The 288358-nt window shown below is 32.7% G+C and overlaps 1 protein-coding gene and 1 non-coding gene across 2 annotated transcripts; both read left to right on the forward strand.

Moving 5' to 3' along the window:
• The first annotated feature begins 11724 nt into the window (after nucleotides 1-11724).
• Nucleotides 11725-153590, forward strand: LOC118195666 (fibroblast growth factor receptor-like 1). The gene is made up of 8 exons (XM_035366991.2): nucleotides 11725-11879; nucleotides 40827-40925; nucleotides 84559-84840; nucleotides 96145-96228; nucleotides 99629-99898; nucleotides 120799-120911; nucleotides 146341-146587; nucleotides 149607-153590. The coding sequence occupies exons 2-8, from the start codon at nucleotides 40856-40858 to the stop codon at nucleotides 149894-149896; spliced, it is 1356 nt and encodes a 451-aa protein (XP_035222882.1). The 5' UTR covers nucleotides 11725-11879; nucleotides 40827-40855; the 3' UTR covers nucleotides 149897-153590.
• TRNAT-UGU (transfer RNA threonine (anticodon UGU)) lies at nucleotides 20053-20124 on the forward strand. Its single transcript has one exon. It is a non-coding gene; the product is annotated as a tRNA-Thr (tRNA).
• Nucleotides 153591-288358: the final 134768 nt, after the last annotated feature.

Consider the following 288358-nt stretch of genomic DNA (forward strand, 5'->3'; position numbering starts at 1 on the left):
TTTACGTTTGTAAGAATGTAAATCATACATTTTTTGTTTTATGATTGAATATAGTGATACATATGCATCGTGTTACTATGGTTTTTAAAGATTGCAAATAACTACATATATAATATATTTCTAAAAAATTTTCTAACTATACGAATTCATTTTTATAATGACTTGTAAAATTGAAAGTTTCACATTTTTAGATTTTATGTATATGAAATATTCTATAAATTCATCATTCATTAATAGTATTATAAATAATAATGAACAAATTATTATTAATTTTTCAAATTTTAATTTTTTGATACTTTATCTCGCCTTGCTGTATATTTGTTTAATGATCATGAATTTACATTCGTTAGAATGAAAAAGATTGTGGTGTTGCGCGGCCCCAACCTACACTCAACAATAATAGTGACTGCTATGAATTGGAAAGTACACAAAACTCTTAAGAAGGGTTTAACTCCCTTTTTATTCTACTTTAGAAGTTACAGATGCGTGCACTTGACGCTCACAAACTACGCCGACCCGGCGGTAAAATAAAAATAAACTAAAAATGAATAATAACAAGTTACTACCTACGAGGCTCTCTAAACGTAACTAACCTAACCGCGTTCTAAGATACAGCTGAGATTTCAGCAAACTTTCTTAATAAGAAATTGAAAGATTCAACTATCTGCCGAGGCAAGCACACAGGCCGAAACGCGCGGTTCTTCAATTTCTACCTAGCCACCTTCACGCTCGTGAAGCAAGAAAGCACAGTTTCGAACTCGTTTCCCTTCTATTTAACTCAAAATTACTTCTGCTAAAGATTTAAATACTTTGCGCGTTCTATTTTATTTTAATTTTACTGAATTTACATACTCTGGCATTGGCAATTCTAGGGGAAAGTAAGGCTTGACAGGAAAGATAGTTTAAACTTAAAATAAATGTTAGTTAAAATAAATATAAACCCTACAAGATATACAAAACAATTAAGTTAAGATAACAATTGATTTTGAAAGAAAAATTACATTTATATTGCTCTTAAATCTCTCTTGGTATAAAGAGTCATTTTTTTAATTGACACTAGATTAAATAAATTCCACTATCTATTAGAAAATAGTTATAGTGAATCTTCTGTTGTCGACACCTCGAAGAGGTCGCTTCTGAAAGCTCAAAATCCTCTAAAACTGTGGATGGTTGCGTAGACATCTCACCTGTCCTTTTAATGAAACATGAACATTAAACTCAGTTTACATTTTTTCTTTCAAAGCAATGGAACCATAGTTCTATTGCTTTAGAAGTACTGAAATTGAAAAAAAGTACACTGTATAACAAAAACGTAACTCGATTCACATCCACATTTTTTTAACATGTCTGTAATTATTTTGCTCAGAAGAATTTGTCTAAAGGAAATACTTAATAAATATTAGAAATCACAAGCTAAGTAAGAGTCATCTCGTCTAATCAGCTTTAAATGACGAAATCAGGCGTTCGCTTTATTGTAAACTGGCTTTTTGAACAACGGATGAAACAGGAAAGAGAGAATCGGCGGAGAGAAGGCAGCGGACGAAACAGTACTTATTTCGAGTTGGGGATGAAAAGGGAAAGGACGAAACGGCACTAAGCAAAAGCAGACAACCCTCGAGTGTTAATGGTCAAATCTAGTGAATCAAACACAGCCCTTAGTCGCAAGGCATTTCTCGAAGAAGTTATAGAAAATTAGTACTTTACATAAAAACGTAAGGTACAATTATGCATTTATTTTATTTCGGGGAGAGAAAGAAAGAAAAGAAAAAAAAATCAAATTGGTTGTTTGATTTTTGTTTGCTTATTACTTCTTTATTATTAGATTTAACAGAGTTGCAGATATAGTACCTCAGTTTTAAGAACGGTAATGAGATACCTGAATCTTGACTGATAGTCAGAAAGTATTTAAATTTACCTTGCATACTGTAGAACACGTGACAAAATCGAATGTTTAACTCCAGATTAAGGGTAAAATATTTTATTTGAACTCAGTTTTAGAAATCTGATTTTAGTTGTGCAGTTATATGTTTCCTGGTGTTAAGCATTCTCTACTTTACCAAATTTTGTAACAGGCTGAAAATACACTTTGTAATGCTTCGATAATATATTTATCTTTTTATGATCACTTCTTATTATTAAATATTTATCCAGAAAAATTTCATTTAACTTTTTGAGATTTGAAAGACTTGTTGAAAATCATTTACAGCAAAGTCACAATCAGTGGCTTATTTATGAAATTATTTGCGTGGTTCACTTTTGAGACTCCCTTGACTTAAAACACGTGATACTTTTATTTTTTTATTAACATTTTGGGTGCATTAGAAACGATTGGGCCTTCGAGACTGCGTCGTATTCTGCCCATAAATCCGCCATTTGTCTCAATTATCCACCATAAACGAAACTGAATGACAGTCAGATAAACGATAACGTCTATAATCCGAAATTACTGAAGGCTGGCTGTTAAGTAGATATATCGAACAAAAATAACAGTTTATTATAAACGATAAGCAATGTTAAGACAAACGTAACTTAAAATCGATGCGCAGTTTTAACTTTTATGTTTACAGTAATAAAACTATTTCGCTAAAAAATAAACCCATTACAAGCCACAGTTCACTATATATTAAAATCGGCGTAGCAGTGAAAAATATACTGCATTGTTAGAGGAAGGAATAATACGTACTCTGTAAAATTCAACAAGTTGTACAGTGAAAAAGCTATTTAAATCGTAGTCAGAATTGATGTGTTTAAAGTTGTAACTATTTAGAAACGAAGAAGTGCGTTGAATGAATAAAATAGACGAATATGTTGCTAAACAACACAGAGTTTACTAATGACAATAATATATGATTATAATTATCTTGACTGCAGCTCATTTTGAAGCAAAACGGATGTACATCTTGAATGAAAATAGCATCACAGTAGCAATAATGATATTATACATTACTATTATTTTGAATATTATTATTAAGTTTTTAAGGTATGTCGAATAACCCAAAGTCAGATAACTGGACTGTTAATTTTACGAAATTGCTCAAAAAATTGTATGAAGGGATATTATGTTTGTATATCAGTTTAATTTATTTTATCATACAGTTTTCCTTTTGGTGGAGATATGAATTTACAGAAATAAGATAAGGATTGTCATATCAAAAATTATGTCTACTGTGTTTAGGCATACAAAGAACATGAAAATATATTTTCTGCAAGTAACCGTCTTCTTAAGGACTAAAAAACACGCTTTACTAGATATGAAGAACTAAAAAAATCTTGCTTTTCGTGATGTGATACCGCATAACATATTCTTCAGAAGCGTTGCTGTAAGATGAATAACACTTCATTTTTCGTTAGATTTAACAGCGATACCGTTATTCTGTATTGGTAAGAAACAAAGAGAAATTTCTTACCACTTTATAGAAACTTTACGCTCAAATTTATGCCACATATTGATTTTTTATAACTTTTGAAAATTATTATCTTTACCTTGAAAAATAGTCGCATGTAAGGGTTAATATATTATTACATTTAGACTCGAACTAGTTTTATGAACAAGCTCATGACATCGTAATTTTACATAAAAACTTTAACACTAATTAAGGAGTCATGACTTTATCTGTTTAAAAGTTAGTGCAGATTTGTCACCTCAAAATGTTTCAAATTATTTTCATGAGTTATTTGTTTGTAAATGTAATGATTTTCTGCTTTGAGTAAATAAAAGTTTGCTTTAAGTAGAAACAGATCTTTGCTAAAAGTAAAAGCAAACTGAAAATGTACGTTTAATTCACCTAAAGTTAGCTTTTTATATTGTTTAGCTTCTGAACACGCTACGAACGTGAGCACTTCTGTTTCCCTCCTGCTCAAGCTAAACACAAGGGCTTAGCAAGATTTATCTTCACTTGCAGTCAGTGCTTAGTCGTTGATTGATGGCAACCAGACTCACTTTATTTGCTGAAAATGTAGTATCACTCCTTTCTCCCTCCTTTCCTTCTTTTCTGTAGGAAGAAACGAATCTATTGAGGAATTGTGAAATAATGCTTAAGACACTGGGACAACAAACAATTAAAGCACTGCGAGAAAATTAGGCCCAGTAAAGCTTTGCAGTTGAATGCAGAGGCAATATTGTTTATGTGAAGTAAAACGGCAAAAAATGTTTCAGTTCATAATTTGACATTTTTATTATTAATGAGTTAAGTTATCATTCCATTATAAGTGCGCTATTATTTACGGCATCCTGCCATATATTTGATCTCAGCTTTTAAGAATGAATCTAACAATTATGTTTAGCATAATACAAAGAATAAACTTTTAATTATTTCAGAAAATTTTAAATTAATTTGCAAGCGTGATAAATCAGAAATTTGAAATAAAATGCTCGTGACCGCCTATCTTTGTTTTACCAGTGGGAGATGTTAAGATGAACTTGAAATGAAATCCAGTTTAGAAAGAGATTGGTAAATCTTCTTTAGTTATTATAAGTGTACTGGCCTTATTAGTGAGTGAGATACAGTATTTATTCATTCGATCATGAGTTTATATCTAAGATTAAGTTCTTTCTAAAATATACTTACGCATCTGTCTTTTTCCAAGCAAGATAGCACTCACATGCATATCGTTTCCTCTGAAAATATTTACTATCCTTTCGAAAATATTTCATAATTGATTGATATATGTTCAATGTTTAAGAGCTTCATAACTGATTTAGCGAAGAGTTAGTTCACTACATACTTTGAAAACAATCGCAGTTATCTACTTTCAACTACTTTAGTTCTTTTCCTGTTCTCTTTTTGTAATTTAACCACAGGTTCAAAAATTTTGCGGCTTGGTTTCGACAAATTTATTTTTAACTAAGCTATCTGATAATCAGTCTGAAAATTCGTATTCGTAATTGTAATTAGAATGTCTGATGGACAAATCAGCTCATTTAAATTGCATGCTTTTTCTTTATGGTTTTAAGAGCCCACCAGCGGCCGAGCGGTAAAGTCGCTGAACACTGGTAATTCGGCCCGAGGTTCGAATCCCGCGAACGGGCTGGCTGGGTGGGTGTTTTCGTAGTTTTCCCCATGTGTAACGTGTATACAAGCCAGTTTTCCTTAGAACGTCCTCCACGAAGGCATCCCTCCCCTTAGGCAGATAGCCCTCGAGGCTTTGCCGTAATTAAATAACCTAACCTTTATGGTTTTAAATTTGATAATTAATCGAACTTGGCTTGGAGATGATTTATTCTGGCTTATAACTTTATCTACAGTTACAGTTCATAATGCTATAAGCAAGAATTTTCTGTAGTCTCTAAAATAATTTAGCAATTGTTTAAAATTTAAACCTATCTTGAAAATTGTTGATGGGAAAATAACAATGCTCCCTTTTGAACGGAATTCATGATGAAAATGGGTAATAGCTCTGTCGTTAAAAAGGGATATGATGATTAGCTTTAAAGATACATGAAAGAGAATATCAAGCGGAGGAAAGTAATTATGTCATATTCTGGTTTCGGCACTGTAACCAGTGCCCACTATGGGCCACTTCTTTGGCAGTTGTTGACTAAAAGAAATTATCTTAAATATCCTTTACCGCTTACCACAGCGACAAATTACCTTCAATCAAACTATTGTCAGATAAGCTTTACAGAATTCGACTGCGAGGATCTGTTTAACAAACACGAAATTATATCGATGTTTTCTCTTTTCGTGTTTTGTTCCTGTAAAAATTCTCGTCTACTTCATTGAATCTAATGACGTGAAGGGGCAATTTTTTCGCTGTTGTTCGTTAATTTATTTTCAAGGTGAAAAGAAAGGCATTTTGAAAATTACACGAAATCTGAGTACACGTCAATTTTGACCGTCATTTATTATTATTTTTTTAAATCATCAGAAGTATTCGCATTTGAAATGAATTCAAGTGTTAATATAGATTTATCAGCTTCTTTTATATTCAACAGAATAAATACTTGTTTAAATAAAGCTAATATAAGTCAAAAGTAGATCAGTATAATTAAACAAACGTTACATAAGATTTTGTTCAGCCGAAAATGGAATATAACAGCAAGACATAACTGATATATGTTTAGAATGCAAGGTGTATTGATGCAAAGGTTGATGTATAACTGATATATGTTTGGAAAATCAGCTGAATATTTTATAAGGTTTTTTTCTAAATGTATACAAAAGAAGATTGTATGTTAAATGGTAACGGAAAATGTAGTCACTAGTAATATTACGGTAAGAGTACCTCAACATAGTGAAGAAGTAATAAAAAATGACAGATTTCTGTCCGCCTGCTCAGAAAAAGAAAGAACAAAGAAGGGGGTGGGAAAGGAAAACGAAAGGGAAACTTACGGAAAGCCTAAAACGCATAATAGATTAGAATGAATGTTAATGAAATAAAAGAAGTAGAGATCTAAAGAAGGAAGAAACTGTTTAATAACAATGTTTTTATACGATCATTTATAACATGAATGCAGATGAAAGCGTAAAGGACATGGAAATACGTATTTTGAAAATATTTGAAAGATATTGTACATTTCATAGAATGCATGCGGAAATGAGTAACTTCCTTTCTCTCGTACAATACTGCTTATTTTAGGCATGTAGCACCAATGCTAATCCACATTTAATCTGGAGAGAAAAGAAACAATCAATTGAGATGCATAAATATCAACAAGTGTGAACTGAATTATTAAACAAAGATGCTCAAAACATATACTGGCTCAGTTCTCGTGAGAAAAACTGTGACTGTTAGAAAAAAAAGCGTTAATTTTTCAATTTTTATTTCGCTAATTTCGGTCGTCCGAACGGTGGAATTTCACTTATCCGAAAGGTGGAATTTGGCTTATCCGAACGTGGAGAGCCTGAATTCCTTTAAACTTACTTGAACTGATACAGATGAGTATTGCTGAGAAAAATATGAAAGTAAAACTGAGAGAAAAATTGTCTGAAATTTTGCGATCCCTCATCTCTTATTATTAAATAATAGTTTTCTTAGACCCTCGAAATTTCTCCTAGCCTTTATTTTTATAATCGCATGTCTCAATACCTTGCCTCAGACTCTTATAATCTAGATTTGTTCCTATTTAATCTGCTTCAATCTATGCGCATGAACGAAAAATATTGCTTGTGAATTGCGAAATTTGATTTGTGAACGAAAAATATTGCGAAAAATATTGCTTGTGTATTACCCATAAATATAGCATCTAAACTCAAGGAATCGGGACTTTAATTAAAACAAATTAACAATTATTCATCAGTTAAAATAAGAGATGAAACTACACAATTGTTAGCTACGCATTATAATGTGGAAAAAACAACTGTTACGCGTATTTTTTATGGGTCTTAAGAGTTTTTTGCTGAAAAATATTATTATGCCAAAAAATAAAGCGCTTAATCCTCGAGATTTTATTTATGTTTAGTGAAATTAATAACATTGCTTTCGAAATTAAATCTTTTATACTTGAAACATTAATTTATTCTTAAATATGAAAATTAACTATCTGAGGTCCGACAGATCCCTTTTAGTTTGAATAATCAAGGCTCTTTTGTAATTTATTCCTTTTATTCTTTTATGTGCTGAGTCGGACTAGCATAATAAACAAGAGTTTCTCAAAAGTATTTGTGCGGTTACGTAATAAGGAAGATTAAATATTCTTCGTTGTTTCAATGTTTACCTGTGCCATACTTTTAGCCTTACTCAAAGCAGTACATTATTGAAGTACATTTTGACAGCTATATAGCTTGAAAAGGACATTTTTTTACCTTCAGAGATGATACAGAGCTCTCCGTCTCATCAAGTCAGACATAATCAATTTTAACGTTAAGAAGTCTTATCATATACCAATAAACGTTTCGAGAAACAAGTCATCAGTTACGTAACCCTGATAAAGACGTCGTCTTATGATTCAAAACGAGCCATATTTTTGCTAATGCATTTAAAAGCTTTTTTGATTTTATCTAAAATTCATGCATGTCTGCCCAAAGCCTTTTATTTCACAATCAGATTTCAATTAAGCTATCACCAATTAAAATTCATGTCTTATATTAATTGAGAATTTGTCATATATTATGATTTTTGTCATGACAATCAATTTGTAAGATCAGGCCAGATACCTGTATTTGCTAGACGTACATTTACATTTCTAAACAGAGGGATTGCTGTAAAGACATCCGACCCTCAATTAAATAGATCCTAAGAATATTGAGGTGTTAAGAAAAAAGTAATTTATCTGCATTTTCTCCCTTTTGCCATGTACCTGCAAAGCGAAATTTCAGAGTCCGAGTTCCTCTTGAAGCAAGCTTGCTTTTGGAATTTTTGCTCTTATGTTTTGAAAAACTTTAATATTTACAAATTAGTATTATATAATTTGTGACAGTAGTTTTTAACCAAGACTTTTAACCAAACATTTAAGATTAAAGGAATTTCAAATGATTGGCACAATGTACTCGTTACTTGTCCACGCAACAAAAATACATAAAAAGTTTTTAAAAATGACACAATTTTTTATATATAGTTATAACCTAAGAAATAATTCTTACGGAACAAAATTTTAACTCCAGTCAATTACAAGGTTATAATGCTGTTTTCCTATACTATTGTTTTTTTTGCAGTGCATCATTTCGTTAACCTTTGCAAAAAACATTCTTATAAATCTAAATAACTAAATTTTATTTGCTAAGTAACTTTCTTCCTCTATGCTAGTTACTGACATCACTTTTCTAAAGAAATCAGGTAAACATAGATGTGATTGTGTCGCTCCAGATAAAAGCTCCTTAGGTCTGAAACTAAAATGTTAATTAACTTCCGTAATTATTTCTTTTGTGAGTCCTGACATCCTTTCATGCTGAAACAGAGACGATGAAATTTAAATGGACATTTGAAAAATATTTCAGTCAAAACTGTGGGTTTAATATTTATTACAAGACCACTTCAAAAGTATCTATAATTAAGCTTGAATTTTTTTTCGTACATTCCTGAAATAACAGTAACAATAAAATAAATATAAATAAGTAAATTAAAAAAAATTCCGCCTGCATTTTTCAGAACTTGGGAACTCGGGAACTTTTGGGAAAGCGAAATTATTTTCATGTTTCAAAAATTCAGAACAAGTTTAAGAGACCTTGCAGAGTCATTAGAGTTTTTGATGCAGGAAGACGTGAAAAATGAGCGGTGCCATCGCCGGGACTCGAACCCTGGACCTCATGATTACGCGTAAAATATGCTTCCAATTACACCAGGAAGGCATGCGGAAAGGAAGGAGAAAATACCTTATAAACTCTGCCCTTCAAAGAGCGACTGGGGATTAGGGGACCCAGTCTCCAAATCCTGGTGGTAAAGAATCATCATCCACACCCTTTTTAATTCGGGCGCCACTGTAGATTTATTAGGATTTATTAGGACTGGGAATTAAGAGGTCAAATCGCCGAATCCTGGGGGGAACAAATTATCGTCCATCACCTTTTAGTTCGGGCGCCAGTGTCCGGTCATTAGGTTTTTTTGAAACAAGAAACGTGAATAATGTGCAGTGCCCTCTCCGGAACTCGAACCCTGAACTTCTCGAATTCTCTCTCTTCGAGTATATTTCTAATCACACCCCGAAGACATGCGGAAAGGAGGGAGGGAGAAAATGCTTTATAACATGATTAAGATTCAGTTTTTTTTCGAGGGAGGGAATGTATGCTAAAAAGAAATAATGAGGTTATTTATAATAATAATAATAATAAGTACTGGTATTCTTGTTTTGAGTTACATGATTATTTCTTTTAACATAATTTTTCATTACCACTATTACTATCACTTCTAAGAGGCGTTACTGTTTTCAGTTAATATAAAATCACGCCCTGAAAAATAAAGTCCGTAGACATGATTATGTCTCTGGGAAGCAACATCTATCATCCACACAACATGGCCAACCCAACATGAAAACCAATGTGTAGCCACGCAACATGGTAAGACCTTTATTTAGCTTGCACGCTCACTAAAAAGTTTAATTCATCATAAACAAATTTAATATAATACGTTGTTTATCTCATATGATGATGAACGAGTCTTGTATAATGAAACCGAATCTCAGACTGTTGCCGCTTCTCAAAGCATAATATCTTAAATTTTTCTTCCAGATTTCATCAGGCTATTACTGGTCAACAAATTGAATAATTTAAAACAATAATACGCTTCTTTAAAACTGAAATTTCTACTTTACTTTAAAAAATGTATCTAACTGATATCAATGAAAAAACATGAATTTATATATATATATATATATATATATATATATATATGAATTTATATATATATATATATGTTGTATGAACTTAAATAAAGAAATATTGATTATATTATCTCCTAAGATTAATTTTAGTAGAATTATCTAAAAATAGTGAATCCATAGTTTATATATAATTAAAGAAAAGAGAACAAACTATAAAAGACTTATGTAGTCAAAAACTTTGCGCACTCAGCTGCAAAATTTAGAATAAAGTTAAAAGAAAATTCCTAGTTCTTACGCCAAAAAGTTGCTTAGATACTGTGGTTCCGTTGACAATATTAACATAAGTAAAAAAAGTGCAATGAAATGTGTAAATATAAAAGATTAAATAAACAATATATATATATATATATATATATGTATTTTTTGCCATTACTAGTTTCCAACACTGAGTATTTTACTATGTTTTTTTTTTTTTTTTTTTTTTCCCTCCCCCTCGTGTAGCATATTTCTCACCCTTCAATGACATTGTTTTTTAAAAACGTGTTGAACTTTTTGGAGCCACAGCTCCTGGTAACATTTAGGCGAGCTTTCTACTATTTCTAATTTACTTATTTTGCAGCATATTGCGCAAAATGTTTTCTAGACCAAATTGGTCATACAGTATTGTACTAATTACCTTGCTTGTTTATATATATATATATTACTTTTCAAAATTTTTTATTCTAAAAATAATACTTATTTTTATTATTATTTTCTGACTTACTCATTGAAAGAGAATTATTGGTAGAACACACACTCACGTACTATATATATATATTTATGTATAATTAAATCATTAAAAGAAATTAGCTCCTTGAAAAAAGAAGAATATAACGTATTGTATATCCCTTTAAAAAAATTTTTTTTAACTTAATATGTTTAAATATGATGGTTTAGTTTTTTTTATCTGATTTGTATATCGCTTTCGCTCTGTATTATTTCAGCAGATTTATTACTTATAAAAACTGATAAATAACAGATAAGTAGAGTTAAGTCTGAAAGAAAGAGGTGCTTATTTTCGACGAAATTTAGTCCATGAGAACAAGTAAGTGGTGAATTCTATCAGTATATCTTAAAGTATACATCTTAAATAATTTATTAACTTTACCAAAACTTAACATACTTATTTTTCAAGATATTGTAAATCTGAAATGCTCATCCCCCAATTTAGAGCGTTTGTCTCATTTTCATTTATTTGTATCTGCGGAAAAAGTCATTCCACTTGCGTAAAGTTACCATTCGAAGAACTGCCAATTAAATTACTTTTAAAAATGAAAACTCTAATTCCATGCGAATGTGTTTTTGAGATACTTTTAAAGCATGCGTCTCCATGAGATTCTTCTTAGCATACCTTAATCAACAGCTGAACGCCTGTTAACACTAATTGGTACAGTTCATCTCAAGAGATAAATACCTCAGACGTCTCAGCGAAAGACTTGGCAAGTTTCTTCCCCCTCTCTGTTCTCTACTTTCTTCTGATTGGATGATGTTAGTTTACGCCGGCACCTGCCCGATCAGTGCTTCAGTCTTAGCTTAGGCTGTCGTTTCGATGGTAGGGTAGTTCGCAGGATGCGATGCGCACTGTATCCACGTGGAACGGATTAGCGGGTAACTTGACAGGGTCATCTAATGACCGTAGCGACAGGTAGGATATTTTGTTGTTTGCGCGGGCCCCGTGATAAATGCCATTAGCGGCAGAAATCACACAAACTCGTGTCCTTAAATAATATATATATATATATATATATATATATATATATATATATATATATTATTTTCTTTACCTTAAATCAAAATTAAATTATTTCAGCAACAGTCGTAGTATAACAAATCCGTATACAAAATAAGATATAACAAGACACAGAATTCCTAAATTCAATATTTTCCCCCCCAGTATATGGGCCTTCAAATTAATACGATTTTATATTAATATTAAGTGGACGCAAGAAAAGCCCGCTTTCTAAATCAAGGGAATAAGACTCGATTCATTCATAGACTAGTGTTAATTTTAAAGAATTCTACATATTTCGACAGAATATACGATACAGGGACAGAATATACGATACTTTTTCCCTGTGAAATTATTCAAATTATTTTTTCGCTAAAGTTAATTAATGCTAGTCTAAGATATAATTTTGCCCTGTCTTATACAAATTACTAGTATTAAAATTTCCCTATTCATTTCTTGAAAAATACTTTACAAGCAGACCGTTTGCTTATGTAAGCAATCTGAACTCATTACATTTCGCATACTTGATTTGTTTTTCTTAGTTAAATATTTAAAGGTTTTTATAAGAGTTTCTCTTTTATAAAAATGTAACTACGTAAATACTCGTATATAACGACGAACTTATTTTTTTCCTTGGTATATTCATATGGCTTACTTGCATTAATATTCAGATGATTCTATTATATTTGTTTATATACGTTGTAATAATATGATGCTTGTGTGATTTAGTTTAAACCCGCAGTTATGAAATATTTTATAATTAAACCAAAAGTAGACAGTTTCTGGGGTTTTGTAATATAGAGAAGCCTTGAATTAAAAATAAATTGTACTTCTTCGTTTAGCATATAGATTAAGTACCTAAGCATGTATTATGAAAAACTTAATGCAGCTTAAATTTTCTTTTCATGGTATAAGCATATATGAATTCATAACTGTAAAGTTAAAAGATACTGACGTATGATGCGGATATTGCAAAATGTCTTTCGAAATTAAAATAATTAAAAAGTTAATTTGAAAGTCATTAAGAAATATGTTGAAAAAAACTAGATTATTATAAAACAATTAATTAAAAATTCAATAATTATTGAACTAAAATGGAATTATTTAGAAATTTTTAAATTTGTATCCATTTCCTTTCTTTAGACACGTTCAGTCGTATTTAATATCTAACTAATATATTTAAATTTATATTTTAAAATTATATTCGCAGTTAAACAGGCAAAGTGTTCCTATTCGACAAAAGATCATGTAGACGTTTGAAAAGGGCAGCCTCGCATTTCGATCCGCGGCCTTACAAGCTTCTTAGGCTGAAATCTCGGTTAAAGTAAGGAGTTAATAATGGCACAAACACCAACAAAATTAAGTACCTTCAAGGAACATGAGTTTCGTTCATCGATCTTTTATTTGGGCGGAACATGTCCAGCCTCGGAATGATAAGGAATTATATGACGTCTCTATGTGAGAGAATATTCAGTTACATTATAAGCCTGTTTTATTAGTGGACAACGTTAGTTGTAATGGATAAGAATCGAGTTCTAATTAAAGCAAAGTCCTTAGGGAATTTATAAACTAAATTCTTTGAGTTAATTTCTTGCCGAATAACTTATATGATTTTAAATAGCTGTATTTGTTTAAAATTTAAAATAAACTTAGTTTCGAAACAATGATGCTTATATTCAATCGCAGTTTTTTTATCTCAAATTTTATAAATTCGTAGCATTTTATCATGACAACGGAAATACTTAACTTTATAAATCCAAATGAATCATAATATCAAGATTTTATCTTTTAAGACTTTAAATTTTTTTCGTTGAGGAGATTATGCTAATGAATAAACGTGACATAATTTACTCGCTGTTGACTCATAGATCAAAGTGACATACTGCCATAATGTGCTTAAGAGGGGAATATTAGACTAGCACAGATTTTTGTGTAAAACTATATGAATTTCTAGGATGCTGGCATAGAGGTGACTGTTCTTCAGGAGCAAAAAATTCGTCAATTTTTTTTTGTAATTTAGAAATAAAAATATTGCAAATAAATATTTAATTTCTTAGACTATTCCAAACTGTGTCAGTTTTTAATACGCTGGAACGTTTAAATTCGTAAACAATTTATCAGAAAATTTCAACTATTTGTTACAGGAAAAACTATAAGATGAAGATTTTGGATATTTGGGATCAAGGTTATTAGTTACTCACACGAAAAGTAAGACGGCAAGGAATTAACGTATTTCCACGTGTGTGCTTTTCCTTACAAACGTGAAGTGTAAGCTGTACGTTCGTAGTGTAAAAGCGATAGCACGTCTACATACCAACAGGATGGTTCATGATTCGAATACCGCAGAGGGCACACTTCATTTTCCACGTTTCTCGGCGGCAGGGAAAAAAACAAAAACAATATCACTACTGTGACGCCTAACTAAAATATAGTGGACTATATTTTGTCACCATCTAAATTTGGTTGACTGGATTTTATACCTTTCTTTGGTTACCGTTTAAGTGGGAAATCCCATTTCCCATGTGCGTTTTTATGAACACGCCTAGCTAGCAGTTGAAAGACCTGTTGTTCGAATCTCGACGAGGGTGTAGTTGATTTCTCGCTTTTCTCGGCTAGGGAAAAAATGCTATTATTCTATAAATATAATGAGATAGAAAAGTATACAGATAAACATAATAAGATAACTATAATAAGTATTGGGAACATAAAGTTATAATGAACTGAATATAATAAATACTGGGAACACAAAGTTATAATGAACTGAATATAATAAGTACTGGGAACACGAAGTTGTAATGAACTGTAACACAATGTTATACAGTTCATTATAACATTGTGTTCCCAGTACTTATTATAGTTATCTCATTATGTTCATGTGTATACTAATTATGTTTATCTGTTACTTTTGTTACACTAAAACAGATGTTCAATTTAATTTGTGAATTTCAAATTGTATAGAGACTATATTGTAATCTATTTATGTCCTAAAGGGTTATTTTTAATAAATACTGAATGCGGGGCGTACAGTGGGATTGCACGATGTACCATAATAGGTAAACTCTAGATCAGGAGTTCTCAACTGGTGGTATGCAAGAGAAAAATAGGTGGTACGCAAAGATGCAAAGTATTTTTTCTTTAACACTCGTAAATTTATAAGATGAGCTTTGTTCAAGAGTGGTGATAGTAGTAGTACTTTTTAGTGGTGGTACTAAATGTTTTCAATTTTTGTTTAGATGTTACGCGTTAGTGAAATGTTTGAGAACCGCTGCTCTAGATCATTCGGAAAGCTTCAGTTGCCTATTTCCTCAAAATTTCTTTGTAAGTTCTAATAAAGCTTGAATTTATTTAAAGAGATATTTAGTATGGGAAGGCATTACCAACTGACCTATGGCACATCGTGTCCCTCATACTTTTACCTGTACCTATTATTCTATAAAATTTGTAAACTTATTATTCTAAATATTTGTAAACCTTTTTTTAAAAAAAAAGTTTAGGCTAAATAACGAAAAACTTTAGTAGAAAATTATCGGCCCCATGATTTATTGAATCTTATGCAAAAGAGTGAGAGATGAGAAAGAAATAGAAGAAAATGATACATATGAAATAAGATATACATATAATTTTTTATGATATTTTAACGCATTTTCTTTCCAAGACTGGTAAAGTATCATTTGGGGGCTCCTTAATTTGTACCACGGACTTATGCAAACAATATGGTTCTTATTTCGAAAGCATTCAATTTGCATCCCGAAACAGCTCTTAGAAACATATTTTTATTTATTATTATTTTCAATTTATTTTTCTGTTTCTATTGTGTCAGCTATTTCTTATATAATTTATTCACAACTGCACCAAAACAGTTGACAAGAATCTTATGGCAACAAATCCACTTTGTCCGTAGGTTTGTCTAAGAAATATCTTACAGTTAATTAAAAAAATCTCTGAGATGAAAATAAATGCCGTTTTGCTTTTCGTATAAAGGTTTAAACAGTTTCCTGTGAAACTATATTTTATATTTCACGGGGATTTTCCAGACAAATTTCCTTGGGAATTTAATTTTTTTCTACAACAGAAATATAGCCGTCAAAATGTTTGTGGTTTATTTCCTTTCAGAAAGGCCTTTTTAAAATGTTCTTAAGTAAGCAAGAAGAAACAGTAAACATACATTCACAACCGACGCATGTGTTACTTGGTGTCACCTCACAGCAAGTACAATCCCCTAACGAAAGTGGGTGTGCTATGCAGCTTTACTGTTATGAACCAGACATCCGTGATTTTAGCGACAACTGCTGCTAAGGAAGCAAACATACCTTCCACACTCCTCGATAAATTCAATATGACACCTAGAAATACCTGTCAGAGCGTTCACAGTATTTATTCTTTTAAAGTATGCGTTGTGTTAAACTAAAATCAATTATTTCCCGAAAATATATATTTAATCGTGTTCATAAAAATTCATTTAAATACAATGATTGCTTAAAATAAGGTAAAAAATAATAACTTAATTACTGCAGAATGTTCCAGGGGTTTTTAATACCTGTTTGCTTGCAAAACGGGAATGGAAATCAAGCATTTCATTTCTGATGGTTGATTCTGGGTATCACTTCGAAATCAAAAAATAAACTTACGAGATAAACAGAAATTATACGAGATAAACAGAAATTACTTTCGTTAATATAGTTACAAAGAGCACATTTTCATTTTTCAGAAGTATTTAAAATAATTTTTAAGCACATGTGCAAGTGTGCAAGAAAATCGACTCATTTCTCAAAAATGTGTGGTTGACTTCTACATTATTTATTTGATTTGGATTTTTAGTGCTACGTTATAAACTCTTGCTTTTAAATTTCTTAAGTCCAATGACATTAATTTTTCACTGACAAGGAAAGGAAAATCGTAACATATGATATGATATGAGGGACGCAGCCAGACCCTCCTGACAGACTTTACGTCGCCCTATGACCTTTTTGCGGGCTGCGCCTAAAATCGTAACATATTTTTTTAAATTTCGTTTCAGTTGCGAGACTGAAACATCTAACATTTATTTAATTTCTACTGTGCAAAAAATATTTTGCTGAACAATTCGTTTCCTTATCAACTGATTCCTAATAATTTGATATAGTAACCATTCATTTTCATTTCCACTGGATGACGTCGAAGGCCCGTGATTAAGTAAGAATGGTAACTACTGCTGGAGAAGGTAAAAAATTAAACCCCTGGGCGACGATGCATGCTCTCATGTATCTGTTATTTTATTTTAATACCAAGCAAACGTTATGAGCGCATATTGTAACTTGTAAATTGTAACAATATTAGTGCATACATATATCCGTAGAAAACTGTTTAGCGCATGTTCTTCTGTAACGGAAAAATCTCATTCTTCGATACTGATATATATGGTACAGCTGAAGTTTTGTTATAAAATTTTTTTAATAAATACTGGTAATGACTCTTTGAAGTCGAGGCCAGCAGATAAGATTCCAGATCCAGGTAAAAATATCATTCCCTCACTTGACATAGGAGTCATGCCCTCTAAAACTTTCATCCTGTCCTCTGGACCCACTCAAGCATTTCTGTACTTGCATCGCTCCTTGAAGCACCAAGCATCAATTTTACGATAGTCGGTATACAGCTTGCATATTTAACAAGCTAGACGCGGCGACAGCGGCAACTGGAACTGGTAGAGAATCATTCTTGCACTTAACTTTTGAGAGTGATGGGAAAAGCAGCTGATCTAAGCAAATTTAATAGAGGGAAGATTGTAATGTCAAGGAGACTCGGAACGAGTATCTCCGAAACTGCACTTGGACTGGTGTTCACAGTCTGCCGTTGTTAGTATTTATGCAAAGTGGATAAATGACGGTGAACCCAGCAGTAGATGCCAAGATGTTGGACGCGTCATCAAAGAAAAAGGACTTCGAAGACTGCCTTGTATGGTACAGCAAAATCGGCTCCAGAGATTGGCTCATATGACAGCGCAATACAATACAAGTGCAAGTGTTTCCGAACACACACACAAAAAAGTTCAGCGGATACTGTTGGATATGGAACTGCGCACCAGCTTCCCACCTCGTGTGCCTCTGTTGACCAAGCGTCATTGTCAACTACGCCTATAATGGGTTCGGGAACACCGAGACTGGACCATGGGTAAGGGGAAGACAGTTGCCTGGTCGCATGAATCACGATTTCTAATTCATTACGTCGTTGGTCGTGTCTGGTGGTGGCGGTTTTATGCTTTGGGCGACGTTCTCATAAGCGGCTCTGCGACCCTTAAATTGTAGTAGAATAGACCACGAAAGCTGCGTACTATCCGAACATAACTGCGGATAAGTTGCACCTTTACCTGGCGTCTGTCTCCACTCCCTTAAATGGAATCTTCCAGCAGGACAACGCTCCATGTTAGAAGGCTCGAATTGTGTTGGAGTGGCTCGAGGAGCATAAATAAGGATGACTTCCAGTTAATGTCTTGGCCACCTACCTCGCCGGATAGAGACTAACTAACCCGATAGAGAACTATGTTACTTCCATGTTAGAACTTCCATGTTAGAAGGCTCGAGTTGTGTTGGAGTGGCTCGATGAGTATAAATAAGGATGAATTCCAGTTAATGTCTTGGCCACCTAACTCGCCGGACAGAGCCTAACTAACCCGATAGAGAACATTTGTGATTTCATGCAGCGGTAACTCTGAGCTCAAAGAACACCTTGTTATAACATCTCGACTTTGCGTGACCGCTGCTTAGAGATTTGGTACAACCGGTCTCCAGTCATCTACCAAGAACTTTTGACATCCATACCAAGGCGAATTGCAGCTATTTTGCAGGCCAAAGTTCGCGCAACGCATTATTTAGTGTTCAGAATGTACTGGCTCTTCACAAGCTAAGCTTTTACATTTCTCAAAAATTCTTTCGGAAATATTTTCTGGTATTTCTGTAAAAAAGATATATCCTGTATTAAGCGCATGTGTTTATAGACAGTTAAGTTTTTGACTGCAAGACTTTAATCTGTTTCTCATAATATTAAATTTCAAGCAGATAACATACATAAAAATATAAAATTAATTTGCTTCAAAACGCTGTTATTTCCATTCCAGCCTAATGACCATTTGACGTTATATCTTTTAATAACCGATATACTTTGGTAATTTGTAGATACAATGCTTTAATAGTGTTTGTTCTTAATGCCCATCATACATCCGTGTTACACTTACTTTAAAAATCAGTACCCTTTTGTAAAAGATGAGAGTAACACAATTAAGTTATGGTGACTAATAGGCAACAATATTAGTGCATACATGTATTCGTAGAAAACTATTTAGCGCATGTTCTTCTGTAACGGAAAAATCTCATTCTTCGATACTGATATATATATATATGATATAGCTGAAGCTTTGTTATAAAAATTTTTTAATAAATTTCTGCAACTGTTAATTTCTTAAAGCTCAGAATTCACGAGAGCTCTTAATTTACTTTGATAAGCGTATGTAGAACGAACAGTAATGCAAATTGAATATGACTATCATGTTGAAACCATATGGCTTTCCTAAAATTGTTCTGACATATTTCTATCGCTAGTTCGAATTCTGTTAAGTGCAATAAATAAGTGCTTCTGTTAAGTGCATTTTCATTTACTTTCCTTCGCCTTTAACATAAATCTGCAAATAGTTCCTTCCAAGATGTTAAATAAAACTTGTTACGTTGATTTTAAGAGATAATTCCTGACTGCTAAATATATTTTTGCCTGCTACTGAGTAGTAATTCTATGTATCTGATTTTCCGGTTAATGTTCACCTCCCCAAATGGCCGAGTTGGTAATTGTGGTGTCCTGGCACAGTTCATAGCGAATGAGTTGGTTTAGTAGAATTTTCAGACTCTTTCCATTGGTAACTTGAATACGCGACAGTTTTCTTAAATATTCTCCACGAAAGCTTCTCTTCTAAAGCAGATAGTAGAGCCTCCTTTATTGTTAATCGACTAATCAACGAACCAGACTTTCACAGTCAAACGAATTTTTATTACAAAAAAGTCTTCTTTGAGCTTGAGCAGAATGTCCAGTTCAGGTTATAAGGTATTTCTCCCACTTTTCCTAGCGTGCCTTCGTAGTGTAACGGTAGCACGCTGGGCCTGTATTCCAGAGGTCCGTGGTTCGATTCCCGGCGAAGGCGGTTACATATTTTCCATCTTTTCTGCTTCCAATTGACCTAATGACTCTACAAGTGGCGCCCGAACTAAAAGGGTTGTGGATGATGATTCTCCGCAGCCAGGATTTGGCGACTAGGTCCCCTAAAACCCTAGTCGCCCTTTAAAAAGGGGAGTATATAAGGTATTTCTCCCACTATCCTAACGTCCTTCGTGGTGTAGTGGTTCTGCACGCTGGGCCGGTATTCCAGAGGTCCGTGGTTCGATTCCCGGCGAAGGCGGTTTGCTAATTTTTCATCTCTCCGGCCTCAAAATAACCTAATGACTCTACAAGATAAGCTGTTAATTCATTATATCCCAACTAATATAATTTAAATATGGCAATGGAACGTCTGTTAGGCAATAATTTTTATGTTATCGTTCTCATGATATCTGCACAATAGAAGCACAAGATAAAAATTAATAAGATTTAATGGTGATTCGTGGTTTATCTTTACTTTTACACAGCTTCAATCTGTTAAATTACAGAAATATTATAAGCGTTTGAGACAAATTTTTATGCGCAACAATAATCAAATATGCCACGTGGCGCTTTGATGTTTAACCCCCCACATAAAGGCATGACCGCATTTATCCGGTCATGAGATTTTTTTATACTTGTTTTACATTAGCTTTTAATTTAAACAATTTTAGTCTCTTACTTTCTTTAATGAGTAAATATTATCTTAATTTATGAAAATTTTTAAAACTTCAGACTAAAATAATTAATTATACAAATATAGCTCACAAAAGCTGTTAAAACACAGTTTTCATGCACATATCCAAAACGCCAGTGCATCACTTGATTCTTAACTTGTCCTGGCTCTGGTGAGAAGTCTGGATTTGTTTTCCAGAACTAAATGTATCAGTGTCGATGTCGACTGAGGTCGCTTTATGCAAACAATTTTCCAAATTAACATCAGTGATTCTCGTTTTCACATGTGATGCTTCATATGACTAAGAATCTGTTCACAAGTTTAAGCGTTTTCAAATGGCGAAATCATTGACAGAGCATGTTTGTTAAATACTGGTTATTTCTCTTCCTCCAAATATATTTTGTAGAAATATTCCAAACCAAACCTAACGGAGTTTATCTTTTAAATGGGCATCACTACAGTTTTCACAATGTTCTATTTGTAATTGTCCTGACAATAAATTCATGTTTATGGGAAATGTTATTGCAGAAAAAGGTACAAATGCACCAAAAGGTACATCATGCTTTTAAAATCTTGAAATCGTTTTTGGAAATCAAGGTTCAAGTCGGGTATCGACGAAGCGTATTTATCTACAGCAGCTTGAGTGACGTTCGATTGTAATAGCAATGTAGGAATGTGAGTGAAGATTTTTTGTCCTTATCTGTTGTTCCCAAATCCGAAGTTTCTTGTGAAGCATGGAAATCACATCAAACTTGTTAGTATTTCCCTTGTAGACCAATATTAACATTCTTTAGGTGGCTAGTAATATCAACAAGAAACCTTCACCATACCTAAAAAGGAAAATAGGACTCGATATATAATTCTGTCATATAGCTTATATAATTATATATAGAATTATATATTATTATATAATTCTGTTATATAGGGTTATAGCAGCTTCTATTTTTATTATTATTATGTCATTCGCAAAATCTCACGAAATATGTGGCCCAACCACATGTCCGATAACGTTGCGAGGTTGCCGCAGATTGGCTAGCGCTCAGTTTTGTTTTGCCACTTACACGCAAAATCGGCGTACGATGATGGGATGCTCTTTATTGGTATATTATAGTTGTTTTACGTATAATGTGTATTATCCATTAAACCTTTTTTTAATATCACCAAACTCCGCGGGTTTGTCAACCATGCTCTAAAACATTCTAATTTGTTTTTAGATCTTGAAGTTGTGTATTCAAACAACTGTTCTATAATACATTCGACACATTTCATTCTCTAGATCGCTAAATTTTATGTTGCAACTGAGTTTGAATGAAGTCTGACATTGAGCTCGTATTTTATGCTGTTCTAAAAGTTGCTTTTATACAGACAACAAATTAAAGAAAGGGGTTTAAGATATTTTATTATGACAAAGCTCGCAAGGGCTATCTGTCTCATAACGGTTTGCCTTCGTGCAGAACCTTTTAAGGGCAACGAAAATCAACCATGCAGCAAGCTTTTTCGCCTAGGCAAAAAGGAAGACAAAAGAAAAATATTGAATTAGATTTCAAATAACGTTGATGTCTATAATTACAATATATGTTATTAATTTTCTTCCGAATCATGACTTTAATTCTTTTAAATTGAAAACATTTTTACGGAAAGTGTACAAAAGAGTAAAACTTAGAAAAATAATTTGATGGTAGATACAGCGTGCTTTCGTGGTGTAACTGGATAGCAATTCCTGCTAGCAGGTCCTGGGTTTGAATTCCGGCGAGGACATTGCATATTTTCACGTCTCTTGTATTGATAAACCGAACTGCTGTTATAATAAAACGTACATAAAATTTGCTGAGTAGTAAAACAAGGTTCCATTCAATCGGAAATAATGCTATTTAACTCCTTACAAAACTTCTTATGCAGTAGGAAACTGGAGAATGAATAGGATGAGCATTGTTATCTCCCATATGACTAAAGAGCCCGATAAAACTCTTCTCTCCGCATATAGTTCATTTCAGTAAGAGCAACAATATGTAAAAATCTCTAGTAGTTTTGAAATAACTCATAGTCATTAAAAATTTAGGCAAAATAATATCTAGAGATCAGTATTGAAACATCTTCGTCTTACTTAACATGCATTAATTAGACAAAATGATTGAATAAAGGCGAGTGAAATAAGCATATCGTATCTAGGTATTTTTTACCCGAGGCAAAAAAGTAAAAAATTCTGCCCAGCAGATTTTTTTTTCTTTTCTCCTGAAGAAGAGGATATCCTGCTATGTCTGATCGCCTTCGAAATCTCTACACTTTTATTCAAAATTTCTGCCAAAATGAAGTTGCTGTTTAGCGTAATTTGAAATTTTAGATTGCTATGCTCTCTTCCAGTCTGAAGTTTCTACTATGATAATTACCGAATATTACCAAAAAATTTTAACTTAATTTCTAATTTAATAAAAATGTTCTGAGATCTGATTCACTGATCCGAGAAATCAAACGAGGGTACATTAACAGAGAAATTGAAATAGTGCATTTATCCAAAGACGAATTTTATAATCAAAAATGAAGAAGCTAAACTTAATGTGGAAAATGGAGAGAGAGAGATTGATAATTAGGTAAATATTTTTTCAGACACCGGTGTTTCATCGTTCCATGCCATTCCAATGAACTTCTGAGTATTAGATTCCTTGAAATAAATTTAAGGCGAAGTTAATGGATTTTGGAAAGCTTGTTGTGGTGAAGAAAAGCGCTAACAGCTAGAATTCAATTAAAGGGAAGCAAATGAGAATTAGTGATTTCGGCAATATAGCGTTTTCCATGGCAATTTTAATGTATGAAGCTCATTATCGCAAACATAAATCAATGCACTAGATGTAACCCTAAATTTTAATGTAGCGTTTTCAGATATGGGAAACCATAGCAGTTTTGATAATAAATTGGCTTTAAAATTGGCTTTTAAATTGACGTCATTAAGTCTTCCCTTAATTCAGCTATATTATTTTTAATGCGAAATTCTCCTAACACTTATTTGGAATTAAGGAAACTACGCGATGAAAAATATACATTAAAGAAATCTGAAGTAAATTATTTAATTCTTATTTAAATAATTTTGCTGCTTATTATGTCGGTACTATGCTGGGCCAAACGCAAACGGAGAGGCGCCATCCTGTTTAATGGTTATGAAAGATAGTTGATGGAAATTACACAGTCGGCCATATAAAAACAAAAGCCTTATTAATAATATAATATATCTAAGTTATCATAAATAGTTCTAACAGCGTTTTATTGTACTTGATACAGCATGGTGAATAAAAGATGCATCAGTAATATAATACATATAAATCATCATAAATAATGTTTATAAAATTCTATTTTAAGTACTTTAAATATGATGTTTTAAAAGAGTGCTGTTTGATATTTTCAATTTTGAAAATAAACAACAGTAAAATTTATTTTTCAAAATTGATTTCTAATTTTTCATAGTTAATATTGCGCTCCTACTAGCTGTTCACCTGAAGTAAGTGTCTCTATGGCCTCGCCGTTGTCCAGGCTCTAGACGTAAGAAATAACTTAATAAATAATTATGATTTATATCAGACTTATGTTCATAAATTTTATTTATGCATTATGCTAGAGCAATTTTCAAAAGAGGCGGCTACTCAGGATCAGTGTGTTGGAGGATTTTGTATTGGTTTGAAAATAAACGGGGAAACAATTCAGCAATTAAACAGATACTTTATAAGTATGTTTTTACCTCAGGGTTTTCACAAAAAATCGATCGGAATTAAATGCCAAAGCAGGTATTAAAAATGTTACTCTGCAAAATGAAAAACAATTTTTTCTTAATCTCGATTTTTGAGAAAAGGTTTTGGTTATTCATTTGCAATTAAAAATTATGAATATCTATATATAATACTAAGAATATAGACGCAGAGAGATTTCAGTTCTATCTGTGTAGAGTATATGTCCATCATTGTAACTATATTATATACTAGCGGCTATGCTGCCAGCCTTCGTCTGGCTTTTAAATGTACCGTAAAATTGCCTGAAGGTAAACACCAAACGTTAAATTTAAAAACTGCGCAGAATTTTACTCTGCAAAAAACTTCCGAAAATTTTTTTTTTTTTAAATATGTTACATATAAAAAAATTAACCAACTTTCCGTTGAAGAAAAAAAATCATGCAAATCGTTTCGATATCTTACAAACAGTGAAATAAGCAAAAAATAACGTGAAAGAAACTCAAAAAAACAAAAAAAAAACAAAAAACAAAAAAAAAAAACCGCGCAGAACTTTGCTCTGCAGAACAACTTTATCAAAAAAAAAATCAATAAAAATGTATTATATATATAAAAAAAATGACAATGAAATATGCCAATCTCTTGAAAACAGTGACATAAGAAATACGATGAAAAATGTTTGTCAAACCCATATTTCTGAAAGAATGAAATTATTCAAAATGCAATTTCATCAAAAGTCTATCAATAACAATAAGAAAGGAAAATTGTTGCCAAAATCACATTTTTAAAGATGTGAGATGTGAGAAGTGTACTCAGAAGCTTCATTAAAATTTTTTTTTTTTAAATACAAAATATTATCATTTACCCAAAATTCTTTTTGTAAAAGTAGTCGCAAGGATGAAAGTTTAACTTGTCCAAAAATCAAAGAAAAATAAATGTACATTCATGTACATTTTTAAAAATAAACTGTTTTAGAAAAAATCCCGTTGAAAAGGTGTTAAGCTCACTTTGTTAAATAAATTCGTATTTAATCGATTTATTAAAACACGAAATTTATTTTAAGTTCGTAAAATAGCTAAGTGCCTACGTTTCATGACAATGTGAAAATGGAGTGTGTAGAGTAAAATATCGCTTTCCTATAGCCCATTATGTCTCAAAATGACGCAATTTCGTCACAAAACAAAAAAAAAAAAAAAAAAAAAAAAAAAAAAAAAAAAAATATTCGAATTCGAATTTCGAAAAAATCGCTTCGAGGTGCACTGGCTCTTGTCTAGATGCACCTACGTACTAAATTTCGTAGCCGTGGGTCTATTAGCTTACGCGCAAGCGCGAACGAAAGACACACATACAAGACAGACTCTTTTATTATATGTAGAGATAATCGTATACATTCTATTGAAAAAAATATCTAAATAGAATGCAGGTGATATAAAATTCACCTTATTTATTGTTATTCATTTTTAAAATTAAGATTAATTTTAGAAAACTGAATATTTTAGTAACTGATAGAACCATAGAAATTACTTTTCTATCAGTAAATTTAGGGAATAATTCAGCATTTTAGAGAAAGGTTATTAAACTTTTAAAATTTTAAAGGTTATAAATATATTTCTTTAATGAACACGAAAGCAATATGTGCTTTTATTGGTGGAAACATGTTTTCAAGAAATTTGCTATATACACTCTGTTGTTTTAGAAAGAAAGATAGATTTGAAAAAAAAAAAAAAAAAAAAAATCATTATATGAGTTTAACAACATTTCATTCTCAGTGTGCCATTTAAAAATGTATTCATTAAGTTCCTTTTTGTGAGCAGAAAGCCTAAATATTTAACTGTGCACTCACCGAATCCAGTAAGATAGCTTCCACATTTTAGATGTATGCACTAAGTACTACACCTTAAAGACACACAGAAAGAATACTTTTGATTCCTTATATTTCCTTGACATAAAGTGGGATTAGGAAAAAAGACTAGACTAAATTCAGTCGATTAAATTAAGATGGCGACTATATGTCGTCTACCACATTTTAGCTCGGGGGCTGTTGTAAAATTAGAATGTTTTGGAGAACAGGAACCCCAAAAATTAACCGTACCTTTTCTGGGAATTAAACCCGAGGTCTTCCAACTGACAAATGGATGTGTTGGGTATTACAACCTAAGGGAATATTTGAGAAACGCCTTTAATTCCTTAGAAATTTTTTAGAAATTCGAAATATGTATTTCAACGAATTTTGTGATTGCATAAATGTCATGGTGAGATTATTAATTCAGCTGAGTAAACATTCAGGGTTCAGGGTGAGTAAAACTGATAATTTTTTTTGGTTAAGACTTAAAAATTTGTTGACATAGTCAAACTTTTTTATCCATGAGATTATGATACATAAAACATTATACACAAGAGTCTGGATAAACACTTCATTTGCGTTAAGACATATTTTCAGTGTCTGGAAATAATAATCCTTTGTCTTTAAAGCGGACCCATCAATTTAAAGCCTAACAGCGGCCGAACGGTAAAGTCGCTGAACACTGGTAGTTCGGTTCGAGGTCCGAATCAGGCGAACGGGCTGGCTGCATGGGCGTTTTCGTGGTTTTTCCCACGTGTAACGTGTTAAAAGCCAGTTTTCTTAGACAGTTCTCCACGAAGGCAAACCTACCCTTAGGCAGATAGCCCTCAAGTGTTTTGCTATAATCGAATAAACCAAACTAAATAATCAAATAAACCAAACTAATAATCAGTTTAAATACCACATATTTCGCTGAAGATTTCATCTAAAAAATTATTTGTTTAACAAGCTGAAGTATTTCTTTCCATATTTATTAAAAAAATAAAAGGATATGAAATGGAAAGTAACAAATTGCCATTAAAAAGTACATAACCGTTTCAATAATATTAAAAGGTATCTTATAAAGAACTGACAGATTCTATGTTGATACAGAAATTTATCATTGTTGTTAAATAGGAATTCTATGCATGAGGTACATAACATATATGATGATAATTATACCATTAATTAGTTATAGTAGACGTATAAGTAAAACTGATTTCAAAATATTTTAAAGAAATATTCGCTATTTTTAAATGATTCTAGATAGGAAGTGAAGGGGAAAACTGTGCGAAGACAAAAGAATTTGTTTTTTTAAAGTAATGAACAATTCTTTTTAAAACCTACATTTTATTTTAAGAAAAAAAGCACAGTGTCTAATATTTGAGAATTATTGAATTTTCATTCGAAAAGCTACTTTAAATTTATAATTCAGGGAATACGAACCTAGGAAACGCATACCCTAAAAATATCTTGAAAATTAAACCAGGGAAGAGAGAAGTAGCTCTTAAAAGTATAAAATTAATTTTTGCTTTGCTAGACGGCCATTGGTAGCATTAACACATTTTCTTTAAAACTATTGTTTTCTTTTGGGTGGGGAGAAGTAAAGGAAGAGGGCTAATTATTAAAGGGTGTAGAGACATTAGGTATTTTTGGAAGCATGCAAGATGAAAAATGAGCGATCGCCTTCGCCGGGAATCGAACCGCGGGCCTCTGTACTACGCGCCCAGCGTGCTGACCACCACACCACGAAGGCATGCCAAGAAGGCGGGAGAAATACCTTATAGTATGTATTCCAAATGAAAATTTCGGAGATTCTCAGATATCTAGAAGCACGGACCTTCGGAATACCGGCCCAGCGTGCAGAACCACTACACCACGAAGGCACGCTAGGAAGGCGGGAGAAATACCTTATAAGGGGAGCCAATTAAATGTACAGCCAATGCTATATTTCATTATTAAATTAATCGTAAATTTTGTCAGAAGCTGTTGTGATCGCAGTTTCTTGCTTCAGCTGAATTTTTTTCTTCAAACAATCAATTCATTATTTCATCACGTTCATTTTTTCGCACTTATTAAGTACCTTTTTCGTTTCTCTTACTCATACTTTGTCTAAAAAATCATTTCCCCTTGAACTGGAAGAAGGAAGGAAATAGACGTAGCATAGGAAAGGAAATGCGAGGTTAATTTTTGTATGTTAATCTTGCATTTTTCTGCTTTCTGGTGATTGAATTACAGTTTTAAAGCAATATTTGCTAGACTGAAATTTAAGCTAAATTAAACGTTTTTTCAATTTTACTTAAGCTAAATAAAACGTTAAAAGTCACGTGTCTTGATGGGGAAACTTCAAGTAAGTGTTCATGAATAAATTTAGAATGAAGATAAATATCTTTTAAATTCACAGAATCAAAGTGACGAAAATACATTTGAAACATTTTAATATTCTCTGGTAGACAGCTAACTATTATGAATTTAAGGTTTGGTAGAGAAGGCACGCTATTAATAAATTCTTATTTATTCGCAATTGGCATCATCATGGATAAAGTGAAAATGATGCAAAAGGAAAAGAAGTTTAATAAAATAACTGATGTAACTACAGAAATGGTTCTGTGTTATTGATTGTAACATGAGTAACTTATAACTGCCCAACCATTAAATTCGCATTCCTTTCATTCAAAGATCGTGCAATAATACATAGACTGCTGAGATAAACAGTTTTTCAGTTCAAATATGGGCTCACTGCTCACTAAGAATAAGTAGAAATAAAAACATATAAAAACAGGGAAAAGTATGGCATTTTGCGCATCACTAGATTATGCTTTTGAAGATGGAAGAAGAACCAAGAAGATCCAAGGATCTTCCAAGTTTAATCAAAAGTTTTGCCTTTGCACTCACCTGAAAAGAAATTCCGGAATTTTAACATTTTTTTTTATGGTTTACTTAGGCCGGCTCACATGCCATCCCACTTTAAATAGGTAAAATTATTCAACTTACTAGGGATGAGACGAAATTAAAAATCAAGAACAATGGACTCAGCAGTGTTATATCAAATCCAGCGTTCTGTACCCGGTGCAGAAAAAAATATTTCAGTTGAATTTATAATATTACTTCTCAGAGTAATGAGTAATCTACTACAATCATGAAATTATACATCTCAAATTGAACAATGTTTTTTTCCTGTTTGTAAAACACATTTTAATCAAAGGCGTTTTAAAATGCGTAGACATAATAAGCTATTGCATCCAGTGCATTGTAAAAATGCATTTTTAAAAATTAAATGCTCATTTTTAAAGGTTTTTAATAAAATATTATTCATATTAATAATCATATTAATAAAATGCTGTTCATATTTTTTCATTCTCTCTCTTTTAATGGACTAGTTAGCCAAGCTATTGCTTTCAAAGTTAAAAACTTTTAAGTTATTTCATATAAGTCACATAATTTTTTAAATGTATTTAAGTATTAAATGAAAAATGTTTTAATTATATGTTGTTTAAATTTTATGATTAAAATAAAGGTATTTAGTTCAATGATACAATCGTTTTAATTCTATATTTTTATTAAGTTCATTAATGCATGTTCTTCAAATGTTCTGTCACTGTGCTTGAAAGGCTTTTAGTCTGTCGTATTTATTTGAAGAACATCCATGTTTAGGTTAAAGTTAGATGTGTTGAAAGTAATTTATATTCTTTTCAGATCATAATATTTCACATTCATATCAGTAGAATTAATTTTTCTTGACATAGCAAAAGAATGAAACTAAATATATTCAACCAAAATTTAAAAATTATTCCTCAAGCAAGTAAAAGAATCGTGATATCAAAAGAATAAGATATGCTGCCAAAGTCTCTTAATTTGAATTTAAATGGAAATCGACTTACGTGCGTCTGAAAAGAGAACTTCATTAACCTTTTTGTTGTTTCAAGTTTCCCTCTTATCTGACTGGATTTTTGCAAGACACCTTTATGAGCTAGGGTGACTAACTGCATATTTCATTACAAAGTCAATGCATGGAATATGCTTATCTTAGCAATGCACGTGCCATCCATTACCAAGTAACAGAGAAGATCCATTTCGTCTCAGTCGTTGATAGTTATGAGCCAGTGCGGAAAAGATGTTCTCTGATAGCTTGCTCTCTAGAAATATCAAGTGAACCTTATTTTGTGAAGAAATATACACTTATTTCGTGCCGCTCTTAGTGAACATGACATTAATTTAGAGCGTGTTGACCTTTCAATAGCCGTCATTTCGAATCATAAAAACAATTTGTTATTTTTATAAGTAGGTAATTAAAGCATCTGTTTGAGCAGCTTTAGAAAAAGGCTTGCAGCTAAATGGGGTACCAGATGATTTGATCTTCATCTTTGAAAATAAACACTTGTGTGATCTTTCACATTGCTTTTTATTCGAGAGAAAGGTTTTTCATTATGAATAGTAGTATTTATTATGCTAGTCAGCATATAAGTATTGTCACCATTCACCGTGATAATGAAAAATTGTGATTTCATTTGCACAAAAATTAATAACGCTTACAACCTTAAAGGACACAAGAATGCGTTTTGCAATTCAAAGTTTTATTAATCATCATTCCCCCATTTTTTACCTTTATATGGATGAAACATTGTTTAACTTTATGGAATAGAGCTGAGGGGATTTAATTATGGCTTAAGAATTTATTGCTTATACATTGCTCTAGTTTTCTAATTAGTCAAGAGGTGGAAAAATAGCCTTTTAACTTTATTTATTGCTTTATAAAGTATTTTCTCCCTCCTTTCCGCATGCCCTCGTGGTGTAACTGAAAGCACGCGCGACGCGTAATCGCGAGTTCAGAAGTTTCAATCGCGGCGAGGGCATTATACATTTTTCACGTTTCTGCATTGATATAACCTAATGATTTTATAGTGGTGCTCGAACTGAAAAGTTGGCGAAGATAATTCGTCACCACTAGGATTTGGCGACTGGGTCCCCTCATCCTCAGTCGCCCTTTAAAAGTGGGAGTACATAAGATATTTTCTCCCTCCTTTCTGCTTCATGGAGGTAAGAATAAGAATTATTTTCCACCTCCAATGATCTGCTTCGTGTTTATAACTGGAAGCACGCTGTTTCGGAAAGAGCATTGCACATTTTACACATTCCTGCGTCGGTATAGTCTATTTATTTCCTCTACAGCTTCAGATACAAATTCTAATTCCTTTTTGCTCATTTTCCGTTTAACTGCACACGATTTATTGTAAATAATTCAAGCAGAAAACGTAAAAAGTTGCTTATAAAGGGATCGAAAGAGTAAATATCATTTCAAACATATTCATTTAATGCTAATTTATAGTAACTGTTTATTTATTGCCTTATATTAGTTGATTCGAAGTAATCTTAAAACGCTATGAAGTTCATTTCTCCGTTTGTGTACTTATGTTGTGTTCTTATACTGTGCTTTTAATCACGCGAGAAATCTCTCAGAGCGGTATTTCGAAACTTGTAAATTTTGCTTTTTCCAGGTTCAGTACCTTTGCATTTTAGACAGTAGTGTTACATCTAAGTTTCCAAATGAAACATTACTGTCGAAATAAGAAAATAAAAAATGAGTTTCAGAAATATGATTTAACTGAAACCTTGTTGCAGGCAGAACCTAAATGATTATTGTGCCCGAGATATACAATTTATAGTATTAGAAGTATTTTTTATTAATTACAGTAGTGGTGTAATTATTCATAAAATTATTCCTTAAGTATATTGTATACGCCAATTAAAAAAATAATTAATGAAAAGCAAGCGTAACGCTTTAACCAGTTAACTGTGATTGACGAGTATACTCGTCATTGAAAAGCGGCAAATATTGTTTATTGACGAGTATACACGTCATGCGTATAAAGCAGTGTAAGCAACGCGCGTATAAAGCAACGTAATAGAAACAGAGAAAAGAAAAAAAATATTAACAAAGAGACGGGAGCTAGTGAGTGATTATAATGAAAAAATGGATGGAGTGGATATGAGCGATGGAATTATCACAGGGTACTCCACAGCAAGAAAATGACTCAAAAAGTGCTATAAAAAGGTATTTCTTCATTTCTTAGGCATTATGTGTCTGAATGCATTCATATTATTTAAAAAAATAATGGAACATTATCGCGTATCAACATTTTGCGCAAATTTATTGAAGACACTTTTGCGACGTATCCAATTGAAAGAAATAAATCAACACAAACTCGGCCATTTAGACCTAACATAAGCCAATTAGGCGGGAATCATGTTCCAGATTATATACCCGAAACATCGGGGGGGGGGGAACCTCTATGCGAAGGTGTTCGCATTGCTACAAAATTAAGATCAGGAAGGAATCGCGCTACTGGAGTTCGATTTGCAAAGTCCCATTGTGTATAGTACCTTGTTTCGCTGAATATCACTCCACAGCAGGAATTTAAACTCGTACTTTTATATGTATAATATTTAATTTAATTTATTGCATTTTTAGTCTAATATGTATGTTAATATATGCTTATGTTAGTAATAAAATTTTCAATTTTATAAAATAAACCCATCTTTTTCATCCAATATCTTACCAGTGCAACTTACTCTATGATTGACGAATATATTTGTCATGGCTCGATTCTGGCGATACAAAACGGTGAGCACTCTTAAACGAGAGCGCCACAGTTAACTGGTTAAAATCCTTCAGTTTCTTAAGCGATGTATTGTTTTATTTGAAAAGTAAAGTAAAGATCTTATGCCTCACCGAATAACTACTCTGAGAACTGGCATTTTGCCAAGTTACGTGGCTGATAATTGAAGAGTCTAATCACTCGTGAAATGAACCGATTGCCAGGTCGCGACTAGTGTTAATTTAAGTTTTTAGCCTCGCGACCATTGTTACCATCTTTTCAAAATGCTCACCCGAACATTTTAAAACAGGATATTATAAAAAAAAATTTTAAAAATCTCTTTTTTTTGTTTCATTTATAGTGTGAAGAAAATAATATTTCTTATTTGAAGGTTAACGTGTAACATCATACATTATTAATTAATATAATAATTACATATGTAATGAAACATACATATAATAATTACTAGCCATATGAATGTACATATAATAATTACCCACCACATAAAATAATTTTGTGGCATATGATGAAATGATATTATAATAAAACAATTCCGATATCGATATTAATTCCACGAATGACACTTAAACTGAAACTCTCACATTTGCAATATTTGTAAATTTTACTGTACAATACTTGCGGGTTGAAAATTCAAAATTACATTTTCTGCCATTCCTGAGTTTGGGTTGGGATGAAGTTATGATCATTATCTGCTAAAAATAAAATACTTTCAAATATTCTTGCAAATCATAATTTCACAGTTTCTACGAAAACCGGACAAATTAATAGTTAATCCGGATCAGTAATATAAAAACGGCTTATCCAGTGAAAACCAGCTTGGTGGCAATGCTTACGACGCACATGCATTTAGCTAATCTATTAAAATAATGAAGGGGCCCACCAGCGGCCGAGCGGTAAAATCGCTGAACACTGGTAGTTCGGTCCGAGGTTCGAATCCCGCGAACGGGCCGGCTGCATGGGTGTTTTCCTGGTTTTCTCCATGTGTAACGTGTATACGAGCCAGTTTTCCTTAGAAAGTCCTCCACGAAGGCATTCCTCCCCTTAGGCAGTTAGCCTTCGAGGCTTTGCCGTAAGTAAATAACCTAACCTAACCTAACCTTAAAATAATGAAGAAGATTCCTAAAAAGAGTAGTGCAGTAGTGAGGTAATAATAAATAAGCATGTATAACGATTAAGAACTGATTGATAATTGTAACTTAATTATAGCTAAAATATATAATTAAACAATTAAGAAAAAGAGTAAAGAGTTTTAAACATTTCGCGATTTACAAAAAATAGTCCCTCAACTCACCACTATTATAAAAATTTCTAATATTAAAAGCGGTTCGAAATCTGAGTTAATGTGACAGCACTGGGAACTGAGTCAGCGGTATCTACGGCCTTTTTGATTGAGAAAATAATTCAATTCTAGATGATAAATACTGACATCAAAAACTATATATTTTCTAATATGCAGTTTTTGATGTCAAGTGATGCAGCTTATGATGTTTATTTTTTTATTACTATTTTAATCATATATCGCTTTTGTTAACTTTTAGTAATACTTCTACATAGGAAAAGAATAAATAACTAAAAAATAAAAATACAATAACATTTAAAATTTTATTTAATATGCGAGAATTGAAATCCGCCACAGAATTCTGAAAGATTTTGCGATATTGTTTTCTATTTATTCTGTGTCCAGTATTCAAGTCCCGGCAGCAGCACGTTCCTGTCCGTGACTCAAATGAAACAGCTGCACTTTTTAAACTCGAGCTCTTTCACCTGTCAACCGGGCTATACGCAGGATCAAGAAACGTGATTTACAGCACATGATAAACTGACTCAGCCAGGCTATGGAATTATACACACACAGCTTATCGCGTAACTTGATGTCTCAACCATAAACGACGAGGACGGCCGTTCTGAACCGGCGTTGACATGGAATTTCGGTTATTTGTTTCTTCCACCATTTTATCTAATTTTGTAAGAGCAGTTTAACACCAGAAGTTTAGGTATGAAAGACAATTCAGTGTAGGGGCAACCAAGTGTAAGTGCCAAAATTAATGAGTGGTATTCTAAATTACTTAGATGAAAGAGAAAAAATTCTCTTCCTCTCAGTTTTTTTTTAATGAACATTTTTCTGCATTTGCAATCAAGTGTAGAAAAGTGTATAAGCTACTAAAAGCAAACGCTCAGACATCTTTCACATCTGATAATATTTGGAAATGAATTTTTAGGGAAAAGTATTAAGACCATTAAAATTTCAGATTTACATTTATTTCATATTCTTTAACTAATGAATCAGTTTTTGTTTTGTAGGAATTGTTAGGACCATGAATAAATCCCAGTTAAGCCCTGTCTACACAAAAAGACATATCTCCGAAGATGTATCTGCAAGTCTGTGGCGCCTGCGCCACTGTGGACACAGGGAAATTATGTCAGGCGCAACAGATACTTGTCTGCGGCGACTGCGCCGGAGTCATGATCATTGCTCATGACATAGATACATTATCACCGGAGACATATTTAACGACATCCAATGAAACCGGGTATGGAAATCACGTGTCCAAAAATAATGGCGGCTACTTTAAGTGTTTAGCTTACTGAAAAATATGGCGCGAATCGCTCGGAGATTTTATTATTATTTTAACAAATTTCACTCATTTATGATGCGATATTTCTTTCGGATCATTAATTTCCGATTAATTTCTTTCTAAATAGAATATTTTTTCACTTTGCTGCAAATGATTTGATATTGTAAACTATGGAGCGATGTATTTTATACCCTCATTTGTTAACTAAATCTGCTAGAATATTTTTCCCTAAGGTTCCGAGAAGTCTGACAAACAAAACAATCTTAATTTATCGTCTGTTTGTATTTTGATGTCTTTTTTATTGTTAATGCTTTTTCAACGTTTGGTTTCAACAAACTGGCTCAATCGCTTGACCCAGTATATGAAGTGTTTAAATTTTCCGTGAACCAGCAGAGTATCAGTTCAAATACAGCTAATTATTTTCTGATTTTTTTCCACCGAAAATAAATTTTTTGTTGTTTCAATAATTCTGTAATTAATAGATCTGTTAATATAAAATTAAAAAAATCCTTACATGTAAATATGTAATAATAGAGTAATTACAGTATTTTATTACTATAAATAAAGGGTTATTATTTAAATATTATAAATAAAATTTTATATCAGTTAATTATTTACTTAATAATTTTATATTAATTACGTAAATATAATTATTAGATTTTTCCGTTATTTATAAAATGATAAAATTTGTTTTTCCTCTTTCATATTCTTAAAAAGATGCTTTATTATGAATCTACTTATCAGCAATGTGTGTTATATTTTATGCTATATATGACGTAATCGATTTATTTTCTTTTTTAAGTAATCATTATTTATATACAGAAAGCAGTTAATTTTAAAATATAAAATATGCGTATACCTATATATCTACTAATACCAAGGAAAAGACGGAGCAGCTTCGATGCGTAATAACTATATAGGATAAATCTTAGATCCGTATTGAAGAGGAGGAATTCTGATTGCATAGTATGCTAATATCTTGACTTCGCAATATATAAAAAATTTGGCAGATTTAATTCCATTTTTATTCGCAACTGATATTTGTGGCCACAGTTCACTTGGCCCTCTAGTCGTGACTATTCAAGAACATTTACATTTTTATATTATTGCAATAGGTAGCGAAATTACGTCCAAGCAGCGCACAGAGGGAAGCTGAAGTGAAAAGTTATGCAAGATGGAAGCACACGAAGAGAAAGGTTTTGGTTTGAGTTAAAAGTTTTAGTTCCCAATTATTACGCCATCAGCGCTGCGTGGGCCATGCAAAATGGAACGATCTAGAACTGACGCAATCGAGAGAAGTTATTACGATTTTTAGAACCGAGAATGAAAGGGAATTGGGAGTTAGTTTAAATTAGTTTAATTCTGATTTACATATTTTTCCATCTTACATATATATGTAATGAAACTGTGGTTGGATGACACGACATGAATGATTTGATCATAAATGAGGTACAAACTTGCATTAAAATTTCCGATGAAACAGGACTTTTCCCATGATTCACTGTCAACATTGCTTAACAAACTCGTGTAGAATTTTTCATAATTAGAACTGGCCGAAGAATGTAATGACAGAACACTTTTGGAGGCTCTCAAATAAGAACACTGAGACGTAGATGCGTAGAAATACTAATTGCGTAGATACTTGATGCTTAGAGCGTCCATCCATTTTTGAAGAAAAAGCAGTCGAGCCGGCTTAAATTCCTTCTTTTTTTTTTATTTTATTTAAACTCTCATTTTGTGGCCACAATTTCACTTGGCACTCTACTCGTGCCTATTAAAGAACATTTACACTTTTGATATTATTGCCATAGAAGTGAACATAGCAGCACACACATGATTGCACAAAGACGTCTGGCCAAGAGGAAAGTACAAGCAAAAGGGACGCATCAGTTCATAGTAGAAAGAAGGGAGGGAGTCAAAAGTTTCAGTTTTTAGTTTCGGTTTACAATTTCGTGATTGGTTAAGAGGCATCTGAATTAAGGGTTACGAAACATCGCATGATTAATTTGAATGACGCAGTTTAGACTTACAGCGCTATTTTTAGGACAGAGCGATGAAGTTTCCAAATGAAATAAAAAATAAAAGAGGTTATAGTGAATTAAATTTAGAGGTTCGCTTTCATATTTTTATATTACATATATATATATTACATTTCACAATTAACTGCTTTTATTTCCCCCTTCATTAATTTATTTTTTTTAATTAAGGGGTATCAGAAATCCCTATACCGAGAATGTTAAATTGGCCATTTTCAATGTACCTTTTCTCAAAATCTGCTGTAGATACAAGCTTGAAATTTTTTCTGTAATTAAAGTATACCTATCTGATTATACTGAAATGAGCTTTTGAAACATTTTGAATTTTAGAGTAAATTACAGAATATTTTGTTAGGCATAGTAAAATTTAGCACTTTTCTCAAGCAAAAAAATTTTTTAAAAAATATATTTCTAAGTTTATTACAAAAAGCTCATTTCAGTAAATATTAGGGAACCTAATAAATAAGCCATAAAAAGTTCAATACCTGTGAGCAGAAGTTCCTGAGAAAAGGTACATCGAATATAAAAAAATCACGTTAGGAGAAAAACGCGTTTTTATGTAAAAATCCTTATTGATCAAAGCAGTAGATGACAAATTAAAACTAGATTTTTGTACAGTTCTAATTTTCATAGAGATTAAAGAATGGTATTTTTAGAAAGCTAAAAGTGTAGAGAATTTGAAAATGCAAAAATCCGAAATCAAAATTTATTGAAGATTTTGGGGTTCCAACACCCCTTAACAATTTTTATTTATTTCTCGTATTTTGCATTTTTTTCGTTTTTATTGGCACTTTTAATCACTGTTAATTTCTGTCTACTATTAAGTCTTCCGTTTATCTTTGTTATTATTATTACAACTGTATAAATATACAATATAAAAAATATGCTTTGAAAAATGAAGACATTGAAAACTTTGCTGGCTAATATGTTTCTTGTGAGATCCGATGGAGATACTACTCTGATTGGTTTAGTAGCTCAGAGAGAACTTAATACAAAATCTTTCTGCATAGACGAAATGCAATCAGGAGACATGTCTGCAAGGGAGACTTGTTCGGAGATATGTCTCATCGCGTAAGACGGGGCTTTAAAGTGTTTCGTGTATCACTCATGTGTTTCCCTTTAAGCAAGGAATTAGGCTTATTGAATTCAAAATTAATTTTTTGTATAAGTTAATTGATTATAGCAAAGCATGCGAAGGCTACTTTACCCTTAAGATATTATAAGAGGACTTCCATGAAGTGCAATTAATTTAATAGATATGTGGGCTCTTTTTTTGCTTTATTGTTGTTTTGGTTAAATCCTGCGGTTGTTTATAGTTGTCAAATGTATCTTCAAGCCGTTATCTTTAATAAAGTAGATTGCTTGCTCATGGTTGTAATAAAAACGAATGCTTTAGACTTTTGAGTGCGTCTTTAGCCTCTTTAACCTCCTTTCCTTAGGCCAGCAATTCCTGTTACTCAGTTGTATTTTCCGCTTACGGGTATTTCCACTAGGAGAAAATATGTAAGCAAGTTTTCGTAATCATTTGCTTGCGATGAGTATACATTAATGGTATTTTTGCTATTTTTCATGATTATTAATTCTTTGTTATTCTATGCTGTACTAAACAGAACATAAAAATCAAGGAGCGTGGGCAAATTTGAATGTTGAGATTGCGTTTACATCAGCTAGGGATTCATTCTTCTCATTTTCTTCATTTCTCACGATGCTGCATACAATTTTTATTGCATCAAATTTAGTATCATTATAACGAGACTTTGAGGTAAGCTTTCAGTGTTAAGAAATTTTAAACAATTCTAAACATTAACTTCAGTTCAGTTTCAGAAGCTATCGAAAATATAAATATATGTGCTTTATAAATTCATCTTTCTTTTTTAATTAGAGCTCCGAATATTAATTTGATAACAGCTCTTATTTTATTTTATCCTTGTGTTGCAAATATCAAATATGTACATTACAGTTTAAGACAAAAAATAATTTATATACAAAAAAAAATTCTTTCGATATATTACATCTCAAATGATTATCAGGAATTCATGTTTCAAAAGAATCTCAAATGCTATGGCAATGGAAGCATATACATGCTTATTTTCTATGCTAAAAATGATCTGGGTTGCCTAATTCCTGAAATTCCCATGCCATAGTGATCCGTCATGGGACGGGTATTGGCAAACAGCTGAACTATCATATTGTTTAGAATTTTAATTTGCCTTATTTTAAATAATGAACTTCTTGTTGTTGATCTATAAGACAAGCATATTGCAAACCTGTTAACAGGGACGTATGAAATATTTCATAGCTATATGAATCTTCATATACATTACAGAAAAATGCATATCTAATGGTAATGTGTGCTTGAATGTGCATTATTTTTTCTGTTTAGACAATTATGTAAATGAAATACCCCAGAAAATATATATATATACTGTTTTTATCGAGAAATGGGGTATAACGGGTCATGTTGCGAAATCATCCTAAAGCATTCTATTTTAAGGCTGTATATCATTCTGTTACATTTTTTATACATCAGATATATTTAAATGTAAAACTACTCATAATTAAATTTTCTCTGATTTTTTTCCCGTGCATTTCTTTCTCTTGTATTTTCTTTCTTGGGACAAAAAAAGAGCCACATAGCTTTTTCTCAGAAAGACTGTCACTGAAATTGACGTAATGTATATAAATTAAATTCCTACTATAATTTTAACAGAGCATAATTCATCGGAACGTAATCAAAACTGTGAAAATTTTGAATAATGTTTAAAATTTAATCTTGAGTTGTAGAAAATAAAATATTTAAATATGCCAAAGAGGAAGTATTAAAGTAATTTACATAAGAAAGTGAATAAAGTGAGTATAAAATTTTGGGTCTACTATTTAAAAATTCCTTGAATAAAAAAAATTTGATGAAATTTGTTTAAATGTTACTTTGGAACTGAATGAAATAATTCAAGTATAACAGGAGCGCCTGAGAAGTTTTGCAGTGCATAAATAATCCTTAATAATAAAAATGGAGTTGAATGTAACTTCTGCTGAATTGAGTATCTGACTTGGTGCAATAAACTAGGAAGCAAAAGGAATTTTTTCTAGGTCAACAGGTGTAAACTGAATGATAAATTCTGATAAAACTTTACTTTAGGTGTTGAATATTTTTCTAAATATTTTTACTTTATTAGTATCAAAAAGTAATTTTCTAATCTGTGTTGAATTTGTATAATATGCACATGCTGTTGTAATATATCGCCTAAAAATTATTTGTTATCTAACAGGAAATGCATGCATGATGAAGGAATGAAGCATGAAGACAGCCTTAAGTACTTTTTGCTTCCTGCTTGTTGCTAACTGCTTGAGTTATGTTTCGACTCAAAGTAAGTTATTTTCTGTATCATTATTCATTAAAAATTAATTACGCTGTTTGTTCATGCTTGTTAACGATGGGTTTCTGAGAATTTATCACGAAGGTTTTGATCATTTTTAAAATTTTCCCAGTGCAATCTTAGAAAATTTTATTTTTTCTAAGCAAGCTCAATAAAAAGAATACCATGAATATGAAATGATTGTAAAAAGAAATATTTATGCTTATAAATATTCGAAGTTTATGAGGTATTTATTTTGACTAATGTGAGTAATTACGTAAAATTCGTCATTTAAGAAATAATTTTCCCTATTAAAATATTGACAAAAATGTCCGATGGTATATTTACACCAAAAACAAATACACCTAACCAGTAAAATGTTAAATTTTTCATTTCCAGAGGAATGTTTGATTAAAATCGCGAAATAGTTCTATTGTTAACTTGTGAAGTCTTTTTTTTTTGCTTAATTAAAATAGCACAAAAACAGTTTAAGTACTTAATCAAATGTATAATTTACCAAAAAATTAGCTCATTTTATTTCTGTAAGTTTTTCATTCACATGTGACAAATTTTACGTTAGAAATATCTATAATCTATTTCAATTTCAGATATATAAATCGAGCTAGCTATCGTTAGTTAGTTATTCATTACAAATACATTAATCAGATGCATAAAAGCTATATTCTTATGCATATATTAGCGTTGTTATGAACATAGAAGCAAACGGCTAACGAAATCTAAATCGATTGTATTTGTTTTTATTTAACATGCCAGTAATACTTTATAAAGTAAAAGAAAGCAGCTGAGCTACGAGTAGTCGGAAAATATACACACTCTGAATTGTCAGATGGATATTTGATGAGCTTTTCCTTGAAAAAGATCCAAGTTATTCAAAATGAAACCCTTCGTGAAATTATTAATGCACCCTGGTTCATCCCAAATTCATATATTCACAGAGATCTTCAAATTGATACTATACAAAATTATATCAAAAAACTTGCAACAAAATTTTTCCTTTCTGTACTATTACATCCAAACAGCTGTATCAGCTCTTTGCGATGCCCACCTTTTATTAGAGCAAAACACAAATATCCTTCGGATATTCTAACCTAACATTTTGTTAATTATTTGAAGTATCTACTACCTTACTGATCCAACTTTTTTTCACATTGCTGGTCTATTTTTATTCATTTCATCTTTCTTCGCCGACTGATGGCGGCTAAGTGAAATATCCCATTCTACCATCTTGATTCTTCATATTTTCCTTTTGTTGTTCCAGACATTCTTTTGTCTGATGCAGAGCGCTTTTACTCTGCATCATTCTCTTTCCATACGACATAATGAATGGAAAGAGAATTATTTTATTCCGCACATTCTCTTTCCATTCGATACAAGTCAAGTCAAAAATCACGGGACTTATTTACGGTGTCTTGGGCAAATATCATTATCAATGTCTATGTCTTTAGAGGTTTGCGCTCAAAAAATAGGTTACAGGTGGATTCTTCCAATCAGAATAAATGATGTACTGAAGGAGAATTAGGGATAGATAGTGTTGTCCAAATATTGTGTCGCTGTTGCTGCTTTTCTGTGCATGTAAAGACGCTGCTGTAGGAATATAGCTGGAAGTACAACCGTAAGTAGTTGTTAAAAGGTAATGGGTAAAACTCGCGATTTAGACGCTTTCGCTCGAGGGCACATAGCAAGTGCTAGATGCATGAGTCATTCAGTTTCACAAATAATTAGAGAATTAGAGATTTTATCTTTCCAAACTATCAACAGTAAGGCGACAGTATACGGAGGGGGGGAAAGAGTAATTGGGCAAAGAGCAAGGAACAAACAACTTTGAATGATCGTAATGAAGACTTAGAAGATCGTATTGTACGTAGCCAGGGATACCAAATCATAGCTGAGGTGCCCACCTAAGTCACTAGAAGGACTGTGCAGCAGTCGTTTCAACAGAGCTGCAGAAGCATCCGATACTCTATGTACAACAGCATCTTTTAGAAATACTTAGAGACGAATTGAATTGACTAATAAATTTGTGTTGAAAAGCAACAAGGAAACTTACGCTACGTATAGCAGTTAATAGAATTCTTAACTTAAGTTGTTAACTAGTATAAGGTCATTATTTAATTATCGTTATTTAATTAATCTCTTTTATAAAGTTGTATTAGGTTTTATGTAAAAATTCAAAATAATCCTCATTTCTTCTCTCGCTTACATCGCGAATATGCATTTAAAACTTTAAAGTCTGAAAACGCATATCTGCGTTATTATCATCATGTATCTATTTGTAGGTGCTTTATTTTTATGACGAAGTTTTAGATTTCGGAGGGTTTTTTTTAACTGTTTTATTTTTTACCACAATGTTTTAGAACTGTAGTGTTTTCCCGCTTGCTTTCTTTTCCTACGAAGTTCTTAATGACGATGTTTTCCCCTTGTGTTGTTTTTCCCTCGACGTTTGCGTTCACTATGATTTGTCAGTAACCGCATACAATCGTATTGAATTCTAGACAGCTGTGAGTTTCATAGCAAACATGTTTATTATCTTGTTGTTTTTCTGCTGACGAAGTGACATAAATGAATTTTAGGTTTAATTTACAATAAAAAATACACTGAAAATTAAAGAAGCAAAGAACATAATTTTCATATTTTCGGTATCAGCTGATATCCTGACACCTTATGCATGTAACATTTTTGTATTACAAGAAATAAAAGTTTGGCAGATAACGAAGATCCGCTCATTCTTTTTGAAACACGAGGAATGGAACCTGTTTAGAATGTTGTCTAGAAATGTATCTGGAAAAACGTATTTTAAATGGAAAATCTTTTAAGCGAAAAGATATTAAGAATAAACAGAATAAGAATTATTTCTTTAACAACCACTTGCTTGTTTTGCTAGCTCGTTAATTAATTATAATAAATCACTGTAGAACTTTCTTTGACAAAGTTACATCCTCGAACAAGGGTTATAGGGAAAACCATGAAAACGCCCATGCAGCCAGCCCGTTCGCGGGATTCAAACCTCGAACCGAACTTTACCAGTATTCAGCGACTTTACTACTCGGCTGCTGGTGGGCCTAAGAGTTCTAAGAAAACGACTGAATCAGGCTACCGTTCCATAGGGTAAATCGAAACCACGACTCAACTACGTGTTCAGTTTTTGCTTCCGTGTCCTTTTTTAGCTATTCAGTTATGTATTGATTTTGGAAAACCACACATCGCTCTCAAATGAAAAGGCACAGCTATACGTACTAATGAAGCTTATTGTTGTCCTTGATAAAAATATTAAAAGTTGATGAATATGAATCACAGTTTCGTTGAGAGAAAACAAAACAAAATCACTTTTTTGCCCTGCATTATGTTTTGAATCTTAAAAGAAACAAGCATGAAAATGTGTTTAGGAACAGCCAAGATTCGAGATAAAAAGACTTAAAAATATTTTTAGATTCTTTCCTTATGCTAGAATTGCATTGCAAAATTGTCAAACATGTTACTAAAAATTTAATATTAGGTTAATCCGAAATAGAAATAAATGTAAAACTGTTTGATATTTTTTCTTTGTTTATTTTTAACGAGAGATAAGTACGTGTACTTTTTAAAAAAAGAGCTTATCAAGTTCCCTATTGTGAAAGTCTTAGTCTGTCTTTGCTTGTATGCTAACTGCAAATATTCCTTTTTTGAAAGTCTTTGCGATACATCTTTAGTAATGACAGGTATAAATCAGTCTTAAAACTTGATAGTCATAACAATCAAGAAGCACTCGATTTGTGAAGGAAAAAACTGCGGAGAAAAAAAACGCGACAATTAATCATTTTTATTAATATAGTTGTCATACGAAACTGAGTAGTTTCGAAGATACATCGCCGTAGGCTTGCCTATGGGCCGTAGGCAGCTCGAGTTCCCAAAAACCTACACTTCGTTGACCTTCAGATACCTTTTTTTTATAAAGGGCTGAAAGCTAGGTATACTCTAGAGTTAAAAGAAATAAATTACTTTTTTTGTAGGTTTTTTTTTTGTGAGTGTAACCTATGTTTGCGTGTAAGCTTCTTAACCCTTTGGGCAGAAAATAGGTCGGTGCCCTTCCACACTCTATCTGAACATGCGCGAAAGCATTGATATTTTTTTGCAGATATACATCATACACTAAGATAACTTTTTGACAGCGACAGATTTTGTTGCTTATTTCGAGTAATCTTTTTACGAAGTGAGTGATAGGATATTAAGTGGATGAGCTACGTTATATCGCATGAAAGAATCCGTGATTTGGTGTACCAGAAACTAAATGTCAGGTTGATTGGCTTAATTTAAAATCTGATCATGCACTGGAGTAATTTAGAATCCAATGCCGTTTCTTTTCTCTGAATGAAAAATAGCTTTTGGAACCGAAATTTCCTTTCGGAATGCTTTAAATGAGGATATCTTTAAGGGTTTAATATGAAATGAAAAGCATAATTATCACAAAATTTTAAGAGCTGGACTTAATTGGAAAGCAACTCCGTTCTTTAGAAATTTCAGATTTTTTTCAGTGGTCGGATTCCAGCTTCGCTTAAAACAGTCTAGGGCCCTAAGCACAGCACAGAGCTTATATAGAAGCAGCTTCCACTTCACACTCATCTTGCTTTCGCGTAAAAAAAGGGCTTTTGAGAAGTTATAACATCATTTTTGGATCCCTAAAACCTAATGCCCTAAGTATGAGTCTAGGCAGTAATCAAACCCTGACTCGATTTCATCTACAATGGATTTTGAAATGACTTTAACATTTAGAACAAATTTCGAGTTAGTAAATTTCTGTGAACGCTCATTCTCAACAAACTGATACTTTATTTTGCCTTTAAGTAACGGTTATATAATTGCTTTACAATTTAGCTAGTGTTTATTTAATTTGTTAATTCATATATTCATAAGATTTCTTTTGGGTCCCATGAGTGGTCAAATTAGTAAAACCATCGAACACCGTTGGTCTTCCTTGATTAAGTTTTTGCATGGAGATTTCCTCAAAGGTAATTAAAAAATGTTTATCATTTTAGTAAGTAGTTCCCTATGGCATTCTCCAAACTAACTCATTTCTAAATCCTTTCCTAAAGGTAGTAATTAAGATTTCTACATAAAATTCTTAGTGCAGTTTAGGTAAAAGAGGGGCATCTGTTTAGAAAATTCCTTTTTAATGCGAACGTCCTGTCGTATCAAAAGTATCTTAAGTGGGATCCCTGGCATCTGTGAGTTACTTCCTTCAATATTGATAGTTCCATTCTGCACTGGAATGTTCGACAGATGGGCTGGTTATATGGACATTTTCATGACTTTTCGTACGTGTAACATAAGTACTAACCAGCTTCCTTTAGACAATATTTTATGAGGTTCTTTTTACTCTGTAGAACCCTAGAATACTTTTCCAAATATAAAAAATTTCTTTTTGCTTAACTGTAAAAACGTCTTCTGTCAACTGATACACACCAGTATTAATTATAAATAAGAAAATAATCTAATAATTTGAATATTGCAGTTGATAAGTGTATTTTTCGAGCAAAGGAATTAATTTAAAAATTAATTACTATTCGATGAAAATAGAGATTAACTAAAAAGATGTTGAAAAGCTCCGATTGAATTTTTGCCATTATATTATAAATGAGAAGTATCAAATTAATCATTTGCATTTGTTAGAGGATGTTAAACTTTGTTATAATGAACAGTTCTTAGTAAATATTTTTGCTTTTTTTCTCTGGCGCAAATGTCAAGGGAACCGTTTTAATGCTGATTTTTTGATTGAGGAATAGCTGCTATTAATCTGAAAATTTTATTGGTCCACCAGTGACAAACTGGCTAGAGATATAATGTTATGATGATTTTCCCAGAGCCACATATCTTTAGTTCTAATTATTTAATGAGGCTACAAACTATTCCTTGGAGGAAAGAAAAAGGGGCTGACATTTATAGTATCATGGAGGCTACTCGTTTTGGTAAGTGTAGAAATGCTCTCTGTTTATGATCATTTCGAACGTTGCAAACGGATATTATCTCTTTAATTTGATTATACTATCAGAAAAATAACCATTAATTTAATCTGAAATGTGTCCATTTGTAGAGTCATTGGGATTTTTGAAGTAGGAAATACGAAAAATGAGCAATGCCCTAGCCGGCACTCGAATCTGGATCTCTCGAATACGCGCCGAGTGTGCTACCGTTACACCACAAAGGCATGCAGAAAGAAAGGAGAAAATACCTTATACATTTAAATACCGTATGTAGAATTATAAGGTATTTCTCCCGCCTTCTTCTTCGTGGTGTAGTGGTCTGCAAGCTTGGCGCGTATTCCAGAGGTTCGCGGTTCGATTCCCGGCAAAGGTGTTGCTAATTTTTCAAGTCTCCTGCTTCCAAAAAATCCTAATGTCTCTACAGAATAAGCATACATACATTAATTTTTACGATGAATACAATATAGTTTGTAATAATTTCAGAAAAATAAAATACTTATGTTATTTTCCGAGGATCGTGGGTAAGTACTCATAGAAGTTTTATAAGTTATATATTTATAAATCTGTATAACCAGTATAAAATACGGAACTGAATTTCAACCTAGCATTTATTTGTTAAACACCTTCGATAGATGTATTTCGTTACGTTCTATTGCTTCATGTTTGTTCTTTTGAAAAAATAGTCAGATAATGAGAAAATCCCTGCCTGGAACTACAAACCAACATTATTAATTAAATGAAATTCAATGAAATATTCAATGGAAAAGAGTAAAATATAGCTCGAAGATAACACGGGGTCCTTCTCTGCGACTAGAAACAAATTCTGTAAATTTATTTCAAAAATACAAAAACAGCGAGGCGTTGATAATAGACAACGATGAAAATCAAATATCGTACTAAAACTATTCGTTATAAATGTAATCTAGTGTTTTGGCTGGGCTATGGAGAAAAAAACTTCTTAAATAGCTGCACTGACTATTCGCGAAATTCGGCGACCTTGGATTTATAACATTCTGGCGAAATGTCATGGAATTCGAGAAAATTCCTTTATCTTTGCTTCTGTTGGCCGTAGAAACTTGCACATGGAGAATTCCAGAAATTTCAAATATCGATACGTCTGTCGCTAGGCGGATTACGAGAGGCGATATCTTTCTTCCCAGAACCATATATGTAAAAAATACACAAGTGTATAATTTTTGAAGATTTTTTAATGTAGCTAGTAAAACATAATAAACTAATTAATTATATTCACGAATCTACAGAAGTTATACACAAGTTTGCTGCAATACAAAACAATTTTTTGGTGATTCAAGTTCTTCCTGACTTCACTTGCTAAAATGAAATATTCATTTTGGAAGAAACGTTCATTGCATAGAAAATATATATTTTCGTGGAACAACTTTTACGCATTTAACAAGAATGCCCAAAAGCGTTATCTCGTAACTATACGTATTTCCATTTCAGTTCGTAAGCCAATACTCAGATTAGTAATGACAGCATAATGAAACATTCCAATGTATTTTATAGCTTAAACATGAATACATACTATCCACCTTTTTTTGATAAAGATTATTGACAGTATAAAATCTGAGCAACAAAATAAGGTATACTTCTCTTTGAGGAAAATGCATTTTTAATACATCCAGAGGATTTAAAGGGAGCCATATTTAAATTCTTATTAATTTGAACCGCAGTTATTAAATCCGAATCTCAGTTATCCGGATTCCACGTATCCTAGAATTCCAGGTAGCCTGATCGATTGGTTTCTAACTCTAGGTCATGTAAAATTAAGCTTGTTATTAATTTAGTCATGCTTTAAATATTTGAGATTTAAATAACCTTAAAAGATAATACAGTACTGTACATATTTTTTTTAGAAACTAAATTAAATTAGAAGAGTGCGTACATATGTGATTTGGTAACTGTTCAAACATAAATGCAAAATTTTGCCATTTCTTGCATGCAAATAAAAATAATCATTTCGTAATTTAAATTTAGTGTAATAAAAATTGAAGTAAGTGTATGTATTTATTTTAAAGAAAGAGCATTAATTTTAAATATTACGTAAATAAAAGTTAATTTCATTTTTTTGTTTCAGTTTATATCAGTGATTGCCATTTTTTGGCAGTTGAAGAGTAATTCTATTTTTTAATTTTCTCTAGAAAATGGTGTTCTATATTTTGCATTATAAAATAAGAACTTTTTATTTTTAACTGTATAATATGAGTTTAAATAAAATGCAATAAACGAAAAAGGAAAACACCCATCTTTGTACTATGTATTTGACTTATACGATAAGAAGCAACCCATTTAACTAGATTATATGAATATCAGGTTGGAAAAAGTGGTTTCAGACCGGATGTTTGGTATTTGTAGCATGTTCGCATCAAATGCTTACCGGTGAGCATTTCTGGTCTCGCTTTCAATACAGCGTGCTGAAAGTAACTATTTATATCTAAATTTTCTAAGAATATAAATTTTCACAAAACCGAATTTAACACATCATATTAGTATTAAAATATATTAATTGAGAAGAATTAATATTAATTCTGAAGAAAGTTACAGAATGAAAATTCTGTCTCAGATTCAAGAATTTAATATGCGGCGCGCCATTTTTAACTCGGTAAGGTATTAGCGTTTTCATAATGTAAAATCTGTTGGGAAATAAAAATTCTTTCAATTCAAAGACGTATCAAGCTTATCACTTTTATCAATAAAAAATAACTAAATTTGGGAAGATTTATTATTTTATCTCGTTCTGACTTTTCTAAACATTTCATTGAGATTTTAATTCAATAAGAAATGTTTAATTAAAACATTTTTAGTTTCATCCATTTTCACTGCAATTTCATTCTTTTGTAAAACTATTACTGAAAATTAACTTTTATTGCGTATTCAGAAATACTACAGCATTTACGTTATTCGATATTTAACTCAAAATAAGAAACTAAAAAGACACAACAAATACATAAATGCGACAAAAATACGTACATCTTGTACCTGTATCCTAGAAAATTACTTACACCAATTATCTGTATAAATTTTCAACTCGCCATTGCGTAACTTAGTGAATCAAACCGTATAATTTCTATGCATGTTAAATAATTTAATGCCCTAACTAAATGAGCATAGTTTCTTACGCAAATCTAGGCTAAATTTAAGTGTCCCGATTCCTATGATTAACTCTTAATTATGCGGAGTGTGTGCTCCTACGAATTAATGCTCTTCGAATTTAATTAGTCAGGCTTCAATTTAACGAGGTGTGGTTGCTAAGCGAAGATGTTCTTAGTGTCTGTTGATGAGAATTAATTCAGAGATGAATATTAATGCAAACCCTCTATTCATGTGGTTTCGGAGCATTCTGGGTTAAAATGTTATAACATTTTCGTAAAATTTGTCCTCCAGATTAAAACATATGCGATTGCTGTGCGATCTCTATTCGTGTGTACTATACTTCTCTAAAGACGTAAAATAAAGTAAATTCATTATCTAAAAGTAAATTCATTATCAGGATTGCCAAATAAAACTGAATTTATATGCATGGCAATGACTAAAATTAATGTCCAGCACCGGAGTAGTTAGTTTTCTGACAAGAAAGTTACCTCGTATTATAAGGTATTTCTTCCACTTCCCTAGCGTGCCTTCGTGGTGTAATGGTAGCACGCTGAGCCGGTATTCCAGAGGTCCGTGGTTCGATTCCCGGCGAAGGCGGTTGCGTATTTTTCACCTTTTCTGCTTCCAATTAACCTAATGACTCTACAAGTGCCGCTCGAAGTAAAAGGGTTGTAGATGATGATTCTCCGCACCCAGGATTTGGCGACTAGATCCCCTAAAACCCTAGTCGCCCTTTAAAAAGGGGAATATATAAGGTATTTCTTCCACTTCCCTAGCGTGCCTTCGTGGTGTAACGGTAGCACGCTGGGACGGTATTCCAGAGGTCCGTGGCTCGATTCCCGGCGAAGGCGGTTGCATATTTTTCATCTTTTCTGCTTCCAATTAACCTAATGACTCTAACTATATTTAAATCTTACAAAAAATTTTTTTACCTAAAGCAGTCATTTTTAAAAAGATTCAAAGCATTAAAATTGAATAAAAAATTTATAAAAAGACGGCTGATAAGAGAGCTGCTTAACTTTTGCAGCAGTATTAAGAAAACAGTTATAATTTTATCAGATAATGACAATAACTTTAGTTTGACTAAAGGAGTTTGAGGAAACGTCTTCTGCTGTTCGACAGAGTCACTTATTCTTAGGCTGTTACAAATGCCGTTAACCCTCTAAAACTAATATAACGCATCATTTAATTAGAGTAAATACGAGAGTAATTTAGGTAATGCTTTTAATACTGTCTTTGAAACAATTTTTCCATAAAATGCACATCTAGGTTGCGACAGGCAGGATTTGTTAGTAATTTAATGAGAAATTGTGCATATTATAGTCGTACTGTCATCGAATTTTATTTAATTGATCGCATAAATTTATACGTATAAAAATTCTGTTCGAAATGCTGCTATTAAATTTACGAGAACTTTTCAGCGTATAAAAGGAAACCACAACTGAGTATCAGAATAAAATTTTAATGCAATTTAAAAAGTACTTGATGCCTAAGAACCAGCAAAACATCTAGAATCTTTTACTTTAAATAGGTACTTCAGTGTTATTTTGTCCTTCACGGCTTGTCTTGTAACCATGGTAATGACAGGTGCAGCAGATAGGCCAAGTCCGTCAATTATTTTTTCCCGCTTCATTTCCGTTTAGCATTTTTTATTTAGTGAAATGCGCACAATCGAGGGCTAACTTGAACTACAATCTCAGATAAGGTGGAGCAAATATGCTGTGTGGCGATGACGATACTTATTACGATCACAAATGGAGCAGCGTCGAAAAGTTTCTGAAGTGCCTATTTTAAAGTAACAGACAACAGTAATTAATACAGTAATAATACTAGAAGTCATACATGAGTGAAAAGCAATGATCTCTAGAAATAATTCGCTAACAAAGTGACAATAACTGTTTGTTTCAAATGAATCACTTTGGGAAGACAATGCATGCTATGCAACACCTTTTTTTCAGTTTGTAGTTAAATTCACGAAGAAAAGATTGCCTTATGCATATGATGGTAAACAGAAATCTTCTTTCAAGAATAATTGTATGCCTTGCAGTTTAAGTTTCTTATGCACTACTTTGTGTCTAAGTCTGCATTTGCCATTTTATTCGAAGGAAAAACTATCGTCTTTAAGATAAGTTATATTGATAAAACAAGCCTGTGTGTGAGTTATTTTTGTTATTTATTGTGTTTTCCGAAATAGTTAATACACTTTTGGAAGTAGGAAAGAATTTTAAAATTCTTACATGATACTCTACTCAATGTTCTTTTTAAAAAAGAATTATTACACTTTATGATTGATTAATTTCTGAAAAAAAATTTTTTAGAGTAAGTAAATTTGTTAAAGTTTCATTTTTCCTTATTGGAGTCTTTTAATTCATTAATTTATGATACTGCTTCAATTAATACTTTTGTAAGATAAATTTAGAAAAATTTTAGAGCCTATGCAGCGTGAAATACGCTTCAGTAAGCAGATAAAAGAAGTCATTCCCGTTAATTCATTAAGATCACGAATGCGGAAATACTTTTTTAAAGTATTCAGAATTATCTAAAAATGAGATTACGTCAACACATTTTCTTAATTTAACGATATTTCGTAATACTTTAACATGAATGTTTTTCTTTTATTCAAGTGAAGACAATTTTTTACCTTTGAAAAGCTAATGAATAAGTTAAAAAATTAAATTTTATTTAATAGAGGTACGAGATGTTTGAAAAATTGGAATATTCATATAAAACTAAATATTTTTAGTTTTAACCAGTAGTGGTTTTTTTGCACAGAATATGCGTTTAAATTTCATCAGCGTTTGCATGATTAAGCAATTCTTTTTCTCCAAATACGCGCGGTATCTATCAGTCGAAAATTTGTCATGCGACTTGTGTTCGTTTGCGCCCATTGCGGTGCGTAACTGAAATGCGAGCTGAGCTCCTTGATGACCGTCAAAAGGTTAAATATAATTGTTTTCTGAACTATCTGAAAGCATTATGAGTAAATAGAAAGTGTTGGATCTGGAACACAAGGCTAAGAGGCTAACAGTACATTACATTATTCGCAGGGATCAAGTGGTGTGATTTGATGTTGTCATGTTGGACATGGAAGCGGAAATGTCAGTCACGCTTGAAAAGGATCAGAACTATCTTTCCTTTATCACTGCTGTGACGCCATGTCCCTGCGCATTTGGGTATTTTTTTATCATAGCAACAAGCCCATATTGACTAGTTGAACGAATCACCTGTGTCAGATGCATATGCTATAATCTTTTGTTTTAAAATAGAATAAATTTCAAGTCATTTTCCGTCCCACGACTTGCCTCGTAGCCATGCAAACGACAGCTGAAGCAGATGGTTCAAGTCGTCTAACTTTTATCCTCCACTCCATTTCCGTTTAGCGTGTTTCGCTTAAATGAAATAGCGCGTGAATGAAGGGTGGTTTGAACTACAGTCTATAATGAGGCGGAGAAAGTCAGTGCTGTTCGGCGATGTCATCATGATTATAAACTGGGGAGTGTGACAAAGGAAGAATCTGTCTGTCTATGTGTACGTGTCTTTCGTTCGTGCTGCGCCTAAGCTAATAGTAGATCCAAGGCTACGGAATTTGTTACATAGGGTGCATCTAGACAAGAGCCAGTGCACCTCGAAGCGATTTTTTTGAAAATTCGAATGAGTTTTTATTTTTTTAATTTTATGCTTTTTGATAAAATCGCATTGCTGCGTGCCATTGTTGCTGATATCAGCACTGTTGCCACTTGGGAAAATGAGGGCGATTATTCAGTGCAGTTTTTAAATTTAATGTTTCTCTTGAATACTGGATGTTTGTCGAGAGGTATTAGGATACGACGTTTGTCGAGAGGACGTTTATTTTCCATAAATTTAAAAGCTAGACGAAGGCTGGCTGAATAGCGGCTAGTTTTAAATAAAGGCTATTGCAAAAAAGTAGCTTTCTGTCCCACGATGCTTTCTAGGTTATCACAGATCTACTGAGCCCACAGATTTGGCAAAGGTTGTCTTGACTACTGATTTATTTATTATCAATCTTTAACTAGCTAAGATATCAACCAAAATTTTTACATTTCAACCGGTATTAACGCGTAGTGTAAATTTTCTGCAATTTCTGCTATTTCATTGTTATTTCTTAGATTTTTATTTATTAATTTATTCTACTTATTTTCTATTGTCATTTTTATCATTTGTATCTATATTGTAAATTTTAGCTATATTTTGTTATTTTTGCATTTATACCCTTTCATAACTTATTGCATTGAAACTGTGTAAAACATTTTCCTCATTTACATTTCAACTAATTTGATTCACACAAATTTGAATTTACTTCTTATCGTTCTCCTCCAATTTTAATATATTTTCTTTTAGACGTGTTGATTTTTTACTTGTTCTTTTTAATAACTTACTTCATTTTATTTAGTAATTCTTATTTGCTTCTTATCTATCTTTAGTCTCATATTTTGTTATTCAATTCCCTCTTCTTTACAGCCCCTTGTAATATTTTGTATAGCTATCTTTCATTAGTTTTCAGTTTAAATTATTTTCTGGATTTTTTTTTTATTTCTGTTGATTTTTGTATCATAACCGTGCAACCTTTTCAAATAATGCAACTGCCTGATTTTCTTTTCGGAGATGAAATTTTAAATTATCTGGTATTTTATTTACTTTCTCATTCTGATTTTTTCTTCTCCTAAATCCCAGTTTTGCGCCGATATTCTGTTATTTCATGCCCTGATAAAATAATTCGCTTATTTTTTTCTTAATTCTTGGATTTAATTTTCTATTTTCTTTCACAGTCAACTTCGTATTGCATTAACTAATACATCGAAACAAAAAAGGCTTTGCATAGTCAGAAATAATAAAATAATACGCTTTTCCACTTACACTGGTAGCAAATAGGATCTTGCAAATTAAAAAAAATCCTACAACAGTATTTTAATGCTTTCTGAATGAAATTGTCTTTTTGTTAGACTGTTTCCTTATAAATATATTTTCTTTGCGTTCATCGAGAAAGGAGCTTAAAAAACTCGACACGTATTAAAATCATACCAACTGTAGACAGCAGCAATATATATATGTTATTCTACTCACTATACGGCGTCTTGAACTTTCTTTGCAAAGAAAGAACTGTATCGAAACCAGGACATTTCGTAATCTCTACAGTTTAAAACCAAATTCAGTATGTCTCTAAGGATTATTTTAGCTAGTACACACGTAATTTTTAAATTTATTCTTCTATTTTTTTCTGCAGCCATCACCAGATTGCAAATTAAGTTAACTTAAATAGGAAGTAAATTTACAGGGAGATAGAGCCGTGGCGACTTGCGAGAAAGTTATATATTTGTAGAAGTCTCTATTCGCATGCCGATCTAATCTAGGTCTGGCAAGTGATTTCTTTTTAAAATTTGTTAAATACATAGGGGTAGATGCCGTAGCAGCAGAAGCTAGAGTCTCGCTCGGGTTTTTCTTCGGGGGGGGGGAAGGAGGGATGTTTAAACAAAACATCAAGATCAACATCTTCGAGACTTAACTCATGCATTTACTTGTGCTGCCAAGATTCAAGTTAAGTAATTCTATCTTAGATAGCCCTTCATGCCAAAAGCCGTTGAGGCAGGCAGACCGCCTTTCCTATGCGCTATGTTCTTATATTTGAGTTTTGGAAATTTAAGGCTTTTAATTAAATGTAAAGATGAGAATTCATCGGAAGCACAGGAAGTTTAAAAAGGAGTAGTTTAATGGTTTATTGGTTCAAGTTTCAAGTTTTCTTTACTTTGTGCATTGATCGACTTACATTATTAAAATTTTAAAAAATGATAAAATATATACGCAACTATCCAAAAAAATATGATAACCTATGAGTAACTGTAAGTGTAATTTCGCTTTATTAATTTTGGATCATATGCATAATGCACATATATATTAATACCTGTTATAATGAAGAATCGATCGCAGTTCAATGCTTGCTTTTACAATACCGCATTACTTCGAATTTAAACCACAAAATTTAGAAATGGAAAATGGATAAAATAATATAGCCGAACTGTGAAATGAAAATAATAAAAATAGCCGGACTTCAAGTAAAGTTCCACTTTTGCTTGTTTAGTTTTATCCAAAATCTAAGTAACTCCTTACATGAATGCAAAAGGTTTAAATACGGAAAACATAAATTTTTATAGGTTTGTGATATAAGAGCATAGTGGACTAGAAAATCATCACGTATATACACACAGATAGACAGACGTTCATTGTAAAAATAGTAAAAATGTGTTGTGTGGATCCTAATTAATACTTATTCACTGAAAACTCGTTATCGAATTTTTAGACAGGAAACAATACCTTCCTTTTAAAACCGTTGGAGGAGGTAATAAAAGTCCTTTTTATAATAGGTGTTAAAAATAAGAAAAGTTTTTACTTTCCTAAATTGGCACTAATGTACATACAATAAGCTACCTAATTTATTGAGAAGTAAGGTGTCAAAATATTCGCTTTGAATTTAAGAACCCTAAATTTACGTGTTAAAACTTTGTATAAAAACACTGCCTATATTTGAAGTAATACTAACTGGGTAACACGTCAAATGTAAAAATGGCGTTAGATTCCATTGCGTTTTCTCGGTGGCTGGATTGCTACAAAGTGTATTTAGTGCATTTAAACAGTGATAAGAGCGATTTATGCAAGCCGCCATTGAATCTTTGTGGGAAATGGCTGATATTAATTCGTGTCAATTCCCAAAATCCAGTTAAAATCTGAAATTTATTTTCGAATAATAGAATGTTTGGCATACACGTTCTGTAATTTAGTTGTCGTAAAAATAAATGAATAAAAGCGAAATTTTTTTACCTAAAATTATTTAAGTTTAAACGTTTTCGATTTAATAAAAGTTAAAATTTAATAGTTTCCTTACTCTTCAAATCAAATTGAAACTCTTTTCTTCTTATAGAAATTGTGAAAGAAACTTTCTCGACTTCGTAGAATCAAAGCGAAACCTTTTTACCTAAAAATATCAAAGTGTAACATTTTCTTCTTACGTATGGATATGAACTTGATTTTTCTTGCAAAGCGATTGAAAGCGAAAAATTTGACTATGAAACATCAAACTGAAACTCTCTCGTTTTTAGAAACATTGTATCTTCTTTAATCGTAGAAGAAATGTAAGTAAAACTTTTTCAGTTTAAAAAATAATAAATGAAACTTTTTCAGCTGGCGTCTCATTAGAGCAAATTTTCTTACAGATGTTGTAATGTTTTGAAACTGTGTAAAGAAACTAATTCTTGTAACTGCGTGCCGGTTTTCTTGGAAAGCAATGGAAACAATAGAAATTCTGTAGTGTAGTACTTGTGAAGTTACCATACAACGCCACTTATTATAAACACGGGAAATACTCTGATAGCCATTGGATTCAGTTAAGACAACATGCCAGATCATGCAGGAATATTTTACTAGTAATCACCGTTAATAAAGTTGCTTTTACTTAGTACAGTCCGATCATTTAGTTTAGAGTAATAGAAACATTTTACAGCGCTTATTACGGTGAACATTTATTACGGGAGAGAATTAAGCAGAAATCTATTCCTGTCTCTTTTCACTTTATTTCTGATTATAACCCCTAACTTCACATTTCTAGAACTTTTCCTCTTTTCTCCTTTTCCTGCATCTAGTAACTATTCATCATTAACAACGTAATCTTAAAAAAGTTAAACAACGACGCCATAATAACGAATAACTTAATCAGAATCTCGTACTTAATAACGAACTCCTACAATCTGCAACACTAACAACTTATTGAGGTTGAAATTCAAGAGACAAGACGCCAAAAAAGAAGCAAGTGGCTATCCTGAAACCATATTCATTGCTACATGACGTAGAGATATAGCTTTAAAATTTTGCTGCACTGTGAGAAATTTATATTTAACTTGCAATTAAGCTGTTTCGTGCATCATGTAATTTGAAAACGTTTATGAGAAAAACGTACAATGAGAAGCATTAAAAACAGATATTACATATTCTAGATCTAGACATTTAATGCTGCAAGAGGTCTGTTAAGGTTAGAAATTTATCGTGGGTCTCGCGGAAGCTCTACAGGGGATAGAGCCTATGCCTCGAGGCATGGGCATTACCCAGAGGACGCAACCCGAGTTAGCGAATGGCGTATTCAACCGTATTTCGTATATAAACTTTAGAGTGTAACTTGTGATTATTCAGACTGTTATAAGCGATGACGCGTCTATTGATTTTTTAAAATTTGCTTATTTAAAAAATTTTTTAAATTTAAACTTTTTTAAAATTTGCTTTCTAATTGCACCACGAATGCAGGCGGGAAGGAGGGAGAAAACTTTACAGTCTCCTCCACTTAAAAGGCGCCTGGGAAGGAGAGTACGCATTCGTCAAATCCCGGTGGTGACGAATTGTCGTTTTTTGTTATTTTTTGTGATTATTGTTATTTTTTAGGACAGGCACCACTGGAGTTTTTTTTTTTTTTTTTTTTTAGAGAAGGAGACGTTAAAAACTTGCTTTGCCTACTCAGGATCTTTCTGTTGCTAGCTGGAATGCTTTTCAAATGCGACGTGATTGCTCGTGATAAAGAGGGAGAAAATACTTTACAGATTGATAATACGTTACACTTAAGTTTCAAACATCCATGCTTAGTCTCCTGAACGCTATGTTTCAATAAGTCTTTATCAATTATCTCTGCTGCGCTGCAAGTGACTGTAGGCATTTATGTTGTCGTTCATACTCAGTTAGTGTACTTCAGAAAGCTTTCTATGAACACTATGTATTCTAGTTCAAATTAAAGAAAGTGCTAGAGAATTAATAATGTCACAGCAAAGTGTTTCTAGGTTAGTTTAGGTTATGCAGCAGTACGTTAGCGTAAACTAGCGTAAGTTAACCTCAGTACGTTAGTTTCAACAATAACTTTTAATGCTAGAAAATAATACTGTGAAATCTCAAAAAATAAAAAAATAAAAAATAAATTGACGTTATTAATTCTTCTTTTCGTTTAGTTGGATAGTTTGTAATGCTGAATTCTTTTGATACTTCTTGATGTGTTCCAAAGTTGACTATCAAAGTTTCTTTTCAAAATGAATTTCTAAATTCGTGTAGCTAACGTAGCGCCCCTTCTTGTTCACCTTAAGTAAGTGCCTCACTTGGTTAACGGTTGTTCGGGCTCTGCCAGCATGCGTGAGCTATCATTGCTTGTTTTTAACTAAATGATTGAGACAGATTACTTTTTTTCTTAAAACGTGATGGTATCGTAAAACATTCGATCATTACTTTATAATAAATTGTTACGTCATTACTTTATGTTTCTAGTAAATGAAAGTACGCTGCTTGTAAAGATGTAGTTTAAAGCCCTCTCTCTCTCTCTATATATATATATATGTATCATAAAAATATTCTAGGTCGTATATATATGGGGCCTAGAATATTTTTATGATGTCCGTAAGAACGTATATATGTTGTTGTCGCTTATGCTCACTTGTCTGACGTAGTCAGCCTAAGCCCTAGAATACACCTGCCGTTGGCAACAGCCTTGAGCACCTTTCAAGTGACAGTGCGATTTAGATCAGTTCCGCCCCCCAACTTTGATGGAGAGCACCCCAGGGGGGACGGGTCCGAGAGTCTCACCCCTTTCCCTTTCCACCAAACCACACGAGAGGACTTTCAGCTTGCCGCATATTTAGAGTGCTGCCATGCCGCACCGACACATTACAAATATACATGCCTACTCCAGGATTCGAACCCGGGCCTTGGGCACGACATTCAGCGACGCTAACCAGTATACCTGTTGGGCAGCTCACATATATATACTTGCATCTTAAAGAAACATAGTAATATTAAATATTAAGAAATTAAGGCAATATACTAAAAGTACGTAAATCCAGATATAAAATACTAGGGCAATTTTGACGTTAAAAATGAGGAAACTAAGTCTTTCTCATGGCAGTTTTGGGAAATTTGTGCTTTCTTAGCGAAAACCCAGGTTGATCAGAGGGTAAGCTAATGAATGTATTATTTAAACTAATCTAACTGTACTATGTGTCCAAATAGATAATGCCATCTAAGAATAAATTTCATTACCTTTCAGAATTCATCACATGTGGGAATGGAGCAGAAATTATGCGATAGAATCATGCGATAGAGAAAATTCGAACTACTTACAGTTGTCTGCTTTCTTTGATTTTTAATCTTAGACTAATTTTCATGTAAAGACGGGTCTAAAAAAATCTAACCTTATTACTGGGAATCCTAGATTTATAAATGTTTATGAAATACCGCGTATAATTACGTAGGCCTTGAATCATGTAGTAAATGTAGAGTCTGTTATTACTTTGTCCATTACCTTAATTAGTGCTATACATTACTCCTATATGTTGCTATTTCATTCAGCTATTCGTCATAATTTTATTCTTTATCTTTCTTTCTTATTTTTATAGCTGTTTTAGTTTATTGCTGCAAAGATCAATTTCAGTAACTTAGTTTTCTTGTTTCTTTAAATGAAGAAATTTATAATAAATATTAGTTTATGTTAATATTTTGTCTTTGCTTAGAATATTCTAGCATGTGCTCTCTAAGCTTTAATTATTAAGAAACTAAGCAAATTTAGCGAACCATCTATATTTTGAGTACTGTAAGGTAATGTAAGATTACGTGTTCCGGACGCCTACTTTAGGACCACTACACGGCTCACTCATTTATCCACTCCGTTTCAGGAGGGAATCGCAGACTCGAATAGCTTAGAGGTCGTATACGTGTACTACACCTCGCACTCTAACCCCTCAGCTCAGTTCAGTAGGACGACGGATAAAAATTTTCTCACATAACCACGAAAGGTTTCGAGTCTGTTGAACGAAAAAGACTAGTTGACAAAATTTGCTACCTACCAGGGAGAGCTTTAACATCACCTCCCTTATGTATCCCTATTTTCCTTGGTTTATGGTCCTTACTCCAAGCTCGTAGGTTAACCTAGGTTCTCGTATTTTGTATCCCCCAGAGCCAAGACTTTAAGAGTGTAGATCTCAGTCAGTGCAATAAACGACTCGGGGTATATTTTAGGTAATTATAATAATGATTTGAGTGCATGTTCCTACTAAATAAAGTCACTACATAGTCGGACCCCAAATCTGGACCTTCGTGTTAGGCGAGAGGTGGGACTGCAAGGCAAATTTATTTCCACCTTGAAGAGGAAAATAAACTCCTTTGCCGAATCCCCGAGACTGACACTTTGCGAGTCAACGGACGTTTTAATTCTTCTGGACCCCCTATTTATCTAATCAGTCGTGGTCACCACTCCTAGTTACTAGAGACCATGATGAGGGTTGCCTATACACCTGGAGATTTGATTACTATTGGTACTACACGGGATGCCTGAAGCCTGCATTGGGTCTGTTACAGGGCTTACACCAACTTGGCCAATTGAACTAATAAAGCTGTTCCGAAGGTATCTTCCAGCAGGTTACGTGTAACCGCCAGGTTCGGGTTTTTCTGCTCCCCGGTGCCGACACTGGCAGAGCACAGATTTCTACTAGTACAATAAACTATCCTGAGGGCAATATTTGGGTAAACTGTTCATTGTACTTGTTTTACATATCCAGAGGACCTCATTACAAAGCAGGCCCAACTGAATCGCTCCATGTCTAGCAGGACTCGTGAGCACGCGGAGCTCAACTTAACCACGCAGGGCGCGAAGCCAAAAGACAAAGAGCGACTGAACGTCACTCTTACTCGGAGGGCCGAAGACTCCTACCCTCAAAGACAACACAGGCTACACCTTCGTATACCCGGAATTGGATACGTGTTTTTTATATCCCCAGCATCGAGAATGCCAAACTACAGATCTCTACCAGCACAATAAACGACCCCGGGGAGTAATATTTTGGGTAAGTTTAAGTTGGAAACCGAGAATACATTGGAAATGTCAGCAATATTTACATGACATTTATTTGCGTTGAAACCGTTAAAACACCATAAAAATTGGTATTTCAAAATTGTAGTTCTTAGATTGCTGCTCTTGTGTGTTCAATTCTTTCCCTTTCGCAATAGAAGGAGAAAAAGCAAAATATTAATGTCTCTAGGTTAGACTTTTAGTGAGGAGGATTTCACCATCTGAAAGTAATGCAATAGACTGTTTTTTTTTTTTTCTTGAGAGTAGAAATTTGATATCAAGCTCTGTCATAAGCTACTTTGATGTATTATACGCCAAGTACCTTAATATGAAAGAAATTCAGTAATATTTGTATTTGATCGATATATCGACTGATATGTTATGAATCTAGATTAGAATGTGATACAGCTGCACAAAATTATTTCCTGTACCGGAACTTTGAGAAAGTGTAATGGTTTCAAAAATATGCAAGTAAGCATAATTATAACATAATGGTGATTTTTTTCCTACAACAATGCTCAAAGAAATGGTAATTTAATTATGATAATATTCGAGAACGTATCACAGAAAAGAACCGGCTTTGGTTTCATGTCCTGAAAGTTTTTTTATTCGGTAGTAGATCTTATTTCTTCATTTTGTATCATATTTCCAAGAGATAATGAAGACCAAGATATAAAATCCGATGCCCATATTCGTGAACTGGATCAGGAAATGGGTGAGCGGTTAATCAAGTTCCAAGACTTGCTTATCGAAGTTTGGATCGCACTTTTTTTTCCTTGCCTGATCTTCCTGTTCATGTGGTGGGAGGTCAGCCGATGCCAACTTGTCATGGATGATGAGAAGCACGCGCTTGTTTCATCTCGATGCACCGCAGCTGTTTTTATAAAAGTAGAGGGACGTAGTGTTGTGTAGGGTGAGAAGAGCAGCTTGTCGCACACAGTCGTGAAAAAAAAAGAAGTTCCGTCGTTGGTGGTCAGGACAATACCTTTTTTTTCGGATAAGAAGCCTTTCACAAATATTTGTATTACAAAAATATTCTTGTCCTTTTGTTTTGCTATTGAGATTAAGGAACATGTTTATCTTATACAGTAACTTACTTTTTATAACTTGGAAGGATTTTTACCAAATTGTTGAAAGATACCAGAAAGAAGAAAAGCCCAGGTGATACGAAGCAATTTAAATCTGATTTTGCTAAAATATTTTGCTAAAATATTGATTCAGTATTTTAAAACTCGATGAAATATTGATTGTGTTTGAATTGCTCCAAGAGAGTGATACAAAGAAATATCAACAACAAACGTTTCAAGCTAAAATTTACCGTTTAAAGATATTAAGATAATAAAGGTTAGCATAAAATATGATAACATTTATGAGAGAACATATACATTTACTTATCAAAGGAATAAAACAATCCAATCTCAAAATGGCGCAGATTTAATAACTCAGAATTCAAATCAGAAAGTGACAAATTTGTTCTATTAATATAATTTAATACTGAAATACAGTTAAGTAAATCTTAACTGAGACTTTGAAAGCATTGTTATTAACTTTACTGAATTTTTCAGAAGTACAACGTTAACGGTATCCTGCAATGATAAGAAATGATATCCTGTAGAAGGTTATTTGAGACAGATTACGAATTTTATGGCTTATCGGAAGCTATCGCTACTTACACTATTTACACTGAAGGCATTTAAAATAAATAAATAAATATTCATACGATAGATTGTTTTATTCTTGCATAGTTAATTTTCTTAAGGTGGAACTTCAAATCTTTTCTAACCGGACCGCAAAGCATACAGTCATTAATTCGGCAATTAATATTCCGCGTCTGATCAGTGGTAGTAGTAATTACCTTAACTTATCTAATCTTATATAACTTTCTACTTATTGTTGATCAGTTATATGGATTTGAAATCTATTCTTAAACATAAAATAATCCGTTCGTTTAGTAAAACTTCCAAAATACGAGTGCTGAATGCCATCCAAAGTTAGCTTTGTCATTCAACTCGTTCTGCTACTGTTTACAGTAACAAGGTCGCATTAAACTTAAGTCTTTGGAATTAGTATAAGCAAATTACAGCGACATTTCTTAACTGTGATACAACACATTAACACTTAGCAAAGTGTTTGCTGTGTACAAAAAAACTCTGCGAACGTAATAAATAAGGCAGAGAAAGCTTAGCATAATAGCTCAGATTCGGTTTTTTGATTTACACTTCTTAATAATTACTGACCTTTCATATGGAGTACTTTATCCTCACTCATGACCATCTGTATTATTTGAACACAGTTGTAATAATAAGCAGTAAAGCGCTTATTTATTTTCTTGGCTGGTCGAAAGGTTTCTTGCCAATATTAGTATCTAATTGTTTTACACTGCTGTATTCTAAATTCTTTTCATGTCTAGTGTTTAGAACTACTTTCAAAATAATCGTATTTTGTATCCTTGATTTAAGTGGCATAGTAGTCGCTGAATTTCTAAAACAGCGGAGCATCAGTCATTTCATTCTAGGTTTGATTTCCAATGGATATTGATGTTGCCTTAATGCATGCTACAGTATATTTCTCTTAGTGCTGTATTAAGATCGAGATTGTTTCCTTTGCAAATAGTTGGCGAAGGCAACATTTCGCTGCAGGCACACGTCATGTGCTGTGGCATATTTACACACATGTGCTTTAGATATATTAATTTCAAATTTCAAATTTTCGTTTGTTTTGTAAAAAGAGATAAAAAGTTGTTTTTATTCCTTACATATTTTAAGATGCTGCTAATATTCTTTAGACTCTTTTTCATTCATATTCTCATTTAAATCACGAAGAAGTTCAAAAGTATTCTTAACTTCTTAATTTATCATAAAAAATGCATATAAATTTAGTACACATTTTCAGAACTTTCATTTTGGAAAATCTGTGGTTATATATGCGCGTCTATCCATAAAAGTAAGGTTAAGACTTTACATTATAGAATAAACACAATCACCAATTTTAATATAAAGTTTCGATACTATGATATTATTGTTATAAAAATAGCTCTAATTGATCAAGCAATAACAGATGTTCTGTGGATACACGTTAGATCGGGGATTCCCAACCCTTTTCTCGCATAGTCCTCTTCTATACATAAGCAGATATATAGATATAGCAATAAAGCTAAGAATATAAAGAGATGTATTGAAAAAAAATGGTACAGTGGAGTTATGTCTTATTATTTTCCGTATTATTTCTTGTTTTCATTTACAAGTTACGGAGTTATAAACAAGCTTTCGGAAACGAAATCACAGATTCCAATCGACAAAGTTCGATTTTAATTAATGTGATGACTGCGTTAAATGTATTGAAGCAATTTTTTTAGCATTTCCCAAAACATTACTTAACTTAATTCTTAAATCACCTTGTTTAAACATATTTAAACTGTTTCTTGTTTCCGCAGTAAATTATGCTTCAACTAGTAAAGAAGAAGAAAACGTCAAGAATGTTGATTCAGTAACAACTTTTATTCTAGGATACTTTTCTCGAATGACCTTTTAAAGTAAAAAACTTAGCTTGTCCATTGTTTTGCATAAAACTTGATTTTGAAAACGATAGCATTATATTAATAAATAATAAACTAAGAACTTTACTAATATATACTATATATTTTTTGTAATCAATGGGATCTTGCTTATGTTGATCATCTGCGGCGCATATTCCGCTATCGACTTCCATTCGACCTCTTGCTCATTATTGATAACCTTTCAAAATTTCATCGGCCCCCAAGGAGTTAATACCGACCCTGTTAGGAACCCATGATTTAGGCAATATCATGAACTCTTGGAAAATGAGTACAGGATACTTATATTCAAAGTACATTGTTGTTTACTTACAATTGTTTGTGCAGCTATCTTTTTCATGGGCGTATGTTTAGTAGCGAATAAGGAAATTCCGAATATATTAAACAATTTTTGTATAATAATTATTGGTTTCAAGGTATACCGATTTTCGTTTGTTTTGTTTGTGTAGATTTGAAACAGGTTTGTTTTATTTGCTGGAATGGCAGTACGTACATACAGAAGATTATACAATCCTTCAAATAAAATTATACTCGCAGGGATTCAAAGAATAATGATTAATTAATTAATTTAGAAATATATCGATTATTTAATTAAGAAATTAAATAAGAAATATAATGCATACCATAGACATATATAATTAACTAATATAATCTAATTTAACCAGATGTATAAAGCATTTAGTCACTGTTAAAAAAATGATGATTAAGCCGTTGTTTCATAAAAAGTTATACTAATTTTAAGCTTTGAATCTTCCTTTTTGCCACCTACACCAGAAAGTATTTCATTGCATTTGTAGTGAAATCCTCTGAATTCTTTTTATTCAAATTTAAATTTCAGAGTTCACGGACTAGAATTGCATGTTCCATGGCTGAGCCGAACAAAATACGTTTTTGGAATATAGACGCAACATCTGTAAGAAAGTGCAAAAAGCTCAGCGGAAAGTTAAGCGATTTCTTCTATCTGCATTTGCAGTGGTTTTGAAGTGCATAAAGATATATTATTTATCGAAAGACTTTTAGAATATTATTTATTTGACTGAAGTGTTCCTGGTGGGAAACAATATTGTAGAGCAGCGGTTCCCAATCTTTTTTACTAACCATCTAAACAAAAATGAAAAAATTTTAGTACCCCCACTTCAATTTGAAATGATTATTTTTCAATTTCTCAATAGTAATAGTAAACAAAAATATGTATTTTACCATTTGCACAAGCTATTGTCTGTTTGCAGTAAATATGCACACATAAAAAATTAAGATTAAGTTATAATACTTTAATTTTAAAATTTAGTGTGAAATTTCGGCCTGTTTAAGAAAGATCAGTTTATTTATGTCTGGTCTTATTTCACTTAGTTTTAACCGTAAATTAGGATCCACTTTCAATTTTGTTATGTATTGATTTTTCAAATGTAACATGGATAAAAATCCTTGTTCACACAAATAGGTTGGGCAAAAGTCAATAAAAATTTAATAGCTTTGTTTGAAATGCCTTTAAATTATTTTTTTCGGTTCAGCTAAAAGTTAACATGTGTGTTATTTTTGATATCTTCAGTTAGAATTCGATCAGAGGAAATTTCTATCAATTGTCCTTTTTCTTCACGAGATAAAATTTCAGGTACATTTGAACAAAATGGGCTTCTAATCTAATTTTCTTTCTCATAATCTTCGCGAAAATACATGTTGAAATTACTTATCAAAGAAAAAACAATGACTTTTAAAGTAGGATACTAACTCTTCTTTTATTTTAAAATAATTTTCGGTTAGAAAAACTTTCTGAAAGTGGTAAAAAGCTTAACATATTATTTTCCAATTCTTTGATTATTAGCTTGAGTTTTCTTTATCATTACATTTATTTTCTCTCTGATGTTAAAAATTTTAACACTTTCTCCTTGTAATCCTAAATTTAATTCATTTTACTTTCCAAAAATATCAGCTAAATATGCTAAAGGCTCAAACCGTAAATCATAAAATAAACATTTTTTCAATTAAAGTTTTGAATCACAGAGGAAAATTTGAATTTTTTATCGAAGTTCAAAAAGACGATTTAAAACTTTGCCTCTAAGTAACCACCTTACTTCGGAATATAACAAAAGCGTTTCATGTTCACTGCTTATATAAAATATTGTCACTGCATACGGCAATGCACTTATTCTAAGGAATATCATTCTTGGTCATAAAATTGCCAATTACTCTGAAAATTTAATCAGCAGCAAACAATGCAGCGCATGGAATGGCCAGCTCGATCACCCGGCCTAAATCCTATCGAGCATGTTTGGGAAGCTTTAGGAAGATGTATAAGCTGCTCTGAATCCTCTTCTTCAGACCCTTGCCATGCTTGCAACTGGTTTGCAAGAGCAATGGCTCTCAATTATTACGGAAGTGATAGACCGAATAATAGACAGCATCGCACATCGCTGTATGTGTTGTATTGCTACTAGGGAAGATCATACTCCATATTGAAGGTAATTTTCCTATACTAAACTGACACATCGGATTTGTTCATTTATGCATATGCTAACTTCTATAACCCCATAATTGTCTGGTAATTTCTTTTCATGTTATTTTATACCTTACTATGAGTTGTATACTGTGGGTCAGTTTCGTAAAATTCTAAATGTAACGTTTTGCGTAATCGTGATTTTTGTTTAATTGATGATTACCATTGTATATAATGACGTGCATGTACTCTTTTGCATCAGATGAAGAAATATCTAGGCTCTGGTTATAAATATTAAGTGTTATCAAATTTTCAAAAAATTTGGTTTACTTTTACGCCTGGCTCTAAGGTATTTTTATCAAACCTGAAATGTAAAAATGTTCGCCCGCTATATCGTAAGAAAAGAAAGCGTCCGACCTTATGCACTAATACGTATATCTTCTCGCGCCATAGTTTAGAATTACTGTTCTTTTGTTTTTGATTTTATGCAATATTTTTTTTGTTTTATTTGAGAATATATTTAACCTAATAAATTTTAACTAAAATTAAATTATTCAGTTATCTTGTATTATTATGTCTTAAATTATTGGAATGAAATTAAAAAATTTTGAAGCTCCTCTTTCGATTATTCTTGTACTCAAAAACACACATCATCTAATAGAAGAATCCACATCAAAATAAAAATCTTCATACATTCTGGAAAACTGAAATCTCAAATCTCGAAATCTAACAATAAGTCTCTTCTATTTGGACTTAACATAAAAAAAAATCATATTCACGCCAAACAAAATTGAAAATGAATATCCCTTCGTGCTAGAAAATAAAAGATTTGATGTTTTCAGCCTGAAACCGCCGAATGCAAACGAGATTTTCAGCTACAATCATTATTGCGTTATTATTATCACTAATTATTTGTGCGGCATATGCTAGGATGAGAAGCTACAAATTGCATCGGTTGAATAATACTTGAAATCTAGCGTTCGTGACTGAATGAGATTGGCAGGTTTAGTGCATAGTAAATGACAACTGAGAAATGCAATTTCAGAGTTTCATAGGAAAGCAGCTTAGGCGTATCCACAGCTAAATCATGTAATAAATGTACTAAGTTGTTGCTCTCGGTTCAAAGCCCGTTACCAAATAAATCAGTTTAATGTTCAGTATATACCTTGCTCTATCATTATTGCAAAGCATTGCAAGAACTCATGAATTTCAATAGTTCTCATTATGATGAAATACAAAATCATTTTATAGCATTCTTTAAAACAAGAACTTTATTTTAATTCTATTACTTTAAATATTTATTTTGTGTGATGCAGTACAGAATTTTTTAAAGATTTTGCAATTAAATATCTCTTGAACAGTTGGTTGTAGACTCATGGCTCCAATTTTAAAAAAGGATTGAAATAAAGTAGGCTTTCAAATTATGGCAATTTTGTATTGTGACATCGTTTAGAAAAAATACATGGAACGGAAATCTTCATATGAGCCCTTAGCAAAGAGACGGGGGCTAAAAAGTTTCCGTAATATTAAAATTAGCCCTGAGAAACAATTGCCAAATTTACATGTGTTGAACTAATTTATAATTTCTGCTAAACGCATGCGAAATTAGTTTTTCTAAATTAATCATTTTCCGGCGTAAAATGAATATTTTAGAAACTTGCGTATCGATTTAATTTAAACTATAACGTTACCTTTTCTGTCACTGATATCTAGCAAACTGCGGAGAATTAAACTGTAATTACAAATCCTGTACTTTCTTCAGTTTAAAACACTTTTAATACAAAGTTTGTTTAAGCTTTCTTAGAACTCAGTTGTTACTTGTAATAGACGAGAGATAATTCGCTGTTTTAGTAGGGTTGAGTAACTTTAATTTACTTCAGAGAGTAACTCTACACAGTTTATATTAGTTATTAACTTGGAAATATTAATAATCGGTATTATGCATAAAAATTCAAATATTGTTGTAAATTTTTATAAATATTTGTGTTTGTTTTTTTGTAATTTATATTTTATGTGTTTTTAGAGTATTATTTATGTATTTAGTGTATATTAGGTAGTAATTGTGTTCAATTAAAGTTTAATAGTTTTGTTTAATGGAAAGTTGAATTATTTAGGTACCCCAATTAAAACCATAGACACATGCACAGTTTTTTGTCTATTTAGTTTGGCAATGTTTTGCCAGCTTGATGACATTGTGGAAGGTTTAGGAAAGCATTTTAGAAGTTTTGTTTAAATTTTTCTCGAAGCTTCCAGAGGTATTGATCAACTCTGTAAAAACGCCTACATTTGCAAAATTAATTTCAGATAACTGTATAGTTTAATTCAGATTCGTGCAAAGTGAATTAAATTTTACTGTATGAGTGATTTTAATAATGTGCGATATTCATCGCATTTTAAGGAGAAGTTGTGATATTTTTGTTTTTCTCCTTTAGCTATTCATAGCTACGTGTTTATGTGCAATATTATTTATTTCAATTAAAAGTGTCAATTTTTTTCTACTCGTCTGGTGTAGTTGTTAAAGAGATATCTACAAATTTGAAGTCCACAACAAGGTGTTCGCTGAGAAATTCTAAAAGCGTCTGTATTAATGTAATAGTTATAAGTTTGTGTGACAAAAATAAATTATAAATTTCGCTAATTTAATATTTATGTGGAATTTTTAATAGCAGTGCATTGAAACTGTTTTATTCCGTTATGAGTAACATTATTTACAGTTAGTATTCTGTTATTCAAATAAAAAATACGTTTTTTGTAGTATTTGCTCCTGTAATTATGCTAAGTTATTTATTACGTAGCTTAAATTCCGATGATACAGTAAGTTAAAATAAAACAAGAATTTCAAACCTTGCTGCTAATGCACGGTAATATAATTCATTTTACAATAAGTTGTGAGCCCTTAATGCAAGATTAGTTTTGAGGTACCTGAAATAAAGCACTACCTTCAGTTTCCCAATTATTATACATTTCTGAGAAACAGAATGACCCTTTATTTACTTTGAAAGCTAAAATCGAATCTCTGGGAAAATGCCTAGGAATAAAATTAAACAAGTGATTATAGCCCTTTGATAAGAGATCTAGAAATGACGTGCAGTTAATCTTATGTAGTTTGCGTATTTGCATTTCAGTATTTGTCAAATGTCTAATGTGAAAGCTAGCAAAAGCATATATTAGTACTTTAGAGGCTAAAATATAATAATTTTTCTTTTAGCCACTTGTTAAAGTGCACGCAAGAAACGAATAAGCCTAAAAGATATGAAGAATAGAATTATTCTTCGATTAGTTTTTAAGCAGCGTTGTATTCTTAAAAAGGGGGAGGATGTTTTCATTTAACACAGCAAAGCAGCAGCATCAATCACAATTTATTTTTTCAAACCATGTTTGATATATTCCGAAAAACACTGTCATTTCATTTCGGTAAAATTGGCAGTTCGTGTGCGTTTATATGACTGTAATAATATATCTTACAGGGAAAATCTGTTTATTTACCAACAACCCATCACCGGATATTCAGACAATAACATTTTGCTGAAATATCTTGGATGGATTTGTCTGAAATGTTTCTAGGAATGCAGTTAATAATAGTATGTGTGGGCAGAACAACGCGAAGGACTTCTCAACCAGTCAGACATGTTTTCTTTTAAAAGGCTGTATGGGATTAAAAGCACTCTGCTTTCAGTTTATTCGCAGAACTTGTCTTTTCTGCAGATGACAAAATTTCAGTTGTAAAAGCGGACATAATATTGAGATTAAAAGTTAAGCGTTGCAGTATCGCAAGAGATTCTTACATGATTTTATTGTGATTTAAATAGAAAGCTGATTATTTAAAAATATTTTTCATTTCTGGAAATTAGTTGCTCATTAAATTTTTATTTCAGTTTTTTTAAAAAAATTGCCATTAGTAATGCTTTTTAAAGGCATGTCAGTGGCCGAGCACCTTCCTACATTAAAAAATAACAAATATCTACAACGCATACTAATTTCAAGTGAGCTCACTAACTATCGAGTAGTAAAATTGCCGAATATTCATAGTTCGACCTGGGTCAGATGCCGATGAAAGGCCCGGGTGCACGAGACCCCGTATGTATAGTGAATACGAACCAGACTTCCTTTAGAAAGTTCTCCACTATACCATTTACCCCTTTAAGCAGATAACCCTAAAGAGCTTTACCGTAATGTGAATAATTTTAATTCAAACTATATATTACTGAATGCTTGGATTTAAAGCTTTAAAAGCAACATAATCATCATATTTTAGTACAGTAGAAATAATCAAAGAATTCCAAAGGAATACCGAATGTAATTCGGTTTTAAGTGTTATAGATTCTCTAACAAGTAGAAAAGTCATTTATTCAAATGTTTGCAAGTGTATTGCGTAAAAATACACTCTTTCACAAAAAAAAAAAAAAAAAAAAAAAATTGAAGCACCATGAAGCAAGTGGTTGTTTTTGGTGAAATTGAATATGTGTATAGCTCATACACAGATAATAAAATGATTAAAAAATCAAGCTCATAGTACCTGTTCACGGTTCACAATCACCCATTGAGTGTTCAAATTAGTAGTTGGTCGAACCGCCCTTGGCGGCAATGCATGCTTGAATTCGTCGAGGCAAGGAGTGGTATAGGTTCCTAATGTAATCCTGCAACACATTCTGCCAGGCATTCATCAGTTGTCGTTCCAAATTTGCGATATTTTGTGGTGCCCGAATCTGGAGGCCTACCATGCCTCAGACATGCTCAACTGGTGAAAGGCCTGGTGACCTTGCTGGCCAAGGAAGAGTATCAACCGCACGGAGACAGTCCAGAGCGGTATGCGGCCTGGAATTATCTCGCTGAGAAGTGGCTCCAGGATGACGTGTCATGAAGGGTAATGCAACCGGCTGCAGGATGGTATCAGGCCCACCGGCGGCCGAGCGGTAAAGTCGCTGAACACTGGTAGTTCGGTCCGAGGTTCGAATCCCGCGAACGGGCTGGCTGCATGGGTGTTTTCGTGGTTTTCCCCGTGTGTAACGTGTATACGAGCCAGTTTCCCTTAGAAAGTCCTCCACGAAAGGCATCCCTCCTCTTAGGCAGATAGCCCTAGTGTGCTTTGCCATAATTAAATACACCACACCACACCACACTACCAGGATGGTATCAACATATCGTTGAGCTGTTAAAGATGTACGGAGGATGACCTGATAAAGATGACCTGCTGTCGTAAGAAATAGCGCCCCATACCATCACACCAGGAGTTATGGCTGTATGCCTTTGTAAAACAAAGGCTGATTGCGACCGCTGGCCCCGTCCTCTCCAGACACGAACACCGTAATCATCTGCTTCAAGAGTGAAGCGGGATTCATCGCTGAACACTATACGATGCCAGTCTGATGGCAGCCTTGATCATCGGCTGCGACACCACTCTAGACGACTCCGCCGCTCTGTGGGGTCAAAGGCAAACGTCTTAAAGGCCTCTGTGAGCGTAACCCCGCCTCAGACAAGCGCCGTGAGATGCTGGACGGTACCCACGGGAGGTATAGACATAGCTGTAGTGCGTTGAATAGTCGACAATGATACCGTTGGGGTGGTTCGGGCCTGGCGAACAATCATCCTATCTTGCCTCGCATTTCTGATCCTTGGCCCAGAACCTTCATTTCAGCAGCAGCTTCCTTGTAGCAACCATTGCTGCCAACATCTTTCTTTGCGCAGCAGTGCCTGTATGCTGCAGGTGGCGGCCTATTGCTCGCTATGACAACCTAGTTTCACGCAACCCTACAATGCAATCACGTTCGAAGTCGTTTAGCTGTCTGTCAGGTTTCCGATATCGTCGTAATGGCATCTTTAGTTCTTTCTTTACGGAATTACAATGGCAGCAACAAAAAAAGATAAATTTTTCGCCTCTGTTACTGGTTTTATACTTTGCGAATCGCTCACTAGAAATGCGCGCTATGATCGCAATTCCTTTTCATTTGCCTTGAACGTTGATCATTTGCATATTCGATCAAGATGTTTTTGCATATCAAATTTCGTCACGATTGCAAAAGTCCTTTTGGGTGCTTCGATTTTTTTGCAAAAGAGTGTATTTCTACTGCTTTACGAGTGATGCTTTCGAATAACAATAACTTCAAAACGTTTTGTCCATGCATATTCAAGCTTAATTTTCGCAGAAGAAATTCTTCCTTCGCATATATTTATTTATATAACGAAAAATTATATTATTACCATTATTATCATGATTTTACTGTCCTACCAGCGGCTGAGTGATGGAATATGGGTAGTTCTATTTGTTCTCGAAATCCGGTGAACGTGCTTGTATCCATGTGAGTTTTGGTAATTTCCCCATATGTAATGGGAATATCGAACTACTTTACTTGAAAGGTCCTTCCTGGGAACGTCACTATTCATAAGCCGATAGTCGTCGAGTGCTTTGCCATAATCCAAATAAAGGGTTTTTCTGACAAAGAGTTGTAATGGGGAATTAGTTCAGTAATTGCGCAGAAATTCTTGCAATGCTTGATACAACCGAGCTATGAAATGTAAATTCCTAGGAAGTTTTAAATTTTAAGTATCTAATTTAAACGTTCAAGTAAAATGTAACTAGAATTTCATTTTATTTCTTATATTGTAATTACTTAGCATAACAGCTGTTTTGTTTCTTCTTTCATGTATGAAAATGGAGGAATAAAATCAAAACTATTAGATAGTCTGATATTTCTAACTGATTTTTATGTGACTTACACAGTGTATCCACTAGCAAGCAAATATTTGATGTCTTGTTTTCCAGCATTGTGCTCAGAAAGGCAAAAATAAAATCCATGCAACGATGATTATTTTAGGAAGGAAACAAAATTGTCAATGGAGTTCTTTTTATACCTGTATATGTATGTAAATTATGATAAAGTATCTACATTTTAAAAATTTTCTGCGATATTTGTATAATGATTTGCCAAAGCTTAGATGTCTTTGCATATAAATGTTCAAATTCCAGAATATTTGGATTCCATTAGTTTGTTAGTTGGAGATGAGTGCCAATAATACGTACAGTAACCTCGAAATTATGTAAAAACACTATCAAAGACTACAACAAAAATACGTCAAAAATGTAGTTTTCTGATGCCGACATAGCTGATCATATTCTACAGATATTTCAGTGTTTTAAGTTTTAGCGAAGTGCTTAAGAAATACTTCTAAAACTATTTACGACTAATCTTACATTAAAATTATGTGGTAATGAACAGAACAGATAATGAGTATAATAAGCAAATAATTCTCAGCTAAGCAGAGTACTTATAAATAAGAAAAGCCTTATCCTTATTCCTGAAACTTAGATGGTAGTGCATCTTTTCCTTTAAACAAGTGCCAAGTTAATAAACTTGGCACTTGTTTAAAGGAAAAGATGTTTATTTTATTACATTTTTGTCACGGAAAATGAAAAATCATTTAAAGGAAATGATGTTTATTTTATTACATTTTTATCGCGTTTTAGCTGAAAGTAAACTTTTATAATTATAAGATTATAAAAGATATCTAAATTTCTCTAATAAATCATATATGATTTTTAACTTTATGATCTTTCCTTTCTCTAGCTCCGCAATTTAAACGATTGGTTTTTATCCGTTGTTTCATTTAAAATTACTGAAATAATTCCTATTCAATTTAGAAAGGCATTTTAAAGGTTAACTTTAAGTTGGCAGCGTATTTAATCGTTGAAACTATAAAAGGAGTCTGCTTTGCTTTCTCGGTGGTCGAATCTCAAGTGGCATTTTCTAAATAAGTGATCATTCATGTCTTACTTTTTATAATTTTGACCTTGCAATCGTCTATAATCAAGCTTCAGTTTTCTGCAATGCTGTAAGACATAAGTTATTCGTTGATTTCAGCTGTAACCATTTATCTGCAATTAACCTCCAGCCAACTGCTATGTAGCATTGTGTCCCAAAACCCAAATTACTGGCGACCTTCCACATCATCTCTCTGTATTGAAAATGTCGTAGGTAAGTATAACGTTGTAATTACATTTTCATCAGAAACGATTACTATTTCAAAAACAATAAAGGTATTATCTGATTCACTGACATCACTAACGCTTTTTTACTGTTTTGACGTAATTTATTCCAAATAACTCAGCTCTAAGAAGCGAAGTAGAATTGACAGTGTCTCTGACATTGTTGGTATTGCTTGAAAAATAAGAGATTGGATGTTAATTTATACGTATAAATTCTGAACGGTTTTTCTTGAGACAGCCTAAGAGACACGCCTCTGTATTTGACTACAATAATTAAGGCGACAGAAAAAAATTATTCTTTGTGATTGACTACAGCTCTAACTAGGAGTACCACACGCAATCAAAATCCCATTTTGGGAAGTTCAAGACGCGATTAAGTGTTCTTGATTGCTAAAGGAGCTAGTTTTCTTTAATACGCATAACTGCTAAATAATATATTGTAATGGTAATTGAAAGGTGTACCAGGAAACTAATCTTTCTCAATCGAGCAAAACTTAATAGGCATAACTTAAAATGGAAATTATTCACAAAGCAGATACGTAACAAATTAGAAACGAACGGAAGATGAAAGTTAAAAGCAGAAAGAATATTTTTCATTGAAATTATGAAAATAAGAATTTAATGTCCAAATTACTTAGAGGGAAACTCTGCGAAACAAAATACTTGTAAAGACATTAGGTATTTTTTTTTGGAAGCTGAAGAAGTGAAAAATGAGCAACGCCCTCACCGGGAATCGAACCACGGACCTTTGGAATTCGCGCCCAGCGTGCAGACCACCACACCACGAAGGCATGCTAAGAAGGCGGGAAAAACACTTTATATACTTCCCCTTTAAAGTGCGAATGGAGTTTTTAGGGGACCCAATCGCCAGATCCGGGGTGGGGAGATTCATCATCCACCACCCTTTTAGTTCGGGCGCCACTGCAGAGACATTAGGTATTTTTTTTGGAAGCAGTAGAAGTGAAGAATGAGCAACGCCCTCACCCGGAATCGAACCACGGACCATGGTAGATTTTAATTGTCCGTGGTATTATTGTAGAGACATTAGGTTAATTGGAATCAGAAAAGATGAAAAATGTGCAACCGCCTTCGCGGGGAATCGAACCACGGACCTCTGAAATACCGGCTCAGTGTGCAGTACCACTACACCACGAAGGCTCGCTAGGGAAGTGGGAGAAATACCTTATATAATGAAGTATATATTTTGACCTAAGCCAAGAAAATGTTACAATTTTCTTTTCAAAATTAAAAATTAGATATGTTTTTGTATAAAACTAGCTGGAAAATGGAAAAAACATGTAAACTAATTCGCATGTGACAGACTCTTATACTTATCTAACTACTAATAAAAGATCATGATTAAAAAAAAAAAAAAACGAGGCGCGCTCATTTGAGATCGTCATATCTAGGTCAAAAGAAATAAGTTCTGTGACATGGGCACATTATTTACGTGCTTTAATAACATACTTTCTGTAATTATTACTTGTGCTTCTACTTTCATAAATTCTAGTTATGTTTGACGAAACTGTGCGTTATTTTATGAGGAATATTAATTTATAAGAATTTTTTATGAAATTAAAAATAATTAAAAAATAAATTTTAAAACTGTAGATTTATTATTATTATAATTTGTGTGGGTGCGTGTTGGCTTTTCAGTGCCAATTCAGTTTACCTGAGCTCATCTCTTTGATGTATACATTCTTCGTAAAGAATTCTCTTTAATAGCAGCAAATTAGAAGCAGTAATATTATGTATATTTTAAAACGAACAAATATTAGCAATCATAAACTTACTAAATTATAGAGAATTCATTTTCATTATTAGGAAGTTACACGAATACATCTGTTCACGTCGTATGCGTAATTAAATAATAAAACCTTTTTTTAATCGTACAAGCTTGTTATTTTCCCTATTAACTCTTCGACAGCAAGCCGTCAGTGCACATGGAAAAATTCGGTCAACTAGATGCCATCCTCCAGTTGTAATTTCCGCGTGCATCATTGGACCACACACAGAGGAGAAACCTGACGTAATCTTTACCTCTGCTTCTAGGGAAGGTTAAACAACAGGAATCAAATTCAATATTGATTGATTAGCAATTAAAATAAAACTGTAGAAACCTCTCAGTGTTCAAGAATAAAATGTTTGGCGTGAAGAAGACTGTATTTGTATAAATACATGCAACTATTAATGCTTAAAAAGTAATTCTTAATAAAATATAGCTGTACTGTATTTTAATTTACATTTATTGGTGTAAGGGTTTTTATCTAAATACTGTTGATTTAAGTTTGCATTTTATTAGTTGTGTCTTATTTGGTTTTCTTCACATTTATCAGGATTTAGTATAATTTAAAAAAAAGCACCTACCGTATTTGCCGGCGTATAAGACGCACTTTTTTTCTTTGGAAAATTCTAAAAAACGATGTGCGTCTTATACACCGATACTTATTGCGTATGATACATCGTTTGTGAATGGGTCAAAGTTTCATGGGATGCTGTGAAAACGGAGACAGTGGTTAAATCATTTAAGAAATGTGGCATCATTAGTGCACTGGATGGTACAGAGGACAGTTTGTTGTATGAGGACTCAGATGCTGATTTAGGAGAGGTTTTAAGAGACTATTCATTTAGCTCTGGAGATGAGTGTTTGGGTTTTGACGAAGTAGATTAAAAAGTGTTTAGGTAGATTGGGTATTTGCAGAAAGTATTACGTTGTATTTGTATTACTTTATGTTTAAAATACTGTAAATTCATTATAATGATCAGTAATAAAAGTTTTATCTTTCAAAAATGTGCATAAAAAAGGGAATGCGTCTTATACGCCGGTAAATACGGTAGTTTTTATATTTTTTATTTTCCTTTTGAGTAAAATATGCATCCCTTTAAGCATGTTAAGACATAGGCTTCTTTTAAAATAATTCAGTTTACGAAATCTAGTAAGACTGTTTTCAAGCTGATGGTATAGCTAATTTAATGTTAAATTTCGAATAGATAAAAAATTTTAAATTATTTTAAATAATAAAATTTTCCGGACATCATAACATATTGTATCAAAATTGAGGAGTAAACCATTTTTTTTCCTTTTTTACGTAAACATTCAAGTCCATTTTTTCCTCTTCTGTTTGTATACATTGCATAATTTGGAAACATACAAGGAGCTATCTGAAAGTTAGTACGATTATTTTTGCCGACAACTAGTTGCGTGAGTTACATCTTTAGTTCCGTAAAAGTTGTTCAGTATGTATCAGATCTGCCGAAGTGTTCATTAAGCATTTCAGTGTTCTACACCTCCGGTAGTTTCTTGTTTTAGAGGTATGCAACATTTCAAGTCATTAGTCTCTTAGAAAAGAAAAAAAATGAAGGGAAATTTAAACACTTTATGTATTAAAAACAACTATGTCAGGACTTCTATTACTTGTAACAGCCTTTGGAAATATCTGCAAATCCTGAATGGGAACAGAGAGCTTCCTGAAACTATGTTCGTATGTGTAGAAGATACGACAAGAATGAAAAGGGTTATATTACCTTTTATTTCTCACAGTTTACAGCCATTCCCGCACTTCGGGGTACAAAGACCAATACTTATGGTCTAAAACGTAGAAAATAAGAAGTAAAAATAACTTAACTAAATAAGAGTTAAATTTAGATACTTTACAAAGACTAGTAACGCGAAGATTGGCCCTTTAACTCTACGTATGTAGTGAACAGAAGACAGGAAACTACAATACGTCTTCAAGTGTCAAAGAGAAGTAAGTTCTGGCCTTAAAGGCAGATAAGAACTGACTGAAAAGCACGCGCGTGGTAAGGCAGCGAGAAGTCTCCCACTAACTCTCTCTTTTAAGACTCCACTAACTCTCTCTTTTAAGACTCCACTAACTCTCTCTTTTTGGTTAAAAGTCATATCTTAAATACTTAACAGTTTGCAAGTTCATTTGCATAAACAAAACTAATCACGCTTATACTGGCCGGAAATGCAAAATAAGAGAGGATAGCAAAGTTTTAAAATAAAATAAACGTTAGTAAAACTTAAAATCCTTACAACTATTATACATAAATTTATTATTAAACATTACATTCTCATTTTCAAGATTTAATTCTTTTTTTTTCATTTGCTGATGTTATGCATGTACTTTTGAAGAAAAAAAAATAATAGATGGATAAGTTTTTTTCTAAATTTGTGTATAATAGTTATAAAAAATTAATTTAGTACTCCTAAACTGTAGAGATTTTAGATTTCCAAAAAAAATCTGCTTTTAAGTCCTCCCAAAAAATTGATAAATGTATAAAATTTTTATTATATACAAAAGATGTTACATTTACTCTTGTTAAATATTAACGTCGTATTTTAAGTAGAAAAGAATGGCATTTTCTTATTATTTAGTTACGAACATGGTATGGAATTATTGGAGGTAGGTATTAAGGCAAAAAGAACCAGCGTAATGTTCCTAAATTTGCAGGACTAGTTTCAAGGTTTAAACTTAGAATCTTCTTCTTAGACCTGCAAATTTATTCGTCGTGTTATTTTAATTCCGATCCCATGGAAGCTTAGATCTGTAAGCCTATTCCTTCAAGTAATTCTTTTCAATTTTTCTTTTGGCGGAAGACTTGCTGAAAAGCACCATCATGAAGTAAACATTACGGGTCTGATACGGTAGTAAGACTATTTTTATTATTAGTGACTGTCACTCTCTTTTAATATGCTTGTACTCAAAACATACTCAAAACACGTAAAAAATAATAAGTGAAATCGCAGAATGATGTCAAACTAATTACAAAATTTCATTGTTATAACAAATACTTTTGAGTTAATTTTAAATATATTAAATTGCGTAATATAAATTTCGTGATGGAATTCAAATGTGAGAGACTTAAGATAATCTCTCTCTTACGAGTTCTAATCATGAAAACGGAATTTAAAAATATTATTCGTTATTATTTTTTTATTTTGAGGGTGACTCAGATGAGTGGAAGCTTCTTGATAGAGATATTTGCCTTATCTTTTTCACAGTTTGATTGCGATGAAAAATTCAAGTGGCTGAACTCGTGTCAGTATCAATGGTTGGCATATAACACTCGATTTAAGAGCAGATATCTGTTTATGGCAAACAAAATGTGGTATAGCAGAATATAAGTTAGTATTTCACATTTGTTATTACATTGATCTAGGAACTGCAATAAAATAAGACAGAATAACAAAAATCAATAAAAACACTTAACAATAAATTTCAAATGAATAAAAATGCAAAGAAATATTAAATTTACTGTAGTATATTTATTTTAAATTAAGTGTAATATTCAATTTCATATAAAATATTCTCAATGTTACTGATGGCGGTTTTGTCAGTGCTTTTTTCAAAGCTGCAAAGATTTTCTAAAATTTTATTGTAGAATATTGTTATAATTGTTTTCGGAAAATTACCTAACATCTAACAATATTTAAAAAGAGCCACTTATTTATATACTTAATTGTCCATAAAACCATACCCAACTCCATAGGGAGAAATCAAATTATCAGCGAGCGATAGATACAGCCATCATTTTATTTTTAAGGTAAAACTTTTGCAGGAGCAAAGCTACGTAAGTAATGAGATGCCTTAATGCAAGAATGATTCCCCAAACAGCAATCACACCAAACCAGTGGTCAAACGATGATTTTTCAAAAATTACCTGGCTAGTGTTTTTAATACTATAAACACTTTGTCGAAAGACAGAAAATAACGCGTTAGCCTAATTTATACTTTTAAAGCATTAAGCTAGTTAATGTTTTAAAAGTATAAATTGTATTTTATCACTCAAACCTTGAGCAGAGTTTTAGTTTGGATATCAAACAAGTAAATGAAAAATTCGTGCAGATATTTTTTGACATCCGTATTTTAGTATGGCCCGTAAACAAAAGACCAATATACTTAGAGAAAGTACTATTTTCTCCCTTTTTTCCGCGTGCCTTCCCGCTGTAATTGGAAGCGTACTCGACTTCTATTCAATAGGTGCAGGGTTGGAGTCCTGATGAGAATATTGGCCATTTTTGACGTCTCCTGCTTTTTTTTTTTTTAAAAAAAAAAAAAAAAAGACTCTACAAGTGGCGCTCTAATTAAAAGGTGGCGGACAATATTTCGTCCCCATATCTTTTCAATGGGTACCTTCACACTGCGGTATTTATGGGAATGAGATGGCTGATATGCTTGCGAAAAAGGAGGCTATGGTTCTCCAAAAGCCAAACACGAGTGCAAGCCTCCATTCTATTAAGCTTCTGACATCGCTAACATATCAAAAGACTTTTAGAGATTTTGCCACTCGGGCTTGTGAGGGCAAGCCTTGGAGTGTTCTCTCATCAAACCCTGCTTTTGTTCCTGACCACCCGCGAACAGTTGCGGTTGCATCTTTTGCACTATTGACGTGACATGACTGTCTACAGAATCATTTATTTCGCATTAGACTAGCTGATTCGCCGTTGTGTGTTTTATGTAACAGTGGACGGCCAATGACGGCGGAACATTTGGACGAGTGTGAAGCACTGACAAATTTTTCTTGTAGATTTCAGCGCTATTGGGAAGCAAGGAGTTTAATGGCCTAACGGCCAATGTAACTGGCATTTGACAAATAAATATTTCGTCACCACCAGGATTAGGCATTTGGGTCCTCTAATCCTCAGTAACCCTTTCAACGGGGGTAGTATATAAAGTATTTTCTCCCTTCTTTTCGCGTGCCTTCGTGATGTAATTGGAAGCATACTCGACGTGTATTCGAGAGAGCCAGGGTTCGAGTCGCGACTATCGCATTGCTCATTTTTCCCGTCTCCCAGCTTTTTTTTTTTTTTTTTTTTTAAAGATTCTACATGCTCACAAAATACTTCGGGAAAAGTACTTAACAAAATACACTGACTACCAATAAGTATTTGGACACCTATGCAAATGACGATATCTGCGGTCCTAAGGTACGTCACGGACTCCGCCGGTATATATCGTGTAGGAAACAGCATCGGTTTTAGTCGCATGCAAGATGCCTCGCAGTTCGGAGCTAAGGAAGGTATAACTATCGGGTATCACAAATGTGGCCGATCCTAGGGACATATCTAGCGATCTGAAGTACCCAAAATGGACAGTGGCCTATGTGATTAAGAAGTAGAAGGTGAGCGGTGATTGTCGGAATGTGACCCGAGTCGGCAGACCAACGAAACTGGGAGATAGAGACCGACGAGTGCTGTCCAGAGAAATTCGGAAGAACCGCACCCAACCGATGGCCCTCATCCGCGAGGAGTTTCAACAGGCATCCGGGAGTATTGTTTTAATGAACACCATCCGTAAGGAAGCACATCTGCTTGGTTTTCATGGTCGTGCTGCTGCCCATAAGCCTTTAATGACAAAGTCCAACCGCGCTGCTCGTTTAATGTGGTGCAAAGCACATCGAAATTGGACCGTAGATCAGTGGAAACGGGTTCTTTGGAGTGACGAATCAAGGTTCACCCTTTACCGTTCGGATGGCAAGGTCTGGGTCTGGCGTATACCTGGAGAACGTCCACTGCCAGAATGCATTGTGCCAACAGTTACATTGTTCGGCGGAGGTGGAATTATGGTCTGGGTGTGTTTCTCCTGGTATGGGCTGGGACCCTTCGTCCCCATTCATGGTAAGCTCAACTCCGATGCCTACTGCACTATTTTGGATGACAATGTGCTTCCTACGTTGTGGCAGTTTTACGGGTTGGACCCCTGTTACTTTCAGGACGACAATGCCAGTTGTCATGTTTCGACGTTAACCAAGGCTTGGTATGGTGCCAATGGAGTTCATCGAATGGACTGGCCTGCCCAGAGTCCAGACCTGAACCCTATCAAGAACCTCTGGGACGAATTGCATCGCGGAATTCAGGGGTGCACTACCCGTGCAAAATCAGCGAAGGAACTTCTATGTCTTCTCCAAGCCGAGTGGAAGAAAATACCACTAGCTGTCATACAAAGACTTGTGGAAAGTATGCCCCAGAGGGTCCATGCTGTAATTACCTCTCGTGGAGGCTCTACCAACTATTGATTTTGAATAAAGTTAGTTTTTCTTCTTACAGGTGTCCAAATACTTATTGGTAGTCAGTGTAGCACATTGTTTCCAGTTCCATAGACATCGTTTGCTTTTCGTAGTGAGTGAGATTCGAATATCGGACCCTTTCATTTTTCCGGTTTTCCTCTATATTTATTAGAGTATTTTGAAATAATGCAAATTTCGTACCATACCCAAATTAATATATCCCACACGCTTTCCAACAATATTTTAAAAGTAACTGGACAGTAATCATTTCTCAGGGATGAACAGCTGTATTATACTAGATATATAATTAATAGTTTGATATGGAATATGATGCTGGGAATCAAGGAAGTTACTATCGCGCTTTTGCTTCGAGGACGTAATACGAAAGATATAGCTGAAGCGCTGGCTATGGCCTTTTTCTCTGAATTACCCGTATTTACAATAATACCGCAAATGGCACTGAAAAGTAGTTGTGGATATAAAAGTACTTAAGACTGATAGACAGCTGCTAAAGAATTTCAGGTATCTAACGGAATAAAATTATGTAATTTGCTTAACGTTGTTCATTGTTCTTATTTGTTTTGTATGATTTTAGGAAGATGAATTTCTGCGACAATGAAAATATGAGTTTCGGAATTTTAAAAATAATTAAATTAAATGCTTGTTCAACTAAATATTTATTTTGGTATCTCCGTTCCAGGTCCACCCCAGCTAAATACTAACCATGCTGTTCAGCAGCACATAGTTAGGCCCGGCATGAGTACAACTTTAGAATGTCCTGTGCGCAACAGCAGAGATCTTATCTTTGAATGGTACAAAGATAAGGAATCAATAAATACATATCCAGGGCAGAAGATGCGCATATTGACGAATGGGGCTTTAAGGATTAAAGAAACCATATTTGACGATACTGGTGTATACAAATGCCGTGCTGTCAATGGATTTGGAAGTGTTGAATTCAATACTACACTCTTGGTAATAGGTATGTAGAAAATTCTGCTATTTTTGTATGTTACGTTTTGCACAAATAAATTTGAAAAATTATAAGCATTGAATTGCCCTTCATATCAACGCGATTTTTAACAGTTCGATTTTGAATATACATAGTTTTAGATTATTACTCATAACAATAGACAAGCAGCTTGATTCCCGTATATATTTCTGAAAAAGTTCCTTATGTAGTAGAGCTTAAAAAAATAACTCTTGAGATCGGTATATATTGTCGATACATATGTTTTTTGAGGATTATATAGCCAGCTGTTTTCAGGGTTGCGATGCAGCATCGCCATTCTGAATTGTTTACTTTCAAAAACGCATTTATTAGAAATATTTCTTGTAAACATTTCACTACCGACAAATTGTATTTAAAAAATGATAATGTTTGAAAACGGTGTAGTAAGTCATTATATATGTTTCACATTTCTTGAAAACTCTTTCTTTATCACTACTAAACTTCAGTTTTAAATCATTTACTAATATTAAAAATTAGACAACAAAAACCAGCTTTAGTAAGTATTAGATTTCGAATAAACCTCGATCAATTTCGAGAGCGATCAAAGACAGTTCCATAATTTTTAGGAGATCCATTTTTAGAAAACCATTTTTATTATTGATAGAAGGTTGAAAGAGAAATACAAGGTTATTATAGATATTTCTAACAGCGGAATGTCTTTTTGGATGGGAAGACGAAAATTTTTTAAAGACTTTATTGGTTTGTTTCTATTAGTAATCAATTCGCTTGGAATCTCCAGAACTTCAACTTTCAGTTTATTTTTTTTATCATTTATTATCATTTTATTATCTATCACTAAAATTCGTTGTTCGATTCTTAAAGACATCATCTCCGATTTCAATTCTTGAGTAATTTACAGCATATCTTGTCAGAGAAGTTTTTTTATAAATCAGCTAAAAGTGTTAAAATTTCACCTCAAGGAACACGAATTTTATGTTGGAACAGAAGAAGTAAACAGATATCTGATAATCTAACTATGATACCTAATCATAGTTAGAGACTTAATCCCGATTTTTATTTTAGATTTGCAAAAATTATCCATAAAACTTCTTTAGTTAGTGAATTGGATTTCCTTCAAGCTTTTCTCATTCACACACACACACACACAAAAAAAAAAAAAAAAATCTTTAGGTAATGATATTAATTCCAAGACTATCCTTCCTAACAGTTTTAGAATTCAAATATATTAGTTTATCAATTTCATTACTATTTTCCTCGGCAGATGGCGTTGCATTTGTGTTCGCCTTTCTTGCAATGTAAATACACTCACTTTGTCTTTCTTCCATTTTGCAGTCACCTCCCCCCTTCCTGAAGAAGAAACTTCTATCTAATGGCCCTCGAAATCGATTGAGTTCAAAATCTATGCCAAACTGAGGCTACTTTTTTGCCTAATTTAAATTTTACATTGGCGTGTATATCTCATTGATTCACTAACAAATGAAGGGAAGTGTTATCGAATTTCAGTGAAAAACAGTCAGCTGTCTCAGGATTATGGAACCGTTTTTGTCATGAATGTGTACGTACTGTATAAAATTTTCATTTTTCTATAAATAATCTGTCATAACAAAGTATTGTTTATCGAAAAGCAAATACGTTAGATTAATTCAACTGACACGATATTTCATTTTAATCAATATTGCTGATAAGGAAGTCTTCCAACCTTGAAATCTCAATTTTTCTTGAAAATTGTATATGAATGTACTCATCTACAAATACAAAACAAGCACCTGATAGTATTCTATAAACAAGCAGTTAAAAATTGAAAAAAATAACGAGATTTAGAGTACAGTGCTATTGAGCGACTTACAAAATTTCAAAAATACATGTTTGAAAATTTAAAAATGCGCTCAAATTAGGAATATATATATAGTCGTCAAAATAATATAAAATAATAAATGAAGAACTAAAAAGCGAAAATAACATATTTTGGGTGCTAAAGCTAAAGTAAACATATCTCTCAATATATACTGATTTAAAATAAACATTTTAATAGAATTGATGCAATTTTAATTTTTTAAAATTAGGTCAGAATGAAATACATTCTGGAAATCATTGTACTGTGAAATGATGTGCCATATTTTAGGCATTTTATCGTTTAACAAACACTAATACTTAACGTAATGATAAATAAGCTGATTACGGATTCATATCTGTTTTACACCAATTACAAATAGCGTACAGAATCGAATTAAACAATTTTCAGAAATGCGAGGGACGAGTGTTTAAACCGGCTGAATATGCTACTGGCTACTCCGTTATGGTGAATGAAGTGGCTAACACAGCCCCATAGGGACCGTGAATGTTTCCCTGACGAAGTCCCGGCCTTCTTTTATAGAAGAAATGTGTTATGAATTTTTTACCATCTCCAATTTTATTTTGAATATACAGCAAGCAACATTTTGATTTCTTTTAATCGCTTCTCATATTACGCCAGAATGTTACCGCTTTCTTCTTTGCAATTCCATGATACGTGATTGAGACTTTTTATTTTATTATTTCCAAATTCATTTTTGACGAAACAACTGTTAATTCACTTTCAAATGTGTCACCTGATTATTTCAGAGCCAATCCTTTCAAATGATGAATTTTTTTCTGTTACTTGTCAACCGTAATTTCCTTTGTGATCAACTTTTAAAATATCTGAAATCAAATTTTTCAGTTTAATATCCTCTTGGGTAAAATCTGTTAATTTCAAATGCCTGCTGTATAATCTCGAAACAAATCCAGACTACACTGTCTGTAATTATACCAACAAACAAAGACATGCATAGTTTCGAATGAAACGTCTAAACACATGTCTCTCTGTTACCGACAGGTTCAGCCAGAATGACAGAAAATAAGTCATTGCCACTAAAAGTTACTAATGCTTTAAAACTACGCATCAGTATATTATGCAGCTAGGAAAGCTGATTAATATATTATCCAAATCAGAATTTGAGATCCCAGAACTGAAAGGATAGTTCATTTTAAGTTACCCAATACCTTAATTTAATGAGACGCTTTGTCCAACCCCGTAATGAGAACTGTTACCTCTGAACCATCTACAGTAATGATGAGCTAGAATAATGCAGTCTATTCGTTAAGTGTGCACGTAGTTTGAGAGGGTGCTTTTACAATTAATCGTGCTAACGATTATAAATCCTTAACTCAAAACTTCTTAGTAGAGAATTGTTAATCTTCAGCTAGTTAAGTGCCAGCTGGGAAATAGTCCTTTGTGTTTTACTATAGATAAATAAACTTCATGGTTATGTATTCAGTTTAAATACTCATAGGTTGGTTGCGTTTATGATGCCCAAATCATCATTACATTTCTAATGATCAACAACGAAAATGTATGCTAAGATGTCGCTGATGCTTCAGAATGGAAACAACAGTATTACATCGTATTTATACGATCCGAACATGTTAGAAAAAAAGCTGCACTTGCGCGGAATATAGTATTTATGTACACTTTCATGCATTTATAATGCTGTTCGCGTAAGTGTCCACTGACTGAAAATAAAGCATTTGTATGACTGCCTGAAATTAAAGCAGACTTTTTAGAATGTACTTATGGGCAAATAATGTTTAAATTTAAAGCATATTTACAATAATAATGCCTTTTCCCCTTGCAGCTGGATATTTGAATTTTCCTAATGGTTTCTTAGTAATATCTGATTTAAATCGCGTTTTAGAAAGGGCGATATAAGAATAAAGGAATGAATGAAACGATCCAGAATGTGTCCGGTTTGAGGAACATTATTTCAATGAGTACAATACATTTCAGTTATTCTTGTGTAAAATATCACCCTCTTCCATAGGGAGAAGTTAATGTGATGTATCTTTAATTACTGTTTGTTAAAGCAATTTTATGTGATTCAAGCTTTTTGGTTTTGGAAGAAATGAAACAAAATGAAGTGATATTTGATCGAATGCTGTAACTTGCTATAACACAAGAAATAAGTAAACATTTTATTTATCTTTCCATTCAGAGCTTATCTTATTAAAAATAATCGTAAGTTAGAGTAAAACGAGAGTTTATCCCTGGTAAATAAAAGCCAAAGAAGCTTTTTCTTCCCTGGATGTATTGGAATTTGGCAATTTAAATATGACAAAGCGTACGAGGGCTCTTTGAATAAAGGGAGAGTTGCCTTTGTGGACCACCTTCTCATATTCACATTACACATGGGGAAAACCACAAAAAACAACCATGCCGCCACAGATCGAACCCTCAAACTACCAGTATTCAGCAGTCTTTGACCTCTTGGTCACTGGTGGGCCTGTTTTTTGTAGTATGCGATTCCTTGAAAACATTTTCTAGTTAAGATTTCACTGCATTTGATGAAAAATCAAGATTCTGTACCCGAGATATGTGTATATTAGAAAATTAAAAAAAAAAATATTGCAATAATGCTGCAAAAGCTTAGTTTTCAATTGGATATGAAAAAATTAAATGTATTTTAATTTATATCAGTTATATACGTTATTATGGTATATAATAAACATTTAAATTATTAAGAAGGGCGTTTACTACTTTAAAAATTTTCAGTTTGCTGAGGAATTATAATTTGGAAAATAAATAAATGATCTCATGTGATGCCGAGTCAGGTCGCGTGGAAGATGAACTCAATATTTTACATGTTTCACGAGGGCAATGCGTGTCAAATCACGTGGGCAATAAATGCACGGTAGTATCTCTAGTGTAATATCACAAAATGAAGCAGCCTAGTAATTTTTGCAAGATTCATCTAAAGCCGGTTCTAATGTCTACAACAAAATAAGTATTTAAATTGTTAATTATTAAGTACTTATTGTTACTAATAAGTATTTAATTTTATTGCTTTGAAATAGCTCATTTTGTTGTCTGGTTACACATTGACTGCATTTGAATGATAAATCCAATATTTTATGCCATTACAAATGGCAATACCCTAAGTATCGGATATTTGCGAGGCTGCATGGTAAATAAAGATGTTATGTCTTATGCAATAGAAAGCCTCGCTGATGTAATGACATAGAATGGGTAACGTAATAAAACCAACTTCTAAGGTAATTCTAATCACTCTTTTTAATCAAACACAGCGTAAGAATAAATGGCAAAGTGTTTTCAGGAACAACCCCTACTATCTACTGTCAAGATACATGACACATCTTGTCCGCACATGATTACCCACGGGGACTTAAGAGTAGCAAAAGATCGCTTCATAAGCAATGGAACGAGCTCTTCAACTTGACCTGTTTTTGGATTATGACAGCATGTGATTTGCTCTTGATTAATGCTGTGGTATAATATTCGCACTATGTTATGAAAGGAATGAATATAAAATGGAACTTCAGTAACTTCTTTTCCGTATGATAAACTCAATATACTTAGAGTTTTAATAAAATAATGTTTTTGTATTTTTTAATAAAATCATGTTTTTGAATTATGTAATTTTGATGCTAGGCGTAAACAGTTTCACCGCATTTTATTCATACAAATGATTTATTTTTATACTAACAAGGTATCAACGTTAACAAAAAATATTAGGTATTGTATTTTTAGCGCTAATTTTAACAGAAATGAAAAAGACTATTTGCTAGCTGTTTACATTTTAATTGTAATGTTTCTAAACAGTATTTTTTTGAGCAGTTTAAAAACAGTATATTATTAAATACATAATACATGCATTATGAAAAGGTGTGCGTTCCGTGTTACCTTCAGCTCATGGCTGTGAAGTTTAGTGATTCTGATCCATCGCTTAGCAATAAAGATGAGTCTGCACACAAGTACTGAATACTTGGTGATCCAGCTCATGGCTATGAAGTTTAGTCATTCTAATTCATCGCTTAGCATTAAAGATGAGTTTCCACGCAAATACTAAATACTTTTTAAAATTATGCCGATGAAGGAATGAAGAACTTAGGTAACTCTCATAATGGAGTGAAAAATGATGCAAATTCTTATATGATAGTCTTCTAATTTTTTATCATCTGTTAGTTATGCATATTTTATAAATGATTTTCATCAAAACAGATTATACTTGCGAATATGCTGCATGCGTTCATATTTTGTAAGTTATTTCAAAATGGTTTATTACGTCTTTATAGCGTTTCTTCTTTGTAATCATGGAAATGTAGGTAGTAAATGATGTATAAAAAGTTGTAGAAGGATCTATGTCACATTTTTAAAAAGTTTCAGTTTTGGTCAAGCGTAAAGCAGGGAGTGGGCAGAGAGAGATGTGAAGAGAAAATTTTAACGAAGCTATGTGTATCATTTAGAATATATGAATACATTGTAAATAATATTGTGTTTCATAAACAGAAGATAAGATAAAATGGAGTGCTTATTTGAATCAAGAAACAACTAATGCCGAATGCACTGTTTGTAATAAGAGTGCCGAAAATGATTCACAAAAGGATTATTCTGTCATTAAACATTTTGATTTATGTACTGAGAAATGAGTTATCGTTGATGAAACCGGCAGCCATATTTGATAATTAAATACAGAAGCCCTTTTATTATGATAAATGCTTTCGATGTAAGGTGATTGCGAGACATTTTAAAATTTTTCTCTCCCGTTTCGATAAAAAAAATTCCATCTAGTAACCGTATAAAAAATGTTAAGATAGTCAAGTTTCATTTCCTTTTTTACCGAATATTTGCAAAAGCACTCGCTTATTAAAAATACCTTTTAATTATGATCTTTTAATTAGTATAATTTCTGACAAACTGAGCAGAAATAAAATCTGATGCCCAGATGGGCATTACGTGCTGTTCCTGTTTACTCGCATATGTTAATCAATCGTTATTGATAATGAGTCTTACTTTTTGTTCATCCTGTTAATGAGAAATAATTAGAACCACTAGTAAACTAAAAATTCGTTTTTCTTACCTTCGTCATGTGTCATTTTCGGCGCTGAATTTGAGAACACATTTGAAGAGCATTTGTGAATTCTGAAGCCGGAATTATTTTCTCGTTCAAAATAAGATTGCCTTTAGATAGATTTGCTACCATCATAATTAACTAGCGACATGTTAAAATTCAAAACTCCTATCGGTTTCGAATGAAGCCAACCGAAGGTAGGAATGAACATTAGATTAATCTCGATAACACCCCCAAAACAAGTTATTCTTTTGTATTTTTAAAAATCTATAAGGTCGTGTCTAACATTTTGCATTAGTATGCAGGCAAGATGAAAAATAAGCAACGCCTTTGCTGGGAATCGAACCGCGGACCTCTGGAATACGCGCCCAGCGTGCAGACCACCACGACACGAAGGCATGTCAAGAAGGTGGGAGAAACTCGGAGTGCTCTCCATCAAAACTGGGAGCGGAACGGAGTAAAGTGGTATTCGCACTTGTATGGTGCTCAAGGCTCTTGCCGACGACGGCGCAATCTTGCACTTCTTGCCACGATGAATTTCGTGGGCTTGTTGATTTTGCTGTCAGACAAGTGAGATAAGTCACAACAACAATAGCAGGTTTGTTTCAGCAAGCTTTAATGCTCGAAAGTCCATTGGAATCGCATTCAGAGATTTAAACTAAGATGTCTAATAAAAATGTAATAAAAAATGCTGATACTTTATTGAAAACTAATAAAATCATTCATGACCTTGTAGAGACATTATGATTTTTTTTCGAAGCCAGAAAGATGAAAAATTAGCAACACCTTCGCTGGGAATCGAAGCGCGGACCTTTGGAATACACGCCCAGCGTGCAGACCACCACGCCACGAACGTATGCCAAGAAGGCGGGAGAAATATCTTATATGCTGCCCCTTTTAAAGGGCGACTGGGGATTAGAGGACCCAATCTCCAAATCCTGGTGGTGGAGAATCATCAACCAGCATCTTTTTTATTTTGGGTGCCACTGTAGAGACTTTAGAGAATTTTTCGAAACAAGGAAATCGAAGAAATGAGCAATGCTCTTGCCGGGACCCGAACCACGGACCTCTCGAATACGCCCCGAGTGTGCTGACCACTACACTACGAAGGCACGCTAAGAAGGTGGGAGAAATACCTTATAAGCATTAAGTGAAATAATTAAAGAAATGAAAAGTAAGTAAATTTATAATAATAAGAATGATACCAGAGGATAAAAGGGAGGTTTTATTTCTTTCTCTGTGTTCCTCCCCAAATGGTTGGACACATACTTCTGCCATATTTTTTAAAAATAGCCTAACCGATCAGTTATTTAACCATCTCGTCACCGAGGGCGTTGTTCAGGGTGCACCACTAGGTGGTCTAATAGGACACTTGCGAGAAAGCGTAGAAACGCGTAAACAACTAAACCTTTTACGGGAGTCAACCCTCATCCTGCCATTTAGTCTAGCAGTCAGCCTCCATTAACCGCTGTATAATCCAAGGCAGTGATAAAACAAAAGCAAAATATTTTCATTCAGTGGAAAACAAAAATGCACTTATAGCTCAGGTGGGAAGAAAAATATTTTCCTTCGTCTTGAGATATATGTCCTTTTTATTTTGGATTCTAATCCATTTAAACACACTTTACGCGTTTTAACCAATGTATGTAGCAATAAAAATTTATTTTAGGGTTCGATTTTAACAACGGGAATTTTCTTCCTCAGCTGCTGAAATTTCCCACGCATTTTGCTCTTCACGTAGAAATTCAGTCGTTCATTCTGTTTCTAGCACAAATATCAGTCTTACTAACTGTTAAATAAAATATGGCATTCATAATTTCTGTCAGCAGTCTTTTCTGTTAACATTGCCATTCAGGTGGACAGCAGAGTTTATCTGATTTGAAGCTCCATTGCGCTTTCGCTAGAATTAAGATTTCACTCAAAAAAATTGAGAGGCACCCGAACCGGACATAGACTGAATTCAAATCTTCATCCGAGTGAAATTTTTTATAGCTTAAAATAGATACTAATAACACACTGAACTTGCTAAATTCATAGCTTACAACTGTTCATGGCAAAAGAAAACCTTTCTTTAACATCATAAAATGTTAACTAGCCAGTTTTCTTGCATTATGTAGTTCGAGTTCGTATTTTTGCCTGTATGTTTATTGCACATGCCCATTAAATTTTTATCATTTTAAAGTTTTTATTCATTAATTTTTTTCCAATACATGATAAAGTATTGGTTAAGCTAATTCCTTTAAATTCTTCTGTGTTTTTAGCTGTGTTTCAAATTTCTAAAAAAAAGATGCTTCACTTAATAATTACAGGTTTAATACATTACCATGCATAATTCCGAAAGAAATTCAGAAATAAGATCTAAAAAACTTATACTGTCGAAGGTTTTAAAGCGCCGTGGTGTGCTTAGAATTAACATCGCAGAACTAAATTGTAGAAAATATTTTATGTAATAAAGTAATCTTCAATACTATTCATTTTGCCTGCAGTAAACATGTAATGCACATACATACATGTTTAGCACAGTCCATTGTAATTTTTTTTTAAATCTGTAATTAGTCTTTCATATATTCTTTATTGAGGGATTTTTATCTAGTTATAGCGGAAACTAATACCGTATGTACATTCGTAAGCGTATCTGGGAAGGAATGAATGAATCAGTACATAAAAATAATCTAAAATAACCTTTAGATGATTGCAGAATAACAGATTTGCTTCTAGTTGAAAATATCGTTTAAATTTCCATTGGAGAAATTCAGTTAATTCGCGGTCTTATCTTGTAATGCCTGTATTGTTTCTTCTTTAGTTTATAGTATTTTTAATTTCATTAATTAATTTGTATCTTTATAGTATGCAAAAGCAATAATAATCAATTTAGTCGATGGGATGTCTATTAAACACGTAAAATAATGCATATGTCACGAAAACATCTCGGCCATGATCATTCTAGAGCTTTCACATTTCCTCTCAGTTTGAATAACAAGGATGAAGCTTTATCATCTGAATGAAAACCTTTTAATTTGGCTTAGGAAACTAAAGTCATTTTTAGGCCATTATCACAAATTTGATAACGTATCTCAGCAAACAGGAAAATAATTTCATCTTCATTTTCTTTTTATTAGCTCCTAAACTTTGTGCCAAGTTCACAGCATTCCGGAACGAATAAAATCTTTTCGTTTGCAGGTACGAAAGCCATTAACAGTATAATGGATCGAGCATCATATGTTAATTTCTTTATCTCTGTCAGCCGTTTACGTTATATAGCTTAATGCCATCTGTATCTATTTTGTCTTTCCAATCCGTTATATCACTTGATGATATCTTCATCCGCTCGCTAAAAGCAGCTATTTGGACCATTTATAAATACATATTGCTATTGCAAATAACAGAGGGTTGTTATATATATTATGCAGCAGTTTTTTTTAACAAATCAAACGCCTTCACTGGTTTGCATTTGCATTCAAAATATACTCATCGAAATGATAATGCTCGTTACTCTTCGATAATTAATGGGATATCCACTCCTTAAGTACCTCATTATTCTGGCCTTGATTAGGGTACGTCTGATTGATCGATTTCGCCCGCGGTAAGTCCTCCAAGTTTCAACCACATGTTGTTTGTTCTCAGACCTTTTCCTTGACGTCATGTATAAACAGGGAAGTCTTAGATAATGTTTAATTGTATTCTGATGTTTTTATTCATTTATTTAAAAAAAAATACTGTTAAAGTATACATGCAGAGGTAGGTTCGAAAGTACAACTCTATGATGGCTCGGTAGTTCCGAGTTATTTTTTAAAATACAGTTTTTTAGTCTATGTACGTGTAGAAAAGGCAAAGGAAAAGAACTATTTTCAATCCAAAGTTGTGGGGTTTGAGAAATTAAAAATAACGTATATCAGCTTAAAATTAGGTTACACATGTAGATGTGAGATTTTTGCAGGTGTTGTCACATTTGAACAATCAGAAGAAATTAAAAACATCAATCTACAGTTTTTGCGGTATTTATGAGATATTTAGATGTGTATACCCTTGCGAAATTAATTTTTTTCATAAAAGGCCTAAAATAAAATAATCAAGCTTAAAGACTTTTGAAAAGCTTAGTGGTGAACGCAATGCGTTATAAACTGGTAAATTAAGTAATGCGTATGGCTTAAGTCTGGATACAACAATGTCAGTTAATGATGGTAAATTAAGTAATGCGTATGGCTTAAGTCGGGATACAACAATGTCAGTTAATGATCATTTTTAAAAATTGTACAGGACAACATTTCTGTTCAGTCACTTATAGCAAGTTGTAGCACTTATAGCAAGTTATAGGTATATAGGAACTAATTATGAAATGTGTATTAGCTTTAAATTTGCTTCTTATTTTTTATATTTAGACTGCAAGCTATTTGCGAATTATCTAACAGTTATTATAATATTTTCTTAGGAAGTGATGAAGATTATGAACGTTATGAAGATATATATGATTCCGATGATATGGATTCAGATGATTCAAAAATCAGCTTAACATGTAAGTGATGTTTTAAAACAGCATTTCATAATTCATACGTTAGCTTATGCAAGTTCCTCGATTTATGCTTCCTTATAGCTGTCAAGAAAAAAATTAAAGCTTAAAAAAACAGAATATATACATATCTTACTTTATAGGATATAAAATTCAGTATTGTGTTTCGTGAACGTATGATTTTTTATACTTTTGTTAAGTCATTATAGTATTTAGTTAGCTGACTCATTAGAAACTCATAGAGATATAATTATTATCTTTTCACTAAAAAGTTAATTTAGTTCATAATTATTTTGAAACTTTTAGGTAATTTAAAAATAAATTTTCATGCATACTATATTCTTGCTATTACTTAAATATTATTTTAAAACTGTTTTTAATTTTTACAGTCATTTGCATACTTAAATTGCTTATTTATTTATTTGGTTTTCTACTCTGTATTAAATACTGTAAAGTAATATGGTAACAGGAAATAAGAAATTCTATCGAACTGTTTAGTTTTTCCCTTATTACTCTAAGCATCTTAAGAAATTAAGAAACTTAATGATGTTAATGTGCCTAAACAAGTCCATAAAATGATCTGGAATTAATTACACCATCAGATCTAGATCACCGTTAGGTCTGAAGTCTCGCAAATCACCGCTAGGTTTGAATTCACTACAAGTCATGAGGAAGTTTTAATAATACTTTTATTTAAAGAGAAATCTAGAACATAAACGCACTTTTTTGCTTCTGACAATATCAGCGACAGTTCGTGGTGATGCAATTAAACAGAACCATCAAATTCAAGTTAAATGTGAAACAGTAATCAAAGACTATACCTTTTAAATATTACTCGACGCTGGCTCAGTAAGCATACGAGAGCGTCAAAATCAAAGTTTAGGGAGTGATATAACATTAAGTCGAGTAATAACCACTATCAGAGTTGGCAGGAACTAAATGTAGCGTGCACACGAGGCCAGGAACACACTAGCTCTCAAAACTCTCCAAACTTCTGTTTAAATACTGTCTATCTCATTTTCATTCTGGGGAGGAAATGGAAAGAAGAAGTTAAGTACAGATCCAAATAATAATAAGTGGTTAGTTTAAAATAATAACCTTACACATTTAGGAACCATTCATTTATAGGTGAAGTTCTGAGTTAACCAAACTTAACTGACAAATTTCTGTTGCATATACATATATTTGTTAATAAATATCACAGATTTAAACATTATGATTAATATACACTGTATCCACAAAAACTCTTACCAAGCCTTTTAATTTAGCAGGCATTTGTAATAGACATATACTGTCACCTACAAAAATGTTTTAAATGAGGCAAGTATTCACGTTTTGGCATTTTTAAATTGGAAACTCTAATATTCTAAAAATTACGAAATCTAACTTTTTATACGTTGCCCTGATCCTCATACTTACATTTTAGAAAACGTTCATAATCTTCATTAAAAAATATAAAATGTGTCACTACCTTGCGACAAGAATTAATTAAAACTGCAGATCATATCCACGCTCAGTACACAGATCGAAGAGCGAAATGTCCGCGTTTGTATGTAACTGAAAAAATACAACCCAAAATCCAAAATCCGGACGTTTATTATTCGGAATGATCTGAAATCCGGACCACCAGCAATTTTTTGAAATATTCTTTGCGCATGCGCATTTCATATTTTTTTCATAATAAAACATGTGGGAAGTCCTGATTCCTAATTTCGCTTTGACACTAAATAAATTGTTTCCATATTAAGGAAACAATTATTTATTAGGATAAAACTGTATGATCAATAATTTGGCTCAGTAGCCACCTTTTGCCTAACATACATCTCAAACCGAAACATTCTGCATCAAAACATTATTTATTTTACTTCTACTGAATAATATATAACTCTGGCGCCAATTTTAACACCAATATTTTGGTCTCATTTATAAAAGATCTCATTGTAAAAGTTGAGAAAATTGAAGTGAAAATGAACTGGGTGAAAGCCCAGATTGGTGTTATAGGCAATGAGAGGGCCGACATGCTGGCCAAAGAGGCTGCTATGGGTAATGCCGGGGATGCGTTCGATATTTAAGTATAAAAAAGAATTCCTATTGATTAAATAGAGGATTTCTATTATGATTGCTGGAAAGAGAAATGGAAGATTTCGGGAAAAAAGAAAGATTATTTGTTGAGCTTTGAAATTTCTAAAAATATGAGAATGATACGTAATTTTGATTACAATCAAATAATTACTGGACATAGACTCTTCCCGGAGCATCTGAAAAGATTTAATTTATAAAATAATAGTCTTTGTAGTGCTGAAGGCAATGCACAACATTTCGACGAAGACTGCGTATTATTGCGACGTGTTAGGAAAGAACATGGTAACATAAAGGAATTCTATTGCCGCAGGAAAGAGTTTAGATTTGCAAAGGATCTGATGAACTTTATAAATGGCAATAGAACAATGTTGGGAATTTTGCTTTGATGTTTTTAACTATATTTCTGTTTTAATCTGTGTTGGGTGCGCAGCGTTAACGACGAGGCCGATTATTATCGACCAGGAGGATTGCAGCACACTCTTACATTACATTATATTACATTCCCCTGACGCCAATCTGGCGAATCATTATTTATTATTTTTTTGCTTTCATCACCGCATGAGTATAAACACACAACATTTCGACAATTGATTCACACAGCGATGTCCAAACCCTTTTTTTAAATATTAGTAATTAAATATTAATAATTAATAATAATTAAATTTTTACGGAAACGGCTTACATACATCTGATAGTAAATACTTAAGCAAAAACTTAAATAGGCTTAACGCGGAAAGAAACTAGAATTATGTTTTTAAGTCTAAAAAACTGAGGAAGATGTTATTTCAATGGGTCGACTTATCCATGTTACAAAATGTTATTTATTACAATTTTCAAAAGGAATTTTAGTGAGGAACTGAATTAAGATGAGAAGCGTACCATAATTTTACAAGAGGTGTTTGTGAAGTCGATTGTAACAAATGCACACAGGCTAATGTTCATCGTAGAAACCTTTTTCAGGAAAACTGGCCAGTATTCATATTATACGTGAGGAAATCTATGAAAGCACACAGGCAGTCATCCTGTTCGCTGGGATTTAAATCCATGTTCAACATTAGTGTCTAGTGTTTTTATCCACTCGGCCGGCTATAGGTGGGAATTAAAAAGATGACTTTGTTAGAAAATATTGAATTTCATTTATACCACCTTAGTATTTCTGCATAAACGTTTGCAGGAGGTAAAAACTAGATTAAATACTTTCTGTTGCATTTTTAAAGGATTTAGGGCAAGAAACAAGAATATAATTACTTTGAGCATTTTGTATACATATGTGGACTTATCAACTATTATGATATTTGAAGCAATTTTGAAATATTCGTTTCAGCCAAACCTCGCCTCCTCTATGTAACCAATGAGGAGTCTCCTGTTTATAAAACTCCTGGATCCTCATTCAGGTTTCAGTGTGTTGCCACAGGTTATCCTAAACCCGTGATGACTTGGTACAAAGACGGGATTCAAGTTTCACGAGCCTTCCGTGTCGGGCGCTGGGCCTTAACGTTTAGAAACGCACTCTCTACCGATAGTGGAAATTACACTTGCGTCGCGACTAATCTCTTAGGGAAAGCCAGCCATTCTTTTGTTTTAGTTGTAGATGGTAAGTTATCATCCTTTGCATATTCTTGCTTCTGTCCTATACAAAAATGTATATAACTGCTATTCATAGTTTTTTTTAGTTGTTTTATATTATAATTAGCAGAAAATTAATAATATATTTGTCTGTATATAAATATGTATGTAAAAATAATAACGATGCCATTATTATTCAAGTAAACTGGTAAATTAGGACAGTTAAACAAGCTTAAAATCAGTTTTAATGAATTGTGATTACAAAATCTACAAAAGTATGCCCCATTTTTATCCGAATTTTGCTTTTATTTTAAAATGAATGTTGACTGAAAAATGTGTAGTTACGTTGTTTTGATATTTATTTGCTATTTATGAAGTCTAAAGTAGTTAATAGGATTAACACTTTTTGCGATGACAACACACTGTAGCCGAAATATTCGCTGGAGATAGCTTAAAAAAATCCCTTTTCGGAGAATTCAACAGTGAAAATTGAATCTCTTGGAAGATACTCAGCTGGATTCAGTAATGGTTTTATGAAACAAATCACTTCAAATAATGCTTCTGCGGAAAAAGTTGAATGCTTTCGAACATTATAGGGGCTTGCAGAAAAGTACCAAGTTTATCAGTCAGCAACGAGATGGCACATTAAGAGCTTAAAGTAACATCGAAACTCTCTTGATACGTTGATCCTTGTCTTGTCAGAGAAGAAATCGCTATACTGCTTATGTTTCTTGCTCTGTTTAAGGAAAAAAAAAGGATTATTTTATACCGTTAATGAGTTTTCAAAGGTTTTATGAACTTCTAAAATAATTTTAAAAAATTAAATCCGGTCTATATGAGAAACTGAAATAGTTATACGAAATTCTTAGAAGAACCATCCCGTTTAATTGAAGCGGGATCTTACGATTTTTACCTGTATGTATTATCAATTACACCACGGCAGCAAGCGCGGGGAAAACAGAGAGTTTCGTTTAACAAATCGTGTGTTATAATTTCTTATGAGACGCGATTAGCAATGAGGAAACAAGAAAATACTGAAATGTTTTAGTTTAGTTTAAATCTACTGCCATTAAATGGAACAGCAAAGTTCATTTGGATACCACAAATTCATGTATTTTCATATACATAAATTTTGCTGAATGGGAAGCTGCTTCAAAATTCAAGAAATAAAAACCCCGATTTTAAGAGTTTTCAAATTGTGTGATTTTTTGCAGTTCTAGAATACGTGAAATATCATTGTAGCAATGACTGAGAATTATAGACAGTAACAAGATATATTTTAACAAGAAGATAAGATCGTAACGAGATATATTTTATTAAAGATCCTTTGTCAAATTACTTGATAATTAATTAGGTAATTAGTTTTGCTTATTTTTCATATATTAACATCTTGCTATATATTATATATATATATACATATATTTGTAATGCAAGGCCTAATAATTGCTGTTAATTTAATTAGTTTTCTTTTCTCAAGCATTAAACAATACTGATTATTCTATAAGGAATTTTCGTCTTCCCCACTGCGTGCTCTCGGGGAGTAACTGGTAGTCTGTCCGGCTAGCAGTCTGAAGAGCCAGACTTGGAATTCCGACGAGGGCTAATTTTTCGTGTTTCTTGCTCCCAATAAATGCCTAATATTTAGACAATGGCTCCCGACTAAAAATGTGGCGGACGATAATTTGTTGCCATCTGAAACTGGCCAATTGGGTCTCATTCCTCTCTATTTACTTGCCCTTTAATTAGGAGAGTATATACTTAATTTTCACCTTACACTACTCCTCGCTCTTGTGGTGTAACAAGTAACACGCCTGGCTGGGTATTGGAGGACCCAGAGTTCCAATCCTGATTGATTCCTGCGGTTTCCTCGTCCTAAAAGTTCTAATGTTTCAACAATTATGTTTAAATTACATACGGAGTGATTATAATTAAAATTCCAATTTCAAAACACTTTGAAGTAAGAACCGCTAGTCAGACTAACCTGGAATTTTACGTCAATATACGCCTAGTAATGAAATTTTGTTTCGCTAAGAAAAGAAAAAAAAAAAAGGCACCGAAATGCATCGATAGATGGTCCTGTACTCATCAGTATGAGAATTCTGCTAAAAACTATAGCCGCTATGTCAAGCGCGAAATTAATTATCACGCACTTCGCATATTAAGTTCCCGTTAAGCTGCGTCTGAGCGTCCCCTCGTTATTCTGTCACTGATGGATCGCGCTCTGCTCAAGATGAATTTTTACCAAAACAGCGATGTGAGTTAACTGCTCTTAGAAAGTTCCGAACGCGACCGTTTCATTAGACGTGAATCCTGGGATTTGGGGGAACGCAGTCGCTTCGACGTCAGTTGAAGATGCAGCTAAAGTATTCCTGAAAGAGGCAAGTAGTAGTGTAGGAAGCTGTAATGCAGAGGGAATTACCCGATCAATCAGACATGACTTTCAGCACATCTAGCAAAATTTTAGGAAATATCTCGCAATGTTATCCATAAAAAATTACACATGTTCAGGAGTTGCTTCCTGCTGACCTGCCAAAAAATAAAGCTATAGTCGTACAATTTCTTGGTCGAAATGGAAGTTGACGATACATGGGTATGGAATATTTTGTGGACAGCCGAAGTTCATTTCGATTTCCAAAGTGATGTCAGTACGCAAAATTGCAGAAAAAAGGAGCTCGTTCCCGCTGAAATCGTTACGACTTCATTTTGCGAAGACGACTGAGTAGTGCGGATTTACGGCAATGTTTATTTCCGACATATTCTTTTTCAGGAAGACAGGTCCTATTACCTATCCCGTCACTAGCCAACGCATGAATCTTCTTTGCGTAGTCAGGTCATTTCGGCCCTTCAAGAACGTGATTGTGCGGACAGCGCAACTTTTGTGCTCGATGGCGCTCCTCCACACATTACAACATTAGTAAAGAAGCTGCTTCCATTTTTGAAATGATAAAAATATCAGCTATCATTTTCCAACAGTCTAGTCGCCGTTTTCACCGGATCATCTTGAGACAATCTGGTTTTGGGGGCGTCTCAAATGTTGTGTACAATGGTCAGACTGCGAACTTGGCTGATTTAAAGGAACGCATGACAACAATATCCATGAACTTCACCACTGATACACTCCGATCTGTAGTGGAAGATACTCTTTCTTTTCCACTTTTAGCTCATAGCAAAATGCAGTGGATGGCATACTGAATATTTTTTGCATCAGTTCACAGATGCTTGTTTCGCGATGACCTTTCATTATTTTTCTACGAATTCTTAAATTAATTGTTTTTTCCCTTATCTCACTACTGTTTTCTTTCGTTTAACAGCATTCCTCTGTTTGATGAGTACAGCGAATATATCGAAACATTCTGCAAAGGTCAAAATGATGCATAAGAATGTAAATAGTGAATTTACTTTTTATTTTGATATCGCTGAAATTCTGATGTTGTTTGAGGTCGACAAATGTTTGAGGTCAATAAATAACCACCAGAACATGAACGCAAATGAGGAAAAATTCAAATTTTTGATTCAAATTGATCAAATGATCAAAATTCAAATTGAATTCAAATTTTCTTCAACTTCTTCATTTCCTTTCAGTTTTATTACTGTTTATATACATACACATAAAGGAGCAACCAAGCAAAAATGTTTAAGATTAAGGCATAAAAATGTTTTAGATTAAGGCATAAAAATGTTTTGCATTAATTTATCAAATCAATTGTTATAAAACTGAAAGTGAAATGTACTCAGTCAAGCCCCAGCACTTATCTCATTCGGCAACTGAATGCAGTATTAAATTCTTTGTATAACGGGAAATAGATTTCATTTGCAAGAATCTTGTCAGCGATAGATATTTTTTTATATGATAAGTGTCATAATGGCTTACTTGTTTTATAAATATCCATTAGTAACATATAAATGGTGTCCATATATATATTTCTGTTCATTCATTGCTATGTATTGATTTTTTATCCTTTTCTATGATGTTCGTTTTTGCTTTATGCTTTCTCCCTTTTTCACTCAACATTGTTATCTTTTGCCGAAGTTCCTATTCCTTTTATCTACTAAATGTATTAAATCTATTCCTGGTCTTCGTGACTTGAGATACGTGCTTCTCTAAAAACCACTTGGACAAATTCCTTCAACAGTGCACGCAAAAATTTTAACTTGTCCTCCACTTTTAGTTTCTTACATCTATATCTACACTGTGTGTATAAATACTTCAGCTGATCTAAAACACAAAAACAGCTTCTTTAAATATAGAAAGGATGTTTTTTCTTTGCTTAATATAGATTTAAATGCGTTGTAAAATAAGGAAAAAATTACAAACTGTCTCTATATCATTATGTATTTTTCTAAAAACTGTAAATATACCCTGGTCTTATAAGGGACCTCCAAAAGTATAAGGTTAGGGTGGCACCCTGTTCTTAAATCCGACACTGTTATCAATATTTTTTTGTTTTTGTTATCACATTTACGTTTAACTGTTTCATTTTTGGAAAGAAAATTGTATTATACATTTTTTTAATTAGCGATCAAATCCTCTTCATAAGCAACTCAGAAACATGATATTACACTGTTGCCAGCCGACGATGTATATAGCCTTTTATTTATTTTCGATTTATGATTTAAGCGCATGATTTTAAGTGTGTGATTTATCAATGTGAAGAAAGGAATCATTTAAAGAAGTTACTATATCTGTACTTTTTAATAATATATTGCAACAAATTCTGTGTTATACTGTACTGTAAGTATGATAAATAAAATATGTTTCTAATGCCGTATAATGCATTGATTTTAAATTTCTGTCTTAATTAAATTTTTATTTACTTATGCTGTGCTCTTATCGTCTGTATTCAAAATAAAATCGAACGGTTATGATGAAATTTTGAAGTAACGTATAGTTTGCAATCCTCTTTATATATGTCTATGTTTAAAATTTTATTCAAATGGTAATATACTACTTTAGTAATTTAATACTTTTCTGTTTATGCCATTTTAAGTGCATAAAAGAGGTATAAAAAAATAGGAGCTTTTAAAATGGAAATTCATTTTATATGGGGTTTTAAATTTATTTAACCACGAAGATTTAGTTTATGAGTTGGCAACAGTAGGTTTTACTGTTATTAAAGAAGAAAAGCGAAATCTTTATATTGTCTTTTTTATTTCTTAATTAAAAAATATTTTTATTACTAAACTGTTCTTTGAAGTGTTAAACTGAAAACTATCTTAGTCTTAAGATTGCTGTTTTTCCCCCCTTGAAGAAAAGAAACATTCTCTTATATCTGTAACGAGTTTCGTCCGAAGAAAAAAAAAAGTGTTCCTTTTTGCTAAAGAAAACTCGCTGTTTTTCTTTTGTGTAACCATATTTGAATAGCTTAATAACAATATTATGTTTCGTGTATCCAAGACGAAGAATACTGTAGAATTCTGCTTTAACAGGTATATAAAAATCACTCTGTAGGTTGCAGAATTGCTCATTTCCTTGTTGATTTTCTAGCATCATTCGTTTTGACCTGCATGTGCTTTTTTCTGTGTATCTATGAGTTTACAAATGGATGTGTTTGTTTGCACCAGTTACGAACAATAATATTTCATTGAGGTGGGCTGAAATGAATATATTGGTATCAATATTGTTAGTGAAGGGCTTGTAATTATAAATTAAGTATCTCTAAAAATCACATTTAATAGTAATAAAGTTCTGAATCAAATAACGATTTCAAATGCTTAGATGTGTAAGTTGTATTAATAATTAATGAGCTCAGTTAATAGAAGCAAAACGAATTCTAATTAACATCTTTCTGCACTACAGATAAAACATTTCCCCTTTTTTTGAGAAAAAATCCATTTTCTTTTATCCTCGCTAAAAAAAATTAATTGCAGCAATGCCATGAAAAAAATTGAAAGAGCTTTAAAATTAAATTATTATTTTTTAAAAAATTAACAAGAAGTAAAGGACAAAACGAACCAGTTGCTTAGACAGACTTGCATTCTTTACCGATCGCAAACGTTCGAAAGAAGAAAAGTAAAAAATGTCTTTTAAAAATAAATGAAGGAATGCTCTTATAAAAGTTTAAAAACAATAATTAAAATGTATGAAAGAATTGGTGAAAGATATTGGCAGTGTACAATATTAAAGTTCAATAAAAACTACTTAATGTTTGAAATGATAAAAATTCCACTGCGAAAAGTGTGGTTGTATGGGCATTTTCGTGGTTTCTCTGAGAACAAAGGTGAACATGGATCAATTTCTCTTAAAAGGTCCTCCACGAAGACGTCTTTCTCTTTAAGCTGATAACCCTGGGCTGCTTTGCTGTAACAGCATTATAATATAAGAGAATATTTAACTCGGAGATTGAAAAGTAAATTTTCTCCTTCATTTTTGGATGAAATACGCAAGAGGTTTTCTTAATGCTAAAAGTTATTGTTTATAGTTGTAATTAAATACTTCATTAATTTTTGTCCGTGAAAAAGAAATTTCGTTCACATTTTTATTAGTTTTTTTTTTAAATCTCATTATCTTTTTTTAGTTTCTATTTTCCAGTGTGTCATTTCCAGTTTTTTTCAGTGTGTCATTATACTAATAAAATGAATTTATGCATGCAATTAATAGCAGACATGCAAACATACATAACAAACAAACTCTAATCATATGCGTTGTTTAAACTGCTTAATTATGAGGTTGTAAAATATTTTAATAAACTTTAAACTGGATACCACCTGCATAAAATTAATAAATGGAAAAAAGGCACGTCTGTCAAAATGCAGTAAGAGCACGTCTGTTAAAATGAATTTCAAATAAGCGTAACTGATAAGAACAAACCTTGATCACGACAGAAATGAGATTTCAGTAAAATCAATATCACTCCAAATATTTTTGGAAAGTTAATCAATATTTCTGCTTCCTCTCTAAATGCGAAAACATTCAAACGAAAAAAATTCTTCAAAACATTCGCGCAGTATTAAAAAAATATAGCCAAGGAAATCTTTCTTAACACTTAAAATGTACGAATTAATAATTCAAGATGTTAGTGTTTTGAAAAGGCAACAATTAGTAAGAAATAAAATTAACACATATGCTTTCCTATTATCATTATTTCTCTATATTATTGATTTATGCTGAAAGTTCTCAGCACTCGATTGAGCTTGATTAAGATAGCTGAGTGTAATGCAGACGATAGTACGCGGAAAAGAAGATAAATATAATTAAATACGAGTATAATAATGCCTATCATTTCTGTGGAAATAATAATAAAATCAATATATACATGTTTCATAGTTGTGTGTCTAGATATCCTATAGTATATTTTTTCGCCTGAGGCAAAGAGTTAAATGCGAGCCCCTGTTTGCGCTCAAGCTAATTATATTTATGCTCTTTTGTATTCAACAAAGGAAAATGTTTTAAATCACAGTGCATTATTCTTATGATATATTTTATCGTAGCTTGATATATTAAGAAAAAATACTTGATAATATACTTGATAGATTTTGATTGGTAAATGAAAACATTAAAAAATTAACATTAAAATAAACATTTTAGGTAGATAGCAAATAACATTGAAATAATACAATTTATATAATAAAAACTAAGTTTAAAATAATTCAATTATTTGAATAAAATCATTTAAAATTCACCTGATTTAATATTAACTTTTTTTTAACGCAAGAAATTTGTTAACACTTTTTTTTTCAAAATTTGCTTGATTATTTTATTCATATTCAAGAGATTGTTGCCATGTTAAAAATTCTTGACCAAGGAAAACTTTTCCGTATTACTTTGTGAATTTAAGTTTGCTAAAGGAATAATAAATAATAGGCAGCGTTAAAATTATTAATGGTTTATTTTAGGATTTCAGATAGAATTGAACTAAAATTGGTCTGCAAACTAATTTTAAAAGATCAAATTTTGCTTTAGTGTCCAGAATTATTCAAATAGTGTGATATTTAAACACGATACTTCTGATGAATAATATTCCTGAATCCTTTACATCATTTGTATGCTTAAATGCTAGTTTATAAGCTATTTTTACAAAACACTTAAATTAACTAACATTAAGCGTTTACTAATTAGAAATTGAAAACTGGAAGATAATACTTAAATTTCAAATCTCCGTTTTATTTGTAATATCGCTACTGTGAAAAATTATTTTTCCGAAAACTGTTTTTTTTTTCAATTGATTATTGACAATATGATTTATTAATACTTTTGTAAGCTTTTTTGCGTGCCTTTAAGTTTTGTTGAAATATTCATCTTTAAAGCTATGCTTTCTCTCATTTTTCCTAGAAAGATAATCTTTCTATTATGCTTCGTTATTTGTTTAATTCTAAACTCAAATTCTTTATTTGTTTAATTCTAATGCAAAGGTTATCTACCTAAGGACAACGATACTGGCTCGTTTTTGCGTTATATATATTGAAAACCGCGGAAATATCAAATGTTGCCTATCCATTCGCCAGGGTTTGAATCCAGGTTAATCTTTCTGCAAGTATTAAACTTGAACCTTTATGTGCATTTGCTGTTACATTTTTCGTTTTTTTTGCAGTTTTAAAGTCTATTGGATCGCTATGTCTGAGAACAACGTCAAAAGTCTCTAGAAGGTTTAAAATAACATTTTATTTAGCAGAATTTAGAACATAAGGGCATTCTCTTGTGCTGCAAATATAACCACAACTCGTGGTGATACAAATAAATCGAACAGCCTTACACAAAATAAACTGAACAATAGTCAAGGACTACCCAGTTAAATGCTACAGAAGCTGGCTCATTAATTCTACCACAGCATCATAATTAAAGTGTCGGCAGCGAGAAGCCTCAAAGCCTAATAATTGCAACTATTAGAGCTGACGGGAAACTGTTCATGTAGAGTGCACATAGTGCCAGAAACACTCTCTGTCTCAAAAGCCTTAGATTAAAGACTGAAATTATAAATAACTGGTTAATTAACATAAGATTCCCTACAATTTTATTTTAAAAGACTGTAAGTTTCAGCCCATTGCAATGACACTATATGTAAATTAGATGCATTTATATAAACACCAAGCAACAATAATGAACTGAAAGTTATATGAAGTATTGTAATCGTTTACTACTAACTACGTTTTTGATTTGGCTTGGTTACTTGATTAAAAAAAGTTCGTATGTGTTATTTGCTTAAGGGAAGGAATGCCTTCGTGGACGATTTTCTGTAAGGCAACCGACTTGTGTTTACGTCATACGAAAATGCTCAATGAGCCCGTCCATTCACCGGAATTTTTTATGAGTTCGAACGACCAGTGTTGGAACTCAGTTCAAATTTCTGTAAAGGGGGATAATCTTTCTTTGCGGAATTTATTATTTGCTCTCTAGAGTTCGAGTGTCTGTTTCAGTCGAACACTGATGGGCAAGCAAATAAGTCTTTCATTACCAGTATTTCCTATAACTATTACCGCGTATGAAAAGGTGTGGTGTGGTGTATTTAATTTTATTCAAATGGTAATATACTACTTTAGTAATTTAATACATTCCTGTGAATGTGAACATAGAAAATGAAACTAATGTGTAAATTCGTTTAAATTAGTCTAGCTACAGTTGTAACTATTCCAAGTTTAACCGAATGTGAAACAAACAGCACAGTTCAGAGGAAACTGAGTATATATACGTTTTTTTCTATGATACATTTTATAATGAGAAATAGAGTCAAAACTTTATAACAGTAATTAAGAAGACTTAGAATAAGGTATATTTCATTTTTATAAACTTTTATTAAGCCCGTTTATGGTGTTTGTTGGTATGGAAAAAGGTTCGTCATCCATTTGTAACTACTTCTTGACAAGGTATCGAGTTCAAAATTTGTACATACAGTGTTTGTGGATGACAATATAATATGATGCAGGGAGTTTTTTAAATCCGACTTGGGTTTTTAAAATTAAATTGTGAAATGATTTATCCCACGTATCTCCGTTTAACCCGAGAGAAGTCGCTCGGGGCACAAAGTCACCCCATGCGTCAAAAATCAACAATCCTAACCGGAAATATTTCATTTTAATGAATCATCCTTCTAGTATCCTCCTGTTTGACACGCCCCTTGAAATATGAATTGTTGTTTTTGCTTTTTTTCTTTTCTGCGAGAGAAGCAATCGTTTCTTGGAATCCATGAGGGAATGGGGTGACTCAGTCACCCCGTGCGACCGTTACTGCTTCGAAATTTTTCATTAGTAACAGTTTAGCTTCGTGTATTGCCGTTGCTGGTCTGTTGGATTATTTGATAGATAATGGTTTAAAAACGTAAATTTATCGAATATGAAAAAGAGATGGAACGTTTGAGAACTCTATTAGATGAAGTTGAGTCTTCTGAAGAAGAAATTGATCAAGAGAGTGAAAATGAATCTGATGAAGAAATATACATTTCTCACGACAATGAAAGTGAATTTGAGCAGAATGATGAAGACGATGGAAATCCTGATTTAGTAAAAAGTACTTTTATTAGCAAAAATAAGAGTTTGGCAGAAAGGAAAACCAAATCAGAAAATGAAAACATCTTCTCAAATAAGAATAGCTCATTTATCAGTATTAAAAGGAACTGCACGCAATATAACGGAGCCTCTAGAGATTTGGGAACCGTTTTTCAGTGCTAAAATGATACGATCCATTATAGAGTGTACAAATATTTATATTGAAAAAAATATCGGTAAATTACACCAGAGATCGGGATGTCAAAACGACAAATGATGTGGAAATTAGAGCACTTTTTGGGCTTTTATATCCGTGCGGCTTGCATAAATCGTCACATTCAAATACACAAGATTTGTGGGCTACTGATGGATCAGGCATTGAAATTTTACGGAACACAATGTTATATAAAAGATTTAATTTTCTTCTCAGGTGTCTACGCTTAGGCAATGTGACCAATCGTGGAGCTCGGAAAACATTGGACAAACTGGCGGCTGCGAGATAATTTTTTGCCGATTTCAATGAAAATTGCCAGAAGATATACATTATGGATGAATATGTTACTATCGAAGAAAAATTAGAGAAATTTCGAGGGCGGTGTTCCTTTCGTTAGTATATACCCAGCGAAGTATGAAATCAAACTATTTGCCTTATTAGATTCAAGAACTTTCTACAGCTATAACATGGAGATATACGCAGGACAACAGCCGGAAGGTCCCTTTAGAGTTGAAAATTTACCATTTGAAATTACAAAACGCCTATACACCCCTTTGTTTGGATCAGGCAGAAACGTAACAATAGATAAACGAGTTATCCTCTAGCAAAGGAACAAGGCTGAAATTCCCACCGAGTTCGTCCAAACAAAAACTAGGAACGTTTATTCTTCTATATTTGGGTTCCAAAAGAACGCTACACTAGTATCGTATGTGCCTAAAAACCAAAATGTGTAGTTTTGTTATCTACAATGTATTGCGATGACGCCATTGATGAAAGTGATCATACGAAGAAACCAGAAATAATTCACTTTTATAATGCAACAAAAGGTGGTGTAGACAAAGTTGATGAAATGCCATCATTATATTCGACAGCTCGAAAAACCAACAGATGGCCGATGGTCGTTTTTTACTGTGTTGAACGTCGCTGCAATAAATGCCCGAGTTGCCTTATTCTCAACAAAGACCCCTCCCTTACAATATCGAAATAGGAGAAAATTCCTAAAAGATTTGGCTATATCTCCTACACAGCCCGACATAGAGATAATAAAAAATATGCCAATGCTTCCTAAAGTGCTTCGTGAAAGCATCAATAATGCGAGTTCTAGTCGATTGGAAGAACACGCATCAAAGAAACCAAAACTCTACAAAGGCCGACGTGTTATGTGCCCAAGGTCCAAACTATTAAATGAAATCAACCAAACTACAATAACTACAAAATAAAACTACAATTTCTTGCAAAATGTGTGATAATTTTTCATGTAAAATTATTCTTCAACGCTATTCTATTAGTTAGGCCTTTTCCGTACTATATGCGTCCTAATCTCTCTCTCTTTCTTTTTCCTGTTTTTGCTACTATACTTTCCTTATTCTTAAGTACTACTACATTGTGCTTCTGTAGTGTCTTCTAGTTGATTTTTTGCATAATTACGGCCCAAACCAGAAAAGATGCGTAAGTTTTGAACTCAGTTGTATCTGTGTATGTGTGTGTATCAGAGTTGGGTTTTCTTAAGAAAGTTTTCTTAAGGAAAGAAGTATAGTTTCTTAATGAAATACTGCAATTATTGTTTATAATCAAATGTTTTCTATAAAATTTATAACACATTTTCCTAATGAAACTGATTGGGGTGACGCAGTCACCCCGCGCGATCTCCAACGTCAGTGTTGGGTGCGCGCCTTCTGCCGGCGCATTCTGAAGATTCGTTGCAAAAGAGCAAACAAAACTGAAGCTGTCAAAGTGAATGTAAGAAAACGATTTCGAATTTTGTCTTAAGGAGAAAATATCATATTTACACGGTGTTTTAACGTGTGTTTTTCATACCCGGTCTTTTCGTGAAGTATGTTTTAGAAAAAGAAATATCAAAATATATTTCGCTTTGAAAATACGAAGTATATATTGTATAAAGGTACTTCCCTAATCAATATAGTAGTTAGCTCTTTCGGCTGCTGTATCTTTGGACTCGGATATTTGTAAGTGTAATAGTGTCTATACTGCTTGGGTGTACTCAAAATACTGGTGAACGAAATCTCCTCTCTCAGGGTTTGGTGATAGGGTTGGAAGACACTGGTATTCGTTCCCCGGAACTCCATGTATCAAAACTGCGATAGAACATTCCCGTTCTTGAGGGGATAAAAACAGTACCTTCTCCTGTGGTGCACCTTGGATGGAACGTTTAGGGTGATGAGACAGCGGAGGTCATATCCCTTTTTAAGGCTCTTTTATTTGTTGTTCTACCTCTTGTACCAACGCTATTCTATTAGTTAGGCCTTTTCCGTACTATATGCGTCCTAATCTCTCTCTCTCTTTTTTCCTGTTTTTGCTACTATACTTTCCTTATTCTTAAGTACTACTACATTGTGCTTCTGTAGTGTCTTCTAGTTGATTTTTTTGCATAATTACGGCCAAAACCAGAAAAGATGCGTAAGTTTTGAACTCAGTTGTATCTGTGTATGTGTGTGTATCAGAGTTGGGTAAAATGTAATTGCAATTACAATTAAATTGGAGCATGTAATTGTAATTAGATTATACAATTGCTTTGTAATTTGAAATCTAATTACAATTACAATATAATTTCAATTACATTGTAATTATAATTACAAAGTAATCGTATAATGTAATCAATTGTGAAATCTAATTAGAATTACAAAGTAATTGCAATCACACTGTAATTGTAAAATCTAATTACTGTTACAAAGCAATTGCAGTTATATAATATTAATTACAATGACAATATAATTGTGATTGTAACTGCATTTACAATGTATTACAATCACAATTTCATTAGGTAACTGCAATGACATAAGTAGGAAAGTAATTGCTTCTAATAATTTATTTCTGTTACATAGTCTTGTGGAACTGTGATCGTAATTGATATTTACAATTAAATGGCAATATATCTGAAGTGGTTTACCATTTTGGATAGCGAACTGTTAAATAATACAAAGCGATGTATCATATAAGAAAATTATTCGCATGTTCCATCAGGAATCATCCTGCTTAATTGTTTTTGCATGTACTGCAGCCTGAAATAGCAACATGAATTATTAACTAATTTCTTTGTTAAATCTTACAGATATTTCCAGTAAATTTGTAACTGAAGTATAGTTCAAGCGGGATGTATTTGCAGGAAATAATTTTGGCTGTTTCGTGTAGAAATAAATAGACATGGCTTTGTTAAACAAATATGTGTATTAATGACGTTCACCAATAGATATGTAGATTTGATAAAGGGAAAGCAAACAACGACTGTACGTCTATGAAGTCAGATGCCTTTGTGGAGGATTTGTTAAGGGAACACGTCTTTTTTTATATCACACAGGAAATAAACACAAAAACTTCATTTAGTCTTTAGTTAGTATTCCTTTTTTCTAGCTTAGCTAGTAGAAACACGACTCTGATCCATTATCATCCTACTTAAGTGCTATGTGTACTAAAATTTTCCATAATAGTATTGAGTGTGAATTAGTTTATTATTAAATATAACACATGTTTTTAAGAAATTAATATTAAAAAGATTATTTACTTACAAGTGATTGCACCAGTACGATTTATTTACCAGAGTTTCGGGTAAAAATAAACAGGTATAATTTTTAAGTGTCTATAAATGCAGTCAACGCGACTTTATATGCTATTGCATTAGAATTCTAGGTAATGACATATACAGTATAATTATAACTGAAGATATAATCTTATTGTAGGTGTAATGGTAATGCAATTGTAATTGGAAAACGTGCAATTATAATTACATTGTAACTGACTTATCTGCAATTACAATTATGCTGTAATTGTGCAATTTACAACTCAATTGCACTGCAGTTCAATTAATTGTAATTGAAATAACATTCTAATTGAATCAACTGCAATTATGATTACATCGTAACTGTACGATTTATAATACAATTACATTGTACCTGAATTAATAGTAACTGTTATTACATTGCAAGTGCCTGACTTATAACTGCAATTACACTGTAATTGAAGGATTTCAGATTATTGCAATTACACTGAAATTACAATTATAATTGCAGTGTAATGACAAATATAAATCATTTACATTGTAAATGAATTATGCCCAACTCTGGTGTGTGTATGTGTCATGTGCGCATGCGCCTATTATATTATTCATAAATAAAAATAATTTTTTATTTTGAAACATCTACCTTACTTAGCATAAACTGTAAAAAAAATATCCACCAGGAACTTATAAAATTTAAACGTGCTCCTGTTATGTTCCATAAATTGAAGCTATTTTAGAAAGGGATCGAACACGGAAGAAGCAAAACCTGCTGATGTGAATTCGATTTGAATAAATAATCAAACATATGTATATGGTATATATAATCAAACAAAATGAAGTTTTTTTCCTTCAGCAGATGCGAAGGGGCTAAGCATCTTATGATAATAATGATGAAAAAGGTTTTTTTTTGGTATTGAAGTGTGGAATGGTAAAACTGCTGAACACTAATAGTTTGAACCGGCCTGGAATCCCGCTGAAAGGGTGGCCGCATAAGAGTTTTCGTTTTTATTGCTATGTGTAAGATGTATGCCAGCTAGTTTCCTTTCAAATGACCTCTACAGAGGCAGTCCTTAAGCTAATAGACCTCTTCATTTATATCATAACAGAAATCCGAGATTCCGAACTTTTCCGGACCTCTTCTATAAGAATGATTTTCTTAATCTTACATTTTTGTCTATAATATACAGCATAATCATAGCACAAATAATTGTGCATAGGTAGCTTAAAAATAGCAATTAGACGAAAAATATAAACAAAAGCTCTGAAAAAAATTGTTTATTAGATTTAATATTTTGTTAGCCCAAAGGGACGTTAGACCCAAAGGAATATTAGTCTCAAAATGGCATTTTGCTTGGTTTCACTTTCTGCGTTGGTTCACTTTTCAAACTGTTGCAATAAAATATTATCGCCAAGTATTATATTAAAAAACTAATCCTTTCTCGCATTGTGAAAAAACAAGGGTATCAAGAGGCATCAAATCTTGAATAGCGTAGTCCTCCAACCGAACATGGGCACTTGGAAGCCCGAATTTTGAATTTGTTTCATTATCTATTTCAAATTCTGTAAAACTTTAACGAATTTTCGATTAACAAATTTAACGATTTCAAAGCGAGCAGTGGCAACACTGCAACGAAAAAAAAAAAACACATTTTTATTTCGAGCGCGCGAGACTGTGTTTTGGAAATTTTAAAGATATGCTGTTTTTAAATATTTTGTGATATTGTTATTGAATTGAATTTTATGTGGTTTCATTTCGAAGAACACGATATTTAATGCTGTTGATATTACATGATATTACATCAGCTCAAGCCCACGAAATTCCTCGTGGCAGAAGCGCAAGATACGCTTGTCGTTGGCAACAGTCTTGAACACCTTACAGGTGACAGTGCGATTTAGCCCATTTCCGCCCCCCCCCAATTTTTAAGGAAAGCACCCCGGGGGGGAGGGTCCGACGGTCTCCCACCCCTCTCCCATTCCACCAAACCACACCAGCGAGGTTTTGGCTCACCGAATATTTAGAGCGCCGCCATGATGCACAGAAACTATACATTTACAAACACCCATGCTTTCTCCGGGATTCGAACCCAGGCGTTTCGGCACGGCAGTCAGCGACGCTAACCACTGTACCGGTTGGATATTTAATAAGTAAAGGTAACACATAAAACATTAAAAAAAAACGCCCTTTTAGGCGTAGTATGAAATCTGAACACTTTTGAGGTTTTCTTTTTACTGTTATTATTTTTAATTTTAAAGTATGAACAAATTTCAGAATCACATTGTAGAGACATTAGGTAATTTTTTGGAAGCAGGCAAAATGAAAAATTAGCGAACGCCTTCGCCGGGAATCGAACCACGAACCTCTCAAATACCGACCCAGCGTCCAGAACCACTACACCACGAAGGCACGCTAGGAAGGTTGGAGAAATACCTTACATACTCCCCCTTTTAAAGGGCGACTGGGGTATTTAGGGGATTCAATCGCCAAATCATGGGTGTGGAGAGTCATCATCCACAACCCTTTTAGTTCGGGCGCCACTGTAGAGACATTAGGTAATTTTTTGGAAGAAGATAAGATGAAAAATTAGCAAACTCCTTCGCCGGGAATCGAACCACGGACCTCTGGAATACCGGCCTAGCGTGCAGAACCACTATACCACGAAGGCACGCTAGGAAGGTGGGTGAACTACCTTACGACATATCCTAATTGCGCAAAAGTTTGATTTTAATTAACGGGAAGGCTGCTTGATCTATTGATGCAATATTTTTAATATTTGCCATAAAACTGCGTATCTTCAATAACCTATTTCATATATATTTTTTTTATTTGTGTGTTTTCCTTAGCAATCTTTTTGGTTTTGCTTTCCGTACTATTCAACTTTTTTTTTTTTTTTCCTTTTCTTTTTTGTCTTCCATCCGATTTTTCACTTGACTGAAGCTTGCTTTTGGTAGGAAAGATGAAGGAAAAATTTGTTTTGTAATAACTTTTACTTTGAACTATTTCTCTTGGATGACTTTTAAATTCGAAAACGTAACGTGTATATATGTTTTGAATAAGGCTTGTGCTTGAGCATCTTCATTCAATGCAAAGAACTCCTCTTGCATCATAATATCAATATGAAATACATCGTAGTTCATTGATTTTATCAGCTATGCTGGTACATTCATGTTTTCAATGTTTGTATATAAATAACAATATACCTTCTGAAGTAGTTTTGCGTTTTTCGTAATTTTTCGATTGTCTTTTCTTGTTTTCCTGTGTTTTACTTTTTATATTGCACTTTTTTAGTAAAAAACTTAAATATTTTGAAAAAGTATTATTGGTTTTTAAAATGTATGAAAATATGTTTACGCAGTTTTTCCCTTAGATTTATTTTATAGGATTTCTACCTTACTGTATAATACAGCGTTATATCAATGAAAAATTAATTAATAAATTTTTGTAATCAGTTGGATATTAAACTTAAATTTCACATAAATATTTTAAAATATTTCTTAGCCATCCATTTCATTTGGAGAGAATGTTAACAAAAACCAGGCGTAGAAGAAATAAAAGCAGGCGAAGTGTACTTAGATATACTTCCATCTTTACTGGCAGAATGAAAGGCTTATCTTATTCCGAAATCCTCCATCTGTTCCTTGGATTTACAACTGATGTGGTAGTACATTTGGAAGGTTCGAGAGAGAAAGATAGTAGAAGGATTTCTTTTAAAAGATACATTGTACTCAGTAAAATTTTAGGTCTCCAAGGATCTGAGAGAAGAGTAAATGTGATATGATTTCTTTATAAAAGCTTAGAGTTCACTGAGTTTTTAAACATCGGGATTAGAAAGAAAACATCTGTTTTATTTCATCTCTTAATGTAATAAATATATCAAAGTAAATAACAATGGGTAGCTTTCTGTGTTCATTTTATATAAGGTTACATAACGTACATGTGCGACCAAAAATAAATGACACTTCATCGCTAAATTTTGAAATAATTGTGAGCTTTTGTGTACGAAAATTATACATATTAGAACACTACAAAACCGTTAACCACTGTGTCACAAGTATTTTTTTAAATTCATTTTACGTAGTTTTCAGATGACAGCGAATCAGTTACGTGAAAAGAGGGAAAACACACGGTGTTAGTAATAAAATATTTGAGTTGAAAACGAGGTTTTTTATCTTGACTTATTTTGAAAATACTGCTTAATATCAATCGAAATTCAACATTAGCTCAAAAATGTTATATAAATGTAAATATGGTCAAATATTTTTGCTCCCTGCTGTTCCAATTACATTGATTTCTTTTAAATAATTAGAGTTAAGAAATTTATAAGTATATTTTGTTTCTGTTTGGAGATATATTATAGCAATATAGATGCTTTTTTGAAGTAAGTGTAATGTACATATTAGCAGTGGTATTTATCGTCACTAATTCGTTTAGTCTGCTTAAGAAGAAAAGTGCGCATTTTGAGAAGTTCATATTATAATCTTTCAAAACTTTAAGCGGACTTTTGAGTGTACACATTCAGATATTAAACAGCATCTACAATTTCGCCTTAATCTTTTTAATACTAATATTGTAATGCTCTTTTAAATGGAATGTTATAATGATTTTAAATATTAACAATACTTTGCGTTAGCTTCGCAGCGTTGTATGAGCATTAAAATACCTTTCGCTCATAACTTTACATTGATGCACACTGCTCCACATTGAAATTCCAACACTAAGAAGGAAAAGCCGTAAAGTTTAGCAGTTTTTTGGCAAAAGATATAATTGTAGTCAAGACACGCAAATGATCAAACTTACTCGATTAGCCCTAGCTAGCAACATGTGGAGATGGGTTGCTTACGTGGTATAATCTGATTCAATGCAATGTCGTCCTGTTATATGAGACACCAGAAACCAGATTTTATTTTGTGGTGTGAGAGTGTGATTCCTTGAGTTCGTCGACATGCTTCTTATCATCACCAATTACAAACGGAGTGGAGCAAAATCCTAAAACTCAGAGATATTGGTTTATCAGTCCAGCAGATAATTGAGTGCTTGCCAAATTGTCAGCACTGTTGTACCGTTATGCATCCTAGTGGTTGCGGAAACAGCGACGATGATGGCAAGCCGTGGTCAAAGGCTAATTTCTGCTCGGATAGATAGCCAGATTAGAAGAATGGCGCATAGTGATCATTACTCTACAACGTGTGAAAGATAACTTGGATACTAAACTGAAGAGGTTCAGCTTCTGTACAAATCATCAAAAGACTCTTGCGCGATCTTGGGCAGTAAGCTAGAAGAGCAGCGACATGTGTTTCATTGGAACTTTCATAGACTATCATGGTGTAAATGCAGGTGCCAATAGATGATTTCATTTTCAGAGAGGAGTCTCCCTTCTATCTCGGTAACAGCCATGATCTGGAGATTACGTGGGCAACGACACAAACCAGCCTTCACGAGAAAACGCCATACTAGATCTGCTTCCGGAATCACAGTGAAGGGTGACTATGTTATGGTAGGGTTCCTTCCTGGAACGTTAACAGGTCAGTGTTGTATTGATTTGTTGATGCGGCAAGTAGTAGACCAGTCCTACAAAGCTGCCTTAGGAGCCGATTTAATATACTTTCCCCTGGATTTGGTCATTTGCATTTGCATGTCTGTCTGTCCTGTAAATTTCAAATTTCTACGACATTTCCTTCTTGGTGTTGCAGTTTCAAAGCTGACCAGTTTACTTAGAAATATTGTTGGAGGATGGGGGGAACTCACATATCAAAAATGTTAATTATTTACTTATTTGTATAGCTTTTATTAATTTGAATATCTAAATCTTGTAAGGAGTGATGTGTAAAGAAGTGATGGTATAAAGAAGTGATCAAATAATTTATATAAGTTTATTTTTAAATGAATCAGTAAGTATTTAAAAATTTTGACAATGGACTCCTTATGACCCGGTTTGAACTTGTAAGCAATGTTTTTGCGCATAATTGTAACAACAATTGGCAGATCTAGCGAAAAGAGCTGTCGTTTGAAATAAATAAAACTAGAGAAATTTCTTGAATTTGAGGGATGGGATAACTTTTTTTATGGTAAGTATTTGTAATGTACTGAATCAAGCGTACAATATTTTCAGCGTATGTTTCTTAGCGTATAAGGGATTTATCAAAATCTCCTCCTCCACTTTTTTGATATGTAATATGAAAGGCAGTACTTACGTTTAGGCAGTACTAATGCAAATGTACGAACATTATGTCAATAAAAGAAGAAGGTAACGATTATTTATAACTTCTTTTAGATTTTGAGATGCTTCACCAAATTAACTAAAGTTTTTAGTGTATAAAAAAAAATCCAGGACATTCAAACATACCAATATTAATAGTAATGAAACCTCCTTCTTTTAATTCACAGAAACAAATGATTCAAATAAAAGTAACTGTTAGTATCCCGTAGGCTATTAAACATATGACACTTATAATACTTCTCTCTCTCTAAAGCGTTTTCTATCATTACGTAACGAAACACTGTTGAATTTCTCAGAAAATCTTGTGTCTAAAACAAATGGTATAACAATGCCTGTTGCTTAAATCGCAATTATCCATGTGTTATGGGAATGGAAATTATTTAGGGAAGTATAGTTAGTTCTGTGTAATTCCAGAATAGAAAAGTACTCGCAATATTGCCCTACGTAATTTTTTTTTTCGGGGAGAACGCTATATGAAACTTTTATGCTTAAAATAAATGTTTGTTTATTCTCAAAAAGATATTGTTTTGATGGCTATTGCATTTGAACATTTAATTTGTAACTTACAGAGACTAAGAATCATGGAATACCCTTACTCATAGGATCCAACACAACCGTAGAAGAAGGAGAAAAGGCAGTTATGGAATGCGGGGTAAAAAGCTCATCGTTTCCCCATATTGAGGTAAGTGTCTCCATCTATCGAGACTAAAACGAATTAGGCAGTCAACAATTAGCACTGCTTTTTGGACGAATCGATACAATGGAGATGAATTTTCGGCAGGTCACATGGGCATATTTATGGTCACAGTTAGACATTTAATGATCAAATTCAAGTGTTCAGTAATAACTTCTATAAGTTTTAATTTATATGTCTCTTTAATTAACAAATTATTTAAATATTTTTTATTTTAAAAATGATATACTGCCGAGCTTACAGTCTTTGTCTTCAAGCCACAAATTTTCATCTATTTAGAATAAGGGGTAGGGAAATGAAACTTAAGTTAAAAAATATTATCTGTTGTCTTTTTTTGTTAGTGGATTTTTATGAATAAGTCAAGTTGTAAGTAATTAAAACTTCACGGAAAAGGGGATGCAATTAATATTGAATTCTTTGCTCCTTTTTCTTTCCATTTTTTAATTTCTCGCAATAGCCATAAATTTCTAAATTCGAAAAATCAATTAATTTCTGCGGAATATCTGCTATCGACTCCATCGTAAAATAGCACATGCGGATGTTGTTCTTAAACCACGTGACCACATTTTTCCTCTTCTTCTCTTGCGGAATGCATCTCATTACAGATCATTCTAGTAAAAACGGAAGAGCGTGATTTAGAAATATGATCTTCTGTATCTTCCGTTCCGGTTATTTTCATAAAAGTGTTAAACTTTCTTATAATTTTCTTGTCTTTGGTTTTGTTAAGTTCATATAAAAAACCATACGTATAAGAGCTAAATCTCCAGGTAGGTATTAATGGTATAACCCCCCCCCTCCCAAAAAAAAAGCTCAATTTCTAAAACAGAAGTGCCCTGTGCTAGGAGCGGTAAATAAAAAATAAACCAATAAAATGGTACTAAATAAAAAATTGAAGAATAATTAAAATTAAATAAGGTGATTAACAAAGACAATTAATAAGGACAAAAGAAAGGTAAGTGTTTTGAATACTTCGTGGTCAAATAGAATTGCATCTCTATTTTCGTTTATCCATCTTGCAGCCCAAGCCTGACCAGACAGGTTTAGCTCATGCAGTATATAAAATTCGTTTTTACGAAGAGAGAAAGCTTTAGTACCTGTTTGAAGAATTAATACTTTATCAAAATACTTGATTTAACAGTCCTTTCTGCTCAGCTGCTAGCACTTTCCCATTTATCAAAACTCTTTTTAAGGAGAAAAGAGGTGTAAACTTAATGTTTAGTATCATCATTTGTTTTATTAACTGCTAAAAAAAATACTGCAATGATAGCAGAATTTTCTGCTATTATTTTGCGATTCATTAATCCAACAAAATATCAGATCTCGTCTTATTCGGGACTTATTGCAATTTATGATGATGGATTTACGATTTCATTCAAAAACTGAGAAGCTTTTGGCCTGAGAAGTGGCTTCAAATACTAAGAAGGCCGGGCGTTAACCGAATTTAAGGCATTTCCTATGCTTTATCTAATTCAGACCTATCTCTTATACTTAATCTAATTCAATCCTCTGTCTTTATATGCGTCCTTATATGCGTTTGAATTCCAGCATAATTTTTACAAATTGGCGTTGTTTTTATTTTGCATGTGGTACTGCCATACTAAATTTCGTAATTAAACATGAATGAATAATATTGTTTAGTCAGTACTAAATTGATTTAGTAGTTATTATTATTTCTGTTATTAGTTAAAAGATTTGTATTAGAGAACATGGGTTGGATTTTGTTGGTTTATAATGCAGTCAAAAGAGGTGATGAATGAAGCTCGGTTTTAGTTTTGAACCGGCTGCTAATTATTATATCTGTTGAAAGAGGGCCTTGAAACAGCAGATCAGAAGTTTGGGACGCTTATGCTAAAAAGTGCCTTTTACATAATGTTTGCATCAGCTTTAGATGCAAAATTTTTGAATTTCCAAACGGGATGCAAGAAGGAAAGAGAAGACTAAAAATACTTGCGACAAATGAAATGAAGGTTCACTTTAGCTGCAAAACATTACCAGTATTTTCTTCATTTTCTTTCATATATGCACACTGTAATACTATGTAAAAATTAAGTAACTATTAAATTGGAATCTCAATGCATAAAGAAACATCTTTTTACTTATTTCTGTTTTCTTATAAGCAAACTTTCACGTCATTCTCCAGAAGCTGACTCCTGGTAGAAGCACAAGTTTTTACAGTGCTTCTGAATTAAAGTAGAATCACTGAAGAGGCAAAAAGAACCTGTCATAACCATTCATCACTATTTAGAATGGGAAGGCCTAAGTGCTCCAGCCTATTTCACCGATTCTTTTTTAAATTTTTATTTTAATTTCTATAGAATTAGTTATTATGTTGTTTGAAATAGTAGTCAGATTATGTTAGGTTACTTGAATATGGCGAAAAGCACAAGGGTAGCCAAATTACAATTACTCACCACAGTAAAAGTTGTCAAGTCCTTTTTATTTAAGCAGAATTAAAAGAATTGCCAAAATAATTTCCTGTGTAAATCTGCAAAATAAAATCCTTTTGTGTTTTATTTTACTTTCCTTTTTTACAATCAGAAAAGAATTTTATGAGGATTTTTTTTCAGTTTGATGAAGTATCATTTCGAGGCTATTTTAGTCCACTTACGTATCTATATTTTATCCAATGAAAAGTATTTGTGCCATGTAATTTACTTCGAATATATTACTGAAAAATAACAAATTTTATTTCTGGACATAAGCCTTAATTAATGTTCGAAATTCTACTAATCCTGCACATTTTAGAGATTTTACCATAAGTGTAAAATTTAGGTAAATTTATATGCTTATAAGGTACCAGAAGTGGGCGCAGCCCGACCCAAAATGTTTATAAGGTATTTTCTCTCTCCTCTCTGATACTTTCGTGTTGTAACGCTTAGCACGCTCGCGCGTCGAGGTCCAGGTTCGATTCTTGGCGATGGCATTGCTCATTTTTTCACGACTCCGGCTTCTAAATAACCTAATGTCTTTACATGCTCTTGTTAACATTTCACATTCAACTTTGGTATGCGCATTGAAAATTTAGCTGAAGTAGCTATATAGTACTTATTTGTTTGCACAATAAAAATAATTTAAAATATACTGTCTTTTCAAATGTATGCTTTGCACAAATATCATTTTGAAATTTACTAAACATTAACAAAATTATGGAGATTTGCATGTTAACGAAACTAATTCAGACAGAGCATTTACAACTTGAAGGCTAGTTAAATTCATGCATATAAATGAATATGTCTTTTTAGCCACATGACAGAAAAAGCTTTACATAAATTGAAATTTTATTATTTTACGAATAGCAATGCAAAGCAAATTGTATGGTTCAATACTATTATATTTTTTAACCCCATATGCTGGCGTTAAAACTGACAGCAAAAAAAGGTCTGTAAAAATACCACTTTCAGCTTTTAAGAGTTTAAACATATTTTACTTGTTTTAAAAGTTTAAATATATTTACTATACAAACGCTGATATAATATTACCAAAAACTTAATGCTGTTCTAATAAAGAAAACGCTTATTATTATTTTAAAAATTTTATAAATAATGTTTTTCCTAGGATACGCATCGGAGAAATTAGTTTGCCCTTCTGTAACTGAAAGGGGAGAAGCGGAAGGAGTGAAAGATTTTCCTAGTTTGTTTTAAGGAAACAGACTCGTTATTCATAATATTGCAGCAATCTTCCTCGAAGCTGTTATCGAGTCGCGATGAAAATCTCCATACATTTTGAGCATGTTGCAATTCGTTGTCAGAGGAAAAGCTCGTTTCATGCATTTCTGAGAAAGGCAGTTTTCAGATTGCGTAAAGGTTATTGGTTATTTGAGTCTCTAACAAAACTATTACTCTAGTCTTCGAAATTGTTTTCATACGTTTTTTTCGTAAGCTGTAAAATGAGCGGCTTGGAATATTGTTTTGAAGTAAAAGGGTAAGATTTATGGAACCGAGAATTATATATATATATATATATATATTTATTTATTTAAAATATTCTTCTTCTCCTGGTGGCATTGAAAGATGAAATTTCGATTCTATGAAACTGGTTTGGCGAATATGTTACCTAGAATATAATAAATCTTCAAACATGAAGTTAAGAGGATAGTTTATACATGGGTATACATATAGGAAAAAGAATGTAAACTATTTTTTCAAACATAAGTGAAAACTTGTTCTTCTTAGCTGTGGATGAGTGCTCTATTTCTGTACTTTTGTGACGATTTCTAAATTCTTCATAATCGCGCTTTACTTTGCCTACAAAACTATGTTTTACTATCACGAAGCATAAGAAGTTAAATTTGACCTTTTAAGTTAATTATAGAAATTCATTTAATACTAGATGATTTTTCTGTTGAAAAAAAAATTCAGACTCAAATAATATATTATCAAAAGCCTATCAAACTGCAAAATATTTTCCAGCTAGACAGCAGTATTCTTCTGTAAGAATATTAATTGAGAATAACTGATCATAATTAATTTAAATTCGTTAGTCGATACGAAGCAAATAAAAAAAGGTTCGTTTCTTCTAAAAACGTGTTGCTGTAGAGGAAACGCAACTGTACGAATAATCTTGTTCTTTTAAGTATAAGAAAACACAAGACAGTAAATAAAATAATGTAAAATGTTTTACGAATTTTTTCCCGTGTTGTTGCTGTTTTTGAGCTCAAAAACAAAACTCTTATCTCAAAATCAAAATGCTGGCTTTGTTTTGCACTTCGTAATTTTAATGTTTGAGAGAGTAAACACAGGAAATCCACAACAAAGAATGTGTGCGAGACTTTCTAACGTGAAATTTAACATCTTAATAGAATTAGTTTAACTTTTGAGTGAAGTTAAATTTCAGCCGAGGAAACCAGCAAAAAAACAAAAAGGTAGTTACGCTAAGCCGTCATTCATTCATCAAATGGATGCTATTTTGTCTCCTAAAGAAGACTAGTATAACTAATGCTGGCTGCATATTACAGAAATCTGGAGAAAAAAATCCACCGTTTATGCTTATTAATGAATAGCCTTGAAAATTATTTATCAAATCGTGAAAATTTCATCATTAATCATCATCTTGAAAAATCATGTTTGAGGTCTCTGTATTGTAACATAATAAAGAAAAACTACGAATTCTTCATTATATTTTTAACGCACCGTCATTTAACGAAAGAGCGCATTATGGTAAAATATGTAAGCAAATTGTGTGCAGCTATAGAACAGTTACGGCAGAAACTTAAGTACGCTGTTGCAACAGCTAAAACGTATTTGTGTGTAGTTTTGACTAAAGTTTTCTAGTAAGCATAATTTGGAATAAAATAGTTTAAAGACGGAACCTAGACATTACAGAAGATAGATTATAAGATATTTTCTTCCTCTTTTTCGCTTGCTTTTCGGGGTGTAGCTGGAAGCACGCTGGATACGTATTTCGGGAGGTCTGGAGTTCGAACCCCAGCGAGGGTACTGAGATTTCTTCAATTTCCCGGCATCGAAAAATTCTAATGACACTACAAGGTATCGAATTAAACAATTTTCATAGTCTGATGGTCTCTTATTTCATTCATTACTTAAACTGGAACAACTTCCTGCTCAAGAGGTATGCATTTAATCACGAGATCTCTTTGAAACACACTATTTACTGAAATATATTTATGAGATTGGCCCCAGGTTTCGTAAAAGTGTGCACAAATGAGTTGTGTAGCTGATAACTGCAATGAAATTCAAAATATATTAGAGAAATAAACTCATATTGCTCAAATTTACTCACATTAGGGAAGATCTTTTGTCAGGGCTTCGTGTTTTGCAATTTAATGCAACATATATGTACAGTCGGTCTTCAACTCGCAATTTAGCTAGAATTTTCGATCTGCATATCTAGTTGGAAACCGAACATGCATTTAAATTTCTTTTTTAAATCAAAAGAATTCTAGACGTTTTTGAAATGAAATGTAATATTTGGCTGACTATGCACTATGAATTACGAAATATTCCCACGTAAAGATGTGATAACTATTTGAAAACGGTTTTCAACAATCATCAGTTCAGCAGGACAACCTTTTCTTGCGACGTCAGTGAAAGTGAAACGCAAACATTAACTGTCTTCCAATGAAAACAACAGTTTTAGGTTTTCTAATAAAGCATATATGCGAAACAAAAGTTGCAGTGAAGCAGCAAGCTTTGAACACAGCTGCGTAACAATAAAGTGCCTTTTCCAGTGGATTGTCACGGACAGAAATCGATATCGAGTAGCAATTTTTCATCTTTTGCGAACTTCTCCTGGAATTCTAGCCGCAGTTTAAACGTTTTAAAATTGCTTTCAGACAGCACTGGCTGTTTTTCTTCAAACATTCAGCCATTTTGCCACATCCAAAATCTGTCTTTATCCAAAATCCAAAAACTTCTAAACGGCCTACAGCTCACCACCTCAGAGTTTCTATAAATGATACTTCGACTCCATAATATGTATTGATTTGACTCAACAAATACTGAAATCAAACACTACATTGTGTAAATTCTCAAGCAAAAGTACTTTGTGCAAAGCGCTTTCTACGTCTGTGAATGCTGTCATGACACTGTTTACATTTCAGAAACAAGCAGATCGAATTGGATTATGTAATAACAATTGTATTTTCCTTTTGCTTACTCCATGAAATTCTAGAGACTATTTTATGTCGATTGAAAATATGCATTCAAATGTAATCAAAATTAGCAAATCTTTTCTCTTATTTCTCTCTAATTTTGAATGCAAAGGAATGCAATATTTTCATAATTATTAAAGAATAAAAAATATTTTACTAATTTAACTTTTTCCTTAACGTGAACCCTATTAAACGTTAGATTTTATATTTTAGAAGCTTTACGATTCACGCGGTCAGAGTGCTCACTTGCGGAAACACTTTTAATTAATTTCTCTAGTTTCTTTTGAATAACTTAATATCTGAAATTACACAGTTAGGATCAGTATTTAAAGAAGCAAAACTTATGGCCACATTCTCGAAAACATATATAAAAATATAAACTCAGATAGAATTATATTATTTCTGGTGAAAATTAATTTTTTTAAAGCATTTTTATAAATAGGAGTGAAAAGTGTGATTATATATATAATAATTTCCGCAGCTGCCAAGAATAAAATATTCTGGAAAACAATAATTAGCAGTTGAAAGGCAGCGTCTTTATTGTTATGATTTTTTAGCTAGAAGTATTCAGGTATCAAAATTCGATGCCTAATAGAGTGTTACTGCAGATGTGTTATATAATTTATAATCTTCAAAGGTGAAAAATATAAAATTGTGTAAACTGTATAAAGAAGGGCTATGTATGTTTTATCTTAAGAGAATAAAAAATTGAAGTTAAAAAACCGTGATCAATATTTGAACAAATTCGGAAAGCTAGATATAAAAACAGCCAAATCTTGAGTGTTAGCTTAAAAGAACATTCTCGGCGGAACAGCATAATATCGCATACATAAATATCAATGACATTTTTGCCTGTAGTATAAATATTAACGTAACCTAAATGCGGGACGTTAAAGGAACTCTTTTTGCAACTCAAATGTCATAAAGGAGAAGTTCAAACTTGTGAGGAATAAACTATCGCTGATGCTTCTTTTAAGGCATAGCTATATTCTAATTTCCATTTTTGTCTTGTAGAGTCATTAGGTTATTTTGATGCAGGAACGTGAAAATGTGCAGTGCCCTCGAAAGTATTCGAACTCCGGCCCTCCCAAATACGCGTTGAGCGTGTTTCCGATTACACCCCAGAGGCATTCGGAAAGGAAGGAGAAAATACCTTATAACGTTAAAAAATACGAAAATTAAATTTCTTTGTATATGCTTATTTATATGCAAATCAACGTGAGAAACATTTCCCTCCATCGAACTAAAGGAAACACCCCGGTGCTATCAAAAGCATTCTAGATGACTTCAGAAATGTTGGGATTTGTATACAGCACTGTTACAGATAGATAGCTACGCATTTTAAGTCTTTGGAATGCAAAAAGCATTTTACATTACATAGGTAGTAGTTTAAAATCATTGGTTTCAAATTGCAGTTTGTAGAATTGCTAAATTTCGAAATTTTATATGTGATGAAATTAAGTTTCATACAGCCCTAAATCGATGTTCCTTGCCAAACTTTCCTCCATCAGTATGAGTAATATAAAGTTAAATGATTATTATTATGATTATTATTAACTTTATATTACTCATACTGCACAATTATTTACGAAATAAGTAAATAATTGTGCCTAACTTTTGAAAATATGTAAGTGAATTACCAAAAAATATTAAATAATATAATGTGCTTTAAATATGCAGAATGTTGCAAAAGTCTAAGAAAGCGGAAACAAACGACAGGTTTTAATTTTAGTAGGAGGTTGTTAATGCGTTTTGTGCTGGATTTTTTTTAGCTAGATAGCTATATTTAGTTGCAGATTTTAAAAGAGTGTGTCTAATGCAGCTTTAAGTTATCACATGAATAATGTGACATTTGTATTTAATTTACCCAAGCATAATGAACATGTAACGAACTGGAATTTTTTGCACTATGATGACAATATGAAATGTTATCTTGTATTTATATTACTGCTAACTGCAGTCTTCCTAAAACACTGTACCTTAATTTGAGAAGTAGTTGGATATACATTTCTAAGTTTAATATGTAAGGAAGCGGGAAGGATATTACCCGTAGCGATCTTCTTCGAACACTCTTGTACAGCATTCCATATGAAAAGAGTGATTTTTTAGTTCCAGATTCGGTGTTACGTACAATTTTAGGAAGAACGGTTTTATTTACATCAAACATTTTTAGTGAAGGCTGCTCCTGGTTAATCAGAAATCGTATGATTTTAGAATTTGCGTTATACCACAAAATGGCGAATAATTTTTATTTTCTGCTGTTTAATTGAGCCGTGAAATAGCCTGTTTCTGAGAATATTTTAATATTTTACTGCTTATAAAAGTTGCGTGTCATCGATCTGTTAGTTCTTATTTTTAACAGGCCTGTTATTAGCAAATGTTAATGAGAAGCGGTAATCTATAAGAAAACTGCCACTTTGTAGATATTGGTAGATGTGTGAGGGCTAATATTAATTTTTTACAGCATTAATGTTATATAAATCAGAAAAATATCAGTGTTTTCAGGAATAGTATTGAATAAATGCATAACTAAACGAACCTATTAAAGCATGTTGCGTGTATTCAAAAGCACTAATCAAAGTTATTGAAAACATTTTTGTAGTTCAAAGATGAATTAATATGCAATTCAGATTCTTATGTCATACAGATTATGTGGCGCATTGTAGATGTTAATGAACAAAATCTTGAAGCTCTAAAAATATTTTTTATTCTTGTCTTTATTTGGAGATAAATGTGCAATTATACACATTAATGAATTGCTTAGTTTTGATCGTACAACTTTGTAAATATAGAATTAATTAGTTTTACGGCCTTGCAACCTATAAAAATAATGGATGTCATGTTTCTGTAAAATCCAATAGTAATAGTTTTTTGATGCATTTTCTTTCGTTTTCAAAAGTTTTTGTTTCTTTTTCGTACACAATAATTCAAACCATTTTATTTTATCACACTTGAGCCTTCGAGCTATATTTCCACATTCAGAGTCTTAGTCCACAGCGCATTGCATCAATGAAAGAGACAACCTATCTATAAATTTCTGCCAAACATGAACTTCAGCAAGACTCTTCGATCATTAAATGTGGCAATTTTTGAAAGCATCTTGATGAAACTCCACTAGATGGAGCAGTAAATCTCAATATGATCCGAGGTATTGAGCTGAGAGAATAGGCCTAAGGAATTGATTCTAGTTTCTAAACCGATTCAGAAATTAAGAGTTTTCAACCATGCACTTTTTTATTCCGGGAACTTTGGTAAATTTCTTCAGAAGTTTTATCAACAACTATATGTGATCCAGTAGTAATTGTAAATATAACCATTTATATAGTTTCCGCGTCAAAATAGTATGAATGCAACAGGACGAAGACACGAAACAAAACATATTGTTATACAGCAAATTTTATTCGAAAAATCGAGTGAGAAAAAGGGGCAAATGTAATGAAAGAAGGGAAAGAAAATTTCAACGCCAGTGAAGTCCTAGTGGGAGACAAACTGATAATCATTTACATTGCACAATGGTGTTTCCGAAGCAAATTCTTTCGGTGCAGCTATTTCCATAAACGTGAATTAGCTTCATTACATACGTTTCAACGATAAATTTTCATCTTAGAAAACAGTGTTCATTTTACTGTGGATATGAGGCGCACCGCTTCAGAAAACATAGCAATGCCATTAAATCATCTTTAAATATAATGTTTTATAATTGCGCTTCTTCCGCCCAGACTGTATAGTGGTTAGGAAAGCCTTCTACGATACGGAAGGGCCCAGGTTTGAATCCCGGCGAAGGCATGGCTGTAATTGTTCGCCCCTTCATAGGAGGTAACGATGACTCACCTCTTAGGTCCTCCAACATTAAAGTGGCCGCCAGTTCCGGCCTTAGTAGTGGCAAAGCCTGAGCCGGCTAAGTGCCCACCAATGGGAAAAAGGAAAGTACTTCTAAATGCATTTTAGAGTTGGAAGCTAACAATCATTATTTTCTTTTAAAAATTAATCCCTAATTTTTTGCAGCTAATTTGGGACTCCTTCTCATCGTCCATCTTTAGCCTGTGCCCTGTTGAGAACAAGTAATATTAACTAACTATATAAATTTAAAGTAACCAAGGAAATTTATATATACTAGCATATTTATTACTTAAGGAATTTTGTCCAATCATTATCTTACTTTTAAAAATATTCAACAAAACGTACTACATATTATCGAGGAAAAAACCGAATAGGAAATAAACGCATATTCCGAATAATTTTCGTAATCAGCTTTATGTAAAAGTACTCATATGTTGACGCGTCAGTTATGTGAAGACAAATTGGAAGGGGTCATTTTTTGGTTCACGTAAAAATTCACGCCATTATTTTACTGCGCTAAGTTATTGAATTTCATCATCCTAAAAATGAATTTCCTGCAATTTAATGTTCCCGAGTAATACATCAGTTAAGCAAAAAGAAAATGAAATATCATGAAAAAATCCAGGGAAAAATGAATGCTGGGAAAGAAACTTGATTGGAAACCACCTTATTAAAAACCATATCATATATATATATTATATATATTCGCTTTCAGCCTTCTCGAAATAGGGTGAAGGGAAAAATCTCGTTAGTGTTTGAAAAACCTGTTTCTGCGCTCCCGAACAAAATCAGGAATAAAATTCTAAACTATGTTTAGACATTTCAGCAGCAGAAAAATGGCACCAAACGTTTAGAAACTTACACGCAAAAGAGTCAAGTAGACTACACAGAGAAAGTCTTGATGTTAATTGTTTGAGATTACGGCAAAGGTATATATGCGTTAGGGTAGATGCTTTGTAACTGAAACTACTGTTTATTAACTTATATGTGAGCAAAGCCGCACGCATGATTTAGCTCGATTGTTGAAACTGAGCACGGGATGAGTTTCCAATGCCGAACGGTCTTATCCACTTGGTCAAGCTGATAAAATCAATGAACGTTTGTAAGAAAGATGCAAGGTAGAATGATGTTGGAAATAGTACTACAACGTAACACCACCAATAACTAAGATACACTGAGCACCAATAACAATGATACACTGAGAACAGATTACACGAAGAAAGGAATGATAACATTCCCCAGGTTATAGAATGCTAGAAAGTTTATGTATGCTTTTAATTTTTTACAAATTAATGCGTAAAATTATGATGTGAATGTGTTGTCGTAGCGATGATGAACTCGAAAAGTTACTGTGCATCAAAAATTATAACTCTACGGTGTACGAAACGTGCTTGAACTTCTGAAACATTTAGGTCATATTATTTTTACGTCTGTACCAGAAAGTTATAAACTTAAGAGATTTTAAGAAAGTAGAAAAAATTTAAAATATAAAATGGAAAATACTCTTTAAGGCAATATATTCTTTAAGCTAAGTTACGAATTTTAGCCATCATTACATTATACTTTTTTCCAAACGTTAAAATAAATTATTTATATATATACACATTATTTCTTAAGATCCAGGAACTGTAAAATACAGAAAATACAGAAAAAGTATGATCAATGTTTTGGTGTTTTTACGCATACGTAAGATATAGAGCATTTGTGAGAGCAGAAGAGAAGTTGTTTGTTCGGCGTTCGTGATGCAAAGACATTTCAGTCGTGAAAGTTTTAAGCCCTTTATCGATCTCAAAGAAATAGGGGACCTTATATATGGGAGAAATCGATACCTGTCGTTTTGAAAACTTTCAGACTGACTTTAAATCTAGAACTCGCTATTTCTATTAATAATTTATATTTGAACATTAAAAATATTCTAGAATTAATGCATTTTCTATGACGCGTTTTCCTTATATGCGATATGCTACGCTAAAATCTCAAAATTAAATTCTAGGGAATGTCGTAAGAATAATTTAATCACAACATGCAAAGTAAAAAATCAATAAAATCGTTGAATAAGCTTTTGTTTCCAGGCAACCTGAAGAATTTAAGTCTTTGACATTTGTAATTTTAATATTTGTTTTTATATGGGTTTCACTTAATGCTTCTTTTTGGCCCATTAGTTTCATTTTATAACACTAATCACTTTAAGGAGAAATTTAATTTAGTTTCAAGATAGCTTTTAATTCTTAATAAATAAAAAACGAGATATTTGAGATTCCTAATTTTTAATTTGGTTTCGTTACTACATTTTTCTTATTTATTTTCTTTCGCTTATCATACATACGCATGCTTGACTTTTTTAAGATTTAATGTGTCTTGTTTTAGTAGTCAAAATTTCGGTAGCAGCATTCTGTTTATAATTTTGTTCTTTTAATTTAATTAGTGTTTTCTCAAAGTATGGGAAATATTGTTTAGATACGAACTGGATTCCCGCAGAAATCTTATCTTCATGTATTTGAATAACTTTCCATTGTTCTACAATGCGATTTAGAACTTTGGCTTTTATACGTTTAATCACATCTTGTGATAAGAGTATTACGACTAGGACTAATGAGATACTATCTCTGGAAAGTCAAATCTTCGAACTGAAGAACAATGCACAACAGTATCAAACATATTAACTATTACTTCAAGCACTTTTAATCCTTCCTGATATTACCGTAGCAGTGGTACTGAGACTGCTTTCAGGCTGTTTTCTTTTCTGGTCGGGCCCACCAGCGGCCGAGTGGTAAAGACGCTGAACACTGGTAGTTCGGTCCGAGGCTCGAATCCCGCGAACGGGCTGGCTGCATGGACGTTTTCGTGGTTTTCCCCATGTGTAACGTGTATACGAGCCAGTTTCTCTTAGAAAGTCCTCCACGAAGGCATCCCTCCCTTTAGGCAGATAGCCCTCGTGTGCTTTGTCGTAATTAAATAATCGAACCTTTTCTGGTCGTAAACAATCGTTTTCTCCACATTTCCATATTTGGCTGTTATAATGCTGCATTAAAATTTTGTCTCTCATGTTTTATGGCCTCATGATCATTCTGGCAGGGATAGTTATTATCTAGATCAGCGGTTCTCAACCTTTTGACTAACGCGTACCATCTAAAGAAAAGTTGAAAACCTTTAGTTACCACCACTACAATCTTATCTTCATGTATTTGTGGTGATCTTCATGTATTTGTGGTGTACTACTACTACCACCACCACTCTTCAACAAAGATCAGATTGCATAAATTTACGAGTGTTAGAGAAAAAACTCAATCAGGATGTTGGGGTTTTAATTTTTGAATTTAATAGTTAAAAATACTTTGCGTATCACATTTTTCTTTTGCGTACCACCAGTGGTACGTGTGCCACCGGTTGATAACCCCTGATCTAGACCATTCTGGCTGATTACTGGGTAACGATCATTTTTTAGCAATTATTTTTTGGCTCGTGAGAAAGAGGAACATGTGTTTTATCACCGACCAAATCGATATGTTCGAGTTATGTTCGAAATCTAACCGAGACTGATTTTTGCCTAGTTTTAAATAATGAATGGTTCTTAGCGAGCAATGATGAGTTATAGCGTGGCCGATTGCGAACGCAAACGCCCATACTGCAGCTGTAACTTGCTGTTTATCACTGCTAAAAGTGTTCGGCGTAAGTTTGCCTATCGATATAAGATGAAACATGTAATTCGTATTTGAAATGAAATTTGAAATATAGATTGCGTTTTATATTTAATATAAATTCTTAGCTAACATTCACCCTTTCTCTCTACCAATATATTCACTGTATTTTCTCCAAAAGTATAGTCATATTCTTGACTCATCCTGTACAGCAACAGCAGCAGGTTGGTGTAGTTAATCAGAAAGGCGAGTATGCACGATCGATTCAAAATATTTAAAGCGTCTTTAGTATTGAATTTCCGAAGTTAGATTTCTTATTTTTAAAAACGAAGCGAGACTGACATAAATTAGCGAGCAATCTCTATTTAGTATGAAAACTTAGAGTTTCCACATAACCTGCACACAGACGATAAAGCCTAGGAAAAACAAGCAAATGTTATGCAAATATTTTGTTTAAAATGTTTCTATAGTAAGAAATACATTACTTTGAAAAGCCAGTTTTACTAGACATTTACATTTGTTTACATTTGAGACTTTGTACTGTTTTTGCAAATTTATTAACCATATTTTAGAATGAAATTTCAAACAAGTCTCAAATGCGCTCAGATCTTTCCCCTACATTCAGTCATAAAGTAAACAAAAGAGCATAAAATAAACTAAACTATATAAAATAAATAAAATAGTTACAAAAGAAAAGTGACATAATCTACTTAAAAATTGCAAAATCTTAGTGATACGACAGAAGTCAAAACAAAATAAAAAAAAGGACAGACATTAAATAAGCAAAAAAGCTTTTAAAACTAGCATATGAACAAATAAAATGACGAATTGTCATTTGTCTAATTACAAATCATAAAAACAGAGCAGGATCAATGGTCGAAACCACGTTGTTCTATTTTGAAAAAAAAAAAAAAAAAAAAAAAAAAAAAAAAAAAAAATATATATATATATATATATATATATATATATATATAATTTAGGTTTTATTGTCATAGACGCATAAAGGTTTAGCAGCGTCACAGTCGGTTGAATTCTTTCTTTAATGTTGATAAAACAATTTCTTGATTTCAAATCCAACAAAATCGGCGCAAAATGGGAGCCCATCCATTAACAAATTTTCACATTTTTACAATACCCTTGAAGCATGGAAGAAATGTGTGAGGTGTATTTAATTATGGCAAAGCACACTAGGGCTATCTGCCTAAGGGGAGGGATGCCTTCGTGGAGGACTTTCTAAGGGAAACTGGCTCGTATACACGTTACACATGGGGAAAACCACGAAAACGCCCATGCAACCAGCCCGTTCGCGGGATTCGAACCTCGGACCGAACTACCAGTGTTCAGCGACTTTACCGCTCGGCCGTGAAGCATGGAAGAAAAGCTGCGATTGCAAGCCAAGCAGCGAAATTTGTTAACGTGGGTAAGACTGACTTAGTTTTGGTTCGACTTCATTTTGATTTGCTGTTTAAATTTCAGTTCCCAGAATTTAATATTGTGATTGGCTGAATCATTAGGAACGTACCTGCATCATAAGCTCATCATATAAACTCATATTAGAAGAATTGATTTTAAAATGTCGCATTTTAGAAATATCTGTTATAAGTATGTTATTATTTTTAGCCGAGAAAGGAGAAATAACCAAATTAAAAGGAGAGTTAATAAGCTATTTATTGCAAGTTAAAGCTGGTATTTTATTTTAAATGATTTTTGCCTTATATATATGTATAATTAAACATGACTTGTTTAAGTTATTTCATAGCAACCAATTGAAACTAAAGATGACGACTACTGATAAAATGTCTTGTTCTAGTGTTTTCTGTTCTTGTAATTGAAATGCTATTTCGTCATTATATGTCTTCTTATTTAAACTGTAAATAAAGTAATTTGTTCGTGGTTCAACCATTTCCGAATCAAAATATGCTGTGCATTAAATTGTATTTGAATTATCATTTGCATTAATGGGATCAGTTTATTGATATCTGCCGAAGAAAATATTTAAATAATTTATTTTGAAATGTATAAATGAAGGAAATTACAGGATGTCTCTTAACTGTAAATAACTTAAAATAAGGTCTAATTTAAGGTCATTGAATATATTTTCTTAAAACGAACGCTTTTCATTCCTTTAAATTCATATGAAATATATACTCATTATAAACAATTCCCTTAGTTGAGGGAATGCCATTGAGCGACAATTCGGAAAGTGACAACTGCTATAAAAAGGATTATAATACAGAAAGAAATATTACAGCTCATTAGTGTATGCTCTTTGTCTGCTCCAACAAAGTCGCCGGAGAGTTTAAAGAAGTTACGGTTTTCGCCGGATTAAAACATAGCTGCAAGGTGCACACTGAGCTGAAATCTTTCAATTCTTTTTATATAAAAGTCTCAAAGTAAAAATACAGTTTCTCGAATTTAATAAATTCCTAGGAATAAAAAGAAATTTCTCACTTTCTATTTGCGACATTCATGTATTTTTCGTTTAATAGCAATTTACTCTGGCAGTATTTCCTTGACTTATAATAACGAGCAAAGAATAAAACATAAAGAATGTTCGGGAAAAATGGAGTTTAATAAATTGGAAACTTTATTCTCTGTTCTGTTTCATCCCTCTGAAAATTCTTTTTAGAACTAGTGAGCTAGTGCTTTTTAACTTTTCGAGGTTTCATTTCTTTATTACTAAGTAATTTTTGGAGAGTTTCATTGTTTTATTATGGAACGGTTTGAATGGCAGCCTTTTTTTTTACGTATAGATTTTAGATTGAATGCAAGTGATTTAAGAACTATTCGAAGAAAAGAGCAATTAAGCTCAAAGCGATAAGCAAATATCATGCCATGTAAATTCCAAAATGTGATTTGTATATTGTTACAAAATGTAACATGCAAAAATGTCGATACACAAGTATAACTGATATAAAGTGAACGACATCGTTAAAGAATATGTGATGAAAAATAGCAGCATCCGTTCTATGTTAAAACACAGCGGTGAGTATCGGTAATTACATAGGAATGTATCGTTAAAAGATATGGCTGATAATATATATGACTGATAAACTCTAAACGATGCTTAAAGATAAAATTTTATTCCTCTTGTATTTTATAAATGCTATGTTCATCCGTGTAAAGTAAGAAAACCTCTTTTAAGATTTTCATTACAATGAGTTCAAATCACAGCAGCGAACATTTTAAAGATTGTGCTTTGCAGATCAAATAACACAATAATCAGTTCAAGTATGAAAACATTACATTTATACTAGTGAATATCTCTTCATTTCAGATGTCTACTTGCAGTGCGATATCTATTCACTTTATGGCTCAACAACACAAAGATAATATATGGACTTTTTATTATGAGTATTTAGAGATTCTCTAAGCTGCTGCGACAAGAAATATTACGTATTATAATTGATAAATTAGCTAATTTCCTTTTCATTGTGTGTTTATTTTAATGTTTATATAGCATTGCATTACTTAAGACGCCAGGCTCATAATGAAACTGAAGCAGGTAAGCTAAAAGTGCTAAGCGACAAAATTACTTCAATACTAGTAGAAAAAAAATATATCACCTGATTACAATGAGACTGAAAAAATAAGAAATTACTGTAAGTAATAGTATTTTGTTTTAATGTGCAAAGCAAGATTTAGCCTATGATATTCATCATTATAAGGATTTAGCCCATTATTTAGCCTGTTGGTTACATTCGGTTAAAAATGAGTTTGAAAAACCGTTCTTCAGACTATGAAATGTTTACTTAAATTAATTAAGAACCAATATAATACATTATTGCTAGTCTAATTGTGCATAGCTTTTCAACAACATGTTGCTTATTTTATCAGGTCTTCAACAGCCATCTTTACGTCGAAAGCAAGCGAACGCGAGCGTAGCGCCATCTGTCTCGAAAAATAATAATGAAAGACGAAAAACTAGTGTATTAGGCTTCTGAAAACCGAAGGAATGATTTCAGAATACAGGGCCGTAGCTAGAGTTTCCAGCGCCCGGGGACAACTGAAGAATTTGCGCCCCTTTCTGTGTGCCAAAAATGGAAAACATTTCATTAAAAAATTTCGTAGCATCAATTTGTCGCCCCTGGGATGTTGCGCACGGTGACAGATGTCCCCCCTTGCCCCACCCTAGCTACGCCACTGCGCTTTCTACCAAGCTAAGGTTTCTTGTTCATCTAAAATTAACTGAATTTAACTCCTGTTTAATACAAAATGCTAAACCCTAAAAAGATGTAAATTTGTCCTAACGGACTGTGCATATCTTGTCCACATCAGAAGACTACGTAAAGACATTTCGTTAACCGAATGTAAATCTTAAGTGGTTAGTCAACTGGGTACGGTTTCAACGGTGCAATAAGGACAGTATTCCTCTGAACAAAGCAAATCCTCAGATTCGGGTCTGAGTCACAGCACATTACATCCTTCAGCTGATAATTATTGCTAACAACTGAGTTTACATATGTTTGGTTACTTTTTATTTTTCCAGCATTTTATGAGTAAATTACGTAAATTAAGAATATTACTAATTCTGCAACTCTGTAATTCGCGGAAGTATGATGTTTTGCTGTATTGAATAGTGAGTTCATTTAACACATTTTACAACGTAGGGGATATAAAAATTTCAAACTGCATACTTTTTTCAGCTTTGATAATACTATTTCTGAATTCTGAAGCTCAGTGTTTTCCATTAGTTAGTTACTGCAATATTAAACCACATGCTGTTATTTTATGTTATGTGTTATCTGTGCTGTTACTGTGTGTTATTAAACCATATGTGTTATATCTTATTTATTTTCATTGTGTTTAATTGCTGCCGTAAGTTTTGCAAAAGATGCTTAGATTTTTAGAAACTGAACTATTTAAATAAGGTGCAGAAACTGGAAGTAATTTATGAATGTCCATATCGTGGTGGTGGAACTATTAAGCAATAAGTAAAGAATAACAAAGTAAACTTGATTATTTTTTAAGGCTGATTGAATTATTTGCAAGAACCTTTAACCTTTAAATTAGTAATTTGTTAAAATTATATTTACGATTGGCAGTAGAAGTGAAAAACGAAGTAACTGAAAAACATTTAAACTCTTCATTTACGCCTAAATGAAGGTACAAATAAAATTCTGATCAAACATTCAAATAGGGAAAAATAACGATTATTAAAGTGCGAAGGAGATTTAGAATGCTTTAAGAAACTTTGATTGCCAGTGGATCTTAATGCTAGGCTTAAAAGATATAAAAGAAAGGTCTCGTATATAATTCAGTTATTACGTATTTACTATCTCTATTCGTGCTATTTAAGTACAAAGTCGAGAGCTGCCAGATACATATTCTGAAAGCAACTGCTAATAAGATAAGGGATATTAAATAATTTTAACCCTTTTATCACTTTCCGAAATTTGCGTTAATAGCAATTATAATTTCATTCTACCACAGAAATTCGTTCAGCAATCCTGCTTTACGAAACTTATTATACATTGCGTTATTAATCTATAAAGTAATGAAACATGTGATGTAGTGAATAATATGTGAAGCAAAAAATTCACAAACATTTGTTTTAGTATGTGATTTTCAGTTATAATGCAGTTTATATTCGGAAGCCGATAAAGTGTGAATGAATGAAAGAACCTAGATTTACATATTTGCAGATATCGAACACCACAAAAAAGTTTAGTTTAACGCCTGGAGATATCAGTCGCTATTCCTGTTTCAATCGAGATATTCTGGAAACGGTATCGGATAATCCCTGTTACCCCAGCTGCACGACAGCACTTCCACCAGCATTTACGCAACGCTATTTTATGCAGACGTGGCATTCACAAATGCCTAAGCTTTACGAACCGAGACCCATCGGTGCAGAAGCTGCCTATAAGTTCAAGTCTTTTACATAAAGATCGAGCATCATTTTTCCAGAAAATGAAAAAAAAAATACTGCATTTTGCATGCTTCTGGAAGTGTCGCAGTTCACAGAAAAAAATAAACACATTCCTCTAGATAGCAGCATGATTCTTTATGAAATGTAGTCTTGAATTTTAACATTTTTCCATGCTGCTATAACAAAGCGTTGTACATTTTGATGGCTCACTTCAGTAAACCGTGATCCGCTGCCACAAGGATTTGAAACTTGCTCTATAAAGATAAGAAAAATGTTCTAAGCTATTAAACTTTAGTTTCGTAATTTAGTGTTTAAATACTATTTGCATTAAATGCAACGAAACAATCAAAAAATTCTTTTATAATGCAACATATCGTAACTTCTTTATGCAACGTCTTTGTTCTTTTAATTACAAACAAGAAATTAAAATCATCTCATTTGACCGCGGTAAGCTATATCGGTGAGATCTAATCTCAAGAATGTAGGACATTTTGTTTGTTTGTAAAGTGTTAGTTGGTAAGTAGAAGTTTGCTATAAAGCCCTACGCTAGCGAAATTTTGATCGAAATTATGACTTGTGTAATGTATAAAATCAATTAACATTTTGATTCTTCTAACCGAGTCCTAGTATTTCAAATATTTATTTATATTTCACATTTAAGTTACCAAAGCAAACGAAAGCTATATGCCTTAAGGAAGGGGTAGTTTCGTGGAGCCCTTTTAAGGGAAACTGGCTCGTATTTACGTTACACTTGAGGAAAACGAAAACATCCATTCAACCAGGCCGTTCGCCGGAATTCGAACTCAAGTTGAAATTCCAGTAACACCGTTATTATACGCTTACAGACCGCTATATCTAATCATAATATTCTTAGAATAAAATTCTAGTCGATTCGCATACCTACGTGTGGGTTGATTTAAGCGCATACGAAAGTAACAATATGGTGTAGAGGAAAATATGGTCATGTGCTAAAATTACAATGCACACAAAGAATAATAAATAATTAGGTATACTGTTGTGTAAAATATGATCGGAAATAGATAGAAATATGCTTCGAAATAACTAAATCTCTTATAAGTCTCGGATTTTCTAAATTTAACCAAAGCTTTCTGAATAAATCCTGAGAAAATTGCATTGACTTTAGGCTTGTTTCATCCTCTCTTAGGAAATAAAAAAACTAAATAAAACAATGATAATAAAAAAAATAATGTTCCCTTCTTCAGTTCTTAAATACCTTCCATAATCCTCCACAGGGATTTTTAAAAAATAGATACAGTAATTAAAGGAGTTATTGCTTCGCAGTTCTTAAGCCGTACCATGTTATCTCTGAACTACTTGCGAGCTTAAATAGTAAGTACAGTTTTATTTCCCAAAATTTATTAAATGATTATGACAAATATTAATGAAACAAACTAATTCCCTTTCTGAAGGTATTCTGTGATTCAGATATCGGACTTGCATTTAATCTTTTTAAATTTCTACGTAATATGGATATTATTATTAATTTAATTTGAATTAAAAAAAAAGAACCAAACTTTAATAGTACAGCAAAATGATCCCTGGGGTTCACACGTAATTAAGCACGAAATGTCGCGTAAATGATAAAGATGTGTAATGAAATATAGGCTTATGAATTGTCTCCTAAACGAATTACTCTCAAGAACAAATCTGTCACCTTTTTTTTTTTTTTTGTTTTGTTATAGAGTTCCTCAATGATGATTTTTGAAATATTTTATGTTCTGAATACGAAGCTGTTTATATTTTCCTGTTTAGAATTGTTTTTGCTTAATAAACTTATTTTTTTAAATGTCGTTATTTTACGCATAAGAGTTTCCGTATAACGAAATTCTAGTCGATTTTCTCCAACATTTCTGCCTCCTATACAATTCGTTTTTAAAAGACTAGTAATCTGAGATTTCAATTTAAAATTTATATTAAATGTCCTATAATCTATAACAAGCTTCTACAAATCTCCCTGATGTTAGGTTGTAGAGTCATTAGGTTATTTTGAAGCAGGCGATGCGGAAAATGTACAGTGCCCTTTCCGGGACTCGAACCTGGACCTCTGAAATTCGCGCCGTGTGTGCTACCGTTACACTACGAAGGCATGGTGAGAGGAGGGAGAAAATCCCCCTTTAAAGGGCGACTGGGCTTAGGGGACACAAGCGCCAAATCGTGGTGGTGACGAATTACTGTTCATCATCTTTTAGTTCGGGTGCCACTTGTAGAGCCATTAAGTTTTTTTGAAGTAGGAGTACATGAAAAATGAGCAATACCGCCGGGATTCAAACCTGGACCTCTCGAATATGCGCCGAGTATGGTTCCAATTACATCACGAAAGCATGGGCAAAGGAGGAAGAAAAATACATTATAATGTAATTTTCTTATGCCATGAAATTATTTCTTTTTAAAATTTAAAACCAACTGTATCAGTTTTTGATTTGATATTTCGACAACATTACCTTTGTTCATTTACATACAGAGGATTTTAAGGGTTTATGGGTTCGTTATCTGTTAATATCATGAACAACGTGACGGGTTCATAGCCGTAGTCAAACTATTTATAATGAAGGTGCAGAATGATTTAAAAATTTAATGTAATTAATTAAATGTAAACGATATTTACTTCTCGAAGAGGAGCTGAATTTTAACTGGGGAAAATCTAAATGAATTTTTACTCGAGTTAAAACAAAAGTTTCGTTCCCATTGCATTCTGAAAGATTCTTTTATATATTAAAGAACTATACCATTTAAGGATAGATACCCTTATTATATTATGCATTCCTTTTTTGCGCATAGTGTTGTTTATTTTTAGTTAAGCTTTGTTTTGTAATATACTTTTGAAGAGCCATTTAGTTGTTTTGTAGGGATTAGGAATTAAAAAAAATAATTAACCATGTCCACGACAAAGCTGAACGCGAATCTTGAATTTTTAAGTGGATGTGCTCCCATTACCCTTCAAGAAAACATGAGAGGAATGTTTTTAATTACTTCCTTGGCACAAGCTTGCAGTACATGCTTTCAGCTTTCATTAAGAAACGTGAGATTCATTTCTCGGCACATATGTATGCAGGATAAGATTCCTGAACTAAAAACGTAACCAATTAACGCAATAACTTTAAGCATCTTAACAACCGTATTTAAAAATCAGTAGCAGAAAAGTGAGTAGAATAAGGATGCAAAACTATGAAAAATGAAATAGCGGAAAGAAATTTACGAATATCTGTAGCTCAATCTAAAGTCAGTTGAACTAGCGAAAGGACAAATGTATATCCATTTTCTTTGTCCGATTTCATTTGAAAACAATATATCTAATGAAAGATTCGAAACACTCGAAAGCATCACAAAAAGAGAAAGACATAATTTGTTTCACGAGCCTTAGATGTTTATGTGACGTTTCGAAACTTATGTGAAATAAAAATGTAGATGAGTATTTATTTTGTCTTTCAGTAATTCTGAAAAAGATATCTCTAGTGCTTTCTCCTTCAGAATATGCTTAAAATAATAGTATCCTTAACTGTGGTCCAGGGACACTGTTAATGATACATTGTTACTTATTTAGTTTCAAGCATGCTAGTGACCGGTATAGTGGATGCAATCTTAAATTGAAATAGTTTATTCGACATAGCTACTATAATTAGCGATAGTTATGCAGTTTATATGTACGGTAATTATCTATATGGGTTATTAACATTTAAACGGTGTGATTATTCCAAATAGGATGAGAATTTAAATTGCTTCTTATCATTCTGCAATTTCATTTAACAAAATATACATTTATAAGACTCTATTGAAGTTTAGAACAAAAATATAGCAAAGTTGGGGGGCAAAGAGTCATATTTCTGAGCAAATAATGTATAAAATATGTATATATAAAACATGTCAACATTATTTTCGGCAACAATACGCAGATTAAGGAAATGGTATTTGGAACTACAAATTTTCCTTTTTAAATTTTTACTTCATTTTGCAAATCAATAGTTTTTATTTAAAATAACAGATAAAAACTTTTAAAATGTTTTGTAACATTAAATACTTCTACTTCTCTACTTAAGGACAATATTTAACATGAAAACACGCTCGCAATGTGTCTGATTAAATTTTATTTAAATTATAAAGCTGTACAGAGACCAAAAAATTATATGTGAGCGAACTTTCGATTTAAGTAAATATGTTATTTAAACAAGACATTTGTGAGGGCTCAACATAAGAAGGAATTAATAAAGTATGTCTAGAGTTTTTCTGTAGCTCAGGTGGGTCAGAGCTTTCTTCTGCAGTTGAGGTATCTCCGATTTGAATCTGAACCGAAGCAAGTATTTCATGTAATCAGTATGAAGTATATTGAGAAGGTTGGTTTAGCTTAATATGGCTAAGGCTATTTATTTCCTTAAGGAGAGGGGTGCCTTCTTGGAAGACTTTCTAAGGGAAACTGGCTCGTATACACGTTACACATGCGGAAAACAGGAAAACGCCCATGCAGCCAGCCCATTCGCCAGGATTTGGATTTAGATGTATATTGAGAAGAATTTAAGAGTATTAGAATGAATATCGATTGCAGATTTTAAAAAAATCCCTTTTTTATCAGAAGACCCTATTCAACGCAATGAATTGCATCTTTGGTCATTGTTATATACATTAAAATACTTATTTAGTGGGAAAGTCGCAGGCAAAGCAATGAAGACGGTTCCGATATTATAAAACAAGGAGGAGGGAAAGCGGAAAACTAAAATCTGACTGATATATATTTTATATATGCTCAAAAGTGCGCAAGTGATTTGATGTTTGTTAAGGATACATGGGGACTATGCTTCAGAATCAAGACTGGTGTTGGAATAACTGTGCGTAACTGTGAATCATTTGATGGCTTTACTCCTTACTGTGGTTTATGATTTTTAACGGCTACCACCCAAAATCAGCATTATGTCGATAATGCTGATTTTGGGTGGTAGAAAAGAAGAAATTTCATATCTGTGATTACAAATCGACGTATGTGAATTGTTAACGCCTTGAAATTTTGCGTTCTGGAAGTTTGAGATTGTTAAATATATAAGTATTTTCAGTTGGTAATTTTTAAAATTCTCTGTCATCTGAGACGGTAGCTTAAGACATGTAAATAAGTTTTCTTATAAAAAAAACTTTTGTGTAGATGTTCTTAATGATAAAGTGAAGCGTTGGTAACAACTAAGAAATCGTCGGAGAAGTAGCAACGATTATTTTGTTTGTTTACCAGATGAGAAATGTTAATTCCGCAAAAATATTAAAAATTTGTTTGCTAAATCTTTTGATATTTCGGTCAGTATTTAGAAAAGTGGAGCATAAGTGCATCAGCGTTATTTTGAAATGTGAACACTGAAGTTTCTTTCACTAGCATTTTAACTAAAATACGATAATTTTAAAATATCATAAACACTGCAGTGTTATCTGAATTTCCTTAATTTTCATTTTTTGTACTTACAGTGGCTGAAACAAGTTGATCCTAATAGGCAAAGCGCAGACGATGCAAAAAGTCCTATTCAGATGGCAGGTGAATACTTTAACGTTTTAACAACACCTTACTCAATCGACTATTTTGTGAGAGACGGAATATATTATCATAAGCTAATAATTGAAAACGTGCAGATGGAAGATGCTGGAAAATATGTTTGCCTTGGTGCCAATAGCTATGGTTATGAATACAAATTTGCATATCTAGAAGTGCTTCCAAGTAAGTTCGTATAAATTCATCTTTATGTTTTAAGTGCTTAATTATTGTAGCTGATAGTTGTAATAGTAAAAAATAAGAAGTATAGTTTGAGTAATTTGAAATGTAGGGCTCCAAGAACTATTTCAAACCATATTAGTTTCCTATACATTGCGTATCAGATTCCTCCGACTCCGCAATGTATTTCGTCGCAAACGACCGCATCTCTGTACGGCGAAAAACAGGCAGTTACAGCATGACAATGCTCCAGCACATTCAGCGCACTTGATCCAGACTTCCTTGTCGAAACGTGGAATATCAGTGGTTCACCAACCTCCCTAATTTCCAGACATATCTCCTTGCGACTTCTATTTGTTTACGAAATTGAAGACGACATTGAAAGCATCTCGTTTTGAAAGCAGAGAAAAAATAATGCAGAACGCAATGACTGAGATGAAGACCAATTCAAATGAAATCCAAAAGTGTTCTCGGAAGTGGAAAATGTGAGGAAGCGCAAAGAGCCTGCTTTGGAGGGTATTAGGGTTCCAATCCCGTCATATAAGCAATACATTTTTCTTGGCAAAAATTCGGTTACCTTTTAGGCAGTTCTGTTATAAAGTTTGAGTTTCCATTAAATGCACAGCAATTAGCAGTTAGCAAGTTACTCTAAATCTGCTAAATGAACTCATCCTAAGAAAATCGTGTTTCAGCCCAGATTATTTTAAAAGCTGCTTGAATTTGTAGGTATATTTACTTTGCTACCTTCATAAATAGCTATTCAAACTGAAAAACGCCTAGATCAGGTATAGATCGAGCACATAAGAAATTCAAAATACCATTTTGGATACATTTTTGTTCAAATATTTATATCTTTAAAATGTAATACAATTTAATGAGAACGCTATGTACGCCCCCATTAACCAGAAAATTTACCAAAGCTGTTACAATTTCATTTGTTTGTCACCAGAAATCTGCGGGTGCACTGCATGTCTGGGTATTGTATGTGATCAGATAAAAGCATGAAAATGTAAACGCATTGGAAAACAATGGGCAATAATAAGATTGATAATAATAGTATTTTATTAGCCTTCATTAATCTAAGTGCTGGGCCCTTTGGGGGATTAGAAACAGCAAAAAGAACATTAGCTTTCTCTCTAGGAACAGAAAATGAGCCCATGAGACATTGCGGTTGGCAAGTCTACGCCTCTACTGATTTAAATGAGGGTATTTTATTTTCATCAGCGGAATTATTTAAGAAATCTTTTTATATTAAATGAACTTATATTAAATTATTCGCACATTTTGATTGAATTCAAATCATTTGCTATCTGTTTGAAATATATGCTATTCAATACCTGCTTTGTTATTATGTTATTGAAAAATGGCATGAGGATGATAGATTTTTATTGTATTCCACTATGTAAATACCGTCTTGATTTTTGAATGGACTGCATTTGTATTTTAATGCCTTCGATAATGATTATTTCTGAATTTAGAACCAATATTTAATAATTTCGTTTCGAATTTTACTTATCCACCGAGAAAGTTCTAAATTATACTGGCTTTAATTGCTTTGACCCTAGTAAAGGAGTAAATTTAATAATTGATATATATTTCTGTTATTATATTTCGGCTTTTTTCCTTTAAGCATCGCCTATGACTTTTCATTTTCATGAAATAAATGACATCGTAGTCATGCATGTCAATAAATAAATCATTCATTCGCATATTTTCAGTGCTATGCAACTCTGGCAACTAACATGAAAACGAAATTTTTTTAATTTCCTTACATTTTCCATTTCCAGTTTTGTTAGGATGTGTAAAGTTATTGGAACTTTATGGTCCGATAGTCACCTATGAATGTGTAATGAATTAACGTTGGTTTTCATTTTACTTGAAAAGAATTTCTCTTTAAATGCATATGAATTGAAACTCTCCAGTCTTCTTGAGCCCAAAAATCTAATTTTATGAGCGGAGGTAATAATAAACGGATTAGCCGAGAGTATTTTCGTGCGAAGGAATTTCGGCTCAAATACATGAAAAAAAATATTATGTAATAATATAGGTAGTGTTTTCTTTTTAACCCCTGCTCTTTTTCTGAGTGTGTACCAGTTCTCGCAGTTTTTATTTTGTTATTCAGAAGTGTGTTTTAGATTTTATTTTTTATTATATATATATATATATATATATTACTATTTTTTCCTATCCTGACTTTTCAGATCAAGTAGTTATTAAATTACATCTAGACGTCATAGAATTTAAGTATAGAAAGAAAATATTTCGATGTGGGTACCTTTTTTCTAGTCCTTCAAATTTTTAAAACTATTAACTACTTGTTACAGAATGTAACTTTCAATGATTTGACAATTCTTTTACATTTTTTCACCTCTTTTTGGACATAGAATTTCTCCACTTTCTCGAAAGCTATTTAAATGTACTATCTAAATTTTGACTTCTAGAAAACTAGACAGGCTTATTTTAATCATAATACCATTTGATTGTTTAATTCTTTATTTTGTGATGTATATTTATAGGGATTGAAGGTTAACTTGTTTTGCATATGGAGGAAACTAATTTGCCAGGAAACGCAATGGACTTACATGCAGACTTTTTCAGAGTTCGTATGTGAATTTCTGAAAAATTAAGCAGATTTTATGTAATGTTTCTTTCTTTTTTAAAACATTATGAAATGTTAGATATATAAAATGACTGATGTACAAGTGCCTGGCTATATGTATGGATGCCTATCCCTTATTTCAAGAAACAAATTTATGTGCAAATGTGCTATTTAAAAAAATATGGTAAATGTAATAAAAATTGCAGCGCATTTGAATTAACATCATCTGGGAGCAAAATCACTCTACATTTCACAGAGAATGCATAATTATTTAAACGAAAATAAAAGTGTATTATAAAAATGTAAAAGCATTTCGACATGTTTTAGGACGAAGTCGATTAGTATATTTAAATCTTATGAAAGTAATATTTATAGTCCGAGCTTAATATATGTTGTAGAATGTTAAATTCTTGATTTATTTCACAGGAAGCGGGGACTTTCAAGCATCTCTTCCATTCCCCATTGTAGTGACCGCTATAGTTGTTGCTGTTGCTGTCTTGGGCTGTATCTTTGCTCTCCTTGTGTATTGTCGTCCTCGACGTCGTTCTGGTTCACGAGGAAGTTCAGTTGCTGTTCCCATGGTAACCAAAGAAGACTTCATACCGATGCATCCCGGGCCATCTAACTCCTCAAGATGTTCTATCCAGGCAAATAGGAGTAGATCATCTCAGCAGCATGTGACCTATGTTGCTGGACTAACGAACGGAACAGTGTGAAAACCTTGGCTTACTTTGTTTGAGACACAGTTGTTATATGAGGGAAGAATTTGTTTTTGATGAAACTTCAGTGTGCAATTCAGAAACTTATGACGCAGTTTAAATGGATTATAGGAAGTTTAAATTTATTGATGATGTCCTTGATGAGGATATGCCACTGGTTTCTCATGTACTTATGTCCATGAATATTTTATGATCTTACTATAAGTGCATTCGCTACTAGACTTATTTTTTGAAAACATGAATGGTTGAGAAAGAAAGTTTTATTCACAAGGGGCATTTGTAATGTAAATTCTTTTAAATAGTTCTATATAAAATGTATATAACAAAGTAACATGTATATCGAATTTGTATCAACTGATATTTTAACAAAATATATACCTTCCTATATTTAGAAAAATTTCTTTTATTGTTTCAGATTTTTATTGATTTCATTAAGAGACAATGTTACTTCCTTAGATATAATGCTGCTGACGTATCCAAATAATTTCCTGTTAATTTAAGCTTTCGAGAATTAAAATGACTCTCTCCAGAAAGATATTGCATAGATTTAAATAAAAATAAATTTATTTTAAGATCTAACACTGAGCTTGTTACCGCTTTGTGAAGCGCAGAAAATTGGCCAAAGATTAGATTGAATTGAATATTGTGTGCATAATTTTTAACGATTGTATTTAGGCAGCGGTATTTCTTGTGTGCATAATTGTGAAAATGTATCATACAGTGGTTTGATGAGCTATAAATTTGTTAGAAAAAGCTGTGATTGTTTTTGTATGTTTTTTATGTAATGAAGCTCCTAATTTGTGCCTCCGGTCTTCCAAAAATACGTACACCACTCTTGCAGTTTTAGTTATAACTTTTGTATCTTTAGCAGGAATTAAATAAAATTTGAATATATCTGTTTGATATTAAAATAAATTACCTTATTGATCTGTGATATGAAAATTAAAATTTTGAATTAAATATAGTTTTTTAAATATAGTCTGTTATATAACTTAATAATTTCAGGTTTAGATCTAAAGTTTTCATAAATGAATTGTTATCGATACCTTTAATCAGTATTTTCAAATTTATTTAAAAATACTTTTTATTTGAGTTTTGAAATTATTGCCATCACATAAATTTTATACGATTTATTAATATTTTGTATTTGTATTATATTCCAGTCAGTAAGGTATCTGTTGCGCTTTATGTATGTATATATATATATATATTTGATAGTAATTCTTGACCAATTGTGCAGCTTTTTAACTGGTTTTAATAAACAAACAAAAAATTATTTGAAGGTTAAGTGCCTTAAATGCGTTTAATACTTTAGATTACAAAAATCAGATACGCTGTTATTTGGAAGAGAAGTATCAGGAATTTCATTTTAGAACTTATTTATGGATTGTCATTGAGACATATTAGCTATTAAATATTAATTAATTAATGAAGGCATTAAATTCAAGATGAAGGTTATTTACAAAATAATTTATGCTCAAATGGAGTAGAATTATTTTAAAAATACAATTGCACCATTCTTAGAAATCGAAAGGAAAGAACCCATAGTGTGTATAACTTCACGAGTTTATTTAAGAAAGAAAGTACTTAATGTATTTAATTTGTTACGAAGAACATTTTAAGATTTATATTCAATAATAATTGAAGTCGATTTATGAGTATGTTTGTGAACAATATTAGCAATACATTCATTAAATTGTTAAAAAAAGTGTACGTTATGATTTAACCCTTTCCGGCATGCTACCTTTTAAAATTGGAGTTTTGATAAAAAAAAAAAAAAAAAAAAAGGTAGGCAGTCTAATTAGGCCTAGAGAAGTACACAAGTAAAATTTTGTGAAGATAGCACTTATCTTTTAATTCTGTGGGTGTGCCCAAAGTGGGCACACTGATTGAATAGAGCTTCGAAAAGAGTGCTGAAACAAGCATTGCTGTCAATGAACTGACCGATGAGATGCTGAGAAACAAAGAATACAGACTCTCAGTTGTCCTAGATTATCGGTGACCCCGGTCTGGGCACACCTAGAGTTCGCCGTTTGATTTTAGGCAAGATTTTAAGGTAAAAATTTAAAACTAATGTAGAATAAGGAGATTAGCATACAGCCAAAAAACGTAACATAGAAAATTTATTTTCAAACAATTCCTTTTATACCCTAAAAAAATCTGGAAGATTTCTTTGAAAAATGAGGGTCTTAAAAAACTAAACATGGCTAAAATATATGGATTGGTTTGTGTTGAGCTGCCATCTAATATAAATAAAGAAGGTTCAGAGTAACCTATAGTAACCTATAAATCCTTTTTCATTCAATTTTTCTGTGCGTACAGAAGGGAAATTTTAGGTGTGTCCAGACCGGACACACTGTGCCGCAAAGGGTTAAAACGACAATTCGCTTGACACAATCCACGTAAAAGCTCTCATAACAAATTAATTATTTTAAGGAAAAGCAATTTTCAGTTTTATAGTTTGATGCTGAAGACTCAGCTAACATATCTGCTAAATACAAACCTTCTGAAACGAACTCTTTACTTATTTCTTTATATTGACAGTTGCTGCTTGAAATTTTGGTCGATATTTCTGATATGGTTTATTTTAGTTTGGTCGATATTTCTGATATGGTTTATTTTAGTTTGTCAGTTTACAAGAATTTTGTAGATGAGACATCTGTAGAGAATCTTCTCATTAAATGAAGAACCAAACCGGATATTTATCTATTGACTGGGTCGCCGCTTTACTTTCTAGGGGCTGATAATCGAGTTAGAGACTTAAGGAATAAAAAATGAGTATTAAAAATTCTCATTTCTTTTGCCACTTGTTTCTTCTATTTAAAATATTCTAAATGAAAATTACAAATGTTTAACTATTTACATTTTAAAATGCAGTTCATATCTACATTATAAACATGCAGTCCGTCTTTAATATTATTATTACTGCAAATAAAGGAAATACCTAACTATCATTTACGCAATTTCATTCTAGCAATTTCGGAATAAATAACAATAGTTATAATGCGGTAAATTTGAGTAATTTATTGCTGTCCCTTTAATGTTATTCAATGACTAAGTAATTAGAAGTTTAGCATAAATGTGATTTTAGAGTGCTAGTTTGGTTGTTTATATGACTGTCAAATACTCTTAGATTAATATTACAGTTGTAAAATGTCCTATTTTATGTAATGTTTTACACCCAGAATTTTTAGAAACATTTAAATTATTCCTCTTAATGGTAACATATTTTTATAACATGTGTATATATACAAATATATTGGTATATATCAGAATTCATAAAAATATCTGTTTAAGTGTATAAATGAAATATGTTAAATGCATATCAATGGAAATTGCTTTTATTATTAAAATACTTCATTATCGCTGGCCCAAGTATAATTATTGTTAACAGATTTGTGGCCTAAAACACGAGACATTATGTTATTGCTAATTTTACGTTTTCATCACGCACTATATTGAAATTTGTTATGAAGCTCTGCTTACAGCTTATTTTTATAAGCAGAAAACTTCAGTTATCTTAGCTGTATCTGCATTTAACCCAACCATAAGACCTACGGATATCTGTTAAATTTCATTATTTGACAACAGTATTAAAAATTAACTCTGTTGGTCACCTTGAAATATAAAAATATTTTTCCGGTCATCATGTACCTTGAATTGTGATCGATATTAAAAAAATGCTAACATATTCTGTTTCTTTGAAAATACTTGCATTTGTTGCTCTTTTTTTTATTTAACATTATTACACTGGCTGGATGCGGCACCTTGTGAAAAATAAATAAAGAACGCGTTAAAAAGTTTTTTGTAACAGTACAAAACTCTAAATACATCTGAATCCTTTAATATGAATCCTTTTCATAGAATAACTATTAGAATGCTGTGTTTTTTAAACTATGATTGCATATAGCTGTCGAAATTACCACATTGTGTCTCATTTCGCCATATTCATACATCTTGATAACAAGATCGACGTTTTGATTTTCATAGTAAATTTCAGATAAATGGATAAATGAGAAATTTGAATTTATAAATAAAGTGTTCATAACACTGAAAAAGTAACATTATGAAGAAAAATATCACAATTGTGCTTTCCCAAAGATCTAGTAAAATAATTGCCACTGAAAGTGATCGAGTTTAATTTGTCTGTTTAAAATGAAATAATACTGAACAAAAATTGCGCTTTTATATTTTAAACAGAATAGTGATATCAATTGAGAATTTAACAGCGGTTCTCACACCTTGCGTAGATTGTATTCGTTGGTCTGGTTAAGCAATTTAATATACATCTTCTGGAGAAGAATTTCGGTCCAAATTCGAATTCCAAGCATTTTGGAATTCGGTATTTCAGACCTTGGAGAGTTCTAAAATTTGCCTGGATAAGCTTAACAAACTTCCCTGACAAAATCGTTGAAAAATAAAATTTGTTCTAGAAATGTTTCAACGCTATTTAAATTATCCTATTTCTGTTGCTTTCAAGTTATCCTTCATTTAGAATAATTTAAATCAGTTAGTGAAGTAAAATAAAAAGTGTAACATTATCTTAAAATGTCCATAGAAATATTTTATGCATTTTCCTGCATAATTTCTTCGAAAATAAAAAATAAACCCAAATACAAGTTTGTCGAATCAAAAATTTTTTTAGTTATAATTTTGAAATGGAATCTGAGAATCCTCTAGCGAATCTCTTTCAGTGAAGGTTCAAGTTTAGTTTATTCTAGTATTTCTTTTTTACGTACACCATAGATAAAGAAACATACTTATACAGATGCATTGTTGTGAAAGGCACAATAAACTTGATTTACGGTGGTAGTTTGGGAATATATTTTGCAAGAAACGCTTTGTTCTTTTCTTTAGAATTTAAAAGAAAATTTGAGAACCACTAGTCGAAAAATGCAAAAGGGAAATGAATCATTAAATGCAGTATTATTTAAAATATTTACATAAACGTAAATACATATTCAAGATTCATATTTATGGATTTATCCGATATGTATAGAATTTCAAATGCTTTTAGCATCAAATATTCATATATATTTAAAACTTCTGATAAATCCTTACATAAAGGAACTGTTTTATTTTCTTCGGACGTTTTTCGGTGGTAAGACCCTGCAGTTTTACAGTGTAGAGCGCGATTATTTGAATCTGATGCGAAGCCAATTTTTGGTTTGCGTAAGTGGAACTACTTCGTGAGAGGAATGTCAAACAAATAGTGATCCATATTTTTTCTCAAATGCACCAGTTGCTGTGTCTCAAATCAGACCTTTCCAACTATAAAGGGCCCACCAGCGGCCGAGCGGTAAAGTCGCTGAACACTGGTAGTTCGGTCCGAGGTTCGAATCCCGCGAACGGGCTGGCTGCATGGGCGTTTTCGTGGTTTTCCCCATGTGTAACGTGTATACGAGCCAGTTTCCCTTAGAAAGTCCTCCACGAAGGCATCCCTCCCCTTAGGCAGATAGCCCTCGAGGCTTTGCCATAATCACACACACACCAACTATAAAGCCACATTCTTTGAGGAAGCAAATTATCCAGGGGCTGATAATCGAGTTAGAGACTTAAGGAATAAAAAATGAGTATTGAAAATTCTCATTTCTTTTGCCACTTGTTTCTTCTAGCTTACTCAAGTTACAATTTCAGAGTTAAACTAAGCTTGAGAACACTTAATTCTTTATGTGAGGAAGAATGGTTTGCTTGGCTTTCATATATGGGTTTTAAGACATTTGTGCCCAAAATAAGAATTTCGTCTTAACAAGGAAGATTAGATAACTTTAACTCCACATTAGCTTAAAATATACATCTGATATTGTAAGTTCAAATAGACGATATTAAATATATATAAATCAAATTAGCTGATAAGTTCCTGTATATAATCCGGAAAAGTAATACTAATGTTCTGATAGCCAAAAGGGAACTTCCTGCGAAAATTTGGCAGCATTTAAGTTTTCGGGAAGCCTCCAAAACAGTGTTCATCGCCATATACACGGATTTCGGTTTATTAGAATATGATAAAGTGCACTAGGTTTGTCTGCTGAAGGAGAGGGACACCTTAGTGGAATGAGGGAAAACTGGATCACAATTAACGTTAGTTATGGGGAAAATCGTGAAACAGTTGCAGCCAGCCCTTTCTCTGGGATATTAATTCGAGTCGAACTACAGTGTTCTGCGTTCTTTTCCGCTGTGCCGCCGCTGAAGAGCATATATAGTTAAATATACATGTTTTTAAATGTGAATTAACATAGATTTCTAAATTAATATTTAACACTGTGTGTTTTTCCATGCGTAAAATCGTTTGCAGTTCTTTGTGCATTTCTTTCTTGATGCTATTCATTGTATTCTAATTGGTCCAAATAACTTCTTTATCTGAGTCGCTTCTTCAGTGTTTTACCAAATTTTCACTCCACTTTATTTCAATGTCATCAAATGTTTTACACTTTACTTAGATTAGTGATTGTTTACCTTTTTAGGTGCTGCCTTAATCGCATAGTGGTTAGCACTGCCGACTGCGGTATTGTTGGGCCTAGGTTCGAATCTCATTGAAAGCTTGAATGCTTGTAATTGCATAGTGTCTGTGTGGCATGGGGGGTACTGGAAATACCGGCGAGCTGAAAATCCTGTCAAGAGGTTTGATAGTAGAAGCAAAGCAGTGGAGGCCTTCGAATTTGAACGCTGGGGATCAAACCTTAACTTCCCCTTTCTTCCGGGTATAAAATCAGCTGACCTCTATGGTGCAGCTTGGGCAGCGTTCTTGGTCGAGCAAATGACCAATGGGTATTGGCCATTCCCGACCGAATCCATTATGTTTCAAGTGTCCGGCCGTTTGAAACAACAACCTAAATAGATTTATAAGGTGTTATTTTCTTCCTCCTTTCCGCTTGTAAATACGCATATACATTCTTTGTCGCTAAAACTCAATAATAAATTATAATATAAAGAAATTTCGCTTACCTGTCAGACGCATTCTCGCCTTTTATCATTTTCTCTATATTTTATTGACGACACAATTAAATACATTTACAAACAAAGAGAAACACATATAAACTTTAGTTAGTGTTTCACGTTCGTGTTACATCTCTCGCAATCCTCAAAGTTCTGCACTAGTCCAAGGAATTCAAGAGCACACAGCGCCATCTGGTGCAATACTGTTTCTACACCGCTTGCCTTCTTGGTGTAACTGGAAGCATACTCGACGTGTATGCGACAGGACCAGGGTTAGTGTTCCTGCGAGTCATGTCTTTTGTTTCAAAAAAACCTAATGACTCTACAACTGGCTCCAGAACTAAAAGTTGGTGGACGATAATTCTTCACCACCAGAATTTGGCGAATGGATTCCCTCACCCTCTTTCTTCCTACTTTCCGCATATCTTCCTGGTGTAATTAGAAGCATACTCGAGGTCTATTCGATGGGCTCAGGATTCGAGTCACGCGAGGGCACTACACATTTTTCACTCTCCTGCTTCTGAAATACCTAATGACTCTACAGATTTACATAAACGCGAACTGAGTTGCACTTGACACGAAAACTGCAGTTGTATACAATTCTCAATTTGTTACTTTTATTCGATTCGGAACATGCGTCTGTTGTAAAATATTTTATTACTTTGATAATTTCTTCATTGTATCGCATGTGTAATATACATTTAATCCATAACCAATGTATTGATTATAACATGAAACGTATATTATTTAGGTAATGGGAACTTGTAGCAGGAAATATATTTTTTCAAATAAATGATTTTCAGAACTTCGCCGAAATCTAGCCGCTTTTTTTCAAATTTTAGATTTCTAAATTTTCTTTAGAGCTTTCTAGCTTTCCTAAGTTATTTGTGCTGCCAAAAATAGCATCTATCTTCCTGCATGAAGTGTTGTTAAACTGGGAAAAGCATTTGCTATTAACAAATAAATTACAAACCATATTTAAAGGATAAAATGTAAACGGACGAAATTCAGATTCATGCAACCAAATTACGATTTTGCATGAGGTAGCCCGAAAATGAGCTTTTCAAGTTCAGTCTAAATACCTCTACACATTTTAAAACTTACATTTAATATGACTGCATTCATTACTTTCAGAATTTTATTCCACCTGGAGGATGGTGCTTGGTGGATTCCAATGTTTAAACGAAGTTTATTGCGTTTATTATGTGTTTATATCTGTAAACAAGTCAAAATTATTATTTGATATTTCAAAATTTGTCCAAACTGCAATTTATTCTATACTAATTTGTTAATTAGTTAGGATTTTATAGGTGCTCTATCATCCATGTATGTATGAGTGTGAATATTGAGGATGCATGTATGTTTGAGAGCGAATATTTGAGCATGTAAATTTGAGGTGCTTTATCATCAATGTATGTATGAGTGTGAATATTGAGGATGCATGTATGTTTGAGAGTGAATGTTTGAGCATGTAAATTTGAGGAGTTTTATCATCCATGATATGTTTCAGTGGAAATCACACCTAATTTGTGAAGCATTCCAAGCAGTTTCGAACACTAATTTTTATGGCCATTTCTGGCAAAATTTGCAATAAATCATCACTTTTAGAACAATTTAATGATTATATTTTCTGAAAAACATTAAAGACCTGGAAGTTCGGAAAAATGGCATTTGCCATACCGAAAGGTAAAAAATAAATGCTGAAGGCTATGAGCTTTGTCCTGAAACTCATCTTCATTTAATCGTTCGCTTAAGTTAGTTCAAACATAGCTGATTAAAGGCATTCTCCGCTTGATTATAGTCAGAAGTTACTGGCGCTGAAATATTTGACCGAGAGTGGAAAGAAATTTCCAGGGTTGAAACTAGACACGAAGGTCAGTTGGTTAGACCTACGAAAGTATGAAGATGTTGACGGAGTGATCAGCAGAGCCCCACGAAAAGCGTTACAGCACTATTTATGGTATCTCTCTGAAGAATTAGTTGGGTTCGTTATTTTCTCTGACAATGTATCGAATCTTGGGGGGGGGAATAAAAAATACTATCAATAACATGGCTGCCGTTGAATCAAAGACAGGGATGATACAATGCAACCCAGCTCCTCTCAGGGATAAGCTCATCTTGATTAGGCTACTTTGTTGTTTCAGTAACAAGACAGCTCTTTCAAAAATGAAGGTTAACAATGAGATCAATCTTTTGAGCTACATAAGTGGAAGAAAAACGAAAATATAAAAAAATGTAAAAGTATAAGTTATGAATTTACGAATGATAAATGATGCAACTGCGCAAGGCTTTAATTTGTTTAAGAACTTTTTAAAGCAAAAAAATAAAAATGAAGAATTTGCAAAGGAAGAATGCTGTAGTTGCGCGAGGTGTTAAATTGAACTGACTTATAATGAAGATGAAAAAACGTTTTCGTTACAAATTACTGAAGCAAACAAAAAAAGCTCTTACTAATAAAAATAATAATACAAAATAATAATAATAAAAAATTTATAAAAAGAAAAAAAGAAAAGAAAAATAAAGGCATTTCTGCTTCAAAAAGTTAGCTAGTTTACTTAAATTTGAATTCAAAGAATAATTTCATTTTGATTTGTATCTTAATGTTATTTCATTATACTTTCGTTTAAATGTGCTTGTTTACGCAATTTAAATTGTCTTCAACTGTGTTAAAATATAAGATTTCATTTTGTCCTCATATGAAGTTATGATATGAAATCTGTGCGACAAATTCTTTATGTTTTCTATTCAGGAGCACTGGAAAACGAAGTGATGATTCAAGCACAAGTCTCTGGAATATCTATAATCGGCAATGCTGATGAGAAAGACTGCTGTTAGTTGACTCCTGAATTAGTCATATAAGCATTGTTGAAAAACTATCAGTGTAGTATGATCGACATGTCTATCTAAGACAAAAAGAAAGAGAAGGTTTTTGGAGTTTGATGAAAGTAATTCTAACTCACACAGTCACCAGACCATAAACGTTTTACAACGATAGTTTACAAAAGTGTATAGCGATACAACCACAGTGATAGTTTACAAAAATATGTGGTTCGTAATTTGGAGATTCGTAAATAAACGAGTTCAATTACAAGAAATTTTCAAAACGTTTCTAGAAGAAATTTTAGTGAAATATAAAAAGTAGTAGTTTCCTCAAGCTTTTGATTGGAATACTGTTTGATTTAAAAAGTTACAGTGGTTGTTTTTTAATTGAAAACATGTTCGCGAAGAAGCTAATAGTTTATATTTCATTAAAGCAAGCTACTAAAATTTTAAACAAGCACAGCAAGATTCCTCAACTTTGTAATCTTATAAATTCTGTTTTATTTTCTACAATTAGCCACACAAGTACTTTCTTCACACATTATGTTATTAGGGTCATTTCGTTACGTTATTGGAATGCGGTAAAGCATAAAAGGGCTATCTGCCTGAAGGAGAAATGACTTCATGGAGGACTTTGTAATGGGAAGTGGTTCGTACTCACGTGACGCATGGGGAAAACCACGAAAACAAACCATGCAGCCAGCCTGTTCGCCTGGAATTGAACCCAGGTCAAAGTTCCAGCATTTAGCGATCTTAATCTCTCGCTAAATCCTACTGTGGCCACAGGCTATCCCGAAAATCTTTTAAGTTCTTAAAGTAAATTTTGTTCTTTATTTTTATTATCAGAAATGTAATTTTCAGAAATTACATTTTACGAAACTCATTTTTCCATTATTTACAAGCGAAAAAGTATCTGCAATTCCAATCTATCAAGTCACATGCTAAGACACTTTTATCCCAGTTTTCAATTGTATCGAAAATTTGATGTTGGAGAATCTATCTGGAATTTTCGAATTTAGGTAATACTAATTTCGTTTGATATTCTTTAAAGAAATTTTCTAATTTAAGTATTTCTAAGTTACTTTAAGATTACAGATAAATAAATAAAATAAACTGCTTTAATTTACAGAAAGGTATTACTCCCCTCATAAACATACAGATATGAAAAAAAAAGCTGTTAATCATTTAATTACATTCTGTTAAGCTCAAAATCTTTTCAAAGGCCCTTTTCTAAATTATTTCACCGATTGAAATTTTACTTTACGTCAAGTTCAGCTTCAGTAGAAAATATTGAAAGAACATTAGTTGAACCTGAATTCAGTTGTTACATTATAACCCTTAACTATAATAGTTCTTAATAAGTGTACGAAAGGGTGGCCTTTTAAACTTGATTATTTTAAAAACTATGGCCTGAAGAAAGACGACTGAAAGAATTTTTTAATTAAAAAAAATTACACTTAATAAGAAAATTTTTTCATATTAAGGTAAAGGTGTTAACGATAAATATTTTAAACATTCAGAAAGAAATGTAAATAAAAATCTTATTTACTAAGGTATTGAAATAAAAGAATTAACGAAAAATAAAATTTACGATAAAGAAAAATACGAACAAAATAAAACTTTTCAATTAAAATGATGATGATAATAAATTGAGATTTTTGCTGCTTATTTAAATGCAAAGCAATGTTTTATGCTTTTACTACATTTGCTAGTATATCTTATATTATAACTGAAATAGGATTTAATACAAAAGAAAGTAATAAATGACCTAAAATTTATTAAAATACGGTCTCTCTCTCACTTTCAAAAATGTTATTTTGCTACTAAATGGCAAATCATAGACTTAAATTTCGTGATACTAAATTTTCTTTATAAGACGGCAAGCAGAAAGAACCTACTGAATGTTACAACTTTTAAAACTGCAAAAGGGGCTATAGTTTTTATGACTATAAGAGTCGGAGGACCAGTGTAGGCCCACCAAGATATGAATTTTCTAGACGTATAGGAATTTTTCATTATCTGCTTCGTATAGTATTGATTTCAGTCATTCAGCTTTTTGCCTTTAAAGAGAAAGCCGTTCAGTTTATGCTAAATCCTTGCTAATTAGTTGAATTTATACCAAGTAAGAAATCAATGTATAAAAATTAAAAAGCTACGCATTTTTAATAAAAACATTTTCGTAATTTTTATCCATCAAAAGTTTTTATTATCATTTTGCTTTTGGACTTGGCGATCTGGAGATGGCCAAGTCCAAAAGTGAAGGTCCAGTGAAGGTTAGGACACCTTCACTGGCATGCGTCTAGTATTGCAGCCATGACAACTCGCCGTTGAGGATTATTCTTATATAACCTTTGTAATTGTTCCCCTTGAACGAGGAATTCCCAGTAAGCATGAGTCATAAGCTAGTTTTGAGATTATCTTTAATTTTAAATCTTTTATAACACCTAAATATTAATTATATTAACTACATAGCTATTGTGAACTCGTTGTTTCATCAACGTACTTAAAGTAACTGTTACTTTTTCTGAAAGTGTAACGAAATATGTTAGTCTTGCATCCGAGTTGTTTTTTCAAACTTTTCCTTATGGACTAGTTAAATCAGGAACACAACCATCAACAAATGCACTGCTGTTTGTATGTGTATTCGTATTTTGAAGCTGCGAAATTAAGCAAAGTACTACGTGTGCGTTAACTGTGCTTGACAAAAGAACGTTAAAGAAAGAAGAAAAAAGAAACGAGAAAAGTCAGATGTTTGAAGTGCCATCTTCCTTACGTAGAGTTAAATATTGGATATTTTTCAGGTGCAATAATCTTTTCTTGGGATAACCATTTTTCTTAGAAGGAATTTATCGGTTTCTTTTTAAGTTGCAGACTAGTATGTCAGGGAAAAAGATTTTTTTGGATCATGTTTACAAAATGTAATGCAAAGCGAACCTTTATCGGGCGAATTCATTTCAAGATATCTTTTTCCAGCTGCTGCCAAAGCAGAACTTGAATGTTGTGGTATTGATCTATCTTTTTTTTTTACCTTTTCCTTTTTTTTAATCTATAGTGCTGTTGCCATCATGATGAATGCGCATGCTTATAATTTGACATCAAAGAAAAATAAAACTGTTTTCTTCTCTCCTTCCCCCAGAAAAACAAGATTCGTATTTCTTTGTTATTTGTGGGTGTTTGAAGTAAAGCTTGAAAGAGAGAGGCAGCATTGAAATGCGATTTCTTAAGTAAAAAAGATCAGTTTGCGTTTTGCTTTCTTTGGATCAATATAAAAACGTATCATCTTATCTGCGAGAAAAAAAGAGCAAGATAAATTGAAATAAGTTAGATAACTTAAAAATTTAGAAAACAATTATAAAATGTGAAATCACGAATAACTAAGTATTTTAACAGATTCTTAGTTATTAGTAATTTCACATTTTATAATTGTTTGCTAAATATTTAATCGAGATCAGATCCCATAAACTACTTCTTACTCTTTTTGAACGTCACTTCATTTTCGTCATCATTAATATTTTTATCGTCATTAATATTAAAAGATGATAATTGTTTTATACATATTTAAGAGGTTCATTGAAATAAATTATAAATGATTATTTGATAATAATATATATCTATTTATCTACATATATATGTACCAATAACACATGTGATTTGTATGTTAAATTTTAACATATTTAAATAAAATGATGAAAGGATACACGCCATTGTTCAAAATAGTTTAATATTTCTAAAATATTATCATATGCAATGACTTCCAGAGTATTCAAAAGCATCTATGGAGTTGAAAGAAGTCTTGTTTCGTTATTTATTACAATGGGCTTTATTTCGAACTTTCTTTTGATTAAGAGCTACTGCATTTATTACGAAGACGGAATTTGTTCTGATTTTACAAAGCATTTCAAAAGTGAATGTAAAAGTAACTTAAATTTGACTGCTTTGTTCATTGCTATTTTCCTCTTTCTTTTCAATCACTAAATATATCGACAGTTCCCTTTTTTTTTTCTGAATTAATTTGAAATTCATATATACTTTTGCTAACAGTTTTAAGACAATGCGTGTAGGATTGAATTAGAAACAAAATTGCATCTAAACATTATTCCATAGCACTTCACTCAGTAGAATCATGGAATAAAAACTAAATAATGCATAGCCATAGCTAAAACTCTTACAGTTGTAGACTATACTAGTTTTCAAATAAAACATTTAAAAATTTGAAGATATTTAAAGACAGCTTTTCGTGTTAAATTTAAATGAACACTTGAACAGACGCAGTAGCAAATGAGTCATTGGCTTCCTTCTGCAATTAAAAATGTATCGAATTATTTTCCAAACTTATGATCACGACCAAAGCTGACAAATTAGAAAAGAGCAAAATTGACGGATTAATCCTCCATAATATTCCTTACTATGTGTAAAAAATGGTACTAAAGCTTTCAGTATAATGTTCAGATTATTAGAAAGTTCCTGTTTATATTGTAGGGTTTCCCTTAGTTTCCATAAAAAATTATTTGAAGTCAACTATCGTTCCTGAACCTCTCATTTTTCGCTCGCATTTCCTCGCCAGGATGCAAATTTAAAGTGAAGAAAGTATAAAAACAGACGAAACTAGAAGTTTATTCAGAGCACGATTTCCCTAGCGCACGTTCCTACGAGTATTTTGCCCTTGCTGCTGTTACTCTGAGCTGCTGATACGCCTTTTGGTCATTTAATAAGTCTATCGCCGAGTAGATTGTTAAGTCAGCTTAGTTGGCCTTAAACTAAATTGTTAATCCAGCACTACTATTCATCTTTGGATTTATTGTTGAATTACTTCTGAGTTCCACCGCAAGTAGTCGGTGTTATTGTGAGCACGAAGTACGTGCATTTGAGTTAAGAGTTTGACGAATAATAAAGGGTTTATTTTACTCTTCCTCTGTCCTGATATTATTTATGCCTGTGCAAGAAGTCACCAGGTTTCCTCGTAAGATCACATTGATAAGAAGGTTAGATCTTAAAATATTTGAAAATTATTTAATTTTGTTCCATCTACGAAACTCAAATTGTAAATATGTTAATTACCTCTGTCTATAATTACCGCATAGCTGTGTTTCCCCTTTTCAATAAAAAATTTTGTCACATTTCAGGCAGCCGTATCATCTGGAAAAGCCATTCTGCGTAACAACGCCAGAATTTGTTTTCCTGGCATACATTTCATTGACTCTTATATATCTGCTAAAATATTTGTAAATAAGTGACTTGTCTTTTAGGCGTTCCTCCGTTCACTTTCCGGTCTAACGGAATCTCAGAGTTATTTATCTTCACAGAATGAGTTTATTTAAAGTTAGACTCGCCAGTCAACACTTACAAAGTTAAATAAAGTTTAAGTGTAGAACTTAAGGTATAGATTTTGAAATAGCGTCTAAAAGAAGAAACCTATAGAACTAATTGCAGCTAATTATTTTAAAACAAATATCAATGAAAGTTCGTTTTAAAAAACTCCTTTAATATTATCCTCAGCTATGTTAACTGCATTCTAAAATCACTGGAATCAGCTTAACATTTTGAGATTGTTTTAAGCTGCCTGTAAGTTCGTAAAAATTAGTAACACATGTAATACATCTATTTATTCATTGTGAATGTTAAAGTAATAAGAGACCAAGTAAATGTTGTTAGATGCTTCAGCAATGTAATATTGCAGTGCTGTAAATACAAGATGTCCCACAAATCTGGACACATTTGAAAAAACTAGAAGAGAATAAACGATTTCGCGTATCAGGATAAGACCTCCAAGATGTTTAGGACTAAGACTTTCTTCGGCATAATATACATTATATTTCAAATTTTGAACAATAGATGAGTTTCGGCCCTGAATACACATTTACTCTAAGTATTTTTGGACTTAGTGTACATTTTTGGACATAACATAGTATATTTTATTTAAAATTTTGACCAATAATGTTGACCTTTGTTAATATTGTAAGTATGCAGTGATTTAAATCCTTTAAAACAAGGCTGACTCATAATAGCTCTTACTGCGAAAGGCTGAGCTCATAATAGTCTGCTGCATTATTTGTAGTACTGTAATATGCTGTAAATGCAAATTAATTAATGATGTATATTCTTGATGTTCATCATTTTATTTTTACAGTATTATTAACAGCGCCATTTATCTGCGAAAATTTGAATGAAAATTTATTTTCATGCCAAAAAATTGTTGCCTTTGTAAGTCTTTGCGTGCAACTTGACATTAATATACCAATTCATGAATTTTATATTGTTTTTTTAAAAGCATGGGACACCCTGTACTAGTATTCTAGCAAGCTACATTATGAAATGTTTGAGTAATTAAAACAACATTTTATCTGGCTCAAATGCTGTCCAGTAAAGAACACAGTTCACCTGTAATTTACTTAAATATAACTGAGAAACATTTGTACGGCTGTGCAAAATTTATTTTTATTGGCTGCTTTCTTTTGGACTCCATTCATAACTAACTAAAAGGAAAATGTTAACTTGTCACAAAAAAAGTTGTCAAGTATGCATTTCCTATTTAAGGGGAACGAAATAAGAATACTACCGGGATATTTCGATAATTCGCGGCACAATGGTTCGGCATGCCCGATGATCCCGCATATTCGATATAAGTACTTATAACCAAGCTGAACTCAATCCAAGTGTTTCCTCAAATAATTATATGGTCATACCTTCTGGAAACGAAATTTTTTGATTAAATTAAGGAAATCAAAGATGAATCAGTCGTGGTAATCCAGCTGATAGCGAAAGAAGTGGAGAGTAATATGGAGAAAGTTTTAACTAATATTGCTTCTTGCAAGATTGAAGAGACATTAAATACATCGGTGAAATTTTTAGATCATAATAACAACAAAGAATCTTCATTATAATATAAATCATTTTTTTTTGTCAGAAGAGGGACATTTGTTGAAATGTCTTGGGGCAGCAGCAGTACTCTAGCTTCCAGAATATAATTCAGGATATTTGGCAATTCAAATATCCTGGATTGCCGAAATCCCGAAATTGTTATATTATTGAAATTTGTAGAAAATTTCTTTCGAAATGTAATCAGCTGGGAAGTTACTGTAACTGGAAAACAACTGATTAAGATAATTACTTGCACAGTCTGTTCAGTTTCGCGTTATAAAAGATATATTTTTATAATATGTTTTGCATTATACACTTTACGAACTGAAAATATTAACACACGCACATACACATGCACACACACACACACAAAGCATGAAAATGTAAATTTGAAAAGCTTAAAGTATTTTAATAAAAACCTTGTTACTGAAAGTGAGTTCATGTTTCATTAATTGCAAAAACATTAAAATCGGGTATAAAACTTAGCTTTCGAAAGGCTTCTGAGCTTCATGGAATGATATTCCACTTCTTAAAACGAACTAACCGCGTCATATTATTACATGAAATGTAATATAAATTAAAATTAATCTAATTTTTACCTCTGCGTAATTTAAAAAATATATTTGTTTTCTTACAAATGCAGAAACTCCTATGGTGCTCAGAAACCGCATCTACTAATCGCAGTTACAGCTACATGGGAACAAAAATTGTTAAAAACTATTTTCTCCGCTACACATTTTTTTTACATAAAAGATCACGTTGTTTACAAACAAGATTATTTTTTCATTCTATATATGAAAACACAAAAGTTTGTGTTCTGTTTTATTTCTATACGCGGGAATAGAAAGCTGTTCCTGTTCTGTTATTTCTTTTATACATAGATTCTTCATTGATGCTCTTCCTTTCCTGATGATGATATCACAGACGACAGCTGGCGAGTGAGTGCTTATTGATCCCTTATATCTGCGCATTGGATCAAATGCTTGTCATTAGAAAGGCTCGAACTTCGACCTGCGCAGTTATCCGAATAACGTCTTTGATCTATACTAATTGGTACTGACTTATTAACATTCCTGCTTCATGACCAAACGCACCAAGGATTTCGTTCCTGTTAACAGTTAGCCTTTCTCATTAATATCTAATGACGTCGCCAGTTTTGTATCGCTTTACGCGCAGGGAAACAATTTGCTGGCACTTGCTTTCATGCAGGCTTTGACATAGTATTAACAAATTGGCTCATGAAGTGCATCTTTACTTTCTACAAAGTTTACGAAACTCAAAGAACAAAAAGATGCAAGAAAATTTTAATACTTTTTGATTCTTGGAAAACTGTTAACCGTCATTTATGTGTACATCCCTTATTTTCGATTTACTTTGCTTACTAAATTTTAACTCATTGTTTTAATTCTAATATCAATATATTTGTGACTATTAAATAATTAAATATTTACTATTTAATAAAATTTTGTTCTCAAATTTTTGAAAGATAAACATAAAAAATTAGTGCACATCTGGTAGATATATGAGTGAGTTTTAGAAAATAACAATCGTAAAAAGTTATCCTGAGGCAAAATGTGCTATTTTCCATTTCTGTTTAAACAAAGTGATATTGATATAAATAAGTTTCGCTCTTAAAATGCATACGGCGGCAATTTTTCAGTTCTAAAATTTTCTTAGTTCGTGTTGCACAGTCATTTTAAAATTTTAATACAGTCGTATAAATTATTGTCTCTAATGATTTAAACAGAATTTTCTAAAATGTTTTTTAAGTGGAGACCACGCTTATAAACTAGAATGTTGTGTGGGCCACCTTATTCTTGTTCCCTTGTAAATCAATTATTTTAGCATATGTTTTACTAGGTTCTAAGAAAAAAGCCCACAGGAAAAAGGCCGCAGGAATAATGCTCACAGAAAAATGCTCACAGGAAAAAAGCTCACACAGAAATATGCCCACACAAAAATATGCCCACATGGAAAAATGCTCACTTAGAAATATACTCATACAGAAAAAAGCTCACACAGAAGTATGTTCACATGGAAATAAGCCCACAAGATAAATAATTCACAGAGAAATATTCCTACATTAATGAATCAATAATTAATCGATTTGAACATCGTACACCTACTTGAATTTTCTAAAGAAAAATTACCAAAACATCTATGGTATATATTTCAAAAACTTTATAACTTATGTGTAGATTCAGTTGCTGCATAAGATTAACAAATAAGCCGTTTTGAATTAAAAGGAGAGGAGAAAGGAAGTAAACATGGAACAGATTTAATTATACAGTAAAAAATTATTATAATTTTAATTGTTAAAAAAATAATAAATATGAGTTACACATTTTTTATTATAAACATTTAGATGAATAATGAATGAGAATTTAGAATGATTATTTTATTTAAATTACTTAAAATATTTAATTTTATCATCGATTTCATCCTATTTACATGATTCATGATTACCAAATGTAAGTTTTTCATGTTTTCTTTTTTTTTTTTACTTTAGTACATCCTGTATTTACATTAGCTAATAACAAACGTTGAGAGGCTAAATCTTTTTTCAGTCCGTCAAATAAAAAACACATACTGGGATGGTTACAATTAAATAATGAATTTAGGGCGTTATGAGAGTCTTCGCAATAATTTGTGGTTTTAGGACATATTTTGAAGGCTGCTTCATAATGTTCAAGTGAGAGGCATCATAAAAGTGCCTAAAAATGTTAATTTTATTTCTAAAATTTTAAATTTCTGCACAAATTTTACAACTTTTTTGGCTCAAAACTTGAATAACTACCTTCAAACATCAATTTCTATAGATACACAGCAAAAGTATGCAAAAATAGAGTAAAGAAACAAAAATTAATTATTAGCAGTTACAGGAAAAAAATGTCATGCAGGGGCAGTGGTATAAAATATTACAGTACATGCAAAATTTTACTACAGTTTTCATGCTTTTATTTATCGCCCCTGAAAAGGTTAATGTGAGCATTTGTCCATGTGAACATATTTCGTGTGAGCTTTTTTCCGTGTGAGTATATTTCTAAGTGAGCATTTTTCCATGTGAGCTTTTTTCTATGTGGGCATATTTCCTTGTGGGCTTTTTTCCTGTGAGCTTTTATACCTGTGAGCATTTTTCCTATGGGTTTTTTCCTGTGGGCATTTTTACGGTCACCGTTTTACTAGTATACTTATATTTTAAAAATACAGTGGATTAAAATTCATTAAATTTTATATTGGTATTAAGTAATTTAGCTAACAGATGATTGGTTTGGTAGATTATGGCAAAGGACACTAGGGCTATCTGCCTAGGAGGGATGCCTTCGTGGAGGACTTTCTAAGGGAAACTGGCTCGTATATACAGTACACATGGGGAAAACAACTAAGATACCCATACAGCCAGCCTGTTAGTCTGGAATCGAGCCCGGTCGGAACTACCAGTGTTTAGCGATTTTATCCCTGGGCCACTAGTGAGCAAGTTAACAGAAGGGTATTAATATTTATTTTTAATAATTCACTTGCTATTACTTTGAATAATCTTCATTAACTAAAAGCTAAATAAATGGTGTTTCACACATTAATTAGACTATTAATGACCATGCCGATTCTTATATAGCTGTTATATGTTTGGACGTGTGCTGCCTCATTCTAGGTTGCAGAAACACGAAGTGATTATAAAATTATTCTGATATTATTTTTAATGTCAATCAATCCATGAACTCAAGGAAGAGCTTAACAAGAATTTTTTTATTATGATATATGCAGATAAAAGCATAAATAATTTTTACATATTAAAATATCGGCAGAATAAATCTGTCATCCTCGCCGTACACACCTCTTCCAAATAAATAATAATAACCAAAATAAACTCCTCATCAACTCAACTATTCTTTGGCGAAGATTCTTCCGCTCCTATTGGCTTTTCGTGTAGCGTTCTTGAATCTTACTGTCTAGCTAAAAAGTGATCCTTAATGTAATTATTAAGGGATAAATACAGAACGGTTACTACTCAATAGTAAAAACTACAGAATAACTAAGAAATTGTTGAGAAATACTTGAAAAGCAGAAACAAGTTTCAAAATGCAAGTACACGTGAAAACTCCTGAGTTACAATACTTAAAAATACACACTTGTTACCATAAAAATTGCATTAAAATAATACGGTACAGCTGAGAATTCTTTCATTAAAAAGCAATTCAACAAAGATTACTGGGCATTTTTGAGCGCTTTCTTACAGAGAAAAGAGAGCAGAAAAATAGAAATCTTCAGGTATTCCTTCTTATTGATTCTTAACTTCCATTCTGAAGTTTCTAATAACTTCGACATATTGCGAAATTATATTCCATAAGGAGACTTCGAAATCTGAAAATGGTTACAATATAAAACGTTAGTGCTCTAAAACAATAGATCAAAATCATAGTACGAGAGCATATTCGTGGCTTAAAAACAGAAATCTGTAAAGCGTAAGAATGAAAGCGTGGCTCAAATTAAATCCTTGGCAGCAGTTATAAAAATTAATAAATACGGTAATAAGGATTTGATTAATAGGACAAAAGAGAGGAAGAGTAAAAAAGTTAGTAAGTTAGTACCTTATTAGAAGTATTAGCTAAAGTAAGGGGAAAACAATACAAAAGATGGGCCCAGGGAATATATAAAAGTGAAATTTAAACTGGTACGGACCGCACTGGGAAGAAACGAGGATGTATTCAGGAAATGCAACTCAATGTACGGTTTGAGGAGATAAATCTCGAAAAATCGGATTAAAGTTCTAGAACAAAGCCGAAGCATAAACTGAGCAAATACTTCAGATACTGATATATTTTGTCTCTCTTAATCCATGAAATAAAGACAGGAGAAATTTTCTGTTCTTTTCGGTTACAAAGTTTCTTAGAATATAGGTAATAGATACTTTAGGTGGAACGATTCAGCACCCACGAAGAAGTTTCAAGTGCAGAAAATCGTTCAGGGTAGAAAATGGAATTCTTATTTTTAACGGACTAGAATCGCAAGAAGGAATTTCTTGCATATCGAAGAACTAAAATAAAAGCGCTGGAAATTCTATTGCTCAAGCAGTTTTTAAAGAAAGAAATTATGCCGTACAGATCTCAGAGAGCATTAAAGAAAACGTGAAAAAAATGAGATAAATATCATTTCAATAAAGGAAAACTGTTGTTGTATGTTAATAGGCAAAAGGAATACGCATGAAGCGTTATACAATCTTGTTGTTAACAGTTTCTTCAGCATAAATAAGGCAAAATATGCATACATGAAATTAATAGCTCATATATTAGAGGATATGTCGAGAAGGTATGCCTTGGTAAGTCATCAAAATTGAATTTAGCCTAAAATTTGTAATTCCACATACTTGGATATTATCCTGTCGAAAGTTATTAATTCACTATTTTCCAAGTTTACAAATGCATCTTTAAGTTTCGAGAAATTTATGTAACAGCACTCATCCGTTCATTCTGTAGTCCTTCGACTACTCAACTCTTCGCTAGTTATCATATTCTTGTCTTACTTTTCTTCATTTTTCTATTTGTTTCTCTGTTTAACATAAACGAGATTTTATAAACTGTGATTTCCAATCAATCCAGAAACTTTTCTTTGCTTAGAGCAAATGAGCATGCAAACCAACCCCTTTGCTTATTGCTGACAAACACCCAATTCCTTATTGAGACGAAACATCAGCATACTGAGAAGTATTTGCATGCTATGCCTTCTTATCAAGGTGAATCTTTCAGCATCGGGAAAAGTTAAGTAGAGATCGAATCTCTGTAGTTGTTGAATTAATTCAAAGGGTAAATACCTAAGAATTTCTTTTAGGAAAAAATTCCATTGACAAATGTTTTGCAACTCAGCAAAATAAAGGATTGCTATTTTTACCGATACGACTTTTCAATTTTCATTTACTTGCAAAGAGAAACATTACTTATACTACTTTTGTCTTCTAGGATAAATGACAGATCTTAAACGTCATGATACTACAGCTCATTTGAATAAATGGCTACCTGTAGTGTAAATAGTTGATGAAATTTCCAAGATTCGGTGGGGATTCACGACAATATACACATATTTTATTATCTAAATATTTTACTTTATGCAGAGTTATTTACAAAGCCAAAAATAATAATCATGAAAAAATTATAAATTAAAAGGTAATAAATTCAGCCCAAAGAATAAAATCACAGGAAAATGGAAATTTTTCTCCAGTGAAAATATTATCTACTTAGAAGCATGTGCTATAGTCATTTCGGGATATTTTGGTCCATTCAGTGACATAACTCAGAATACTGGAAGTTTCGACTCGGATTCGATCCCAAGGTAACGAGTTGGCTTTGGGGTTGGTTTTCGTGGTTTTCTCGATGTGTAACGTGGGCACACGATACACAAACAGCGCCTTTTAATCACAACAGCAATTTTGTTACTTTTTATGTTTCTAATAATTAGTTGAAATTTTTTATTATGCTTTATAAACACAGTAAAAACGTATTAACAGTGTGAAGAAGGTATAAGTACTGCCGTTTTTTAAATATTTAGCCTCTATGAACGCCGTCAGTTACATCTAATTCAACACCTTTAAAAAGTTGTCTCTATCATAAATCTCTTACTTGAATAACACGAACCTGCATTTCACTGGATCTGAAGTGATGTAAAGGAACCTTCTTGATAGAATTATTTACATAAAATTTTATGATTTTATTTTAGTTTACATTAAATTCCATCTTATTAGTTTCTAAACAAGATCCATTTTTGGTTTTGAGCTGTTTCACTAATCCTTTTTTGACTGGTGAAAAATATTTAACTAGACATTTATACTTTTAAACATTTATACTTGGCTTGGACTTATTTTTTGAATATTTTTCATTCATAACTTTATCGTTAATCGAAGTTTAAATAGTAGAAAATATTATTCAGTGCGCTCATCCTGTCTTTTCCTTAAATTAAGTAGGAGCTTTTAGCAGACCAACAGTTTGTTACAGCGATTTTCTTTGTCAATTTATAAGGTATTTCTCCCGCCTTCCTAGCGTTCGATTCTCGGCGAAAGCGGTTGCTAATTTTTCATCCTGCCTGCTTCCAAAAATATACCTAATGTCTCTACAGTGGCGCCCGAACTAAAAGGGTGGTGGATGACGATTTCTCCCCACCCAGGAATTGGCGATTGGGTCCCCTAAAAACCCCAGTCGCCCTTTAAAAGGGGGAGTATATAAAGTATTTCTCCCGCCTTCCTAGCGTGCCTTCGTGGTGCAGTGGTTCTGCACGCTGGGCCGGTATTCCAGAGGTCCGTGGTTCGATTCCCGGTGAAGACGGTTGTTAATTGTTCATCCTGCCCGTTTCCAAAAATATACGTAATATCTACAAATTATTTAATAATATACACATATGGTTTTGATTAGTTAAAACAGTTTTTTTATTGTTTGTGTTATTGTACGTTTGTGAATATCTTGATTATTTTCTTTTAGCTGACATTTATGCATCTTCCTTTTGTATTACTTTAAATTTATTGTACAGTTATGTGTTATCTCCTTGTGTTTAATTAAAGAAATATCTAAGTACCTTTTGACAACTCATAAATGACTCTAATAGAACTTTAGGCATCCCCTCTCTTGCTACATTCGGCAAAATATCGAAATTTCAGATTTGGATGTTGTAACAAAAATACATAAATAAAATAAATCTATCAGCCTTCATTTTACATGGGTATTATGTATGCAGACCTCAACAGTGTTAGAATATACAGCAAAGTAAGCGAGAGCTTACGAAGCTTATCTTAATGAAATAACATTAGATTTAATTAACATCTTCTCTGAGAAAATCTAAGCAAACACAATCTGTAACATAAGATGTTGTTTTAAGCGCCATTTTTGAAATCTAAGTTAGGTAATTAATTTTTCTATTTAAGTGTGCAATATTAATTTTTGAATTTCTTTATTCAAATTGTTTGAGGACTTTTGGAGGCATATTCAGTAATGTTGTTGTTATAATTTACTTTTTAACATAGGTAGTGTTAAACGTGATCATTTTACGATGGTAAAGGCATGTTTTCTGACCGGACTGTTTTATGAAAGAAAAGATTAAATATCAACGACTGTGAATTAAAAGTACAATTGAATCCTGGATTGCGAAGTGTTCGGGGCTCCAAAATCTTTCACTGTCAAAAAACCATGCTAAGACTTATCTCCTCAAATATTTAATTATTAACAACGTGCTACTTATTAGAAGCCATACAGGTAATCAATTAATGCATATTTTTACGTCTGTTTCTAACCAAGTGGAAAAGACCGAAGAACACTTGTAGATAGTCCTTGTAGTTAGTAAAATTGTAGAACAGTGAAGAGTAAGGTTAGGTTATTTAGATTGCGGTAAAACACATGAGAAGGAAAGCCTTCATGGGGTGTTTTTAAGTGGAAAAAGCTCGGTACAAATGCATGTTACAAATGGGAAAAGCAACAAAACAACCATGTAAAGCCAGCAAGCCATTCGCAGAGAAACCGGGTTGAAATACCAGTGTTAAGCGTTTCTATCTCTCTGCCTTTGGTGAGCCTTTTCTCTATGGATAGTCTTCTAAGAATTCATTTTTTTAGAACATTTTTTAGTATTTGAGATTCATGTTTTTTTTGCAATGTTTTGTTGGCTGATTTGATGAACTGTTAAAGCGGAGACGATTAGCGTTAATACAGCATTTTAAATGGATAATGTAATATTCCGGTCAACTTCTACACGGGGGCTGTGAAGTTACTGCAGTAGTATAGTATAACAGCTGTTAATTTATTGCAAATTTCAAATGTAATGTGATACTACATTTTTATCTCGGCTTCAATTTCTTTCATCCCAATTGACGCCATGAGAAGCATGTAACTGTCAAATCTTTGTGTTAATACACTGAAAAATTATTTTGGTTTCATAAAAGATCTGTATATATTTTGGCTATGTACCATAAAATTAATTATTATCCATATACATTCCATGCCTTCATGACATATTTGTTTAAGGATATTTTTATTGCTTTAAGCTAAGTTACTTGTTAGCTGGGTTTCTTCAAACTGTCGCTAAACTCAAAGAAAGAAAGAAAAATAAAGGAACTCTAATATATAAACCCCCACTGTTCAAATTCGTTTTTATCAGAGAACAACTGTATATATTTCTCCTGTAGAAGTTTAATATGTACTGTAAATGATAATTTTGTATTTTTTTGGAATTATTTTATTTTTTCCAAGTCATGCTGTCTCATATATATGATTTTTTCTATACGATCTGCTTAAAATTCAAGATGTATGATTTCTGTTTTTATGACAATGATTCCATTTATAAAACAGTTTTATGTTTAGAGAATACAAAACGGATTACTTGTAAGATTTTAATATTGAAGGCTACGATATAGGCTCCTGTATTTATACTTTAGGACATTTATAACCTCTCAGAACTAGAAATTTGCGTGCTTGAATGGAATCTTATAAATGTAAAATATGAGAAAAAATTTGCTAAAATTTTCATTTCTCGTTATTTCTCATCAATTCATTCATTTACGAAATGTGCTGTGATATATTTTGCGGTAGCTCTAGTCTCTTAATTGCTACTTATGCTTCAATATTGGACTTTTTAAAGCGACTAATTCATATACTCACTATTCATTATTCACGTGAAGGAAACAAACTCAGGAAAAGTAGTATATAAAATGAATGACTAAAAAAACTGTTTTTCCCAGTATCGAAATATAAATGATCAAGCAGAATCATTAGTCTTCTTAACTACATTACAGTTCGTATTAATTTACTAAAAAAGCGTTTAGAGCAGCAGATAAATCCATAATTGCAAAATATTTCCTTAAAATAGAGAGTTGAAAGATAAAGGAACTGAAGGACAAGATCATTAATGTGCGAAGTATCAGTCCGTTAAAGGAACCGCGCCCTATCCTTTCACAGTTGGAGCACAGTTTATCAATTTCAAAAGCTTCCAGCAATGTTAAAATTAGATCTTTCGCAAAGGCTGTAAATAATCCATTTACGTTTCCTTGCAAAGGTTGGGCGCAGTCCACTTCAAACACTATATTGCCAAATTCTTTCTGAAATGCTAAAATTTTTAATGATACAAAACGCTGTAAAATAGGTTCCAAATTCTGTGAACTATTGTATAATATTATAAGTAACATAAACTGCATTTTCCTATTTAATAAACCAAACACTTAAGCTAATTCAGAAGTCAAACAACAAAAATCAGCGTTAATTTATAAAATTTTCACAGGACTAGTTTCGATGGTTTTACCGAACCATCATTTTCAGCTGCAAAACCGCAAATGAACAAGATAGGAAATAATGTTTAGATAAGATAAGAAAGCCTGGACAAGAATAAGCAAGTGGCGCCATCTGTTGGCGAAACCAGAACTAAAACATAATTTCTCTAAAAGCCGAAGGCAAATTTGGATTGGAATTAGGATCGTTAACTAGAACAGAAAGATTTTTATGAATGTGAAATGCCTCTAGAAAATCTAGTTCTCCAATGGAAGATGATTTTGAATAATTTTGGCAGCAGAAAAACTGAAAGTGTGATTTTCGGACCAACAATGTTGAGCAACAGAAGACTTCTGTGTTTCCTTTTTTCTAACATATGCCTCATGTTCTTTGACGCGAAATTTTAAGGCTCTCTTAGTTTGGCCAATGTAAATTAAACCACACTGGCAAGGAATCCTATAAATACCCCAGGAATTCATATCCGGAATGGGGTCCTTGAGTATAGAAGTTGGAATTTTATTGATGGGAGAATAAACAACCCGAAAGTTAAATTTCTGCAAAATATGTGCAACTTTATAGCTAATTGATGGAAAGAAGGGAATGACAACAGAATTTTTATAATCTCCTAAAATAAGAGTGTGGCTTTTAGTGTGTTGAGATGAGAATTTTTTAACTGCTTGATTAATAATGTTGGGTGAAAAGCCCCTGTCAATAGCTATTGCTTTTAAATAATTTAGTTCTTCATCAAGGGCTAGTTTGGAGGAGCAAACTTGAAGAGCACGGAAAACGTAGGAATAAAATGAAGCTAACTTTTGTTTAGTCGGATGACATGATTTAAAGTGTGGTGGAAGGCAAACCGATGAAGGTTTACGGTAAACTGTAGTACTGAAGTTGGATGTGTTACGTGTGACCAGAATGTCGAGAAACGGAAGAGAATTGCAAGTCTCAAGTTCAAAAGTGAACTGAATAGCAGGATCAATAGAATTCATTGTTGAAAGAACTCTATTTAAATCATCTTTATTACCTTCAAACAGGGTAAAAGTATCGTCTACGTAGCGGAACCATGCCGGGAAGTTTAAAGTTTCAAACAATTTTGATTCATAATAATGCATGTAGATATCAGCCAGGATGGGACTGAGGGGGCTTCCGATGGCTAATCCCTCAGTTTGCTTGTAATATTTATTTTGGAAAACAAAATGTGTTTGTTTCAAACAGAGTTGAGTGAGAGAAATTAGCTCATCAATTTAGATGCAAGAGATATGAAATTCGCGAAGTCTGGTTTCTAGACATCTTAATGCACCCTCCACTGGGACATCGGTGAATAATGATTTTTATATCAAAAGAAACCATGAGTAAATTAGTTTCTTTTGCTCATGGTTAAATTAATTTACTCATGGTTTCTTTTGATATAAAAATCATTATTCACCGATGTCCCAGTGGAGGGTACATTAAGATGTCTAGAAACCAGACTTCGCGAATTTCATATCTCTTGCATCTAAATTGATGAGCTAATTTCTCTCACTCAACTCTGTTTGAAACAAACACATTTTGTTTTCCAAAATAAATATTACAAGCAAACTGAGGGATTAGCCATCGGAAGCCCCCTCAGTCCCATCCTGGCTGATATCTACATGCATTATTATGAATCAAAATTGTTTGAAACTTTAAACTTCCCGGCATGGTTCCGCTACGTAGACGATACTTTTACCCTGTTTGAAGGTAATAAAGATGATTTAAATAGAGTTCTTTTAACAATGAATTCTATTGATCCTGCTCTTCAGTTCACTTTTGAACTTGAGACTTGCAATTCTCTTCCGTTTCTCGACATTCTGGTCACACGTAACACATCCAACTTCAGTACTACAGTTTACCGTAAACCTTCATCGGTTTGCCTTCCACCACACTTTAAATCATGTCATCCGACTAAACAAAAGTTAGCTTCATTTTATTCCTATGTTTTCCGTGCTCTTCAAGTTTGCTCCTCCAAACTAGCCCTTGATGAAGAACTAAATTATTTAAAAGCAATAGCTATTGACAGGGGCTTTTCACCCAACATTATTAATCAAGCAATTAAAAAATTCTCATCTCAACACACTAAAAGCCACACTCTTATTTTAGGAGATTATAAAAATTCTGTTGTCATTCCCTTCTTTCCATCAATTAGCTATAAAGTTGCACATATTTTGCAGAAATTTAACTTTCGGGTTGTTTACTCTCCCATCAATAAAATTCCAACTTCTATACTCAAGGTCCCCATTCCGGATATGAATTCCTGGGGTATTTATAGGATTCCTTGCCAGTGCGGTTTAATTTACATTGGCCAAACTAAGAGAGCCTTAAAATTTCGCGTCAAAGAACATGAGGCATATGTTAGAAAAAAGGAAACACAGAAGTCTTCTGTTGCTCAACATTGTTGGTCCGAAAATCACACTTTCAATTTTTCTGCTGCCAAAATTATTCAAAAAACATCTTCCATTGGAGAACTGGATTTTCTAGAGGCATTTCACATTCATAAAAATCTTTCTGTTCTAGTTAACGATCCTAATTCCAATCCAAATTTGCCTTCGGCTTTTAGAGAAATTATGTTTTAGTTCTGGTTTCGCCAACAGATGGCGCCACTTGCTTATTCTTGTCCAGGCTTTCTTATCTTATCTAAACATTATTTCCTATCTTGTTCATTTGCGGTTTTGCAGCTGAAGATGATGGTTCGGTAAAAGCATCGAAACTAGTCCTGTGAAAATTTTGTAAATTAACGCTGATTTTTGTTGTTTGACTTCTGAATTAGTATTTATTCGGCGTGTTATTGTGTCTTAATCAAACACTTAAGCTTTTTAAAAAATACTTTTCCCCGTGGCTCGAAAAATAACTGCAGAGTTTTATTGCTGCAGCGTTCATTCTTTTGCAAGTCATAAAGTTGGAATTTGACACATTTCTAGTCAAGAATGAAATATTTGATAAAAAACAGAACTAATTATTTTTGTATCAAGACACGTCTTAAAGTCTTAATCACACCCAGCATCACTCCACGTCTTTATCACACCCAATAGTGTCAGAATAAATGTTATACTCACATTATTGGATGGATTTTGGAAATAAATAGTAGTTTTCTAAACAATGTTATGAAATTACTCATTAGAATTTCAGTAAATAAAGCTTGAAGGGTACAATGAGTATAGTTTAGGCTCTTCATAATTAAAAGCTTTCTTCGATGCTATTTTATATGAAAAACAGTAACTGAAAACTATGCAGAATGTGCTTTTTTATGTAAATATTTAAACACAAAAAAATTTTTTTTTTAAATAACTGAAAGTGCAAGCTGCGTTGTGAAAAATGTGAAATAAATTCATAAAGTAATCTAATTTTTACTTGCAAGAGTCTTCTCTGTTTCTCTATCAAAAGATTAAAACTTTATATTTGAAACTTTGGATACAAATAGACATGCCAAAAAGCAGAAAAATATTTGTACGTATGCGCTACGACTGAATGAGAAATTCGTCCACAAAGTGACGGCTGTTTCTTAATAGATTGAAAATTTTAATGAATTTATTTTTAGCCTTCTGTTACGTTCTATCTTATCTGTAATAGTTTTTGCCACTAAAGATAAGATGATGCCAGGTGTTTACGCATCACAGCACGAGCATTTGTATTCATTGGACCCAAGGGAGAGACTAAATGTCAGATTACAACAAAGGCCCAAAAAACAAGTAGACATACTTTACCAGTTTATGATTGTGTTCAAAAACAGATGATTGCAACATCTAGCTCAATCAAATATTGATGGCAGGTTCGTGTAGTCCAAAAATTCTGAAATCGCTCTCTTGGAAATTAGTTCCGGATTACGACTACCCAACTGGTGATGTAGGTCACGTTTCTAGCAATTTATTTTTCTTCAAAGTTGAGACACAAATTTACAATACGAAAAATTAGCATCATAGGCAACGACCACTACATTGAAAAAAGAAAAAGATTATTTTTTTAGTAAGACCTGAAACACTATACGTAATTACAAATATATATACGGTATTAAAAATACGGTATATTATTATTATTATTATAAGGTAACAGCCTCGATCCTCCTACCCGGCACAAGCCGGATGCATGATCTAAAAATAGAACTGGCCAGAAAATATATCTATATCTATACCTATATCTATATATATATATATATATATATAAAAAAAAAAAAAAAAAAAAAAAAAAAAAAAAAAACATATAATGTCCAAAATCTGGGTCTCAATGCCGAGTTCCAATTCTGTCTTTAATCATTTGATGCTTTCCAGGTCATGCTTCCAATTAATTATAATCTTCATTATTGTCTCTGCAAAATATTTTAAATTCGAATAGCCCTTTTAAGGGGGCTCACACACCTTAAACCCCTTATGATCTTCGAATATGTGACTGTTGCAAGAACTGAGCTATTTTATTTATTTTAAAAGAAATTTCTTCCAATTTTTTACAGCTGATTGCATTATATAGCTGCTTTGGAAACTAATAGCCAGAAAATTTGTGTTGCCACAAATATTTTTGTAATTTAATCCGCTTTGTGACAAAATTTTCGTCATATTCCCACATTGCGTGCATGATATTTTAAAAATGGCTAAAGGTACATACTTGAAATTTGTTGGAATTTTTTATATGGGCACTATTTTTTAACTGAACCAAAAATCTGATGAATATTTTAATATTAAAAAATTTTATGCACGAAAACATTACAGATTTTTTTAATAAAATACATTTTATAAACTCCACTCCAAATGAAATAAAAATTTAACATGAAATTCTTAGAATTTTTGGTTCACAGTAGTTTCTAAAAGTTATAAAAGCTATATATTAAGCATAGAATTAAATTATGCAACAGAACGTTTTAAACTGGTCGCGCAAGGTGCAAACATGACGAATAATTTTGTCACAAAGCGGATTAAATTATAAAAATATTTGTGGCAACACAAACTTTCTGATTTCTATTTCAGAAAGCAGCTGTATTATGTAGTCAGCTGTAAAAAATTGCATGTAATTTCTGTTAAAATAAATAAGTCATCCCAATTCTTGCAACAGTCACAGATTCGAAGATCTTATGGGTGTTAAGGTGTATGAGTCCCCTTAAAATCTTACTTAAAATTCTTTCTATATTTCTCGCTTGCCCTCCGGGTAAGCGTACATTCATCGACAAAGGGCCTGACGTCCCCACACGTATCACATATTAAGCATTTATCATTATTCTGTAGATGGAAACGGTTAAAATAAGCCGGGAAACGCCCATGATTACTCAGTACCAGATTTATATTAACTTTATTTGTAATATTCATCTTCTTGTTTAACTTTATATTTTTCATTAACTCTTTTTTATTACACGACTCACAGCAAAAATTCCATTCTGTATAAATCCAGTTTTCCATTTGAGCAATGGTCTTTTTTCTTGAATTTTGGATATCAAAATTATCGGTCCCATCCCCAAGTGCCGCCATTTTAGCAAGGATATCCGCCCTTTTATTTCCGACAATTCCATTGTGTGCTTACCCAGTGTAATTTAATAATATGTTTTCTTGCAGCCTTTTTAAACAAGTCTTTTATTTCCTTAATCAGTCGATTTTTATGATCTGGTTTGGCGAGTGCCTGAATCGCAGATAGAGCATCAGCATAAATAATTATAAAATATCGAACTGTTAACAGCCTCTGTCAATGCGTATGGTTCTGCTTGATAAACCGAATTCATTGGTTTAAGTTTTATTCTCATGTTGTGATCTCCACTCCATGAAAATAAATTACCACAGCGCTACACCCCCCATCAATTCCAGAACCATCTGTAAAAACGTCTATTGCGCCACCAGAAGGAAAATCAAGATCATAAATTAATTCAAATCATGTCATTGGTGAATAATATCCTCATTCTCTTGTTGTAAGTCCTTACACGTGAGTACTTTTTGTCCAATATCAGTATCTATAATAATTTTACAGATTTAGCTATAATAATTTACCTAATAGAAACTTTTTGTAATATAATTTGTATAAAATCGAGAGGGGAGGAACACTCGCAAGGAAGCAGTCCACTTCAGTCGAAACAGTTCTGAAGGCTCTTGAAATGGCAAGCATGCGGCCTCTCTGCAGGCTGTCAAACTTCATTCTAATCTAAGTACCTCCTCTGCTCGGCAGGCCCAAGCTCCGGCTCCATATAATATTTTAGGGATGACCACATTTCTAAATATCTCTCTCAGGCTGGAACTCTTTCTATTCAAAGTATCAGCACTAAAATTATACTTACAACATTTTAAAATGTTATCTGTGATTCTATTTATATGCTTAAAATGTTCCGCAAAATTTAATTTGCTCTCAGTTACGGTATCAGGACTTGTATTCCTCTTTACTTGCTTTGGAAACATGAACTGTCCTGACTCGGAACAGGGAGCTTACTAAAGCTATGTTCAATAAATTGTGAAGTAGACAATACACACAGGAAGGGTATACAAAACCCTTTATTTTTCTATCTTTACAGCGATTTCCGGAACTTCGGAATACAGAGACCAACCACTTGTGGTCTGAACGTAAGAATATAAAAATACTAACTAAAAACTCTAACTAAAACTAACTTTGGATTAATATACAAGTGCCTAACTTCAAGATTGGCCGTTATTTAACAAAATCCGTATGTAGTACAGAGAGCTTTTCGGCTGCCCTGCTCCGAGTAACTTAATCTCACTACAGGTCGACTCTGCCTTTGGGCACGTCGTGGAGGTTCAACCTCCACTATTACCCTCCAGCAGAGCCGCGCACCACCTGGATACGTCACCAGGCAGCACCGGTCGTCTAATGCTCCTGCCAGTCGCTCGGGCGAGCCCGTCGCAGCGGGACATTACCCAGCGACCCCGGGGGAAAACCCCCGGGTTACTAGCACCACGCCGCGCTAGGACGTGCCAGACTCCGAGGCCGGCCAATAAGTGACCTTTCCCGGAGCCTTCAGAACCACCAAGTTCATAAATTTTATACCCCCGTGGCCTAAAGAGATTCGTTCTACAAGAAAATGAGTTATGTTATAATTGTGGAGTTACGGGTTCAGTTAAACATTTTGTAAATGAATGTGATTTAACTTATGATATAAGACAAAAGTTTGGACATATTAATACATTTACTGGAAAAAAACACTGAATTTGAATTTGCTAGGGAATTAATGAATTTTATTAATAATAATCGTGTTAATGTCGGAATTTTGATTTAACATGTGTTTAGTGATTTTATGATAGAGCATGGTCTGTGTCTTGTGTTTTGTCCTTTTGTTTGGTTGGTTTCTAACTATTGTATTTATTTTAATTATTATTGTGCCGTTAAGGTCCATTAAGGTTATATCCTAATGGGCGTATTTTATTATGTGGTTTTTAACTTGGCGCCCCCCTGGAAAAGTCATAAAATCAAATCGATTAGGTGGATGGGGGGCTGCGCCTCTTTCTGTACCCCCGTGGCCGAGACTGCCTAGGTACAGATCCTAGCCAGTAGCTTCGCAGAATTCTCTACGTCGACCCCCGGGGGGGTAGTACAGAGAGCTGCTAAAATTACGATACGTTTAAAATTATTAAGAGGATTAAACCTCTGGCCTTGAAGGCAACCAGCAAACGAGTAAAACTACTATGGCCAGCGGCCTGCTTCTAATAACTCCTTCCTCTCTCTTGCTTGGCAAAAAAAAAAGCCACAACCTAAGTACTTGGCGTTAGCAAGACAAATTTGCATAAATAAGTTAAAGCTTTTAATTCTGGCCGGAAGTAGAAAATAAGAAGTGATAGTAAAGATTTAAAATAAAATAAACGTTAGTAAAACTTAGGATCCTTACAACGGTATAAAAATACGGTATATATACTATATATATACTATATATATACAGGGTGATTATAATTAAAGTTTAAGTTTCAAAACGCTATAGAAAAAGAACCACTCATGAAAATGACGCCAAATTTGAAAGGAATGTTATTGAAGAAGGCGGAAAGCGTATGGCAGAAGAAAAAATTTAGTTTCAAAAGTTAGCAACAGATGGCGCTGCAAGCGGAAGAAGGCAAATTAAAATGTTAGTTAAATTTCAGTGTTATAAAGCCGCCAGGTGCCAGGCTGTTCCTCATTTCGCGTCTCAGACGTTCGCCATGGGTGTTTCACTGCAGGACCGCGCTCTGCTGGTAAAGCTGTATTACAAGAATGATGATTGTGCAAGAGTAGCTCTGCAAAAATTCAGGACACTGAAGGGTATAAAAGAAAGCGTTGGTCCAATGAGTGTCGTAGGTCTAAAGAAAATGATGCAAAAATTCGAAACGACAGGTTCGTTTGATGTGCAATCTGGTAGAGGGAGAAAACGAGTGCATTCGACGGTAGTTGAAGACGTGGCCACAGCATTACAGGAGGGGTCGGCCGGTGGTGTGCAACCGTGCAGTGCACGAGGAATTGCTCGAACATTGGACAGGCCTACGAGCACGGTGCTGAAAATTGTACGAAACATCCTGCAATGCTATCCGTACAAAATTGGCCATGTGCAGGAGTTGCTTCCGCCTGACCTGACAGCTAGGGAGACGTTTGCGTTAGAATTCCTGGCTCGCATGGAAGTGGATAATGAATGGCCGCGGAAAATTTTGTGGAGAGATGAAGCCCATTTCCATCTGACAGGATACGTGAATATCCAGAATTGTCGAATATGGGCAACAGAAAATCCACTGGCAACGCACCCCGTACCACTTCATCCTGAAAAGGTCACGGTATGGTGTGGCTTTACGGCATCATTCATCCTAAAACCACATTTTTTCGAGCAGAGTGCTTCCGGTCCAGTTACTGCAACCGTCACTGGTCAGAGGTATGCGTCTCTTTTGCCCAACCACGTGATTCCAGCTCTGCAACAGCGTGGATGTGTGGATGAAATCATTTTTATGCAAGATGGCGCTCCTCCGCACATTGCACATTCCGTGAAGCAGCTGCTGAGGCGCCATTTCCGAAATGCTCGATTTATCAGGCGTCATTTCCCTACAGCCTGGCCGTCCCGATCGCCTGATCTTACTCCGTGTGATTTACTCCGTGTGGGGATATCTGAAGGATGTTGTGTTCCGTGCTCCAATTGCAAATTTAGCGGAATTAAAGGCACGCATTTAGCAACACATTCTAAACATCACCGCGGAGACACTGCGATCCGTTGTGGAACATGCTGTTTGTCGCTTTCAACTTGTTGCACACAACAGTGGACACCATATTGAACATGTTTTGTGCCAGTCTCGCGACAGTTCCGAACTTCTTTGATGAATGGTTCTTATGCGGTATGTCGCCGCAAAACTCTTGAAACCGATTTGTCCCTTTCGATGTGATATGTACAGTCATGCAAATAAAATTATTCAACAATTCTAATTTGTCAATGCATTTTAATGTGTAACTTCCACCTTAGCCATTGTTTTACGAATCGCTTCTCGTTTCTCGTCGTGATTTTGCCGCTTACAGCGCCATCTGTTGCTAACTTTGGAAACTAAATTTTTTCTTCTGCCATACGCTTTCCGCCTTCTTCAATAACATTCCTTTCAAATTTCACATCATTTTCATCAGTGGTTCTTTTTTTATAGCGTTTTGAAACTTAAACTTTAATTATAATCACCCTGTATATATACGGTATACATAAAAATACGGTATATATACTGTATTGTGGATTGTACTCAATGCAGACGTCCAAAAGAATGCTATTGTAGAGCACTTCCAAACGGAATGAATTCGTGGAATTAGGAGTTAGATGTTTTCTCTTTCTGTAGTCATTTGAAGTCGTGATTTTGAAGTGAAAGTCGAAGGCTTTAGTAAACCGCATTTGTTTTAGTCGAAGTACACTTAATCTAGTTCTCCTTTTAGCAATAAATATGGCTCCTGCGGAAAGAAACAAACACAGTTTTGATTTCAAATTCAAAGCCATTCATTTTGAGAAAGAAATTGAAAATCGTACTGCATCAAGGATGTTTGGTGTTGGTGAAAGATGGAACAGACAATGAATATTTATTTATGCATCAAAATAACAATGATGGTGAAGATGAAAGTAAATTCGACGATACACCTGAAAATATTACACGACGAACTCTTCGTGTTATCCGATAATGAAAATGCTTAATTTCATAAGGCATGTTTCTTTTAAATAGCAAAATTTTCGCGCATGTAAAAATCTACCTTTGTCCTTATTTTTAAGCTATTATTTTTATATCCGGCGTATAACGCTCATCCGTAAGTTTTGGTCCTATTTTTTGGTACTAAAAGTGCACGTTATACGCCGCAATATATATATATATATATATATATATATATGTGTGTGTGTGTGTGTGTGTATAAAATTGTTATGTTAAGTTTCGGTCACGGCACCAATGTTATGAAGAAAATACCGTGAAAATTCAAACACAAAAAAAATTTTGACTTATCTGCTCTTGACACCAATGTTATATCTTAAATTTCGATATGTTAAATGTTAAATATGAAACTACTTGCAGTGAAAGGTAGTGATCGCATAGTGAAACGTGTACAGCATTTTTGCGTTGTGAAAAAAATGCATTCCGGGACCGCGCCGTGAGAGGATCGAAAACATAAAACATATACAAGATATAAAGGAAAAGTTCATATTAAATATATAAAGAAAACATACTGTAAGAGGTTCCAGATTAAATATCAGTTTATTCAATTACAACACAATAAGAAAAATCTTAACCTCATCTGAGAGTCTGTTCATTTAAATTCATAAAAAAACTTAAGGTTTGTCTGGTGATTTAAAAGAAAGGAAAGGGAAACAATTTAAGCCTGAGAGTTAAATTTTAGATTCGACGTTGTTTTTACTGCTAAGGACGTTTTTGAAAAACTTGCCTAAAGTTCAAACACACCAAAAAAATAAATAAAACTTATCTTGAGTGGACATCTTGAAGTCGAGGACTCGTATCTTAATAAGCGTTGACGTCTGCCGGGCTCATCTTTACACTGGTTCTCATGATGTCGACGCCACTTCACCACTGTAGAACAGAAACAGGAGCACTGCTGCCCAGGACGGCTATCCGCTTGGTCCTGAAAGTCCTAAGTCAACACGCAGGTAACTCGTTCAAATTTCGCCTCTCTACCAGCACGCCGCAAGGAAGAGTGTTTTTAGCTTCAGGCCAGAAACGTTTTTTCTAGGCAATTACGGCTCGCCTGTTCTTACTCATCCCAAGAGCAAGCTTCACGAGTAACGTTCCAAGTAAGTTCCACCCGCCAGTCAGCAAGAGAGAGTCGCCTCTTAACCCAAAACGCGGCCGGGGAGCATATTTGCCGCTCCCCGCCGGGAAACATCTCTCGTAATGAACTACATATTGTCGATCTCTTTCCAGCCGGTTTTCAAGAGCAACGTCCACAAGTCCAGCAAGCCCGAAAGTCAGCGAGTCCAAGAAGTGAGTCAAAAAGTAAGTCCGTCAGTGAGTCAGTGAGTAAGAGAGTCCAACTCGAATTTTCCTTCGTCTCCTTCACAAAACCGGGGTCCCACTATGGCTTCACTTATCGCCCCCTTAATTATGGCAAAATCTTCGTTTTCAACCCCTGAATGCGGAAATAAGGGTGATCGCGCATGCGCGCCCTTCTTCACTTAGCCAACAACCGGACCCTCAATCGCCAAAAACCTGAATGACTTACATTGAAAGACAAGTAGCAACCTTTGACCTTTCTGTCACGTACCTTCCTCTCTTAAGGTCAACTAACAATGAAAATTCTTTCTCGAACATTCTAAAGGACAACGCGCGCAAAATCATGACTTGGCAAAAATTGCCTCCCTTTCCCTGCTTCTTTCACAATGAATAAAAGTTTGTACAAGATTTGCAAATAGAGGAAAATAAATAATACTCTTTTAAACTAAATAATATTTCCAGAAGCATCTGTTTTTCCCCAAAATTAAAGCCTTAAAATAAATAATTCATAATCAAACAAAAATTAAGATTTCCATAAATCATAAAATCATTCACCTAATTTTTATAACGCTATCAGATACTTTCTCTACATAACAAAATATGTATATATAAGCGTATGTGAGATGGAACTTTAATAGTGGTAACACTTTTGGGTGCACTCCATTAAACGAAATCCATGCTGGCTGTTGTGTTGTTGTTGCTTATGCTCACTTGTCTGACGTAGTCAGCTCAAGCCCACGAAATTCCTCATGGCAAGGAGCGCTAGAATACACCTGCTGTTGGCAACAGCCTTGAGCACCTTTCAAGTGACAGTGCAATTTAGATCAGTTCCGCCCCCCCAACTTTGATGGAGAGCACCCCGGGGGGTGACGGGTCCGAGAGTCTCCACCCGCCGCATATTTAGAGTGCCGTCATGCCGCACTGACACTATACACTTACAAACATCTATGTCTTCTCCGGGATTCGAACCCGGGCCTTCGGCACGGGAGTTAGCAACGCTAACCACTAGCCGGTTGGACGGCGAAATCCGTGCCTTTTACTTTAACTACGCGATAATTCGATACATAACCAACCTCACAGGAAATGAACTCTTACCAGAATGAGTGTTTAGAAGAAGTTTAGTGTTTAGTGTCGCATAGAATGCAAATGAGTAGTAGTTAAGAAAGTTCTACTTACATCGAGAGACAGAGCGCTTAGGAGTCATTAGTGGCGCGTTTCTGCCTGGATTAGCCATCGGAAGCCCCCTCAGTCCCATCCTGGCTGATATCTACATGCATTATTATGAATCAAAATTGTTTGAAACTTTAAACTTCCCGGCATGGTTCCGCTACGTAGACGATACTTTTACCCTGTTTGAAGGTAATAAAGATGATTTAAATAGAGTTCTTTTAACAATGAATTCTATTGATCCTGCTCTTCAGTTCACTTTTGAACTTGAGACTTGCAATTCTCTTCCGTTTCTCGACATTCTGGTCACACGTAACACATCCAACTTCAGTACTACAGTTTACCGTAAACCTTCATCGGTTTGCCTTCCACCACACTTTAAATCATGTCATCCGACTAAACAAAAGTTAGCTTCATTTTATTCCTATGTTTTCCGTGCTCTTCAAGTTTGCTCCTCCAAACTAGCCCTTGATGAAGAACTAAATTATTTAAAAGCAATAGCTATTGACAGGGGCTTTTCACCCAACATTATTAATCAAGCAATTAAAAAATTCTCATCTCAACACACTAAAAGCCACACTCTTATTTTAGGAGATTATAAAAATTCTGTTGTCATTCCCTTCTTTCCATCAATTAGCTATAAAGTTGCACATATTTTGCAGAAATTTAACTTTCGGGTTGTTTACTCTCCCATCAATAAAATTCCAACTTCTATACTCAAGGACCCCATTCCGGATATGAATTCCTGGGGTATTTATAGGATTCCTTGCCAGTGCGGTTTAATTTACATTGGCCAAACTAAGAGAGCCTTAAAATTTCGCGTCAAAGAACATGAGGCATATGTTAGAAAAAAGGAAACACAGAAGTCTTCTGTTGCTCAACATTGTTGGTCCGAAAATCACACTTTCAATTTTTCTGCTGCCAAAATTATTCAAAAAACATCTTCCATTGGAGAACTGGATTTTCTAGAAGCATTTCACATTCATAAAAATCTTTCTGTTCTAATTAACGATCCTAATTCCAATCCAAATTTGCCTTCGGCTTTTAGAGAAATTATGTTTTAGTTCTGGTTTCGCCAACAGATGGCGCCACTTGCTTATTCTTGTCCAGGCTTTCTTATCTTATCTAAACATTATTTCCTATCTTGTTCATTTGCGGTTTTGCAGCTGAAGATGATGGTTCGGTAAAAGCATCGAAACTAGTCCTGTGAAAATTTTGTAAATTAACGCTGATTTTTGTTGTTTGACTTCTGAATTAGTATTTATTCGGCGTGTTATTGTGTCTTAATCAAACACTTAAGCTTTTTAAAAAATACTTTTCCCCGTGGCTCGAAAAATAACTGCAGAGTTTTATTGCTGCAGCGTTCATTCTTTTGCAAGTCATAAAGTTGGAATTTGACACATTTCTAGTCAAGAATGAAATATTTGATAAAAAACAGAACTAATTATTTTTGTATCAAGACACGTCTTAAAGTCTTAATCACACCCAGCATCACTCCACGTCTTTATCACACCCAATAGTGTCAGAATAAATGTTATACTCACATTATTGGATGGATTTTGGAAATAAATAGTAGTTTTCTAAACAATGTTATGAAATTACTCATTAGAATTTCAGTAAATAAAGCTTGAAGGGTACAATGAGTATAGTTTAGGCTCTTCATAATTAAAAGCTTTCTTCGATGCTATTTTATATGAAAAACAGTAACTGAAAACTATGCAGAATGTGCTTTTTTATGTAAATATTTAAACACAAAAAAATTTTTTTTTAAATAACTGAAAGTGCAAGCTGCGTTGTGAAAAATGTGAAATAAATTCATAAAGTAATCTAATTTTTACTTGCAAGAGTCTTCTCTGTTTCTCTATCAAAAGATTAAAACTTTATATTTGAAACTTTGGATACAAATAGACATGCCAAAAAGCAGAAAAATATTTGTACGTATGCGCTACGACTGAATGAGAAATTCGTCCACAAAGTGACGGCTGTTTCTTAATAGATTGAAAATTTTAATGAATTTATTTTTAGCCTTCTGTTACGTTCTATCTTATCTGTAATAGTTTTTGCCACTAAAGATAAGATGATGCCAGGTGTTTACGCATCACAGCACGAGCATTTGTATTCATTGGACCCAAGGGGGAGACTAAATGTCAGATTACAACAAAGGCCCAAAAAACAAGTAGACATACTTTACCAGTTTATGATTGTGTTCAAAAACAGATGATTGCAGCATCTAGCTCAATCAAATATTGATGGCAGGTTCGTGTAGTCCAAAAATTCTGAAATCGCTCTCTTGGAAATTAGTTCCGGATTACGACTACCGAACTGGTGATGTAGGTCACGTTTCTAGCAATTTATTTTTCTTCAAAGTTGAGACACAAATTTACAATACGAAAAATTAGCATCATAGGCAACGACCACTACATTGAAAAAAGAAAAAGATTATTTTTTTAGTAAGACCTGAAACACTATACGTAATTACAAATATATATACGGTATTAAAAATACGGTATATTATTATTATTATTATAAGGTAACAGCCTCGATCCTCCTACCCGGCACAAGCCGGATGCATGATCTAAAAATAGAACTGGCCAGAAAATATATCTATATCTATATCTATATCTATATCTCTCTATATATATATATATAAAAAAAAAAAAAAAAAAAAAAAAAAAAAAAACATATAATGTCCAAAATCTGGGTCTCAATGCCGAGTTCCAATTCTGTCTTTAATCATTTGATGCTTTCCAGGTCATGCTTCCAATTAATTATAATCTTCATTATTGTCTCTGCAAAATATTTTAAATTCGAATAGCCCTTTTAAGGGGGCTCACACACCTTAAACCCCTTATGATCTTCGAATATGTGACTGTTGCAAGAACTGAGCTATTTTATTTATTTTAAAAGAAATTTCTTCCAATTTTTTACAGCTGATTGCATTATATAGCTGCTTTGGAAACTAATAGCCAGAAAATTTGTGTTGCCACAAATATTTTTGTAATTTAATCCGCTTTGTGACAAAATTTTCGTCATATTCCCACCTTGCGTGCATGATATTTTAAAAATGGCTAAAGGTACATACTTGAAATTTGTTGGAATTTTTTATATGGGCACTATTTTTTAACTGAACCAAAAATCTGATGAATATTTTAATATTAAAAAATTTTATGCACGAAAACATTACAGATTTTTTTAATAAAATACATTTTATAAACTCCACTCCAAATGAAATAAAAATTTAACATGAAATTCTTAGAATTTTTGGTTCACAGTAGTTTCTAAAAGTTATAAAAGCTATATATTAAGCATAGAATTAAATTATGCAACAGAACGTTTTAAACTGGTCGCGCAAGGTGCAAACATGACGAATAATTTTGTCACAAAGCGGATTAAATTATAAAAATATTTGTGGCAACACAAACTTTCTGATTTCTATTTCAGAAAGCAGCTGTATTATGTAGTCAGCTGTAAAAAATTGCATGTAATTTCTGTTAAAATAAATAAGTCATCCCAATTCTTGCAACAGTCACAGATTCGAAGATCTTATGGGTGTTAAGGTGTATGAGTCCCCTTAAAATCTTACTTAAAATTCTTTCTATATTTCTCGCTTGCCCTCCGGGTAAGCGTACATTCATCGACAAAGGGCCTGACGTCCCCACACGTATCACATATTAAGCATTTATCATTATTCTGTAGATGGAAACGGTTAAAATAAGCCGGGAAACGCCCATGATTACTCAGTACCAGATTTATATTAACTTTATTTGTAATATTCATCTTCTTGTTTAACTTTATATTTTTCATTAACTCTTTTTTATTACACGACTCACAGCAAAAATTCCATTCTGTATAAATCCAGTTTTCCATTTGAGCAATGGTCTTTTTTCTTGAATTTTGGATATCAAAATTATCGGTCCCATCCCCAAGTGCCGCCATTTTAGCAAGGATATCCGCCCTTTTATTTCCGACAATTCCATTGTGTGCTTACCCAGTGTAATTTAATAATATGTTTTCTTGCAGCCTTTTTAAACAAGTCTTTTATTTCCTTAATCAGTCGATTTTTATGATCTGGTTTGGCGAGTGCCTGAATCGCAGATAGAGCATCAGCATAAATAATTATAAAATATCGAACTGTTAACAGCCTCTGTCAATGCGTATGGTTCTGCTTGATAAACCGAATTCATTGGTTTAAGTTTTATTCTCATGTTGTGATCTCCACTCCATGAAAATAAATTACCACAGCGCTACACCCCCCATCAATTCCAGAACCATCTGTAAAAACGTCTATTGCGCCACCAGAAGGAAAATCAAGATCATAAATTAATTCAAATCATGTCATTGGTGAATAATATCCTCATTCTCTTGTTGTAAGTCCTTACACGTGAGTACTTTTTGTCCAATATCAGTATCTATAATAATTTTACAGATTTAGCTATAATAATTTACCTAATAGAAACTTTTTGTAATATAATTTGTATAAAATCGAGAGGGGAGGAACACTCGCAAGGAAGCAGTCCACTTCAGTCGAAACAGTTCTGAAGGCTCTTGAAATGGCAAGCATGCGGCCTCTCTGCAGGCTGTCTAACTTCATTCTAATCTAAGTACCTCCTCTGCTCGGCAGGCCCAAGCTCCGGCTCCATATAATATTTTAGGGATGACCACATTTCTAAATATCTCTATCAGGCTGGAACTCTTTCTATTCAAAGTATCAGCACTAAAATTATACTTACAACATTTTAAAATGTTATCTGTGATTCTATTTATATGCTTAAAATGTTCCGCAAAATTTAATTTGCTCTCAGTTACGGTATCAGGACTTGTATTCCTCTTTACTTGCTTTGGAAACATGAACTGTCCTGACTCGGAACAGGGAGCTTACTAAAGCTATGTTCAATAAATTGTGAAGTAGACAATACACACAGGAAGGGTATACAAAACCCTTTATTTTTCTATCTTTACAGCGATTTCCGGAACTTCGGAATACAGAGACCAACCACTTGTGGTCTGAACGTAAGAATATAAAAATACTAACTAAAAACTCTAACTAAAACTAACTTTGGATTAATATACAAGTGCCTAACTTCAAGATTGGCCGTTATTTAACAAAATCCGTATGTAGTACAGAGAGCTTTTCGGCTGCCCTGCTCCGAGTAACTTAATCTCACTACAGGTCGACTCTGCCTTTGGGCACGTCGTGGAGGTTCAACCTCCACTATTACCCTCCAGAAGAGCCGCGCACCACCTGGATACGTCACCAGGCAGCACCGGTCGTCTAATGCTCCTGCCAGTCGCTCGGGCGAGCCCGTCGCAGCGGGACATTACCCAGCGACCCCGGGGGAAAACCCCCGGGTTACTAGCACCACGCCGCGCTAGGACGTGCCAGACTCCGAGGCCGGCCAATAAGTGACCTTTCCCGGAGCCTTCAGAACCACCAAGTTCATAAATTTTATACCCCCGTGGCCTAAAGAGATTCGTTCTACAAGAAAATGAGTTATGTTATAATTGTGGAGTTACGGGTTCAGTTAAACATTTTGTAAATGAATGTGATTTAACTTATGATATAAGACAAAAGTTTGGACATATTAATACATTTACTGGAAAAAAACACTGAATTTGAATTTGCTAGGGAATTAATGAATTTTATTAATAATAATCGTGTTAATGTCGGAATTTTGATTTAACATGTGTTTAGTGATTTTATGATAGAGCATGGTCTGTGTCTTGTGTTTTGTCCTTTTGTTTGGTTGGTTTCTAACTATTGTATTTATTTTAATTATTATTGTGCCGTTAAGGTCCATTAAGGTTATATCCTAATGGGCGTATTTTATTATGTGGTTTTTAACTTGGCGCCCCCCTGGAAAAGTCATAAAATCAAATCGATTAGGTGGATGGGGGGCTGCGCCACTTTCTGTACCCCCGTGGCCGAGACTGCCTAGGTACAGATCCTAGCCAGTAGCTTCGCAGAATTCTCTACGTCGACCCCCGGGGGGGGTTGTACAGAGAGCTGCTAAAATTACGATACGTTTAAAATTATTAAGAGGATTAAACCTCTGGCCTTGAAGGCAACCAGCAAACGAGTAAAACTACTATGGCCAGCGGCCTGCTTCTAATAACTCCTTCCTCTCTCTTGCTTGGCAAAAAAAAAAGCCACAACTTAAGTACTTGGCGTTAGCAAGACAAATTTGCATAAATAAGTTAAAGCTTTTAATTCTGGCCGGAAGTAGAAAATAAGAAGTGATAGTAAAGATTTAAAAAAAAATAAACGTTAGTAAAACTTAGGATCCTTACAACGGTATAAAAATACGGTATATATACTATATATATACTATATATATACAGGGTGATTATAATTAAAGTTTAAGTTTCAAAACGCTATAGAAAAAGAACCACTCATGAAAATGACGCCAAATTTGAAAGGAATGTTATTGAAGAAGGCGGAAAGCGTATGGCAGAAGAAAAAATTTAGTTTCAAAAGTTAGCAACAGATGGCGCTGCAAGCGGAAGAAGGCAAATTAAAATGTTAGTTAAATTTCAGTGTTATAAAGCCGCCAGGTGCCAGGCTGTTCCTCATTTCGCGTCTCAGACGTTCGCCATGGGTGTTTCACTGCAGGACCGCGCTCTGCTGGTAAAGCTGTATTACAAGAATGATGATTGTGCAAGAGTAGCTCTGCAAAAATTCAGGACACTGAAGGGTATAAAAGAAAGCGTTGGTCCAATGAGTGTCGTAGGTCTAAAGAAAATGATGCAAAAATTCGAAACGACAGGTTCGTTTGATGTGCAATCTGGTAGAGGGAGAAAACGAGTGCATTCGACGGTAGTTGAAGACGTGGCCACAGCATTACAGGAGGGGTCGGCCGGTGGTGTGCAACCGTGCAGTGCACGAGGAATTGCTCGAACATTGGACAGGCCTACGAGCACGGTGCTGAAAATTGTACGAAACATCCTGCAATGCTATCCGTACAAAATTGGCCATGTGCAGGAGTTGCTTCCGCCTGACCTGACAGCTAGGGAGACGTTTGCGTTAGAATTCCTGGCTCGCATGGAAGTGGATAATGAATGGCCGCGGAAAATTTTGTGGAGAGATGAAGCCCATTTCCATCTGACAGGATACGTGAATATCCAGAATTGTCGAATATGGGCAACAGAAAATCCACTGGCAACGCACCCCGTACCACTTCATCCTGAAAAGGTCACGGTATGGTGTGGCTTTACGGCATCATTCATCCTAAAACCACATTTTTTCGAGCAGAGTGCTTCCGGTCCAGTTACTGCAACCGTCACTGGTCAGAGGTATGCGTCTCTTTTGCCCAACCACGTGATTCCAGCTCTGCAACAGCGTGGATGTGTGGATGAAATCATTTTTATGCAAGATGGCGCTCCTCCGCACATTGCACATTCCGTGAAGCAGCTGCTGAGGCGCCATTTCCGAAATGCTCGATTTATCAGGCGTCATTTCCCTACAGCCTGGCCGTCCCGATCGCCTGATCTTACTCCGTGTGATTTACTCCGTGTGGGGATATCTGAAGGATGTTGTGTTCCGTGCTCCAATTGCAAATTTAGCGGAATTAAAGGCACGCATTTAGCAACACATTCTAAACATCACCGCGGAGACACTGCGATCCGTTGTGGAACATGCTGTTTGTCGCTTTCAACTTGTTGCACACAACAGTGGACACCATATTGAACATGTTTTGTGCCAGTCTCGCGACAGTTCCGAACTTCTTTGATGAATGGTTCTTATGCGGTATGTCGCCGCAAAACTCTTGAAACCGATTTGTCCCTTTCGATGTGATATGTACAGTCATGCAAATAAAATTATTCAACAATTCTAATTTGTCAGTGCATTTTAATGTGTAACTTCCACCTTAGCCATTGTTTTACGAATCGCTTCTCGTTTCTCGTCGTGATTTTGCCGCTTACAGCGCCATCTGTTGCTAACTTTGGAAACTAAATTTTTTCTTCTGCCATACGCTTTCCGCCTTCTTCAATAACATTCCTTTCAAATTTCACATCATTTTCATCAGTGGTTCTTTTTTTATAGCGTTTTGAAACTTAAACTTTAATTATAATCACCCTGTATATATACGGTATACATAAAAATACGGTATATATACTGTATTGTGGATTGTACTCAATGCAGACGTCCAAAAGAATGCTATTGTAGAGCACTTCCAAACGGAATGAATTCGTGGAATTAGGAGTTAGATGTTTTCTCTTTCTGTAGTCATTTGAAGTCGTGATTTTGAAGTGAAAGTCGAAGGCTTTAGTAAACCGCATTTGTTTTAGTCGAAGTACACTTAATCTAGTTCTCCTTTTAGCAATAAATATGGCTCCTGCGGAAAGAAACAAACACAGTTTTGATTTCAAATTCAAAGCCATTCATTTTGAGAAAGAAATTGAAAATCGTACTGCATCAAGGATGTTTGGTGTTGGTGAAAGATGGAACAGACAATGAATATTTATTTATGCATCAAAATAACAATGATGGTGAAGATGAAAGTAAATTCGACGATACACCTGAAAATATTACACGACGAACTCTTCGTGTTATCCGATAATGAAAATGCTTAATTTCATAAGGCATGTTTCTTTTAAATAGCAAAATTTTCGCGCATGTAAAAATCTACTTTTGTCCTTATTTTTAAGCTATTATTTTTATATCCGGCGTATAACGCTCATCCGTAAGTTTTGGTCCTATTTTTTGGTACTAAAAGTGCACGTTATACGCCGCAATATATATATATATATATATATATATATATATGTGTGTGTGTGTGTGTGTATAAAATTGTTATGTTAAGTTTCGGTCACGGCACCAATGTTATGAAGAAAATACCGTGAAAATTCAAACACAAAAAAAATTTTGACTTATCTGCTCTTGACACCAATGTTATATCTTAAATTTCGATATGTTAAATGTTAAATATGAAACTACTTGCAGTGAAAGGTAGTGATCGCATAGTGAAACGTGTACAGCATTTTTGCGTTGTGAAAAAAATGCATTCCGGGACCGCGCCGTGAGAGGATCGAAAACATAAAACATATACAAGATATAAAGGAAAAGTTCATATTAAATATATAAAGAAAACATACTGTAAGAGGTTCCAGATTAAATATCAGTTTATTCAATTACAACACAATAAGAAAAATCTTAACCTCATCTGAGAGTCTGTTCATTTAAATTCATAAAAAAACTTAAGGTTTGTCTGGTGATTTAAAAGAAAGGAAAGGGAAACAATTTAAGCCTGAGAGTTAAATTTTAGATTCGACGTTGTTTTTACTGCTAAGGACGTTTTTGAAAAACTTGCCTAAAGTTCAAACACACCAAAAAAATAAATAAAACTTATCTTGAGTGGACATCTTGAAGTCGAGGACTCGTATCTTAATAAGCGTTGACGTCTGCCGGGCTCATCTTTACACTGGTTCTCATGATGTCGACGCCACTTCACCACTGTAGAACAGAAACAGGAGCACTGCTGCCCAGGACGGCTATCCGCTTGGTCCTGAAAGTCCTAAGTCAACACGCAGGTAACTCGTTCAAATTTCGCCTCTCTACCAGCACGCCGCAAGGAAGAGTGTTTTTAGCTTCAGGCCAGAAACGTTTTTTCTAGGCAATTACGGCTCGCCTGTTCTTACTCATCCCAAGAGCAAGCTTCACGAGTAACGTTCCAAGTAAGTTCCACCCGCCAGTCAGCAAGAGAGAGTCGCCTCTTAACCCAAAACGCGGCCGGGGAGCATATTTGCCGCTCCCCGCCGGGAAACATCTCTCGTAATGAACTACATATTGTCGATCTCTTTCCAGCCGGTTTTCAAGAGCAACGTCCACAAGTCCAGCAAGCCCGAAAGTCAGCGAGTCCAAGAAGTGAGTCAAAAAGTAAGTCCGTCAGTGAGTCAGTGAGTAAGAGAGTCCAACTCGAATTTTCCTTCGTCTCCTTCACAAAACCGGGGTCCCACTATGGCTTCACTTATCGCCCCCTTAATTATGGCAAAATCTTCGTTTTCAACCCCTGAATGCGGAAATAAGGGTGATCGCGCATGCGCGCCCTTCTTCACTTAGCCAACAACCGGACCCTCAATCGCCAAAAACCTGAATGACTTACATTGAAAGACAAGTAGCAACCTTTGACCTTTCTGTCACGTACCTTCCTCTCTTAAGGTCAACTAACAATGAAAATTCTTTCTCGAACATTCTAAAGGACAACGCGCGCAAAATCATGACTTGGCAAAAATTGCCTCCCTTTCCCTGCTTCTTTCACAATGAATAAAAGTTTGTACAAGATTTGCAAATAGAGGAAAATAAATAATACTCTTTTAAACTAAATAATATTTCCAGAAGCATCTGTTTTTCCCCAAAATTAAAGCCTTAAAATAAATAATTCATAATCAAACAAAAATTAAGATTTCCATAAATCATAAAATCATTCACCTAATTTTTATAACGCTATCAGATAATTTCTCTACATAACAAAATATGTATATATAAGCGTATGTGAGATGGAACTTTAATAGTGGTAACACTTTTGGGTGCACTCCATTAAACGAAATCCATGCTGGCTGTTGTGTTGTTGTTGCTTATGCTCACTTGTCTGACGTAGTCAGCTCAAGCCCACGAAATTCCTCATGGCAAGGAGCGCTAGAATACACCTGCTGTTGGCAACAGCCTTGAGCACCTTTCAAGTGACAGTGCAATTTAGATCAGTTCCGCCCCCCCAACTTTGATGGAGAGCACCCCGGGGAGTGACGGGTCCGAGAGTCTCCACCCGCCGCATATTTAGAGTGCCGTCATGCCGCACTGACACTATACACTTACAAACATCTATGTCTTCTCCGGGATTCGAACCCGGGCCTTCGGCACGGGAGTTAGCAACGCTAACCACTAGCCGGTTGGACGGCGAAATCCGTGCCTTTTACTTTAACTACGCGATAATTCGATACATAACCAACCTCACAGGAAATGAACTCTTACCAGAATGAGTGTTTAGAAGAAGTTTAGTGTTTAGTGTCGCATAGAATGCAAATGAGTAGTAGTTAAGAAAGTTCTACTTACATCGAGAGACAGAGCGCTTAGGAGTCATTAGTGGCGCGTTTCTGCCTTCTGACTATTTCATTCTTGGAGTATACTATTACACTCGGCCGTATTGTACGTCCTGTTGATAATCGCCGGGTATTTAAATGAAGTACCAACTACTTTAGATAATTGTCTCTAGATCCGGTTATGTCTATTTTAGTTAGTATTAGTTTAGTTTCTTATTTTCTAATCCTGATTTGAAAGCCCGAGAAGGGGCCATCTGCTACCAGTTCTGTGTATAAATAAAATGGGAATTTAACCCCTTCTCGAGTCTACGTTGTTAGTGCTTGAACTCAGTGACAATTTGCTACACAGCTCACTAAGTTCTTTGACATTTTATTACAGACAAATTAGTGAGGAACAAAACTACTAGAATTAACAAGAAAATAGAAATTGTAGAACCTTAAATAAGTACATCCATGCATGCGCCTGCCTTAAATAAAAATCTCATAGCTTGACAGAAGCCTCTGTTTCCACATCAGGTTTGTTTTCATGTTTCCTTGGATCTTCATTTGCTGTCACACATATAAAAATCCATATATATAGTTCTCAGTGATGAAGTCAGTACTTTCTTAGTAAACCATAATATATTTCTCAATGACAAATGTTTTCTCTTAACTATGCTTAAATTCATGAGCTAGCAATTAAGTTTAAGCTCACATATCAATTCTCTCTAAAATTAATAACGCTAGCAGTTGTTCTCAGTTACACTATATGATTACTCAAATTCTAGTATGTTTTTCTGAAAACAGCCCTGGTTAGGAAAATAAATAAACCTTATTATGACCTGGAACAGTCTTACGTCTCTTGTCGTATTATAAATTCAGCCAGTTAGTTTAGTGAATTTTGAACTTTCGCTCACATAATCCTTTTCACATATTTTTCCGCACTTATTTTTGCTTTTGTCTTGGTCATCTTTTATTATTTTTCTGCTTTAGACAAAGTTTGAAAAATTATTTTCCTATTCAAATTTTTAATATAGCTTTTATTACTTTTCTGCTTTAGACAAAGTTTGAAAAATTATTTTCTTATTCAAATTTTTAATATAGCTCCCTTATAATATTTTTGAAGCACTATTTTCCTGTATATATGATGGTTACCAAAAGCGCATTGTTTAAAAGGTCAATAAGTCACAGGAACACTGAAGTTAAATTATCACCTTTAATGTCTGATTTAACAACATACAAGATGGCAAAGATGACAAAAAATTAAAAAGGCTAAAAAATCCATGTTTATCTATCCCAAGAGCATTTATCGCAATCGACCTCTTGCAAGCTAATTTTCTATATTGTATATAGATCACTTATCGCTCCTTTACACGTTTACCTTTCAATAACCATGGAAATGTTTTCATCTGCAGCAAAATTTGCAGCATTATGTTACTTTCAATTACCTTGCTAACGAGATGCCACCACTATTTTTCTAGCTACTGCATTTAACCAAAGTACCTTTAAGTGATTTGTACCTAGCAAATAAATAAGTAATTCAGAAGTCAAACAACAAAAATCAGCGTTATATTTACAAAATTTTCACAGGACTAGTTTCGATGGTTTTACCGAACCACCATCCTCAGCTGCAAAACCGGAAATGAACAAGGTAGGAAAAAATGATTAGATAAGATAAGAAAGCCTGGACAAGAATAAGCAAGTGGCGCCATCTGTTGGTGAAACCAGAAATAAAACATAATTTCTTTAAAGGCCGAAGGCAAATTTGGATTGGAATTAGGATCGTTAACTAGAACAGAAAGATTTTTAGAAATGTGAAATGCCTCTAGAAAATCCAGTTCTCCAATGGAAGATGTTTTTTGAATAATTTTGGCAGCAGAAAAATTGAAAGTGTGATTTTCGGACCAACAATGTTGCGCAACAGAAGACTTCTGCGTTTCCTTTTTTCTAACATATGCCTCATCTTCCTTGACGCGAAATTTTAAGGCTCTCTTAGTTTGGCCAATGTAAATTAAACCACACTGGCAAGGAATCCTATAAATACCCTAGGAATTCATATCCGGAATGGGGTCCATAAGTATGGAACTCGGAATTTTATTAATGGGAGAATAAACAACCCGAAAGTTAAATTTCTGCAAAATATGTGCAACTTTATAGCTAATTGATGGAAAGAAGGGAATGACAACAGAATTTTTATAATCTCCTAAAACAAGAGTGTGCCTTTTAGTGTGTTGAGATGAGAATTTTTTAACTGCTTGATTAATAATGTTGGGTGAGAAGCCCCTGTCAATATCTATTGCTTTTAAATAATTTATTTCTTCATCAAGGGCTAGTTTGGAGGAGCAAACTTGAAGAGCACAGAAAACATAGGAATAAAATGAAGCTAACTTTTGTTTAGTCGCATGACATGATTTAAAGTGTGGTGGAAGGCAAACTGATGAAGGTTTACGGTAAACCGTAGTACTGAAGTTGGATGTGTTACGTGTGACCAGAATGTTAAGAAACGGAAGAGAATTGCAAGTCTTAAGTTCAAAAGTGAACTGAATAGCAGGATCAATAGAACTAATTAATTGTTGAAAGAACTTTATTTAAATCATTTTTTTTACCTTCAAACAGGGTAAAAGTATCGGCTACGTAGCGGAACCATGCCGGGAAGTTTAAAGTTTCAAACAATTTTGATTCATAATAATGCATGTAGATATCAGCCAGGATGGGACTGAGGGGGCTTCCCATGGCTAATCCCTCAGTTTGCTTGTAATATTTATTTTGGAAAACAAAATGTGTTTGTTTCAAACAGAGTTGAGTGAGAGAAATTAGCTCATCAATTTAGATGCAAGAGATATGAAATTCGCGAAGTCTGGTTTCTAGACATCTTAATGCACCCTCCACTGGGACATCGGTGAATAATGATTTTTATATCAAAAGAAACCATGAGTAAATTACTAGGAGAAATGTTTTTAACCTTTTTTACAAACTCTATTGAATTTTTTATGGTGTAAATGTTATTGTCTAATAGCAAGGAAAATCTAGAAACCAACTATTTAGCTAACGGATACGAGGCAGTACCTAAATTTGATACAATAGGGCGGAAAGGAATACCACTTTTATGAATTTTGGGAAGAGAATATAATCTGGCACAATTCGCAACAGATGGGATAAGCGAATGTTTTAAGTTGCTTGAAATGATTTGCAAAGATTTGATCGCAGATTTTATTTTTGACAAGTCGGAAGGTGAAGGATCTTTAGGGATCGGATTATATGGTCCTTCGTTTAAGAGTTTAGTGACACCATCGATGTAAGTGTTCTTATCCATGACGACTATCTGGCCACCTCTGTCGGCCTTTGAAATGATAATATCCGGGTTAGAATGAATTTCGCGCATTGTAGCTCTTTCTCTCGCAGTTAGATTTGGTTTCAAAGATTTATTATTGAATTTCACATTATGAGCGATAAGATGCCTAATCATTTCTTTCTGTGAATCTGAAACTTTACTGAACTTGAAAGCTTTTTCGATAGGAGCCAAAATCTTTGTTGTTTGACTTCTGAATTAGTATTTATTCGGCGTGTTATTGTGTCTTAAAAATAAATAAGTTTTAACAAAAAGTGCAAAGTTAAAGAAGGTTTCAAATAGAATCGGTTATTCTTCTTTTCGTAATTATATTTCAGGGAATTCCTGTTATCAGCCAACTAAGAGGCACTTTTCTTCTTCTTCTTTTTTACTTTTTTTAGGGTAAATGAGATTTTGATTTAATTAAGAGAAAAATAAAGTACTGATCTAGAAAATACCTTGCGTTTTGTTGATTAATGTCCTGAGATATTTCATACCTTAAAAAAGTGAAGGAATAAGAATTCGGTCGAAAATTTAAATCGAAGCAAAATTGCTTAAGGATGGGAAAAAATAAAATCACTATTTTCTCTTTTTATCTCTAGAAATTAGGAAGTCATTCTTTATTTTTCAGCTGTCAGTTCATTGGCCTATGTAGTTTTACATGTGACTACTTATTTTGTGAAGAAACCATAGAGTCATGAATGAAGCCTAAAATAATTTTATATTTAGTTATGTTAAGTAATAAGATAATTTCCTGTTTCGTTTCCATTTCTAATAAGACTTTAGAAAACGATTTAACTTACTTTTGCAGAAATATTCGCTGCTGAAAACTGTTTTCTGTTAGAAATGAATGGTATAAAGTTTAATTTTGGCAACAATTTCATCTTAAACACATACAATATAAACACCACTGAGGCTTCAGTAGTTATTTTGTCTTCATATGTATTGTAATATTTTTCTGATGGTATGCCAGAAAGTTATTCATTTATACTATAAAGATTGACAGAGTGTTACTCTCTCATTATAATCTATGAATTTATCACGCATTTATCTTTGCTGATAAAAATTCGCTAAATTTTGCAATTATCTTTTATTAAAAATAAGAAAATAAACTTTTTTTATTTTTAGGTGATAAACTGCTTATGGAACAGCCTTTTAAAGTACGACATTCTGTACTGGTAACCTCTGAACACTACTATGACCCGGGGAGGGAAGCGGACCAAATTTTCTGTAATTTGTTTTGTACGGAGGCGTTGATATGAAAAAATTTTCTTTAGAAAATCCATTTACAAGGCATGCATTCAAAGACAGCCTTCGATTCTTACACGGTAACAGGTTGCCTCTTTCATAAAGTTATGATCTCCCCACTGGTGAAACTTTTGTATATGCTCCCGAATGTGTACTTATTACAAATACTTTTCTCGCAATATTTTCATTTCGGTGATAATAATTTTAAATAATTTTTACTATAATAAACTATATTAATGCGAATAAAAGAATCCACTGCGAAACTTGTTGAGGTCATGCAGAAGAACCGAAACTACAGATTTTTGAGTCTCCAAAATGCCATAATTTTTAAATTGCATGTAGCAAATGAGCGCTATTGAAAACGCTCAGCAAGCCCACTAGTGGGCGAACGGCAAATGTCGCTGAACCCTAGGACTGTGGTCCTGGGTTTGAATCCCGGCAAACGGGCTGGCTGCATAGTCGTTTTCGTGGTTTTCTCTCTATGTAACATAGATACGAGCCAGTTTCTCTTAAAAGTTATCCTCGGGGCATCATGCCATTGTGCACCCCGCCGTAACCCCCCCCCCCCGAAAAAAATTCACCATAAGTGTTAAATGCATTTCTTTTTATTAGTTTCGTTTGTTTATGTAAATAATTTTTTTCACACATTTTGAAATCAAGGAACAGATTACGAATGTAACGAGGTATACCTTGAAGACTGCGTATCAGCAGGAACATGAACCTGCATCCCATAGCATGAGTTCCTGGTTGAAATTTTACTGATAGAAATATTTCTGTGCAGCTTAAAATAATCCCTGTTATCTCTCAGTGCATTTATAATACAATAAATCGTAAACTTTAAGGATATTTTTGTGCCCTGTATTAATACCGTTCAGTGTTAAATTACTCTCAAGGACGATAGTACTCTTCGTAGTGCCGATAATCTGTGAATAATGCACTTCTCAATAAATAAATGTTAGAAATCACTGTTGTAAAGCATCTATCAACTTCAGCTGAGTGATCTTATTTCAAAAATGAACGTGGTTTCAGCGTTATGCAAGTCAGTCTTTAAAGAAATTGCTCATAAGAATAATTTTTCTTTAACACTTTTATTTTGATGTACATATGTACAAAATTAGCACATTTGAGTAACATGCAAAATATACGCTCCTATCTATGATCAGGGTTTATTTTACCAGTAAGCGAATCTAGGAGCGGCGGGATACTTAGGAGTCTGTCTTATTCACAACAAATTAACAGGAAATCGTTATTTTTAGATAAATTCAATTATATGTCTATATCCAATGTTTTAATTCTAAGAAAACGCTGTTTTAACAATAAACAAATATTATAAATAAATCTACGATGGAATCTTTTCTAGTGACCACATACTGAAAGCGACAAGTATTTCTGAGAGAATGAATAATCATCGGTACTGACTATCATCACTCTAAGTCTCCCACATCCACATAAGACAAGAATAGTCTGAAACCGTTGGTGATAATCTTACATAGGTTTCACTATATATATATATATATATATATATATATATATATATATATATATATATAGTGTGTGTGTGTGTCATAATTTAATGCGTAGAAGAAAATACTGGAACTTTTAACAGCTTTCGATATTCGTCGTGGCTGAGAAGACAGTAGTGGCTGAAGGTGAAAGCTTTATGATGACGCAGTTAACACAACTGAGCTTGAAGAATTTCCAATCTTTATTTTGACGTATATAAAACCATCCTAATAAATATTTATCCAATCCTAATGAAATATGATAATTTCTGTGTACATTGCTTTTAAATGTACGACGTAAGCATTTTAAACAGGGCAGCATAAGCGGCGTAGAGTTTGCAGGTTGGAAGCTAGGGAGAGGTGTGTGTGTGTGATTATGGCAAAGTCTCGAGGGCTATCTGCCTAAGGAAAGGGATGCCTTCATGGATGACTTTCTAAGGGAAACTGGCTCGTATACATGTGTTACACATGGTGAAAACAACGAAAACACCCATGCAGCCAGCCCGTTCGCGAGATTCGAACCTCGGACCGAACTACCAGTGTTCAGCGACTTTACCGCTCGGCCGCTAGTGGTCCCTTAGGGAAAGGAATGCTGTAGTTGTTTACAAAAAAGTATTTACACCAATAATGATGCATAAGTATAGCTAACTATAGATTGGTTAATCTTAGGTTGTTATGTAACATGGAGAGATCTCGAATTTGGGAGATCAGATGAATTTAGGTGGGAGAACACCAAATCTAGCATAGTTAATTTTAAGGTCGCCAACACACACACACACACACACATATATATATATAGGAGAAGTAATGCATAAGGATCTCTATAGATATAGGGAAATAATATTCAAGGAATGATATATGTCTATCTATCAAGCTATCCATATGTGTATATATATAGATATATATATATATATATATGTACAGATAAGTATATAAATAGATAGAGAAATAATGTATACGGACGCCTAATTTTCTGTGTGTATGGACGTCACGTACTCGTACGTTATCTCTGATTAAATTTATTAACTTTTAGTATGTACGAGTAAGACTGTATTTTAATTATTAATCAGTTATCTTATTATTTAGGCTTTCGATATTTCTGGTGTTCGTCAACTTCCAATAGAAAAAAAAATTAGTTTAAAAAACACATTTTATTCAAGTTTCAAAGCTTATGAAAGAAAGTTTGGCAGCTTAGGTTAACTGCTTGCTCATCCTTTTATTTCGTCTGTTTACATTAGCGTGTAGGCAAAAGTTTATTTTCTGTGTTTTTCCCTGAGGGATTAAACATGTGGGAGAAAAACTAAAATTACTGGTATACATTCGTTATAAAAATTAATAGACTTAATTATGCATAATGCATTCTTTACGAAAAGTATTAAAACAAAGTTACTAATTATTAAGAATTACGCGTATATTCAGAGTATAATAGTAAGCGTATACTTGCGTGTCTGAGGAGCTGTGACTGTGGAGGGGATAAAAGCGCGCGAGATCTTTTCTCCGGTTTGTGTTCTCGTACTCCTTCACGGCATTCATCGTGTTTCTCACAAGAGTTGGATAAAAAATTATAAGATATCAGGTAAAATGAGTAACCATAAACATATAGATAACGGAATGAAATGGCGAATTGTCGGTAGATTGGAAGCAGGCCAATCACAAGCGCAGGTAGTTTCATAACTCAATATAACGCCCAGTGTCATCTGCAATTAATGGAAGCAGTTTCAGCACACTGAATCCGTATCGAGAAGACCTCGACAAGTTCTATTCAAGATCCACAAAGACAACGAGGACATCATTTGGCACTTTCAGCTCGGCGACACAGTACTGCTACAGCTTCAGAGCTCTCACGTGAGCTGTATGGTGCCCCTGGAACCAGATTTTCACAGTCTACAGCTGCTCGAAAGCTCCAGAAGATAGAGCTGTATGCCAGAAGACCCGCCGTTTGTGTCCCGCTCACCGCTGCAACATAATATCTGCACCATGTATTTAGCATGGTGCACATAACATGCGTCTCGGACCAGACGTCAGTGGAGCACCTTGCTTTTCACATATGTGTCAAGATTCATCCTGGACACTAATTCCCGGTGTACCTCTATCTGGAGAGGGCTTAGAACACGATACCATCCTTCCCTCATCATGGAAAAGGACTATTGCAATGGTGGAGTTGTTATGGTTTGGGCAAGCATTATGTTGGAAAGTTTTACGACTCTGCATGTATTCGACAAAGGCTCCTTTAGCCCTACGAGATATGGAAGGGATATCTTAGAGCACTATGTTCAACTTTTCAGGGATGTAGTTGGTTCTGGGTTTCACTTAATTTATGTCAACGCTCGTCCACATAGGGCCAAACTGTCGATGATTACCTGGAATGTGAGGCGAATGAAGAAAAGAGAAAAGTGAGCCGCATGGCTTGGTTAGCCAGATTTCTTCATATTGAAAGTGAGAAGAACCCTATAGAACATGTCTGGGACGCTCTTGGGAGGGCAACGGCATCTCTCCATCCTCCTCTGCAAAACATCCCGGAGTTGAAAACTGCTTTGCTACAGCAGTGGGATCGACTGCCACAAGGACTCCTCAGCTGCCTCCTGTTCACTACGCCATTACGCTGCGCTACCTGTTTGGCTGTGAGAGGGGACCATACCCTATATTAGATTCATTTTAAGTTCGATATCACAACATGGATTTTGGACATCTCTGAGATATGAGCTATACCGGTAATCATGGGTACATAAGATGATTTTTGAATGGTGCTCTTTCTCTGTTATAAATTTGTATTAAATTTCATTTAAATCTGTCCATCAATTTTTCAGATTGTCGAAATAAAATGCAATTTCTCTTAATTTTACACATGAGTGTATACTCGATTTACTTTGTTCTGAGAAGCAGATATTCTACCCTCAAGTTAGTCGAAGTTTTTATTTTTATTCATTTCAGTTTATGTAACTGTCAGACTGATGTGATATAAATATTTTTATTGAGACTTCAGTCGTGATATTTTTAGCTAGAAAGTCAAACAAGACCAAAACTTGTACAACATTCTTTTATGATCACTTTGGTGGGCTGGATATGAGATTTAATAGCGTAAGGATATACACGTACAAATGTACTTAAATTCTACCGCCGAAATATTTTTTTAACATTTAAAAATAGGGCTACTGTCACAGCTTATTAAGTCCAGCAGATTTATTTTCAAATTAACTCACTTATATTCTTCTTAATTAAAGCTTAGACAGCATATAAGGTATTTCTTCCCCTTCTTGGCATGCCTTCGTGGTGTGGTGGTCTGCACGCTGGGCGCGTATTCCAGAGGTCCGTGGTTCGATTCCCGGCGAAGGCGTTGCTAATTTTTCATCTTGCCTGCCTTAAAAAAATCCTTATGTCTCAACAAGCAAATAAAAATATAAGTCAAATATGAGTATAAAATGAGTCAAATATGAGCAAAATAAAAATATGAGTTAAGTCAAATATTTTATGTTTTCTTGCAGGGATAGACACAAAATGATTAACTCTTAAATAGAGATTAAAAGATACGTAATGGGGATTTTATTATTTAAATGTGCTGCTAGAAATGAGGATGATCCTTAGTTTTGTGCGATTTTACAAGTATCTAGAATGCAAAGATATTCAGTCAATAACCTATTTTAACACTAATTTCAGCAGTGAAGCTGGAGATTATATCCTCACAACTCCCTGTCGTGCTATTTTTAACAATATTTGCTCTCAGTTATATAGCAGCTTTTTGCCATATTGTAAAATTTTAGTTCTGTTACCTTCACATCAAGAAGCATAATATAAGGATGAAGAGCATCTGCGTACAATGGAATTCAGGAGGAGGGGAAATTCCACAAAGGGTGATTATTTTGCAGGCAACTGGTGGCGTTAATGGCATGGTGCAGATTAGTCAATAAATACCGGGGGACCATTTAGGCAAACTGACGGGAAAATAAGTCTGAGTAACTGTTAATTTTTTTCTAACTTCGAGATTCATTCTTTGAAGATTTTTAATGAAAGCGATCATTAATTGATTCCAGATGGTGGTCTATAACTTTCAAGCAAAAGTGCTTTATACTTTTGTGTTCAATATGCAGTCGAGTGGGTTACATTTTCGAATTACCTTTCTGAAGCATTTTCCGACATTCAATTATAATAGATGGACGTTTTGAAGTATTGTATTTTAAAATGAGAACTCATTTGTTTTCTGATAACATAACACAGGCTTATCTGACTTTACTGAAGTGTCTTTCTGTGATCTTTCTGACATGTATAATTTTAAGTATAGAGAATGAAAGAGAAACACACTGTTAAGGAAAGCGTGTTGATATTAACCAGTTATAATTGCTTAATATTAAACACATTCTTTTCATTTTACTTCACGTATCCTTTATTAGCTAGCCTAATTAGATACTCTCTTTGAAATTCAAAGTCTATAAGCCTCATCTTTTTTGGATTATTTAAATGGAAATAATTAAGTCTTCAATTAAGTTATCAAGTCTAACAGAAACTAGGATTTCTCGAAAAGTTCGGTTCTTTGGTATATTAAAGACGGAAGGACGAGTGTGCGCCTCCGTTTTAATCCATATAACGCATTTAGAATTCACGTTAATTAAATTAAAAGCTAATTCCAGACAATTTAGGTCAAGATCATTAATTGAAACGGAAGCTAGTTTAAATTAATTTCGAGATGGAAAGCTGAAAAAGTAATTCAGATTTTATTTTCAAATGCAAATGAAAAGTTTATAAATCTGCTACAAACAAATCCGCAATTTATAGCAACCGCTACTTATAAATCCTCTGTTTATAGCAACCGCTTATAAATCCGAAACAAAATAAATTGATAGATATTTTAGAAGCTAAAGATTTCAATTTAATGGAGCCTACAAATGTCAGAGGCATCATTGTGAATCTTAGATAATGTATCTGAAAGGCAGGAAATTAAAGATAGTTATAGAAGAGATTATTATAAAACGTAATGCTGTTAAGAAACGTTTCAGATAACATAACAATTACAAATTTTCTGATTAAATGGATTTTCTGAAGTACTGATTAAATGACACAAATTAATGTCCCTGAAAGTTGTGCTAATTATAGAGGATTTTCGTTCCTGCTGTGAACTGAAATAAGAAATAATAAAACAGAAAAGAGAGATAAAATAATTTTAGTTCATGATGAACAGTCATTAAAGGATTATGAGCAATTCATTGCATAGGTTTTTCACATTGCGAAATCCGATATATTTTCTAATGTATTGAGAATAAAGAATTTTTCAATTGAATGATTACACATAAAATTTGACCATAGAAAACCATTGTTGATACGCATGACATCATTCATATCTAGCCTTGTTGTTGTATATTCATTTTGAGAGTTCTCTAATATTACTACATTTGTTGACATCAGTAAAGAAGACAACTTTGAGAAAAATTTCAAATGTTTATGTAAAATGAGTTTAAATAATTACTTGAAATTCCCTGATAAATAGTCTGTGTACATATATATATAACTAGCCGCTATTCGTTCAGCCTCTTTCGTCTGGCTTTTAAACGTACCGGAAATATGCCTAAAGGGAACACCAAACATTAAATTTAAAAGCTGGCACGCTGCAGAACAACTTTATCAAAACAACAACAAAAAACACAAATTTCAATCTAAATGTATTACTTATAAAAAATTACAATGAAATAAGCAATATCCCTTAATACAAATATTAATTATCCTAATAAATAAATTAACCAACTTGCCGTTGCCTTCTCTCGACAAACGTCCAGTATCCAAGAGAAGCATTAAATTAAAAAACTGCACAGAGTTATCGCCCTCATTTTTCCGAGTGGCAACAGTGTTGATATCAGCAATAACGGCAACAGTGATATGGCAACAGTTTGACGGGATTTGATCAAAAAACATAAAATACCAAAAAAACTCATTCGAATTTTGAAAACATCGCTTCGAGGTGCACTGGCTCTTATCTAGATGCACCTATGTACCACATTTCGTAGGCCTGGGTCTATTTAGCGTACGAGGAGCACGAACGAAATATACACACACACACAGACTCTTCCTTTTATTATATGTAGAGATTTTACATTTTAGATTTCTGTAAAATGAAATAAAAACCAGAAATAATGCACGAGGACTCTCATGATAATATGCTAGTCCAGAGCAGTCTTAAAGCGATATATCATGGTTAACACATCTATATGCAAATTTTGCAATCCTTAAGTTGATCATTAAGTTGATGCTATATTCTACAGCTACTAGATCGTGTAGACCAGCTATCTTAAACAGTATTTATTTGCACGCAGGCCAAATGTACGAACTGAAAGTAGCTAAAGCCGTAATATATAAATAAATAAAAATATAATTAAAACAAAGACGAACTTTTTCTGTTTTATTAACAAAACAAAATTTGCGAAAAACGAGCTTTAGCTAAGTAATTTTTCTCAAATTAACTAAATTAAAAGAAAAACATTATTATATATTTGTCAGTAATTTTTCTCAAATTAACTAAATTAAAAGAAAAACATTATTATATATTTGTCAGTAATTTTTCTCAAATTAACTAAATTAAAAGAAAAACATTATTATATATTTGTCAGTAATTTTTCTCAAATTAACTATATTAAGGAAACATTACTATATATTTGTCAAAACATACACATAAAAATTACTCAAACAAATAATGCAAATTTATGCTAATTTTTTGCCTGAAATCTAGAGGATAGCTTCTGCAAAAACGTTTTGCTGGTCGCAAATAGTAATTCAGGCGTATTGACAACTAACTATTAAAATTGTCAGTCTGACATTTATTTAAACAATTGTAATATATTGATATAACTACTAAATAATTTGTTAAGTTAAATATAAATAACTTGACATAAAATAAGCAAATTACGAAAACCATCGATGTGGTACAAAATTTAAGAATAAATAAGGGCAACGTATCATCTTTCTTTTATTTATTAAATTTTGCTTCGAAGCATACAGAAAAAATACATATATTTGCATGTAAGGTAATTACAGACTTATTTCTAAACGCAACTTTCAGGTACCGTTGTTAATTGGTCAGTATAAGCTCTACTTTTAGATTTGATAAGTTTCAACTGCTGAAAAACTGTTCACATGTAAATGTATTCCCAAACAATGTGATGATTCTTATTTCAAAAATTCGTAACTGATGGTATTTATCTTTTGATAAGTGCTAAAAAAATTTAACAAATATGTATCTTAAAATTTTTGAATAAGATGTATATCACAGTGTAAATTAATTTGCTTCATTTGTTAGTTTTTTGGTGCATTAATTACATCCATTAATACTGGAAACGAAAATAAAATAAAATTAGACTAAAATCATTAAATTAATCTTTAAATAATTAACTTTTATTGAAAATCTTGCCATAATAATTAATGTCGTAATGATGTCAATTAGTTTGCTGGAAATGTATTCGTGGGTCTCATAAAATTGCTTCGGGGGGGGGGAACATGCGGTCCACAGGCTGCCACTTTAAGGCCATTTATATAGACTCAGTAACTTTTGACACTATTGTTAAACAAGTCACACGTATCTAGATAATTTATTAAAATTTCGAATGAAAAATGAGGAAGAAAATCCTTTGAAACTTTGCTCTTAACAACGTGAAACTTATGCTTGGAACAGAGAGAAGTAATCTTTGTCAGCCTATAATTATGAGATTCGTGAATAGGCATTTAATTTTCCTCAGAAATTGATTAAAAAGAACTTTGCGTAACGAATTACTTGTATCTATGTCTATTCAATAAAAAGTTCAGCATTTTTTAACTTTTTCAATGATTGTTTACCATCTAGGGCCTTTCAAAAAAAAAAAAAAAAAAAAAAAAGTAATTTCATGACTTTGTGAATTTTCTTACGTAGTTTATTTTATTCTCTTTCTTGATTTATACAGGATAGTTTAAGCCGCCCGTTCAAGAAAATTTCCTCGCGAGAAACTAGTTGGAAAATCTTTTTCAAATTTTTAATTGTGTATTACGTTCTGGCGATATACGAGTTGGAATGGTCTGATCTGTCACTTCCGATAATCCACCTTTTCGATAAAGAGTGGCATGGATCGCTACGTTGTTTCTGCAGAAGTAGATGTAGCTCTAAGTTATGTCAACATCTCCATGTGGCGTTTGCAATATTTGTCTCGCGCATTCAATCAAGCTACCGGATGACTTGTGAACTTGGATGTTTTCTCGACTTAGGTATTGCAGGTTATTCATCGTTTCCATATCTGATAATCAAGCTCTCTAAACACTGAACTCTCAATTTTTCTAAAAAAATATGTGAATCTGCTTGCCTAAGAATACATAACAGAGACAAAATTTTCTACTAGTATTTTACAGATTGGTAATTGCGTGAAAAAATCAAAACAGAAATCTCCTTCACACAAACTGCAATTACCAAACTGAATCGAATTACAAAGTTCAACAATGCAAAGTACCAGCGACGAAGCGGTAAAACCACTAAACATGGCTTGTGCGTCGTGAGTTCAAAATTCCAGGGAGGGCTATATGGGAATTTTCGTAGGTTTCATCACAGAAGCTTGCATAGCTTCTAGTTTCCTTTAAAATGCCCTACCTTTTTAAAATTGTGTTCTTTTGGAACTCTATCTCAGTAATAAAAATGTTTAAAATTTTTCCATGTGCGTAAATCTGTTTTTAATACATTGCTAGCTATATTCTTTTTCCTTCTTATATTATGCCAGAATTTTGCTACCTTTTCCTTACAATCTCTTTATACATGGTTGTCGTTTTTTTCGGATTCATTATTTGATGAAAGACTTGTGAATTTCCATTCAAACATTTTACCTAATTCCCTGTCAGAATCAGTCGCTTTAGTTGATGAGGCTCGGATTTCTTTTAGAACTTCGTCAATCGTCATACTCTTGTAAAACCTCACACAGAAAATTTTTCAGTTTAACATTCTTTTGCGTAAAGTTTGTTAATTTCAAATGTCTCGCTGTATAGCTGTATAATCTTGAAAAAACATCCACACTGAGGTATTTCCCCCTCCCTTGTGCATGCCTTCATGGTGTAATGGTAAGCACACTCGGCGCGTATTTGAGAGGTCAAGGTTCGAATCCCGGCAAGACGATACTCATTTTTCATGTTTCCTGCTTAAAATAACCTAATGTCTCTACAGTGGTTCTCGAAATAAATGGTGGTGAATGATGATTCTTCACCACCAGGATTTGGTGATTGGGTCCCCTAATCCCCATTCGCCCCTTTAAAAGGGAGCGTACATATTTTCTCCCTGCTTCCAGCATGCCTTCGTGGTATAACGGTTAGCACTCTCGACGCGTATTCGAGAGGTCCAGGTTCGAGGGCATTGCATATTTATCATTTATAAACCAGCTTCAAAACATCCTAATGTCTCTTTAACATTACATGCATTTACAACACCTAATAAAGTCAATTTAGAGTTAAAATTCCTTAAAATTAAAATGCATTGTCTCCCTAAAGCTTAGACTTGGGCAATCAGCATAAGTGCAAGAAAAAAAAAAAAAAAAAAAAAAAAAAAAAAAAAAAAAACAAAGATTTTTATAGCTTCCAAAAATAGAAGTCTTTTAAGAAAAGTTACAGAACTTTGCATTTAAGCGAATATATGTAAGACAGCTTAAAAATGCGTAAAGAATTTCATTGTAATTAACTTCAAAAGACAGTATGTAGTGCTTTGAAAGGTGAAACTTTATCTGAGTGGTTTCTTGACGTAACACTATCGAAAGGAAAGAATTCTTAAAACGCGAATTTGAGAGCAATATTTATTTATTTTTGTTTCATTTATATGAATTGAATCAGTAATTTAAATTTCTATTTGAATGCGTAGAATCAACTGTATTTCTTTCTTTTGAATCAATTTAAAGTTGGAGTTAATTCGAGCTTATTGTGTTGGCAACCCTGATTAACCCGCGCATCCCTTCTGACATCATGAGTCATTTGATATTTGGAGTAAATAATTTTATCAGTTGTGTAAAAAAAAAAAAAAAAAAATTTCTCAAAACACTTTTACCATTATATATTGAAGAAAACATTGTTTTATGAAAATGTTACAGTTTTATGTTATTTTATTAAATCGATAAAATAATTCTTCAGCTACTGAATCTTAAAAATTATTCTCATACGTATTATAGAAACAAAAAAAAAAAAATTGTAAACGCGACGCAAAAAATATAATTATTTGCATGTTATGAAAAATTACAAATGTACAGTAGAAGTATTTTAACAAAAGAAGAGCTACAGCTATTGATAGTTACGACTTTCGAAAGCATAATTTCAAGTGAATATAGGCAAAGTACATATAAAGAAAAGAAGGAATATAACATAGCTTTTCAAAGTATCTAAAAATGAGCAATTATTCTATACATGCTGTAAACATTATACCAATTTAAAGAAATTTGTTACTAGTCATTTTGAAGTAAAATTTGTTACAAAAAATAATTGCATTTCAGGTTCGATGGGCAGAAAAAGGTTCTATATACAAAAATAGTTTTAAGAAAACCTTGAAAAATCTGGGATGCATCCTTTACCTTTTTCTTATAATTTTCTAAGCGCATATAAATAAATAAAATATCAGAAGAATTCGATGGAAAATTAGTTACAAGCAGAAAAATAAATCACCAGAGAAATAATACATAAATCCAAAATTTTAACTTGTGAGCGAACAAAGCGAATTTTGTTTTATCATTATATGGCTGACATCAGACGCTTTTATGTCAGTAACTCTTACAACAGAAACATAACGACTTCCATCTAACAGACTTCAGCAGTTCTAGTAACGAATAGTACAACTAAATCTTCGCCAGCCGTCCTAACAATACACATAATCTTTTTCTTCCATAATTACCAAGAAGAAGAAATCTAACCCTTGGAAAAAAACAAAATATCCACAAAGCCGAGGAATCCAGCTTCATACCCTAAAGGAGTTTCTGACTCTAACAGAAATCTTTGCAGATAGCATGTGCGCCTAAATACTTAATCTTGCCAGGAAAGTCAGGTATTAAATGCCTTGATTGTCTCGCCTTCTTCTAATATGGACGCTGAAAGACATTCCAGTTCTTCTTCCTGAAAGAAATATACAGATCCTCAAGTATTATATTAAAAATACCTTTGTTTTGTATATTGATCATACTGTTATAAAAATTATCAATATCTTTCGTAATCTTCTCCAGCGCCTATGCGGACCAACACATCTGATCGCCTCACATCAAAGATCATTTAAACTATTTATAAAAGTGGCTTGTATGGTATTCTGAACAAAATATACCGTATTTCTTCCCGTATTTACCCCTTTTATTTACTATTTTTTCGTCCGATTGTTGGGAGAGAGGAATTATGCGAATAGTTTAAGATCCGAACGACGTGGTTACAGAAAGAACATAACAAATGAAACTATGGAAAAACTAGAGGTAATTCTCCTAATGTAATTTCTTCAAAAGAAAACTACATTCCAAATAGAAACCATAGAAGTATTAACATTACAGTATTTACTAAGACATCTGTGTTTCTGCTTCCCTGTGTCTTGAAACTATCGCCCGTTCTTATTCTTATTTCTGCTACTCTTTATGCTTCAGATCATCCATAAATAATTAGATGAGGTAAATGAGCAGCTGGTTCAGCGAATTCGCAGATTGAATGGTCGTTCGAGTTTGCTTCTTTGTAATTAGTCGGCTCATGTATCAGGCTGACAGGAAGTTCAACAGCTAGAAAGGAAAGGTTCGGTGTGGCCTTCGAAAGTGGTTTGCCAGGGAAGCGTCTTTCTTAATAAGACTAAAATAATTACTGCGTAGACGAACAAGTTTTAAAATTTTGGGGAGCTCGTTGTTTGAACGCACTGAGGAAAGGGGAAATTAAATGAATATTTAAAAAAATTTCAGAATCTGGATATCATAATCTAGGGGTAAACATACTCGAGGAAATACAGTAAATGCTAAGGAAAATGCCATTGTTTGAAAATAAATATCAGATTGTCTCTTAAAAGCGCAATTTTTTTTTCCAATTTCACAAATTCTTCTTCCGAGAACTTATATTAAAAAACTTAGATTTTGGATTATGTCATCACTAGATTATTTTGAGACGAAACTGCATAAGTTTAAATATTGATAAATTTAATCAAAACTTTACTTATTTCAGATAAGTATTTTAAAAGTAATTTCTTGTACGCTTATTGGCCTTTATTATCAATACAAGAGCTGAAATTCATCTTCAGTATTTTGTTCTATTAAGTAATTAATAGTAATACAGCAGTTTATATATATTCAGTACATAACAATAGCTTTTTGATATGTTTTTTATTGTGTTGTCGAGTTAAAAGATTAACTCCCTGCTTTTGTTGGTTTATGAGAATATATTCATTCAGAATGATGTTGTTACATTTAATAACAGAATGATGTTGTTACATTTAATAACAGAATGATGTTGTGCTAACAAAGATTAAATTTGCAACAAATTTACTAAGTTTGTAAAGACGTATTTATACGACTTAAAACTCGATATTTTTATAGACTCGGGCTCATCGTTGCAGAACAATCAAGTTGACTTCTGTAGAGAGAGATCGTCAATGTGCGACAGAGTGTTAATCGAGTGGGTGTGCCTTTGCAATCGTCTATTCTATATTCCGACAACACAAAGCATCAGTGGATCGACATTATGTAGACATACATGCTACTGTGACTCTACTGAAGATAGATCCTAGTCTGTTCAAACAATAGACATTACAATACGTTGACATGACACAAAATTTGTTAAATATCCCATATTTTGAATTCTTTAGTTGTTACTGTATAGTGGAAAAGGAGCTCTGTTGCTACAAAAAATACATCATAATTCCGAGTTTTACACCATGATTATTAAAAAAAAATCTTAACCTTCAAAAGTCTCTCTTTTTAAAAGCGGCATGATTACAATAGGTAGAACATGCTATTCTACGAGAGCAAATCCGCTAGTAGAAAATGACTTCTATGTACTTCTATGGGATCAGACCGTTTTGTCTCAAACTATGCTTGTTTCTGTCAAAGTGGATACAAAACTGAAAACTTTAAATTCCTGCACCATGTGTCTTGTATTTCGGAACCTGATTTAACTCCGTGTTGTTGCAATTATGCTTTCGTATCTTGTGTTACTAACACCATAGTGTTAGGGCAGCATGACAGATTTCATAAAATGTATGGCTCGCTGATATTATAAGGGTTCTCTTAAACTAATTTATAATTAAATATCTCAGCTTTTTCTTGTTTAGTTCTATTATTTTTTAAATGAAAAAATGGTGTGAAGGCAACAATTACTCCAAAGAAGTAATTTTAATAATCTCTCAAGAATAAAATTAAGCTAAAACTTTGCTTGTTACAGCTCGTACATTTTACAGATTGTAAATCTAAAAACTACGAAATTTATCCACACTTACTTGAGATGATTAGTTCTTTACTACTTGCGGTGTATACAGCTAAAGCAAGTATAACACACAATAAATAAACTAAGAACACACAAACATAAATTTAACTTACGTTTATCCGCTAACTCTCATTAGCTCAACACAAACTCTTAACAAGCTAACAAATAACGAACCGCTAGAATAATCCAGAATCTAGCTGCTACGCCACCCCAAGTATTATGCAGATTGCAAGTTAAACAAACGCTGAATATTGCCAGTGCAAATGAACTTATAGAGTCTCGTTCTCTTGGGTAGCATAAATTAAAGAGCTCTAAGACTGTATGAGGCATTATCCTCAGGTGATTAGCACAACAGAAAAGTCGAAAGAATGTAGAGAGCCCTTTATTCCATCAAATAAAGTTGCACAGATGGGCCCTATTTTGGTTTACACAAAGCCAACACTTCTGGCGGAACTCAAACAGATAACGTTGAACTTAAAAATAAAATGCATTCAATTTAGCCTAACTTATCACAGTGTAATTTAACGCGTAGAAAATGTTTGACTAGTAGAAGCCGGCGAAAACAAGCCTAATGGCTAGAAGCACTCAGCGGCACAGAATCAAATCCCTAGTAATTCAAAATAACAACGTGGCCTTCAAGCAGGCATAGCACACTCTAAAATCACCTTTCGAAATCTTCTCTTAAACAGAAAGGACCTTACATAATTCCCTTACAGAAATTAGGAGATATTATTAAAGGTACGTAGATGGTTATAAAATGTACGTACGCCAAAAATTCAGAATCGAAAATGATCAAAATAAGAGATGAAACACGAGAATAAATTTGTATTTAAATCGCTGTAGAACTGATGTCGTATTCTGTAGAAGAGAAATGTACTTTCTTAAGCAAATTTCTTTGTTCATCGAGTTTTAATTCTTAAACGTTTGTTAAATGGTACTGGTCAAAGTACGCACTAAGTGAATGTGGTGCATTGTGAGTGTAATCTCAGACTACGTTATCTCCACTTGAATATAACTTTATGCTCAAGTAGCGAAGGTCCATCTGTCGCACAAGCAGTGCTTCTCTATTCATTTAAGAATGAAATAAAATATATTGCAAACTTCTTAAGATTTGGTCATTTGCTCCCGAGTAAAATGGTAACTCGCTTCCAATCTAGTAGGTCTGCAAGACATTGACATAATGCAGCAGAACCCTACAAATGTTCGAAGAGCAAAATCCTAGATTATTGTCGAATTTCTTACTTCATTCACTCACTTCAGAGTCTTGCCTCCTGGAAGCATAAATAAACGAAAAAAGCATTAGCAGAAGATCAAATTCTAATGAATTCGTCTGTTTCATTTAAAATCTAATTTCGTTTCCTTGATAAAGGGGGAGGAACTGAAAGCTTCAACCCTTTCCCAATATTTTTTATCCTCCTGCATTCGTTCTCGTTAAGCATGTCACTTTTATAGTATCAAAATGGAAATATTGTAACTATATACATAGCCCATCGATAATTTTTATATCAGGCTTGTTACAAAGGGAAACATTGTAGACACATGAAATTTCGAAATCTGCAGGCAGTTTGATAAGAATGAGATATAATAACATTAAATAAAAGTTATCCGGAACATTATTTCCCTCGTTAAAATAAGTGATTAATGAAGCATCCCTTCAATTCAGCTCTGCACAAGACAAAGGAAAGCATTCAATTACAGCAATTTATTCGCGAATTACAAGGTTGGGACGTTTTATGGCGTAGCTTTACACAAGTAATAGAGATAATGAATGTGGTACTTTTTTATTTTAGTTGCGTGTTTGATATCAAACCCCAAATGCCGAGGTGTTTGCATAATATCTCAAGAAATATTCACGAGTAAGCGAAGCCTGAAGCAATTTGAATTGCAACCCTTAGATCTCCCATTATCTTATTTAAATGTGCGGAAATTTCACTACCCCATCAATCTAAAAAAATAACGGAAACAAAAGATCGAGAGCAGCGCATTTCTTGAGATTTGCTTAATTCCCCCCGAGGAATAATTCAGCTTTAAAGAGAATCTCGGAATCCCAAAGGAGTTGTTTCTTCCTCATAGCCGGCCTACTTGCTTTTTGATGAAAAAAGTATTCTTTTATTAGCCGAAAATGGCACGTGAGTGGAAGGAAAATTTGTTTGGTTCCGGTAAACTGAATGAGTAAAACAATCGCGCTAATGGCGCATTTCTGCATTTGAAACTTTCAAACAATCCTATTCGGTTTCCCTTTCTATGTGATTTATACATATTTAAATCGTTTGAGAAACATCTGGGAATTGGCTGTGGAGCAAATGCTTCTTTCTAAACATGTATCTATATTTATTTGCAAGGGGAATGTAGGTTTTCTTTTGTCAATATGTATGAGAAACAGATTTTGCAAATTTTTAAGGTTATATTTAAAGCCATTCTTCAGTACAGGAATTCTAGAACTTAATAATATATTCAGCTCAAACGATAAATCCTTATTTTTTAGAAATTTTAAGTTTAGTACCATTATATACTACAAGATCAATATTTCAATATTAAACTTTACCTCCTATGTAGAGAAGTTTTGTTTATTTTCACAATGGTATTTGAAATAACCTTTGAATATCAAAACAGAAAGAAAATAAAATGTAATAAAATTTTTTGTTACCTGTAATATCAAATTTGAATATATTTTATGGCAGTCGTTTCTGTATTTATCCTAGTATTTCATCCCTAATATTGCTCCTTTTCGATTCTCAATTTCTGGAATACGCACATTTTATAACCATTTATGTACATTTAACAATACTCGTCTCAGTGCCTTTAAGGACACACACACACACACACACACACACACACACACACACATATATATATATATATATATATGACTATAAAATGTATTATGGATTTCACTTTGAATTATATTTGTAGATACTAGTATAAACTGTATAGTGTTGACATTGTAATTTCATTGTAATTGTCAATGATTGTTGCATTGACTAAAGTATTTGACATTGTTGATCGAAATTTTATTTATAGATTAAATAATCACTTTATATTTGTAAAATCTCAGTTAAATATTTCACATTGCGTATGAAAATTAAATCATTCGAAGCATTTAGAGTGCAATATGTGATATGACAAAATAACTTATGTAAACATACAAATCTCCTCTAACCTTTCTTTAACTTAAGACTCAACAAATATCGTCGGAATGAATTAACCCGTTTGGTCTATGCAAAGACCTTATGTCGAATGTCATCTCGATGGAGATTAGATTACAGAGTAAAACTAATTAAGTTTTGGGTTTTATAGTGGTTTTTGAAGTTCAAAATTCTTAACTAACTAAAACTAAAATACACCAATTATGGCATTGCGTTGTGCTCTGAAAATTCAAACAAATATGCATGGTTAACAAGATTGTAGGCGGCAGGAAAAACAAATAATAACAACTAATTATTCCAAAGTTATTTAATTTCTTCTAAGCTTTTTTCACTGAATTATAAAAAAAGAGGTCAAACTGTAAGGATCTTAAGTTTTACTAACGTTTATTTTATTTTAAATCTTTACTATCACTTCTTATTTTCTACTTCCGGCCAGAATTAAAAGCGTTAACTTATTTATGCAAAATTTGTCTGGCGAACGCCAAGTACTTAAGTTGTGGCTTTTTGCCAAGCGAGAGAGAGGAAAGAGTTAGTCGAAGCAGGCCGCTTACCTTAGAAGTTTTACTCGGTTGCTGGTTGCCTTCCAGGCCAGAGGTTTAATCCTCTTGATAATTTTTAAACGTATTGTAGTGTTAACAGTTCTCTGTACTACATACGGCTTCCTGTTAATATAAGGCCAATCTTCCACGTTTATTATTTCAAAGTTAAGTTAGCGTTTAGTTATATTTTTATATTCTTACGTTTAGACCACAAGTAGTGGGTCTTTGTATTCCGAAGTACGGAAATTATTGTAAAGAGAGAAAAATAAAGGGTTTTGTATACCCTTCTTGTGTATCTTGTCTACTTCCCACAGTTATTGAACATAGCTTTAGTAAGCTCTCTGTTCCGAGTCAGGTCCTTGCATGTTCCCAAAGAAAGTAAGACGGAACATTGAACCTGATAAAACAGCGTTAACTCCTGGCAGATGAAGCAGTACGTAGTTAAGGTTATTAAAACATTTGCATAAAGCAATAGAAAAGATATAGTAGATTGTTATAATTTTGTTTTAGTAACAGCACATAGTGTCGAATGAAGTACACTGTCCTCCAAAAGTTAATAAACAGCATGTTTTTTTATGTCTAATTTGAGAATGAAGCAGCATAGAAACAAGAAATTTACAGGACATGTTCATTGAATAGCTCTTTAATGAATGCGACATAGAATATTTCTATAGTTCAACACAAACACGAATTACAACAGAAAATTGCACTCTTGGCAGAGAAATCCAGCCTTGGAAAAACATTATACTACAGTTTTTTGAGGAAACATGGGGTGGTAACATTACAAAAATGAGTTCTAATAAGGAATGTGTCCACCCCTAGCTGCAATACGTTGGCGGCAACGACTTTTGGTTTCAAAACACACTCGGCGCCCGTGTTCGACACCTTGAATTTAGTTACATGTTCGGAGAAGGTTAGTGGTATAGAAGTATTCTTCTGTAAATGAAGATTTAATAAGCAACTTAAGCAGATGCGTTGGTGTCTGAGCACTCTGCCCTCTGCAGACTTAAAGGGTACAGAGTGCGAAAACAGAAAAGCTACAACTGCAATTTGTGCAGTTCTAGCGTTTCCGTTTTAAAACAAAAAATGTACGAGTCATTTCTCGAGCATTATGATGCAAACATAGAGTTATTTGTTTAGATCTGGTAATATGTTATTGGACGTGAAATGTCACTTTTTGAGACACTCATTACTGTCACAGCACGTTGCCAAAGCTGCTCATTCACGATGTTGCTTACAGTGATGTTACGGAAGTATTTTGCAATTGATAACGATTGCAAATAACACAATATCCAAGGAAAATACGATTTATAATCTACCAAACCAAAACTGAAATACATGGCTCTTAAATTTTTCCCAGCTTATTTTGAATTACAAACAGTTCAAAACTCATTTCCGGTTTTAAAGATAATAAAATCTGCATAGCAACATTTTGTTTATTAACAAGCAAGCAAAGCGTAAAGATTCCTCCGATACTTCGGAGCTATGAAATATAGTTTCTAACCAGCTTTCAGAGATACCTTAAAATTTGCACAATTTCTGAATAAGGAAATTCGCTCAAAATGCTTGTGGCATAATTCATTGAGTATTTAAACATGAATAATGGAAAGATTTGATTAAAATAGGTTGGAAAAAGCATTCCAATCGCTTTACTTTCCTTAGATGGTTTAACTCTGTTCAGTATTTTTCGATATTTTTAAATATAATAGTTAATTTAATTTTTGTGGATACAAGCTGAAGCCAGACGCTTAAATTGTAAGCCTAGAAGAATCAACTACTATCATATATACAGTAGAAGACTAAGATCCAGAAATTAAAAATTGACAAAAGTGAAAGCCTTACTAAAGAAAGACTACTTTGGCTGGCTACTTAGAACAAGGCTCAGGAAGATTTCAATTAAGGCTTGTCTTGAGTTTTATGTTTTTTTTACCCCAGCATAATTAAGGAAGAGAAAGAGGAAAAATGAGGAATAATGCCCTTGAATATTTTATTTAAGGCCAGTTTTCTAAAGAAACACAAGCACAGCTCAACAGAGCTCAGAAAAACAGACTGAAGATAGGGCAGAAAAGAAAGAGAAGGAACTTATCAGACATAATTTAAAATCCACCGAGAAAGGTGCATCATAAAGCAGGCGGAGGAGCTAGAATTGTTTAAATAATCGAAATGTATGCGGTAATTTTATGGTAGTAGAAATGAAAAATAATATTATACATTTAGTGAGATAATTATTGCGTTAGATGCTTTGAAGTTCCAAGAGCTACATTCGTAGTTAAAAGAGAAATTATCTGAAAATTCATTGAAATAAATCTCTTGGAAATGTCATAAATATTTAATATTACAGTAATTGCATTTTAATATTATTAGAGAGACGAGAAAACGGGATTCAGAAGGAGGCGACGAATAATGCAAAGGTCGTTACACATGTTATACATCAATTGTAAAATTAATTGAAATCATAATTTAAGATTAAATTGAGATGCGAGTAAGAGCGTCGTCTTAGGCTTGCTATGAGCATGCCTATGAATTTAAAAATGTGGAGAAAAAAAAAACGAAATATTAGTTTTGAACTCAGTCGCAGAGTAAAATCATTATTAATTACTTTAGATATACAGCTCCGCATTATGCCATCGATTTTATTTAGAATCAAAAATTCAAAAGGAGCTGTGCTCTATCATGTCTTCTCTGATTTCTGTCCAGATACCAGCATCATTAATGAAATAAGTATTTTACCCAACCCAGAGAAAGAGAGTTTTTCATTTTCTTATTTTCCTCCCGCAAAGCAGGCTCATTTTCCTCTATCTGCACATGGTCTTCTTTTCGCATGTAGCTGAAAGAAATGAGTGTTCGTTATCTATCACTGAATTTGGGTGCAATTTATTATTATGTTTTAGTTAAAGAAAACATGTATTTTCTTCTTCGTATTCTTATTTCTGTGCTTCTTTCAGAATGTCATATGATAATGTATTATACCTTAATATTAAATAAAGCAACCTTTTAGAGGTTTGAAGCATGACTAAAACTGAAATAGAGGATCTTTCGAAGGGCTTAATTCAACTGCTGTTTAGATTTTAGTCGTCATCTAAAGTAAAAAAATACTTAAAAATAATAAAATTTAACGGCCATCGGTAGTAAATATAAAGATGTAATCAGCAGATATACTAAAGCTACATAGTGCAAGAAACCCAGCTAGTTAATATTTACGATGTTAAAGAACTGCCATGGTCAGTTGTAAGATATGATGAATTTAACAGTATCATTGTGCTATTTGTATCTATTTTAAGACGTGAAAAATTTTGTTATAATTCAAAGCTTGAATTCAGCAGATGTCCAGTTCCAGTACTTCTCAGTTTCTGAGTGCAATCGTAATTTCAACAAAGCGGACTGGAGTTCCAAACACGAATATCCCACTGTTAAACTTCAAAATTAACAGAAAATGCTATAAAAAGAAAATATTAATGCCGCATTTTATATAACAATTAATAAAAGTGATAGTACTATATACAGAAGGAATGACTCAATTTCCCTGGAAAGAGAAAAATGCGAGGGAAATCTTCAGTGGATAAAGAAGAAAATCTTTCTTGTAAAATATGAACCTAAATCAGGAAAAGGAATTTTAAAATTCATGTCAAAATTTAAAGATCAGAATGATTTTAAACGGCTTAGATGCCAAAATAAAAATACTTATATATCTGAATGCAAAGAAGGCTAATAAATATATCTCATTTCTTCTGTATTCTCTCTAGGTTGCATAGCGGTTAGCGGAGGCTGACTGGTAGTTTGAACCGTAGGGTAAAGCTTGGTTGTTCTCTTCCTTAAGGCCTCCTGATAGGTGTAACGTCAGAGCACACCTAGTAGTATAGTGCAACGTCCTTAGTGATAAGTTGGCTAAATGACTGACTGATCAGTTCGGCTATACCCGATAAATATCCGAGAAGTAAGTGTCCGGTCGTTTGTAAAAAATAAAGGAAGAAAGCTTACTTTTTATCCTCTGGTCTCATTATCATGAATTTATTCACCTTTAATTTGCTTAATCATTTCACTTGATATTTTCGACATTATTTTATTGTTAACGTACTTAGCTTCATTTAATTTTAGGACATTTTAATTCATTAATTGCTTACATTATTACCAACTTAATTTATTTTTATTTATCCCTATTTATTTTACTTCGTTATTTTTAACGTATTGCTTTATCTATTATTTTATTTATTCATTTTTTCTGTTTCTGTCTCTTCCGTTTTATGGAGCTCCAAAAACTTCTAATTTTCGAAATTAAGCCCTGGTTGTAATATTACAAAGCGTTTTAAGCTTTTTGCATACAAGCGGTGAAGCCTAGATGTTCAGTAAAATAAGCAAATGGAAATACCTGTAAAAATTTATATAGTTGCGAATACAAAAGCAATAAAATATTAAACCGAATGATAAATTATACACTTACCTTCATAAAACAAGAGCTGCCTCTAGAGGGTTTGAACAGTGTGAAGGCACGCCCTCACATTTTCATTTCAAATTCCGTTTCGGTTTTGGCAACGTACGTTGGCTAAAAAGACTGCAAACAGACCGATTTTCAAGTTTTCTCTTCTCTACTCCCTCTTGTTTTACATTCGCATGCGTGAATGAAGGCTACAAGATATATCTGGTAACATTTCCCTCTCCCATTCGGTTCTAAAATTTTCTTCAGCAATTTCTCGTGCTTTTTCATATAATTACTTATTTTCACACTTGCGAACGCATTTAATATTCATTCATCATGATATTTTTTATCGTTGCATACTCTGCTAGGGTGAAGAGAAGAACTGAATTCAGTGGCAAATTCATCTAGCCAGTTTTACTTCAAACCGCGAGCTCGACCAAGTAGAGTATTTTTTTAAAAAATAGTTTAATATTTTTCATTCCTATTAAGTCCTATAGTATTCTGCCAAGCATAACGTCGAAATTTAATTAGTGACTTTTGCGATATTTCAAGTTTTCTCGTACTCCAATATCCTGTTCTTCTATGACGAATTCACGAATGTCTAATGTTGTAAGGATTATGTTAATTTATCTAACAGTTACATTTTGAGTTAAAGTTACTTTCCTATCCTTTCTTAATTTCAAGCTTACAATTTCCGGCCAGAGCGTATTTTTAGAATGGCGTTTGAATGCATATGAAGAGAAGTATTTAACTGTGAAGTTCTACTGACTTCGTTAGAGAGCCAGTGATTCTGACTACACGAGTTCGCCTTTTCAGGCTACTCTCTCTCTTAAGCTATTACTAAGCTCGGCAGTACTTTAGGCCCTTGATAGCTTCGCCGTTAATAAGCGTTAAGGAGCCAACTCTGTTAGAATCTTGATAGCTTCGGCTATATCATTTTAGTTAAGTTTTAGTTCTTAGTTTCTTGAGTTCAAGCCCGAGTGGAGGCTTTATTGTAAAACTCCAAGAAGGAGTTCTGCTAGACTTTATTGGAATAATAAAGAGTAATTTCACCCTTCGTACGTTTTTTTCTTTGTCTCATGAACTCAAGCGATTATTCGATTATCAGTTCTTAAGATTCTTAACTTTAACTGTAACTTAAAAGTACACAGGTTAGAATCTTACAATGTAACTGGTGTTATTTAGGTTTCTTGTGACCAAATATGTATCTAAATTTATACAACAACAATATTTTTATGAAATACGTGTTTTTCAAGATATAACGCGTTCATTGTTGGTGTTATAAACAAATAAGTCAACATTTATCTTTTATCTAATTTTAGTTCTTCTTTTTGGCCTACTATCGGTTTAATTTTACAAACAGTTTGCTGATTCCACTAATAGGTAAAATTGCATAAAATTAATAAATTTAAGTAAGAGTAGAAAATGTAAGCACAGTTTAGCATGTATATTTCTTAAAATAATTTCAAACTACAGTTCAAAACCATGCCAATGCTACGTAAAGGAAATAGAGATTTCTCAGTTTATTTCAATCAAAAACTTCAGTCATAATTCCCAAAAAGCGAATGCACAAGAGAAGCAAATATAAAAGTAGTTTCTCTCCCAAACAAAATTAAACATATTTCTTATTAGTCCAAGTAATTATTTGAGTTGAATGATTTCTATTTTTTCCTTGAGACTGAAAATAAACATTTTAGTAAATTTATACCATGTATAAATACCAACGGTATTCATAATATGATAAGCAAACTTCGAATACAGAGTCATTGATTTTGCCAATATCAGCATTAATTGTACCTTAATTCGACTTTCTTCCGGCATTAAAATGAGTCAAGATAGACTAATATAATTTATTTATAAATTATATTTGAAAATATATTGCAGTGCAATCTGCATAAATCAATCAAAATTGAATTTTGCTTGCAAACTGTTTGAAAATTATACCTGACATAATTTCCAATTCAGACTTAAAATTTGGTGAATTTAAAATTTTTATTGCATGCAATTTATGTTTCATATGCTATGCAATATATTATTATGAAAATACTATAAGCAACCTTTCAGATACATGTAATTATAACTTCCATTCATTAAAGAATTTTTTTTTTAAATTTGGCGTTCAGCAACATGCTTTTTGTCAAGGAGACGAAATTCAGAAACGCCATTCTAAGCAACTGCTAATCTTACATTAAATCCCAGCAAAGGCAAGGGTGAAGTTAAAACCTATTGTTCAAAGATTATCTGACTCCACTTTTGTGAAGGTCTCTGCGTGTTTTGAAAGCTCTAGTGAATTCATGCTGCTGCAACAAAATCTGTCTGAATAAATTTTAATTTTTGGTTGAAATCTCTTAATTTAAGTAATTTAAGCTCTTTTATGGATTACATCTTTCGCAGTTTATAGATAGTTACGCTGGTAGATTTAACAAAGGTTCGTAAGTTAAGTTGTTCAGAAAACAAGCCTTTAAAACAACTGTATTTAAGTTGATATCCAAAATACGAATTAAATGCTTGTGTAATGTAAAGGATGGAAATGAAAAGATAGATCGAATAGGGATCGTAATTTTTTTATATTGATAAAGAACTGTCATGAATTGGAAATTGCTGCAACGTTTTTTCTAAACTTTTATACAGTTCTCAAATCCATGAGCGAAGATATCGATTAAGATGGAGGGGAAAAAAAGAGTAACAAGAAGTAGGCCAGTAGCAATGACTTTATTTTTCAGTAACGAAATGTAGGAAAGATTTTACAATATCACATTTTCACATTTGTTTCTAAAACCAGTTTCTTGAATCAGTGTTTTTATTTAGAGATAAATGCTGCAAATTATAAAAATCATCTCGTGGAAACATGCGTATAAACTAAATAAATTCGAAAGCAAATCCTTTGAGAAAACGAAGGCTACAATAAGAAATTAACACTTTATGATTTAATTAATAAGCAAGTGTATGTAGTATCTACGGTGGACAACACATTGCTTTCGTAGAAACATTTTAAAGATAAATGTGTGCATTTACTTCAGATTCAGGTATATATTTCAATTCATTATAACTTCTCATCAAAATAAGTCTAATAACTTTTATCTAATTAATCACTCTGCATGTACTTTTAATAAACAGAAAAAATACTGAAAAGTATATCGATCGAAGTACATATCGGGCAGTGACGTGATAAATACAGTAATAGTGTTTTAGTCAATTTAAGTGGTTATTGTTTTCACATGTTATTAGAAAACAATGTGCTTTCAGCAAAAATATCATTTTCTAAACTAGAGCCAGATTTTCAGACATACGATTAGTTCAGACATATCGCTTTCAAAACACTGAAAATTCAGACGTAAGGCTTTGCGACACATGACTAATGCATATTTATTGCAAGAAACAAAGTTGTAAAATTACTGATAATCAGAAGATTTGCATTGTACAATCACTAGTACTTTGCAGTCAGCTATTTAAAATTACATGCAGTTTTAGGGTCCCGAATTTCATTATAAACATAATAATAAAACTTATGAATATGAAAAATTTTAAATAATTGAATAGTGTAAATAATTTTGAGTACATTTCACACTTTAGTAAAAACTTTTGGTCTCGGACGCTAATGTGAAGAGAAGAAACAGAATCTCAGTCGTAATATTTATGCCATTGTAGATTTGATATACTTATGCCATTGTAGATTTGATATACTTTATACCATTGTAGATTTGATATATTTTATACCATTGTAGATTTGATATAGCTTACTGGTCAACGGAAAGATGTCTGAAAGAATTTCTGAAAGAGGTCATATAAGCAAATATTCATTCATATGCGCCATCACTACAGGAGAAAAAAAGCAAAAAGAAAAGAATGGTAGCTCCATGTGTACAGCAGGGTAGGTAGACAGGAGGTGATTAATTAACTTAGGGTAAGGTATCTAGATGGAACTGAATGGTAAGGAACGTGACGGTCTTATGTGACACTTCAGAGTACTAGACATGTAAGGCTAGAGAAATTTTCCTAAGAAATGAAAACAGGGATTATCGCGAGAATGAAACATAAGCACTAGAGAAATAAGGAAAGAATAATCGGATGCCATGGTTATTCATTCTTCAATGGAGGCTTCCAGCCTGCATATCGAATGTATTTACAGATCTAAACACGCATTCTGAATAACATTTTGAGCTCCAATGTGAAGAAACACTTCAAAATTTAAAAAAAGAATTTGAAAGAATTGAAGGAAACTGGAAATGTAGCACTAGGGAAAACAATATTTTTAGTTATGCATATGAAACTGAATGAATTTTATATATAGTTACAAAGAAGAAAATCTCAAACGTAAACAAATGTATTTTGTAGGAGCAATACAACTGACACAAAAAGATCCAGAAAGCCCTTTATTTGTTTTTTTTTATCTTTGTATATAAAATAAATCTTTTATTGATATAAAACTTCTCATTCACTTGTGGGTATTTATTTAATTTACTTAACACTTATTTTATGTTGACGCAACTTTTTATTTACTCTTGCTTTCAGTTGACACTTTCTTGCCAAAATGCAAATGACTAGCAGAGTGTATTCAAATGAGGTAGAAAGAAGCTAGTATTTAAGGGAAGGTTTCAGAAGGTGAAATCAGAGCATGTTCTCCCTGTCTGAATGCACGTTGTTATCTTTGATTTTATGCTTACCATTAGGCCTGTTTACGCCGAGTTTTCGAGTCAGAGCCAACTTGCATGATAATTAACCTGTGAAGCCGTTAGGCTAAATTTAACTTCATCTAATTTTAAGTTGTTCATTACCTTTTGAGTTAAACCAAATGTGCTGGCTTTTGTAAGTACGAGTTGGTGCCTTCTGAGAACATAATTTAGTTAATAAAGGGTTCTTTACAGCCTTCTTTTGACTTTGTAGTACTTTAAGATCCAGTGATTGTTCACTAGATAGTCTTTTAACGTCGAGCTTAGTTATGATAGCCAAGCACACAAGACGTTATAAACTCATGTAACTAGAATTCAATATGAGTTGATATGAGTTGACTTCGAGAAAGCAGAATGTTTATGCATAATCGCAAATATCTAAAATGATAAAAAAGGAACAATATTACGCTAAAGATTAAAATAAAGAAGTTATTTTTCAAATTAATCAGAAAAAGAAAACTGTACGACAAAAGTTTGGGATGATCTATGTTTACTGTTTCTTTCCTTATAATTTTAATTTAGAATGCTTCTTAAAATTTCCTATTTCCAACAAAGAAAATAAAATTGCTTTCTATTCTTTAATAAGAAAACTGAATTCTTGCCGAATAACTTCGCTTAATTTACAGCAAACACTGTGTGATGTATCTTTACCTAGAAACTACCGTAAATATTAGTGAAAGTTGAAACATCTGTAATCTTCTAAAATCATCATTCATTGTTTACGAATAGCAAATAGTCCATGGAAAGGTGTGTTTGTATTTGCGATTTTGATTAAATGTTTTAAAATAGAAGCTTCATAAATAGTTCACATATATATAAATAGGCACAGTATAATTTAGGAGGCTATTATTTATCGTGTCATACATATCTAAAGCAAATTTGAATACCTGCTGCAGAACAAATTCTACTGAACTTGCACCCATTATTGGGCATTGTTTTAGATGTCTCTTTTCGTGTTTCGTTTTCATTTTTATTATATGATCGTATTTCTGTAATATAAGTATTAAATGATGCATCAATAAATTATAAACACTGCTTAAGAGTACCTGATCCCCGAAGATAGTATTCTAAAACCCTTCTAGAGATTCAGTTTTTGCTCTCCCAAAACATTTTCATCAAGTGAAACGCTTACATTTATCTTAGCCATGATAAAACGCATTTTTATTATTAAAATCTAGAATAATTCAGGTAATATAGGGATTAATTTTAATTTGCTTCTTTATATAAAGCGTCGAACTTTACGGCAGAAGAAAGTATTCATTATTTTTTTAATATAATTAATTTTATGCAATGCTTACTTTCGTGTTTATTGACCTGCAGAATTAGGTATTTTATAATTAAATAAATTTATATAATTAAGGTACGGCAATTATTCAGAGGAATTTCATAATGAAAAGAAATTTCCTTACATTCTCGTAACTCGTTTAGCAAAATTTAATGTAAATTACGCATGTTATATACAATTTACTAAAATAAAAACAGCATAAAATCTTTTCTTCAATTATGAATTTGCTAATTTCTGTTAGGTACCAAGTTTAATATTGATATCTTTCTATATATACTTCTATATATATTTCTATATATACATATAGAAAGAGAGAGAGAGAGAGAGAGAAATAGGTAGATAGATATACGCTGTTGACAAAAAGTATGGTTATTCAAGTAAACATAATGAAATTTTCAGAAGTAACCAAACAATCTGATTTGAATTTGCAATGGAATGTGCAAAGAGCAAATTAAGGATAGTTTTCTAACAAAATTTGATTAATATGAAGGCAGATAGCAGCAGAAATTATACAAACACGTGGCAAGCGCCTTGCGCAAACTACGTTTGCATTACGTTTCCCAGTGAATTCATGTAGTTCGGGGTTTGATTTCAGGGTCTAATTAGTTCAATTTTGGTTGTTTATGGAGTAGAAGTATTCTTTTAAAGAACCTTTGGGTTGTTCAGAAATAGGGTATTTTAGAAAGGGGTCAAATGGTTTAATATTCCTGGACAAACAAACTTTGCCTTCTGGAAAAAATGTAAATACTCTGCAACTATTACTAAGAAGTCAGGATAAGATCGTAGAACGAATAAGCATGTTTCGCAATTTCGAATCTCAGCAAGAGTATTATTGCTAAAGATTTGAGTTATAGCTCGCAGCAAGCCTAACCGGATCCAAAAGGCTTATTGAAGAAGTATGTTATGCCAAAAATTCAGTGTTTCGTGTTTTGTTGATTTTAAGACAATAAAATGGCCCCTGAATTAATGTAGAAACGAAATAACATTTGAGGGCTACAGTAATAGAGAAGTATTATCTTCAGTAAAGAGGCAGAAATCAGTTTAACATGTGATTCTAATTTCTTTTATATCTGAAGGGAGCCAAGATCTTGAAATATGTCTACAAGTGTTAAGGAATGTAATCGTTACGATGATGCAAGTGCGTTAGAATGTAGAGGAACAGAGTTCAATGGACGTACCCTCCTGTAACTGTTGCTTAGGGATCTGTGATTGCTGAGGTTATACTGAGAAGAAGTCTCATAGCCCTAAGTGAAGCATTTCAGGGCTGCAAGTGAATCTAACTTTCGTTCTGTGAACGATAATATGCGTCCACATCAAGAAAACTAAACTTGCACATCAATGAACGGAGTTCAAGAACCGAAGACAACAGAGGAATAAGAGAGCTACCAAATGTATAGACTTAAATCTCGTACAGCACTTATAGGAAAGCCATGAAAAAGCTACAATTAAACTAAATTCTCCTTTTAAAGATCTCACTGCTTTTAGACTATTTTGGGGGTATTGGAACTTAACTCTCCAAATTCTAATTATCCACCTTATGATTGCGTTCAGATAAACCTGTAGATGGTTGTGATATATGTATACGTTTTATAAGAGATCCCATTTTAAATTAATGTCCAAAGTCTACATTTGCTTCCAAGATGTTTCACTTTTTACTAAAATTTCGTTATTTCATGTTAATTTTGCTTGATTTGTTGCATAATAAATTTCGTGTCAAACGCATTCATAGTCGATTTTCAGTTTACGTTAATACTAAGTATCACTAGCAATACAAATGCGTTCATAATTTATTCAATAGTATTCAACAGCTTTTAATAATATATATATATATATATATATATATAGAGAGAGAGAGAGAGAGAGAGAGAGTGAGAGAGAGAGAGGAACCTTTTGGAATAATTTATATATATATATAAAGTATTCCAGAAGGAATTTGTGTCGGACACCGTGATCATCCGCCGCTAGAAAACAATGTTCAGAAGCGCATTGGAGAACGGAAAATGGGATGTAAACCTCGTCATAGTATGACAGATCAGCATACTAAGTTTCTAAACGACAGTATAGGAAAACCTACATATGAGTGTGTTCAGACAACCCTGTAGAGACATTAGGATTTTTTGAAGCTGGAGATATGCAAAATGTGCAATGTTTTCGTGGGTCTCGGACCCTGGACGTTTAGAATGTGCATCGAGTACGCTTCCAATTACACCACGAAGGCAAGCGGAAAGGAAAGAGAAAATACCTTATATACTTCAAAGATTACTTTTTACATCATAAATGTATACAGAAAAATGCATTATAGTAAATAAAATATTTCTTTTTCTGCTTTTAATATTAACAAGGTACATTCTTCATTAAGAGAAGCAGTGGAATATCAGAAACCAAATGTTCACCTACGGGAATTGGATATATTTATTGGTGGTTCGGGTTACGACAATCAAATTGGTACAGCATATGTAGTTTACTTATTAGGTATCGAAGTAGACTAAATTAGGCTTGAACCTTACAGTACAGTTTTCAAGCCGAATTGGCTGCTATCATATTTGCTATTAAACGGATTGATGGAAACCTGACTGTAAAAATATCTATTAATATATATATATATATATATATATATATATATATATATATATACAGACCCATTATCTGGTTTGGAAGCACTAGCAGATGCTGATAACACTAATACTTTGATATAGCATATAAAAGATCTCTTATAAAAGTTGAGAAAACACATGAACTAAACATGAACTGGGTGAAAGCTCATACTGGTGTCATTGGCAATGAAAAGGCCGTCATACTGGTCAAAGAGGCTGCTATGGATAATACTGGTTATGCATTCGATATTCAAGCATGAAAAAGAATTGTTATTGGTGGAGAGATTATTTGTTGAACCTTGAACTTTCTAAAAATATGAGAATGATATGTTATTTTGATTATAATCAAATAATTACTGGATAACTGGCGCTTCCCGGCGTATCCGAACAGGTTTAATTTGCAAATAATAGTAATAGTAATAGTAGTAAGAAATTAACAAATACAAAAAACTGAAGAAATATAAGATGAAAAACGTGATTAACAAAGGAAGATATCAGTTGGGAAGTTATCAAGAATAGAGATAAACAGCTTTAGTTAACAGATAAGTATTAAAAATGAACAAAGAACGTAAAAAAAAATTTATATTAGAAAAAAAAAAGTATGGGATGGAATATTCATTTTCACAAAGTTCTTTTGTTTCTGTACATCAAATTCTACTTTATTTTATATCTCAAGGTGAAATTAGTTGCTAAGATTATTGAGGCAAAATGGGAAAACAGTGAGATAAAATTACTGGCACATTCGAAAAAAATACAGCTTATTAGCTAACAAAAAGAAGAAATTCTTTTGATTATTAACATCCAGCTACCATGTTAAAACATGTACTTGTAGAACAAAAGGCATAATAGAAAAATAATGAAAAATGAAAAGTAGTAAACACAGATACATATGCGCAATACTTCTGTTTCAGATGTCGAATAAAACAGCTTCAGAAATTCCATCGTAAATCTAAAGAATGCAAATGGCTTGTAATCGAATTAATGGATGATGCAAAAAAGGTAAGCTAACAGTAATTCAATAACATGAATAAGACAAATCAATACTGCTTTTGAAAATACATGGCGCCTTAAATTACATTACCATTAAGTAGACGGATGTTTCGTTTATGTCTTATTGATTTTACATGTTTGCCTAGAATTGCATATTGCGTATTCGTAAGAAAAGAGTGTTTAATGATTATATACTTTCGGAAAAGCACATTCCTGTAATTGAGTTTGCAACATCAGTACAGAAAAATGAAAAAATACAGTATTTATGGAATAAATTCTTTTCCTAGCATTTCTCTTTCTTTTCTTTTCGTTTCTTGTCGTTAAGTATAATTGTTTGACTTTTTTTATTCTCAAGTATTCTACCGCTGAGCTGTTTTCTTTAGAACCATAGACTCAGTATAAGACAATGCATCGCAGTCGACTTTTCCGTTTTTAAGATAAACCTTTTAGCGTTTGCGAAAACATGTTATTTTATGGTCTTCTTTTTTCAGCCTTTAGTTCAAATTTCAGTTTCATAAAGAAAACAAGCTTTAATCGATTTTGTTACAGAGAAAAACCAAACAGCGTAGGAAAAATATATATTTACAGAAAAGGTTTGCTTCTCCGAAGTTTAATAAAATAATAGAAAGGTTATATTCCATGAAAGTCTTTAAAGTTAGATTAAAGCTTAATAGAAAATCGGAAAATGTAATTTTAGTTCTATTGATGCAATTTCAAAGCGACGTTCCGGAAAATAATCTGCATTTTAATGGTAAAGTGTCAAGATTACATGTTTTCGAATAAAAGGTTTTGCTTAGAAGCACAAGTCACCTCGAAAAGAATTTAAAATAATTAATATTTAACAAAAGGTATTACTCTTAGGGAAGCAGAATTCTGTTAAAATAGATAAAAAACCTAGCTAAAAATATGTTTACAGGATATGGCCATGTAATTCCGTGTATAAAACATCTGTGGATTCTAAGTAATGACATAAAAGCTTTTACTCGAACAGAATGAGAGTGTAAAAGTCCCAATTAATTTTTAAAGAAATTCTTAGATATTCGAGAAGAATAAACAAAAAATTCTCTAAAATTTGGTGCTTTCACTTTTACCTTAATTTAGTGCGTCAACTACTAGATTATACAAATTTCCTTTGCAAGTTATACACAACTGCAAATATTCAGCTAAATTAATATCTTTATTAGACTATGGCTACATTTGTAAAGGAGAATTTTCGAAATAAATTATTCTATTCAATAAAGTATTTCATATTTTATTCATTATTATAACTGTTAACGAAGAAATAAATGCATCATAAAGCATTTAGATCATCCCTTCAGATACATAAACGACATAGCGAAGTGTGCTACCGTTACACCACGAAGACATGCTGAAAGGAGGGAGATAATACCTTGTAAAGAACACAATTTTTCATTTCAAAAGCGTCACACAAGTGGCCCGAGGGGTTAAAGACCGCTGGATATTAATAGTTTGCCCTGGGCTCGAATTCAGTAGAATAGGCTGGCTGTACGGTTGGTTTCGGAACATTTCGCCATGCGTAACTTGAATACGAGCCTTAAGAGATTTTTCACTAAGGCATCCCTCCCCTCAGGTAGGTAGTCGTCTCGTGCTTTGCCGTATTCAAATAACCCAATCTAACCTTCATTCGAAAAGCGGAAATTTATGGCGTCTGAAAAATTATCCGTACACCCGCGTTGTACTCAAAATTACAGAAATATTTTGTTACTAATGCAGAGCCTGTAATAAATATGTATGTCGTATAAAAGAACTAAAGAACAGAATCACCAGAGAATACCAGACTGCGGAAAGGATACTAATTCAGAAGTCAAACAACAAAAATCAGCGTTATACCTACAAAATTTTCACAGGACTAGTTTCGATGGTTTTACCGAACCATCATCTTCAGCTGCAAAACCGCAAATGAAAAAGATAGGAAATAATGATTAGGTAAGATAACAAAGCCTGAACAAGAATAAGCAAGTGGCGCCATCTGTTGGCGAAACCAGAACTAAAACATAATTTCTCTAAAAGCCGAAGGCAAATTTGGATTGGAATTAGGATCGTTAACTAGAACAGAAAGATTTTTATGAATGTGAAATGCCTCTAGAAAATCCAGTTCTCCAATGGAAGATGTTTTTTGAATAATTTTGGCAGCAGAAAAATTGAAAGTGTGATTTTCGGACCAGCAATGTTGAGCAACAGAAGACTTCTGTGTTTCCTTTTTTCTAACATATGCCTCATGTTCTTTGACGCGAAATTTTAAGGCTCTCTTGGTTTGGCCAATGTAAATTAAACCACACTGGCAAGGAATCCTATAAATACCCCAGGAATTCATATCCGGAATGGGGTCCTTGAGTATAGAAGTTGGAATTTTATTGATGGGAGAATAAACAACCCGAAAGTTAAATTTCTGCAAAATATGTGCAACTTTATAGCTAATTGATGGAAAGAAGGGAATGACAACAGAATTTTTATAATCTCCTAAAATAAGAGTGTGGCTTTTAGTGTGTTCAGATGAGAATTTTTTAACTGCTTGATTAATAATGTTGGGTGAAAAGCCCCTGTCAATAGCTATTGCTTTTAAATAATTTAGTTCTTCATCAAGGGCTAGTTTGGAGGAGCAAACTTGAAGAGCACGGAAAACATAGGAATAAAATGAAGCTAACTTTTGTTTAGTCGGATGACATGATTTAAAGTGTGGTGGAAGGCAAACCGATGAAGGTTTACGGTAAACTGTAGTACTGAAGTTGAATGTGTTACGTGTGACTAGAATGTCGAGAAACGGGAGAGAATTGCAAGTCTCAAGTTCAAAAGTGAACTGAATAGCAGGATCAATAGAATTCATTGTTGAAAGAACTTTATTTAAATCATCTTTATTACCTTCAAACAGGGTAAAGTATCGTCTACGTAGCGGAACCATGCCGGGAAGTTTAAAGTTTCAAACAATTTTGATTCATAATAATGCATGTAGATGCCAGGATGGGACTGAGGGGGCTTCCCATGGCTAATCCCTCAGTTTGCTTGTAATATTTATTTTGGAAAACAAAATGTGTTTGTTTCAAACAGAGTTGAGTGAGAGAAATTAGCTCCTCAATTTCGATGCAAGAGAAATGAAATTCGCGAAGTCTGGTTTCTAGACATCTTAATGCACCCTCCACTGGGACATTGGTGAATAATGATTTTACATCAAAAGAAACCATGAGTAAATTACTAGGAGAAATGATTTTAACCTTTTTTACAAACTCTATTGAATTTTTTATGGTGTAAATGTTATTGTCTAATAGAGTGGAAAATCTAGAAACTAAATATTTAGCTAAAGGATACGAGGCAGTACCTAAATTTGATACAATAGGGCGGAAAGGAATACCACTTTTAAAATTTCGCGTCAAAGAACATGAGGCATATGTTAGAAAAAAGGAAACACAGAAGTCTTCTGTTGCTCAACATTGCTGGTCCGAAAATCACACTTTCAATTTTTCTGCTGCCAATATTATTCAAAAAATATCTTCCATTGGAGAACTGGATTTTCTAGAGGCATTTCACATTCATAAAAATCTTTCTGTTCTAGTTAACGATCCTAATTCCAATCCAAATTTGCCTTCGGCTTTTAGAGAAATTATGTTTTAGTTCTGGTTTCGCCAACAGATGGCGCCACTTGCTTATTCTTGTTCAGGCTTTCTTATCTTATCTAATCATTATTTCCTATCTTGTTCATTTGCGGTTTTGCAGCTGAAGATGATGGTTCGGTAAAACCATCGAAACTAGTCCTGTGAAAATTTTGTAGGTATAACGCTGATTTTTGTTGTTTGACTTCTGAATTAGTATTTATTCGGCGTGTTATTGTGTCTTAATTGCGGAAAGGATGTTTTGCAGAAAAGGAAATATTTTTAGAGGAGTTATTTCTAAGAAAAATATCTCATCTTAGGCCTTTATATCACCGGTTCTCAAACTATGGTATAAGTACCACTAGTGCTACAGTACAATATTTTCGGTGGTATAATTTTTACAGAAAAAATTAGTGTTCAAAATGAATGCAAATTTGCGCGACTTTTAACATTTTGTTTTAATCATTATTATTCAGAAACACGTATATTTATCAAGTTATTGACTTTTACGGATCTGGATTTAATGTTTAAATGACGACATTTTTAAGAGCTTCAAACAATTTTCCGACGTTAGGGTTTTCAATTATCGTAGCGGCACTTCCAGTTCGGTTTTTCCCATTCTTCTTTCGCTAGCTAAACGTGGTTCAGACTAACGTTGCATTGTTGTGCTATTAATCAAAAATAAATCTAGAACACAGTTGCAACTTGAATTAAGTTTCAATAAAACAGGCTCATTAGTCGCATTAATTCTCATCATTAATTCATCTCACAGTGCTACAAAGCAAACGTCACTGACATTTAACTTAACATATTTTTGAACTAATAGCAAGAACTAGATAGTTTGGTATAGTCTCAAGAATAAATACTCATCTTAAATTTGACATGAGTTCGGCATTTAGTTTGTCGCTTTGACAGTGTTTTATATTTAAGACACAATAACACGCCGAATAAATACTAATTCAGAAGACAAACAACAAAAATCAGCGTTATATTTATAAAATTATTTAATAAATAAAGTTATTTTATAAATATAACGCTGATTTTTGTTGTTTGTCTTCTGAATTAGTGTTTTATATGATTATAATTCTATGCTTTTACTTCGTTTAGGTTTAGGCTGCTTATATTTGTTAATAATACGAGTAGTTTTACAGTTAAATAACATTGTTAAGGTGCGCTCTCGCACTTTATATTCTTGGCTTATTTTAATAATCTATTTTACACCTTAACGACAAAATTTGGTAAGTACGTTTAATCACGTGCTTCAATTAAATGAAAACTGACTAAAGTTCACAACATTCACCATTTTTTAAACCTCGTAATATCTAAAATGTCAAAAAGACAGAATGTATATATTTTTTAAACGTGCTGGCCTTGTGACTCAGGTGTCTTCTTTGCTTTTGTACAACTATATTACCTGCTTAATCTATGTATTATTACTCACTATTCACTACTATACTTAATATATGTATTATTCACTCGACTTGCATAAATACTCTTGCCACAATTATTACGTCATTATTCTGCTAGCTTATACGTTGCTAATATCTTTACGCTCCGCTTCTTTAAAAAACCAATGTACATAGCAGTTTATCATATTTCATTATGATTGAATCATAGAAATGTATCGGATCTCATTATGATTAGATAAATATCTACTGAGATGATTTTATATGCGTGGAAATAAAGACTGCGAGTTCGTTAAGTTCATGGTTTTTTTTATCGTCATCTGTAAGCCTTCAACATAAGCCACAGCGACTGCAAGCTGATTCCTCTTTTATGCTTCAAAAACATTACATATATATATAGGTATATATGTATATATAATCGTAGTTTACTTATTTATATTTTATTGTAATTTAAAATTTTCATTTACGAATATAGTTAAATAATATAAATTGAAAAGGTTTTATTCTTTGATTATATACACTCCACTTAGGATGCATTGATTTTTAACTGCAAAATGCTTTTATGGTGGTACATATATTTTACTTTCATATTTATGTGGTACAGAATATGAAAAGTTTGAGAACCCCTGCTCTATATTAAAATATCACAGAGAATTCGGTAATCCCTTTACCTAGGGAGAAAGTTGCGGAACACTGATAGGTCGTTTCGACGTTCGAATCCCGCGAAGAGGCTGGCTGCATGGGTGTTTTCGTGGTTTTCCCATATGTATACGAGCCAATTTCGCTTAGAAAGTCCTTCCCGAAGGCATCTCTCCCCTTTGGAAAATAGCCCTCGAGGCTATGCCATAATCACATAAACCAAAGCAAAACAATTCCTAGGGAGGAAAGGATTTTAATGTAATTGTAATCAAAATCTACACAATAATTCATGTGAAACGTGAATTAGGTGAAACACAAAAAGAATTTATGTCACCTGGGGAGTGTCTTACAGAGCCTTTCTAAAACCAGTGGCATATTTTGGTCGACATGTTAAATATTGTGGAAAATCCACTACCTTTGACTTTGCAGAAAGACAAAAACCTACTTACTGTGAATGGCATTACCTTCTATTGTCTCTGTATTTATTTCGGTGAAATAGTAAACAAGTGCCACTCATTAAAATTATAATAATATCATAAAATTAACTTACTCTATTTTACTTCAGTTTTGTTGCTAAAATCATAAAAAAGGGGGCAAAAAATATTTATCCCATTAAAGTAGCATAATACAGGTAATGAGTAAATAAAAAATATTTTGTAGCTTGGTTCAAAACTTACTCATATAGGTAAATGCAATGAATCATATAAATGCAATGAACTGCGAGTATGAAGAACCTGCTTAAGTGATTTAAATGGGAGTATATAATTTGATGCGGATAAAGTCATTATAAAGCACTTGCCATACACACTGTTATGTAAGAATGTTTAAAGACTTCCATTAAATGCATCTTGTAATGGAATCAAGAATTTAGGAGAAAAGAAATTTCCATTAATATTGACTCATTTCTGACTTTGAAACTACAAGCAAACTATAAAAATTTAAATATTTAATTTTCTCCTAGGCAGGAGACAGGTTATTTTTACATACTGTTTTAAACATTAATCTTGTAAACTTTAAATATATGTGAAAATTATACGGTATGAGAAATGATTTCTCAGAATTGAAGAGAAAATGACTAAGATTTGACATCATCTAAATCAAATTATGAATGCGATTTAAGTCCAAAAATTGGTGTTATGAGTAAATTTACATATTCTGATGTTAAAATGAATGATGAGAGTTTTCCCTTCTGAAATATTCATGAGATGAATGATTTCCATCACTAACGAATTTTGCTAGCGTTGAATTTGTTGCAGCTGACTTTTCTTCTATCCTTTGAAGTTCGTTTAAAAAAATGCTTCGTTATTGATGATATGTATATTTATAAGGGGAGAGAAATCAATAGCTTAAAAATATTGAATCAAAAACCATTTGCGTCACAAGAAATTCTGCTCTGCAAAACGTAAAATGCTGTGCTTTTTCATGCTACGCATTTTGTCCATTTTGGTGGAATATGAGTTCCTCATATATATATATATGTAATATTTTAAGTAGATCGACATTGGAAATGATGAAGCTTAGCAATCTGGTCACATCAGAGTCCGGGTGTGGTCGTGGCGGAGTGGGAAAACATCAGAATTGAAGACACAGAAGAATTTAACTTTTTAGCTCCATATCTTTATTCAATGCAAATGGCAGATCATTCAAAATTAAATATGCGATAGTAATTTAGACTGAATACGATTAACGTTAGATTTACTGCGTCATACTATTCAAACAAAGAAAGCTAGAGCGGCAGGCGGAGAAAAGCAATCTGAAAGAAAATGGCGCGAACTCTTTATGTATAGCAGCGGTTACGTAACATGCCAGAATGTTCTCGAAAGTACTGGTTTAGGGAGAAGATCCTGATATTGCGGAAATTTAATTAGAAGTTGCCTGTTCGCGTAGAGCAAAGCCATCGTATTTTTTATATTTCACATTCCCCCCTCAAAACGAGAGGCCGGGAGGGCAAAGCATTAGTGCATTAGTAAAGCAAGAAAAATTTAGAGTATGAGAAAAGACATGAAGAAAAACATCCGGGACATAGCTTACGGGCTTTAACTATGTCCTATCATAACTCATGATCCTTCTTATATAATTAGAAAATGCTTAATTAAATAATTTTACAACGGAACCTATGATTTATTAATAAACATATAATTTATAACTAAATATTTAATTTAGAACTATAAAATATGGAATAATAAACAATAATATATGGAAGAATAATACTAAATACTAAATTAGAATTATAAAAGTCCTCAATTTTTTTCAGACTGTCCATTGAAAAGTGCAATTTTTATTTTAAAGTCCTTTTCATAAAAATAGCTGATGTCGAATGAAAATACTGGCTCAAGTCTCTTGATGACAATAAGTTCACAAGATAAAAATAAGTCCACAAATCTCATGTACCTTTTTCAATGAGTATGGTTCCATAATAAGTTTTGAGTAAAAGATGTTTAAAATTTTTGCGAGGAGCATCTTTTAACGTAAAAATACAATTTATGAGTAACGTAATACTTAATTCATTCTTCTTATCGTAGGTAATAAACAATACATTGACATATTTTAAAGAAATATAAAAATTCAATACGAAACATTACGGTATAATACCTTAAAAAAACAATTCAATATAAATCTCTAATAATGAAATATTTGATAATACAAGAACACCTTGAATAAATCTTTGGCATGTACTCTCCAACAAATCAGCATGACTAATTTGCTGATGGTTGGGGGTGCTCAGGTACAAAATATCAAAAACCTCCGCTGACTAGTAATAGGTAACTGGTTTTTGGCATTGTACCTTGTATCAAAGTGTTAAACAATACAAAATCCTACAAAATAAAATTTAAGACAAATAGCATGTGTGATCAAGTTAAAGTCTTTTTTAGATTTTACAAAAGTATAACTAAGCTTACTCTACAATAAGAAGAAAGAAATGGAAAATATTTATTTTTAAAATTTTTTTTCGAATCAAAATTACCATAATTTATTTTTTAGAATCTCCATTATTATATCTTAGGAGGGGCATTTTAAAATCTAAAATTTTGTATGCATCATCCATTAAACACAATAAATTTCAAACTTTTGACTATTATTAAGACACTTAAAATTTACTTATTCTTTACAAAACCTGAAGACTCCACAACTTTATCTAAATACTAACATATCCGTCACATTGGTTTATTAATTGAGCAAACTGGTGTTTATTCTTCACCAGTGGCCAAAAGATTTGCCAAATTAGTAGTTACTGTAGAAAAGACCTCTTCCTTGGATAGAGGCAACTGGCCTTTTTCGAACTGCTGTCATTTCATTACGAAACTTAAAAACACTCTCTATATCATGAAAATAAAAATACTTAGATTAAAAAAAGTATTTTTTCATAAGGTGAGAGCCTTCAACATTTATCTTTAAAACATTAAAGAAATACCCACAATTCAAACAATAATTTCATTCTTAAAAATACAGTAAAAACTCAGAAATATGCATTCAAAGAAATTTAAACAATAGTACAAAAATATTATTCGTATTAGGTACCTTCCCTAAGTAAAACCTTTAAATTCTTTACCTAATTTTTATCAAATTCAATATATTTTTCAAATTCAGAAATACATTGCTACATTTTAAATAAATCATAAAATTTTGAATAATAAACTTTGATCTTAAAATGATTTAAGCTAAATATTACCCTCAATAAACCATGAAACAACACAATTATTTATAAATGCAAAATTATTTATAATGCAAAGTTATTTTTAAACGCAATTTACTCAATTTGGAACTTGGGCTTTGGAGCTTAATACTACTTACATATCACATTTGATGATAATTTTGGTAATATTCCATTCTTTGAATGAAAAAAGCACTGAAAGTTTTTGAAAAATTTGCCGAATAAAGCACAAAAGACTATTTTGTATTTCCCGCTTCAGTGGTAAGGGTTGTTGAACTTAGTACTCTGGCACAGGTTCGAATCCTGTCGACTTGAAAAAGTGTCAAGTCGACACGCCTGTCGATGTGATTTACCAGAAAACGGGATTCGTCGGACTATGCAACTCCATTCTTCTAATGTCCAATTCCGATGTTTCTTGGTCCATTGCAGACGCAGCTGAGAATGGCGTGCCGTCATGCTTCGGCCTCCGGCTGCGTAGGCCCACACGCTGCATGTTTGGATCGCCACTGTTGTAGCTGTTGTAGCTCTTCCGTCACGGCGAACAAAGGGTAGTAATCTCTGCTCTCCTGCAAAACCATTGCAACGTCGACGACACACTGCTGGCCGGCAACTTGTGTTTCACAATCTATATATCCCTTTCCATATGAGCTCACAACAACTGCAGGTGAACAGCCCACTAAACTCGCCATTTCTGATATTGATGTTCCCAGTCACCGAGCTATAACGATTTGACATTTATTGAAGTATGATAAATCAGCTGCTTTTCCCATTTTGTCGCTAATCGTGCTTATGCTTTACTTTCACTACAGGCATCAACTTCTTAGAGTTTAAACCTGATCATTCTAACTTGTCACAGGGCCATTCACAGTTGTAGAAAAATTTAGGGCGCTATTATTTAGGCCACTCAACCGAAGGCGAAAGTAAGAGTCTGAGAGATCAAACAATCAGAGCTTTAAGATGGCAAGTCAAGGTGGCGTACACTAACATAATAGATAAAATTTCAATTTTTAAGTTATGAAAATCTTCTGAGTCCTGACTGAAGAACATAAAACTGCTTAGTGAGAGATTTGAGAGAATAATATCTAATTCTTGAGAATTCAGAGTATGAGTATCACGTGACCGGTACTGGCCACCACGCCTACCAATACTAGTCCACATTGGTAGGCGTGGCGAGTTCAATTATTTACACTTTGTACAAATAACACTAAAAGTCTTTGCCTGTTCAGGCACTAAGTCCATATTCTTAGTAGTAAACACAAACACAAATTCACAAACACAGGAAATAAATCTTGGTTAAATACTTAGATAAATACTAGGATTACATGCTTGATTAAATACTTGAATAAAATGAGATAAGTTGGATAAAACTATATACATATTTACAGCTAGCAGTTTACATTGTGGTGAATTGACCTTTCCACGGTGGGATCATAGTTCGTAAGTTCTCTCAAAGTATTGACTGGCGAATTCTCCATTTTCTCAAAAAAGCTGTGAGCATCCATTAGGATCTGCTCCGGTATTGGTTTAACTTTTAAATCTTCATAAATGATAGTATTTCTAACATACCAAGGCGCATTAACCATCGCTCTTAGTATTTCATTTTGCAGGAGGTTAATTTTCCTTCGTTCAGTCTTTAACGCCGTGGCCCAGGCAAAATTGCAAAATTGCAAATTGGTCTAATAAGTGCTAAATACAGAGTCGCGCTTAGGAATCTAGGGATCGACACTTCAATTACGGTGTCAACTACTAAAGAGTTTTTACCATTTTTTTTTCAAATAGTGCCAATGGCAGTTCGCGGTTGTTTAATAAATCGGTGGTGCGTAGAGCACTGCGCCCGCAGGCGAAATTCTGGTGAAAGGTGGCAAGTCTTAGGAAAGTCACAGATCGTAAATGACATACATGAGTTCAAGTCATAAGCAATTAAATGTGCATAATCAGGTCGTATTTAAAACTAGAGTGGTGCTGGCTGGTGAGTAGCAGTTTTGACGTGCAAAGTAGCTGATAGTTCTAATCAGACTGGGATGAGCAGCGATAGTATAAGATTACTGAGCCGTATTACGTGACTTTATAAAGCATTGTGATTGGTGCGAAAGTCTATAAGCAGTACTTGAAGTATAATTAATATATCATTTTGTACAATCAGAAATACAATAAATTCTGTTAAGGATTAGTTCATAGTCACGCTTTACAATGCATAGCCGCTTTACTAACGCCAACATCAGCCGCGCGTGCGCAGTGGTTTTGTTCCTGGGTGAGCCCATTGTTACAGATGGAGGGTGGTCATAATGTAATAGCTCTTCGGTGTAGATACCGTCTTCTGTAATACTGACCTCAGGATCACAGGTGTCACAACAGTAGTTACAATAAATGTTACAGTATCGGAAATGATGCCTTTGTAGAGGACGTTCTAAGAGAAACTGGCTAGTATTTAAGTTACAAATAGGGTAAACAGCAGAAAAACTATTTTAGCAGCCCGTTAGCTCAGATGAAAACTTGGGTCAAACTTAAAAAATGATGTCCATCTTCAACATTGGTGCACCACGTATAATACCATTCTCAACGTATAATACCATTCTCACGTATAATACATCCTCAATTCTGGTACACTCAACTACGCAATATTGCACAGATTGCTAGATAGTACAGTGACAATTGTGCATATATGTTGCTATTAAAATAATTAAATATAAATCAAAATTACCTTTACGCGCCGGTTATACTTAATATTTAATGTAATTTAGAACACAGCTTTAGTTAATATAGACATGGCATGAAATAGTAAAATACATAATTTTATACCCTGTCTTTCGCTGCAGTATTGTTGTTTACTGTTACTGTTGCTTACTGTTACTGTTAGCATTGGTAATACAGTTAGCATTAATGCTTTTCATTATAATCTTACATTTATTCCGAAAGTGCTTTAAAATTACCTGTAACTAACTTTCGCAGTAAAATAGTTACTTTAAATTTATTTTCACGTTTTCGAAATGTTTCATGTATAGAAGAAAAAATAAAGTGGATGTTGTGTGTAAGCTCATAGCGAGATGTTAGACGGAAGCATTGGAGAGTTATGATTGTCCGCCTGAAGGAAAATATTGTGCTTTTGATAGCGTTACTAAATAATCTGATGAATAATGAATATTATGTTTTTTAGAAAGTTTCTTTCCTTAACAAAATTTCAGGAAATGAAATAATTCTTTTATTATGTGCATTTAAAAAGTATTTTCACTACTCTTATTATACTCATTAAGATGAAGTACATGTACTGCGAGTATTGTTATCATACTAAAATTCCTTTCTTACTTCAAAACAGTAAAGCTGTTAGTCTTTATTTATATGTAGGAAAAACGAAATCAGGAAATTTTTATTTAAACTCAGGTAAAATATACGATAAAAAAAAATCTCTCTTTGAGAAAAAGATAATTTAAAAAGAATGCAGTCTTAGTTTGCATTTTTTTTATCAATACTCTCCTTCTCTTGAAGAAGCAGTTTTTTTTTCAAGAAATAATTTCTCTTATGGGAATAAAATAAGATTAATAATTTGTTCTTTAAAAAATAAAAAAGCAGTTCATTAAAATAATGAAGCAAAGAGCTGGAATGAATGATTCATCAAAGTTATAAAAAGCCATTCATATTGATAACGAGTAACAAAAGTTTAGGAATATCAACAGCCTAAAATGTTATCGAATTTATGGGGCTTGTAATTCTGGTTAAAATATTCTTTCAGACTTTTTAATTTTGAAATGAGTTGCAAAAGACTTTAGCTGCTGGTGAATAAAATTTTCCTTACTATAAAAAAATAGATTGTCAAAACAAAAGAGAGAGATGAACTATTATAATACGTTTCAATTTTCTGAAGACAATGATTTACAATTTCTTAAAATAGCAACTGAAGTGCAATCTATTGTATTTTCCGTCATAAGCAGAAGAAACTGATTACTGATCTGATGATTGGTTATCACAATTGTTTCATTTCCTGCTAAAGGGAGCAAAATCTAGTAAACATTCTACTAAAGGGGAGGACAGCGGATTCAATAAGGAATTTCTAAGAAGAGTCATTGCGTATATTTTTATTGCATCATTTCCCCAAAACAACTTATTTTATTTCTGTTCTACAAATGAATTTCTGATCAAGATAGGTTTTACATATGCATTAAAAATATTCAACATGCGTGATAATCGTGCATGAGGCTATCGAATTGTTTATAAATGCAAACAAACTCGGCTTTATCAAATTATTAGTTATTTTAGGTATGAGAAAAATTTCGTAAAAGTGCTACCTAAGGGTGACACGGATTCATGAAAGAATTTATAAGAAGGTACATTAAACATATTTTTGCTTGAATTCCCATAAAAAAAAAAAAAAAAAAAAAAAAAAAAAAAAAAAAAAAAAAAACTTCAGAAAAATTCCTTATGATGTTTTTCAAATATAAAATATTGCAGAATTATTCACATTAATAAACTCATTGGAGCATTCTAAGCTACCCAGCATATATTAGAAATATGACGTCGGCCTATAATCTCTTTGAGGAAAAAATTCATGGTTGAAGCTGGAGATGTAAATCCTCTGATAGTTCTAGAAAGAAAGTCAAGATGGTGCCCCCCCCATTTGAAAAATTAAAGTAACTTGCTCTTTGTATGAATTATTGCACAGAAATTTCCTGCTAAATTTGGCATGTTAGGGATCTAAGTTGCAGAAAAAGTGAATAACCAAAATAACCATTTTCGTTGCTGAAAAGTAAATAATAACCTATGCGGATACGGGCATAACGGCACTTATTATTTGCGAATACCTGCAAAATTTTACATACATAAAATTTGCAGTGACAGTATGTAATACTGTCACTGCAAATTAGGTTTTATAATATAAAATTGCAATACGCACCTGAGATAGATATAATTTGAATTGTTTCCATCGCTTCAAGAAATATAAATTTATTACTTTTATTTATTTTTGTAGCTAATTTATGAAACAAAATATTAATCTTAAGAAATCCGGAGTAATTTTATGTTCGAGGACTGAGCAATCTGTTAAAAATAATTCTCTTATCTACCGCTAATAATGAGTTAAAAATGTGCTTTAAATAGTTATTAAAAGTGCATATGATATGGAATCTAATACTTTTTAGACATATTTTAAGAAATCTTTGCTGATATATTGATTTCATGAAAATTATTATTAATATATAATATATAATTAAATATTAAAATATGTCAAAAATATTAAATTCCATATACAGTGAGATCTCGATTAGAGTTGCCAATCAAATTCACAGTGTCCCATTTCCGTAATTATCCGCTGCAAAAGTCATAATAACCAAAAAGCTTAAAATATATATATTTATTTTAAATGCCTTAAATGTGGAAATAACACGGAACCGCATTTAAAGGGCAATAATTTTGTGGAGAAAATATTCGTTGACACTTTTATTTTTATAGTAGACATTAGAAATTATTTTCTAATTTTGAGTAAGATATTATTTACGGATAGCTAGAGCCCACCATCGGCCGAGCAATAAATAAAATCTCTGAACACCGATAGTTCGGTCCGAGGTTCGAATCCCGCGGTCGGGCTGGCTGGCTGGCTGGCTGGGCGTTTTCCCTAGTGTAACGTGTATGCGAGCCACTTTCCCTTAGAAAGTCCTCCACGAAGGCATCCCTTCGTGGAGACAGCGCTAGTGCGCAAGCAGATAGCCCTAGTGTCTTTGCCGTAATCTCAGTAAACCAACCAACCAATAGGGATAGGTAGAACCGCTGAGAAGTTATAAAAGGTTTTGCTTACTATGTAGACCTAATAGCTAGAGTAGCAACATATGGGTTAGTAGAAGAAGATAAATGCACAAGAAGATGATGAATGGATAAGAAAGTGGTGTACATTCAAAATGAATTATGCATTTTTGTTCACTTGTAGAGATATTAGGTATTTTTTGGAAGCAGGCAAGATGAAGAATGAGCAAACGCCTTCGCCGGGAATCGAAACGCGGATCTCTGGAAGACCGGGCCAGCGTGCAGAGCCACTACCCCACGAAGGTATGCTAGGAAGGTGGTATAAATACCTTATACACTTAACTCTTTCAAATCCTCGAATCATTATTACATTGCATAAATAAATCACTACAATGTAGAAGTCACAATTACACAGCATAAACAAAACATTACAATGTATATATAAATAAACAACCAATTATATCCTAAAAGGTAGTTTTAGTTATATGTAGCTTTCTGTATTATTCGTAGACTACCCATTAGCTCTGGAGGATTTTGTCAAAATTCAGAGAGGTGAGAACTGAAATAGCAGCTCTTAGACTTCTGTCCAAATTATGAAAGCAGTAAGTATGATTAATTGGCATTAGATATCTACAGCTCTTGTCGCCTGGAAATTGTAAATAGACTGCAGTTGAGGACTTTGCGACTGCTGCTATGAGGTGGTAAGAGATACAACAAAAATTTATGGGAACAATTTGAATAAGTTAAATTCAGTACAACTTGTATGTGTTGTTCTTTGTGGTACACTTGTTGGAATCTTTCTTTCTAATTAGTGTTTGTCATATTGCACTTGCTTAGAAGAAAGAAAAACTATTTAATATCAACTATACATTTATTTTCTTAATTAAGTGTCAGTTGTTGATATAATTCAGCAAAATATCATCACTCGAAAAGATATAAGGAAATTACATGTTTAAATTAAGCAGTTAAACTAAATAAGAAGTATTTCGGAATTTGTATGAGATTACTATTATTTAATCACCTATGAGAGAAATTACGTACAATTATATCCGCACAATCCGTACAGAAATTATATCCGTACAATGCAATAAAGAAATTCTGCCGTATGTGGCTAATTAATAAATGTTTTAAAAAAGACTAATTTTCTAAAATTTATTTTATTTAAAGTATGACGACCTTTTTCCCTTGAGAACTATTTCTGAAAAGGATATTCGGGAATGTGCATGCAGTTTACCAACGCTGCTAATTTTTGGTTTGCTCGTATCAGAGAATGGCCAATAGGTTATACTGAGGATGCAATGGCAATTTTTAATTCCCAATAAAATGATTTATTTTGCATTTAAGACAGTTTGGTTAAAAGCATAGTATATAATCGTATCTTGTATTTAGTATGATATTTCAAGGATACAACTGAATGGAAAGTTTTTAAGAGTAATATAGATTTACAAAAAGCATGTTTAATTGTTTTTATTTTATTTTCTATTAAAGAAGTAATTGTACTTTAGACCTTTTAATGAATTTCCACACTAATCTTGCCCTAGTCATATAAATCAGAATTCTTTTCGTATACACATTATTATTTTGCATGCTATTTAACGAAAAGCTGTTTGAAAGACTAAGTAACCTCTAACTAATGTAATGTGAGTAATGATTATAGTATGAAAAAGAGCTAAAAGAGGGGATCTCCTATAGTCGCTAATTCACGGTTTCAGTGTATTTGCGATGACAGAAATTAATAACTGCGTGTTATAGGATCTGATATTGAAGCTAAGGTGAAAGATTCCTTAGACTGTTTCCTTAGATATTCGTTTCTAAGCAATAACCGTCAGATTGCTTAATTCTTTTTTTTTATTATATTATATTTGGAAGGCAGAGAGAAAGGAGTGGTGGGTTGATGGTTGTTATTTTCTTTGGTGATAGGACTTTTCTTTGGTTTCTTTGGTGGATAGGACTTTTCATAAAGGAAAAAATGCACATACACAATATAATATATAGATACTGCGATATTAGATGAAATAACCTTTAATAAACATGCAGTTACTATGTTATTATCTTTATGCATCTTCGGGGAAAAATTCCTGAAATGCATTTTATTTTATTAGTGTATTTTGTAAACAACTTTTTAATAAACATGCACATAGTATGTATTGCCTTAATATATCTCAGAAAAGAAAGCATTAATCTCAAAAATGAAAACCAAACGCGCATTTATTATTCAATAATACAAGGTATTGCAAAGTTTCACCATCTTTTCTTTAGAAGTGAATTTTTGCTGTGATCACACTACCAGTCACTGCTCGCGCTACCAATCACTGCTCGCGCTACCAATCACTGCTTACACTACCAAGCACTGATTGTTGCTTTCAGTTAACAAATCGTATATAAATTCTCGGGTCTCTAGCAGTTTATACCTTGATCAAGAGAACAGGATCCATGTGCATTCTCCCATCATTCCTGCAATATTTCTAAAAACGAAAATAATAGAACGAGAATTTAATTCTTTTACTATCTTTTTGTAATTCTTTCTCATTTTGTATAGCTTTTTCTTCTAGCTTGTATGAGTTGAAAAATTACACATTCATACGAGGTTTTTACAAGATTTTGAGGATAAGTCCTGCGGGTCCTTTTTTCTCTACAAGTTTGGTTTTCAAGTCCGCAATCAATGTCAATTTCAAGCGGAAGCATAAATAAGCTTTATATTTACGCTTTGGTTAAATTTTCAGTAGTTGGCTTTTTCTGGCGTGAGAAAAACAAGTCACTTCTATTTATGTACGCCGGCTCATAACCTTCGTACGTCTTCATAGGAAAGAAAATAGTTTCTCACATGCACATTAATTTCTTAACGTTCGTTTACAATAACACAGATAAATTCTTCGTAACAATTCAATACACAACAAATACAGTAAAGTGCAAAATAACAAGTAACAAGAGATGTGAAAGAATCGTACATAATTGCAATTGAAAATGAGGCAATATTCAGTCTTAAAGTCCTAGCATCACACTGGGTTTGCGGACCTCCGACTGAGAAACAGATGCTATAAATCTAACATGTATATAAATTCATATTTTACCTAGATAAAAAATGCTAACTTGCGTTTCGTTAATTTCATAAATTTTCATGTCTAATTGGACAGGCCATAACTTCTTTGACCACTCTTAATACTTTAGAGTAAAATGCTTTTAAGAGAAGAATTTGAAGATTCCATTAAAATGTTATGTTCCTACCAAAGCAAATATGTTATTTGTTTTTCATATAATTAGTACATAGGTATGTTTTTAGGTCTAATAACATTTTATATCTTTGCAGCATACACAACTTCCTGAATTTGTCACTCTCGATTTAAAAGTTTTAAATAAAATATTTAGAATTTTATAAATTACGCAAAGCTGAATCAGTCTTTCCTAGTAAGGAAAGTGTTTTTCAACACATAGATCAATGTTAATGTGTGCATCATCGTCATAAAACGTGTAATATGTGCATCGTCTATGTCACTTTTCATGCATGGCATAAATTAATTAAAAACACACCTTAACATAAGATCTTGTTAGAATGACGGGGATTTCATGGGATGACTGGGAATGGAGTCAAAGGAAATAAAACACATTTTCCACGGTTTTCCTACTTTAAAAAAAATTAATGATTCTACAGCAGCGCCTGAACAGAAATGTGGTGGACGATAATCCTCAGTCGCCTTTTAAAAGGGGGAGTATATAAGGTATTTCCTCTCTCTTTTCCACCTGTATTCACCTGCCTTCGTGGTGTACTTGGAAGCATACTCGAAGCGAATTCGAGAGATCCAGGGTTCGAGTCTCGGCAAGGGCATCACACATTTTTCAAGTCTCCTACTTCGATTAAATAAATAATGAATGACTCTAAAGAATCGTGAACTTTATATATCGTTACTATATCTGTCAAAGAAATAAATGTTTTGTTTACTTTTTATTCGTTTAAATTCATCGTTTAGTAATAGGCTAAATTTAAAGTTAAAAATTTGCACCAGTTTTTAAAAATAAATGTTTTAACTTACGGTCTTTCAATACCTTGGCTAATCAAGTATGTTACTTCTACGCAAAGCTAGTTTACAGTATTTTTCATTGGGTGACAATGTCATATTCGTGAAAGATAACGCCTTGTTGTTTTCCCTTGCGTCGAAGACTTAAATGCAGCTTGGGAATTTTAGATCACGCTATTACATCATTTTAGAGAGAAGCTGAAGGTCTGACATGATGGTCATTAAAATGTTGAAGAAAAGTAAACTGCCTGCTCATGACACCAACGATACTATAAATATTTTGCTGGGATAAAAAACATGCTGGTCTAAAGGTTTTCGGGGTCCCCCCGCAAGCTGGGAGATGGAGGCGGCTCCCTAACTGAGTCGCTTTTAAAATGATACTTTCTATGGCTTGATCAAAGTGTTGCATAATTAAATTATCACTATTCACTTTATTTAAAAAGCAAATATTATAAATGATTAGGTAATATTTTTTACATGTTAAGAGTTTGGATAAATAGACTACAACATTATTAAAAAAGAATCATGTAACGCGTATAATAGTAAGCAATGCGCATATTATTTTCAGTGAAACAAAGGTCTAGCTCATTTTCAGTAACTTCAAAATTGTAACACATTTAACAACTTCTACATGGAAAATTTGAAACGTATGAAAGGTAAGCTTAAGGTAGTGTATTACTTTTGACAGGGTACTTTTTTAGAGACATTAGGTATTTTTTTGGAAGCAGGAGAGATGAAAAATGAGCAACGCTTTCGCCGGGAATCGAACCTCGGACCTCTGGAATACGCGCCCAGCGTGCAGACCACCACAGCACGAAGACATGCTAGGAAGGCGGGATAAATACCTTATACGTTTTCTAGTCCTTTTTTTATTTCATAATACACACAGTTATTTGAGTAATTAGCCTGAGTTATTTATCATTTTACATCTAATTTGTCTCTTATCCTCATAACTTTGTTACCTAAAACAATATAATATTTTTTTTCACAATATAAATTCTAATTATATATTTTTTACTTTTTACAAAATTCGAAAATGCAGATAATTGTGAGTGAATAAGAAAATAGTTTAAAATTTAAAAACGTAAAAATAAAATTACCACAAAAACAAGGTAAAATAATGAGTAATTTAATTATGTAGTATAATTTATGTCCAAGTGTGCCACCTATTATTTTCTTCCAATCTCATGGCAGTTGATTTTCTAAGGGCAAGAAATAATTTTTCAAAAATAGTTTTACATAAGGTTTAGAATTATGTTATAAAGACAATCAGGACACACAGGAAATGATGACGATAGAAAAAATAATAATGATAACCTTACGATCTGATAGCACGATCAGAAAGCAGATAACGGGCTTTTATTGCTTTTAACAAAATGAAAAAACAAAAGTAAGTGAATAAAAAAGTCTGCAACTAAATTTTGAACTTATTATTTATCAAAACGTACATACACAATAATAACAATGTAAAAGAAAAAAAAATTAAGTTTATGTTTATTTTCTATCTGTCGGTTACATTTTGTAATTCAAACATATTGACAGCTAAATATTAAACTTACGACTAAAATTCGTTTCAGATAATTGTAACATATTGAACTAATCTCTAAAAGGCTTAGTTAAACAAAAAATAAATAAATTTCAAAAACTTTTCTTATTTTTAGACGGAGCTTGAGAATTAATAACGACAACCTAATTTTTTTTATTTATTAAATTTTTCTCTGACACACACACAGAAAAATGCATATGCTTGTAAGTAAATAATTATAAATTTTATTTCTTTCTATAAACTGACAAATGAGGTTGTTTCGATTGTGTATAAAATTTGTGACATTAGATAAAAATTACTAGAAATTCTCTCCATCATGGATCGCAGAGTTTCGTCTGTTAGTTTGGTTCTTTTCTTATACTTGTTAATTTTCAACTGCAAAAACTCTGTTACCATGGAAAGGTACTATCTAACAGAGCAGTTATCTTTGTTATACAGTTTTTAATTGAAAATGTTTATCTTATAAAGATTTCAAAAAATTTAAAGTACCAAAGTAAACTTTCAGAGAAAAGTGCAAAGTATTTTATTAATATGAACTCATGATGAAAGCCCTTCTAGAGCTCTGGGAACCCTGTAAATGCGGGTACTGAGGAGCGCTTAAACTGCCCCTGATGGAGAATCAAACATTGGATTTTCCGCTTGCTTGACGATTGCTAAGACCTCGTTAGAAGCAGGTGATCATCCTAGTTTATATCCTCGTTTCAATTTTTAAAACTAAGTAAGCGTGCAGTAGCATTTTGGAACCAGAAAAATGTATGACTTTAAAAAGCAAGGAAAAACATATAGCATTCTGATCGTGATATCAAAGGAGTTCAATGTGATTAGATTCCATCAGGTTAATTGCTTGAACTTGTAATGTTGGACATCACTGAATATTAAGTAAAATTGTCTAAATGTGAAATTAATGCAACTGAAACGCGTAGCTGCATTATATGGCTGTGAAAGGCCTATCACACATAGTTTCGTAAAACGTATACACGGCACTCATGGTTAATATGTGCTCAATGTTATTTGAAACATGCAATTTTGACATTTCTCAATTCATAGAATGAATAATTCCGAAATATTACGCGGGGCGTTTGGAAAAGACTACTACTTGCTTTATTTCCTTAAATACTGATCTTGGGCAAGTGCTTCTAATTATAATGTTTCGCAAAAGAAGGTAAAGTATTTTATGAAAACAATTCAGTAATGTGACGGCATGGTTCCATTAATAAAAACTCCAATTCTTTATGTGTTTTATTTAAGTAAAGCGCACAGTTTGTAAAATGTTAACAGTGGTTTAAAAATTAAATTTAATTAAGCTTAATTAAATTAAGCTTTAAATTAAATTAAGCTGGTACATACTTTTATATGCAAAGTTCATGAAGATATTTCAAAAGAAGCTTATGACTTCGATCATATTTCCTACAGGATTTCGAGAAGGTTTTTGTGTACATGCAGGAAAAAACTGCAAAATAAAAGTTGCTCATTTTGGCATTTAATCTTTCCGTAATACACAATGTATCATCATTTTTAACTTAACTGATCCTGTGAAAATATTAATTACCAACACTACTTCGAAATTCGTATATGCATTTAAGAAAACTTTTGTATTTAGCTTATTGCAGTATAATAAACATGTATTTGTTAATTGAAAATTTTGATTTGCAGGGAATACACGGAAAGTTAAAAATTTCGTTTATAGAATCATCATACGCTATGAAAAGAAACATAGACAAATTTCTTCCATACTTTAAAAACTTTATAACTAGAAGTGAATGCATCTGGAAAATACGCAAGCAAATAAAACTTATAACTTCCTATTTTGAATATTTTTTATATAGAGTTTAAAGGGATATGATAATGTAAAACTTAGTTGTAATACAGACCTGAAAACAAAATTTTGGATATTTTATTCGAAAAATAACAATGCAGAAACAAAACAAATTTTCAATTTTCAATTTTTACTACACTAAATCATTTAAATAGGGCATAAAAAGGATAAAAAATGCAAAAAATAATAAAGGAAATAAAACAAGAGTTCAAACCAAGATTATAATTTAAAGTAATCTTTGAATAATCTTGGTTTTATTTTTATACGTTCCCTGTATTATACTCATAATAATACGCATCAGTGCGCATGAAGGAAAAAAAAAGTTATAAATAAATCAAAGCGGGAAAAGTATAGAAATTGAAAATGTAGGTAAAACTGAATTTAAGGTGAAAAAGATTAGAAAAGATAGTAAACAGCAAAATTACATATATTAATATATTGCAAAGAATAGAAATATTAGGGTTATAGTCCAATCAACAATGGATAGAATGGTTCTTCTGAAATAAAAGACAAAATATCTTCGTCTAACAGTGAAAGGTTAGGTAGAAAATTTGAATAGGTAAATCCTTACGAGATATCTTGAAAACAACCAATACTTCCTCCTCGAAGTAGATGAAAACTACTCTCTCTAAGAACTAAAGATGTGGATATAATGGTTATTTTAAACAAAAACGATTCAGAAATACCAGCAGCTGTTCTCGAAGGCGCGAAATATGTTTTAAAGCTAATACAATGGTTCTGAAGAAAAGTGGAGAAAATAAATTTTAAAGAAAAAACATTCATGAAAAATGAAGATATTATGAAGAGAACAATATTTCGATGGTCGTAAACTGTCATGCATTTGGGGGATTAGAGATTAATAAAATATGAAGATTAGATCATAAAAACAGAAGTAGCGAGGACTTTGGTCTCATATTTGTTTAGATCCCGTTTAACAGCTGAAAATATAAGCGGAATAATCTCTTAACTTGGGAACTAAGAATTTGGTGCCCTATATAGATTAGTATACTGCTCGTCAAATTGAAAGGAAACTGATAAAAATAGAGCTTAACTGCTTCTTACTGAAAAATGATTAAATCCAACTTGTACAAAAGTATTATATAACACGAATTGCCATGCTTATCATTCTATTATTCTCAAAATATTGAGTTTAACTCAAATTTATGAAATTTTAAAAATGATGAAAATGATTTCCCTTATTTTGCAACGAATGCTTTTTGAAATGGTTTATGATCACCTCTGACAGAAATGCTCTCCTTACAAGCAAGATTTCACAGAACTCAACAAACGGTTTTAAGACTTTTTATTAACACAACTAGAGTGACCGCTAAACAAGTTCCTTGTACTTATGAGTTATTCAACGAAATTCTGCTACCTGCCAGGCCAGGACACTATGGGGCTGAGCCATTAGATCGGAAGGATATCTTATTTAGAGTTTAAATATGTTACATAGTTAAAGCGAAATCTAAAATTATTGGAGAATACAAGAGAGTTAATAATTCAGTTGCACCAAACCCGAAGAGTATGAATGCATAATAGTATACATAAAATACAATGCAATATACACAAGGTACAATATTCAGACGTTACATAAGGACAGCAGAAGCGGTACATGACACTACACGTTGATTAATACAATGGAATTCAATAGAATAGCTGACATACATAAAGGAAAATTGTTACAAAAATGATATATAATAAAAACACTATCACACAGTATGATTTACTTAGATAACTAACAAGCTAAACTATTACTTGGATAAATATATTTGAAAATACGGAATGTATTATTGTTATAAAATTAATGCAAGGAACGGGTAGAATATAGATATATGTTAACGCATTATATTATTACTCAATACTGTACAAATTATACTACAAAATAATTCACAATAGTACTACTTTATTGCAATACAAACCCTATTATAAAATTGCAATACGACGTACATATATTTGTGTACTACGCTTTGCATTCTCATATATATACACTAACGTTTGTTAAAAATGCAACACCCTGAAGGAATTGTTGGGAATGAATGAAATTTGTTCCAAATATTATTGATACAAAATAAACGATCACATTTGTAAAACACAAAAACAAAACAAACGTCGGAAATCAGTACTTTCTTTGTCCGCTACGCTGAGCGATGAAAATCTGTACACGTTTGTGGCATAGAATTATACAGGTTCTGAATGTAATCCTGGGGAATGGCATTCCATATGTCTCATATTTGACATCAAAGTTCAGTTTTAGTATGAGCCCGACCAATCGTATAAGAGAGTAGCCTATAGATGTAATTCCACCCACGCTCAATGGGCCACATATCCGGGGAATATACAGGCCATGGAAGTAGCGAAACTTGTTGTTCCCTAATGTTCTTATTACATATGTTTCCGCTACGCGGGACTGGACGTCGAAAGGGACATTTCTCAGAACCCGCACTTTTCCGGGAAACCCACGTAGCTAGGCTACCATTTTCTCTTACTACAAAGATTTAAAAGCCGAATAGTAATCAGTTATCGCTCAGATTGGGATCGCCTGATCGTTAAGAAGCAGAACTGCTTGGTTGATATCTACGCGGGACAGAGCTGCAGACGCATTTATTAAAATAAAATATAAATAAATTCAAGTCATATTCACCCTAGAACGATGAAATTGCTTTGCAAATATAAAATATTAATATAAAAAATAAATGAGCCCTGTCCCAAATTCTTTTTTAATAAATATTGCTACCGATTTATTGCAGTTTGCAGACCATAATTGAGTTCTGCTTTTAAACTTATTTCGTGCATTGCTAAAGTTTATCATATGTATACACATGTGTAAGACAATATAAAACACTCTGTATAAATTATTCGATGCACGTTGCACTACTTACTAAGCAATAATACGCAATACAGTGCAGAATAACAATGCAAGGTAATACATATTATGCCACATAATATTCACTCCTTAGATTTCAGTACAGTCCATAACATACTTTACTCATTAAACCACGCAGAATTTACAGTTTTACTGCTATAATAAATTCTGTTACATTGGAGGGTTCCTATTATAATTGGGAGTTTTAAAATAAAGTCCTGCAGAACCTATTCGACAAGCTAGCGAGTTATCCATACGTCTTAAACAGGTACAAAAATACTGAAGAAAGTTTAAAATAAACTTTTTATTCTTGTCTAAACAGAACATAAAGGCACGACTTGTGTTACAGACAAAATTCCCATTTCTGGTTAATTAAATTAACCGATAACAGGCAATTAAATTCAAATACTGATAACGTAGTCCTAAAACTACACATTCGACAGCATAAGAAATAAGTTGATTCAAGGTATTTCACAGGTGCGCTATTTAAAGCATCGGTTAACGAGAATGTTGAAGCCGCAAATATCAATTTTAAGAAGAGTTACTCAAAGCTAATTTGAATTCTGGTGAGGAAGAAGCGAAGGAGAAGTTATAGTAATAATTAAAATCATAATATTTGTTCACTTAACGTATACATTACAATATGACATACGGTATTGTATGAGAAGGCAGTTATAGCTGCACAATAGAATCCGTTGAAATAACTATGGGGATATTTACAGCCCACCAGCGGCCAAGCAGTTACAGTCGCTGAACGCTGATAGTTCGACCTTGGATTGATATGCGACAAACAAGCTAGCTGAATGGACATTTCATAATTTTCCCCATGTTTTAAAGTAGATACAAACCAGTTTCCCTTAGAAAGTCCTCTACGAAGGCATTAAATTAAACTCCATTAATGATACTTATATTTTCCTTTTTTAAGCAGAATAGATGATAATAAATCATAGTTCAATTTCATCGAATTTTCCAGATGTACGCACAGTATGCATCATGTACTTAAGCTTAAGCTGAAAGATCGCTCTGAAAATTGAAATTTATAATAATAAAAACTATCTGCGAAACAGCATGAGACAGGAAAGGTCACCCGTTTAACTTTGTTCTTATTTGAAAATAATCAAGCCTAAAAAATTAACATTGATAAAATAAATAATGATTTTGTTTTCTTGTGACTTATCTCACTTGCCTGACAGGTAACATCAGAAAAAGCCCACGAAATTCATCGTGGCAAGGAGTGCAAGACTGCGCCTGTCGTTGGCAAGAGCCTTGAGCACAATACAAGTGACCATATGACTTCCCTCATTATATTCTTTTGTCTTAATGGATTATGCAGGAATCAAAAACGGCATTTAATCAAAACCGAATACATAGCATAATCAAAGATACATTTATCGAAAACATATTCGTTCGATTAAAAGGTATAAAGCAACTTCAGTTATTGATAAAATGATCAACCATATAAGGAAAAGTAGTTAGGGTTGGAAGAAACAATAAGGATGGGATTCTCGTCACGGGACTCCCAACTCTCTAGTTACGCCCAGCGTCTATGTTTAAATAGTTAATACCAACTGAAATCAGGGCTGTAATAAAAGCGTGAAATACTTAGAAACCCTTTCTTAAGTGAATGCATATTTAAAGCTATCACGAGGAAATAACTGTTCTAGTATATATCAATGTGTTTTATTTCTTTTAAAAACAATATGATATGTTGGCGTCTGGTAACTAGCAGGTTAAGTTGCATTAGATCTTTAGATCCAAAGGTACACGAAAACATTTCCCGCTTATTATCTCCGGATTCGAATACCTTAGGAAAAATCATTGTCATTCGCTGTCGTTATTGGCTATCTTTTTTATTGACGTCACATTCCTTAGCTAGAATCTGTGTAATATCATGTAATTATACACTTATTAATGTACAGTTCGCCCTTGCGTGCACTCATGCATATATGCAATGTATACGATTTACATATAATTTTTTATCACAAATATATTGTTAAATGGACTTGCCGCTATAACTTGTTATGTTCATGTTATACATGTATAAATGTGCAGGGAGGAGAGAAAAAATGCACCTTGTCCTTCTGATTATAATATTGATTCAGAATTTATGTAAAGGCAGTCGAGGATGTTCATAAATAACAATGAAACCAGAGAAGGGAGAAAACAGTTATTGTTGTGAAGGGATTTATTTTAATGTCTTAATAGTTATTTTTATTTTTAAAGATGCTTTCCTTTATTTCCCACCTACGATTCCCTATTAGAATGAGTTTTCAGAATCGCTTTTTATGTAAATGAGGTAGAACCAGTATTAAAGTGGAAGTCTCGGTCACTTCAGTAGAAGAGCTTAGAGGCGCATGTCTGCCTTCTGGCTATGTTCTTGCTAATAGTTTAATCTTACTGCTCTTCTGCCGTATTGTTTGTTACGTGCCTATTAGTATTCGCCTGTGATATTAAATAAGGCCAACTCTGTTAGTTAATTCTGTGCAGCTTCGGCTGGTTTTAATTTACTCAGCATTAGATGAGTTTCTTATTTTCTGTCTTAAGCCCAAGTGGAGACTTACTTTAAGCCCGAAAAGGGCCATCTATGAATATTCTTGAGTTAAATAAAAGGGTAATTTAACCTTTTTTGGACTTGTTACTGAAGCATTAGAACTAAGCCGTTATTCGCTACACAGTTATTAAGGATTCTAGCTGCCAAGGACAGCCAACTTAGCTAGAATATTATATTTGAATCAAGAAATCCCGAAAGGTATTTCATGGCATAAGAGAAATGTAACTTATCTTGCATTAAAAAAACATTTCCTTTCGGAAAAGTTTTCTCTTGCTACCAGTAATAAGTAAAATAATAATAAGTAGAACATTGTACGAAATCTTATGAAGACTCCGCAGTTACAACTGTTAATATTTTGAATTTTTTTAAAGCAAAGGCATTTCCCCTAAATAAAATATTACCAGAAACTGAGCTTGCGATTTATGCCGGAGATAAGACGCGTGTTAAATCAATAGCGCTTTGCAAAAATGGAATCTTTAACGTTTTTTAAAAAGTGATAGTACAGAGCTAGAATGAAGTACAGAGATAGTATAGAAGAGTTACAATTCAAAGATAATTGCTGGAAAACACTCTTTCCTCAGCGTGCAATTTTTAAATTCAAAATGATTATCCAGTTCCGGGTGATTGTTGCACAGGAAAAAATTTGGTCATTGAGCTAATACTTAACAAAAATTTCTCTTTAAGTAAATTTCGTTCATATTTATAATACACGACAAATTTAAATAACTCATACGGTTATTTCTGGAACAGGTACATGAAGGAACTTCAAATGCTCAAAGATATTACTCGCTTAACGGCAAGTGTAATACTGCTGAAATTGAGGATGGAATTTTCTGTCTCCCACTAAGCTCAGAACTGATTTGAAATTCAGACAATGCTTTCGCATCTTATTAAAGTTTTATGCTAAGCAGAAAGTCATGAATGAACTGAAGCTCGTTAACTATTGCAGGAAATTTGATTGAGGAATTAAACGAAAAGCTATATTTACAAAAATAAATTATAATTTACTAAATACCGATATATTTCGTTATATGAATCCAGAGTATAAAATGTTTTGAGAGAAGAGTTGATATCTGAAAACTAAAGTTATGCGAATTATAATGTATATAGTAACATAAATTGTATACATGGGATCTTTAAAATATGTTCATTGCAATATAAAAAATCATTTCATAAAGAAATTTTGTTTATTTTTGATTTGAAACTTTTAGAGAAATATTAGCCGAACTTTCCGAAATGCTTTTACATCTTTGTCTTGTAATATATGAGCGTCTGCAGTAAGAAGAAATAAATTTCTAAAAACGCTTTTGACTGTTTATTGCGCATCTTAATAAAAATATTTTTAAATAACATGAGCTTAAAACTGATGAGATCTTTCGCTAAAAGAAATGCCGCAAAAGTCCGTTCCAATTCGTACGCCGCTCCTGTTGAATAAATACAAAGAAAAGGAAAGTAAGAAATAAATGTATAGAAAAATTTTTTGTTAAATGTTGTAGAAGTCAGGTCGAAAGAGGTTATTCTGTTTGAAACGTTCAAGGAAATTCTTAAAAGCTTTGATGCGAATTTCTTTGAAAGACGAACCTTTTATGATTTATGGATTCGGAATATAGGAAAATTTTGTAATAGGAAAAAAAAACGACGTGGAGCGAATATCTGTTGAAATAGAAAGAGTTTCTTGCGAATCTTTGTTATAACACTGAGTTAGGAAATAAAATAGTATTTTGTTTTTTAAAACGAGCCTATGTGTATGTAGTGATTTTCCCAAGTGACGGTGCATAAAGATGTTAGTAGTCGGCCGATTTAACACATTTTTAATCTCGATGAAAAAATACCTTGCATAAGAAATCCTGAAAATAAAATATTAATTTGTAAATAACGCAGTTTAGATTGATTTATTATCCGCAGTTACTATTTTTAAAGGGTGTATTAAAGGGGAAATAACCAAATTAAATAGAATACTAAGGGTCGACCATTTCAAATTGAAGTTAAAATTTTGTTTTACATACTTTTATCTTACATATATAGAGATATCAAATGCCAAAATAATATTAGTTGTTACCATATTTTAAATTAAAAGATCATTTTAAGGATATAATTATCAATAACTCTATCGGTGTATTATTGATTATGAAGCTTTTAGATTTAAGCTTAATTTACCAAATTTCATTTTTATCTTTAACATAAATATAGGCGTATCTTTTAAAACTCTATTCTCAAATTTGTTTTCTTATTAAAAGAGATTTAAATTGTTTTCTCTATTTAAAAACTTTTAATATAAAGTAAGAGCTTTCTTTCCTTCTTCTACATTTGTTGAAAGATTTGTGAATAATTCTTACTCCAGAAAGATTCTATCTTCTTTTTCCAAGAGTAAAATAAAAACTCTCGTAGAATTCTTAGTTTATTTATCAAAATTTGAGATATATCATTAGTACATCGCAATGGTTATAGGTATCAAAATAGGTCATTTAAAACGATATGCAAAAATAACGCGCAAAATAGTATGACATTTGCAAAGAAGAGCATTTTTAAGGACCAATGACAACACAAGGGAGGAGAGGGAAAGAAACTTTTATTGGAATTAAAAGTTTTCAACGTGCCCACCTTCATAAAAGATAACGCACTGTATGCAGGAGATTGTTAACAACAATGACGAATGTAACATCGCAGGAAGAATCTGTGTAACTTCATCTTTTATGCCATCTTTCAATTCTGACAAATATCGCGCATTTGATGTGCACATAATGTATTTCAGATATCACCCCGGAACCAAAATCCTTCTTAATGAGGTCAGAGGATCTCGGTGATCTCGAAACTGCAAAGTTACAGAAGATAACTCTAAACGTCACACTCGTTGAAAACTTGTAATTCCAATAAAAATGTTTTCCCTCTCATTTTTTGTGTTCTTATTTGTCCTTTCCAATGATCTTCTTTCCGAATGTTTAATGCTGGTAATTTTCATCATACGTGTACTGTTCCAATGCGATTTATGGCTCTTCAATGCGCTGATCAATTTGCGCAGGAAAAAAGTGGATGTTGCCGTTCAAAAATTTCGAATTTTTTTCACTGTAACCGTAACCGCGACAGCTCGACAGCTCTATTTCTTTAATTCATCACAATATCGAGGCTTTTCCAACAACGAGATATATATGACGTCGTTGGGTTTTTCGCCGCGCGGACGCGTAGCTGTGTGATGCTCACTCTATCTTTCGCGTTTGTTTACCTGCGGGTAAGTGCGTACATGGAGAGTGCTTGGAAGCGTGATATACTCTTTTCAAAATCTATTAAGTAAGGTTACTTTTATTCATTTATTGTGCAGTTTAATTTCTGTAAGTTCTGTTAAATTCTGTAAGTTCCGAGAGAGCTATCTGGAAATCTTCTTATCTATACGGTAGCTGTAATGCATTCATAATGAATTGGAACAGGGAAACCGGGCAAGGGCCAGAACAATTGTTCAGTCCGCCATGGCCGCCAGAATTATTTATAAAAGCATGCCATGAAAGAAGCATTAAAATTATGTAATTTTTATAAGTGGTAAAGAAAAGAATTTGAATGTGAATAACCCCAAAAACTTAAAAGATGAAATCGAAAAAAAAAAAAAAAAAAAAAAAAAAAAAAGGATCTTTGGTGAAACATATTGATTTCATTAAACGCATAAGAGATGGCAGACTTTTAATTTGTGCGGCATCAGCTGAATGTGCTTGGCAAGTACAAAGCTTGTCAGAGATATTGAATATAAAAGCTTAATTTACCAAATTTCATTTTTATCTTTAACATAAATATAGGCGTATCTTTGAAAACTGTATTCTCAAATTTGTTTTCTTATTAAAAGGAATTTACAACATTCGCAGTGAATAATTTAACAAGTAAATTTCTTCTATCACATATACCGGAAGACGTCGAATTATCTGAGCTAGCTAAAGAACTTAGCTGTAATAATGATATAGATGTAATTAGCTTACGAAGATTTATGATAAAAGGGTCTGATAAAAACAGAAGGCCCTCCGAGAAGGTACTGGTCATAATTATCGGACACAACATCACAGAATTCATAAAAGTATGGTTGACCAGGCAAAGAGTTACAAGGTTTTATGATAATCCGAGACAGTGCTCGCAGTGTCTGAAATTCGGACATGGAATAAAAAATTGCAGAGGTCAAATTAAATGTAGCAGATGTGGTGACAATCACAAAAGAGAGCAATGTCAAAGTCAGGTAATAAAGTGTGGTTTATGCAATAATAATCACAAAGCCACCTCAAAGGATTGCCCGAAGTATAAAGAAGAGAGCAAAATTCTCAAATATAGCGCAGACTACCACGTCCCCATTGCAGAAGCAAGAAGAATTATCGAAAGCATATCGACCTATGTAAAAGTGGCTGGAACGCAGGAGTCAAATCTGGCAAAGGAGGAAATTTTGAAGGTGGTAACCACTAATCGCTGCTCTTCAGAATTCATTTGAAACTTTAAAACAATTTATTAACAACTTTAAAACAACAAGCCGCAAATTTTGAAAGAATTTTGCTGGAACACGCCAAAATATATGAAACTACGATTGGGAAAATGCATGAAAAATTTGATAACAAGCTAAGTGAACTGTCGGAACTAATTAAAGACAAGCAAAGGGAAAAACGGGCCCTTGAATTAGATAGTACGGAGGACTCAGACTCGTGAAACATTGCCGTCGATTCTGTGAGAAGCAAGGGAGCAAAATCCTACTCAAAGTTCCCCCTGCGGTCCTTGAGGCATGTTACCAAAGCAAACATGACTTGACTAAATAACAAAGGACAAAACATTAGTAGAGCAATGGAAGTCACAATTAGTAAAGCAAGACTGCAGATGCTAGATACAAAATAGTTCCGGTACAGATGTACTCGTAGAAGATCCGACTCTCCTTATTGTGATAAGTGTTTACTGATCGACAGCGCGAAACATGTAATTATTCATTGTAAGAAATATCAGGAAGCCAGAGGCGAAATGTTAAGGAAAATTAAACTGGGAGATATAAACCTAATGGTCGATTTGATTGTCCACTGCAATAAGAATCTTTGGCGATACCGAATTTTAAGGAACTTTATCACCAAATGCATACAAAATTCTTAAATACTTTTACAGGACTGACGTTCTCTCTGGAGTGGAGTAAATGCGTCCGTAATTAAATTAAAAAAAGAAAGTTCGTTGCGCACGCGTAGAAGCCCAAGGCGCCGAAGGGAAGCCAGTCTTCAGAAGCAGAAGAAGACAATATCGAGTGCATACCTTCATATAACAATATTTATGTTCCATTTTGATTGGTTGAGTGGATATTTCGCTAAGGATTCGCATATCGGGGAAACATTTTTATTACGATAATGCTGTACAAGGTAAGAGTATTGAAAAATGCGTGTTGCAACCGAAAGAAGTTTCTACCTTCAATATTGAATTCGTTATTAAACTTCAATTTGAAAAATGAACGCGAAGTTTTATAGACTAAGTGGAACTAAAGAGATGATCAGGGATGTGAAAGAAGATTCAGAACCATGTTTCTGATAAAATTTATTATAAAAAAGTATTGCAATAGCTATCTGAATTAAGATGGAAGATTTAATATAAAATATCGTTACATGTACGTGTTATTGTTTGGATGCCAGTGCTATTGCCTATGCTCCTAGGCTCCTAGGTCCAACTTGTCTTCAAAAGCGTACAGAGAAACTACCTTCCTGTTTTATATCAAGTAATGATATCAAGACTCTTTTAATTATTGACTGCATAAGGAGTTTAGTATAATAAAATATCTGGAAGTTTATGAATATTATGTCTTAGATAATGAATAAAGAATTCTGTTATTTGTACATAACGTAAATTTTATGTATTTCCATTTTGTTTTCTACTGTGCAGTGTTCATTGAGTTACATCCCATCTTTAACATCAGCCTCCTCGATGCTGGACCAGTTAGATTACAAATCTGATGGCACGACCACAAACTTCAGACTCAGTTTTGATAGATGTGCTTCATATTACCAATAAGAAGTGTTTGACGGCTGGATAGGTTAAATGTATTTGCATCATTTTCAGTTGAAAATCTGAGGTGAAAAGCAAGTCTCCACTTGCATTTCGCTTCAGTACGGTATTAAAGACCGACGAATGTTTGAATTGGAGTCGGCAAGTGTTGGGATACTTTGATTGCAGGAAATCAAAGATTACACTTAGAAACTGAAAATTTGAAATACATGATTTATGATGTAGGAAATATACGAAATATTTTAATTCAAGTTGTGTTTCCCGCAACCGCAATTTAAAAGTTTTAATAGAAGCATACATGCCAACGGTAAATTTATTCTTTCCTTGCTCTCTAAACGCTACATTGAAAAAAATTAAATGCCCGATTAAATCAACAAGAAATGTTGCTATCCACCTATTATTGTATAGCTCGTTAATGAATTTATTTTTTATTCGCACTGGCTCACATTTGCTTTCGCCGCTTGTGTTTTTCAACTTTATTTGCAAACATCAGTTCTTAGACATTAGCTAAATTACTTTATTTTTCTGTTATATATGTATAGTATTTATAATCGTAAATTAAGTATAGTATTTGTCATCGTTGTCAAAATATGCTTGTTTTGAAAAATGTTATTCAAAACGTTTCTGGTAAAAACTATTCACATACTTTGAACAAACAATTTATATTTGATAAAAACACGAAAAATAAATCGACATTTTTTAGCTAAAATTACACTTTGTATTCGCTGAGCATGAATTTAACTAATTGTTTCGCGTAAGATTGTTCCATTTTATTCTATTCCTCCCTTAATAATTGCTTTCGAAAAAAATACCGTATTTTCGTATTTTTTCCCAGTTAATTCCATACATGTTTGATAGGACTTAAGTCCGAAGAATGTGGATGAAACTGCATAACTTCGTATTATTTTGTATAATAACCGCATGCGAACATTTACCATTGTTTATGTTTACGATAGTTAGCCTGACAGAAATCGAATCTGTTTCGCATTCCAAATTTTCTTGCAGACGCTTTGAGACTTAAGAATATTAATATATTTATACTGATTCATGGCATTTTCTGTAATTTAAATTTCTCATTCCAGAGGCAACGAACCATCCTCAAACCATTATTCCTTCACCTTCGTCTTTAACAGTAAGCAGTAGGTTTCTCGTATTCAATTTTTCATTCGGCTATCGCCGCATAGCAGTTTATCTATCGAACCCAAATTTATTAAATTTTGACTCGACTGCAATCATAACATTGTTTTAATGCGATAAATCTTTGCTTACAACAGATTTTTGAGAACACTAGGAGTATTTTCCTTGCTTTCTTGTTGACAAAGAATTTTCTTCTTGCTGGTTGCCTATTGTAGCCATCTGCTTTAATGACTCTTCAGACTCTTCCGCGGCAAATTTTTATTGCAAAGCATTCGTCTAAATCCGCTGCAAGTTTTGCAACAGTGATGTTTGGGTTTTGTTTGACTTTTAATAGAATAAATCTATGATTGCTTCGACTTACCTTGGAATGGAATACAGATTTCAGTACATTTTTAACAGTTCCAAGCAATTTTTATCGTTTTAATACATCAAGGATAGTTAAATGCTTTACATTAAGCATTTTTTGAATATTTTTAATACTTTGACCACCAATAAAATGGTTAGTAGTTAGAACTTGTTGTTAATAATCTTATTACGTTCACTTCGGATATCGAAATCTTATATATTTTGCTGAACAAGTAATAATTTTCAAATGCAGAAGATACTTCGAAACGTAGTTTAATTTGAAACAAAAAAAAAAAAATTACAAGAGACATCGTTTGCCAAAATACTTCAGCAAAACTTTCGACTATCCAGATTATCATGAGAGTTACTGGTTAATACATTTTGAAATAAATTCTTGCATCTCAAGAAAAATTTTGATGATATTTATTTTGTAACAACAAGGCTTAAAATACAGAAAACATAATATAACTGAAAAAAATCTAGAGTTTGTGTTTCAGTATTTAGTTTAAGATTTATACAAATAAATTTCAAACATGCATGATATCCGAAAACAAATGTGAGCCAAATTGGTTATTTTGTATTATTTATTAAATCAAACAATTGTTTTAATAAGCTTTTTGACGTAATTAATACGTTATACTAAATAATTTCTTTGTACTCACTTCATTATACTAAATCTTTGTTATGCTAAATCTCTGTAATATTAAATGTTATGTTCTGTAATAATAAAGGTTATGTTTGTTATACTAAATCACTGTAAATTTGTGATTTTATTTCCTAAATCAATACTGTTTCAATAATCTTTTCGACTTTTTATAAATAAGTTACGCTAAAAATTTCTCCGTACTACATTCGTTATACTATACTGCTCTCTTCGTTAACCTCGTTATAGTAAATAATTTCTCTCATTTTCAATTTCTTCAAGCGGTACAACCAACTGCATGATTTGGAGCTTATTCGGAGATAAATTATATTGTTTGCTTAACTTTATCCATCTGCAAACTTTTGGTATCAAATTTATAAAAAAATTAGTAAATAAAATGTATTCGCGGCCCGAACTGGAAACTCAATGGGATATCGTGTTAACTGGTATATCTCCTAAAATGATGGTCATACTGCTTACTGATCTAGGTACTATATATTCAGGCAATTCAGCAATTTGTATGAAATTAAAATGTGTTTTTGAGGAAGAAAATCAATAAACCAAAATAAAATCATTTAGAATCATCTATTTCAGAATTTTTCACAGAGCTAAAATAATTTTAATACATTAAGTTGAAAGCAATTTCTTAAAAAAAGAATCAAATAAAAAAGGCGTTTCACGTGCGCAGTTACACCCGAGAATCAAAAAGTGGATGTATCACGTATTTCTAGAAAACCTCATCTCTTTTCTCTTCTAAGATCTCTCAGCTTTTTCACGGCAATTCATGGAATTTCCTAACTAAGTACAAGCTTTCAGTTTATCTCATAATTTTGTTGGAAAACTCTTAAAACAAAACCTATGGTTTTGAAAGAATATGAAGTTATGAATATGAGAGCTGTCTTTATTGCTTTCATTGCCACAAAGTCTAACGTTCACAGACAATGCTAAAAAATACACACAGTGAGTAAATCAAAATTTTATTGCCTGGGCTCTAGATTTCATACAAATATTTCTTGCGCCATGCACTTAGACAATTAAACTGTCTGGAAATAATAAAAGTTTTATTTATTTTTAAAAATTTTAATTTAAATGTTTACATTTATGGAACAGTTTTCAGGGCCGAATCTTGAACTTTCATAAAGGGCATGCTGCTACACATCAAGTTTTTAAAATTATATTAACGAATAGAAATTACTGTTACATATATTTGAAAGTTGATAATATGTATTTGCGCATTAATATTATTAAATATTCACAAGGTACATAAAATAATGAAATGCAAGTAATACAAATTTAAAACTCGCTAATTAGCCCAAAGGGGCATTAGCCCAGGAGGGCTATTAGTCTCGAAAGGCATTTTGCGTCGAATCACTATAAACGGCTGTATCACAGTTTAAATTGTTGCTATCAAATATTATCGCTTTATATTATATTTAAAGAAATTAAATAATGAAGAATCTTCATGAATTTATGTATATTTATAGCACTGTCAGAAAACAAACATACCTAGAGCAATTAAATTTTAAAAAGCGTAGTTCTCCACCGGAATATGGACACCTGGAAATCCGAATCTTGAATTTTGAATTTATTTTATTATCTATTTAATATTTTTCAAACACTAACGAAATTTTTATTAAGAAACTCAACGATTTCATATCGTTTCATATGCGCGAGACACTCTATCGGAATTCTTAAGATATGGTGTTTTTAAATATTTTTAGCCTGAAAAGACGTTAGCGCAAATGCTCTCGAATCATGTATGTATGCGTAAATGAAAAAATGCTCTTTTGAGCGTACTACAAAATCTGAAAGGTTTCAGATTTTTTTAAAATTTTCTGTTAAATTTTTTTTAAATATGAATTGAAAGTCTTCTTAATGAAGGATAGCAAGCAATTTATATCATAATCACAACTCAATTTTGTTTGCTTTATGCATATAGCATTATGCATAGTCGATTAATGAATCACGGATGCTTATAAAAGTCGATTGTTGTAGAGTTGATGCTGATAGTGGGAAATTTGTGAATCAACCTTTAAGTTTCACACTTAATGTTAGGAATACTGTAGGTTTATACAAGCATAAATTCACATATAAGCTTATTTTCTGTCTTGTGGGAAATGTACAAATCATTCAAATAAAATAATTTACGAACTCAAATAATTCGCAAGACCAGTACTAAGCTTGTTTTTAAAAAATTCGGGAAAATTTGAAGATGGAAATTTTTCTGCACTCAAAAGGCTCGTAAATTCAAATTAATTATAAAAAATCATGCTTTTCGCACATTTACATGAGCATATTATTCTCTTTAACATGTTTACGTAATTTCACATTCTTAAATACACATTCTATTTAAAAAAAATCCGTTTTTTCTTGTGAATTGGTTGACTGGAGAAAAAATACAGAATTACTATTTTCTTTTTATGGAGTTCATATGAATTTATTAAATATAGTTTATAAGATTATTCAGAACAATAAAACATATCCACGTTAAACTGTGCTTACATTTTTCTTTATTTAAATCTATCAGTTTTTTTAATATTATGTATTTGAGAAGCCAGCAAGCAGATGAATGTCTCTAAATGGAAGCTTGGACAAAAAATATAATTTATCTCTTGATTTAAAATTTTATTGCTTTTTTTACCCCATTTTAACCCTTAAATGGCTGTAGTTGCCATTTGGCAACATACTCATATTTAGTCATATAAATGAAATGAAAACACAAATTTTAGTTTACTGCAGAGTTTAACCAACTGAACACATACTTTTTACGTATATAGGTTTTAAAGGTTTAGTGTAATGGCACCACTAACGGTGAAACAGTCATTATTGTGAGTTGATATGTAGGTTGTGGACATCATTTGTGTTTTTGAATTTTTGATTTTGTGTTTGTTATTATTTTGATGTATTCAAAGTTTTAAAATTGTTTGAACAAGTTTATAAAGTATGTATTATTACGCAAAATTGTTATCGAACATTTGCCTATCATGTTTTATTTGTAAAATTTAATATTTTTTCAAAAATTGGAATAAAAGCTTAGTTTAGATTTTTTTCAGTACTTTTCTTGTTTTATTTGACATCAATTCTAATGTACTTTTAACTTTAAAAATCAAATTAAAAATTCATGCATTTAAGGGTTAAGACGTTTTACAGATTTTTCCATTTAATTATTTAACTGAAAAACTGAAAATCGCTTTGTTACCACTTATCTATGAAACCCTCTAAATATGTTCCAATATTGCAGTCAAGGCTCATATTACATTTCAAAATTAGAAATGATAGCGCTCTATGGAAAGCCCTCAGTAACGGTGAATTTTTATTTTGAATGGCTAAATTCGGGCGTTCCGCGGGAAACACAGTTTGAAGACTACTGCTATAAAGCGTCCGCATGCAGATGCCAGAAACGTCAAATCAGGAACGTTGTGGGAGGAAAAGAAGGGAAGGAAGAGATTTCTTTTGCTCATGTAAAATATTTGTAAACCAAAGTTGGAGAGCCTACAAGTCGCTGATCAGAAAAGAAAAAAGTGACAGAACACAATTCGTTTTGTTTTAAATTTCTACTTCTTAAAAAAGTAACTATGATTCTTTGCAGAGCTCTATATTTAAAATAAATAATAAGGATTTTGCTGCATGATTTAGTTATCTGCATGATTAGTTTACTATACGATAAATTACTGCATGATCATACTGTAAGAAAAAATCCCTGGTATTATTTCTTATTATCCCTGGTATTATTTCTCTAAATTTAACATGTAATTTTTTGTAAAGAATAGGTTAAAAATTATGATCCACTCATTCTAAAATCTTAATTTCTTCCATCAGGGATTTGGCTTAGGGTATAATTATGTTTTAATACAATAGGAAACTAATATATTTGATTATAATTAGTCTCGTAGCATAAAGTGTAGGCTTGAGTTTCTTATATCAGTTTCAGCATTAACTAAACACACAGACAGATCCAAAGATTCCCATAAATTTCAAATATTTACAAAACTAAAATAGATGAGTAGGTGAGAATGTGTTTCATAATCAAATCGCAAGGAGGGAGCTTATTCTGGCAAGAGGTAAATATTTAGTTCACAGTTTCACTCTTTCAAAGCACTACATTTTGTCGACGGTTACATTCCCAGTTCTGAGACGTTGGAGCTCTCAGAACTGTTCCGACATAAGCTCTCATGTAATTCAAGCAGAATTTATTGCTATGAAATCATTACTCAGATTACCCAAAAAGCAAAGCCACACTAATATTATCCACATGAGTATTGAATACCGCATAAAAATAATTACTTGCGACACTTTCAAGAATAAGCTGATCTTTAAAATTAGGAAGCTTCCTACTTGCAGTAAAGGTAGAGCTAAAACTGCATTAGGTTAAAGCTCAAATAAGAATTTTTAGCAATTAACTGACGTATTACCTGGTCAAAGGAGGTTTAAGTATATAAGCTGAAATGTCATAGTCCTAACTTTTAAGAATCGTTAGGTTACGCTGTGAACTATTATTTTTATATTTTGATGAGTGAACTGTATACTTAATTACAGTATATGAAATTCCGACAAAGTGTGAATTATCAGAACTTAAGTTTGATTTTTATTAAACACTTCAGCTAAATTTTTCAGTTTTGTTTCGAAGACGATAGGAAAATAATTTTCTTGTGCTTTGCTTATTTATTTTTCTTTCCTTTTTTAACAATAGGCTTCTACGACTTGCAACTTCTCACTTGCTGTTAAACTGGCTCAGCAACAACGATAGCTATTAGTTGGAGATATGTCACGGGCTACTTTTACCGAGTAAATTGTATTGGATACTATTCTGACCATCATTGTTATTATCGATATAGAGCAGTGACCTCAATATCGAAAGGATGAACTAAATGTTAAGACTGCAAACAAAAACACATTTCTTTGAGATTCATTTTCACAGAAATCACATCATTTACATCTGTTTTTCTGATGTTTAAAAATGTTTAAGTTCACCCTGTATTAGCTTTTGTAAAGATGATTTGAAACTTACCAACAATGCATACATAAGTTTTAGCACCACACATGGAAAGAATGAACAATGAGAAATTTTCAGTTTACTTATTCTTTTCCTCCCTTACTCTTACGTCCTTAATTAGACGAAGGTTAGTAAAAACTACAAGGCTTTTATTGGTTAAATTCAATAGACAGTAATTTAAAAAAAATTATACTACGAACTCAACTTTTATGCCTTTAATGTAATGGATTCTAGAAACCTTTAAGTAATCATTTACAATTTTCAGCGGTTCTTAATTACCAAAAAAGAAAAAAAAATCTAATCACTAAGCATAATGTATAATAGCAAACAAGATTAAGTTAAAATTCAAAATTCACAATAAGACAATTATTATAATTAATTGCTGTAAATGATTTATTTTTCTAGAAACCGGAGGTTTCTAATTTTTATGACCTTAAACTTCCTTTTATTCTTAATCTTCAATTTAATTTGCTAATCCTACTTAGTTAATTAATTCTGACATTTTAATTGCAACGATACCTTTACATTATAATATCTAACAAGGCGTGAAAGAAAATGTTTTTTGATAAAAGAAACCATTAGGGAGAAATACAAAATATTTAACAGGGAATTTTTCTCAACTTCTTTTATTATCTTCAGAAGCAATATAACATCACTTTTCCAGCTTGAAGAAAGGTAGTTTAAGCCTTTTAAATAACACAACTGGTTCCATGTGGACTTAAGTGTTTTTACAGATAAACTGCAAATCTTTAATCATCCGTGAAAGATCGGAAATACCTCCAGCATAAAAATTCGACACGTAAATATTGGATGCGATATAAGATAAAGCTGGTACAGTCAGAATGCGAAAGAGCTGAATATTTCTGCTTTTTCCATCATCTGTTCGAGCGAAAAATGTCGAAAATGGATTTTCCTACAGTCTCGCTATTTCACAATTTCCCGATGTGTGTATGGAATGATTTTTCTTTTCTTATTTCCACGCATGATCAAAAATAAATTGACAGTGGCATCTGTAATTTGGCAAAAGAGATAAAAATATAGTTTGCGTGCTTGTCACATGATTTGCACATGGAAATGAAACATCGGATTTAACTCAAAATGTGTGTATTTGCTTTTGCTTGCTACTCCAGAATTTATTCCACTATAAAATGTCAAATCATCTCCATAAAAAATGTAACATATAGCAAAAAATATTCTAAAAAAGAAGAAATCAAGCTTAGTCGTAAGGTATGAGAAATTATTAAAATAATACTCCATATTTTCGCAAAGACTGACATTTTTTTCATTTAAAATAGAAAGATATATATAATTTTTTATATCCTCTTACATTTGTATTCTGGAGAATAAAAATGAAGTAGCTTGTTTGAATTACTTATATAATGATGAATATTACCTTTCTGAATAATTCCTCATGTCGCATAAATTTTGCACCTAACCTGAGTCTAACGTTTGATAGATAATAATTTACATATTTAACAATCAAGCTTCCAAGATGACGTCTCTGAAAAGTTTTAATTTAAAAACATGAAAATTACTCAAAACTGAGATGAGTGGATATATGTTCAACAAAGTTATTCCGAGTGCTTGCACTGTATAATCTGGATCATGCCATACGAAGCAAATATTTTGAAGTAACATGGGTGTTTTTAAACATACAGAACTCTTTATATTAGCTTTATTAAATCAATTAATCTCTAAATAAAATTAACTGCAGCAAAACCAGAATAAAATGGAGCTGCAATTACTAAACGGAGTCTCGAAAGTTGTGATTGGATTAAAAAATATTCATAATTCATGGTTTTTTTCACTCTTTTATTTATATTTATAGAGAATGCTATGGTATTACTATGGTACGGTATTATTTACTATGATATGATATTAGAATAATTACTATGGAATATCCATAGTAAAATGAATGCTTAATTTTGGAATACAATATGAATTAATATCACCCAATTGTACTTGATTTATAAAAACAAAACATTTATAAATTATTAAACTACATAGAGAGTGCTAAGTAAAATTCAACTCTGTATGAGAACACCCCTTACTGGGTCCAGTGCAGTTTCTCTGGCAGCGGTATCACAATATTATCTAGTAGAAACATTCTAGCAAAACTTCAGATCATGAAATATGAAAGTGATTTTAGAATTAAGCAAAATTTTGACAATGAATTTAGGGAAAGCGTCTCTATGCATTTAGAAAGAGTTTTAAGGGGATCTTCTTTCAAAAAGAAGAAAAAATATTCTAAAATTTATAGCTCACACAGACGTGCTTCTCTTGCTTTTATTATATGAGTATGCTTACCTGATAGAGATATATACAGTATACGTTATTCATATTAATAATTCATCGCTGTGCTGTAAACCTATTCAATAATTTTCGTTCATGTTCTTCAGTAAATGTTTTATATGCAAATTGCAAAATAGTTTTCGTGTATTTCATAAAAAGAAAATACCGCTTAATCACGAAGAATTGTTTTCAACTTTAGCTGTTTGAATTTATGCATAAATCCCCTCAGGTTAAAGCTTTTTCCATATATAATCGGTACCTAATAAAATATTCCATGAGGTTATCTTTCAGGGGAAGTGATATTAAACGCAATATAGGAAGTACACTTTCATTTTTCTCTTCGCAAGTAATTGCGTTTAGTATAGAGATTGATTATGTGATTTTATAACATCATAAAAATTTAAATCAACTTCATTAAATCACACATGGTAGAGGAATAACAGACTATTATGAAGCTGTATAATTTTTCAAAGGAAGACATTGGCTTTATAAAGATTTATTCTACAGAGACAAGAGAATATTTATTGCTGAGAACTTGATTTTGTAATAAGAATTATTCTCGCAAAATTCGCGCTTTGAAAATCCGTATTTATCATCTTAATAACTTGTTGAAATCATTTTAATAATTTTTATCATCTTAATAATTTGTTGAATTCATCAGTTGAAATTATATAGTGGGAAGTTATGGAATTCTTTACGTAATCCTATAACATATAGTAGAAGGTAGATTAATTGATGAAGCTGATAAAGGAGATAGAAATAACAGATGTAGGATGTAACTTTCATTTAACAATTTGACATGAGAAAACTGGTTTTAAAAAGCAATGGTTTCTGAGGATAGCCTTGGATAAACTATAATTAATAAAAACTCTTAGTGCTAATTTTGAAGTTTGAGATTACGTAATTATTTAGATAGTTTAAAAAGCAGAATATTTCAATTTATATACACAGTCTTCACTAAAACATTTAAACTCACAAAAGCACATAATAATTCGTTAAATTTCACATATTATAATTATATTATTTATACTGACAACCATAATTAATCTATTAAACTCATTAATGCTCATGAAATCTTCTACGATTAGTTACATATAATTTATTCATGCTCATCTGCAGTTGAAAGAATAGAAGCGAAACATTGAGTATAGTTGGTTCATCTCCGGTTCAAATTCTAGGGATGATTTATAAAGTTTTCGTAGTTTTTCCGCGTGTAATGAAACTAGGAATCAGGTACCAACTATACTGGGAATATTAAAAATGATAACTTTTGGAAGAGAGTCACGTTTTACTTAATTGCAGTCGATCTGATCACATAAGAATAGAATAGTGGCATTTTAAGAAAAATGAAGATGGTCCACAGGTAGCCCTTTGTTTCGGTAGACAGATACAATGCTAAATAATGCTGAACTCTCGAAAAAGCCATGCCATAACTCTGCCATGATAATATCAAGAGTAGCCTTGTGATTTAGAAATCCGTAGGTATGCATGTTTACTGTTTACTACAATCGAGTAGATTTCTGCATTATTTTGCCCTAAATGAATTAAGGATAACTAACATTCGAGCTAATAATTTAGACCACTCTAAATTATTAGCTCGAATCTTTCAGTTTTATATAGTGATGTTAAATAAGCAATATAAGCTAAATATTTTTACCTGAAAGGATATAACATTAGAAAGCACGATAATATCTCCCAAATACGCTTTGATTAGTACATTTCAAAGTGTAAATACCTTTTCTATAATATGTGAGAATGGAAATAATTATCAGAGACTGAAATAAATACATAAGTAAATGATGAAATAATTAAACGTAATTTTGATTAAAAAATGCGTAATTCATGATTATTGAAGTAACGTGTTCTGATGCCTTGTGCACAGAAAATAGGAATTTAACTATCGATAAAAAAGTAAATACATGTTAACTATCGATAAACAAAGTAAATACAAGAAAGCCAAGCGCTCTTTTCGTGTTCAGAAATATATGTTTTATAGGGAGAAAAGTTTATATTCATTCTTGTTTTCCCCAAGTTAACATATTTATGAGACGGTACTTTCTCAGGGAAACATTCGCCTTTTAGTTTTTACAAGAAATATTTACGGTGAGTTTTAAGCAGAATACAGAATATGAGTTTGAAAACTAAGATAGAAGCTTTTTTGAGGAACGTTTTGAGAAATTCCTTGTTCGTACGTGTTCAGAAAGAGTAAAATAAGAGTACTGTGAATGCTAATGTATCTATAAAGAATAATATAGTATTCAAAAGTGTTTAGATTTCTATCAGAAGGCTATGGTGATATAAACTAACTGACGACTTCAGTCTTATCTTGACCACTGTCTTGAATTTGAAATTTAAATCTGAGCAGCAGGTATCTATTTTAAAATGAATCATTTGATTAATTTGTAGAGGAAACTATTAGGTATTTTGAACCACGAAACAGGGAAAATCAACTATGTTGTCACTAGGATTCAAACCCCGGATCTTTTGTTTGCCAGCTATACATCCTAATTTCTTCCAGCATACAAGGAAAACTGCGATAATGCCTTACCGTAAAGGATTTCCACTGTGCCCGCACGTGAAGATAGTTAGGTCTTTTGAGATACAAAATGCTATCGGCATTTAGTAGAATTATACTATTATTGAGAAACGGGGTAACAGAACCAATTTTCTTCTTAAAGACAAATATGGATCGTGGGAGTACAAATTTTAAAGGTGAAAGAAAATTTCGCGGAGAATTCAATAGTAACAGAAAAATTTTAAATATTTGCGTCCAGTTATATAGCAGCTTACTGACATCTTGTAAAATTTCAGTATTGTCACATTTACATCAGGAATCTTTCATATCCAAGGATCGTGGGAGTGCTAATTTTAAAGGCGAAAGAAAATCAGCATTTTATATCATTGTACTAATAGCATTTTGTATCATTGTACTAATAGCATTTTGTAGCATTGTATCATTATACTATGTAGGCATATTAGGCATCACCCAGCCTTGCTAACTACTAAGCTTCCGTCGCAATTGAATTCCGAAGGCGGACATACCGGGGGGACGATTCAAGGAACTTCTAAGCCTCTTTCCCTACTAGTAGCATCTCGGCTGGGTTTCGGTTCACCGTGCATTTTGAGAGCCATCCTATCGCACAGAAAATATACGCTTGAATCCTAGAGAAGGCATGGATCTTTGTAAGCGTATAGTGTTTCAGGAAGTATAGAAGAAATAACAGAAAAGTGCTCTTACATTTCTTACCCCGAATCAAAACGTTAATAATTGCAGGGGCTAATATTGTGAATAACTTATAGAGTGCAAAAGACTTAAACAAAGTACTATGAGAAAAATGAAAGTGATAATAAAATTCTTGTTAATGGAAACAGACATAGAAATATTTATTTCAGATGCAGTTACAATGATCATGAGGTTTAGAAGCTCTTTACATGCATTCGAATAGTTAAGAAGATAAGCTTTGGAAAAGTAATATTTCTTTTTGATTATCCGCATCCCCAAGAAAGGGTCCTAATTCATTTGCGACGTCGTGAATTAGCAAAACACTTTTGTTTGGCTATCTTTGAAACTCATAAGCTCCACATAAAAAAGATATCATTTTTAAAACAAAACAAATCACCAAAAAAATGTGCTTAGAGAAGAAAAAGGGACATGATGATTAAATACAAAGCTTATAAATCACGTGTACCTGAAAACGTGTATGGTACAAGCATACATGGGTTGGATGTTGCCAGCGTTATACTTGGAAACAAGTATCTCATCGAAAACCCAAATGGTAAAACTCATCTTTAAAGTGGTGACATAGAGAATAAATTGTTCAAACATTCAAAATAAAATATAGAAAATCCTTAGTCTTGTTGGTCGAGAACAAACGTATAAATTTGCTTACACGTGTATGAGAAGAATAGGAGTTTTCTATTGCTAGAGTTCTAAAATTGTTGTATTTGCTTACCATATAATTAAGTAACTAATATTTTTGATTGTTAAGTAATTTTTATATTATAAGCTTTTATATAAATAAGACATTATTTTAATATCAATTATTGTTGTCTTTCCTGCTTTTTGTTGGTCTTCCTAAAAAGCAAAGTAGGAAGAGTTTAAAGAATGCGGGAAGATAGCATTTAAGAAGTTTGGATCAGAAAGGTTTCTGATTATTATTTACGCAGTGAATTAAGTAGGCCTTGTTTTCACAGATATCTGTTTTGTAATGTTGCTGTAATTTGGTGAGTAATTCATTCCTTTTTAAGGCGATCAAATTCTTCAGAAAATCTTTGATATACCATATAGGAAAAACAACACGGCTGGTAATATCAGAAAATGTTAGCAAATGTAAAATGTCAAGTTATTCGCAATAGCATGGTCAATTCAGTGATGTGCAATATTAATTTGTGCAAAGTCAGACTTTATTGTGGTAAACGCTTTGTATAAGAAATTGTGACAGTACTTCTCTATGAGAAAATGGGAAAAATGACATACCAAATACGTAAAATTGAGTGTAAGAAAATACAGCGTTAATTGCAAATATTTATTTTAGCAAAGGTCTTTGTAATCGACAAAGAATTCCCGGCTCAAATTATTAACCAATATTTTAAGTTTTAAAAATTAAAAAATATTCCATTTTTAAAGAGAAAAAAATCTCTTCTAGTCATTAATAAAAATTTAGTCATTATTCCAAATCTAGTCAAACCTGAAAAGGCCTCGAGGAAAAAAATATCCGCATACAACTCAAATAAGTCGCTGAAGGGGAAAAAACTCTCACTCGTTTTCAACCACAATCTCCCTCCTCTAACCTTCTCGCCTAATTATTAACTATACAGCAACGACCGACGCAACCATGCTTCATTTCAAAATAATTTGTGAATCACAGTCTGCCACGACCTTATCCCAGCCAATTACAACTCCGTAAAATTTAGAGTAGGCGCTGCACATCCCTCTTCATTAATAGCGTGCAAAAACAACCGGCTAGTTTCCTCTTCCTGGGAAAAAAATCGAAAAACATCACGCCCCGACAAAGCGTCTCCTAAGATGAACAAAATATTTGTCTACATTTATTATTCGCATCACATATTAAGCAACCCATATAATGAATGGCGCCTAACTTCGAGTCAAGACTTATTTTACAGATCTGCTGCTTTCAATATAAACAATCTTAACCTTCCCTTCAAGTCTTTATCAAAACACTGCATTCCTGCAGACCGCCCAGCTGTGGGGTTCTCATTAAGGAAAAGGTAAATAATCTCACTCTACAACTAACACAGAAAGCGAAAAGGTCACATTCTTTGCCTCTTATGTCGTATTTCTGACGCCTGATTTGCATCTTAACCCTATATTTTGCCGAGCATTTTCCAGTCAAGGGAGGTGAACACGATTTCTTTGAGGCTATCTCTAACCATAACACTCTCTCTACACTAATCTCTGATACACATTCTAAGCAATTTTCCACCCGTCTATCAACAGAGCTTTCCTACTTACTTCTTCCATTTCTGGATTTTACCGCTTGTTTTATTTCATTATTTTCCTTTACTCCCTTATCATGGAGGGAATCTTGGTTAGTTTCTAGTATGTTGTCGATATTTTGTCAGTCTGTCTTTCTCTTTGCTGTGTTGCCCTTTTTCAAATTACTGATGAAGATAGCGATCATGACTGAATCGCTAAAAGCGCTTCTTCCAAAATTAAATTTTGGTCAATAACTTTTTTGTCTATTGATTGTTGTCTATTTCTTTCTTGATATCTTCTTTATTCCAAATGTGTAAAGGGGTTTCATTATTTTTGAATGACTCTCGAATACAGAAGTAATTAAATAATAGACGTTAAATTTCAATCCCTAATTGGAAATAATTTTAATTGAGAGAAACGTAAGTACGTTAAAAAGTGTCTCTCTCCCCCCAAAGCAAATAATGTTGATATTAAAATTATTTATTTAAGCATTCTTAAGATGGCGAAACGGACAGAGTTATTTTTAGGAGAAAAATAATAAAATTTATTAAATAATGAAAGTAAACGGATTAATTTTTAACATAGTTTGTGCTAAACATTAAATTAAACTAGCTGGTTTTCTATTATGCTGCCGGCAAAATATCAAAGTGCTTTTCGCACAACAAACCAGTGAGATTCATCATGACGGGAAAACTTAATGCTTTCCGAAAATTGCCAGAATTGCTTTGATATTAATAATATCACTAATAATGTATATTTTGTGATTCTAATATCTTCAGAGGAACAACAGATAAAGCAAATAATTATTTCACTTATAAATGTTTCTTTTTGTCGAAACAAATTTAATAGCCCACATTTATCACATTAATTTTAATTTTTTAAAATAAACATTCGAATTAGATTTGTCAAGCCGACTTTCTTACATAAGTATTAAAATTTTCATTCCACTTAAACAGGAACATTTTTATCATTATATAGCTGAAGATATTTAATTTCAAGAAATGCTACTCATATTGAAGCGCTTGTCATCTTCACATATGACAACGTTGTTGGCACATCGCCCACTGCACTATCTATCCTAAGAGTACATTGATTTGTTTATGAACACACATGCCATAACTTACCCTTTACATTCAAAAGCAATTGATATTATAGTTGACGACATAGATGCTGTTATTCATAAACAGTTAATAATGCTGAAATACATATTATATTTATGAATATGACCAGCATATACATATAGATAATATACACCATGTCCTCAAAAATCATTACACGGCTGTTATTTAAGCAACAGTTGATCGAAGACATATATTTACAATCACAAAAATGTTTTAAATGATTCGTCTTTGACGCGAAGATTCATATTTTCGCATTTTTAAATTAAAAATATTAATTTTGTACAAAATACGAAATATAACCTTTTACACATTCTTCAAATTCCTGTATCATATATCATCAAATTCCTGTATCATATGTCATTAAATTCCTGTATCATATATCATTACTGTATCATATTTAGGGGACTCACAGATATTAAAGAGCGGAATATTTACATTTGTATGTAACTAGAAATAAAATATTGTTTAGGAAAAGGTTTCGGATTTTAAGAGCATACATGAGGAGCATTCCTATATCGATTATTATGAAAAATATTGATCAATATAATTGTTTTCAAAATGGAGATCTTATTTACAGAATCACATAGATTTACTATTCTAAAAAGCAATGGCAGATTTCCGTACTGGCACGAACCAACTCATAATATTGCATCAATTAAAAATGAAAAATGTTTGTACTTTAATTATTTTTTTCATTAATGTCAGACTATAATTCTAAAATGATAAAATTTCATGAGAATATTACTAGCATATTTTTAGACTTTGAAAACTTATGAATTACCTGTGTGAAAATTCTTTTGGCATACTAAATGTAAAAAATTATAAATAAAGGCATTGGTCAAGTACAAAAGATTATAATTGACTGTCCTTAAGAAGAAAAAAATCAACCTCGAACTACAGGAATTAATTTATTAACCAACTCAAGAGGGCAAATTTAAAATAACGTCAAATATCGAAAATTTTGAAATTAACTATTTTGCTCAGTTTTGATTGCACGGGTGTAGAAACATATTTTGTTTTAATTTGTATAGAGTACAAAATTTTTGTAAACGTAAGTAAAGGGATCAGAAGAAATAGGAAAAATTTAGATTTGTTATTTTATACTAAATGTTTTTAAAAAATTAAAAATGCGAAAGCATGAATATTTGG

Source organism: Stegodyphus dumicola, chromosome X1, assembly GCF_044657685.1.
Source record: "Stegodyphus dumicola isolate Sdum_Otavi_A_Nest chromosome X1, ASM4465768v1".
Lineage (NCBI taxonomy): Eukaryota > Metazoa > Arthropoda > Arachnida > Araneae > Eresidae > Stegodyphus > Stegodyphus dumicola.

What these genes read in the sequence shown, in the direction of transcription:
- LOC118195666 (XM_035366991.2), top strand. Translation starts at nt 40,856, where the DNA reads ATGAAGACAGCCTTAAGTACTTTTTGCTTCCTGCTTGTTGCTAACTGC. An exon ending in GAGTTATGTTTCGACTCAAA is followed by an intron (nt 40,926 to 84,558) that starts GTAAGTTATTTT and finishes TCTCCGTTCCAG; the next exon opens with GTCCACCCCAGCTAAATACT. An exon ending in TTCAAAAATCAGCTTAACAT is followed by an intron (nt 96,229 to 99,628) that starts GTAAGTGATGTT and finishes TATTCGTTTCAG; the next exon opens with CCAAACCTCGCCTCCTCTAT.